This window comes from Dipodomys spectabilis, unplaced genomic scaffold, assembly GCF_019054845.1.
Source record: "Dipodomys spectabilis isolate Male_0828 unplaced genomic scaffold, ASM1905484v1 ptg000030l, whole genome shotgun sequence".
In the NCBI taxonomy this organism is placed as follows: domain Eukaryota; kingdom Metazoa; phylum Chordata; class Mammalia; order Rodentia; family Heteromyidae; genus Dipodomys; species Dipodomys spectabilis.
In genome coordinates this window covers 1,640,738-1,882,164 of record NW_024870707.1, presented here as the reverse complement: position 1 = coordinate 1,882,164, position 241,427 = coordinate 1,640,738, and the positions used below count along the sequence as shown (strand labels likewise).

General features: G+C 46.1%; 10 protein-coding genes and 1 non-coding gene across 27 annotated transcripts; 6 read left to right on the top strand and 5 right to left on the bottom strand.

Annotated features, from left to right (window-relative positions):
• The first annotated feature begins 15,201 nt into the window (after positions 1 to 15,201).
• On the top strand, positions 15,202 to 43,265 carry Mtch2 (mitochondrial carrier 2). The gene is made up of 13 exons (XM_042676063.1): positions 15,202 to 15,367; positions 18,050 to 18,134; positions 18,288 to 18,394; positions 26,020 to 26,046; positions 26,236 to 26,298; positions 31,023 to 31,080; positions 31,411 to 31,462; positions 31,884 to 31,943; positions 33,606 to 33,699; positions 35,080 to 35,127; positions 37,578 to 37,645; positions 39,728 to 39,803; positions 42,776 to 43,265. The coding sequence occupies exons 1-13, from the start codon at positions 15,281 to 15,283 to the stop codon at positions 42,860 to 42,862; spliced, it is 912 nt and encodes a 303-aa protein (XP_042531997.1). The 5' UTR covers positions 15,202 to 15,280; the 3' UTR covers positions 42,863 to 43,265.
• Positions 43,266 to 69,215: 25,950 nt separating this feature from the next.
• On the top strand, positions 69,216 to 70,348 carry C1qtnf4 (C1q and TNF related 4). Its single transcript, XM_042676335.1, has one exon. It carries the CDS (start codon positions 69,219 to 69,221, stop codon positions 70,191 to 70,193), a length of 975 nt encoding a protein of 324 aa, XP_042532269.1. The 5' UTR covers positions 69,216 to 69,218; the 3' UTR covers positions 70,194 to 70,348.
• Positions 70,349 to 71,379: 1,031 nt separating this feature from the next.
• On the bottom strand, positions 71,380 to 72,857 carry Fam180b (family with sequence similarity 180 member B). Of its 2 annotated transcripts, XM_042676628.1 has the most exons (3): positions 72,760 to 72,857; positions 71,981 to 72,054; positions 71,380 to 71,764 (listed from the first exon to the last, which is right to left on the bottom strand). In XM_042676628.1, exons 1-3 carry the CDS (start codon positions 72,842 to 72,844, stop codon positions 71,399 to 71,401), a joined length of 525 nt encoding a protein of 174 aa, XP_042532562.1. In that variant the 5' UTR covers positions 72,845 to 72,857; the 3' UTR covers positions 71,380 to 71,398. The 2 variants fall into 2 exon arrangements, with proteins under 2 accessions (XP_042532562.1, XP_042532563.1); XM_042676629.1 differs by lacking the exon at positions 71,981 to 72,054 and having other exon boundaries at positions 71,380 to 71,799.
• Positions 72,858 to 74,378: 1,521 nt separating this feature from the next.
• Positions 74,379 to 80,525, bottom strand: Ndufs3 (NADH:ubiquinone oxidoreductase core subunit S3). Its single transcript, XM_042675799.1, has 7 exons — positions 80,386 to 80,525; positions 80,225 to 80,290; positions 77,762 to 77,859; positions 77,418 to 77,567; positions 76,537 to 76,662; positions 76,277 to 76,396; positions 74,379 to 74,625 (listed from the first exon to the last, which is right to left on the bottom strand). Exons 1-7 carry the CDS (start codon positions 80,447 to 80,449, stop codon positions 74,458 to 74,460), a joined length of 792 nt encoding a protein of 263 aa, XP_042531733.1. The 5' UTR covers positions 80,450 to 80,525; the 3' UTR covers positions 74,379 to 74,457.
• A 34-nt stretch (positions 80,526 to 80,559) lies between these two features.
• Kbtbd4 (kelch repeat and BTB domain containing 4) lies at positions 80,560 to 86,191 on the top strand. 3 transcript variants are annotated; one of them, XM_042675795.1, is made up of 4 exons: positions 80,560 to 80,620; positions 81,781 to 82,398; positions 84,197 to 84,303; positions 84,660 to 86,191. In XM_042675795.1, the coding sequence occupies exons 1-4, from the start codon at positions 80,602 to 80,604 to the stop codon at positions 85,518 to 85,520; spliced, it is 1,605 nt and encodes a 534-aa protein (XP_042531729.1). In that variant the 5' UTR covers positions 80,560 to 80,601; the 3' UTR covers positions 85,521 to 86,191. The 3 variants fall into 3 exon arrangements, with proteins under 3 accessions (XP_042531729.1, XP_042531731.1, XP_042531730.1); XM_042675797.1 differs by having other exon boundaries at positions 80,576 to 80,725; positions 81,785 to 82,398; XM_042675796.1 differs by having other exon boundaries at positions 80,576 to 80,725.
• Positions 86,192 to 87,396: 1,205 nt separating this feature from the next.
• On the bottom strand, positions 87,397 to 95,970 carry Ptpmt1 (protein tyrosine phosphatase mitochondrial 1). Its single transcript, XM_042675798.1, has 4 exons — positions 95,615 to 95,970; positions 95,394 to 95,474; positions 91,779 to 91,970; positions 87,397 to 87,601 (listed from the first exon to the last, which is right to left on the bottom strand). The coding sequence occupies exons 1-4, from the start codon at positions 95,957 to 95,959 to the stop codon at positions 87,419 to 87,421; spliced, it is 801 nt and encodes a 266-aa protein (XP_042531732.1). The 5' UTR covers positions 95,960 to 95,970; the 3' UTR covers positions 87,397 to 87,418.
• A 9,439-nt stretch (positions 95,971 to 105,409) lies between these two features.
• On the top strand, positions 105,410 to 193,691 carry Celf1 (CUGBP Elav-like family member 1). 9 transcript variants are annotated; one of them, XM_042676449.1, is made up of 16 exons: positions 105,419 to 105,491; positions 151,254 to 151,294; positions 159,327 to 159,478; positions 171,334 to 171,521; positions 172,531 to 172,613; positions 172,994 to 173,042; positions 175,317 to 175,451; positions 175,983 to 176,062; positions 176,971 to 177,132; positions 181,062 to 181,137; positions 182,874 to 183,002; positions 183,369 to 183,482; positions 185,240 to 185,425; positions 186,722 to 186,865; positions 187,263 to 187,429; positions 187,518 to 193,691. In XM_042676449.1, the coding sequence occupies exons 3-15, from the start codon at positions 159,408 to 159,410 to the stop codon at positions 187,388 to 187,390; spliced, it is 1,545 nt and encodes a 514-aa protein (XP_042532383.1). In that variant the 5' UTR covers positions 105,419 to 105,491; positions 151,254 to 151,294; positions 159,327 to 159,407; the 3' UTR covers positions 187,391 to 187,429; positions 187,518 to 193,691. The 9 variants fall into 9 exon arrangements, with proteins under 9 accessions (XP_042532387.1, XP_042532383.1, XP_042532386.1 ...); XM_042676452.1 differs by lacking the exon at positions 159,327 to 159,478; XM_042676451.1 differs by lacking the exon at positions 151,254 to 151,294 and having other exon boundaries at positions 105,428 to 105,491.
• LOC122105411 lies at positions 132,456 to 132,560 on the bottom strand. The gene has a single exon (XR_006147039.1). It is a non-coding gene; the product is annotated as a U6 spliceosomal RNA (small nuclear RNA).
• Positions 193,692 to 199,103: 5,412 nt separating the features above from the next.
• Positions 199,104 to 216,119, top strand: Rapsn (receptor associated protein of the synapse). The gene is made up of 9 exons (XM_042676235.1): positions 199,104 to 199,186; positions 206,356 to 206,558; positions 206,960 to 207,298; positions 211,490 to 211,648; positions 212,098 to 212,196; positions 212,271 to 212,393; positions 213,102 to 213,155; positions 215,268 to 215,467; positions 215,836 to 216,119. Exons 2-9 carry the CDS (start codon positions 206,367 to 206,369, stop codon positions 215,906 to 215,908), a joined length of 1,239 nt encoding a protein of 412 aa, XP_042532169.1. The 5' UTR covers positions 199,104 to 199,186; positions 206,356 to 206,366; the 3' UTR covers positions 215,909 to 216,119.
• A 4,273-nt stretch (positions 216,120 to 220,392) lies between these two features.
• On the top strand, positions 220,393 to 228,441 carry Psmc3 (proteasome 26S subunit, ATPase 3). The gene is made up of 12 exons (XM_042676251.1): positions 220,393 to 220,512; positions 220,751 to 220,834; positions 222,717 to 222,842; positions 223,240 to 223,344; positions 223,479 to 223,541; positions 223,769 to 223,906; positions 224,351 to 224,494; positions 224,604 to 224,752; positions 226,622 to 226,718; positions 226,916 to 227,061; positions 228,021 to 228,102; positions 228,253 to 228,441. Exons 1-12 carry the CDS (start codon positions 220,486 to 220,488, stop codon positions 228,361 to 228,363), a joined length of 1,272 nt encoding a protein of 423 aa, XP_042532185.1. The 5' UTR covers positions 220,393 to 220,485; the 3' UTR covers positions 228,364 to 228,441.
• A 2,022-nt stretch (positions 228,442 to 230,463) lies between these two features.
• On the bottom strand, positions 230,464 to 239,847 carry Slc39a13 (solute carrier family 39 member 13). 6 transcript variants are annotated; one of them, XM_042676471.1, is made up of 10 exons: positions 239,770 to 239,847; positions 238,166 to 238,474; positions 234,344 to 234,457; positions 233,911 to 234,035; positions 233,472 to 233,573; positions 233,275 to 233,364; positions 232,311 to 232,361; positions 231,980 to 232,112; positions 231,711 to 231,810; positions 230,464 to 231,624 (listed from the first exon to the last, which is right to left on the bottom strand). In XM_042676471.1, the coding sequence occupies exons 2-10, from the start codon at positions 238,464 to 238,466 to the stop codon at positions 231,549 to 231,551; spliced, it is 1,092 nt and encodes a 363-aa protein (XP_042532405.1). In that variant the 5' UTR covers positions 238,467 to 238,474; positions 239,770 to 239,847; the 3' UTR covers positions 230,464 to 231,548. The 6 variants fall into 6 exon arrangements, with proteins under 6 accessions (XP_042532405.1, XP_042532404.1, XP_042532408.1 ...); XM_042676470.1 differs by having other exon boundaries at positions 231,711 to 231,838; positions 231,984 to 232,112; XM_042676475.1 differs by having other exon boundaries at positions 231,533 to 231,624; positions 231,984 to 232,112.
• Positions 239,848 to 241,427: the final 1,580 nt, after the last annotated feature.

Genomic DNA, 241,427 nt, shown 5'->3' with positions numbered 1-241,427 from the left:
CTTTCTACAAGAAGACAGACTGAATGGCTCGGCTAACTTTACTTGCACTAAATTCTCCAGAGCCATTTCTCTCTTTTTTTTTTTTTTTTTTCTTTTCTCCAGTGACAGTTCTGTTCATTTCTTAGTGGAATATTTCCAGCTCATCTTGGTTCAGGCTTGCCAACATCCAACATCTTTACCACTTTTTCTTTGCTCTCAAGCTGCCTGATCAACGAAAAAATGTCCCCAGTTTATTTTCCCTGTGAGTGGGTTCCACGTTGGCTCCACAAAGCTGAGTCATGTCTATCATTCCCTATGGAATCAGGCTCAGAAAGGGCCTGTGAGTGTATGTTCGCTAACAAAATACACACCATGGTGTTTAATAAGGATTGAAAGAAAAGGAGATTCCCCGAGATGGGGCGGGGGGGGGGGGGCGGGGGGGGAGGGGGGTAGGAAGGTGGCTGAGTAGGTAGGGCGCTTGCCGAGCATGCATGAAGCCCTGGGTTTGATTCCTCTGTACCACATAAACAAACGAACAAACAAAATGGAAATGGCACTGTGGCTCAAGTGGTAAAGCCACAAGTGGTACAGTGCTAGCCTTGAGCAAAAAGAAGCTAAAGGACAGTGCCCAGGCCCTGAGTTCTAGACCAACTTCCAGCACCAGGAGGAAAGGTAGGGAGAAAAAAAAGAACAAAGGAAGGAGATCCGTTGTCCACTGCAGCAGCCACAGCCCTGCATTGCCCCTGGGATATGGACCTCAACTAGGGCCACAAGAGGCTCAAGAATGTGAGCAAGCGGAGGCCCAGGCCCCACTCCAGACACGCCAAGCTCACCAAGTTCATGGCGTTCAGATTCAGCCGCTGCAGAGAGATGTCCCAGCACAAATGGGGTTCTGAGTTCATCAAGACAGGATGATTCTTTTTTTTTTTTTTTGGTCCAGTCGTGGAGCCTGAACTCTGGGCCTGGGCACCATCCCTCAGCTCTTCAGCTCAAGGCTACCACTCGACCACTTGAGCCACAGCGCCACTCCTGGCTTCTTTTTTTTTGCTTATGTGGTGCTGAGGAATCGAACCCAGGACCTCATGCATGCAAGGCAAGCGCTCTACCACTGAGCCACCTTCCCAGCCCCAAGACAGGATGATTCTTGCCCTGTGCCAGTAGTTCATACCTGCAATCCTAGCTACTCAAGAGGCTAAGATCTGAGGATTGCTGCTTCAAAGCCAGCCAGGGCAGGAAAGTCTGTGAGACTCTTTATCTCCAATTAACCACCAGAAAACCAGAAGTGGCTCAAAATGGTAGCGCATGCTCCTTGAGCAAAAAAACTCAGGGAGGGCTGGAAAGGTGGCTCAGTGGTAGAGTGCTTGCCTTGCATGCCTGAGGCCCTGGGTTCAATTCCTCAGTACCACATAAGCAAAAAGAAAAAAGTCAGAAGTGGCGCTGTGGCTCAAGTGGTAGAGCGCTAGCCTTGAGCTGAAGAGCTGAGGGACAGCGCCCAGGCCCTGAGTTCAAGCTCCACGACTGACAAAAAAAAAAAAAAAAAAAGACTGTAGAAATAATTAATTTAATTAAAATTCCACTTTCCTTTCCTTTCTCCTGCCTGGCTTCACTTCCTCCCCCACTCAGCTCGGACTCCAGGGTCTGGATATAAACACCCTCTTGTCAGCACCCAAGTGTTCTCACCCTCTGTTCTTCTGCCACATCCACCTAGTATTTCTCCAGAACCTGGTCAGCCAGCCACCCTAAAACCATCTGTCTTCTCTGCTCCTGTAACTGGGCTTCCAAGATAGCTGCAGGAAGAGTGGACCCGAGCCACCCCTCATGCATCTCCTACAGCCTGCACAGTATCCTCAGCTCCTGAAGCTAAAGCTCCCTCACCTCTCCTCTTTGCAGCTATTCCATGACTTCCCTAAGCCTCAAGTCCTCGGCTCCCTCACGACTACCTCCTTCCCCCCAGCAAGCAGATTTGCTAGATGTTAGTCATGGCTCACGTCTGAAATCCCGGCTTCTTGGGAGGCTTTGATCTGAGGATCACTGTTAGAAGACAATTCAAGTAGGAAAATCTGTGGCCTCAAGTGGTAGCAAAGATAGTCTTGAGTGAAAAAAGCTGAGTAAGAGCACGAGGCTCTGTGTTTAAGGCCCAGTAAAAGAAAAAGAAACACAAAATCTAGAGTCTGGCATTCAGGCTTCCTGGGTCCAAAACACACCAACTGTATGATCTTAGGACAGTCACCCTCTCAAAGACTTCTTCAGGCCCAGTGCCGGTGGCTCACGCCTATAATCCTACCTACTCAAGAGGCTGAGATCTGAGGATCTAGGTTCAAAGCCAGCCTGGGCAGGAAAGTCTTCAAAACTCTTATCTCCAGTTAACCATCAGAAAACCAGAAGTGGTAGAGCACTTGCCTTGAGCTGAGCTGAAGAGCTCAGGGACAGCGCCCAGGACTGAATTCAAGCTCCATGACTGACTAAAAAAAAAAAAAAGACTTCTTCAGTACAATGGGATGACCCATTGAGCATAAGCCACCTTTTGGGGTTATTGTGAAGTGAGAGAGCTGAGTTTAAGTAACTTCTCACAGCCAGCTGGTGCCTTGCTGGGTAGAGGGGGGCTTTCCACCCAGCTGGGGGGGGGGGGAGGGCAGGGGAGGTGAGCCTAGAGGTAAGAGAGGCCATTCATTGAATTGCAGATGTCATGCTGTTTAGCCTTAGAAGAGCTAAGCTTTGGCTTAGAGAGTGCTCTGATTCTGCCCTTATTACCTCCCTAAAAGGTTGGTTTCACTAGTCTCTGAGTAAACTCTTATAGGGAAAGTTTGAGGCATACTCCCCTGTATAGTAAGGTCTGCTAGTACCTGAGCTACTTCCCAGGTAAGATCTGCTTGTGTTAAGGCTTACTCTCCACCTCAAACACGTGGTTTTTGTCTTTCAAAGCTTTGTTCACGCTTTGTACTGGCTGCAGGTCTTTGAGACAGGGAGTTTACCTGCAGATGCCAGTGGGCCAATAAAGACTGCCACTTCAACCTCTCAAAATGTGGCTTTTCAGCCAACTGAGTAGCCTTACAACAATTACAGGAGAGAACCCAAGAAAGCACAGCCATCACACCATCAGAGCACACAGGGTTCTTGGAAACTGTTAGAGGGCTTTGTTTTTTCCTGCCTCTCTTTCCTGTGTTCTTATAGAAAACAGTGTCCAGCTCTGAATTTGTTTCTTTTTATTTCTGGCCAGTCCTGGGGCTTGAACTTGGGGCCTAGGCTCTGTCCCTGAGCCTCTCTGTGTTCAAGGCTAGCGCTCTACCTCTTGAGTCACAGCACCACTGCCAGCCTTTTCTGTTTATGTGGTACTGAGGAATCAAACTCAGGGCTTCATGCATGATAGGCAGGCACTCTCCCACTGAGCCACATTCCCAGCCCTCTCTACCTTTCTTCTTTCCTCTCTCTTCTCTCTCCTCTTCTCTCCAGCAACTTTCCTGTGGTTTAAAAACATGTAATCCCTGCCCGATACTAGTAACTCATGCCTGTAACCTAGCTAGACAGGAGGCTGAGATCCGAGGATTGCAGTTCAAAGCCAGCTCAGGCAGGAAAATCCATGAGACTCTTATCTCCAATTAACCACCAGAAAACCAGAAGTGGCACTGTGGCTCAAAGTGGTAGAGCTCTAGCCTTGAGTGAAAATACTCAGGGACAGCACCCAAATCTTGAGTTCAAGCCTACAACTGACAAAAAGATAAACAAACAAATAAACACTTGGTACTCTGAGTCCCAGCAGAAAAGCTCTGGTAATATAACATGCCTTTGTTGCTTTCTAGGTTTCCTTTTCAAGAGCAGATCCTTAATTTTGTTTCTTTCTTTCTCTTTTCTTTTCCTTTTTCTTTTTTGAGCTGGTCTTGTTGTATACCCCAGGCTAGCCTTGAACTCACAATCCTTTTTGTTCAGCCTCTTTAGTGCTAGGATTATAGGCATGTACCACCATACCCTACCACAGGTAGAAGCAAGACAACCCATAAGCACCTGCTGTACTTTGTTTTCTGGAAAAGGCGACAATGCTGGCATGACTCTATAGGACATTTTGGTCTAATCTTTCCCCTTCTGTTGCAATACCTGGATACCTTCCAAAAAAAAAAAAAAAAGTGATATAGTATGCTTAGGTCTATATGGATTCCTCCAAACTGGAGAAGAGAATGCTAGTAGCTTCTAGAAGTTAAACCCCAGCCAACAGCCAATAAAGAAATGGGGTCTTCAGTTCTATCACCAAAGGAACTGGATTTGAATTGTACAAACATTCTGAATATGCAGTAGATTCCCTTTGAACCTCAGATAACAATCTAAATGGCCAGAACCTTTCAGCCTCATAAACTCCAGCTAAGAAGTCAGCCAAGTTTTCTGGACTTCTGACCTACTGAACTATGAAGTAATAGATTTATGGGGTTTTGCTTTAGTGCCAGTACTGGGCTTGAACTCAGAGCCTGGCACTCTCATTTTGCTTTTTTTGCTCAAGGCTAGCGCTCTATTGTTTGGCCCATAGCTCCACTTTCAACTATTAAGTGGTCAATTGGAAATGAAAGTCTCACAGACTTTCCTGCCCAGCCTACGTTTGAACCTCAACCCACATATCTCAGCCTCCTGAGTAGTTGGAATTCCAGGCCTGAGCCCCTAACACTTGGCAAATTTTTATATAGATTTAAATTTGTAAGATTATAATTTGCTGGGGCTGGGAAGGTGGCTCAGTGGTAGAGCGCTTGCCTTGCATGCATGAGGCCCTGGGTTCGATTCCTCAGCACCACATAAGCAAAAAGAAAAAAGCCAGGAGTGGCGCTGTGGCTCAAGTGGTAGAGCGCTAGCCTTGAACTGAAGAGCTGAGGGACAGCGCCCAGGCCTCCAGAGTTCAGGCCCCACGACCAGACCAAAAAAAAAAAAAAAAGATTATAATTTGCTGGGCACTGGTGGCCCATGAATGTAATCCTCAGGAGGTTGAGATCTGAGGATCATAGTTCAAAGCCAGACTGGGCAGGAAAGTTCATGAGATTCTTATCTCCAATTAAACACCAGAAAACCAGAAGTGGCAGTGTGGCTCAAGTGGTAGAGCACTAGTCTTGAAGAGCTGAGGGACAGTGCCCAGACCCAGATTCAACCACGACTGACAAAAACAAAAACAAAAACCACAGGGCTGGGAAGGTGGCTCAGTGGTAGAGCGCTTGCCTTGCATGCATGAGGCCCTGAGTTCGATTCCTCAGCACCACATAAGCAAAAAGAAAAAAGCCGAAAGTGGCACTGTGGCTCAAGTGGTAGAGTGCTAGCCTTGAGCTGAAGAGCTGAGGGATAGTGCCCAGGCCCAGAGTTCAGGCCCCACGACCAGAACCAAAAAAAACAAAAAACAAAAACCACAAAGATTAAAATTTGTTATAGCAGCAACAACAACAACCTCAAAACTAATTCAATATCTACTTTAAAAGCTAGAGATCAAAGTCTAGAGGAGCAGGTGGAAGAAATTTATCAAGTTAGGAACAAACAAAGGAAAAATCCAGATTCATTAGGGAACAGAGGCAAGGAATACCCGCCACCTGTTAGCTCAATGAGCTGTAATAAATCCTGTCTGTAATAAAACAAATCTGTCAGAGTCCAAAGTATTTCAGCAGTTACAGGAGACTCTGATGGGCCAAGGGCCAAAAATGAACAAGGCGGTCACCAGAATAATTTAAAATGCTTTTCTTTGACACAAAATAATTGTCCATACTTGTGAGATACAATGCAATATTACTATTCATGTGTGTAATGAATAATCCTTAGCCATGATAACCCTTTATGTTAAAGGCAAGGTCGGACTAAAAATAGTCACCTATGTCACCTCTAAAGTTTCATAAGGCAAAGCAGCAGAAGGGATGCAGAGAAGAGGAGCTGCGAGTGCTGCTCACCTACGATAACATGGTTTTCTGACTCTCTCTGGGCAGGCTCTGACCCTGCCAGGCTACTCAGCAGGACTCTCTTCTTGCCAGCTTTTCTCTCATTTCATCTGCTCTGCTGAAATTATCCTACAGTATCCTGATCATGTGGGGAGGGGTGGGAGTTAAAGTTTTGACTGATCTGGTCAGGAAAATCCCATGGGAAAAAAGATAAATGCACAAAATGAGCAACAATTAATGAGAAATGATGTGTGTGTGTGTGTGTGTGTGAATCAAGTCAGTGTACTGGCACAAACCTGTAGTTCCAAGGCACTCAGAAGGCTCAGGTAGGAGACTAGCTTGAGCTCAAGAGTTTAAGATGAGCCTTCATACCCTGAGAGATAGGTAGAGATGGCAATAGGATAATTGCCTTGAAAGTAGTAGGCAGCCAGGCATTGGTGGCTCATGCCTATAATCCTAGCTCTCAGGAGGCTGAGATCTGAGGATCGAGGTTCAAAGCCAGCCTGGACAGCAAAGTCCGTGAGACTCTTTATTTCCAATAACCCACTCAGGAAACTGGAAGTGGAGCTATGGCTCAAGTGGTAGAGCGCTAGCCTTGAACTGAAGAGCTGAGGGACAGCGTTCAAGCCCCAAACCCCCCAGCCCCCCCCTCCCCAAAAAAGGCCGTAGGCAAAGGGCCAGGTAGGATGGTGTATACCTATAATCCCAGCTTCTTAGAAGGAGGAGTTAAGAGGATCTTAGGCCAAAATTAATCAGGGAACAAGTGTGATATCCTATCTAAAAACAAACTAAAAACAAAAAAATAAAATAAAAAGTAAAAACAAACTAAAGGCAAGAGGGCTAGATATGTGGCTCACGTGGAGAACTTGAGCTCAAGCCCCAGTATTGTCATTAAAAATAAAATACATAGCCAGGTGCTGGTGGCTCATGCCTGTAATCCTAGCTACTCAGGAAGCTGAGATCTGAGGATCAAGGTTCAAAGCCAGCCTGGGCAGTGAAGTCTGTGAGACTCTTCTCTCCAATTAACCACCAGAAAACTAGAAGTGACCTTGTGGCTCAGTGGTAGAACACTAGCCTTGAGCAAAAGAGCTCAGGAACAGTGCCCCAGGCCCTGAGTTCAAGCCCCATGACAACAAAAATAAAATAAATAGCTCACTAATAGAATACTTGCCTAGCATGCACAGAAACTCTGGGTTCTATCTCTATTAAATAAAAAATAAACTTTTAAATTGTTTTGAAGAACAAATCTCAAAAGACCACCACCAAGTCTCGATAGTTTTACAGTGGAAATCTACCAAAACTGTAAGAAAACAGATGCTTACAATGCTATTTTTATTTACTTTTTACTGATCCTGGGGCTTAAACTCTGGGCTCAAGGCAAGTAATCTACCACTTGAGCCAAAGTTCCACTTCTAGCATTTTGAATAGTTTCTTTTTTTTTTTTTTGGATCCGGTGGTAGGCCCTGAACTCTGGGCCTGGGCACTGTCCCTCAACTCTTCAGCTCAAGGCTAGCGCTCTACCACTTGAGCCACAGCGCCACTTCCGGCTTTTTTCTTATGTGGTGCTAAGGAATGGAACCCAGGGCCTTGAGCATGCAAGGCAAGCGCTCTACCACTGAGCCACCTTCCCAGCCCAAAATAGCCTAATTCTTAAGTACAAATGATAGATAGATAGATAGATAGATAGATAGATAGATAGATAGATAGATAGATAGACAGACAGACAGACAGACAGATAGACAGATATAAATATAGATTTTTTTTTTTTTTTGCCTGTCCTGGGGCTTAAACTCAGGGCCTGGGCTCTGTCCCTAAGCCTCTCTATACTCAAGGCTAATGCTCTACCACTTGAGCCACAGCATCACTTCCAGCTTTTTCCCTTTATGTGATATTGGGAAATTGAACCCAGGGCCTCATGCATGCAAGGCGAACACTCTACCACTAAGCCACCTTCCCAGCCCATACTTTATTTTTTACCAGTCCTGGGGCTTGAACTCAGGACCTAGGAACTGTCCCTGAACTTCTTTGTGCTCAAGGCTACCATTCTACCACTTGAGCCACAGCACCACTTCTGCTTTTTCTGTTTACGTGGTACTGAGGAATTGAACCCAAGGCTTCATGCATGCTAGGCAAGCACTCTACCACTAAGACACATTCCCAGTCCCCTCCTCCTTTTTCATTTTAAATAAATACTTAAACACACGTTTGAGTAGCAAAGGCTTACAGACTCACAATGTCGTTATGATTCTCCTTCCATTCAGTAACTGATGCATAGACTCAGGGCATGGATAGACTTAGGGCATGGATATACTCAGGGCATGGATAGACTAGATTCAGGGCATGGAGGCCAAATGTGAGCTCAGAGAGCCCCTTTCACAGCTTCTTCCCAGGCCTCTAGAAAATATGCTAATTGTATGTTTCCACACTTTGTGGCTGGGAGTGTGTGGCCTCATGCATGAGCCCTGTCATTGAAAGGAAATGAATGCTGGAGTCAGTAGCTCAGACTTGTAATCCTAGCTACTCAGGAGGTTGGGATCTGAGGATTGCAGTTCAAAGCCAACCTGGGCAGGAAAGTCTAAGAGAATCTTATCTCCAATTAATCACCAGAAAACCAGAAGTGACTCTGTGGCTCAAGTGGTAGAGTGCTCACCTTGAGCTGAAGAGCTCAGGGACAGTGCCCAGGCCCACATCAAGCCCAATGATTGACCAAAAAAGAACCCCCAAAAACATAGTTGGGAAGGTGGCTTAGTGGTAAAGTACTTGCCTAGCATGCATGAAGCTCTGGGTTCGATTCCTCAGTACCACATACACAGAAAAAGCTGGAAGTGGCGCTGCGCCTCGAGTGGTGGATTGCTAGTCTTGAGCACAGAGAGGCTCAGAGACAGAGCCCAGGCCTTGAGTTCAAGGCCCAGGTCTGGAAAAAAAAAATACAACTAGATAAAGAAAAAAAAAAAAGTGGTTTCAGCCAGGTGAGATGCAGCTCACTTGTAATTCTAGCTACTTGGGAGGCAGAGGCCTCAAATTTGACGTCAGCCTGGACAAAGGTAGTGAGACTCTGTCTCAGAAACAAAATAAACAAAAGGCCTGGGGGTACAAAGTACCAAGCATGAGGCCCTGGGTTTAACCCTCACTACCCCTGGGGAAGGGGTGAAGGGTCATTGTCACCTTAGACAAAGCAGATTTAAGATAGCCCAGTAATGGGGGAAGAGTCTAAAGTCTGTTTTGCAATTAAGGATTCATGCTGAAGGACAAGGATTTTTGTCTTCCCTCCAGAATTCAAAGACAACTTCTAAATCTGCTGTCAGCTAATATACTGTCACTCTCCAAACTTAGATCAAAGAAGGAAACAGCAAAGTAAGGCTGAAAGACTGGTGAACTTAGACCTACCAAACAAGAATGACCTGCTATGCCTGAAAAGGAGAGGGGGAAAATAGAGACCAACATATACCTTCTATCATCAAGTGATGTGACAATACACTTTTTAATTCTAGGGTAGAAGAGATGAGCCCAACAGGACTTTGCAAAGGGTGTCCTTCTTCATATCAGGTCCTCAGAGGTAATATAATATCTGAAGTTCCTCTTATTATCTGGCCTCAGTCCCTTCTGCTGTTGGAAATTTACTCTCTCCCCTGATCCCCCTTTCCCTTGGAAAAGAAGGCTATCCATAAGAACAAAAATGTAAAATCAGAAAACAGAACAAAATTATTGATAAAGGGCAAAATCCCTCGGTAAAGAAAAACCCCATCCTTGCTAAAAAGCAAAAGAACATCTCTCCCTGACTCAAGTTTATCAAGCTGCCAGCTTTGCAAAAGGCTATTCACAACTTTGAGGCTCATCACCAGATGACTGAGTCGCTGTATTAGTCAGAAGCTTATAATGAAAATCTTTTCTAGGGGCTGGGAAGGTGGCTCGGTGGTAGAGTGCTTACCTTGCATGCATGAGGCCCTGGGTTCGATTCCTCAGCACCACATAAGTAGAAAAAGCTTCAAGTGGCGCTGTGGTTCAAGTGCTAGAGTGCTCGCCTTGAGCTGAAGAGCTGAGAGACAACGCCCAGCCCAGAGTTCAGGATGACGGACAAAAAAAATCATTTCTAGCCAGGCACTGGTGGCTCACTCCTGTAATCTCTGTTATTCAGGAGGCTGAGATCTGAGGATCCCAGTTCAAAGCCAGTCTGGGCAGGAAAGTCTGAGAGACTCTTATTTCCAATAAACCACCAGAAAACAATAAGTGGTGTTGTGGCTCAAGTGGTAGAGCACTCGCCTTGAACTGAAGAGCTGAGGCCTAGAGTTCAAGTCCCATGACTGACAAAAAAATATAATAATTTCTGTAATAGCATTGATAGTATAGGTCATGCTGACCAAGTCAAGATTATGTTTTGGGGCTGGGAAGGGGGCTCAGTGGTAGAGTGCTTGTCTTGCATGCTTGAGGCCCTGGGTTCAATTCCTCAGCACCACATAAGAAAAAAGCCGGAAGTGGCACTGTGGCTCAAGTGGTAGAGCGCTAGCCTTGAGCTGAAGAGCTGAGGGACAGCGCCCAGGCCCAGAGTTCAGGCCCCATGACCCGACCCAAAAAAAAAAAAAAAAAGGTTGTTTTGCTTATGCTCTTGTGACTCAGGGCTATGTTTTCTTCAGTAACCTTGCTTGCTTGTCTCAGTAGCAAGGCCTTAAGGTGATACCACCACTGCCCTCCAATTGAAGACCACCACCGAGTGGTCCCACTATGGGAAGCCCATTGCACATCGTTATGTATGATAGTTACCATAAAGAACAAATGAATTTAAAAGTCATATAACCATAACCAAGGAAAATGTGCCAAACCTGCCTTCCATGGCTCGTCTATGTAACGCTATGTAACCTACCCCTATAAAACCCGTCATACCTGAGCTCAGGGCTGTTCTACTTTCCTTGTAGTGGGAAGCAATCCCTGTGCAGCTGTAATAAAAGTCCTAGCTCCTTGAACTGAAAGTCTTGGGGTGTCTCTCTCTCTCTCTCTCTCTCTCTCTCTCTCTCTCTCTCTCTCATCGTGGGGCTTGAACTCTGGGCCTAGGCACTGTCCCTCAGCTCTTCAGCTCAAGACTAGCGCTTTACCAATTGAGCCACCGTGCCACTTCCGACTTTTTCTGTTTATGTGGTGCTGAGGAATCAAACCCAGGGCCTTATGCATGCGAGGCAAGCGCTCTACCACTGAGCCACCTTCCCAGCCCCTTGGAGTCTCTTTTGAATCCAGGATATTATAGTATAAGATAGCAGTTTTGATTATTCATGTGTACGTGTGTATGTGTGTGTGTGAGAGACAGAGAGAGAGCAGTGGAGCTTGAACTCAGGGCCTCTCGCGCTCACTTGATTCCCCCCCCTCAAAACTGGTGCTTTACCACTTAATCCACAACTCCACTTCCTGCTTTTTGCTGAAAATTGGAAATAAGCGGGTTATGTATTTGTCTGCCAGTGTTGGCTTTGAACTGCCAACCTCAGATCTCAACTTTATGATTAGCTAGGATTACAGGCATGAGCCACCAATGGACTGTTTTATATATTCTTTTTTTTTAATTTTTTTTTTCAGGTCCAGTCGTGGGGCCTGAACTCTGGGGCCTGGGAGCTGTCCCTCAGCTCTTCAGCTCAAGGCTAGAGCTCTACCACTTGAGCCACAGCGCCACTTCCGGCTTTTTTCTTATGTGGTGCTGAGGAATTGAACCCAGGTCCTCAGGCATGCAAGGCAAGCATTCTACTACTGAGCCACCTTCCCAGCCCCTGTTTTATATATTCTTAGGAAGCTTATGAAAGATGAAACGAGCCAGGCAATGTAGCTCACACCTGCAATACCAGCTGCTACTCTAAAGGCTGAGACCTGCGGGTAGCCATTGGAAGCCTTGAGCAAAAAATTCAAGAACAGTGTCCAGATCCTGAAATTAAGCCTTGAGCAAAAAATTCAAGAACAGTGTCCAGATCCTGAAATTAAGCCCCAAGACTCTCAGTTCAAGGAGCTAGGACTTTTATTACAGCTGCACAGGGATTGCTTCCCACTACAAGGAAAGTAGAACAGCCCTGAGCTCAGGTATGATGGGTTTTATAGGGGTAGGTTACATAGCGTTACATAGACGAGCCATGGAAGGCAGGTTTGGCACATTTTCCTTGGTTATGGTTATATGACTTTTAAATTCATTTGTTCTTTATGGTAACTATCATACATAAGCCCGAGGCTTAAGAAAAGAAGAAAGGAAGGAAGGAAAGAAGGAAGGAAGGAAGGAAGGAAGGAAGGAAGGAAGGAAGGAAGGAAGGAAGGAAATCAAGAAAGAAGGATAGACAGGAGAAAGGCACAAGTTCAGCCAAGGAGCGTTCCTTGTCCTGTTAACTGGATGGCAACATTTGGTCATTCTTAGACAAAATGAACTTAGCTACTGGCAAAGTACACAAGTCCTGCCCCTTTTTCTTCTTCCTCTCATCACCTGAATGTGAGTCGCCAAATGTGACCCATCTTAGGGTCACTGTATTGAACAATCAGAAAATGCCATTCAGTACTTTTCTTTATGGCTTTGAAATGGTGCAGTCCCACTTGGGAAGCTGCACGTTCCGTTCTGTGCCTTCTTCACTTCTCTTACCTGTACAATGCAGACTTTGGTTCCCACTCCTCTGCAGATTCTTCCCAAAACTCCATGGGCAGCATCTGTCCAACACCATTGGAACATATACCTGATTGCCCAACCCTTTGCCCTTGCAAAAACCTTGTGCCTCTCAGTGTCCAAAGGCAACAGTGGGACAGAGGTAATAGATATTTTTGGCACCACCAATGCATAAAACCAAGAATTAAAAAGGCCATTTATTAAAAGGCCTATTTTGGTTCAGATCAATGCCTTAAAAAAAAAATCTGGTTGTAGTTAAAAGTAACTTGCTTGGACTGGCTTATTGAGTGCTTGCCTCACATGCATGAATCCCAGGGTTCGATTCTTCAGTACCACATATATAGAAAAAGCTAAAAGTCAGGGCTGGGAAGGTGGCTCAATGGTAGAGTGCTTGCCTTGCATACATGAGGCCCTGGGTTCAATTCCTCAGCACTACATAAGCAGAAAAAGCCAGATGTGACACTGTGGCTCAAGTTGTAGAGCTCTAGTCTTGAGCTGAAGAGCTGAAGGAAAGCACCCAAGGCCAGAGTTCAAGCCCCACAACTGACAACAACAAAAAAAAAAAGCCAGAAGTGGCATTATGGCTCAAGTGGTAGAGTGCTAGCCTTGAGCAAAATATGCTCAGGGACAGTGCCCAGGCACTGAGTTCAAGCCCCAGGACTGACAAAAAAAAAAATTAACTTGCTTCTTATAATTCTAAAAGATACTATTTGGGTTTTTCCTTTTTTTTTGTTTTTTTTTTTTCTCTTTTGATTTTATACATTTTGGGTGTTAAACAGGGTAGTCATAAACATTACAAAGAGGTGATGTGATCTGCCTAAGGTCACAGAGTCAGTAACTGGCAGAGGCAGGATCTGGATTACAGCCACTGGATGATTCCAACGCCCATCTGATCTACAAGCTGCCTCCCAGTGTTTCCTAGTTCTATGCTAAGTACAGGGCAATATTAGATAAAACTAATATTTGTATTTCAATATAGTTTTTAAAAATTCTTCTCTGTGCACAATTTCACTCAAAACTCATAAGAGCCCTAAAAGCCAGGCACTGGTGGTTCATGCCTGTAACCCTAGCTATTCAAAAGACTGATATTTGAGGATCTGGGTCAGAATCTAGCCAGGGCAGAAAAGTCCATGAGACTCTTATCTCCAATTAACCACCAAAAAGCCAGAAGTGAAGGTGTGATTCTAGTGGTAGGATGCATGAGGCCCTGAGTTCAAACCCCAAAGCTGGCACAAAATGGCTTGGGGTATGACTTAAATAGTAGAGTTCCTGTTTAAAAGAGAAAGACTCTGAGTACAAACCCCAGTACACAGAGAGAGACAGAGAGAGAGACAGAGACAGAGAGACAGCAAGAGAAAGAAAGAGAGAGAGAGAGAGAGGGAGGGAGGGAGGGAGGGAGGGAAGGAAAGGAAGGAAGGAAGGAAGGAAGGAAGGAAGGAAGGAAGGAAGGAAGGAAGGGAAAGAAAGAGGAAGGAAGGAAGGAAGGAGAGAGAAAGTTAGGGACTGGGGAAGAAGGGACTTCTAAAAAAGCAACGTAAAGCCAGATGCCAGTGGCTCACGCCTGTAATCCTAGCTACTGAGGAGGCTGAGATCTGGGGATCACAGTTCAAAGCCAGCCCAGGAAGGAAACTGTAGGTGGCACTGTGGCTCAAGTGGTAAAATGCTCACCGTGCACTGAAGAGATCAGGGACAGCACGTAGGCCCAGCTTTCAAGCCCCATGACAAAAATAAAGTCTCTGAGAGATAAGTAGTAGTACTGTCTTTTTTTGTGTTGTTGTTTTTTGGGTCCAGTCGTGGGGCCTGAACTCTGGGCCTGGGTGCTGTCCCTCAGCTCTTCAGCTCAAGGCTAGCATTCTACCACTTGAGCCACTGTGCCACTTCTGGCTTTTTTCTGCTTATGTGGTGCTGAGGAATCAAACCCAGGGCTTCATGCACGCTAGGCAAGTGCTCTACCACTGGGCCACCTTCCCAGCCCCGGGAATATTAACTGGACGAATGCTAGGCGATCAAGCTGTACATGACTCATTATTAGACACCTGACTGTCTGTTGGCCATCAGATGGTTAAAAGAGGAAGAGCCCCTCGAACCGGGCGTTGAGGACATCCAAAGGGTGAGGAAGAGAGCCTCTTTTAATGTTTTTTTTTTCTTGGTCGGTCGTGGGGCTTGAACTCTGGGCCTGGGCGCTGTCCCTGCGCTCTTCAGATCAAGGCGAGCGCTCTACCGCTTGAGCCACAGCGCCACTTCCGGTTTTCTGGTGGTTAAGTGGAGATAAAACGTTTCTCGGACTTTCCTGTCCCAGGTGGCTTTGAACCGCGATCCTCAGATCTCAGCCTCCTGAGTGGCCAGGATTACAAGCGGCGCCCGGCTCCCTTTCAATGTTCCTTCAGGCCTCCGACCTTGCCTAGGCCGTCAGGGTCACTTCCCGCCCCATTACCACTCCGAGGCGCCTGGCTCTGGACACTTCCGGTCTGCGCACGCGTAAGAGAAACTGTCGTTCCAAGTGGAGGACGCACGTCCCACCGGAAGACGCGTGCGCGTAGAATCCTCGCTCCCTCCCCGCCCCCCCCCACCCGACCCCACCCCACTCCAGCGCTTGCTCGCGAGCGCCTGCCGTTTCTCTGGGCGGGGCAGTAGGCGGAGACTGGGCGTGTGAGGGGTGCGGCGCGCGCCGGTGCGTGCGTGCGTGCGCGCGCTCGCGCCGCGGGCGGGCCAGTGAAGCCGGCGGCCCGGGCACGTGATCGGGGACCGGCTTGGTCGCTTGGTGGCTCGATCTGTCTGTCCGTCCGCGGGTGCCATCATGGCGGACGCGGCCAGTCAAGTGCTCCTGGGCTCCGGTCTCACCATCCTGTCCCAGCCGTTCATGTACGTGAAAGTGCTCATCCAGGTATGAGTCGCCGCCATTCCCTGCCCCGCCGGCGCCCTGTGGGCTCACCCTTCCCCGCGGCGCCCGGGGCCGGCGCCAGCCTCCACGGGCCTCCATCCGCCCGGGTGATGCCTTCCCGGCCCCGCTGGCCTTTCCCTCCCCGCGGGGACGGTTCCCACCGCCCGGCGGCCGCCGTCGCGGGCCTCCCCGAGCCCTGGCCTCCTCTCCGGGCGGCGAGGCCCGCTCCCTCTCGCGTAGCCAACTGCCACCCTTCCCTGCCCGGCCTCCTCTCAACTTTGTTGTCCCCTTCCCCGAGGCCGATCCTGGCGGGTCGCCACCCAGAGCTGCCCTCCTCACCCCTCCTCCGATGAGCCTTCCCCTCACCTCCCCCCCTGCCCCTCCTCCCTCCCCCCTCCCCCTGCCACCGAAAAACACACAAATGAAAACCCCAGTGCCAGACGGGAAGTGGTCAGTTGGAGACAAATTGGAAATGATAGGGGAGAGCTAACATTGTCTTCCTTCCTTTCCTCACTAGTTAACTGCGGCTGCTCTGTTCAGAGATGTAATTCTTATTTCTATTTTTTTAGCACCCAAATACCTCCAGATACAAACACACACTCACACCCACACACAAGGAGCTCATTCAGAAGTGGTAATGAAGTCCAATTTTCTGAAGCGGTCCATTGAGGCTTTCCGGCAGCAGCTCCTGTGGTGTACATGACAATGAAAATCACCTCTGTCCAACCTGGAAATCAGTTCCGCGCAGAGTTTTTCACCGATTTAAGCATGAGCACTCCACTCCCTGATGTCTAGGCTCACCTACCCCTAGTTTGTAATCTACTGTAAAATAAGCCTTAAATGGTATCTTAATACATCCACAGCCATGTAGGCCAGGTTTGGGCTGATGGTACACTTTAGTCTTTTCAACTGCTTTTCTAAGTTAGCCAGTGATGAGCAAGTTCATTTTTTTAGATATTGAGCATTGATTATAATTTGTTCATTGTGCCAAGGAAGGAAAACATGTTTTAAAATCTCTATTCTCTACCTTTCTGTAAAAATTACACAAGACACTGGCAAGAGCTGTATTACTTTTTTTTTTTTTTGGTGCTGGTTCTGGGACTTGAACTGTGGACCTAGGAGCTGTCCTTGGAGGTTTTTTTTTTTTTTTTCCTCTTCAAGGCTAGCACTATTCCCTGTGAGCCACAGCTCCACTTCCAGGTTTTTGGTGGTTGATTGGAGAGTCTCATGGACTTTCCTGCCAGGGCTGGCTTTGAACCACAATCTTCAGATCCTCAGAGTTGTTAGGCTACAGGCATGAGCTACCAAAGCAATCCAGGTTATTTGTTTCTGAAATGATCTGTGTGGACTCAGATTCCATACTACTTTCAAAGCTATTGTTGTGCTGGGAAGGTGGTTCAGTGGTAGAGTGCTTGCCTTGCATGCATGAGGCTCTGGCTTCGACTCTTGAGCACCACATAAGCAGAAAAAAGCCAGAAGTGACACTGGCTCAAGTGGTAGGGTGCTAGCCTTGAGCTTAAGAGCTGAGGGACAGCGCCCAGGCCCCAGAGTTCAGCTCCCAGAACCGACAAAAAAAAGCTACTGTAAATAAGTGATTTCAACCTAGAATAAAGCCTTTGATTGAAATGTACTGTGATGTCTCAAACAGAAGTGGCAAGTCTGGGGCCAGATGATGTCTGTCATGGCAGCTGGTATGAACCCACTATTCAGTAGTTCCCCAGACAACAGATTTTTAGTGACATTCAGAGCTCTTACCTCAACAACTTGAATATCTGTTCTGATTTCACAACATGTATGTTGCCAAGTGTTCCAGAGTTTGATGAAATTCCCAAGTACTCAGTTTTTAAAATAGTTGCTCCAGAAGTGCTTTTAGGGAATTCAGACAGGAGTTTCAACAGGTTAAAGAATTGTAACAGTGGAGACTCAAAAACTGCCCTATAGAAAGTGTGTGGCTCAAATGGTAAAGCACCAGCCTTGAGCTAAAAAGCCTACCAAAGAGCCTGAGGTCCTGAGTTCAAGCTCCAGTACTGGCACCAAAGAAAAACAAAAACAAACTAAAAATCCTGAATATAGGGCTGGGTAGGTGGCTCCGTGGTAGAATGCTTGCCTTGTGTGTATGAGGTCCTGGGTTCAAAATTCCTTAGCACCACATAAGCAGAAAAGGCCGGAAGTAGTGCTGTGACTCAACTGGTAGAGCGCTAGCCTTGAGCTGAAGACCTGAGGGACAGTGCCCAGGCCCAGAGTTCAAGCCCCACGACCAAAAAAATAAATAAAAGCACTCAAAAAAAATCCTGAATATATTATACAAATAGTAACCATTAATTTTTTTATAAAATGGCATTCATTAAATTGTTAATGACAGTCTGTTCATTTAACCTGAACCTAGCTTGTAATTATTTCCTAAGTGAATTTAGCTATCCAGACATGTAGTTGATGCTGGCTTAGTGGATATCTAAGCCTAACTGATGTAGTGGTACACACTTGTAATCCCAGCACTCAGGAGGCTAGGTGAGATGGTAAATTTGAGGCCAGCCTAGGCTACACAGTTAGATTCTTTCTCAAACCTTCCCCCAAAACACACCAAAAAATGTATAAATCTGACTTTTTTTTCTTTATTCAGGACCTTCCAACCAAGGCATTCCTGACACTATTGCATAGTTTTGATGTATTCCTTTGCTTTTCAAGGTGGGATATGAGCCTCTTCCTCCAACAATAGGACGAAATATTTTTGGGCGGCAAGTATGTCAGCTTCCTGGTCTCTTTTGTTATGGTAGGTGTCTTTGATTTGTTTGGGATTGGATGATGCAGGGGACTGTTAGGTTGAAGTTACCAAGAAAAAAATGTGTAAAAGGCAGTGTTGCCTTGAAATTTCTTTGTAACCATCTCTTTGACCTATACCTTACATCTCTGACTTTGTTCTTAGCTCAGCACATTGCAAGCATCGATGGGAAGCGTGGCTTGTTCACAGGCTTAACTCCAAGACTGTGTTCAGGAGTCCTTGGAACTGTGGTCCATAGCCAAGTTTTACAGGTAAGAGAAAAATCAGTTTATCTTCCCATCTGTTTGAGGTGCCTTAAATGCAACCAAACTTAATTTTGGAGCATAATTTGTTCCATTGTTGAGAACAATTTCAAAGATAGATGTATAGCCCTGATCCCTTTCTTTTCTTGGAAAACGCTCTCATTATTCTTCCTTGGCAAACAAGGAGTGTTTGTGCAGAATGAAGTAATTCTCTGAGACGGTCATTTGAGTGGAAATTAACTACACTGATGGGATCACCTGTATAGTTGAGTTTGTTTCTCTGAGAGAAGGAAGAAGCTGATCAAAATATACCCTTTTTTTTCTGACTTTATTCTAATTTTAGGATTAGTAAAACATATTCTATTAAAAACTTTTTTTTTTTTTTTTTTTTTTGGTTCGGTCATGGGGCCTGAACTCTGGGCCTGGGCGCTGTCCCTCAGCTCTTCAGCTCAAGACTAGCGCTCTACCACTTGAGCCACAGCGCCACTTCCGGCTTTTTTCTTTCTGCTTATGTGGTGCTGAGGAATCGAACCCAGGGCCTCGAGCATGCAAGGCAAGCGCTCTACCACTGAGCCACCTTCCCAGCCCTATTAAAAACTTTTTTAAAAAGCCAGGCGCTGGTGGCTCACACCTGTAATCCTAGCTACTCAGGAGGCTGAGATCTGAGGATCGCGGTTCAAAGCCAGCCCGGGCAGGAGAGACCGTGAGACTCCTATCTCCAATAAACCACCAGAAAACCGGAAGTGGCGCTGTAGCTCAAGTGGTAGAGCACTCGCCTTGAGCTGAAGAGCTGAGGGACAGCGCCCAGGCCCAGAGTTCAAGCCCCACAACCGACAAAAAAAAAAACGTTAAAAAAAAAATACCAGCTGGGGATATAGTGTGGTGAGAGAGCCTGCCTAGCATATGCAGAGCTCTGGGTTCCATCACTGATACCAGAAAAAACCATCTTACGTGTTATGTGAAGAGGAAGAAGGGTCTGGGCACTGATTTTTCTTGACTTATTTTGTGGTTATATTTGCTTTTTAATTATAATTACAACATTGTTCATTTCTGTTTTGTGTACTGTTCTACTTATGTGTTCTACTGTGTAAATTTAAAGTTAAAAAAAAAAATACATGATCAGCCAAGCACTGGTGGCTGAGATCTGAAGATTGCAGTTCAAAGCCAGACTAGGCAGGGAAGTCCATGAGATTCTTATCTCCAGTAACCACCAGAAAACCAGAAGTGCCCCTGTGTCTCAAAGTGGGAGAATGTTTGCCTTGAGCCTTTGAAGAAGCTGAGGGTCAGGGCCCAGGCCCTGAATTCAAGCCCCATGACCAATGAAACAAAACAAAAAAAAATGATCAGTGTCAGGGTAGTCATTACTTTTTTGTTTGTTTGTTTTGCCAGTCCTGGGGCTTGAACTCAGGGCTTGGGCTCTGTCCCTGAGGCTCTCTGCTTAAGGCTAGTGCTCTACCACTTGAGCCACAGCACCACTTCTGGCTTTTTCTGTTTATGGGGTGCTAAGGAATCAAACCCAGGGCTTCATACATGCTAGGCAAGCACTCTAAGCCACATTCCCAGCCCTAGTGGTTACTTTTGAAAGGAAAAGATTAAGAGGTAGAACTTAAGCTTTGTGCCACTCTAAGAATACATGTAAGCAAAAAAAGGGAAAAGTTTAAGGGTCCATAGAGGCCATTTGCCAGGCCAGTTACTGAATGTGTGTGTCCTACTGACCCGGGGCATAGTTCAATACAAATGCCCAGCTCTTGACAAACATTATATCCTAGTGGTAGACAAGTAGGTAAATTAAAAAACAAAACAAAACTGTATGTTTGAGATATTTATTAAAATGTTCTTGATCAAGTCAACAATGGTGGGAGGGGACAGGACCTCGCCCCACCCCTCTCCACAGCTTCCCTGCCCGCACCAGCTGGTAGAGGTTGGTAACATGGAGGATGGAAGTCCACTACAGGGAAGGTGGCCTGGATGCGTTATTGTGTGTAGTCAGCCAGGGTCCCTCACAGTTTCTGTCACATGCTACTCCCGTCTGACTGCTCTCCTCTAAGATGGAGGGCCAGCTGGACACTGAGCAGTCTGTCGTGCACCTGCTGCAGATCCTGGGCTGGTTGCTGGCTTGGACAAGCTATTCGACACCCTATTCAAAACTCCCTACCCAAAAGTCTGCAGTGACTACTCCTGATCACTCTTGGTGAAATTGCCAAAGCCTTCATGAACTTGAGTGACAAGCTGAAGGGAACAAGTAGTAGGCTCTGATTTTCACTTCCACACTCTATCAAACCTTCAGCATCTTCAGTCTCTTCCTGGATATGTGTGTCCACATGAGAACCAGGGTTAACACTTGATGCTTCTGTGCCCTGCTGGGTCGGGAAGGCTGTCCCTGACAATGCTGTCCCAGGTCCGGTAATAGAGGCACCTAGTGTGAGGCTGCTGAGCTGTTCCTGGTCCCCTGGACATGCACATGAGCAATCTTCCCAGGGGCCTCTGTGGACCCAGACTTATAAAAAGAGATGTAGGGACTGGGATGTAGCTCAGTGGCAAAGCACTTGCCTAGCAAGTGCAATGACCTGGATTTGATCCCCAGTACCAAAAAAGAAAAGACCAAAAAAGAAAAAAATACAGTTAAGAGCTGAGAATGTGGCTTACCTAGCATGAATGAAGCCCTGGGTTCAATTCCCCAGCACCACATACAGAGAAAAAGCTAGAAGTGGCGCTGTTGTTCAAGTGGAAGAGTGCTAGCCTTAAGCAAAAAGCTCAGGGACAGTGCCCAGACCCTGAGTTCAAGCCTGAGGACTAGCAAAAAACAAAAAAGGAAAAGAAATACAGTTAAAAAAGAGATGTAGGAGCTGAAGACAAAGAAGATGCGAATGGACTGCAGGATATCAGCCCACAAATGGTCTGCAAATGGACATGTTTCAATGTAGAACCCATAGGGACTTGTGTCTATGATAAATACATGCTCTTGGCTTCTTGAGCTTTTCTGCCGCCAGTTTCAGGATACCCATGTAATATTTTAGCCTTTCCATGTCCAGACACAGTGGCCCTTGCAACCCTGCCTCGAAGTTAATACACTCATACCCATTGTCCTGCCTTTGGTCACAGCCAGCTGGAAGAGTTCTGGAGTTGCTGGCACCAGTTGTCAGGAATATGTCACACAGTCTGAGTGATGAGGCTTCTGCACTAGGCGTGGGAGAGAGGTTATGGTTGTTAGTGCTCTCTGTCCCCAAGAATGAACTTGAGAAGATGGGCTGGGCCCCCATAGCTCACGTGTGCAGTCCTAGCTGCTCCAGGAGGCTGAGACCGAAGAATCATTGTTGGAAGCCAGTAGGGGCAGGAAAATCCATGACAGTCTTTTTTTTTTTTTTTGGTCGGTCGTGGGGCCTGCACTCTGGGCCTGGGGGCTGTCCCTCAGCTCTTCAGCTCAACGCTAGCCACTTTGGCTTTTTCTGCCTATGTGGTGCTGAGGAATTGAACCCAGGGCCTCATGCATGCAAGGCAAGCACTCTACCACTGAGCCACCTTCCCAACCTCCATGACAGTCTTATCTCCAATTAAGCACTAAAAAAAACAGAAGTGGAGCTGTGGTTCAAGTGCTAGCATGCCAACTTGAGGACAAAAGTTCAGGGGCAGTATCCAGGCATTGAGTTCAGGACCAGCACAAAAATAAAAAAGAGATGGGAATTGCAGGAAGAGAAGCTAGAAACACTGAAGAAAGAAGTTTAAGTCTGCGCATATTCAGAGAAGGGAGCAATCTGGTGTTAATAAGAGCCATGGAGATGCACAGTTGTCCTGAAGGGAAGGGAGAACCACATAAGTTCTAGCCCACACAGATGTCCCTTGCTCAGGATAACCAGACCTCCTATTTAGGTTCACAATCCATGGTGTATTAGGTTTTACCTTATTATTTATTTATTTTTGTTGGTTATGAGGCTTGAACTCTGGGCCTGGGCGCTGTCCCTCAGCTCTTCAGCTCAAGGTTAGTGTTCTACCACTTAAGCCACAGCACCGCTTCTGGCTTTTTCTGGTTTATGTGGTGCTGAAGAATTGAACCTAGGGCCTCATGCATGCAAAGCAAGCACTCTACCACTGAGCCACCTTCCCAACCCCTTTTATCTTATTTTTTTGCTGGTACTGGGGTTTAAACTCTAGGCCTCAGCATTTGGCTGACCTCCATCATTAAAATATACAGTGTCTAACTGCTGAAGGTTTGTTGTTGGTTTTTTTTTAACCTTAAAGCATATTAGATTTTACTTTAGTTTTTGCTTATGTTCACAGTCCTCCAGAGCTCATTATTCCTCATCCTCTGGGAATCCATATATATGGCAAAGGCAGATGTCAATAAAATGTGGATTGTCCTTCTAAAATATAGAAATGAGCTGTGAATAGTAGCACTCAGGAGGCTGAAGCAGGAAGATTATAAGAGTTCGAGGCTACCCTGGGCTATATAGCGAGACCCTGTCTCAAAACAGCCAAGCAACAGTGGCTCACACCTGTCATCTAGCTATGCAGGAGGCTGAGATCTGAGGCAGGAAAGTCAGATTCCTATCTCCAGTTAACCACCAAAAAGCCAGAAGTGGAGCTATGGCTCAAGTGGTGGAGCTATGGCTCAAGTGGTAGTGCAAATCAGCTAAGGAACAGTGCCCAGGCTGAGTTTGATCCCTAGTAACAGCACCAAAAAACCCCAAAACATCAACATTCATTTGTTTCTTTGAACCAGTTTTTTAACTTGTAATACAAGTTTTTTTGTTTGTTTGTTTTGGGTCTGATTGTGGGGCCTGAACTCTGGGCCTGGGCGCCGTCTCTCAGCTCTTCAGCTCAAGGCTCTACCACTTGAGCCACAGCACCACTTCCGGCTTTTTTTTTTTTTGCTTATGTGGTGCTGAGGAATCAAACCCAGGGCCTCATGCATGCAAGGCAAGCACTCTACCACTGAGCCACCTTCCCAGCCCCACAAGTGTTTTCTAAGGCAAGTTTTTTTGTGTTTTTTCCCCCCATCACTAAAGGGCTTTACTACTGAGCTGTATCTCTAAGTCTTACCTGTGGCCTCTGTGTGTGTGTGTGTGTGTGTGTGTGTGTGTGTGTGTGTGTGTGTGTGCATGCGCTCGTGTGTGTGCTCGTGTGTGTGCACTCGTGTGCATGTGTGTGTGTGCACATGCCAATCCTAGGACTTGAATTCTGGGGCTTGGGCACTATCCCTGAGCTGCTTTTGCTCAAGACTAACTCTCTACTACTTGTACCACAGCACCACTTCTGTCTTCTTCTATTTATGTGGTACTGAGGAATCAAACCTGGGGCTTCATACATGCTAGGCAAGCACTCTACCATTAAGCCACATTCCCAGCCCACTGCTTTGCTTTTTTTTTTTTTTTTCTTGTGACAGTCCTGGGGCTTCAATTCAGGGCCTAGTTACTTTCCCTGAGCTTTTTTTCTCTCAAGGCTTGCATTCTACCACTTCTAGTTTCCTGGTGGTTCATTGAACATAAAAGTCTCACAGACTGGGCTGGGGAGGTAGCTGTGGTAGAGCGCTTGCTTTGCATGCATGAGGCCCTGGGTTCGATTCCCCAGCACCACATAAGCAAAAAGAAAAAAGCCGGAAGTGGCGCTGTGGCAAGTGGTAGAGTGCTAGCCTTCAGCTAAAAGAGCTGAGGGACAGCACCCAGACCCAGAGTTCAGGCCCCATGACGGGACCCAAAAAAAAAAAAAAAAGTCTCACAGAGTTTCCCTACGCAGGCTGGCTTTAAACCATAATCCTCAGAGCTCAGCCTCCTGAGTAAGTAGGGTTACAGGTGTGAGTCATGAGCACCCAGCTACTTCATTTATTTTAAAGAATTATTCATTTTAATTCTGCAAATTAATGGTCTCACTGTGGTATTTCCACATGTGTATATGTATGTGTATATGTGATGCTTTGATCGCCTCTATCTTCCCCCTGAAAGTAATTTTCACAAAAGGTGTTGTTATTTTATCTGATATGACTAGAAAACAATAAACTTAATTGTCTACAGTAAGGCTCTGGATTGTCTGATACTTTACTTTTACTTAGCCCTTTTTCTATCTCTAAAGTATTCCCAGTTATATTTCTTCTTCCACTATAGTCTGGACTTGGTGGTATTCACATTCTCTTCTCTGGAAGAGGAGGAAATCTTGCTTGTCTTAGGAACCAATCCAAAAGGAAAATTGAAGGGGTTTTGACTATCTAAACTTTGCACCCTGCTCTGCTTTTTTATGCAGTGAAGAGACAGTCTTGCCCTAATTTGATATTTGTTCTGCTTTTTCCACAAGAGACTATTTTTCCCAGGCTGTTCTTACCAACTCTTATTTCCTTATTTTCTGTTCAATATACATGGTTAGCAAATAATGTTCTAGGATTACATTTTTCTTCCTTTGTTGGAGGTGGCTTTGTTGTGGTTTATTTGTTGTAATCCTGGGATTGAATCTGGGATCTTGCCTCTGCTAAAGAGGGACTCTGTCATTCATCTACATCCCAGCCTTCCCTTTTCTTCCATTTATTGTTTGATTGATTGATTGATTTTGTCAGTCCTGGGGCTTGAACTCAGGGCCTGGACACTGTCCCTGAGCTTCTTTTTGCTCAAGGCTAGCACTCTGCCGCTTGAGAGCCACAGTGCCACTTCTGGCTTCTTCTGTTTATGTGGTACTGAAGAATCGAACCCAGAGCTTCATGTATGCTAAGCAAACGCTCTACCACTAAGCCGCGTTCCCAGCCTCTTTTCTTCATTTTAAATAAGAGGTTTTTTTTTGGGAGGGGGTCCGGTCGTGGGGCCTGAACTCTGGGCCTGGGCTCTGTCCCTCAGCTCTTCAGCTCAAGGCTAGCGCTCTACCACTTGAGCCACAGTGCCACTTCCGGCTTTTTTTTTTTCTTTTTGCTTATATGGTGCTGAGGAATCGACCCCAGGGCCTCATGCATGCAAGGCAAGCGCTCTATCACTGAGCCACCTTCCCAGCCCCAAATAAGAGTTTTTATGAGTATTTGCTTACTCCTGTTGCCGACTATTGTTGAACTTTGCAATAAAATCTCAGAGACAGGTGGGTATGAGTGGCTCATGCCTACAATCCAAACTACTCAGGCAGCTGAGATCTGTGGATCATAGTATTAAGAAACAAAGATCATGATAGTCTTATCTCTAAGTGGAGCTGTGGCCCAAATGGTAGAGCATCAGCCTTAAGCAAAAAAGCTAAGGGAGGGATACCCAAGCCAGAATTCCTCTCTCTTTGCAAAGCCTGTTCCCACTTATACTTCTGCTTTCTGCCTTTTGCTTCTAAATAAATTACTCTTCGTATTAAAAAAAAAATGGCAGCACCCAAGTACTGAGTTTAAGCTCCAGTACGGTGCACACACATACATGCACACATATACACACATACAGAAAAATCTCGACTTTTATTTCCAATTGATTATTTAGAAATAGAAACGAGCTGGAAAGCTGGAGACTCAAGTAGCAGACCACTTGACTGCCAAGCACAGGGCCTGAGTTAAGACCCATGTGCTCCCCGAAGATATTACGGATTTGCAGGAAAAAATTCAGCAGTTTTCTGCCAAAAGAGTGTTGGGTTTTTTTTCCTCTCATATAATACGTAATATCCCTAACAATCCTTTCTTCTGGTTTCTTTTGTAGCACTATCAGGACCTGGACAAACCTGAGGTACGTTGAAGATGATTTCTAGGCATGAGTTCCTTTCTTTTGCAAAGTTACTACTATTTGGACCTCTTTAGGAAAAGCCAGATACTTTCTTTTTCATTGCAGTGGCGTGTTGGCTTATTAAGGTAGCCACCAACTGGAACAGTTGAATTTAAACACACCAAAATCTTTGTCTTTGATTTTTACTTCTAGGATTCAGGAATTGGAAGTTTCCATAGAGAAGGCTCATGTTCCTTTGACCGAGTTATCAAAGAGGTAAGAAATGTATTCTTTATTATTTTCCTGGTGTTAGAACTGTGGAACCCTGATTAGGAGACCTGTATTTCCATGTATGAACTTTGAACTGGACTTTTTTGCCAAGTGTGGTAGCACATGCCTGCAATCACAGCACTCAGGATAGCATTCCAGCTTTTAGGATGCAGAGGCAGACCAGACTGGGATGCATAGTATCCTGTCTTAAAAAAAAAATCAAGCCAGGTGCCAGTGGCTGAGATCTGAGTGGCCAGAAGATTGAGATCTGAGGATTATGGTTTGGAATCGACCTAACCAGACAAATCCTTGAGACACTTATCTGCAATTAACCAGCAGAAATCCAGAAGTGAGGGCTGGGAAGGTGGCTCAGTGGTAGAGCGCTTACCTTGCATGGCTGAGGCTCTGGGTTCGATTCCTCAGCACCACATAAGCAAAAAGAAAAAAGCCAGAAGTGGCGCTGTGGCTCAAGTGGTAGAGTGCTATCCTTGAGCTGAAGAGCTGAGGGACAGCACCTAGGCCCAGAGTTCAGGCCCCACAACTGGACCCCCCAAAAAAAAACTTAAAAAAGAAATCCAGAAATGAAGGCATTGTGCAAGTAGCAAAAGCATCAACTATAAGCAAAAAAGCAGCAAGAGCTGGAGGCCCTGAGTTCAAGCCCTAGTACTGGCTTAATTAATTAATTATGAGGCTTTTCTACGTGCATAACCTGTCAGAGAGGAGCAGTCCTTGCTGTTTGGAGTAAATAAGTCCAATTCAAAGAAACTCATTTTGCCCATTTAACCTTTAAAACGGAAGAGGTTTTTACTAAAGGTTGTGTTTTTTATTTAATTGTTTTATCATATGGGAGATTAAAGCCAAGATCTTTCACTTGGTAGGCAAATAATTTACCACTTGAGCTATCTATGCCTTTAGGCCTTAAAGTCTTCTAAAGGTTTAAAAACCTTAAGCACAGAAGTGTTAGAAGAGCAGCCAGGCTTTTTACACATTAGATATTTTTCCAGAAACACTTTTTTTGGGGGGGGGGTTCCTGATCATGGGGCCTGAACTCTGGGCCTGGGTGCTGTCCCTCAGCTCTTCAGCTCAAGGCTAGCGCTCTACCACTTGAGCCACAGTTGCCACTTCTGGCTTTTTTCTTTTTTGCTTATGTGGTGCTGAGGAATCGAACCCAGGGCCCTCATGCATGCTAGGCAAGCGCTCTATCACTGAGCCACCTTCCCAGCCCCCAGAAACACTTTTTTATTGTAACTCTGAAATAATTTCCTTACTCATCCCTCTGCTTGGCCATCTTCTGCAGTTTTCAGAACCACCCTTGAACTGGGGTGTGGCTCAGTAGTAGAATACTTTCTTAGTGGGCACAAGGGTTTGAGTTCCATCCAGACTCACTATTCCCAGAACCACTCTTAGTCTTCACATTTTATACCTTTGTGTGTTCACACACATGTAGGTACAAAGTTCATTAAAAAGTAGAGATACAAGCCGGGCGCTGGTGGCTCACGCCTGTAATCCTAGCTACTCAGGAGGCTGAGATCTGAGGATCGTGGTTCAAAGCCAGCCCGGGCAGGAGAGACCGTGAGACTCCTATCTCCAATAAACCACCAGAAAACCGGAAGTGGCGCTGTAGCTCAAGTGGTAGAGCGCTGGCCTTGAGCTGAAGAGCTGAGGGACAGCGCCCAGACCCAGAGTTCAAGCCCCACGGCCGACCAAAAAAAAGTAGAGATACAGGGGTTGGAGGCATGGCTCAGTTTGTAGAGTGCTAACCCATGAGCCAAAGCAGCAGGTACTAAGGTACTAACTGGTCTTGGCCTGAAAAAAAGAAAAGTAGGGATACAAAGGGGGGCTTAGTGACATGCATCTGCTGCTAGTCCTAGCTATTCAGGAAACTGAAGCAAAATGATCACTGGAAACCAGGTGCCACCAGTGGCCCACACCTGTATTTCTAGCTGCTCAGGAGGCTGAGATCTGAGGATCACAGATCAAAGCCAGCCTAGGCAGGAAAGTCTATGAGACTCTTATCTCCAATACACTTCTCAGAAAAAGCCAGAAGTGATGCTGTAGCTCAGTGGCAAAGTGCTAGTCTTGAGCAAAAGAAGCTCAGGGTCACCAACTGGGTGGTGTTCAAGTCCTATGACAGGCAAAAAAAAAGATTACTTGAAGCCACTGGTGGCTAACACCTGTAATCCTAGCTACTCAGGAAGCTGAGATCTGAGGATCACATTCAAAGCCAGCCTGGGCAGGAAACTCTATGAGACTTTTATTTCCAATTATTCAAAAATTGGAAGTGGAGCTGTGGCTTAAAGTGGTAGAGTGCTAGCACTTGAACAAAAGAGCTCAGGGACGGCTCCTAGGCCCTGAGTTCACATGCCTTGACCAACCACTTGAGCCCAGGAGATTGAGGTCAACCTGAGAATTGAGACTTGGTCTCCAGCCTCTTAGCCCCTCAAAAAGAATAGAAGCACAGATATAGTAATATTAATTTTTTTGTTTATTTATTTATTTTTGGGTCCAGTCATGGGGCCTGAACTCTGGGCCTGGGTGCTGTCCCTCAGCTCTTCAGCTCAAGGCTAGCACTCTACCACTTGAGCCACAGCACCACTTCTGGCTTTTTTCTTTTTGCTTATGTGGTGCTGAGGAATCGAACCCAGGGCCTCATGCATGCAAGGCAAGCACTCTACCGCTGAGCCACCTTCCCAGCCCATATAGTAATATTAATTTTTTTATTTTAACTTTTTTTTTGGTAGTCGTGGGGCTTGAACTTGGCCTGGGCGCTGTCCCTGAGCTCTTCAGCTCAAGGTGAGTGCTCTCCCACTTGAGCCACAGTACCACTTCCAGTTTTCTGGTGGTCAGTTGGAGATAAGAGTCTTGGCAGACTTTGCTGCTTGGGCTGGCTTTGACCATGATCCTCAGATCTCAGCCTCCTGAGTAGGATTACAGACCTGAGCCAACAGTACCTGGCTTTAAGTTTGTGTCTGTGTCTGTGTCCCAGTTCTAGTGTTTGAACTCAGAACCTGGGTACCGTCCCTTAGCTTTTTCCTCAAGCCTCAGTGGCACTTGGGGTTTTTTGGTGATTAGTTGGAGATAAGAGCCTCATGGACTTTTCTGTCTTGGCTGGCTTTGAACTTTGACACTCAGATGCCTCCTGAGAGTAGGTAGGATTACAGGTGTGAGCCACCTGCACCTGACTTGTGTTTTAATTTCAGTTAGCCTATCCTGTTTCACAGTATCTTCTCAGAGTTACCATTAGTATGGGTGTGAGAAGTTTCTTAACTGATAGGCTACAGACAGTGTTTAACTACAATCTGAATGTCAGCTACATTTACAACCCCAGTACCTGCTTTTTAAAATCACAACCCAGTGTTGTGATTTAATTTTTCTTATTTCCTCCTTACAGAGTCCTAGACTAGAAAAATAAACTAGGCCCAGCACAGCAACTCTAAAGCCTGCTTAGATACAAGGTTGTGGTCTCAAATCAGAATTGTTTTATTCTTCCTAAATTGTTGGGACAGTTTACATAGAGCAGGGCATTTGACCTCAGCATCAGAATCTCTGAAATCACTCACAGTGAGGGAGCAATTTAAAAATCTATATACAAACACAGTTTGATTCAGCTGGAGATTCTGTTTCTTAGCTTTTTTGATGTATGTGTGAAATTGAGAAAATGACAGAAATCTCCTTTGTAGAAAGGTTTCAGAAGGTAAGAGGTGGCAGGGGCTGGGAGGGTGGCTCTTGCCTTGCATGCATGAGGCCCTGGGTTCAATTCCTCAGCACCACATAAGCAGAAAAAGCCAGAAGTGGTGCTCTGGCTCAAGTGGTAGAGCACTAGCCTTGAGCTGAAGAGCTGAGGGACAGTGCCCAGGCCCAGAGTTCAGGCCCCACGACCGACCAAAAAAAATTAAGAGATGACAAACACAAATTCACCCTGACTACAACCCTGAGGTGACTACTGGTAACATGTTGATGTGTGTTTATGGAAAATGCTTTTTCCACAGATTAGGATGAAGTCAGACACCCATTGTTCACACCTATAATCTTAGTTTCTGAGGAGACTGAAATCTGGAGAATCCCAGTTTGGAGCCTGGGTGAAGCCAATCTAGGCAGAAAAATCCAAGAGATTCAAACTCTAAATTAAGCAGCAAAAAACTGGGCTGTAAGCATAGATCAAGTGACAACACACAAACTAAGAAAGTCTTAGTTCAAACTCGGAACTGGAAAAATAAAAATAAAAGGTTAGGATAATACTGTTTGTATTGGTCTTTGTAACCTGCTATCTGAATCTTAATATTATTTTACAAAATTGTCTGTGTCTTTGACAGTTACAAGATTTAGTTGTGCATTGAGTTTTTTAAAAAAAAAAAAACAAAATGGGGAACAATATTACATTGTGTCCCATTCAAGCTCTTCTTCCTGACACGAAAGCAGGAGGTCTGTGGCCACCAATATCCACCCACATTCCTTCTCATAGGAATTTTTTTTTTCTTTTTTCTGTTGTGAGGCCTGAACTCTGGGCCTGGGCACTGTCCCTCAGCTCTTCAGCTCAAGGCTAGCACTCTACCACTTGAGCCACAGCGCCACTTCCAGCTTTTTCTGCTTATATGGTTCTGAGGAATCGAACGCAGGGCCTCATGCATGCAAGGCAAGCACTCTACCACTGAGCCATCTTCCCAGCCCCTCTCATAGGAATTTGAATGTCATTTATTTAGATTTCAGAAATGTGTGTTGCTTGTTCCTAGACAACTCGAGAGATGATCGCTCGTTCTGCTGCTACCCTCATTACACATCCCTTCCATGGTACGTTTGCAGTTGATAACTGGATCTAATTTGTTTTCTTTTATAACTTGATCTCTCCTGGCCACTTAGATGAGCAAATGTGAAAGTTGACTGAAGTGCTTTGCCTGCATGGTTTCTGTGTGCTTGTTTTGGCTTTTCTCCAGTTTTTCCAAATAGCCAGTGTTTTTAGGGCTATCAAAATATACTTTTTTTTTTTTTATTTTTTATTGCGAAAATACTGTACAGAGGGGTTACAATTACATGGGCAAGATAATGAGTACATTTCTTATCAAGCATTGTAGCCTCCTCCTCAAAATACACTTTTAAGCTCTTTTTCTCTGTGTTCTACAGTGATCACTCTGAGATCTATGATACAATTCATTGGCAGAGAATCGAAGTACTGGTAAGTGGCTTGTTTTTATATATGGATAACTGTTGAAACAAAGTAGTAAATTATTACTACTTTATATTTTCATGAATCTTAGCATTTACAGAACAAGTTTATGCATGTTGTATCATTTGATCTGCACCAAAAGAACATAAAATAGAAAAATAAGTCCAGGTGGGTTGGTCTACCCACAACCACAGATGAAATTGCACAGCCACTGAATCCAAGTTCAGCTTGAACTCTGTATATTCCATCTTTAGAAGTTAATTTCTTCACTTTCTTTGAATTTAACTATCTTTTGTGTGAGAGGCTACTAGGATAATGTAAAGGATGCTGGAGGGCATAAATTAGACAGTGTCAAACTGATTACTGAAATTACTTGTTTATAGCACCCAAATGATTTTAATGTATTTTTCTTTTCCTTCTATGTGTTTAGTGGACTCTGTGACTCCATATTAACCATCTATCGGGAAGAGGGCATACTGGGATTTTTTGCGTGAGTAAAATGTTGATTTATCTGTATGTGAGCAGAAAATGAATAATTCTTGGGGGAAATGTCCTCTCTGGGTTTATTACATTTTAAGCTCCTTTAGAATCCTCTGACTTAAAGTTACTGTCAAGATCCCAAACCTTTGCTTTCCTACATATATAAAGTGTTTTGTGGGTTTTTTTTGGCAGTACTAGGGTTTAAAGTCAGTATCTTTCACTAGGTAGACAGGTACTGTACCACTTGAACCACAGTCCTCAGTTCTAAAAATGTTGGAAATGAGTTGGTCGGTTAGTTTTTGGGTTTTTTTTTTTTGCTAGTCCTGGCTTAACTCAGGCCCTAGACACCGTTCCTGAGTTTTTTCAGCTCAAAACTAGTACTGTACTTGACACAGCTCCTCTTCTGGCTTTTTTTGACAATTCATTGGAGATAAGAGTCTCATAGGCTTTTCTGCCCAGGCTGGCTTTGAACCTCAATCTCCTTAGATCTTCGCCTCCTGAGTAGCTAGAATTACAGGTGTGAGCCACCAGTGCCTGGCATTTTATTTGTTGTTGTTTTTTAATGAATAAGTTAATTTGAAGTTTTCTCCTATCGTAAGTTCCCAATTACATAATAAAAAAAGTTGATTTTTGAAAAATGGGGAAATTATGATGTGTATTTTCCTTATTCTAAGAGACCGTATTTTGTATTTTGTTTGAATTTATGTTAGTAGAATTTAACTCATACATTCATTCTACTAGCAAAAACTTTGTGTTATTATTAAGCACATGGTCCTTTTCACTTTTCAGAGAGTATCTACTTAATCTTATTTTTGTATGCTTGTATAGTGTCTTGAACTCTGGTCCTAGGCACTGTCCCTTAGCACATTTTGCCCAAGCACTCTACAACTTGAGCCACAGCTTATTTACAGCTTTTTGGTAGTCCATTGGAGATAAGGCTTTCCTGCCTGGGCTGGCTTCAAACCTCAGTCCTCAGATCTCAGCCTCCTGAGATCTAGGATTACAGATGTAAGCCACTGGCACCAACTGGAAACATGTTTTTTGATATCTTTCATCTATATCTATTTGGACCATTCTCACTTGGTAATTTTTCTCATTTTCTTCCCTGCCAAGTTTGAATAGCAAATGGCTTAGTAAACACATATATTGCAAAGCACCTCTTTGCTTGTTATTATTGCTAGTAAGACGGACTGTTGGCCAAATTCAGAAGGGTATGTAGCCAACTTGTATTTTTAAAATGGGAGCAAATAGGGCTGGGAAGGTGGCTCAGTGGTAGAGCGCTTGCCTTGCATGCCTGAGGCCCTGGGTTCGATTCCTCAGCACCACATAAGCAAAAAGAATAAAAGCTGGAAGTGGCGCTGTGGCTCAAGTGGTAGAGCGCTAGCCTTGAACTGAAGAGCTGAGGGACAGCGCCCAGGCCCAGAGTTCAGGCCCCACCACCGGGCCCAAAAAAAAAAAAAATGGGAGCAAATGTCATTTGAGGTTAGCCTCCAATATAGCTGTGTTAACCGTACTGAACTAGTTATAGGGCTAGATTCTGGGGTTTCATGTCTTTTCATTGCCCTTGTTCAAAGGCAATGAAATCTCTTAATTCTGAGAACTGTTTGTATTGTGTGGCTTGTCCTTTAATGATCATATTATTGATTCTTGTTTTTATTGTGTCTTCATGCAGGGGTCTCATTCCTCGCCTCCTAGGTGACATCATTTCTCTGTGGCTCTGTAACTCCCTGGCCTACCTCGTCAACACCTATGCACTCGACAGTGGGGTAGGTGGTGACCTTGGTGAGATGCACTAGTGTGGGCTTTTCCTTTTTTTTTTATTCACTTGACAGTCTTTTTAGAAGTCAGACCACAATTTGTAATATGCTAGAAAGAGCATTGTTTGGCCTACAGTTATCAGTTGATTTTTTCCAAAGCCTAACCGTACTGTGTACCATAGAGGAGTGCCTGTCATTCCCTAAGGTGTGACTGCATTTTCCCAAGAAACACAGCCCTGTCACTCACTATGGGCGGCTTCAAGATCACTTTTTTGGGGGCCAGTCCTGGGGCTTGAATTGAGGCCTGGGCACTGTCCCTGAGCTTCCTTTTGCTCAAGGCTAGCACTCTACTACTTGAACCACAGCATCACTTCCAGCTTTTTCTGTTTATGTGGTACTGAAGAATCAAACCCAGGGCTTCATGCGTGCTAGGCAAGCACTCTACCATTAAGCCACATTCGCAGCCAGCCCTCAAGATCACTTTTCTTTTTTTTTTTTTTTTTTGTCTGTTGTGGGGCTTGAACTCTGGGCCTGGGTGCTGTCCCTCAGCTCTTCTGCTCAGTGCTAGTGCTCTACCACTTGAGCCACAGCACCACTTCTGGCTTTTTTCTGCTAATGTGGTAATAAGGAATCAACCCCAGGGCCTCATGCATGCAAGGCAAGCACTCTACCACTGAGCTACCTTCCCAGCCCCCAAGATCACTTTTTTTTTTTTTTTTTTTTGGTCGGTCATGGGCCTTGAACTCTGGACCTGGGAGCTGTCCCTCAGCTCTTCAGCTCAAGGCAAGTGCTCTACCACTTGAGCTACAGTGCCACTTCCAGTTTTCTAGTGGTTTATTGGAGATAGGAATCTCACGGTCTTTCCTGCCCGGGCTGGCTTTGAACTGCAGTCCTCAGATCTTAGCCTCCTGAGTAGCTAGGATTACAGGCGTGAGCTACCCGCACCCGGCTTCAAGATAACTTTTTTATTGATCCCTAATTTTACAACATACAGTGAAGCAGAGGACAGTTACACAGTGTCTCCAGAGTTTTCTGTGTTATCTGGAATGTTAGGGCACTCTTAATATTGGTCTTTGTAGAAACGTCAGCTTGAGCCGGGCAACTCCATCACAAGGTGGAATATTGAACACACCAAGGAGTGTGAGTATAGTGATGGAACTTTGCCACCGCATCTTTCACAAAGCGAGCGCTATACAGAAAGTGAATTGTACCTTGGATGTACTATAAGCAAAAGTTTCCAGGAAATGGAAACGGTTTTCTGATCTTGGGCTTACTACTCTTGTTTTTGAAATAATGAGACTATAAGATATATTGGTGTGCTTGTGAGCAATTCATTTACTATCAGCTTAATGTTTTGGTTTATTCTGATAAGCTCTTTTCCTGTTTTAGGTTTCTACCATGAATGAAATGAAAAGTTATTCCCAAGCTGTCACAGGAGTAAGTTTTTTTATATTCTTCTTATTAACCTAGGAATAGTTTTGTTTTGTTTTTCGTTTAAACCTGGCCTGTTTGATCATTGCCTTAAAGCCAGCAGATGTCCCGCTGGACAGCTCCCTCACGTTTGTTAATGTTTATCAGAGGTAAGATAACGCAGTTGATGTCTCACTGCATCAGTACAGCCCACCTGGTTTGGTGCTGTTTGGCTTTCCAAGGGGATGTGTGAGCCTCTATCCTGCTCATCCACTCCAGACAACTTCTTGGCAGTAGTTGACTAGTTTACTTTTTTTTTTTTCTTTTGCCTATACTGGGGCTTGAACTCAGGAGCTTGCTCTCTCCTTTGGCTCTTTCTGCTCACGGCTGATGCGGTACCACTTGAGCCACACATCCACTTCTAGCTTTTTGCTGGTTAGTTGGAAATGAGTCCTGTAGTCTTGTCTGCTTAGACTGGTTCTGAAGCAAGCGCCTCAGAGCATAGCCTCCTGAGTAACTAAGATTATAGGTGTGAGCCACTAGCATTCAATTTGGGGTTTCTCTTGTTTGTGGTAGGCTTTGTTGTTGGTTGTTGTTGTTTTTATTTGAGGCAGAGTCTCACTGTGTTGCCCAGACTGATATTTATTTGTTTGTTTAGTGCCAGTCCTGGGACTTGAACTCAGAGCCCAGGCGCTGTTTCTGAGCTGCTTTTTTTCTTTTTTTTTTTTATTGTGAAAATACTGTACAGAGGGGTTACAATTACATGTGTAAGATAATGAGCACATTTCTTATCAAGCATTGTAGCCTCCTCCTTTGTTTCCCCTTCCCATCCCTTCGTATTCCCCCCCCTCGTCCCCCCCACCAAAACTGTAAAGTTTTTCTACATAACGACTTGTACATCTCATTGTTGGAACGGGTCCTCCTGTATCCCTGTTTTAACGATTGGTTTTTTCCCTTCCCCTCCACATATACCAACATCATATATAGTGAGAGCAGGGATTATACCATGGGGGAGGGACATCCAAAGTAACAAAGACATAATCTTATAAATATGTTAGAAACAATCGCATGAAAGATCTCTCTCTCTCTTTTTTTTTTTTTTTTTGTCAGTCATGGGGCTTGAGCTCTAGGCCTGGGAGCTGTCCCTGAGTAATTCAGCTCAAGGCTCATTGAACTGATTTTTTTACCTCAGGGATAGAGCTCTATCATTTGAGCCATAGCTCTATGTCCAATTATTATTATTATTATTAATTTTTATAGTTTATTGGAGATAATAGTCTCATGGGCTTTCCTGCCCTGGCTGACTTCAAACAACGATCCTCAGAACTCAGCTTCCTAAATAGCTAGGATTACAGGCATGAGCCACTGGCGCCCAGCAGACCCTAGCTGATTTATTTTTTGGGGGTGGGAGGTAATGGGGCTTGAACTCAGTGCCTAGGTACTGTCCCTGAGCTTTTATGCTCAAACTAGGACTCTACCACTTTGTGCCACAGCTATAGTTTGATTTTTCTGGTGGTTAATTGTAGAAAAGCATATCAAGGACTTTCTTTTTTTTTTCTTTTTTTTCTTTTTGGCCAGTCCTAGGGCTTGAAATTGGGGCCTGGGCACTGACCCTCAGCTCTTCAGCACTCTACCACTTGCGCCACAGTGTCATTTCGGGTTTTTCTGGTGGTTTATTGGAGATAAGAGTCTCCCAAATTTTCCTGCCTGGGCTGGCTTTGAACTGCAATCCTCAGATCTCAGGCTCCTGAGTAGTTAGGATTACAGGCATGAGCCCCTAGCACCTGGCCCTCCAACTGATTTTTAACTTAAGTAAACTTACCTCTGCCTTCTAAGTAGCTAGGATGATGAGCAATGCTACCAAACCTAGCCAGTAGTTGACTTTTCATTTCCATCATCTTTGAAGGATGTCTATGCTTGTTTATGCTGTTATTTTCATCAGAAGTATTTTGAAATGTTTTATTTTTTTTTTTTTTTTTTTTTTGTCGGTCGTGGGGCTTGAACTCTGCGCCTGGGCGCTGTCCCTCAGCTCTTCAGCTCAAGGCGAGCGCTCTACCACTTGAGCAACAGCGCCACTTCCAGTTTTCTGGTGGTTTATTGGAGATAAGAGTCTCACGGTCTCTCCTGCCCGGGCTGGCTTTGAACCACGATCCTCAGATCTCAGCCTCCTGAGTAGCTAGGATTACAGGCGTGAGCCACCAGCGCCCGGCTTGAAATGTTTTATTTGTATGTTACACTTTTTCCCCCCGTAAATAATGTTCAGTTTTACTTAAATGAAGACTCAGTCCAAAGACTAAAGGAGTTCTCTGGCCTTCTGTTAAAATGTTATTAGTATAGTACAGGCATGTCCAGGCCCAAAAATGAGAGGCTTTCCAGGTACTGAAAAGCAAGGGAAGGGAAAGAGGAATATAAGAACAAATCTGATGTTCTTATATTAATAGTCTAATAACTTAGGTGTCTGTTTTGTCATTTTACAGTTCTTTGCCAGTATGTTGACCTATCCCTTTGTGCTTGTATCTAATCTTATGGCTGTCAACAACTGCGGGTAAGTACTTTGTATTCCTTATAGTGTGTGTGTGTTTGCACATGTGCATGTATGCATGCATGGGTGTGTGTGCGCATGTGTATTTCTGAGGACTGAACTCAGGGCCTCATACTAGGCAAATACTCTCCCACTGAGGTAGAGCCTCCTGTCCCACCAACTGCATTTCTTTTTTTCTTTTCTTTTTTTGCCAGTCTTGGGGCTTGAACTCAGGGCCTGGGCACTGTCCCTGAGCTTCTTTTGCTCAAAGATAACACTGTACCACTTGAGCCACAGTGCTACTTCTGGCTTTTTCTGTTCATATAGTACTAAGGAATCGATTCTAGGGCTTCATGCATGCTAGGCAAGCACTCTACTAAGCCACATTCCCAGCCCCCAGCTGCATTTCTTATCCTGGTAGTTAGCTGATAGGCAGAGCCAGTTCTATTAGAAATGTAGGCGGGGGCTAGAAAGGTAGCTCATTGTAGAGTGCCTGCCTTGCATGCATGAGGCCTTGGGTTCGATTTCTCAGCACCACATCAGCAGAAAAGGCTGGAAGTGGTACTATGGCCCAAGTGGTAGAGCACTAGCCTTGAGCTGAAGAGCTGAGGGATAACACCCAGGTCCGGAGTTCAGGCCCCACAACTGACAAAAAAAAAAAATGTAGGCAAAGGGGAAATAAAGGTAGGTCTATTAAACTCCTGGGTTTTTTTTTCCTGTATGCTCCCAGCAATTTACTCATTTATTTATTTTGACAGTACAGTACAGTTTTGTTTTGTTTTGTTTTGTTTTGTGCTGGGCCTTGAACTCAGAACCTAGGCTCTGTCCCTGAGCTTTTTTGCTCAAGGCAGCATTCTAACACTTGAGCCATAGCTCCACTTCTGGCTTTTTGGTAGTTAATTGGAAATGAGAGTTTCAGAGACTTTCCTACCTGGGCTGGCTTTAAATTGTGATCCTCAGATCTCAGCCTTGAGTTGATAGGATTACAGGTATGAGCCACAGGTGCTGCCTGGCTTTCGTTTTATGTGCTTTGTTTTGTTTGTCATGGGACTTGAACTTTGGGCCTGGGCGCTATACCTGAGCCCTTTAGCTCAAGGCTAGCGCTCTACCACTTGAGCCACAGCACTACTTCTGGCTTTTTCTGCTTGTGTGGTACTAAGGGATCAAACCCAGAATCTAATGCATGCGAGGCAAGCACCCTACCACTGAGCCACCTTCCAGGCCCCATGCTTTTTTATTTTTAAAGTAGCTGCTACATGATAGCCCAGAGCGTACTTGAAAAATGAGTTAGTTATCTTTTCTTCCAGATTTTTCAAAAAGAAGTGATTTTGGATATTATCCAGTTAGGAACATATAGTCAGCAACACTTGAATCTCTTGTCATATTTGTGAACAGAGTTGGTTTGTAATTCTCTTACCCTGCTGATTAGTCATGATACTGCTATATTATAATATTTCATGTTTCCACTAATGAAAAAACTCACCATGTCAAAAATAAGATTGAAGTTTTTTGGGGCTGGGAATGTGGCTTAGTGGTAGAATGCAGTGCTTGTGCCTAACATGCATGAAGCCCTGGGTTGAATTCCTCACCACCACATAAACAACAGGCTGGAAGTGGCACTGAGGCTCAAGTGGTAGAGTGCTATTCTTGAGCAAAAGAAGAGACAGTGCTCAGGCCCTGAGTTCAAGCCCCAAGACTAGCAAAAAAAAAAAAAAAAGATTGAAGTTTCTTTGTATTGTAAAATATGCAGCATGCTTGATCTTTAATAGAATTCATTTTGTTAGCACTAAAACTGCCTCTCTGGTAGGAAATATTTCGTCAAAATTTATCAGACTCTCTTATTTTTTTTGGCCAGTCGTAGGGCTTGAACTCAGGGCCTAGGCACTGTCCCTGAGCTTCTTTTTGTTCAAGGCTAGTACTCTACCACTTGAGCCAGAGGTCCACTTCAGCTTTTCTGTTTATATAGTATTCAGGAATTGAACCCAGAGTTTCATGCATGCTAGGCAAGCACTCTACCACTAAGCCACATTCCCAGCTCCTGTCAAACTCTTGAGAGAACATTTTATAAACATTGGCATGACTAGCTAATCTTTTTTTCTCTTTCAGGCTTGCTGGTGGATCCCCTCCTTACTCCCCACTATATACTTCTTGGATAGATTGCTGGTACATGCTGCAAAAAGAGGTATTTCTACCTTGTGCTCGCATTTTGCTCTTATTTTCTTAAGTAATGATTCATCACAGTTGATAACTCTTATAGTTTACTCTTTAACTACTAATTAATGTGTTCTTTACAGTGTTCAAAAGTGACTCTAACATAATAATAAAAATATAATGCTTAAAATTATCAGCAGATAAAATGAAGAAGAATTTATAGCCAGGCACTGGTGGCTTACTTCTGTAATCTTAGCTGAATTTAGGAGGCTGAGATCTAAGGATCATGGTTCAAAGCCAACCCAAGCAGGAATGTCCATGAGACTCTTATGTCCAATCAATCAATTTAAAAAACTGAAAATGAGAGGCTGGGAAGGTGGCTCAGTGGTAGAGCGCTTGCCTTGCATGCATGAGGCCCTGGGTTCGATTCCTCAGCACCACATAAGCAGAAAAAAAAAGCCAGAAGTGGCGCTGTGGCTCAAGTGGTAGAGCGCTAGCCTTGAGCTGAAGAGCTGAGAGACAGCGCCCAGGCACAGAGTTCAAGCCCATGACTGGACCCAAAAAAAAAAAAAATGGAACTGTGGTCAAATGGTAGAGTGCTAGCCAGGAGCACAAAAGCTTGGGGACAGTGTCCAGACCTTGAATTCAAGCCCAGGACAGGCACACAAAAAAAGTTCTTTGAATCATTTTGTAGCATCAATGATACATTTTTTTAAAAAGGCCTTTGTTCAGAAGGGTCAGACTCCCCAGCCTAGATTCTGAATGAAAAAGCCTAAGTGTTGATCGGAGCACATGTCCAAGATGTCACTGTGTAAATCTGATCTCAGTATAGACATACTGTGAACATTCTGCCTTACATTCTAGAAGTTAGACCTTTTTTTTTTCCTTCCCAGTGCTCTGGATCAAACCCAGAGATTGATTTATTTATCTATTTATCTATCTATGTATGCATCTATTGCTGGACGCTGTCCCTAAGCTCCTTTTGCTCAGGCTTGCACTCTACCACTTGAGCTACAGCACCACTTCCAGCTTTTTCTGTGATTAATTGGAGATAAGAGTCTCACAGACTTTCCTACCCAGACTGGCTTCAAGCAGCAGTCCTCAGATCTCAGCTTCCTAAGTAGTTAGGATTATAGGCATGAATCACCAGTGCTTTGCTCAGCAATAGGGAATTTTGTGGATAGTTTTCTAGTGTGATCCTCATTTGAAAGTTGGAAGCTGGAGGTGTGATTCAGTGGTATTTGCAAGGCCCTAAGTTCAAACTCCAGTACTGTCCCCCCATAAAAGGAAAGATGGCCTTTCTTTGCTTACTCTTAATTTTTACATGTTTTTATTATCTTTAAGTAGTCATACAAAGTTGCCATTTGACAAGACAATTTACAAATACAATATATCAGGGCTGGGAAGGTTGCTCAGTGGTAGATTGCTTGCCTCACATGCATGAGGCCCTGAGTTCAATTCCTCAGCATCACATAAGCAGAAATAGCCGAAGTGGCATATCTTGATGTATGTCACTCATGTCAACATGCTCATCCATTCCTCCCTCTGCCTACTTTTTGTGTGTACTTTGTATGCAAATATTCTGCCACCAAGCTATATCCTCCAACTCCTTTCTTTACTTTCTCTTCCTTTTTTTGGGGGGGTGGGAGCACCAGTCCTAGGACTTGAACTCAGCACCTGGGCAGGCGCTCAAGGCAGGCGCTCTACCACTTGAGCCACAGTACCATTTCCAGCTTTTCTGTCTATGTGATACTGAGAAATCGAACCCAGGGCTTCATGCATGCTAGGCAAGCACTCTACCATTAAGCCACATTCCCAGCCCCTTGCTTTACTTTCTAATTAGCCCCCTGTTATGAGAAGAAAGTACAGAATGGGTTAGGTATCAGACTCTCCTCACCCAGGAACAGTTGCTTCTATGAGTGCTTGACATAGCAAATCAGGATTAGGCATTAGTGGTATGTGAGTCATAGTGCTAAGAGCTTTCTGTGGCATTCTGAAAATAACCATATGAACATTTACAATCTTGTTTCCCATAGGGAGAAATTAGGGTCAAGAGCATCTTAATGTCAGCTCTGTATACCAGACTTTCGCAAACCATATGTGGGAATGCCAGGATTCAAACACAAGCTGTCTAGTCACATGAGCTTAGAATTTTCTTACTTTAATTGTAAGATTTTTAAAGTTCTCCTTAGAAACCTGACCATTTCATTAAAAATACCAATAGTAAGTCGATTACTGGTGACCCATGACTGTAATCCTAACAGAGAAGAAATTTCAGTAGACTCATTTCCAAAATTACCAGCAAAAATCAAGGCGGAAGATGTGGTTCAAGTGGTGCCAGCCTAGCAATTAAGTATGGAGGCTCAGAGTTCAAACCTCAGTACCACAAAGGAGGGAAAAAAAAAAAACATAAATAACAGAGCACTTTTATAGCCCTAGGTTTGTTTCCCAGCCCTTCAGGGGAGAAAAATAAAAAGGTATAAGCTACACTTACTTGAGTGTTTGGACCCTGTTGTAAGTAACTTAACATTTATTGACACATAGGACGATCCAGGAAGCGCTAAAGCCCAAATCCATAGTGAGTGTTCTGAGTGCAAAGAAACTCTCCCTTGTGGATGAGAAACATTTGTTAGGGGCTGGGAATGTGGCCTAGTGGTAGATTACTTGTTTAGCATGCATGAAGCCCTGGGTTGTATTCCTCAGTATCACTCACGCAGAAAAAGCTGGAAGTGGCTCTGTGGCTCAAGTGGTAGAGTGCGAGGCTTGAATAAAAGACGCTCAGGGACAGTGACCAGACCCTGAGTTCAAGCCCCAGGATTGAAAAGAAAAAAACACTTGTTAATTCTATAGTAGCTCAGGCTATTCATAATTGGTGGTCCCAGCTCTGTTTCTGTCATTTTAATCATGTTCCCCAGAAACATGACCAGTTAGATCCCTGCTGATTTGGATTAATTGACCTTACCTTTCTGCCAGACTTTATTTCTGTCTTGTTTTGTTTTCCAGGGAAATATGAGCCGAGGAAATAGCTTGTTTTTCCGGAAGGTCCCCTGTGGGAAGACTTATTGTTATGACCTGAGAATGTTAATTTGAAGATGTGGGGCAGGGACAGTGACATTTCTATAGTCCCAGATGCACAGAATTATGGGAGAGAATGTTGATTTCTATACAGTGTGGCGCGCTTTTTTAATAATCATTTAATCTTGGGAAAATGGAGGTGATTGGTGTCTGCCTTTTTTGTTCTTTTTCCCAGCACAACATCCTTTACCACTGATACTCCCCCTGTAGTTATTCTGGATTGGGACGTTTTTGCTCTAGATTCTTGTTTTACTTAAACAGAAAAAAAAAATTTGTATTTTCCTTTAGGTACAAGCAGGTTGTCATGTGATTTGAGTCCTAATTTAAGACTTCATAAAATGAAGAATAGAATGCCAGTAAGAAAGACTAACTCTGTAAAACCTAAGAGAATTAAAAGGACATGCTGTGTAGGAGGTTATGAATTGCCTTTTCTTAAGTAGACCCTAAAAATCGGCAGCATGCACCAGTCTGCCTCCCATTGTGTGCTTCTAAGCATGGTCGATGAACCGTATCTCTCATACTTCCCAAACATGCCGTGTTAAACGTCCATAGCAAAGCTCTACATGAAGGCTTCACACCTTCAGTATATTATTATAAAGGAAAAACTTGTCACCAACCACAAAGAAAAAGGACATCCAAGAATAAGCAAAAATTGGAGAGTAAGTATGATGGCTTTTCTCCCCCTCCCCCAAGAAGTTTGCTTTCACATGAAATGTGAAGACTGATACTACAGCAGCACTCCCTACACGCCACCATTAGATGTTCTCATTGTGTATAGGCTTTTGTTCCTAAAGTTTTTGTTTTGTTTCCTTTTTTCATTGCAGGAGGTGAGTAGTTCATTTTTTCATTCCTGATGACACCTTGGTAGGTGTATTTGTAAATCTGTATCTGGTAATGTGGACCTAAGTCCACAGAGCGCTTAGGAGACCATCCACCCGCATGTCATACCCACAGCCAGGCATGTTACTTGTCATTTATGGGAGGAAAACTCACTTCAGAAGGACAAAATTCAACTCAAGCAGAAAGCTCTTATTTTACTCAGGCCTTTTAAAAGCAAATGAGAAAGCCTATGGTTTTACTTATTTAAATAATTCACTGGTACTTTGCCAAATGAGTAAGCACTTAATTTGCTGCTTCTAAACTTCTCTATCAGAGCGGCAGTGTCCATATTAGACAGCATGAGCACGCAGGGTCTTACTCCCTTCCGCTCATGAGTAGCTTAGCTTGAAATGTCTTTGATGTAAAAAGTACTTTGTCTCAAAAAGTAATGTAAATTTTATATTCTATTCAATATTATCTGCATTGTTTTAATATAAAAATGTTTTGCATTACCTACTTTTTTCTCCCAAAACTCTTCAAGTAAAGATGATCTAGGAAAATGCCATGTTTATCCTGTGGCGTCTGTGCACATACATATCTGCCTGTTCCTCGCATGTCTGGTGATGATAACAAATCTACCACTAGAGGGCAGCAAGGCTCTGTCCACCAAGGTGGGTTGCTCAGTCAGAGTACTAATATAGTATATGGTGCCGGAGAGGTAGTTCAAAGGTAGAGGGCCTGGGTTCAATCCTCAGCACTGAAGAAAAAAGTCTTGTTCCATACAATGTTTACATTGAGGGGGGGAGGATATAACCTATGAACTGATATAAAATTATGAGCTTTAACATAAAAGTCTGAAGTATAGGTATCTCAACTTCTTGGGAGGTAGAGATAGGACCAATAGGATTGCTGTTCAAGATCAGCCTTAGGCAAAAAAAAGTTAACAAGAATCATCCCAGCTGGGTGCTGAAAGCTGATGCCTGAACTCCTAGCTAGTCAGGAAGCTGAGATCTGAGGATTGCAATTCAAAACCAGCCTAGGCAAGAAAGTGGTTATCTCCAATTAGCCAGCAGCAAGCCAGAAGTGAAGCTGTGGCTCAAATGGTAGAGCACTAGCCTTGAGCAGTGAAAGCTCAGGGACAGCACCTATGCCCTGAATTCAAGCCCTAGGTCCTGCACATACACATACATACACAAACACAATCACAAAGAGCCAGGTACTGATAGAGCCTGCCTGTAATCCTAGCTACTCAGGAGGCTGAGATCTGAGGATCATGGTTCAAAGTCAGCCTGGGCAGGAAAGTCTGTGAGACTCCTATCTCCAATTAACCACCAGAAAACCAGAAGTGGTGCTGTGGCTCAAGTGGTAGAGCACTAACTTGAGCAAAAAAGCTCAGGAACAGTGCCCAGGCTCTTGAGCTCAAGTCCCATGACACCAAAAAGAAGAAGAAAAAAACCAAAGAACTAGCCAGCATGGTTACTCACTGTAATTCCAGCTACATTGGAAGTATAGGTAGGATTGAGGTTCAAGGCTAGCCTAGGGGGAAAAAAAGCAAAAGACCTTATCTGAAAAACAACTAAAGGAGGGCTGGGAAGGTGGCTAGTGGTAGAGTGCTTGCCCTGCATGCATGAGACCCTGGGTTTGATTCCTCAGCACCATGTAAGCAGAAAAGGCCGGAAGTGGCACTGTGGCTCAAGTGGTAGAGCGCTAGCCTTGAGCTGAAGAGCTGAGGGGCAGCACCCATGCCCAGAGTTCAGGCCCCATGACCGACAAAAAAGAAAATCAAAGGCTATACGGCTTGGGTTACATATAACAATACCCTGTCTCAGGGAAAAAAGCCTAACTGGGCTTTAAGAAAATCAGCTGTCAAGCCGGGCGCTGGTGGCTCACGCCTGTAATCCTAGCTACTCAGGAGGCTGAGATCTGAGGATCGCGGTTCAAAGCCAGCCCGGGCAGGAGAGACCGTGAGACTCCTATCTCCAATAAACCACCAGAAAACTGGAAGTGGCGCTGTAGCTCAAGTGGTAGAGTGCTCGCCTTGAGCTGAAGAGCTGAAGGACAGCGCCCAGGCCCAGAGTTCAAGCTCCACGACCGACAAAAAAAAAAAAAAAAAAAAAAGAAAATCAGCTGTCTAAGTAGCAATAACAAAAGAGGTGAAGATGGTTAGTTTAAGGTACTGTGACAGGTAAATGGCAAGAAGAGGAACACATTGAAAAGTAACTGCCAAGCTTCTGTAAGTTTCTTCACAATTTTTGGTAAGGTTCTTATCCCCATTTAAAAATACAGAAAATCACCAGGTGCCTAGTGGTGCATGCCTATAATCCTAGCTACTCAGGATGCTGAAATCTAGGATCATGGTTCAAAGCCAGCCCAGGCAGGAACATCTGTGAGACTCATCTCCAGTTAACCACCAGTGACACTGTGGTTCAAGTGATGGAGTGCTCACCTTGAGCTGAAGATCTCAGGGACAGCTCCCAGGCCCAGAGTTCAAGCCTCACAACCAACAAAAAAAATTAGGTAGGTAGATGGATGGATGGATGGATGATAGAAAAGCAGGTTCAGATAGCAAATTTTAGAGTTGGATTCAAGGTAATTTTAATGCTTCATGATAATAAAATGCTGAGAAAAAAGTGACCAATAAGCCAATGTATAATCTTTACATATGATCAAAAAGGTCTTGCATTTGTAGTCAGAACAGTGAACCCCAAAGTAAGCAGCTGAAAACAGAAGAGATCACCACTACTTTTCTAGGTTATAATGGTGTGTATGGGTGAAGGGCTAAGCAGTGTGGCAAGGGTTTCTCTAAAGCATGCCATCCGTTCAGCAGATTGAGGTTCTAATAGATTTGGATAGTAATGTTTATTGCAAGTGACCTGAGCCCCAATGCCTCTTGGGATTCTTCTAAAATGCCCTTGTATGTATGGGCTGGGCCTCCCTAGGTGCATAAGAAAGTCTAGCGGTGGGCTGGGAAGGTGGCTCAGTGGTAGAGCGCTTGCCTTGCATGCATGAGGCCCTGGGTTCGATTCCTCAGCACCACATAAGCAAAAAGAAAAAAGCCGGAAGTGATGCTGTGGATCAAGTGGTAAAGCTAGCCTTGAGCTGAAGAGCTGAGGGACAGAGTTCAGGCCCCATGACTGGACCCAAAAAAAATTTAAAAAAAAGTCTAGCGGGGACTTCTGTTTTTCAGATGTAAGAAAAACAAGTGTTTTATCTCCTGGTCGCACATGTTTAGGTTTATCTGAAGACACTGCTGGGAGAGGTAGCCAGCGATCCCAGCTGGGAGGAAGAGGCAAGAAGGATCATGAGTTGAAGGACTGTCTGGGAAGCTGGCAAGACCCTGTCTCAAAAATTACACAAGCCAGGTGCTGGTGGCTCATACTATAATCTTAGTTACTGAGGAGACTGAGATGAGACGTGCATTCAGAGCCATCTCTGACAGACAAACCCATGAGACTCATCTCCAGTTAACCATCAGAAAGCCTTCACAGAGTAGAGTGGAAGTATGGCTCAAATGGTAGAGAACCCGCCATGAGTGAAAAATCTGAACTGAGGGCAGTTCAAATGCCAGTGTGTGTGTGTGCGCACACATGCACCCCCCTCCCCCCCCCCCCCCACACACACAGAGTAGACAGAAGGGCTAGACAAAAAGGGCTAGGTAGAGCACTTGCCTGTGCAGGGGGCCCTGTATTTACTCCAGTAGTGGAGAAACATGCAAATATTTTCCCCCTTTCTGTTGATCCTCCATCTGTCGTTTCTAGATGAAGAGTCCAAAACCTCTATTCTGATTTTTGTCCCAGGCGGAAAGGTAAGAGGTTCTTTGCCATCAACCAAAAAACAGGTTCTTCTTGGGTAAATCTCAGGTTTTCCTTCCAGCCAACTTTGCCGTGACAGCTTCCTCTTCCACTGCTGCCAGGCCACGGCCTGGGAGGGTGTGAGTCTGCACATCCCCCTAGATGGACTGCCATCTCCCACGGCTGTGAAACAAAATGCCTCGGCTTCTAAGTGAAAGTCAGGACCCCAAATCACTTGTCAAAACCCCAGCTAGGCAAATTGCATGTCAAAACGTGTTCTAAAACCAACTTGGCACAAACCTGAAGAATATTTTCAAATAGAGGATGGCTTCAGAGATCGGTAAGACGAAGTAGTAGGCAGGGACAGTTGTGATCTGAAGTACTCAGAAAACATGAAGCCTCTTGAGGTGGTCAGATGAGGACCAAACTTTCTCCCTCGGGCTGGGAGAATGGCTCAGAGGATAAAGTGCTTGCCTCCCCAGTACTTCCAAAAACTAAACTGGCTCACTCTCTAAATGACAATGACAACGTGGATGGCAGAAAATTTCATAACATCCACTTCTGTCTCCCAAAGATAAGCAAAAGAGTTGTCTGTCCCTTGGTAGGACCACATTTCTGTGGAAAATCTATTAGGTACTGCCTTTCACTCCAAACAGAGTAGCATCAACAGCCAGAGGTTAGTTAAGGGCAAGTCCCAAAACTATACCTACTCTCCGTTCCCATCCCTTCCGGAGCCCTGCCCTCCTGGCCATGGAAAGGGGTGAGAATGTCCTTTGGCTAAAAAAAAGAAGAGAAGAGGAAAATGGAAACAGAACCACACCTCCTTCCAGACGGCTCACCTCCCGCTGGAATTCAGAATCTCCTGCTTCTCCCTCCCCGGAGGAGCCCACACTGGATTTATAAATGCAGCTGTTGGGTATTAAAGAGAGCTTGAGCAAAGCCCAGGGCTAGAGGTAGTGGAGGACACCAAGGTTAGAGGTGAATGTCCCTGTGTTGTGTGCAATTTCTTGTCTTCTGAGAGAGATACAAAAGGACAAGAACATAAGCCCTGAGAGTGTTGGGTTAAATGAAACAATACGCAACCTAGCAACATCTGGTGCATATAAAAGGCTGCTTACTGAAAATCTGAAATGCTCTGGTGACTGCCGCTGAGCAAACGCAGAAGCCAGGGGAAGCTGGCGCTCAGCACCACGGGACCCATGGAGGAAAACTGAAGCCTGGCAGCAGAATCACAAGCCTGCCTGCAAAGGGCCAGGGACTTGGCGTTTCAAAACTAGGGTGGTGGGAGATGCAGTGCTGGAACAGGAGCAATTCGTAGCCCCGGTAGCCGTGACCCTGGACAAGTTACTTGTTGTTTCTTTGTTTTTGGTTTTTTTATGTATATAAGAGAGAGAGTCCTGGGGCTTGAACTCAGGGCCTGGGTGCTGTCCCTGAGCTTTCTTGATCAAGGTCAGTGATCTACCACTTGAGGTACTCTTTCACTGTTCCACTTCTGGCTCTTTTTTTTGGTGGTTAATTGGAGATAAGAATCTCACAGACTTTCCAGCCTAGGCTGGCTTTGAACCTTGATCCCCAGATATCAGCCTCCTGAGTAGCTAGACTTACAGGCATGAGCTACCAGTGCCCAGCTTTACTTTTTTGGGGGGAGAGGTGGGCCTGGAAACTTGCCTGTGTAAGCAAGCCTTCTATCACTAAATTCACATTCCACTTTGGGTTTTTTGTTTGGTCGTGGAGCTTAAACTCTAGGCCTGGGCGCTGTCCCTCAGCTCTTCAGCTCAAGGTAAGCACTCTACCACTTGAGCCACAGTGCCACTTCTGGTTTTCTGGTGCTTAATTGGAGATAACAGTCTCACGAACTTTCCTGCCCGGACTGGCTTTGAACTGCGATCCTCAGATCTCAGCCTCCTGAGTAGCTAGGATTATAGACACGAGTCACCAATGCTCAGCTTCCACTTCTTAATCATTTTACATCTCAAGCTTCTCATCTCTAAATTGAGAAATGATACTTATTGGAGTTTAAATTTAGTACAGTATCTAGCAGAGTAAAGTATGTGGCAGTTAATATTGTTAAAAGTTTGACATTTAGGGCTGGGGATGTGGCTCAGTGGTAGAGTGCTTGCCTAGAATGCATGAGGCCTTGGGTTTGATTCCTTAGCACCACATAAGCAGAAAAAGGGGAAGTGGTGCTGTGGCTCAAGTGGTAGCGTGCTAGCCTTAAGCAAAAAAAAGCTCAAGGACATTGTCCAGGCCCTGAGTTCAAGCCCCAGGACTGGCCAAAAAAAACTTTTAATGTTTAGAAATGGCAAGAAGGGACTGGGAAGGTGGCTCAGTGGTAGAGTGCTTGCCTTGCATGCATGAGGCCCTGGGTTCGAATCTTCAGCACCACATAAGCAGAAATAGCCAGAAGTGGCGCTGAGGCTCAGGTGGTAGAGTGCTAGCCTTGAGCTAAAGAGCTGAGGGACAGAGCCGAAGCCCAGAGTTCTGGCCCCACAACCAACAAAAAAAAAAAGTGGAAAGAATATTTTATGGGTGTGGACAAAGCCACTGAATTAGTGGAGGCTAAAGCAGTTGAAGATGAGTGGGATATCTCTGACTGTCCTAACCCTTCTCCAAGGCTGTAGTTCTGCCATACCATGAGTACCCACAACAGTCTAGCACATAGTAGATGCTCAACAAATATTTGTTGAATGAATGTCCAGCTGACCCAGAGATGAACCTGCCAACTGTCCTTCAGGATCCTGAAACTGAGTTCTATCTCAGTCTCTCTTCCCAGACTTCTAAGGATGCTCGCACTCACAAAAGCCTAGTAACACAGCATCACTCTATTTCTACTGTGGTAAAGCCCACCAGGTGACCCGACCCCTCCCCTGCTTCTAAAAAGTCACTGCTAGATTCTCAGAAAAGCTTCTTGATCTGTCATTCCCCCTTGAACCTTGCCACCTTGGTGCATCATCGTTGCCCAGCTGTTGTAGCAGCTTCTATCTGCCCTTCCTGCCACCAGGGCCAGATAGGAGGCAGTAGATAAAGCAGGAGCTCTACAGAGCAGCAACGATGTGATGTCCTATCAGTGGCTGCCACTTTCTCCTGCCTACCCCTGGCTAGTGGCAAAAGACAAAACCCTTCTCTGACTCACATTTCTTAAGACTTCTCACTCCAACTTCCTTAATCCTTCACCCTGAGCCCAAGTCCCATAGCCCCCACTCTGTAGCCTCCTCTGTGCGGATGTCTGTGTCCCTCTGACAGCTGCCATGGGTCTGTGTGATCTTCCACGTCAGCCTTGCGCAGGAGGAGCCGAGCTGAGAGACGAGGCTATTTATAAGTGGAAAGTGGGTGTACAGTTCTGCAGTCACAAATGTTTTAAACAAGGCTAATTCCACCTCTACAGTCGAGTTTTGAAAATCCTGTCCACCCCCTATTTCTCAACTTTCCCCAAAGCCTGGAAGAGCCACAATAAGCCTCGGTGGCTGAGAAAAGTGGCATGAGCGTGTATACACTGGGCATTTGTAGGCACCTACTGAGAGGCTGGGGCTGGAACTCACTAACAAGCACAAAACTCTGGATCCAATCTCCAGAACAGGGAGAGAAAAAGAAATGGAGAAAAAGCTGTGGATGTACCATCCAATCATAAAATGCTAATGGCCATTAGCTCCAAATCCTAACCATAAGACAAAATATTACCCACACTTTAGTATAGAAAGGTAAAGTTCAGAGAAATTCATTAATTTGCCCTGGTTGGCAAACAACAAAGCCAGAGTTCATCTCTAGGCCTGCAGGTGTGTGAAATTTCTATGGACACACCATGTACGCACATTGAGTCCTAGTCTTACTTGTATCATATGAGAGTGGTTCTTATACAAATAGAAGGGCTAGGCTAGAAAAGTGGGAGAACAAAGCCCTGGGTTCAATCCCCAGTACCCAGGGGAAAAATAGTGAAATACAAAATTACATGGAAGGGAACTGGCTTTCGTTTTGTTTTGTTTTTAGAGACAGGGTAGCCCAGATTGACCTTGAACATAAAATCATCTTGCGTCAACATCCCAAGATGTGAGCCACCATGCTCAGCTCATGACTTTATTATAACAACGAAATGATCAACCTTGTGTACTACAATTACACAGTCAGAAACCCAGCTTAAATGGGCTTAACTAACATAAGGAATATAGCCAAGCACCCGTGGCTCACTCCTGTAATCCTTGAAATCAGTGTTATCATAATTCAGAGCCAGACACAGCAGAAAAGTCTTCAAGGCTACGTGTGCAACCAGCAAAATCCTGGACTGGAGGCATGGATCATCTGTAGTGAGCAAAGTAACCTGAGCAAGCCAGAGTTCAAGCCAGAGGACTAGCACAAAAGGTATTTATTGGCCAAATAACAAAAATGGCCAGTTGCTTAGTGGTTAAAACAAGGACATCAGGAACTTGCCTTGGGTCTGCTTACCTCTGCCTGGGCCCCCTCTCAGGAAGGATCTGTCTGCATGGTGAGAAGATGCCAAGGCTGAGGGTCTGGCTCAAGTGGGAGAGAACCTGCCTAACAAGCCCTGAGTTCTAACCCTAGTACTGGTCAAAAAAATAAAGAAGACGGCAACAGACAAGTCCAGTCACATGGCTTCTTAGAACTTAAAGTTTCAGAGAAAGCAAGTATCTCCTCAGAGAACGCCAGTAAAAATCCCCAGGAGTGCCAGGCACCCGTGGCTCATGCTTGTAACCCTAGCTACTCAAGAAGCTGAGATCAGGCTGGGAATGTAGGTAGAGTGCTTGCCTAGCATGAATCAAGCTCTGGGGTTCAATTCTTCAGTACTACATAAGCAGAAAAAGTCAGAAGTGGCACTGTGGCTCAAGTAGTAGAGTGCTAGACTTGAGCAAAAGAAGCTCAGGGACAGTGCCCTGAGTTCAAGCCCCTGAGTTCAAGCTGAGATATAAGGATCAAAGTGTGAAGCCAGCCTGGGCAGGAAAGTCTTATCTCCACTAAACTATCAAAAAAGCTGGACGGGCTGGGAGGTGGCTCAGTGGTAGAGTGGTAGAGTGCTTGCTTTGCATGCATGAGGCCCTGGATTCGATTCCTCAGCAACATATAAACAAAAAAAAGTTGGAGGTAGTGCTATGGCTCAAGTGGTAGAACTCTAGCCTTGAGCTGAAGAGCTAAGGGTATGTCTGTTGTGGGGCTTGAACTCTGGGCCTGGACGCTGTCCCTCAGCTCTTCAGTTCTAGGCGAGTGTTCTACCACTTGAGCCACAGTACCACTTCTGGTCTTCTGGTGGTTAACTAGAGATAAGAGTCTCATGGACTTTCCTGCCTGGGTTGGCTTCAGGACAGATTGTCCTCAGGACAGATCCCCAACACATCCGGGGAGAAGCCCTTCCTTTGCACTTCTCGGCTCCAGTCCCTTGGCACCCCACTCACCCTGTTCACACACAATGCCACTGTTGAAAGACAAAGCTAATATTTAGGTATCAGAATTGGGCCTCCAGAATCCATTGAAACAGTGGGCTGAAACCAGCAGGATATTTTAAAAATAAATAAAAAGTAGGGGCTGGAAAGGTGGCTCAGCGGTAGAGTGCTTGCCTTGAGCTGAAGAGCTCAGGGGCAGCATCCAGGCCCACAACTGACAAAAAAGAAAAAAGAAAGGAAGAAAGAAAGAAGAAAGAGAAAGAAAGAAAGAGAGAGAGAAAGAAAAAGAAAGAGAAAGAGAAAGAGGAAGAAAGAAAAGAAAGAAAGAGAAAGAAAGAAAGAGAGAGAGAAAAAGATCTGCATTTGGCTTTTTTTTTCTTTGCCACTTCTGGGGTTTGAACTCAGGGCACTGTGGTGCTGAGGAATCGAACCCAGGGCCTCATGCATGCAAGGCCAAGCACTCCGCCACTGAGCCACCTTCTCAGCCCATTATTTGGATTTTTTTCTTTTAAGCCACTGCAGGAATTTGGGATTAAGGAAGCGGGGCTTAGCAGTGCTGCGTGTGAAGCAGGCCGAGAGCTCGCAGCTGATTGCAGTTTGAACAGATACTGGGAGGAATGGAGCAGATGCTTAAAAGGATAGCAGCCCTCCCCAGCTGGCCCATCTACTTTTGGGTACCAAGGGAGAAAACAGTGGAAAATGTCTCCTGGGAGGTAACCACGGTGAATGGCTTCCAGTAGATCCTTTCAGAGAATTTTGTGCATGTATAAGCACAGTTTTTCTGTGTTCAAATGAATAGCATATTGCACTTCTTGGGCCTTTTTTTCATTTAACTAATAGTGCATCTTAGAGATTATTTCATGCCAGTATACTTTTGTAGAGAAAGCAAGTATTGTGCATATAAGCCAGGCACCGGTGGCTCATGCCTGTAATCCTAGTTAGCCTGCCTCGAGTACTTCATTATGGCAATATTAAAGCATTAATATTCACTTTTTTTTTTTGGTTGGTCTTGGGGCTTGAACTCTGGACCTGGGTGCTGTCCCCTCAGCTCTTCAGCTCAAGGCTAATGGTCTACCACTTGAGCGTCAGTGCCACTTCCGGTTTTCTGATGGTTTATTGGCGATAAGAGTCTCACGGACTTTCTTTGCCTGGGCTGGCTTTGAACTGCGATCCTCAGTTCAAAGAAAGAAAGAGAGAGAGAAAGAAAAAGAAAGAGAAAGAGAAAGAGGAAGAAAGAAAAGAAAGAAAGAGAAAGAAAGAAAGAGAGAGAGAAAAAGATCTGCATTTGGCTTTTTTTTTCTTTGCCACTTCTGGGGTTTGAACTCAGGGCACTGTGGTGCTGAGGAATCGAACCCAGAACCTCATGCATGCAAAGCAAGCACTCTACCACTGAGCCACCTTCCCAGCCCTCCTGCCTCATTTTATTGAGAGAATGTAAGCAGATTCCATTCTTCCTGAATTCATTTAGGTACAGGAAAGGAAAAGAGGCATTGCAGTCCTGTTGTTATGAAGGAAGTTACTGGGACAGGATGGACATCCACTGGCTTCTGGAACAGGACCTAGATGGTACAACCTGGCACTTAACATCTTTTGTGATTGGATTCAGCCTCATGTCCCATCCATATCCCGGACGCTCATGCTTCAGCCACACCCATGTTGTTGTTCGTTTATCATTCATTTATTCATTCATTATTTACTTGTTGCAGTGCTGGGGTCACACCCAGGGGCTCACATATGCCCAGCACACAGTATCACACCAGCCTATGTCCCAGCCCAACGCCCTGTTAAACACAACACACCTTAGTGGTAGCCGGCACAGACTAAGAGCTTCCAGTGTGCTAGGCTCTGTGCTAATTGCTTCGCATCAATTACATCTGTGAATGCTTGTGATAGGCCAAAAGGTGCTGTTATTCTCCCCATTTTACAGCTGGGGAGTCCGAAATCTTGCAATACACATTCTGTATGGCCTGCTAAGGGAGTTACCTCCTGGTCCTGGCACATTGTTTTAGTTTGGCTTTGTTGTTATTCATTTTGGTTGTGTGTGTATGTGTGTGTGTGTGTGTGTGTGTGTTGGTTTCAACTTCAGGCCTCAAGCTCTCACTTGGCTTTTTCTGCTCTAGGCTGGCACTCTACCACTTGAGCCACACCTCCACTTCTGGCTTTTTACTGCATACTTGGAGATAAGAGTCTCTCAAATTTGTTTTCCAAGGTTGGTTTTGAGCCAGGATTCTCATATCTCAGCCCTCTGGCTAGTTAAGATTATGGGTAAAGGGGCTGAGAAGGTGGCTCAGTGGTTAAAGCACTTGCCTTGCATGCCTGAGGCCCTGGGTTCAATTCCTCAGCACCACATAAGCAAAAAGAAAAAAGCCGGAAGTGGCGCTGTGGCTCAAGTGGTAGAGCGCTAGCCTTGAGCCGAAGAGCTGAGGGACAGTGCCCAGGCCTAGAGTTCAGGCCCAATGACCGGACCCAAAAAAAAAAAAAAAAGATTATGGGTAAAGGGGCTGGGAAGGTGGCTCAGTGGTAGAGCGCTTGCCTTGCATGCCTGAGGCCCTAGGTTCGATTCCTCAGCACCACATAAGAAAAAAGCCAGAGGTGGCGCTGTGGCTCAAGTGGTAGAGCGCAAAGTCAACTGCATCCCCCCCTGTTTTGTTTTGACTTTGGCAATGCTGAGAGTTGAACTCAATGCTTCTTACTAGGCATGCATGCTAACCCTTGCGTCTGGCCCCAGGTACAATCTGTGGGTTTGTCATTGTGTCAATCCTGAGGCCTGAGTGCTGTCCCTGAACTTTTTTTTTTTTGGTCAGTCATGGGCTTGAACTCTGGGCCTGGGTGCTGTCCCTCAGCTCTTCAGCTCAAGGAGAGAGCTCTACTGCTTGAGCCACAGCTCCACTTCTGGTTTTCGAGTGGTTTATTGGAGATAAAAGTCTCACGCCCCTCGGAAAACCAGAAGTGGAGAGCCACCTTCCCAGCCCCTCTGTGAGACTTTTATCTCCAATAAGCCACTAGAAAACCAGAAGTGGCACTGTGGCTCAAGAGGTAGAGCTCTTGAGCTGAAGAGCTGAGGGACAGTGCCCAGGCCCAGAGTTCAGGCCCCACAACCGGACCCCCCCCCAAAAAAAAAAAAAACAGTCTCACGGACTTTCCAGCCTGGGTTGGCTTTGAACTGAGATCCTCAGATCCTCAGAGTAGCTAGGATTACAGGTATGAGCTACCGTTGCTTGGCTCCCTGAGTTTCTTTGCTCAAGGCCAATACCACTCTACCACTTAAGCCATAGCTCCACTTCTGGCTTTTTGTGTGTGTGTGTGTGTGTATGGTTATTTGAAGATAAGAGTCTCTCAGACTTTCCTTCCTGGAATAGCTTCAAATTGCAATCCTCAGATCTCAGCCTCCTAAATAGCTAGGATTACAGGCTTGAGCCACCAGCCCCTGGCATCTACAGTTCTTATTTATGATTATACTTTAATTACACTTTGAAAAACCGAGGTGCCATTGATAAATTATTGCTCGCTGTTCAGGACTCTGGTCCATCCCCTCATTCTGCAGAAGTTACTCAGCCTGGTGATGAGTTGCATTTTTTTTGGGGGGGGGGGGTCTGGTCGTGGGGCCTGAACTCTGGGCCTGGGCGCTGTCCCTCAGCTCTTCAGCTCAAGGCTAGCGCTCTACCACTTGAGCCACAGCACCACTTCCGGCTTTTTTCTTTTTGCTTTTGTGGTTCTGCGGAATCGAACCCAGGGCCTCATGCATGCAAGGCAAGCGCTCTACCACTGAGCCACCTTCCCAGCCCCATGAGTTGCATTTATATCCCAAGCTTTCGACCCAGGCACTCAGGGCTCCTCTAACCTACCCACAGGCAAACATGGCCCTGGGATGACACAGACAAAGCAATTCAACCCCTCCACTACCATCCCCACCAGTCTGAACCAGGATGCAGCAAAGGACACTCCAGGCTGGGCCTAAAGTTCTCCTAAGCGTCTTCACTCATATCACTGCAGTTTGTGCTGGTGCTTGACTAGGGACAAGACCAGCTTCAGGGCTGTGCAACTGGTGCGATTGTACAAGGCACAACACTTACAAGGGCCCTGTAGGATGGATACTGTTGCTCAGTGGTAGAGAACTTGCCTTGCTGAACTTTGTGGAGGCCCCTGATCTCTAGCGCTGATGATAGATAGATAGGTAGATAGATAGATAGATAGATAGATAGATAGATAGATAGATAGATAGATAGATAGATAGATAGATAGATGGATTGAACCCCAGGCCTTACATGTGAAAAGAACTTGCTCTACCCTGAAATTCTTCTCCCATTTCCCTTATGATTAGATTAATGCTTATGTGGTCTCCATCTCTTCATTTTCCTTTCTTCTTTCTTTTTTTATTTTTGTTTTGTTTTGTTTTGTTTTTGGGTCCGGTTATGGGGCCTGAACTCCGGGCCTGGGCACTGTCCCTCAGCTCTTCAGCTCAAGGCTAGCGCTCTACCATTTGAGCCACAGCGCCTCTTCCGGCTTTTTCTGCTTATGTGGTGCTGAGGAATTGAACCCAGGGCCTCATGCATGCAAGGCAAGTGTCTACCACTGAGCCACCTTCCCAGCCCTTTTTCTCCTTTCTTTCTTTCTTTTTTTTTTTTTCCAGTGCTGGGGATCAAACCAGGGCCTTGCACATTCTAGAAAAGTTCTCTACCATTTAAATTATGCCCCACCCTAGGTGGGGAGGCGAGGGGAGGGGGAGGGGGGAGGGCAGATCATGACAGCCTGTAATAGCTGCGATTCAGGCATGAACCTCCATGCCAAGGAAGTTCCCATAATTTCATTTTGCCCTGAAAATTATATAGCTAGGCGTAACTGGAACTATTGGCCATAACATTTTTCTTTTCTTTTGCCAGTCCTGGGGCTTGAACTTGGGGCCTGGGCACTGTCCCTAAGCCTTTTTGGCTCAAGGTTGGTGTTCTACCACTTAAGCCATAGCACTCCTTTGAGCCTGGGCACTGTCCCTGAGTTTTTCAGCTCAAGTCAAGCACTCTACCACTTGAGCCGCAGCACCACTTCCGTTTTTCTGAGTGGTTTATTGGAGATAGTCTCACGGATTTTCCTGCCCAAGATGGCTTTGAACTGCTATCCTCAGATCTCAGCCTTGGAGCCAAGATGCCCAGTTCTCACAGACTTTCTTGCTGGCTTCAAACCACAATCCTCAGATCTCAGCCTCTTGAGTAGCTAGGCTTATAGGCATGAGCCACCAGCATCCAGCTTTGGCCACATTTCTACAAAGGGTTTTCATGTGGCCTGGGCTTGCTTACTTGCTTGCTTGCTTTCTTCCTTTCTTTCTTCCTTTCTTTCCTCTCTCTCTCTCTCCCTATCACTCCCCTCTCTTTTTTTTTTTTTGTCAGTTATAGGACTTGAATCCAGGGCCTGGGCACTGTCTCTCTGAGCTCTTTTGCTCAAGGCTCTACCACTTTGAGTCACAGCTCCATTTCCAGCTTGCTGGTGGCTATTTGGAGATAAGAATCTCACAGACTTCCTTGCCCAGGCTGGCTTTGAACTGCTGTCCTCAGATCTCAGCCTCTTGAGTAGCTAGGATTACAGGTGTGAACCACCAGCACCTGGCAACATTTTTATTTATTTATTTTTGTGTTGGTTGTAGGGCCTGAACTCTGGACCTGGGTGCTGTCCCTCAGCTCTTCAGCTCCAGGCTAGTGCTTTACCACTTGAGCCGCAGTGCCACTTCCAGCTTTTTCTGCTTATGTGGTGTTGAGGAACCAAACCCAGGGTCTCATGCATGCAAGGCAAGCGCTCTACCACTCAACCACCTTCCAGCGCAACATTTTTATTTGTATCACCCAACCTAAGTTCACTTCATGTCAAGGTCACACTTGTAAGAGCAAGGAGGAAGGGAGATCGAGTCATAATCTTCAGAAAATGCGCTTTGTCACATCTGGTAATGAGCAGATCACATCCCCATCCATTTGTAGAGGATCGAGGAGGGCGCAAGTCTGCCTTCTAGAAGGTCTGGACCTTTTTTTTTTTTTTTTTTTGTCGGTCGTGGGGCTTGAACTCTGGGCCTGGGCGCTGTCCTTCAGCTCTTCAGCTCAAGGCGAGCGCTCTACCACTTGAGCTACAGCGCCACTTCCGGTTTTCTGGTGGTTTATTGGAGATAGGAGTCTCACGGTTTCTCCTGCCCCGGCTGGCTTTGAACCGCGATCCTCAGATCTCAGCCTCCTGAGTAGCTAGGATTACAGGCGTGAGCCACCAGCGCCCGGCCAAACAAGAGTTTTTGTTTTGTTTTGTTTTGTTTTTTGTTTTTGTTTTTTGGGTCCGGTCGTGGGCCTGAACTCTGGGCCTGGGCGCTGTCCCTCAGCTCTTCAGCTCAAGGCTAGCGCTCTACCACTTGAGCCACAGCGCCACTTCCAGGCCTGGACCTTTTTGAACCCTGTTAGGGAAAGGCTGAGAGTTGGGAATTCGATCTTCACTTGCAGCCTCACACCTCCCTTCCCTGTGCCCACCCCCTTCCAGGACCATTTACCAGGTGTCCAGAGGGCTGAAACCTGCCCCCCCACCCCTCCCGGGCAGGAGCGTGTCCCGGGAGTGCCAAGTGTCCGCTCCCCTGGAGGGCTGCGAGCTACCAGAGAGGAGCCTGGCGCCTTGACATCTGTTTCTCCCGCCAGCATCTCCGCTTGGCTAACATTTCTTCCTCTTTCATTTCTCCCCAGGGCATGTTGTTGTCTTTCTCATTAACTTCCCCTCGACTCCCAGCAAGGTCCCTAGACTCTCAGCTCTGCTAATTCTCCTGTAATCCTCTGGCAAAGCAGGAAGCTAATTAAATTGTGAGCTGGTGCAGCCTGTCCCCCCTCAATCTCTCTCTGTCTCTGTCTCTCCCCTACGTCTCTTCCCTTACTTCCCCTTTCTTACTTCTATCCCACATAATTCATATTTATCTGACCACTGCAGTATTTTATTTTTGAACTTGAACTCAGGGCCTGGGCACTATCCCTGAGCTTCTTTTTGTTCTAGGCTAGTACTCTGTCACTTCAGCCACACCGCCACTTCTGTTTTTTTCTGTGTATGTGGTGCTGAGGAATGGAACCCAGGGCTTCGTGAATGCTAGGCAAGCGCTCTGCCACTGAGCCACCTTCCCAGCCCTGTAGTATTTTCCTTGGTTGCCTGGTCTCTTTTTCTGTGCCTGATCTCCCCTCCCCACTTCATCTTTTATCTTTCAATCTGAAATCAAGATAATTTTTTTCAGGTTTTTCCTCTTTTTACTAGCATATATTCATTGAACAAAGGGATTTCACTGTCCTCTTTCCTTACATACATATAATATACTTGGATCAAATTGACCCCCTTTATTACTCTTTATTTTCCCTCCTCCCCTTTCAAACAATTTTAGTGGGTTTCCTGCATCTGTTTTCTTTAAGTGAATATGTACACATATGTAACCTCATGCATCAAGAATAATTTTTTATTTCTTTATTATTGTTATAAATCAGTTCATAGGTACAATGCATCTTGGTCAAAGTCACCTTAAGAGTCATCTTAAAATAAAACTGCTCTAAGCTCACCTTCTTCTCTGCTGCGAGACAGAGCTCCTTACTCTCTGCTCTCCTCCCCAGGAGGCCTTACTTGCCACATAACTCCCTTCACAAGCCCTTCCAGCCCTTCCCTCCTGACCTGCGCGTGCACAGTTGCCTCCACAAAGCCCTGTCTATGCCACCTCCACGCCTTGGCTCATATTCTTGTGTGTGTGTGTTTTGTTTTTTTGGCTGGGTGCTATCCCTCAGCTCTTCAGCTCAAGGCTAACGCTCTCCCACTTGAGCCATAGCACCACTCCCAGTTTGCTGAGTGGTTTATTGGAGTTAAGAATCTCACAGACTTTCCTGCCTAGGCTGGCTTTGAACCGCGATCCTCAGATCTCAGCCTCCTGAGTAGCTATGATTATAGGTATGAGCCACCAGTGCCCGGTGCATTAACTTCTTTTATGCCTCATTTGAAAAATTGGTGTAAGTATATGTACTTTAACATCTACTTCAAGATTTTTTTAAAAATTAAATAAGGTGGCTATTATGAAGGGCATTTAAACACAATGCTAGGCACACAGTGTGATGGTTTGAGTTCTCCTGAAAGCAGAACCTGAGACAAGAATTTGGCTGCAAGGAATTGTTTGGGAAATGATCCCAAGAATTAGGGGGAGAGGTAGGGAAATGGGACAAAAAAGGAGGAAATACAGTGATGTGTCCAGCTAGGCCGGAACTCAGTAGTAAAACACTCATTGTGCATGTACAAGGTCCTAGGCAAGAGAAAAGAAAAAAGCAGAAAAGATGTGAGCAGCTTTGGAATTGGAAATGGGCTTGGTTCCCCTGAGGGACCATGAACCTGGGGTCTTTCTCCTCCAGCACTGATCCCTCTCTGGTTGAGGACTCGGGTCTCTGTCACATAAATTATCAATCCAAGAACATTCTTAGGGAAGACACCAAACCAGTTAGGTTCAGGGACTAATGATAGCACCTGCTGTTCAAATTGTGGTTGTTCTACATAATAGGAACAATCAGAGAGAACAGCATGCCGGGCGGGGCTCTTTTCTCTGAACCCTGCTGCCACCTCTTCCTAACTTGCCTTCTGGTACCTATAGCTCTCCACCCCGGGCTGCCCACATGCCCACTAGCTCCTGGGATCACCTTTCTCCTGTTCCTTTCTGACTGCCTTCCTCCCTTCCTCAGTCCCTGAAGCCACCCCGGATGTCAGGTACCCCAAACACCCCTCTCTACCCCCCCACCCTGACTCCTCTGCTGAAAACTCTTCTGTGAGACCCAGGTAAGCATCAAATGGCTGCTAGAACATTTAATTGCGATTTAATTGTTCTGCCTTCAACCTTTGCCTGTCTCATGACCTGGTAGAAAAGACAGCTGTGATCTGACAAAGGGCTAAATAGGTGCTTTGCCCCAAGTATCCTGCTTAAAATACACACACACACACACACACACACACACACACACACACACACACACACACACACACACACACCTAACACCCTGAAGGAACTTCACAAGCCATTCATCATTATCCACACCTTCAAGGAGATGAACTGGCCCCAGACTAAGTGGAATGGAGAGTCAGGTAAATTTTGAGAGTTCCAGAAGGAAAGCCCCAGAGAGCAAAGGTCTTCACAAGGGGGCAGGTGACTTAAGGACCACACACACACACACACACACACACACACACACACACACACACACACACACACACACACACACGGGATTTATGGTGGGACTGGAACTGAAGCCTAAGCTCCAAGCCCATTAGGAGGCCAGCAGCCCCCAGCTGAGAGTAAAGCTGTTCAAAAGCCCCCTTCCATTTAAGTCAGCTCTACTGAGTACCAGGCAGGCCAGCACCTCTATGGTTGTCTTGGGAAAACACACAGGCCAGACCCACATGTGAGAGATCAAAGCCCACAGAGCAGATCACAGGAGGTGTTAAGGTGGGCAAAGGCTATTCCCACTTCTGGCCTTGCTGAACTCCGAAGTGTCCGTGTTCCCCTTTTCTTTTCTTTTCTTTTTTGGTGTGTGTGGGGGGGGGGGGGGCAGCTCTGGGGCTGGATTAGGGCCTGGGCGCTGTCCCTGAGCTTTTTTGCTCATGGCTAGCTCTTTGCCACTTGAGCCATGGCTCCACTTTGGCTTTTTTTTTTTTTTTTTTTTTTTTAATCGTTAACTGGAGATAAGAGTCTCACTGGCTTTCCTGCGTGGTCTGGCTTTGAACCATTCTCCTCACATTGCAGCCTCCTAGTAGCAAGGATTACAAGCATGAGCCATTGGCCCCTTGATTTTTCTAACCTCCTTCTGCCCTCCTCAACCCTTTCTCCCAGAAAATTCGATTCTGCCCCTAGGAGCTGCTTGCTATCTGTGACCTTTCTTTGTCTTCCTTTCGAACACACGCTGGGCATTTTCAGGCTTGGAGATGAGGAAGGAAGTCTAGGACATTTTAAATTCTCCTTGTACCAGTGACATTGACCAAGGTATCCTCTTTCCTCAGACCCTCTCCCCCAGATCTGCTCAGCCAAGCCCTCGCCGTCCATTGTGCGTGCAGCCTCTGGGTCCTACCCCACCCAGTCTGGTGTCCGTCCCCAAGCCAGCTAGGTAGCTGCTCTGCCGCTGTTCGCCGGGCCATCCCAGTGTGACCTCTGCCCCGGGCCTCAGTTTCCCCATCTGCTAACTTAGGTGAAGGATGCCGGCTGTCCAGATCCAGAGGAGAGGAGGAAGCTCTAATTGCCAAGGTCACGGGTGAGGAAGGGTCCCCGCTCGCTGGGCGGCGCAGGCTCCGTGCGGTGCCCCGGGCCCGGCTGCTCGGCTCCCCTCCTCGGTGCGCCCCTCCCCGGCGGTCCTTTCCCCCCTCTCTCCTCTCCCCTGCCCTCCGCCTCGCGGCTCGCTCAGCTCGCCCGCCTTGCTCTCTGGCTGTCCCTCCCTTTCTCTCCGGTCTTCCGGACCCGGTCCCGGGGTCCCCGCGCCCGCCTGCCCGCCGCCGCCCGAGCCCCCGCCACCCCCGCAGGCCCGGCCCCGCCGCAGCGCGGGCGGTCAGTGCGCAGCCCCAGCGCGCGCCCCGAGCGCGGAGCCCGGAGCGCGGAGCCCGGAGCCCGGAGCCCATCGCCGGCTCGGACCCAGCTCGACCCGCCCGCCGCCGCCGCCGCCAGCCAGGTGAGGGCAGCCCCGAGGAGGCGGGGGCGCCGGGGCTCGCGTTATTGCAGACGGGGGTGGCGAGACGCGCGAGGGGATCGGGCCCTGGTTTCCTTGCAAAGAGGACACTCCGAAGGGATGGGTGGAGGGAGACGGTATTTGGGGTCCCCCTTCCCGGGGTACGCTATATAATGCATATTATATATATATATATATATATGACATTATATATATATATATATATATATCCATTCACGAGGAAGGATTAATTGATTTCTGTGAAAGTGGGATTGTGCTCCTTGGAAGGGTTTGAGGGGCTTTCAAGGTAGATGGGTTGGGGGGGCTTGAGAGGCGGGTTAACTGGAAAGGGGGGGGCTGAAGAAGGGGGGACTCAGAGATGCCCTCAGCCTGGCACCAATGCTGCTGCTTCTCTGTTGGTTTCTGGGCGCTAGCTCTGCCCAGCTCTCTGTCCCAGTTTTTCTCTTTGAAGATATTTTGAGCCTCACCTGGACAGAGCTAGGAACGCCATTTCCTTCCCTGGAGCCCTGCCTCCCCCTCCCCCGACACCCCACCTCCTCTGACCTGCTCAGGGAAGGAAAGACACAAACAAAAGACTTTGGGAAATGTGCTGTAGTGTGTGAAATGGAGGCTGGGCACTGCACACGTAGGGAGACCCCTTTGGCACCGCTGGGTGGAACAGCTCGGCAGGTAGATGGCTGGGGGGGGAGTGGTCAGGTAATCTCTGGGGTAATGTCTAGGAAAACCCCAGGCTGGGCAAAGATTAAGCTGCCGTCCATGCGCTCAAAAGACAAAAGGCTAGAGAGATTTTTGTTTGTTTGCTTGCTAGCTTTTGTTTGGGTTTGCTTGCTTGTTTTCCTTCACCCTGGATCCCTCTACTTGTTCCCTTGTCTCTTCCCAGGTTTTTGAAGAAGGGAAACTGAGGCAGATGACAGGTTATGTGGAGACAGTTGTGTCAAGCAGGGAGGGGTGGTAGAAAGGAAAATACATTGAAGTAAAAAAAAAAAATCCTCAGTTTAAGGTTTATCTTTGTGTTCTGTGGATGACCTTGGTCCAAAATGCACCCTTTTGCCTTTATTTGAACCTCAAGTTTCTCATCTATAAAATGGGATAGGGCTGGGAATGTAGTTTAGTGGTAGAGTAATTGCCTAGCATGCATGAAGCCTGGGTTCCATTCCTCAGTACCAAGGTGGAAGTGATACTTTAGCTCAAGTGGTAGAGTGCCAGCCTTGAGCAAAAGAAGCGCAGGGACAGTGCCCAGGCCCTGAACTGGGCCCCAGGACTGACCAAAGAAAAAAGAATAGTTTATCCTCCAAGTTTCCTGAGAACAGATGTGTCCAAAAAAGCTTTGTAAGGCTGGGAATGTGGCTTAGTGGTAGATTGCTTGCCTAGCATGCATGAAGCCCTGGGTTCAATTCCTCAGTGCCACATAAACAGAAAAGGCTGGATGTGGTGCTGTGGCTCAAGTGGCAGAGTGCTAGCCTTGAGCCAAAGAAGCTCAGGGACAGTACCCAGGCCCTGAGTTCAAGCCCCAGGACTGGCAAAAAAAAAAAAAAAAAAAAAAAAAACTTTGTAAAAGAGAACACATTGCTGGGTGCCGGTGGCTCACACCTGTAATCCTAGCTACTCAGGAGGCTGAGATCTGAGGATTGTGGTTCAAAGCCAGCCCAGGCAGGAAAGTCTGTGAGACTCTTATCTCCAATAAACCACCAGAAAATCGGAAGTGGCGCTGTGGCTCAAGTTGTAGAGCACTAGCCTTGAGCTGAAGAGCTAAGGGACAGTGCCCAGGCCCAGAGTTCAGGCGCATGACCGACAAAAAAACAAACAAACCAAGAGAACACATTGGCCAGGCACCTGTGGCTGATGGCTGTAATCGTAGCTACTCAAGAGGCTGAGCTATCTGGGGCTGGGAAAGTGGCTCAATGGTAGACTGCTTGCCTTGTATACATGAGGCCCTGAGTTCAATTCACATAAGCAGAAAAAGCCGGAAGTGGCACTGTGGTTCTAGTGGTAGAGTGCTAGCCTTGAGCTGAAGAGCTGAGGGACAGCATCCAGGTCCAGAGTTCAGGCTGAGATCTAAGGACTGCAGTTTGAAGCCAGCCTGGACAGAAAAGTATGTGAGAGAGACTCTAATCTCCAATTGATTAATCACACACAGGCTTGAGCGCACACACACATACACAGCCAGAAGTAGAGTTGTGGTTCAAGTGGCACACACAGGCTTGAGCGCGCGCGCGCGCGCACACACACACACACACACACACACAGAGCCAGAAGTAGAGTTGTGGTTCAAGTGGCAGAGTGCTAGCCTTGAGCCAAAGAAGCTCAGGGACAGTGCCCAGGCTTTGAGTTCAAGCTCTCAGACATAGGAATTTAAGAGTCTCTAACCGGGGCTGGGAAGGTGGCTCAGTGGTAGAGCGCTTGCCTTGCATGCTCGAGGCCCTGGGTTCGATTCCTCAGCACCACATAAGAAAAAAGCCGGAAGTGGCGCTGTGGCTCAAGTGGTAGAGCGCTAGCCTTGAGCTGAAGAGCTGAGGGACAGTGCCCAGGCCCAGAGTTCAGGCCCCATGACCGGACACAAAAAAAAAAAAAAAAAAAGAGTCTTTAACCCCGTAAGTCCAGAATTTGATCAGATCACTTTTCCCATGGACAAGAACAGAAGCCTCTGCACACCTGGGTAGCACTGTTTTGTTTTTTTTTTTTTTGCCGGTCATGGGTCCTGAGCTCTGGGCCTGGGCGCTGTCCCTCAGCTCTTCAGCTCAAGGCTAGTGCTCTACCACTGGAGCCACAGCGCCACTTCCGGCTTTTTCTATTTATGTGGTGCTGAGGAATCGAACCCAGGGCCTCATGCTTGCAAGGCATCCACTCTACCGCTGAGCCACCTTCCCAGCCCAGCACTGTTCATTAATGACTGCTGTCTCAGAGAGTATCCTTCCCATAAGCTTGGATGAGGCCCTCCTCATTTACAGGGATGAAACCATTCAGAGAGGTTAAGTAACTGGTCTAAAAAGCCAGACCTTGGTGGCTCACTGAGATCTGAGGATGATGGTTCAAAGCTAGCCTGTACAGCAAAGTCCATGAGACCTTTTTTTTTTGTTGTTGTTGTTCTCATGAGTCTTTTGTGGGGTTTTTTGCTTGTTGGTTTTTGTGTCGGTCATGGGGCCTGGGCGTTGTCCCTCAATTCTTCAGCTCAAGGCTAGTGCTCTACCACTTGAGCCTCAAGGCCACTTCCAGCTTTTTCTGCATATGAGGTGCTGAGGAATCGAACCCAGGGCCTCATGCATGCAAGGCAAGTGCTCTACCACTGAGCCACATTCCCAGCCCCTCTCAGGAGACTTTTTCTTTTTCTTTTTTGGTCTGGTCGTGGGGCCTGAACTCTGGGCCTGGGCGCTGTCCCTCAGCTCTTCAGCTCAAGGCTAGCTCTCTACCACGTGAGCCACAGCGCCACTTCTGGCTTTTTCTGTGTATGTGGTGCTGAGGAATTGAACCCACGGCCTCATGCATGGGAGGCAAGCACTCTAACACTGAGCCACCTTCCCAGCCCTCCCAGGAGACTTTTTGTCTCCAATTATTTCACCAGAAAACCAGAAGTGGAACTGTGGGTCAAGTGGTACAGTGATAGCCTTGAGCAAAAGAGGCCAAACCCTGAGTTCAAGCCCCATGACCAATAAAAAAATAAAAGGAAGGAAGGAAGAAATTGGTCTAAGGTTTCACAGCATGCTAGTGGTTAAGAGTCAGGACCTGATCTTCAAATCTAGGTGGCTGACCACTCCATTCCACCATCACTGAGAATAAAGCTGCTGACTTTGGTGTTGCCAAAATCCAGCTGGAATTTTGCTCTCGCTTCTCTATCCCAGATAGCCCTGGCTCTGTCCTGCCCCTCAGGGACCAGCCCCAACCAAAAAGTTCACCTTCCCTTACTCTGATTTCATAGGGAAGGAGCTACCATAACTCTCAACAGATCTCTCCTCCTCTGCAGGGAGGATGCTTGTGGAGTTCAGAGGTCCATGTCAGAGTTGAGCCTTGAGTGGGTAAGAGGACAAGAAAGGGGTCAGGGAACAGCTGCCCAAATGGGACTTAAACACTATTATGGAGGCTGCTGACACAGAGCCAATGTCTGCTGTGAAGGGAAAGGCCAAGGAGACACAAAAATGCAGCAAACTCAGAGACCCACTGGGCACTGCTCTATACCTTTCACCAGGGTCCCTGGATGCTAAGGGGAGAAGGGTGAACCCAATAGGCAAGACTGTAAGTCTTTTCAACCACAGCATTTCTACTTATCTTGTCCTCCCCCTTCCCTCCCCTCCTCACCCCCCTGGGTCGCAGGGCTTGAACTCTGTCCCTTTTATTCAAGGTTAAAACTCTTATCACTTTGAGCCACAGCTCTACTTCTAGTTTTTTGATGGTTAACTGGACATGAGTCTTGTAGACTTTCCTTCCCTGGATGGCTTTGAACTGAGATCCTCAGATCTTAGCCTCCTGAGTAGCTACGATTACAGGCATGAGCCACCAGCACCCAGATTTGTCTGCTTTTTTTTAGGCTTGTGAGTGTGTGCTGGTCTCAAAGCTGAACTGAGGGCCTGGATGCTCTCCCTGAGCTCTTTTGCTCAAGGCTAGCACTCTACCACTTGAGTCACAGCTCTGCTTCCAGCTTGTTGGTGGTTAATTAGAGATGTCTCATGGACTTTCCTATCCAGTCTTGCTTCAAACTGTGACCCTCAGATTTCAACGTCCTGAGTAGGTTGTATTACAGGTGTGAGCCACTGGTGTGCAGCTGGTAGCCTGAGTGTTAGATTAAATTAGACTTTGCCAGAAAACCACACTGACATCCAGGTACAAAGAAAGGTTTATTGCTGGGAAAAAGGTCGGCAAGACCCCTTGTCACAAGGAAGAAGTGAGAAGAAGCGTGGGCTATCGTCTGAGGTGACCTACTAGGAGGCCCAGGAGGGGCTAGGAGGCGGAAACTCTGGTGTGGACACGTGGTCCAGGGGCTTCATCATGGCGGACTAGGATTTATGGCTGTCCCAAAGTAGATAAGGGGCCCTGCAACTGCCCAGACCTGAAGGTCACTCTAAGGGGCTCTTGTTGCCTTATATGGTGGTAGCTGCCCCAGAGAAGTGCCATCCCAAGGTAAAGGGGGGTTGGAGGCTGATGATTTACTGCCTTTACTACATGGGCCTAGTGTTGCCTGGGAAGGGAGCATGGGAACTGTGGAGAGGGGAAGGAGTGTACCAAGCTACGGGAAGGGAGCTCATTTCAATAATACAGGTTTGTGTATACCAACTTACAGGAGAGAAAGGAGTTTCTGTGCTTACAAAAACAAAAATGTCTGGAAACTCTCTGGCCTAATCCGGCGATTCTAGAAGTGGGGTCCCTTGGCCAGTGGCATCAGTATCACTGGGAAAAGTGTTAGGACATGCAAATGCTCAGGCTCCATTAAGGAACCTAGAGAGTCAACTCTGGGGATAGGAACCAACCACACGAGTGGTACTAAGCCCTCCAGGAGACATCCATGGAGACACCCTCAACTTTGAAAAGCACTGATCCCGTCTAAGTGTCTATCTAAACTGTGGGTCAAGGACAGGGATAGAGGATGAGAACCCATATGTCCCCCAGCCCCGGGGGTGGGACGGGAGGGAGGGGCCTGGGAGGCTGCCCCAGTCTCACCCACCTGTCCTTGCCCTCTTCTCTCTTCCTAGACGCCATGCTGCTGCTTCTGCTGGGCCTGCTAAGCCCCGCAGCCTGCTGGGCCCTGGGCCCGGCTTTGGGCCCGGACGCCCCCGAGCTGCGATCAGCCTTCTCGGCTGCGCGCACCACCCCACTGGAGGGCACGTCGGAGATGGCGGTGACCTTCGACAAGGTCTACGTGAACATCGGGGGCGACTTCGACGCGACCACGGGGCAGTTCCGCTGCCGCGTGCCGGGCGCCTACTTCTTCTCCTTCACGGCCGGCAAGGCCCCGCACAAGAGCCTGTCGGTGATGCTGGTGCGCAACCGCGACGAGGTGCAGGCGCTGGCCTTCGACGAGCAACGGCGACCCGGGTCGCGGCGCGCCGCCAGCCAGAGCGCCATGCTGCAGCTCGACTACGGCGACACGGTGTGGCTGCGGCTGCACGGCTCGCCGCAGTACGCGCTGGGCGCGCCGGGCGCCACCTTCAGCGGCTACCTGGTGTATGCCGACGCCGACGCCGACACGGCGCCTGCGCACGGGCCGCGCGCACGCCCGGAGCCGCGCTCGGCTTTCTCGGCGGCGCGCACGCGCAGTCTGGTGGGTTCCGACGCGGGCTCCGGGCCTCGCCACCGGCCGCTCGCCTTCGACACCGAGCTCGTCAACATCGGCGGCGACTTCGACGCCACCGCCGGCGTGTTCCGCTGTCGCCTGCCCGGCGCCTACTTCTTCTCCTTCACCCTGGGCAAACTGCCCCGCAAGACGCTGTCGGTGAAGCTCATGAAGAACCGCGACGAGGTGCAGGCCATGATCTACGACGACGGCGCGTCGCGGCGCCGCGAGATGCAGAGCCAGAGCGTGATGCTGCCGCTGCGGCGCGGCGACGCCGTCTGGCTGCTCAGCCACGACCACGACGGCTACGGCGCCTACAGCAACCACGGCAAGTACATCACCTTCTCCGGCTTCCTGGTGTACCCCGATCTCGCTCCCGCCGGCCCGCCGGAGCTCTGAACCCCGGGCGGCAGAGGAGCCCGGGCGGGCCCCGGGGCGTGCATGCCGAGCCGGGACCGCGGCCCGAGCGCCCCGCCGGCGCCTGCCCGCCGGCCGGCCCAGGGCGGCTAGACTCTGCCAATAAAGTGGGCCTGTGCCGGTCAGCCCGACGGTCCCCTTGTCTTGACTGCGACGCCATCGCCCGCGGGTTGGCAGCCTCAGGGCCTCTCTCCTCCCCCGTGGGGGTCTCCCCTGTCCAGGGCATCCTTGAATCTGAGTTCCCCATTGGCCTATGTATGAGCTTACTCTCAGAGCCCAGGCGATCCTTTTCTATAGCAAGATTCTTCATCACACTACCATACTCGGGGCACAGGACTCGGGCAAAGGGCATGGTCCTTCTGGGTGAATGTGGAAAGGGGATGAGGGGTGGATGCCTGGTTGACTGCCTAGTGGTCTTATTCTGACACGGAAGGAAGGACACACTCAGAAAGCCAGAATGGAGCTTTTTATGGGAAGAGCGATACATAATCAGTTATACTTATCCCGGCCTGCTTCAGCTAGTCTGTGGGTGGGTGGGTCCTCTCCTAGCCTAACTCTTTCCTCTGAAACTGACTGAGATGGAACTGAAGACATTTTTTGGCTTCTCTCTCCCCAAAAAGGTAATGTGCCTCCACTTGTTTGTCTCCACTCCTCCAGTGAACAGAACCCAAGAAATCCATTCTACATTTGCAGCCCAAATGGAGAGCTCACAGATCTGGGACCCCAGATGCTTGGTCAGGCTTGAAATGAGTACATTAGGATTGCAGTCCAAACATACATTTCTTTGTATTGCATAGGATGGACTTAGAGGCTGACTTCCACTTAATTTGCCTCAGCTTCTCTTTAATTTTCCTTGAGATACATTTCTCAATCCTGACCCCTGGAGCACACAACACACTAGTCTGCAAGTTTTGCCCTTTGCTCTGTTGCCTATTCCCAGTCTCTCACTCTTATCCTATTAAGGTTCAGGGAACAAAGAGGGTAGGGATAAAAATGGGTAGGAAAGATACAATAAACCAAGCCCAGTTATCGAAGTACGTCTCCATTTGGAGACCTCCATTTGTCTTCAGTTCCATCTCCAAATGGAGACCTACTTCTCAATATGAGTCAGGCGCAGGTTGAAAGGGTGGAGATGGGGGGGGGGGGGGTGATAGCAGGAGAAAGGGGAAGGGTACAAGGATGGAAAGTCAAGGCCACACTGAAGGGAACTGACCCTTGCAGAAGCCCTTGCACAGGTCCCAGAGTGTTTCCTGTGCCAGGTAGGTGAAGACCTGGACCCAGCGACCACTCTCTTCAGTTTCATTAGCTGCATGGACCCGGTAGATGCAGGACAGGGTGGTGAGGAGCAGATGTTCAAAGTCTCTAGGGCTAAGAGGATGCCCATTGTGCAGGTCCTGGAGCTGCTGCAGATGCTGCTCAGCACTTTCTAAGTCACTGGGCACATGGTCCCGCAGAAGGAGCCTGAGTCGGCGGCCTGGACGTGTGGACGCTAACTCTTCATCCTGGAGGCGCAGCTGCCCCATGACATCCAGCTCCAGCCCAGACCACAGCAGCTGCAAAAGGAGCCATTTAAGGGGTGGGCTGGAGTCTAGAGAGCAGGGCAGGCAGAAGAATGGACTTGGGGGTGGGCAGCATAAGCTAGGTTCCCCATGCTAGGTCCCCCCCCCCCCCCCCCCAGCAAGCCTGCTCTAAACCGTACCTCTTCCCATCCCTGAGCTTAGGGACCTCCAGACACCCCCGCCCTCATGTCCCAAGCTGGGAGGAAAGACCTCAAACATCACTTCCGGGTCCTCTGGCTCCTCCTGCAGGCCATCTCTCACACTTGCACTGTCTGTTGGCTGTCCTAGGCACCAAGCAGAACAGAATCAGATGCTTGCCACACTTCCCTCAACACCCTTTCCTGGGTCTACCAGTGCAGGAATGCCATCTTTTGCTCTCTCACCTGCCCATAAGTCCACATAAGCACACTGACATACACCCTCCCAGGCATGTGTCTTGTGATCCCAGAGTGTTACACTATCCCGTTACTATCTCAGTAAGTGTCCAAACTCCTCCTTTAATTTGTACATACCCTTGCCAACAGGTCATAAGACTCCTCACCTCCCTATAGTAATCTGGGGAGTGACCTAGAACAGTGCAATGACTCTTCAGAGGATAATTAACTCTAGGAAGGGTCTCCTCTTTCCTTGCTGCTGCTCAGCCATTGTGTAGACAGAATTAAACAGGGCAGAATGTCCTTTGTGTTTTTCTGTCTCATACCCTGAGGTGTTGCCTAGCCCTTGAATTAGTTATCTGAAGCCCCGGACAGGTCAAAGGACCCTGAGCCCAACCCTGTTTGGGGCCAGCTTTAACAGTACCTACAGCAATCTTAACAGGTTTCATTTATTCCTTTCCATTATGGGGTTGGGATCCTCATATTTACCCACTACAGCAGACATCAGGCTGGTACCCGCCAGACCTACAGTTCCTCAGCCCTTGTGAGGATTAGCTAACTGGTGTCAACCAGCAGCCTTCCTTGCTAATATCCATTCACTCTGAGTTCCTTTACCTGCATGGTGTTGTGTTGCAGTCACCCACAGGAGGAGATAAATGGTCGCCACCAGACAAACCAGGAACTGCAGTGTGCTGGCCATGCTGCACCACCTTCTCAAGTCTCTTCTCACTAGCCCTCTGCTCCTTTATCTGCCTGCTACACACCACAGCCACAGCTTTCCACTGCAGGCTACTCAGGAGTTCTGTTCTGACTGTCAGTCTCAGGGCTGAAGGGAAGTGCTGGCTGTGGCTTCCTTCACTTCCCAGGGGCTCTTCCCACCCTGGTTTTGGCAGTAGCAGCCTGTCCAGATGGGTGGGATATTTAATGAGAAAATGGGTGTTTGGTAGCAAACAGCTCTAGTTCGGCCCTTCCAAAGGGAACAATACTACCTGTCCTCATACTCAAAACATCCTGCTACAGAGGCCAGTCCCTGACATCGTCCAGCCCAGCCTCCAGGGAGCCCTTCAGCTGCCAAGAGCATCAGCTGCAAAGCATAGCCCCATACAAGGCAGAGCGAAGCAGTCCCACCTCAGGCACTCAGCCACAGGAGCGACTGCCGGATCAGCTGGGGTGGGGAGTATCAACAGCTCCTGGAAACTAGACAAATAGGCAGTTCCTCAGTATTTTTTGCTAATGTTCTTGACTCAGACCAGAAACCAGGAAGATTATCCCTTTAGCTAGTTTAGCTCGAGTCATGATATAGGGAGGACACAGGGTTAAAAACTCAAAAATGAGTGATGTATTTTTTTTTGTCAATGCAATTTTTATAGTTGGATGGATAGTTTTTCACAAAAGACAAAACTTAAGTAGTGCACATACTTTAAATGGTATGGGTATTGTGAGTGATGTATTCTTCCTGCCTTGATGTTGGCTCATTTTTCTTGTGAGTGTCCAGGTGGGAGAGTTGCATTGGTGCCACCCAAGCTTCTGGACCCAACGGCCATCAGTCAGTCTGTTGAGATGAGGGGCTTCCTCAACCAGTAGTGGAAATCCTCCGGTTCTCATTAGAGGCCATGCTATACCCATCCTGAACCCTGTGGTCTCTAAGAATCACAGCTCCAGAATTCCTCTCAAATATTTCTGGCCCACAGGTCATCTGCAGCTGCATTGTTTAGTTCCATTAAAACAGACCGTACGGGCAGTGGCTCATGCCTGTAATCCTAGCTACTCAGGAGGCTGAGATCTAAGGATCTCGGTTCAAAGCCAGCCCGGGGAAGGAAAGTCCATGAGACTTATCTCCAATAAACCACCCAAAAACCACAAGTGGTGCTGTGGCTCAAGCAGTAGAGCGCTCGCCTTGAGCTGAAGAGCTGAGAGACAGCACCCAAACCCAGAGTTCAAGCACCACAACCGACAAAAAAAAAAAAAAAAAAAAAACACTAGAAAACCGGAAGTGGCGCTGTGGCTCATGTAGTAGAGTGCACACCTTGAGCTGAAGAGCACAGGGACAGCAGCACCCAAGCCCAGACTTCAAGCCCTGGGACTGACCAAAAAAACCCCACAAAAACCAAAATCCAAACAAACAAAAAAACAGACCGTACTTTGGCAAGGTCTTTGCCAGAACAGGAAACACCTGTTTGCACCTACCTCCTCCTAAGTCACTGTTACTTGTACCCATTAGAAGAAACACACAGGAGTTTTACATAGGAATTTATTTACAAGGACACTCATAGATAAGGTGTACTCTTTAAGATCCACATGTCTTCCCTGGAGCTACTTGGCTTCAGGTTTCTTGACTCCAGCTTCAAGCTTGAGACTCTCAGGGGGCTGACGATAGGCAGGGAAGGCTTCCCAGGGGCTGTTCAGGTCAAATTTTCGGAACTCTTGAGCCAACTCCACTGGCTCGGCCACCACCCGCTTTACCTCATCATCATAGCGTAACTGCAAGAGGGAAAAGGAGGCTTGTAGCTACCAAGGCCACTTTCAGAAAGCCATCAGTGAGTCCCCCATCCCTTCTTTTTTTGTTGGTAGTATGGGCAAATAACTCAGAGCCTCAAGTCTCCTAGGCAGCCATATCACGAGTCAAGTCTCAAACAACTCCTCCCACCCTTTTTTTTGGTGCCAGTACTGGTGCTTGAGCACGGGACCCTGTGCTCGTGCTTGGCCTTTTCACTCAAGGCTGGTGTTTTACCACTTGAGTCATGCCTCCAGTTTGGCTTTTTTGCTGGTTAAATGGAGTTACAATCTCAATGACTTCTGTCTTTAAACCACAATCCTCCAGATCTCAGCCTCCTGAGTAGCTAGGATTATAGGCATAAGCCACCAGTACCTGGATTGAGCACTTTTAATAGGTCCAATGGCCAATGCTCCCTACCCTCCGTGCCCCCCCCCCCCCCAAAAAAAAAAACCAAAAAAAAAAGTCTGAAGCTGGACATTTGGCATGGCTGTTCTTGCTATTGGAGGGTCTCTGGACAAGATAAGGATAACCAGGTACTGAGTGAAGAGACAAGCCATGTAGGGAATGAGAGGCGGGGGATGTTTGGGTGAAAGGCAAAAGGAAGGAAGACACCTTAACCAGAAGTAGCTCTAAGGGAAACAGGACCATATAAAGCACTAAGTACACAGAACAGTGTTTCGGTACTGAAGCAGCAGGGCTGGAGTGCCACACATTTTCACCACCTGCTAAAGTTTCACGTGGCCTGTGCAGTACCTCACACCTATGACCCTACCTACTCAGGGGGCTGAGATTCGGGGATCCTAGTTTGGAGTCAGTCTAGGCAGACAAATCCATGAGACTCTTATCTCCAATGAGCCAGCAAAAATTTGGAAGTGGAGCACCAGCCTTAGGCAAAAAAATTCTAAGGGGCAATGTCAGGCCCTGAGTTCAAGCCCTGATGCCAGCACACTCACACACACACACACACACACAAACTCATATGTACAGTGCCACTGAAATTCTATAAGGTGCTTGTAATCCCATCACCGGTCCTGCTTTAATGACCATTATTGTGGGTTGAACATCTAGGATTCTAGATATCCGGAGCAGAACAAAATAACACCCTGCTTTCAGGACGTGGGGATAGATTGTGTCCTTAAGTCAGCCTTGTGCATTAAAGTGAGCAATACAATAATTATGAATACACCAAACTTTATTTATTTTTTGGGGGAACCCGGGGGTGGGGCCTGAACTCTGGGCCTGGGCGCTGTCCCTCAGCTCCTCAGCTCAAGGCTAGCGCTCTACCACTTGAGCCACGGCGCCATTTCCGGCTTTTTTCTTTTTGCTTATGTGATACTGAGGAATCAAACCCAGGGCCTCATGCATGCAAGGCAAGCGCTCTACCACTGAGTCACCTTCCCAGCCCCTACACCAAACTTTATGCATCTATCATTTTATGTTCAGCACTCATTTAGTGCTACTGTTGTTCTCACTATACACCTGAGTAAATGGAGTTCTAGTTGAGTAACGTGAATGCTATAGCCCAGATTCTTAAGCCATTACAGTCCACCAACCTTATTCCTACTATGCATAGGATTCCCCAGGTTCCCTGCAAGTCTCTCCCTAAGAATGCCACACCAGTCTCCAGACTCCTACCTCAACATAACCAGAGAGAGGAAAGTCTTTCCGAAAAGGATGTCCCTCGAAGCCATAATCTGTCAGGATCCTCCTTAGGTCAGGATGGTTAGCAAAGAAGACTCCAAACATGTCCCAGATCTATAAACACAATGTTCTCAGGCAACCAGGACAGCAAACCCAACAACAGAGATGAGTAGCCATACTGATTTTAACTATGGTTCAAACCAGTTCTGGCAACTCTGGCCCAGAGGCAGAGCCCACCATGTACAGTAACTCACCTCCCTCTCATACCAATTGGATGCCTTATACACAGAGACACTGGATTCTAGGGGTGTCAGCTCATCTGTATAAGTCTTCACACGAACCCGTGAGTTAAAGCGCAGAGATAACAGGTTGTAGACAATCTAGGGGGAACAGAAAGAGCTGGAGGAACCAGATGGTTCAAGTTTCAGGTTAACAATACAGCAAGATCCTATCTCAAAAAAGGGGGTGGGGAGACTGGGAATGTGGCTTAGTGGTAGAGTACTTGCCTAGCATGCATAAAGCCCTGGGTTCAATTCTTCAGTACCACAAAAACAGAAAAAGCCAGAAGTAGTGCTGTGGTTCAAGTGGTAGAGTACTAGCCCTGAGCAAAAGAAGCTCAGGAACAGTGTCCAGGCCCTGAATTCAAGCCCCAGGACTGGCACAAAAAAAAAAAAAAAAAAAAAATCAGGCCAGTAATCCTAGCTATTCAGAAGATCTGAGATCCAAGGATCATGAGTCAAAGCCAGCAGTGGGAGAAAAGTCTATGAGGCTCTTCTTTCTAATTAACTACCATAAAACCAGAACACTTAGTGCCCAAGGGCCCAAAGTGGTAGAGTGCTATCCTTGAGCAAAATGAGCTCAGGGACAGCATCCAGGCCCTGAGTTCAAGCCCCACAACCAAAAAAAGAAAAATAAAACAATGTTTGAGGTTATGCAGTCAGTTAACAACAGACCCAATATTCACCTTCAGTGTCTACTAAATGCTACAACCCTGGTTCAATTAATATGTTTTACTGTTTGACCTAAACTGAAACTGTAAGGAAGCAAGCTACAGTTCCCATAGATGGCTGTTACCTGAAAATGTCCTATTCCCTTCCTTAGTCTTACTACTCAAACCACCTCAAATCTGGCTAACCTCAAAACGGTTCTGTCGAGTTGGAATGTCTACTGCTGTCAAGTCAGACAAGGATTTGAACTGTGCATTGGTGTGATCCCTGAGGAAAGTCAACACTGGGATGATTCCATCAGGATGGATACAGATCTCCAACTCATTGAAGCAGGTCACCTATAGACAGGGAAGAGGGAAGACAAAGCCATTAGGGAGCAGCTAACTTTAACTAGACTTAGTTTAAGGTAGAGAAAGAAGCTTGGGCTTGGGATGAAACCTATGGTTTCTTTCAAGACAGACTGCCCATTCCCATATGCCCTGAGGACATAGTTCTTTCTTTACCCAGATCTAAGGACACTAGAGAACATTACCTGAACTTGTTGAACATACTTGGGCAGGATTTCAGCCACATATTCTCCAAAAGCTGACAGTTGCTTGTGGATTACATCATTCTGTTGTCTAACAGTGGCTGGAAGGAAAAGCATATTTATTTTTTATTTTTTTTTTTTTTTGGGTCCGGTCACGGGGCCTGAACTCTGGGCCTGGGCGCTGTCCCTCAGCTCTTCAGCTCAAGGCTAGCGCTCTACCACTTGAGCCACAGCGCCACCTCTGGCTTTTTTTCTCTTTACTTATGTGGTGCTGAAGAATCGAACCCAGGGCCTCAGGCATGCAAGGCAAGCGCTTTACCACTGAGCCAACTTCCCAGCCCAGGTAAAGCATATTTAAGAAGGCAGCAACTGCCGGGCACTGGTGGCTCACACGTGTAATCCTAGCTACCAGGAGGCTGAGATAATGAGGATCACGGTTCAAAGCCAGCCTGGGCAGGAAAGTCTGTGAAACTCTTATCTCCAGTAAACCAACAGAATACTGGAAGTGGTGCTGTGGCTCAAGTGGTAGAGTGCTAGCCTTGAGCTGAAGAGCTGAGGGATAGCGCCCAAGCACAGAGTTCAAGCCATATGACCGACCAAAAAACTCTCCAATAAACCACTAGAAAACCGGAAGTGGCGCTCTGGCTCAAGCAGTAGAGTGCTCGCCTTGAGCTGAAGAGCACAGGAATAGTGCCCAAGCCCAGAGTTCAAGCCCCATGACCGAAAAAAAAGGAAAAAAAAAGAAGGTAGCAACTGCCGGGCACTGGTGGCTCACATGTGTAATCCTAGCTACTCAGGAGGCTAAGATAATGAGGATCACGGTTCAAAGCCAGCCTGGGCAGGAAAGTCTGTGAAACTTTTTTTTTTGGGGTCCGGTCGTGAGGCCTGAACTCTGGGCCTGGGCGCTGTTCCTCAGCTCTTCAGCTCAAGGCTAGAGCTCTACCACTTGAGCCACAGCGCCACTTCCGGCTTTTTTCTTTTTGCTTATGTGGTGCTGGGCAATCGAACCCAGGGCCTCATGCATGCAAGGCAAGCACTCTACCACTGAGCCACCTCCCCAGCCCCGTCTGTGAAACTCTTATCTTCAGTAAACCAACAGAAAACTGGAAGTGGTGCTGTGGCTCAAGTGATAGAGTGCTAGCCTTGAGCTGAAGAGCTGAGGGATAGCGCCCAGGCCCAGAGTTCAAGCCATATGAACGACCAAAAAAAAAAAGGCAACAACCATCCCTGTCTTTAGTCTCTAGGGCTGAAAAGATGTTATTTCAGTAGGGTTCCTTGAAGAATCTTAAGAATGGCTCAGGTGGTGAGTCCTTATTCTAAGGATTAGGAAGTGGTGAAAACTTGGGGAAAATGTTAACTCATTTCATAGAACACAGGCTATTGGGCTGGGAAGGTGGCTCAGTGGTAGAGCGCTTGCCTTGCATGCATGAGGCCCTGGGGTCGATTCCTCAGCACCACATAAGCAAAAAGAAAAAAGCCAGAAGTGGTGCTGTGGCTCAAGTGGTAGAGCGCTAGCCTTGAACTGAGGAGCTGAGGGACAGCGCCCAGGCCCAGAGTTCAGGCCCCACAACCGGCCCCCCCCCCCAAAAAAAAGAACACAAGCTATTGTTACTGCAGCTGGGGTCTTTGCCTTTTCTCAAAATTATTCCACATTGCTTCTCTCAGATTTCCTATACTTGTAAGACAGCACAGTCTACTCTCTAGCAGACTAGGATCTCTTTAAGGTCAGGATGGGACCCAGGGTTCTCAAGCCAAGAACTTCAGGCTGAAGAGCCCTCACAGATTATGGTCCTGAAAACACAGAATGTATATGACTGTGTGTATGTTAGGAAAATTAAAACTCAGAAGGGGTAGAAAAGCAGGCCTTCGATAGTCCAATCTGCTGATGTTAATTGTTAGGTTTCCCGGGAGAACAGCCCCTCCCCTCTTCCAATGGACATAAAGAACGACATTTAGAGTCACTAGTGATCATGTGATCCTAAATCACTGGGTACACACATATCACAGCCTGGGGAGTAATGATTAAGTGTTCTTTCCCTCGGCAGACCTGCCATTCTCAAGGTCTGTAGCTGGGCAGTTTTACTGTCTGGATTGTTTCCTGATCTACAGGCAATAAACTGCTACCCACCTCATAACAAATGAGATTATTCGCTACAAGGCTTCGTGAGATACCAGCCACACAGAACGCAATTAATGGGAATTACTACTATTCCTGAGCTCTGAGGCCCAAAGTTCTGCTTCCTGTGCTCAGTGCGTTAACCATTTAATCAGAGAAAACGGGAGTCATGAAAACTGAGAGGGGACAATACGGCCCAAACGGAACAGAGATCTAGGGCAGAGAGGGCTCGATTCTGCCTGTGGGCTAGCTCTCCAAGGCCAGACCCGGGGAAGGGCATTCGGGGCAAGGACAAACACGGGACGAAGGAGGCCCTGCGGCGGTCGGAAGCGCGCGGCGCGCATACTCACGGCGCGCGTCGGCCGCGGCGCTCTCCCGCCTCACGCGCTGCAGCAGCACCGAGGGTCGTCCAGCCCCTGCACAGGGAGACAAGTGAGAGGGCGCGGGGCGAGGCCCGGGGGCGCGCCACCTCCACCCCGACCCCGGTCCGCGCCAGAGGCCGGCCTCTCACCCCTGGCCACAGCTGCGGCCCCCGCCAGCCCGCGCCTCCAGACCACGGCCGCCGCGGCCGCCATGCTTCCCGGACGCAGAGCCGGCGGCGCAGGGAAAGCCGGTGGGACGGGACGCGGAGCCCCAAGGACACGGACCGGAAGCGGAAGTGTGCAGTGTATGTTCTTCCGGGCGGAGAGGGGGCCGGAAGCAGAGGTTCCGGGTTCCTGGCACCGGGATGAGAGGAGGGAACGCAGGTGAGAAAGCAAGACCAGCAGGTGGGAGTACAGTGAGGCGGACGTAGCCCAAGCTCGGGGTAGCAGCAGCTGGAGAGAAGGTGAAGACGTTGAGGAATCGAACCGGTGAGACCAGGAGGGGAAAGGGACGGGCATTCGGCGCTGTTAGGTTCCACACCCCTCCCCCGCTCCGCCCGCTGAGCTCTCGGTGGGGCGGGCGAGCCAAGGGGCTTGTGGGGGAGAAAACGGTTTCCCTGGAGACCGTTTCCCTGGCGACTCTAGATGGTCTGGGACACCCTTCCAACCCGAAGGGCGATGGTCCTCCTTGTGCCTGGAGCTGGAGACAGTTGGGCTCTGTCTCAAGTTCTGGAATGGACCTTCAGGAAATCATTTGGGCGAGCTGGTAAGTGGGGACAGAAACTCAGAAGAGAGCAAAAGTGAGGTTGTTGGTTGACCCAGCCTAGGCCTCATATTGGAGGTGCTGGACTCCATGTGGAGAGAGGGAGAAACCCATAGGGTGTCTTTTTTCTAATGTCTGGTTTTGCTTCCCTAACCTAGTGCAGTCTAACCCTCAGCTTCACTATTTTAATGCCAAGTTATTTGGTTAGAATGGCTTTTTAAAAGACCATAGACGAGCTGGGAAGGTGGCTCAGTGGTAGAGTGCTTGCGTTCCATGCATGAGGCCCTGGGTTCGATTCCCCAGCACCACATAAGCAAAAGGAAAAAAAAGCCGGAAGTGGCACTGTGGCTCGAGTGGTAGAGCGCTAGCCTTGAGCTAAAGAGCTGAGGGCAGCGCCCAGGCCCAGAGTTTAGACCCCACGACTGGACCCAAAGAATAAATAAATAAATAAATAAATGACCATAGACTTTCTCCAGGCCCTTGCTTACACATGTTGACCTAAATCTTAAGTCTTTTGTTACATCATGGGAAGGAATATTTAGTGTTCTCTCGGGGAAACCATCAGTTAGAACTTTATTGATTTCGTTGGAGGAGATCTGCCACTTCAGGAGAATGAAAGCAGCTCTGAGTGAAGGAGAATGTCAGGGACACCAATGGCAGGGCCAGGCCTAAGGTCAGTCTGGACCCACTTTGCTCATACATTTAAACACTTCTCCCAGCTGTATTCACAGACTATAGCTGTGGATTCCTCAAATTCCTTAGAGTGGTTATTGCTTTTCAGATAACTGGAAGAGAGAGAAGTTGGCTACCATGGAATCACCAGAGGAGCCTGGAGCATCCATGGATGAGAATTACTTTGTGAACTACACTTTCAAAGATCGGTCCCACTCAGGGCGAGTGGCTCAGGGCATCATGAAACTGTGTCTAGAGGAGGAGCTCTTTGCTGATGTCACCATTTCAGTGGAAGGCCGGGAGTTTCAGCTCCACAGGCTGGTCCTCTCAGCTCAGAGCTGCTTCTTCCGGTCCATGTTCACCTCTAACCTGAAGGAGGCCCACAACCGAGTGATTGTACTGCAGGATGTCAGTGAGTCTGTTTTCCAGCTCCTGGTCGATTATATCTACCATGGGACTGTGAAACTTCGTGCTGATGAGCTGCAGGAAATTTATGAGGTGTCAGACATGTATCAGCTGACATCTCTCTTTGAGGAATGTTCTCGGTTTTTGGCCCGCACAGTGCAGGTGGGAAACTGCCTTCAGGTGATGTGGCTGGCAGATAGGCACAGTGATCCTGAGCTCTACACTGCAGCCAAGCACTGTGCCAAGACCCACCTGGCCCAGTTACGGAGCACAGAGGAATTTCTCCATTTGCCCCACCATCTACTCACTGATATCATCTCGGGTAAGTTTAATAGGGGACATACCCAAATGTTTGGGTATAATGTTCAGTGGATGTTCCGGTTCAGGAGAAAGGAGCCCTCAAGTTTCCTGTTGACAGTTTACTATTTGTAGTAGGAATGTAGAGCTGCTGTCAGAGATAGAGTTTCTTAAAGAAGCAACCTAGAAAAGAAAATGCCTCACATTGCCACAAAAGACTGAGAGAAGGTAGCTAATCTGTCCTATGCCTAATTGCTCTTATCTGTCCTATACTTTGCATTTGTCTATAGGACTAGTTATCTAAGTAAGTTGACAAAATTATCCTTTTTTATTTTTCCAGCTGGGAGTGTAGCTCAATTGGTAAAGCACTTGCCTACCAAGTGCAAGGCCCTGAGTTTCAGAACCTTAAACCACTAAAATAAATGAATGAACAAATGATTTTTTTTTTTATTTATTTATTTTTTTTTTTGTCGGTCGTGGGGCCTGAACTCTGGGCCTGGGCGCTGTCCCTCAGCTCTTCAGCTCAAGGCTAGTGCTCTACCACTTGAGCCACAGCGCCACTTCCGGCTTTTTTTTTTTTTCTTTTTGCTTATGTGGTGCTGGGGAATTGAACCCAGGCCCTCATGCATGCAAGGCAAGTGCTCTACCACTGAGCCACCTTCCCAGTCCCATTTTTATTTTTTTTTTTTAAATGTAATTTTATTTTTTTTTTTTGAACATACTGTACAGAGGGGTTGCAATTACATGGGCAGGATAATGCGTACATTTCTTATCAAGCATTGCAGCCTCCTCCTTTGTTTACCCTTCACATCCCTTCCCTTCCTCCCTATTTTTATTTTTTTGATGATGGTTCTGGGCTTGAGCTCAGGGCCTGGATGCTGTCCCTGAGCTTTTTTGGATGCTGTCCCTGAGCTTTTCTGCTAAAGGCTAGAATTTTACCACAAGCCACAGCTTTACTTCTGGCTGCTTTTTTTTGGTGGTTAACTGGAGATAAGAGTCTCAGGGGTTTCTTGCCTGGGCTGGCTTTGCACCATGATCCTCAGATCCCAGCCTTCTGAGTAGCTAGGATTACAGGTGTGTGCCACAAATGAAATGTTTTTAATGATGGGATGTTAGGTAACATTGTGAGCCTGCAAGTGAGATGTAGCCATACTTAAAGTGTTAAGTTCTGCAGCCTTGTAGGTTGCTTCCATAACATGTGGAAGCATTTCATGCTATCCATATTATTTGAGTTTATTTTTGTGGGTTTTTTTTTATCAGTCATGGGGCTTGAACTCGGTCTGGACACTGTCCCCTCAGCTCTTCAGCTCAAGGCTAGCACTCTTTTTTTTTTTTTTGGTCGGCCATGGGGCTTGAACTCTGGGCCTGGGCACTGTCCCTCAGCTCTTCAGCTCAAGGCGAGCGCTCTACCACTTGAGCTACAGCACCACTTCCGGTTTTCTGGTGGTTTATTGGAGATAGGAGTCTCACAGTCTCTCCTGCCCAGGCTGGCTTTGAACCGCGATCCTCAGATCTCTGCCTCCTTAGTAGCTAGGATTACAGGTGTGAGCCACCAGCGCCCGGCTAAGGCTAGCACTCTTATCACTTGAGTCACAGTGCCACTTCCAGTTTTCTGAGTGGTTTATTGGAGATGAGTCTCATGGACTTTCCTGCCCAGGCTGGCTTTGAACCCAGATCCTCAGATCTCAGCCTCCTGAGTAGCTAGGATTACAGGCATGAGCCACTGATGCCCAGCTAGTTCACATCCTTAAAGCCATTTTCCCTAAGTTTCCCTTTCAGATGATCAAATTGCCACTGACTGTGCCTTTCTTTGGCTCTCACAGATGGGGTTCCATGTTCCCAGAACCCCACAGAAGCAATAGAAGCCTGGATCAGTTTTAATAAAGAAGAAAGAGAGGCTTTTGCAGAATCACTTAGGACTAGTTTAAAGGTAAGGTAGATTTGTTATAAATTGGGGTACCAATGCATTCTAGCCTGGCCTCTTTGGTGCCAACTGAATAAATTGGCTTGAAGTTGCTGAGCTGGAGAGAAGATTGTGTTTGTGACTCCAGAAACCACCATCTAGGGGCTGGGAATTGTGGCTTAGTAAATTGTAAAAATCAAAATATAAAATTGAAAGGATGAATACAAATGTGCTCTGCCCAGCATAAAATGCCTAAAGTTAGGTGATTAGAAGAGAGCAAGTATGACAAACAGTAACTGGAGGGGAGTGGTTAGAGCAAGATGTCCGAGCTGAGCCTTCACCACGAGCTGACATGGCATTTATCATTTTAATCTGGCCAACAGGAAATTGGGGAGAACGTGCACATTTACCTTATCGGGAAAGAGTCATCTCGTACCCACTCGTTGGCTGTGTCCTTACACTGTGCAGAGGATGACTCCATCAGTGTAAGTGGCCAAAACAGCTTGTGCCACCAGATCACTGCAGCCTGCAAGCATGGAGGAGACCTGTATGTGGTGGGGGGGTCCATCCCACGGCGCATGTGGAAGTGCAACAATGCCACCGTTGACTGGGAGTGGTGTGCACCTTTGCCTCGAGACCGGCTCCAGCACACCCTGGTGTCTGTGCCTGGGAAAGATGCCATATACTCCCTGGGTGGCAAGACACTGCAGGATACTCTCTCCAACGCAGTCATTTATTACCGGGTAGGTGATAATGTATGGACAGAGACAACCCAGCTAGAGGTGGCTGTGTCTGGGGCCGCTGGTGCTAACCTCAATGGAATCATCTACTTACTAGGGGGTGAGGAGAATGACCTGGACTTCTTTACCAAACCTTCCCGACTAATCCAGTGTTTTGACACAGAAACAGACAAGTGCCACGTGAAGCCCTACGTGCTGCCCTTCGCAGGCCGCATGCACGCAGCTGTACATAAAGATCTTGTATTCATTGTGGCTGAAGGGGACTCCCTGGTGTGCTATAATCCCCTTCTAGACAGCTTCACCAGGCTTTGCCTTCCTGAGGCCTGGAGCTCTGCCCCATCCCTCTGGAAGATTGCCAGCTGTAATGGGAGCATCTATGTCTTCCGGGACCGATATAAGAAGGGGGATGCCAACACCTACAAGCTCGACCCTGCCACTTCAGCTATAACTGTCACAAGAGGCATCAAGGTGCTGCTTACCAATTTGCAGTTTGTATTGGCCTGAGACAGTGATGGAAAAGAAAAGCTGATTCCTTTGTCCTTCCCTTTTCCAGCACCTCCCTTGAACCTCAATTCAGAGTAATGTGTTAGTTTGGACGTACAGTAGAAAACAGCACTTCCAGCCTGGCCCTAAACCCATAGGGATGTTCTGTTTGAGACTTAGTAGACTGTTGCTCCTCAGCTGGCTGCTTGAACCGAGGTGGCCATCCTATGATCCCGTGCCTCACTACAGATTGCTTAGAGCCAAGTTTCTCTCTGACCTTAGGCACAGCTTCCCCTCCTTACCTGATCAATGTTAAATAGGAGTTGCCCAATCCCAGGGCAGAAAGATGCCCATTCCTTTTTTTCTACAGCCAGCCAAGTGGCGAGTTCAGTTATACACAATTAGGTATTAGAGTTTTCCTTCAGGCTTTGGTTGGGAGAATGGACTAAGCTGAAGGTGTTCTTCACCAGCAAGACTCAACTCTAGAATTCAGGACGTTCTTTCCATTGTTTTTCATCTGTCTGTCAGGAAAAGTAATTTTGGTTTTATTTTTGGCTTACTTCAACAGATAAGCCAGGAAATAGAATTATTTCTGATTAATAGCAGAAATGTTTTCAAAACTGGTCTTTTAAAAGCTCTAGGCTAAATCAGGAGCTAGAAACTGTTCATACAAATAAAAGTTTTTGAAGAGATGTGTGTTTGTCTTTATTGAATCTTGAAGGGATGGCTTTTTTTTTTCCCTTGGTCATGGGATTTGAACTCTGGGCCTGGGTGCTGCCCCTGAGCTCTTCAGCTCAAAGGTACCACTCTACACTTAAGCCATAGCACCACTTCTGGTTTTAAGAGGTTAATCGATGAGTCTTATGGACTTCTTGCCTGGGCTGGCTTTGAACTGCGAGTCTCAGATCTCAGTCCCCGGAGTAGCTAGGATTACAGGCATGAGCCACCAGTGCCCAGCTGAAGGGATGGCTTTCTAAGGAGAACTAATTATAGACCCGTGCAACCTGTGCATTCCTAAATCAGCAGGCCTCCCTATATCCACACATGATTTGCATTCTGATCTCCAAAAGTGGGAGGGGAACCCCCAAAGTCAATGAAATTGGGACTCCACTATCTTTTCTGTAGTACTACAGATCACACTCAAGAACTCACATGTGCTAGGCAAGAATTTTGCCATTGAGGGACACTCCTAGACCTAAGGGCCAAAGAGCCAGAGCTGGATATTTCTTTCTAGTATTAAATGTCTGAGTTATGGTGCTAAATATCATTAGGTACACAGAGGATTCTTGTTGAGATTAGTATTTCTTTTTTTCTTTTTTTGGGTCTGGTCATGGGGCCTGAACTCTGGGCCTGGGTGCTGTCCGTCAGCTCAAGGCTAGCACTCTACCACTTGAGTCACAGCGCCACTTCTAGCTCTTTTCTTTTTGCTTATGTGGTGCTGAGGAATCGAACCCAGGGCCTCATGTATGTAAGGCAAGCGCTCTACCACTGAGCCACTTTCCCAGCCCTGAGATTAGTATTTCTTTTCTTTTTTTTTTTTAATTTTTTTTTTTTTTTTGGGTCCGGTCGTGGGGCCTGAACTCTGGGCCTGGGCGATGTCCCTCAGCTCTTCAGCTCAAGGCTAGCGCTCTACCACTTGAGCCATAGCGCCACTTCCGGCTTTTTTCTTTTTGCTTATGTGGTGCTGGGGAATCGAACCTAGGGCCTCAGGCATGCAAGGCAAGCGCTCTACCACTGAGACACCTTCCCAGCCCGAGATTAGTATTTCTTTAACCTATTGAGGAAAATTAGATTCAGACACAAATCTTTTCCTCAGGAAAATGAAATGACAAAAGAAACAAAATTACCCATTACTAAGCATATTTCTGTTACATCAAGTTTGGCTTAAACTCCATCATTACTATAAAATTTATTCTGTATCAAGCAGGGACATCTTGAGTTTTTGATGTGTTAGATCTGTGACTAGTGTTATTTTCTGTTGCCCTTGCAGAAATCTCCTTGTGGAACTTTTTAAGAACTTCCAACTGGCCAGGTCTGATGTAGATGTGTGACCGGATCTTGGTGATGGCTCCTATAGCCTCTTCTGGGCTCCAGTTGTGCATCTGAAATACAAAGTCACGAAATCAGCCAAGAAAGGGAGAGGGCATCAGGGTGCCCTTGACTTTTAAGCAGGTGTTGAAAGATTCACAATGTTACAACTTTTGTGGGGCTTGAACTCGGGGAACTCGGGGCCTGGGTACTGTCTCTGAGCTTTTTGTTTTTTTTGTATGTGCCAGCCCTGGGGCTTGAACTCAGGGTCTGGGCACTGTACCTGAGCTTTTTTGTTCAAGGCTAACACTCTACCACTTGAGCCACAAATCCACTTTTGGCTTTTTTGTGGTTAGTTAGAGAAAAGACTCACAGGCTGGACCCTGCTGGCTCACACCTGTAGTCCTAGCTACTTGGGAAGCTGAGATCTGTGCATCATGGCTTAAAGCCAGCCTGGACAGGAAAATCTGTGAGACTTGTCTCCAGTTAACCACCAGAACACCAGAAGTGGAGCTGTGGCTCAAAGTGGTAAAGCTCAGGGAGCTTTTTTGCTCAGCACCCATTTGCTGAGTTGAAGCCCCGCAACCAACAGCAGGGGGGAAAAAAAACACCTCTCACAGACTATTCCTTCCTGGTTAGCTTTGAACCACAATCCTTAGATCTCAGCCTCCTGAGTTCCGAGCTAGGATTACAGGCATGAGACACTGGTGTCTGGCTCATAATTTCATTTCTTTTTTTTTTTCTTTTGTCAGTCATGGGGCTTGAACTCTGGGCCTGAGCGCTGTCCCTCAGCTGTTCAGCTCAAGGCTAACGCTCTACCACTTGAGCTACAGAGCCACTTCCAGCTTTCTGGTGGTTTATTGGAGATAGGAGTCTCACGGTCTTTCCTGCCGGGCTGGCTTTGAACCATGATCCTCAGATCTCAGCCTCCTAAGTAGCTAGGATTACAGGTGTGAGCCACCGGCGCCCGGCTTCACAATTTCATTTCTAAAAAAAAAGGCAGGGTGCCAATCGCTCACATCTGTAATCCTAGATACTCAGGAGGCTGAGATCTGAGGATCGTGGTTCAAAGCCAGCCCGGAAATAAGTCATGAGACTCATCTCCAATAAAAACCACTAGAAAACCGGAAGTGGCCCTATGGCTCAAGTGGTAGAGCGCTTGCCTTGCAAGCTCGAGGCCCTGGGTTCGATTCCTCAGCACCACATAAGCAGAAAGTGGTGCTTGTGGCTCAAGTGGTAGAGCACCAGCCTTGAATTGAAGAGCTGAGGGACAGTGCCCAGGCCTAGAGTTCAGGCCCCACAACTGGACCCCCCCCCAAAAAAAAAAAAAGCTGGTGTTGGAGATTCAGGTCTGTAATCCTAGCTACTTAGGAAGCTGAGATAGTGGCAGCATAAGGCTAGCCCAAGCAGTAGTTTATGGCCTTGAGTGAAAAGCTAAGGGACAGCATCCAGGCTCTGAGTTCAAGCCCTAATATTGGTACTCACACACACAAAACAAACAGAAAAAAGTTAATCAGACCCCTTCTCAATGAAGAGCTGAATGTGAGCACCTCTTATCCTAGCTACAGGGAGGCCTCATGCCTAGGCAGGAATGAAGAGCCTACTGAAAATAGAGAGCAGCTAGCCACTGGTGGCTCACCCTTGTAATCCTAGCTACACAGGAGATCTGAGATCTGAGGATTGTGGTTCAAAACCAGCCTGGGTAGGAAAGTCCTAAGACATTTCCAATTAGCCACCAGAAAACTGGAATTGGTACTGTGGCTCAAAGTGGTAGAGCACTAGCCTTGAGAAAGAGATCTTAGGGACAGCACCTAGGCCCCAAGTTCAAGCCCCATAACTGACCCCACCACCACCACAAAAAAAAAAAAAGCAAAAAGTCAGGGCTGGAAGGGTGGCTCAATGATAAGAGTACTTGCCTAGCAAGTATGTCAAAATGAGTACAAACAGTCCAGCCAACCACCAATGGCTCATATCTGTAATCCTAACTACTACTTGTGAAAATGAGTACAAACAGTCCAGCCAACCACCAATGGTTCATATCTGTCAGATCTGACAAATGCAGTTCAAAGCCAGCTTGGGCAAGAAAGTCCATGAGACTCATATCCTCAATTAAACACCAGAAAAAGAACTGCAGCTCATAGTGGACAGCTAGCCTTGAGCAAAGAAGCTAAGGCACAACACCTAGGCCCTGAGTTCAAGCCCCAGAAAGTCTTCTTCCAAATAAAAATCCAGGTATGTGCTACTCAGGAGGCTGAGATCTGAGAATTGTGGTCCAAGCCAGCCTAGGCAGGAAAGTCCATGAGACTTGCATCCCCAGTTAGCCACTAAAAAAAGGCAGAAGTGGAGCTGTGGTTCGAGTGGTAAAGCATGAGCCTTGAGCAAAAGAAGCTCAGGGACAGAGCCCAGGCCCTGAGTTTAAGCCCCAGAACCAGCATGCACACACACACACACATTTTTTTAATGAAACACCTTTGCAAAATTAATGTATACTAATTAAAAAAAAAAAAACTAGGAGAGATCAGAGTTTAGCTCAGTCATGAAGTACATACTTAGGAATACCCAGGTCTTGGGCTCAATCCCCTGCGCCCTCCAAAAATAAATTTCTAGAAGCTAGATGTAGTGCTATAACAACAATACTAAGAGGAGGCTGAGGTGGGATCATGAACTTGAGGACCAGCCTGGGCTATACAGTTCCTCCCAGACCTTCCCCTCAAAAAATAAAATAGTTTCTAGGGGTGAGTATATAGTAGATATTTGTGACTCATTGCACAGCTAGAAAAGAGCTTTTTAAGTTTAACTATCAGAGTTATCTTGGTGGTGGAGGTAGGGCTTGAACTCTGGGCCTGGGTGCTGGCCCTCAGCATTTCAGCTCAAGGTGAGCGGTCTACCACTTGAGCCACAGCACCACTTCCAGTTTTCTGGTGGTTAATTGAAGATAACAGTCTTTCCTGACCAGGCTGGCTTTGAACCGCAATTCTCAGATCTCAGCCTCCAAAGTAGCTAGGATTACAGGCCTGAGCCACCAGTGCCCGTCTAGCAGAGTTATCTTTATATTCTACAGTGCTCAGTAGTTTAGAATTCAATAGGACCTCAATAGCACAAATTTCTAGCTTGCTGGTTCGATTCTCACTTGGCCCAAAATATACTCCTGAGACTATTTCTGGCAGTTTCTTACAATGAAAACTTCCATATTGTTCAGTCATATACTAGTCCACAGTAATAGGCTAAGCTGATGATCATTCTTCCTTTTTAGGGGTGGGAAATGTAAAGCCTACAGGTCATATAAGGCTCACAAAATCATTTAGTAGGTGGAGTGGGGAGTAGTTGTGGGGGTGGGAGAGAAGGGAGGGAAGGAGGGAAGGGATGAGAGAGAAAAAACAAAGGAAGAGGCAACAATGCTTGTTAGGAAATGTACTCAATACCTTGCCCTTGTAACTGTAACTCCTCTGTAAAGTATTCCCCTCTATACAGTATTTTTACAATAAAAAACGTACAAAAATTCATTTAGTACATACAGTGTATATTTTTTGTATGTCTCTTATCATCTGTCCAAGATTAATCTGTATTGATAATTTCATATGGCCTGAAAATAATACTATAAATACTGAAATGACCCTTGGCAGCAAATAGTTCCCCATCTCTTTAGAGCTTAAATTATCCACATGACTTAGAAACGCTCTTAGAGAGCAGACTAGTAACAAAAACTAAGTTGGGAGGAGCAAGACAATGGAGTGATAAAGGACTACAAGGAATTTGCTTCTAAATATTTTTAAAACATCCCACTTCCCAGTCAACAAACAGATAGGCAAAGTTTAGTTTGGATTCCCTTTTCTAAAAACTCATGTCCAGAATTTACACGGAAATAAAAATACTTGAGTTCTACAAGGCTGGATGTGATTAGCCCTGTTGTCTATAGTACTAGATTTTCTGAGGTTTTTGCAACAAGCGTTTCTAGCCTTTCATCCAGTTGACTACATTTTTTTTTTGAAACACTTGAAGTACTTTCTCATTTATACTTCATGACAGATTTAGGTTAAGGAAGCTGGGCAGCAGAGAGGAGAAGCTGCATTTGTCTCTCCTAACAGGCAGGTGGCAGAGCCAGAGGGTAGCTTGGGTGCTTTGCCTGACACACCACCGCCATGCAGCCTAGAGTCGAGTAATGGGCCAGTACATCATGCTTATTAAAAGTTCTGGAACTCTATAAATGAGGCCAATCCAGAGACATCTCTCCTGATACCAGATAGGCTTTACCTGAATCAGATACGCTGCCACCATGGTGGCACTTCTGGAACGCCCAGCCTTACAATGCACGTAGACACTCTTGCCCAGCTTTTGGTATTTGAGAACAAACTGGACTCCTCTGTGGAGGTTGGCCAGTGTGGGCACCCCAGTCATGTCGATTGTGCTGAGCCGCAGCCGCTCAACTCCTACTTTCTTCCACTCCTACAGCCAGGTTCACCAGTATAAAAAAGAGAATAAAAGCATCTTAATAGGGATGGTGTGAAAGGGGGCTCCCCAGGATCAGGAAAGCAACAAAGAAGGTTCAGGATTTCCTCCAATGTTAATCTGCTATTTCCTATTTTCTAAAAAGGAACTTTTGTACAAATTTGACTTTAAAACATCTGGCCTACATGGCTGATCTTTCCTCAAACAGATATGCTACTGAATTAGAGTCATGCACAAGGCTTAAAGAGTTCTTTGTGTGGCCTTGCCTTATGCTAGGAATGAAGTTGGCCTCTGTGATGCACAGTTAGCCTGGAAAGTGTTCTTCAAATCCCAGAATCTTCAGCTGCAAGACATTAGTGTGGGCTGGGTGCTGGAGGCTCATGCCTGTAATCCTAACAACACAGGAAGCTGAGATCTGAATATCAAGGTTCTAACCCAGTCCTATCTGCCAATTAAACACCAAAAAGCAGGAAATGGAGCTGTGGCTCAGGTGGTAGAGTACCCGTCTTGATTAAAGAAAAAAAAAAAAAAGCTCAGTGACAGCACCCAGGCTCCAAGTTCAAGCCCCAGTACCAGCACCAGAAGAAAAACACATTAGCTCTACAATGTTCAGTTGCAAAAGCTGTGTGAGTTGGAGTATAGCTCAGTGATATAGTGCTTGCCTGACATGACTGAAGCCCTAGATTTGATTCTTAATACCACTATTAAAAAAAAAAAAAAAAAGACAGGAAATGTTTTTTTTGCTTAATTTTGGGACCTATGCAGTGATCTAGCTGTATTGTTGAGGATTACCAAGTACACAATTATTTTTTCTGTTTTTTTTTTGGGTCTGGTCATGGGGCCTGAACTCTGGGCCTGGGCTGTCCCTCAGCTCTTCAGCTCAAGGGTAGTGCTCTACCACTTGAGCCACGGCTCCACTTCCGACTTTTTTCTGCTTATGTGGTGCTGAGGAATTGATCCCAGGGCCTTGTGCGTGCATGCAAGGCAAGCGCTCTACCACTGAGCCACCTTCCCAGCCCCTGGGCACCTTATTTTTTTTGTTTTGTTTTGTTTTTGGGTCCGGTTGTGGGGCCTGAAATCTGGGCCTGGGCGTTGTCCCTCAGCTCTTCAGCTCAAGGCTAGGACTCTACCATTTGAGCCACAGCACCACTTCCGGCTTTTTTCTTTTTGCTTATGTGGTGCTGAGGAATTAAACCCAGGGCCTCATGCATGCAAGGCAAACACTACCACTGAGCCACCTTCCCAGCCCCAAACCTTATTTTTTTTAAAGGTTATTTTAAAGCTAAAACTACATATGTTTGTGTAATAGTCTTTTTTTTTTTTTTTTTTTGGGGGGGGGTCCGGTCATGGGGCCTGAACTCTGGGCCTAGCCACTGTCCCTCAGCTCTTCAGCTCAAGGCTAGTGCTCTACCACTGGAGCCACAGCACCACTTCCGGCTTTTTTCTTTTTGCTTATGTGGTGCTGAGGAATCGAACCCAGGGCCTCATGCATGCAAGGCAAGTGCTCTACCACTGAGCCACCTTCCCAGCCCCATGTAATATTACTTCTTAAAAGAAATAGATGCCTGTGGGTCACACCTATAATCCTAGCTACTCAGGAGGCTGAGATCTGAAGATCAGGTTCAAAGCCAGCCCAGGGTGTTAAGTCCATGAGACTCTTATCTCCAATAAACCACTCAGAAAACCAGAAGTGGCATTGTGGCACAAGTGGTAGAGAGCCAGCCGTGAGCTGAAGAGCTGAGGGACAGTGCCCAGGCCTAGAGTTCAAGCCCCATGACCAACAAAAAAAAAAAGAAGAAGAAAAAGAAATAGGAGAAACAAGACCTCAGCCAAACTGAGTAATTTCATTTTTTCTCTAAGATTTAGATAAGTGTAACCCCTCTGTACAATAACTTAATAATAATAATAAAATTATATTAAGAAAAAAGACCAGATATGGTGCAGATGAAGAGTGTCTACTCTTTTTTTTTTTTTGATCAGTCACAGGGCTTGAACTCAGGGCCTGGGTGCTTGTCTCTGAGCTCTTTTGCTCAAGACTAGCTCTCTCCCACTTTGAGCTACAGTGCCACTTTTGGTTAGTTCTGATGGTTAGTTGGAGATGAGTCTCACAGTTTCTCCTGCCTGGGCTGTCTTTGAACCATGATCCTCATATCTCAGCCTCAGCTAGGATTGCGGTGTAAGCCACTAGCACTGGACTTGCTATTCTTTTTAATTGTGACTAGAGACTTTATGACTCTGAATGGTGTATTTAATCCCCATCATAAAATTAACAAACTGGAAGCAGAGCTTTGCAACCTGCAGTTTACCAGAAACACCTGAAGAGTTGTTCAATACTCAAATTCCTGAGCTCTGCCCTGAAGTTCCTGAGTCAGAATCTCTGGGGGCTGTGTGTAGGACTGTGCTATTTTAGCAAGGCTGACAGATGATTCTTAGCCATATTCAAATGTGTGAAGTAATTGCCTTGGAGATTTGATTTCTCTAGGCTAGCGGATGATACTGCTCCATCTTACAAATGTCACTGCCTCCCATGCAGACATTAAGCATTTGCTGCAGATGCCCAGAATCTCTGGATCCCCACCTTGCTCACAACACTAGCATACATTTATCATTTCCACTACTGATCTTTGAGGTCTTATGACAAAATGTGTAGAAAAATCCAAGGAAATGTTAGCTACTCTCCTCCTACCCCCAACACACACACCCCTACTATGGCTTGAACGCAAGGCCTGGACACTGTTCTTGAGATTTTTCTGCTCAAGGCTGGCACTCTACCATTAGAGCCACAACTCTACTTACAGCTTTTTGGTGGTTGAATAGCGTCTCACAGAGTTTGTTGCCTTGTCTGGCTTTTAACTGAGATCCTCAGATCTCAGCCTCCTGAGCAGCTAAGATTACAGGAGAGAGCCACAGGTACCCAGTCTTTCAGTGAATAGATTAGTGATGTATTTACCGTGTGTTGTCTGTGGTGCTTTCCCGCTTAGAATTGGCAGGGCTTTGATCTTGAATGCCTAATACAGGGCCTGAACTATTCTTGGTGTTCAGTGTTGAATGAATGCAAGCAAAGCACACAGAAGTTGCCTTTCAATTTTAGTTCCTGATCTTTGCACAGAAAAGAGTAAACAAACTTTATCAACGACCCACCTCCCCCCAACCCCTTTCCCAGTCCCCCTGTGTTCCCTAGGCCCAACCTCAGCCTTAAGAGTCGTTGGGACCTACCGACAGAGGCCACGGCACCTGATCTGGCTTATGAAAATTTAAAAGGCCTTTCATTTCCATCTGCAGACATCTAAGCATTGACGATGAGACCCTAACACCAGGGGCTGGCAAACAAGCCTGAGACACCGGTCCCTCTGCAGTTCTCCTAAACTTCTCCAGCTCCCCAAGACCAGGGGGAGCTCGATGGGCAGGTGGGGTGCTCACCTTGGAGGAGTTGCACAGGAACCTGGTCTCATACTTCTCGTTCATGGTGATCACCCCGCCCACGTTCTCGTCCTGTACCAGCTGCCCGGGCGAAGAGGAAGAGCTGAGCCGGGGCGCCCCCGCGGAGCCCCCGGGGTGTCGGGGAACCCCTCCTCTCTCCCCTCCCCCCACCTCCCGTACTCCCCGCCCCGCTTCCGGCGGGGCCGGGTCTCCGAGCTCACCCGGCGCGTCAGGCCCCGCAGCGGCAGCGCGCCCAGCAGCACGGTGGCATCGATGCGGTGGTACCACTCGCGGTGCGCCGGGCCCCGCACGTTCCCGCGGAACACCGTGTAGAGCAGCGTCGGGTAGAAGAGCACCCGGGCCAGACCGGCCTGGAGCCACGCGGTGGCCGCCATCCCGCCCGATCGAGCCGGGCGTGGCAGCGACGACCTGCGGGTCCCGGGCCTCGCGATTCTCGGCCGCGACCCCGACGTCTCCGGCGATGGCGACGCGGTGGGCGCGGGTTTCGCCGGCGCCTGGTCTCCGGCGTCCCGGCCAGGCCCCGGGGCCCCCTGGGCGGACACCATGGCTCAGGAGGAGGGGCTTCGGGCCTCGGGGGCGGGACCTGGGACTCGGCCGGCGAACCGAGGGCGTCCGGGGCCCAGGCCCGGGAGCCGGGCGTGGGGCACCGAATCCTAGGCGGTGGCCGGTGACGCCCCTCGCCCCGCCCAGGGGCTGGGCCGTGACCCCTGGAGAGCCGGACACGCGGGAGTCCTGGCTACTGAGGGAGCGCTACCTTCGACCCCGGGCCCAGAGGAGGGACCGGGGCGACTCCGGACGCCCCACCCTGGGGAGAGCGGTTAAACAGGGGGTTTAAACCCCCCGCCCCCCCGCGGGGAGCCTGGGCCTTGTCCTGTCCCCACTAGCCTTGAGCACAGGGAGGCTCAGCCAGGACTGGCCAAAAAAAAAAAGAAAAGAAAAATGTAATTGGCAGTGTTGTGCTTTTATCCGATAAATTTGTATCATTGGGATAGCCAGACAGCCATTTGGGATTTATTTTTATTATTATTATGTAGGTTGCGGGCCTTGAACTCAGGGCCTGGGTGTTGTCCCTTAGCTTTTTCCCTCAACTCTAACACTACCATTTCCGGTTTCCTGATGGTTAATTGGAGGTAAGAGTATCATGGACTTTTCCTGCCTGGACTGCCTTTCAACTGTGATCCTCAGGTCTCAGCCTCCAGAGTAGCTACGATTACAGATGTGAGCCACCAGCGTTAGGCTGGGATCATCTTTTAAAATATAATTTTGTTGTTATTAAGGTGTTCTGCAGAGGGGTTAGCATTTCATAAGTCAGGTAATGAGTATGGTTCTTTTTGGACAATGTCATCCCTTCACTTAATAACATAATTTTATCTGGAAACTGACTGTGGGCTGGGCATGTAGCTTAGTGGTACAGAGCTTGCCTAGCTTGCCTGTGATTCCTCAGTACCACATAAACAGAAAAAGCCAGATGATGCTGTGGCTCAAGTGGTGGAGTGCTAGCCTTGAGCTAAAAGAAGCTCAGGTACAGTGCCCAGGCCCTGAGTTCAAGCCCCAGGACAAGAAAGAGAAAGAAAGGAAGAAAGAAAGAAGGAAAGAGAGAGAGAGAAAGGAAGGAAGGAAGGACAGACAATTGACAATGTTCAGTGACATCTAGGACACTTAACATTTTCTAGTTTTTTCTCTTTGTGTCAAAAAATAAAGATTGAATCATATTATACCTATTTAGTTTGTTGCCTGATTTATTTACTTAAGTTGTATCTTGACCATTTTCCTACAATTACATATTTTTCCTTGAACTGGGTGTGGTATCTGTTTTATGTATTTATGTGTTTATTTATCTAATTATACTATATCCATCTATAGCTATATATCTAACTTACTATCTACCTATCTATGGTTTTAAATTTGTAATTGTAGCCAGTTTGGAAGGAATAGACTAGAACTGAAGCTCAGGGGCTGGGAAGATAGCTCAGTGGTAAAGTGCTTGCTTTGCATGCATGAGGCTCTGGATTCGATTCCTCAGCACCACATAAGCAGAAAAAGCTGGAAGTGGTGCTGTGGCTCAAGTGGTAGAGCGCGAGCCTTGAGCTGAAGAGGTGAGGGACAGCGCCCAGGCCCAGAATTCAGGTGCCACAACTGACAAACAAACAAAAAAGAACTGGAGCTCAGACCAGCCTGTGCAAAAAAAAAAAAAAAAAAGAGAACTTAACCAATAAAAACTGGGTATCATCCCAACTATTTCAGAAAAGTAAATAGTAAATAGAAGAATGTTTTCCATGCCTTAGAATAAATTTCAGACCCATTTAAAAAAATAATTTGTTAGCTGGGTGCTGATGGTTCATGCCTGTAATCCTAGCTACTCATGAGGCTGAAATCTGAACACCGTGGTTCAAAGCCAGCCTGGGCAAGAAAGTCTGTGAGACTTATCTTGAATCAACCACCAGAAAATCAGAAGTGGTGATATGGTTCAAATGCTTTCTCTTTCTTTCTTTTCTTTTCTTTTTTTTTTTTGGGTCCGGTCGTGGGGCCTGAACTCTGGGCCTGGGTGCTGTCCTCAGCTCTTCAGCTCAAGGCTAGGGCTCTGCCACTTGAGCCACAGCACCACTTCTGGCTTTTTTCTTTTTGCTTATGTGGTGCTGAGGAATCGAACCCAGGGCCTCATGCATGCAAGGCAAGCGCTCTACCACTGAGCCACCTTCCCAGCCCCTTTCTTTCTTTTCTTTTCTTTTTTTTTTCTTTCTTTTTTTTTGCCTTATGACTAGATTAAGATTTGTTTTTAAACACGAAGTCCTAAATTCAAACCCCAATACTACAATTTTTATTTATTTTTGCCAGTCCTGGGGCTTGAACTCAGGTTCTGGGCACTGTCCCTGAGCTGCTTTTGCTTAAAGCTAGCACTCTACCACTTGAGCCACAGTACCACTTCTGGCTTTTTCTGTGTTTGTGTTACTGAGGAATCAAACCCAGAGTTTCATGCATGCTAGGCAAGCAGTCTACCACTAAGCCACATTCCCAGCACTGATTTATTTTCTTTCCTTTCCCTTCCTTCCTTCCCTCCTTTCTTTCTTCCTTCCTTCCTTCCTTCCTCTCTCTCTCTTTCTTAATTTCTTTCTCTTTTTTTGTTGTTTGTGGGGCTTGAACTCTGGGCCTGGGCGTTGTCCCTCCGCTCTTCAGCTCAAGGCTAGTGCTCTACCACTTGAGCTACAGTGCCACTTCTGGTTTTCTGGTGGCTTTTTTTTTTTTTTTTTTGGGGGGGGGGGGTCCGGTCATGAGGCCTGAACTCTAGACCTGGGCACTGTCCCTCAGCTCTTCAGCTCAGGGCTAGCGCTCTACCACTTGAGCCACAGCACCACTTCCGGCTTTTTTCTTTTGCTTATGTGGTGCTGAGGAATCGAACCCAGGGCCTCATGCATGCAAGGCAAGCACTCTACCACTGAGCCACCTTCCCAGCCCTTCTAGTGGCTTGTTGAAGACAAGAGTCTCACAAAAACTTTCTTGCCCAGGCTGGCTTTGAACCTTGGTCCTCAGATCTCAGCCTCCTGAGTAGCTAGGATTACAGGCGTGAGTCATCAACACCCGGCTCCCAATTTTTTTTTTTAATGTTACTAAGATTACAGGAGCTGGGTGCCTGAATAAGTGCAAAAAAATAGTATTGAGCTGGGAATGTGGCTTAGTGCAGAGGGCTTGTATATCATGTACTGAGCCACAGCTCTGCTTCAGACTTTTTTTTTTTTTTTTTTTTTGCTAGTTTATTGGAGATAAAGAATCTCACAGATTTTCCTTCTTGGACTGGCTTTGAATCTTAATCTTTAGATCTCAGCCTCCTGAATAGGTTGGATCACAGGTGTGAGCCATGAGTGCCCAGTTTACAGGCCTCTGCTAATCTCATAGCAGACTCAATTCTCTATTCAACAGTCCAGTATTTTGTTTGTGCTACTGAAATCTCTTGAAGTTACTGGACATTGCTCTGTCCCCATCTTTGGCCTAATAGGCGGTGGCCTTTCTTGGTAACTAAATACAAAAGTTGATACTACACCCTGCAAGGAGTTCCTCTCCTGCAAAGGCAAGCCCTCATTCAAGGAGCAGGTAAAGCAGGAAAAGGGTTCTGGTTGACCTTGAAGAAGTATGTGCAAGGCCACACAGAGAAAAGTACTGGAAAAATAAGAAAATAAGAAGGTTGGGGGGCTGGGAAGGTAGCTCAGTGGTAGAGTGCTTGCCTTGTGTGCATGAGGCCCTGGGTTTGATTCCTCAGTACCACATAAGCAGAAAAAGCTGGAAGTGGTGCTGTGGCTCAAGTGCTAGCCTTGAGCCGAAGAGCTGAGGGACAGTGCCCAGGCCCAGAGTTCAGGCCCTACAACCAACAAAAAAAATAAAAATAAAAAAATAAAGAAAATAAAAATAAAGAAGGTTGATGTGCCAGGAACCAGTGGCTGCTATTTGTCATCTTAGCTACTTGGGAGGCTGAATTCTGAAGATTTTAATTCAAAGCCAGATTGAGTAGACAAATCAGATAGGTTCTTATCTCCAATTAAACAACAAAACTCCAAAGTGGAGCTGAGGCCAAAGGGGTCGAATGTCAGCCTTCAGTGAAAAAGCCAAGTGAAAGCACAGGGCCCTGAATTCAAGCTCCAGTATGGGCATATATACAGAAAGCAAACCAATAAAAAACAGTGATGGGGTCCTTGTTCTTATGTTTGAAGTCTTTCTAAACACTAGGTGATTCATATTTTTTATATGTAACACACCTCTATGCTTACTATTCATTAATTCAATAATCTTTATTGAGCACCTACTTTGGATTAGGTATTATCTCAAGGCCCTGAGGCTATAATAGTAAATAAAACTGCTGAAACCTCTGTCCTTATAGAATTTACCTTCTGGTGGGAGGAGACTACAAATAAATCAAGTAAAACCTGTAGGTAAAAAATGTTAGATGGTAGCCGGGCGTTGGGTGGCTCACGCCTATAATCCTAGTTACTCAGGAGGCTGAGACCTGAGGATCGCTGTTCAAAGCCAGTCCCGGCAGGAAGTCGGTGAAACTCTAATCTCCAATAAACCACCAGAAAACCAGAAGTGGCGCTGTAGTTCAAGTGGTAGAGCACTTGCCATAAGCTGAAGAAATGAGGGTCAGCACTCAAGGCCAGAGTTCAAGCCCCATGACCGACAAAAAAAGAAAAAAAATGTTAGATGGTGACTAGTGTTTTGATAGAAACAGCAAGAAAGGAGCTGGGTGCCAGTGGCTCATGTTTGCAATCCTAGCTATTCAGGAGGCTGCAATCCGAGGATAGTGGTTGGAAGGCAGCCTTGGAAAGTCTATGAGACATGGTTATTTCCAATTAACCTCTAAAAAGCTGGAATTGGAGCTGTGGCTCAAGTTGTAGAATGCTAGATTTGAGGACAAAAGCTCAGACACACAGATAAAGCATCCAAGCTGGCCCTGAGTTTAAGCCCCAGTACTGGCAAACACACACACACACACACACACACACACACACACACACATACACACACACACACACACCACACCACACCACACACCAGCAAGAAGGATATTTGAAATATGTGTGCATATATATATATAAATTGTTGTCATCATGGGGCTTGAACTCAGCCTGAGCTTTATTCCTGGGCTTTTTTGCTCAAGGTAAGTACTCTACCACATTGAGCCAATTAACTGGTGGTTAATTGGAGATAAAAGTCTCATGGACCTGAGATCTGAGGATCCTGGTTTTAAGGCAGCTTGGGCAGGAGAGACCATGAGACTCCTATCTCCAATAAACCACCAGAAAACCGGAAGTGGCGCTGTAGCTCAAGTGGTAGAGCGCTCGCCTTGAGCTGAAGAGCTGAGGGACAGTGCCCAGGCCCAGAGTTCAAGCCCCACGACCGACAAAAAAAAAAAAAAAATAATAATAATAAAAGTCTCATGGACCTTCCTGCCCGAGCTGCCTTAAAACCAGGATCCTCAGATCTCAGTCTCCTGAGTATCTAGGATTACAGGCATGAGCCACCGTTTTCCAGCAAGTGTGTATATTTGTGTGTATGTTTTTTTACTTTTAATTTTCTTGGTGGTACTGAGGTTCGGGCCTTGAGCTCACTAGTCAAGTCCATTAACATTTGAGCCACACTTCTAGCCCTTTTTGCTTGAGGTTCTTTTCTAGATAGGGTTTTGCTTTTTTTTTTTTGCCTTTTTCCCCTAGAGCAAGCTTTGAGGATTTCCATCCTTCTTTCTTTGCTTCTTCAAATAGCTGGGATTACAGAAGCATATCACCATTTCTATCTTATTTTGTTGAGAAGGGGATTTTGATTAGTTTTTGTCAGGGCTGACCTTGAACATCCATCCTCCTAATCTCTGCCTCTTGAGTAGTTGGGACTACAGGTGTGAGTTACTTTGCCAGGCATAAGTTTGATTTTATTTTATTTATTTTTTGCCAGTCTTGGGGGTTGAAATGAGGGCCTGAGCACTGTCCCAGAGCTTCTTTTGCTCAAGGCTAGCACTCTACCACTTGAGCTACAGTGCTACTTTTGGTCTCGTTTGTTTATGTGGTACTCAGGAATCAAAGCCAGGGCTTCATGCATGCTAGGCAAGCACTCTATCGCTAAACCACATTCTAAGCCGATAAGTGTGATTTTAAATAGAGTGATCTGGGAAGGCTTGACTAAGAAGGTGATATTTAAGCCAGGTGCAGGTGGCTCACTTCTGCAATCCTAGTTACTAAGAAGGCAGAGATTGGAGATGAACAAAAAATCTGAGATAGCCGGGTGCCAGTGGCTCACGCCTGTAATCCTAGCTACTCAGGAGGCTGAGATCTGAGGATCCAGGTTCAAAGCCAGCCTGGGCAAAGAAAGCCTGTGAGACTCTTATCGCCAATAAACCACTAGAAAACCAGAAGTGGCGCTCTGGCTCAAGCGGTAGAATGCTCGCCTTGAGCTGAAGAGCACAGGGATAGTGCCCAAGCCCAGAGTTCAAGCCCCACGATTGACCAAAAGAAAAAATATCTTAGATAGTACCAGGTACTGAGTTCAAGCCCCAGGACCCCCAAGCCCTCCCCCACCACTCTTAAGAACTGAAAGAGGGCTGGGAATGTGGTTTAGTGGTAGAGCGCTAACTTTCAGCAAAAAAGAAGCTCAGGGACAGTGTCCAGGCCCCAAGTTCAAGTACCAAGACTGCCCCACCCCCTCAAAAAAAAACCTGAAGGTGGGGCTGGGAAGGTGGCTCAGTGGTAGAGTGCTTGCCTTGCATGCATGAGGCCCTGGGTTCTATTCCTCAGCACCACATAAGCAGAAAAAGCTGGAAGTGGTGCTGTGGCTCAAGTGGTAGAGTGAGTGCTAGCCTTGAGCTGAAGAGCTGAGGGACAGTGCCCAGGCCCAGAGTTCAAGCCCCACAACTGGCCAAAAAAAAAAAAAAAATGTGAAGGAAGCAAGCCATCTGTATTTTTGTATTTTTGGATGATTTCATGGAACTTCAAGGTCCTTTACTTGGAATATTTCTATAGAAGACAGCTAGAATATATATGCAAAATTAATTGTGGTAATGTTTGTGATGGCATTCTAGGAATTCATAAATATAGAATAATGTCAGTGATATATAAAATCACAGTTATATATATAAAATAACACAGTATAATTAGGAAGTAGGACAAGGTACAGTTTAGGCTGGGAATGTGGCTTAGTGGTAGAGTGCTTGCCTAGTATGCATGAAGCCCTGGGTTTGATTTCTCAGTACCACAGAAACACAAAAAGCTGGAAGTGGTGCTGTAGCTCCAGTGGCAGAGTGCTATAGGCTTGAGCAAAAGAAGCTCAGGGACAATGTCCTGGCCAAAAAAAAAAAAAAAAAGACAAGGTACAATGTAAGGACTAATTGTTCTACATGGCATCAGAATATCTGTGAGTATCTTTTCATTTTCTCCACAGAGGAAAGGGGATTCTTCCAGCCTGTGTCAGAACCCTCCAGACTTGTGTTTGGTAGCCCACTTGGCCACTGTTTTTTGTTTTGTGGTCAGCTAGGGTATAATCAGTATTTGTAGTATCTAAATTATTTGTTCTGTGAAACCAAATGATGTTACAGAGACATCACTTGCCAAACCATGAGTTACTGGCATGTTGATTTGGCCAAAAAGTCCTGAACTAATTTTTTTTTTTTTTTGTACTGTACTGGGGCTTGAATTCAGGGTCTGGAAGTTAGCCCATAGCATCTTCACTCAAGACTAGTGCTCTACTTGAACCACAATGGTAGATAAGACTTTCCCACCTAAGCCGTCCTAGAACTGTGATTTTCAGATCTTAGCCTCCTGAGTAGCTAGGATTACAGGTGTGAGCCATGGTACTTGTCTTAAATTTTCTTTCTTAACCTCCAAGTGTGAGCCATGGTAGGATTACAGGTGTGAGCCATGGTACTTGTCTTAAGTTTTCTTTCTTACCCTCCATTTTATTGTCTCACAAGGTCTAGAACCCGGAAAGTGAACAACAAACTATACTGTGTATTCCATCTAGATTCAGGGATTCTTTTCTTTCTTTTCCTCCTCCTCTTCCTCCACCTCCTCCTCTTTGTGCGTCATGGGGCCTGAACTCTGGGCCTGGGCGCTGTCCCTCAGCTCTTTAGCTCAGGGCTAGTGCTCTACCGCTTGAGCCACAGCGCCACTTCGGGCTCTTCCTGCTTATGTGGTGCTGAAAAATTGAACCCAGGGCCTCATGCATGCAAGGCACTCCACCACTGAGCTGCTTTCCCAGCCCATCCTCTTCTTCTTCCTCCTTCTCCTCCTCTCTTTCTTTTTACCAGTCCTGGGACTTGAACTCAGGGCCTGGGCACTGCCCCTGAGCTTCTTTGTGCTCAATGCTAGCACTCTACCACTTGAGCAACATCCCCACTTCCCACTCTTTTTTTTTTTGGTCGGTCGTGGGGCTTGAACTCTGGGCTTGGGCCCTGTCCCCGCGCTCTTCAGCTCGAGCGCTCTACCGCTACCCCTTGAGCCACAGCGCCACTTCTGGTTTTCTGTTGGTTTATTGGCTAAAAGAGTTTCACGGACTTTCCTTGCCCGGGCTGGCTTTGAACCACGATCCTCAGGTCTCAGCCAGTGGTCCAGGTATTTTGTAACTCCTAAGAGCATCTTTAACGACTTAACCTTTTTTAAGCAAATCTATTTTTCTAGGAAAAGTAGGTTCGACGAGTCTCTTAGAATCCTGAAAGACCTTCCTAGTGTGGCAGATTGTGCGTGCAGCCTCCTCATCACCTTGCTAGAAGGCACTCCCCTAGTCCTGAGAGCTTGCAACACGCGTCCACAACACAGCCAAGAGGGAAGGCAGCCTGGATGCTGTTGCTGGTGCAATAAGGAGGGTGTGCCGTAGGCCCAAGGCTGGCCAACCACCACCCTCACTCATTCACTCATTCATCCCATGTTTTCTTTTCATCAGGTGCACCCTCAGTACCCAGCAAGGGGTATTTGCCCACCAGGGTCATCCAGAACCCCATGTGAGTGCGATTCACCCAAACCAAGAACTTCAAGATTCCCAGGTCAGGAAGAGCTCTGAGACAAAGAGCTGCGCCCCTGCGGCTGCCGGCGCTGAGGGCGCCGCCCGCGGTCCCCAGGGTTTTGGCGCGGCTGCAATTCCACTCCCTAAGTGCAGGGGGCGCTGCGACCCCGGCGCTCCTCCCCCGCCCCGCCCCCCGCCCCTCGCGCCGCGCTCGGCCCGGGCCTGGGCTCGGCTGGGTAAGAAGGGCGGCGCCGCGGTGGTACGTTCCTCGCGGCTGCTCTCCACCTCCTGCCTCCTCCCTTCTCCTCCTCCTTCTCCCCCGCCCTCCCCGCCAGTGGTAGGTGCCGGAAGTGCCGCCATTTTGGAGTGTTCTGCTCTGGCGGCAGCGGCGGCGGCGGCGGCGGCGGCGGCGGCGGCGGCGGGACGCGGAGGCTCCCTCGGGACTTCGCCTCAGCAGCGAGGCGGCGGCGGCGGCGGCGGCGGCGGCGGAAGCGGCGGCGGCGGTAGCGGCGGCGGCGGCGGCGGCGGCGGCAGCAGCAGCGGTAGCAGCGGCGGCTGCGGAAGCGCAGGCAGCAGCTGAGGCGGCGGCAGGCTCAGGTGCAGCCGCTGGTGAGTGCGGCGGCCGTGGGATAACGGGCCGCTCGGGACGGGGGGTGGGGGGGCCGGCCGGCCGGCCCGCTGGCCGGAGGGAGGGACGGACGGACGGACGGAAGGCAGGCAGGAAGGAGAAGAGGCTGGAGGGAGGCGCCGCGGGGCGGGTCCGCTTCGGCCGCCCGCGGGTCACCGGGCCCCCCTGGCGGGCGCGGTCGCTTCTGGGTTCCCGGGTTCCTGGAGGCAAGCCCCCCGCGTGTCGGGGCCCTTGGCACCCCGGGTGTCTTCGCGCTCGCGGGGCGCGTGCCCCCCTCACCCCGCCCAGCGCCCAGGGAGACCCGCCCTCCTCGTGGCCCGAGCCCGGGTCTCGGCGCCCTTGGCCTTCGGCCTCCGGGACCGGATTGCTGCGTGGCTCTGCCCCGGGGGGTGGGGGGGTGAGGGGCCGCCCTGACCTCCTTCCGACCATCGTAGGGGACGCAGGCTGTCGGCTCACCCGACCTTTTCGTCCCACGTGTTTTGGGGGGGGAAGGGTGCCCCGGGATCCCCCGCCCCCGAGGTGTGTGGCGGGGTCACTGGGCTTCTTTGGAACCTGGAGAGCCGAACTCTCCCCCTCCCCCCCCCCCCCCCCCGTTATTGCTCCAGATCCGCTAGCGCCTGGGCTCGCCCTGCCCTCTTTCCCCCCTCCCCCAATCAGGTGCTCACCTAGTCGCGGCCTGGTGTCTGGGCTGGGATCTCACACCCGGGAGCACGGAGAGCGCATTCAAGCGCCGAGGAGCTGGATTATAACATTTGAAGTCAGTTCGTGTTCTTGGGTCGTAGTCCTCCCGGGCAGCTGAATTGTTTTAATTTTCTAAGACCAATGCATGGCATACATGGCTTTTAGGAGTTTCTCATTGGTTTTGGCTCATTCCCATACATAGTTGAGGTGAGATTTACTTTATTTTATTTTTAAATTTTTTTTGGTCACAGTCTGTTTTCGCCAAAAATGGAATCTCTGTCTTATCTGGTCTGCTTCGCTGTCTTATCTAGTCTGCTGAGAGTAAAGAGTGTTAATGTTTGTTACTCTCGTTAAAAGGTTGCTTTAACCGTTTTTTAAAGAGCGTGGGGCACTTTGTAATGTCTGCCGTGTTGGGATAGCAAACACCCAGTGAGTCTTTTCACAGGAATTATACCTTTAAATGGTCTGTTCACTGTCTGAATCGGGAGGGGCTTTAAATGCATTCTTTCACCTTTGCCACAGGTGCAGCAAGCTTAAGTTTCCTCCATAAATCTTCAGTGAGAGTGAAGATGTCTTCCCGTGGAATCATTCAGGGCTCTCTTATGTTTTAGCATTAACGAGCCTCTAGCATGTATGAATGACTGCTATAGTGATTGTTCTCCCAAGGCCAGGTTTTATATCCTAGCTTTGCCTACCCAGTGTATGATTTCTGATGATGACTTAGCCAAGATTGAAGCCATATTGTTGGTAAAGCAAAGCTGGAGCTTTCAGCTGTTGCTTTAAGTAAGAAGCTTAGGGTTCCCCTAGTGGTTCCTTCCTCAGGACTGTCCACCACCTGTTTCCATTAGAATGGTCTTTGGCCTCAGAGTGTAGGCCTCAACTTCTCTAGTCACTCATGTTAAATCTGTTTTTCTTCTAAGGTAGTAGAGACTTAAAGTCCATTAGCAATAGGGCTGTTGCTGATGGACTGTCTTTTCTAATGTTTTCTGACGGAATTGAGTCCCTCAAGAGGTAAAGTGAGGTCTGTTTTATTTTTTGTCGTTCGTGGGGCTTGAACTCTGGACAGCCTGGTGCTATCCCTGAGTTCTTTTGCTCAAGGCTATTACTCTACTACTTTGAGTCATAACACCACTTCTGGTTTTCTGGTGATTAATTGGAGATAAAAGTCTGGAGGGGCTGGCCAGCGCCTGTGCCTGTTATCCCAGCTACTCAGGAGGCTGAGATCTGAGGATCATGGTTCAAAGCCAGCCTGGGCAGGAAAAGCTGAGAAACTCTTATCTCTAATAAACCATCAGAAAACTGGAAGTGGTGCTGTGGCTCAAATGGTGGAGGGCTAGCCTTCAGCTGAAGAGCTCAGGGACTATGATAGCCCAGGCCTAGAGTTCAAGCCCTCCACTCCCCCACCAAAAAAAGTCTTAAGGACTTTCCCACCTGGACTGGCTTTGAAATTAGGTCCTCATCTCAGCCTCATCAATATTTAGGATTATAAGCATGAGCCACGGAGCTGGGAATGTGGCTTAGTGGTAGAGTGCTTGCCTTGCATGCATGAGGCCCTGGGTTCGATTTCTCAGCGCCACATGAGCAGAAAAAGCTGGAAGTGGTACTGTGGTACTGTGGCTCAAGCTGAATAGCTGAGGGACAGAGCAGAGCCTAGGCCCAGAGTTCAGGCCCCACGACCAAAAAAAAAAAAAAAAAAGCATGAGCCACAAATGCCTGGCTCTGTTTTTCAGCTTCTTTTCTTCAGCTTTTGTGCTCAAGGTTAGCACTCTACCAATTGAGCCACAGCTCCACCTCTGGTCTTTTTTGTGGTTATTAATTTGAGATAAGAGTCTCATGGACTTTTCTGCCAGGGCTCTATCTTCACATCTCAGCTTCTTGAGTAGTTAGTATTACAGGCGTGGGGCACCAGTGCTTGGCTTCTATTTTTCTTATTACAGAAGTTCTAAGTTCATTATAAAGAGAGATAAATCAGAAAGGAAGAAACTCAGCCCAGTCACAAAATTTAGTAATATTTGGTCTTTTTTATTTTATACATCTTTTGTTTTGCTAGGATAGAATCCAGCTGGATGCTCTATCACTTAGATACAAATCCAGACCTCATTCTTTTTATATGCTGTGGAAGTGTTGTTTACTAATATAGGCTTATTCTAATGAGTTTTCCTTAGATCTTAACCTCCTGAGTAGCTAGGATTACAGGCATGAGCCACCTGCATCCAAGCTTGTATCATGTTTTTAAGATTAAATAATTGGTGGTAAGCTTGGCTTATTTTATGAACTATTTTAAATAGTGTTCTGTATTTAATGAAATTTCTGCACGTATGAAATAGGCCAGTGGACTATCAGGCGTAGGAGCAGAGAAATCTTTTTTTTTTTTTGTCCATCATGGGCTTTGAACTTGGCCTGGGTGCTGTCCCTTAGCTCTTCAGCTCAAGGTGAGCACTCTACCTCTTGAGCCACAGTACCACTTCCGGTTTCCTGGTGGTTAATTGGAGATGTGAGTCTCACAGACTTTCCTTGCCCAGGCTGGCTTTGAACCATGATCCTCAGATCTCAGCTTCCTGAGTAGCTAGGATTACAGGTGTGAGCCACTTGTGCCCAGCTCAAATTCTAGCTAGGCGGCTTGCCTCAAGATTGTAACATTAGCTACTTAGGAAGCAGATATCATGGAATGGTGTTCAAGACTAGCCCAAGCCAACAAAAAAAGTTTGTAAATGCACTTGGCCAACCACCGGATGCAGTAGCACACAATGGTGTCATTCCAGCAGTTCTGGGAAACACAAATAGGATTGCAATTCAGGTCAGCCTGGCCATAAAGTGAGACCTTATCTCAAAAAATAACACAAAGGGCTGGCAGAGTGGTTCAAATGGTAGAGCTTCTGCCTAGTAAGTGAGAAGCCTTGAGGCCAACCACCAATATTGCCAGAAAACGCTCCCTAAAACTTTTGAGTTTTTAAAATTACTTTTGCTAAGAATTGGAAATAGAATGTATCTTAGAAGTCCAAAGTTTTCAGAAATATAATTTGAATCAGATAATAACTTTGTAGCTTTTCTAAGCTTAATTTCTGTCAGATCCCAAAGCTGATTACTAGCTATTTAGCTAATGCTAACTACTTTGTAGGTGTGCTATGGCTAACAGAGGTGGTTAAAAGGTAAGTAAAATATAAACAACTTTTGATAAAAATCTGAGGAATTAGACTTTTAAAGTTGGAGGTGGGGGCTGGGAAGGTGGTTCAGTGGTAGAATGCTTGCCTTGCATGCATGAGGCCCTGGGTTTGATTCCTCAGCACCACATAAGCAGAAAAAGCCAGAAGTGGTACTGTGGCTCAAGTGGTAGAGCGCTAGCCTTGAGCTGAAGAGCTGAGGAGGCCCAGAGTTCACCAAAACAAAACATATATATTATATATATACATACACACGTGTGTGTGTGTGTGTGTGTGTGTGTGTATAAGAAGAAGGTGGGATCCTTAAGGTGGAAACTTGCACTTGGATTTCATGGCTCACACCTTGTAATCCTAGCTACCAGGAGCATGAGATCTGGAGGATCATAGCTAGAATCTAGCCTAGGCAAAAAAATAAAAAATTAAAAAAATCACTAAATAATCAACAGGTCTGGAGTTGTGACTCTACAGGTAGAGTGCCCACCTAGCAGTGGGAGGGTCTGAATTCAAGCCCTAGTACCACAAAAAAGAAAAGAAATTTATGAAATGAATAGTGATGTGACTTGAATGAATTTTATAAATAATAGCCCCGGAAAGAAAGCTGTGACAACTCAGCACATTGGATTTAGAAACTGGTACTGCTATTGTGACCATACATTTCTGGATTAGGAATGGTAATGTCAGAATTAAATGAGTTAACTCATTTTAGTCATTGAACAATGTCTTTTCCATCTTTTCAGTAAGCAAACTACCTGTCATGGGTCAATAATGTACTAATGGCAGTTCAGGTAAAATAAGTAACAAGTGAAATGGCAAGTAGTCCTGTACAGTTAGGAGCTTCTAATTAAGCATTCCCTTCATTTCTACACTTTGGATGTGGGTTTTCTTTTGCATTTTCTTGGGTTGTGACTTTTTTTTTTGGTTGGTTATGGGCCCTGAACTCTGGGCCTGGGCACTGTTCCTCAGCTCAAGGCTAGCACTCTACCACTTGAGCCACAGTGCTATCTCAGGCTTTTTCTGCTTATGTGGTGCTGAGGAATGAACCCAGGACCTCATGCATGCAAGGCAAACACTACCCTACCACTGAGCCACCTTCCCAGCCTCTTAAGATTGTTTTGAACAACCCAATTCATACGTCTGAGATGTAGGCCTTTTCTCCATAGAATCTTTTAAAGCTCATTGTTCCTTGTAGAATGCTTGGAATTATGTGTTTTCTTTTTTTTTTTTTTTGGCCGGTCATGGGGCTTGAACTCTGGGCCTGGACACTGTCCCTCAGCTCTTCAGCTCAAGGCGAGCGCTCTACCACTTGAGCCACAGTACCACTTCTGGCTTTTTCTGCTTATGTGGTGCTTATGAAGCGCCACTTCCGGTTTTCTGGTGGTTTATTGAAGATAGGAGTCTCACGGTTTCTCCTGCCCGGGCTGGCTTTGAACCGCGATCCTCAGATCTCAGCCTCCTGAGTAGCTAGGATTACAGGCGTGAGCCACCAGCGCCCGGCTCGTCTTTATTTTTCTATTTTCTCTGAACAGACATTTTACATTAACAAGACTTTCACATGAAGCAGAGACAGTGAAAATGAAATCTAGAAAACACATAATTCCAAGCAGGGCGCTGGTGGCTCACGCCTGTAATCCTAGCTACTCAGGAGGCTGAGATCTGAGGATCGCGGTTCAAAGCCAGCCCGGGCAGGAGAAACCGTGAGACTCCTATCTCCAATAAACCACCAGAAAACCGGAAGTGGCGCTGTAGCTCAAGTGGTAGAGTGCTCGCCTTGAGCTGAAGAGCTGAGGGACAGCGCCCAGGCCCAAAGTTCAAGCCCCACGACCGACCAAAAAAAAAAAAAAAAAGAAAAATAAAGACGAGTGTGTTGGATTTCTAATAGAGGTCATTTAGATCTCTTTCTAGTTTAATTAAGTGATAAGAGATTAGGAATCAAATATACTTGTATGTGTGTATCTACTGCTGGAGTTTCAACTCAGGGTCTCTTGTTCTTGGCTTCTTCCACTCAAGGCTAGGGCCCTGCCATTTGAGCCACCTTAGTTCTGGCATTTTGCTGTTTAATTGGAAATAAGAATCTCATGGATTTTTTTCTGTTCAATTTAACTATTTCCTTTGTAAACTATATTGTATCAAGAATCTTTATCTGATTTTTTTTTTTTTTTTTTGTCATCAGTCATGTGGCTTGAACTTAGGGCTTGGCCACTTTTTTTTTTTTGTGTGGTCTGGTCGGGGGTGCTGTTCCTCAGCTCTTCAGCTCAAGGCTAGCACTCTACCACTTGAGCCACGGCGCCACTTTCGGCTTTTTTCTTTTTGCTTATGTGGTGCTGAGGAATCAAACCCAGGGCCTTATGCATGCAAGGCAAGCACTCTACCACTGAGCCACCTTCCCAGACCCCGGGCCTGGCCACTTTTGCACTTGAGCTTTTTTGTTCAAGGCTAGTGCTCTACCACTTGGAGCCACAGCTCAGGTTTTCTGGTAGTTTATTGGGGGTAAGAGTCTCTGGACTTTCCTGGCCAGGCTGGCTTGAAACGTGATCCTCATGAGAGGCAAAGACACTGGCACCTGGCTCCTTTGTAATTTGCTAAAGTCAGTTTTTTCTTTTCCTTTCTGTCTGGCTTTTTTTTTTTTTTCCTTAAAGTCAGGCTTTTGTTCTATAGCCCCATCCTGGCCTCATTCTCCCTAATACTGGGATTACAGTTATGGCTTTGTTATTGTTTTTAACAGAAGACATGAATCTCATAAATGGAAAAAAGTACACTAAAACCAGACTAGCTAAAGGAGACTTGAGTTTATTTCAGTATTCTAAATTTAGTATTTTAGCAGTTAGAATTTTGTGAAGTTCTGTTTATACTAAAATCAGTTGACCTTGTCACCTACTTACAAGACATGGACTCACTTTCAGAAGATATTTTGGATTATAACATGTTTTTTCTTTCCCTTCACTTAGAATATAAGACAACATGTGTGAAGAGGAATGGTGAATTCTAGAATAGTGGTTACAGTGAGATTGAAGAGATCTGACCTCAGTTGATTTGAATGTGTCACTTTGGGGATGTTGTCATAGGTGTAGAGTATGTATTCAGCTTTAACAAATGGAATTGAATAATTTCATTTTTCTTCCCAAGCTATCTATTGAAACCTTATTTTTGAGGGGGAATGTCTTGTTTGTTATACAAAATGAAGTGGTTTTTTTTTGGTTTTTTTTTTGGTCAGTCGTGGGGCTTGAACTCTGGGCCTGGGCGCTGTCCCTCAGCTCTTCAGCTCAAGGCGAGCGCTCTACCACTTGAGCTACAGCGCCACTTCCGGTTTTCTGGTGGTTTATTGGAGATAGGAGTCTCACGGTTTCTCCTGCCCGGGCTGGCTTTGAACCGCGATCCTCAGATCTCAGCCTCCTGAGTAGCTAGGATTACAGGTGTGAGCCACCAGCGCCCGGCTACAAAATGAAGTTTTTGTTTCTGGAATGTTTAATGTTATACTTTTTAAAGTATTACATAACATTGTAGTGTGTGTGTGTCTGTGTGTCTCTCTGTGTGTCTCTGTGTGTCTGTGTCTCGGTTGTGGGGCCTGAACTGTGGGCCTGGGCACTTCAGCTCAAGGCTAGTGCCCTACCACTTGAGTCACAGCATCACTTTTTCTGCTTATGTGGTGCTGAGGAATCAAACTCAGGACCTCATGCATGCAAGGCAAGCGCTCTACCATTTGAGCCATCTTCCAAGCCGAACATTGTAGCTTTTTAGCTAAAAGATTTTCTAAATTTAGAGACTGTCACTATTTTTTCCTTGTGTTTTTACCCTTTTGTTTCCTGCAAGTGAAGCAGGCTCTTGCAAAGATTGTGGGAATGTGTGATATTTGGTGATAATGTGGGGTAACTGATAGTATATGGAGTAGACTTTTTTTTGACCCAATATTATTTGGACATCTGTTAAGTTTTTGCTAGTTTCTGTTTTGTACAGATAATTCATTGTAGGCTTCTCCCAGTTTCTTTGTGTTTACAGGCTTTTTGTATGTGGGAAACATTCTTTTCTGTGCCCAAGTCCTTCCCCCATACTATAGCCACAGTAGCATAGTGTTTCTTCGGGGTCAGTTTTGTCTGGATGATGTTGCATTAGATTCTGTGGGATTATGCCAGTAAGAGGCACCTGTGCTTATTTATTGGCCTCTTTCCTGCTGTTCTATCAACTGTTTTGGGAGGGGAATAGGGAATAAAGAAAGTCAGGGTGGTGGTAACAACCTGAATGAAATGTTTACCTATTTGACATTTTTCAGTTAGTTTATGATTACAGCATGATGAAGCAGTTTGGCACTGTTGTGAAATAGTCATTTTAAGTCTTACGGGCAGGCTTTTGATATGGTAAAAGACTCCTTAGGTCTGTATTTCCTAGATGGCAAATACAAAAGCAAGTGCTTCATTTTTTGTTCATATTTGTTCTTTTAACCCCTTCCTGCTCATGATTCAATTCCTATATGTTACCACTAACTTTTTTTTTTTTTTTTGCTAGTCCTGGGGTTTGAACCCAGAGTTTGTGCACTGTCCCTGAGCTTTTGCTCAAGACTAGCACTCTACCACTTGAACTACAGTGCCACTTCTGGTGTTTTCTGTTTATGTGGTCCTGAGGAATCAAATCCAGGGCTTCATGCATGCTGGGCAAGCACTCTACCATTGAGCCATCTTCCAAGCCTAACATTGTAACTTTTTAGCTAAAAGATTTTCTAAATTTAGAGACTGTCACTATTTTTTCCTTGTTTTTTTACCCTTTTGTTTCCTGCAAGTGAAGCAGGCTCTTGCAAAGATTCCCAGCTTTTTTTGTTAGTTTGTTTTAATGAAGCTTTTCCTGATCCTTTCAGTAACGATATTTATAGAATAAGATTTAGTCTTTTATTGATATTGCTTTTTATTTCAGGGAGGTTTTAGGGTTTTTGAGGATTAGAAACTGTCTTATGCTTAGTATATTATATATTATATACCCTTTTTGCTAGGGGTATTTAGGCACACATTCCTATTCTAGTTACAGCTTTTTTTTTTGGGGTCGGTTGTAGAGCTTGAACTCTGGGCCTAGGCGCTGTCCCTGTGCTCTTCAGCTCAAGGCAAACCTTCTACTGCTAGAGCCACAGCACCACTTCTGGTTTTCTGTTGGTTAATTAGAGATAAGAGTCTCACGGACTTTCCTGCCTGGGTTGGCTTTGAACCGCAATCCTCAGATCTCAGCCTCCTGAGTAGCTAGGATTACAGGCGTGAGCCACCAGCGCCTGGTTTAGTTACACTTTTTAAAAAAAATTTTATTTTATTTTATTTTATTTTATTTTTGTCGGTTGTGGGGCCTGAACTCTGGGCCTGGGCGCTGTCCCTGAGCTCTTCAAGTCAAGGCTAGCACTCTACCACTTGAGCCTCAGAGCCACTTCCGCTTTTTCTCCTTATGTGGTGCTGAAGAATCAAACCCAGGGCCTCATGCATGCAAGGCAAGCGCTCTACCACTGAGCCACCTTCCCAGCCCCTAGTTACACTTTTTAAATTTTATTTTATTTTGTTGGTTGTGGGCCTGAACTCTGGGCCTGGGTGCTGTCCCTCAGCTCCTCAGCTCAAGGCTAGCACTCTACCACTTGAGCCACAGTGCCACTTCTGGCTTTTTCTGTTTATGTGGTGCTGAGGAATCAAACTCAGGCCTCAAGCATATAAGGTAAGCACTCTACCACTGAGCCAACTTCCCAGCCCTCTAGTTATACTTTCCATCAGCATATTGGACTAGGTGGGGCACGTTGGCACAATTTGGGAAATCAGATTCTTCTAGAAATTAAGAAGTTGCAGCTGAGATACAAGTCTTTTAGGAACAGACAGGTCACCTGAATTCAAAGAACTTAGGACACACAATCAGATGAGATACTCTAGAATTTCAATTTAAGTTCAAGGCTCTACACACTTTCTACACAAACCTATTGCTAAGCTATATCTCTAGCCCTTTTTGCACTGGTATTTTGAGATAGGGTCTCTTCTTATCTCTGGACTTGCCAATTTTAGGTTTCCTATGATAAATAAGACAGGCTTACCACCTTGCCTAACTATATGGGTTAAAAAGTACTTTAAAACTTTTCTGCCTCCCAAGTAGCTAGTTTATAGATGTGCGACACCAGCACCTGGCTTGTAACTAGCTTTTTTTTTGTTTTTTGTTTTTGGTTGGTTGTGGGGCTTGAACTCTGGGCCTGGGCTCTATCCCTAAGCTCTTCAGCTCAAGGCTAGCGCTCTACCACTTGAGCCACAGCGCCATTTCCAGTTTTCTGGTGGTTTATTGGAGATAAGAGTCTCATGAACTTTTCCTGCCTGGGCTGGCTTTGAACTGTGATCTTCAGATTTCAGCCTTCTGAGTAGCTAGGATTACAGGCCTGAGTCACTGGTGCCTGGCATAACTAGCTTTTTAAATAAGTAAGACTAATAAAATAATACTGCTGGTTTTGGTAAGAAAATAAGATGAACTAAAATTTTTACGGAATTATTGTTTGTGAGACTTAGTTTTTTTTTTCTTCATTTGTAGTTCAGTAGCACATTTGTTTTAATATGCTGATTGTTTCTTCTTAAAATATTGATGGGCTTGAGTGGAACACAATAATGTGGGTTGGATGGAAGTTGAGACTAAACAAAGGGTAATGGTGAGTGGCTGTTTGCCCAGTTGATAGTCTCTCTAGTCCAGGCTCAGTAACTTCATGAATGATGTGTAACAGGACCATCACAGTGGTGTTTTTCTCTTTGAGAAATGTTAATGAGGGAGAGGAAAGCATGGACGATTTAGTGCTTCTAATTTGATTGCTTTTCTTGTGATCATTTGGTTTCTTTTAAGTTTATTACTGAGAAATACAAAATTTTCTTGTGTATTAATAAGCATAAATCAAGAGAGAAGAGCTAACTTTGACATGTGGAGATATATAACACACACACACACACACACACACACACACACACACACACACATACACACACACAAAAAAAAATACATTTGTAGCCTAGGCAAAGTTAAAAGACTTATTTGACTTCAGACTCTTGAGTTGTGATGCAGATATGTATATAAGCACTATTATGCCTTCATGTAGTGTATAAATTATATTGAACTGAATGCTGTGCACAAAGGTAATTTGATAGTCCATACTGCTTGCTTCTACTGGGTCCTTGCATAAAGTAAGTCCTCAGAGAAATTTTGTTAAATGCTCTTTTATCAGGTAGAATAGTTTTGTGAATTTGGTTAAATCCTTTTTTTTTTGTTGGTCATGGGGCTTGAACTCTGGGTGTAAGCGTTGCCTCAGCTCTTCAGCTCAGGGCTAGCACTCTTACCACTTGAGCCACACAGCACCACTTCCTGTTTTCTGGTGGGTAATTGGAGATCAGAGTCTTACAGACTTTCTTGCCTGGGCTGGGACTGAACTGCAGTCCTCAGATCTCAGCCTTCTGAATAGCTAGGATTACAGGTTTGAGCCACCAGCGTCCAGCTTGGTTAGATTTTATCTGAAGATAGAGTATGTTAAAACTCCAGGGAAGTTGGGTGCTGATGGCATAATCCTAGCTGCTTAGGAGGCTGAAATCTGAGAGGATCCTGTGCAAAGCCAGCCTGAGTGGGAAAGTCCTTGAGACTCTTATCTTCATTTAAGCACCACAAAATTGGAAGTGGAACTGTGGCTCGAAGTGATTGAGTGCTAGCCTTGAGCAAAAAGCTCAGCTGGGTGCCAGTGGTTCAAGCCTGTAATCCTAGCTACTCTGGAGGCTGAGATCAGGATCGCAGTTCAAAGACAACCCAGACAAGGACTTTTTTTTGGGGGGGGGGTGCGTCCGGTCGTGGGGCCTGAACTCTGGGCCTGGGCGCTGTCCCTCAGCTCTTCAACTCAAGGCTAGCGCTCTACCACTTGAGCCACAGTGCCATTTCTGGCTTTTTTGCTTATGTGGTGTTGAGGAATCGAACCCAGGACCTCAGGCACGCAAGGCAAGTGCTCTACCACTGAGCCACCTTCCCAGCCCATAGACAGGGACTCATCTCCAATTAACCACCAGAAAACTGGAAGTGGCGCTGTGGCTCGTGGTAGAGGGCTCTCCTTGACCTGAAGAGCTGAGGAACAGTGCCTAGGGCCAGAGTTAAAGCCACACAACCTACAAAAAAAGAAAAAGAAAAAAGCTCAGATATTTTCCAGGTCCTGAGTTTAAGCCCATGGGCCACATATAAAACAACAAAAACTCTAGGCAGAAGTAGTAGGAGTAGTTGTTGTTGTTGGTTTACAAGGGATTAAACTTTGGCTCTCTAGCTTTTTCACTCAGGGCTATCCCTGTGTCACTTGAGCTATGCTTCTAGTACCAGCGTTTTGCTGGTTAATTGCAGAGAAGTGTCTCTGCTCCCAGGCTTGTTTTGCTATTGTCTTTTTATGAGCAACTTTCCATTGGAACACAATGTGTTGGTTAAGATATGCTCCAGAAGCCAGGCACTGTTAGTTTATGCCTGTTATCCTAGCTACCCAGGAGGATGACTGGATCAGAGGATTGTTTGGGTCTAGCTGGCACAGAAATTATGAGAGTCTTACCTCCAACTAACCAGCAAAGTCGGGAATGGAGCTGTGGCTCAAGTGGTAGAATGCCAGCCTTGAGCAAAAAAGCTAAACCAGAGCAAGAGGCCTTGGTTTAATCCCCCAGTATTGATTTAGTAAACAAAAAAAGATTCCTGCCATAGAAGCTTTGTGAAGCTCTGTGATCTTGAAACACATCATATATTGCTTGAAGAAAGTCAGAAGGCTCCTAGAAAACCCTGACTTTGACTTAGTTTTCCATAGCTCTAAAGAAAAGGAAAATCTGATATGACTGTCAGTCTGTGCTCTTGGTTTTTGGGCAAAGAGACATGCCTTTCAAAGTAAAATCAAGGAAAAGCCAGTAGTAAAAATGAACAAAGCACCCAGGAGTTTGCATTCTCTTGTGTCTTGTAGCCTAGTTTTCTCCTTTTTGCTTTTTTTTTTTTTTTGCCAGTCATGGGGCCAGAACTTTGGGCCTGGGCGTGGCCCTGAGCTCTTCAGCTCCAGGCTAGCACTCTGCCACTTGAGCCACAGTGCCACTTCCAGTTTTTTCTGCTTATGTGGTGCTGAGGAATAGAACCCAGGGCCTCTTTTGGGCTTGCCTTCCTACTTCCCTTCTCAAGTCTATGAGAAATAATCCTAGAATGACACCATGTTTATTATGTAGTTATTTGTCGTATACTATTTGTTTAATAGTCTCTGAATACATTTACAAGTGCAATTTAAAAAAGTTTGCAAACCTCATTACTCAACTAATGGAGTTGGGAAATTACCTTAAAACCCTGTGGACCCAGGTGGGCGCCGTAAGCTCATGACTGTAGTCCTAGCTACTCAGGAGGCTGAGATCTGAGGATCCTGGTTCAAAGCCAGCTGGGCAGGAAAGTCCATGAGACTCTTACCTCCAATAAACCACTCAGAAAAACCGGAAGTGACACAGTGAATCAGGTGGTAGAGCACTATCCTTGAGCTGAAGAGCTGAGGGACAGTGTTCAGGCCTTAGAGTTCAAGCCCCATGACCAACTGAAAACAAAAAAAGCCCTGTGGGCCTGACCTACAGAAAAGCTTAGGTGAGTAAATGTAGCAAAGCCAGATTTTTTTTTTTTTTTTTGTTTGTTTGTTTGTAGAGCTTGAACTCTGGGCCTGGGCCCTGTCCCTAAGCTCTTCAGCTCAGGGCCAGCTCTCTACCACTTGAGCCACAGTGCCACTTCCAGCTTTTTCTGTGTATGTGGTACTGAGGAATCCAACCCAGAGCTTCATGCATGCTAGGCAAGCACTCTACCATTAGGCCACATTCCCAGCCCAAAGCCAGGTATTTTTGTAGGTTATCTTGATGTATATTGAATACTTTAACTGTCTCTCTCTCTTTTTTTTTTTCTTTTGATTTTTTGAATTAGAGATTGCCATTTTTACCTTTATAAATAGTGGTTAAGAATTTGGTTTTCAACCTGGAGGTGAAGTTCAAGTGGTAGAGCCCCTAGCCTAGCAAGCTTGAGGCTGTGAGTTCAAACTTTAGTACCCCTTCCCCCCAAAAAAAGGTTTTAATATACTTTATCATAATGGCATTCATATTTAGGCTTTTTAATTATTAATTTTTTGAGGTCAGTGAAAGGCTTTTATGAGCATAAAGATGTTTCTTGAGCTTTTCTCAAGGTACTTTTTAGCTCTCATAGATCAGGCCTAGAATGTTTGATGTTTTTGGTTGTTCCTATGAAGTCAAATGCTATTTTTATTAACGTTCATTTGTCTGGTGTAACTGCTCTATGCTAAGAAAAACCTATAGAGCCGGGAGCTGGTGGGTCACGCTTGTAATTCTAGCTACTCAGGAGGCTGAGATCTGAGGATCGTTGTGAGACTCTTATGTCCAGTTAACCAACAGAAAACCAGAAGTGGTGCTGTGGCTCAAGTGGTTGAGTGCTAGCCTTGAGCTGAAGAGCTGAGGGACAGCGCCCATGCCCAGAGTTCAAGCCCCATGACCAACAAAAGAAAAAAGAAAAACCTATAAGAAGACTTTATTCTGTTACAGGGAACTTACAACAACATAGAAAAATTCCTTCCTTTAGTCTGACAGCTTCACATCTCAGAGCAAATCAAATCCACATATCAGACTTGTAAATGATCTGTTTTCTTAAGATATCTTCTAACAGTGGGTTGATCTCCTGGGAGCTGAGTGGTAGCACATAGTTAGCTTGGGATAGTAGTTCATCTTCCAGAATTGTATCTCCTTTGTCTACACATTGTGGTTTGTTGTTGTTGTTGTTGTTTTGGGTCTGGTCGTGGGGCCTGAATTCTGGGCCTGGGCGCTGTCCCTCAGCTCTTCAGCTCAAGGCTAGGGCTCTACCACTTGAGCTACTTCTACCATAGTGCCACTTCTGGCTTTTTTCTTTTTGCTTATATGGTGCTGAGGAATCGAACCCAGGGCCTCATGCATGCAAGGCAAGCACTCTACCACTGAGCCACCTTCCCAGCTCACATTGTGTTTTTTTTGAGGTAGATTTGTAAGGTGACCATAAACTTCCCTGTTCCTGTACTCAGTTTTATTTATTAGAAAATTGTGTGTGTGAGATAATTTTTTTTTTTTTTTTGGTCAGTTGTGGGCCTTGAACTCTGGACCTGGGTGCTATCCCTCAGCTTTTTAGCTCAAAGCTAGCGCTCTTTTTTTTTTTTTTCGTCCAGTCCTGGGGCCTGAACGCTGTCCCTCAGCTCTTCAGCTCAGGGCTAGTGCTCTACCACTTGAGCCACAGCGCCACTTCTGGCTCTTTTCTTTTTTCTTATGTGGTGCTGAGGAATCGAACCTAGTGCCTCATGCATGCAAAGCAAGTGCTCTACCACTGAGCCACCTTCCCAGCCCCTAAGGCTCTTGAGCTAGCACTTGAGCCATAGTACCACTTCTGGTCTCTGGTGGTTAATTGGAGAGGAGAGTCTCACAGAGTTTCCTGCCTGGGCTGGCTTTGTATCATGATCCTCAGATCTCAGCCTCCTGAGTAGCTAGAATTGCAGGTGTGAGCCACCAGTGCCAGGCATAAATTTCTTTTTGTGTGTATGTGAGAACTGTCCTGAGCACTGTCCCTGAGCTACTTAGCTGAAGGCTAGAACTCCACCACTTGAGCCACAGCTCTGGTTTTCAATTAGAAATGAGTCTCATGGACTTTTCCTGTCTAAGCTGGCTTTTGAACCACAATCCTCAGATAGCTTCCTGAATAGGATTGCAGTTGTGAGCCCCAATGCCCAGCCACTTTCGGCTTTTTAAAATTAAGAGTTAAGAGTTTTAAGGTCTTTCTTGCTTGGGCTGGCTTTGAACTGCAGTCCTCACATCTCAGCTTCCTGAGTAGCTAGGATTACAGATATTAACCACCAGTTTTGCCCATCTGGCAAAAGTTTTAGTGTAATCATATACCAAAGCTACAATTTCTTAAAATTTGGAGGGCTTTTAAGTCTTAACTTAAAAACTACTGTGCCAGGGCTGGGACGGTAGCTCAGTGGTAGACTGCTTGCCTTGCATGCATGAGGCCCTGGGTTCCATTCTTCAGCACCACATAAGTAGAAAAAGCCGGAAATGTCACTGTGGCTCAAGTGGTAGAGCATTCGTCTTTGAGCTGAATAGCTTAGGGACGGCGCTCAGGCCCAGAATTCAGGCCCCATGATCGACTCCCCCTCCCCCCCCCCCCCCCCCAAATATATACTATTCCAGCCTTGGGGAAAAGGCCGAGTAAGAGCTAGAGGCTCTTAGTTCAAGCCCCAGTACCAGCATGCACACATAAAAGTACTAAATGATATAGAGTATGGTGGTTTGGATGAAAATAACATGTAAACTTATTGAAACTTCAGTGATTTGTATTTGTTTTTTTTTTTTTTGTTGTTGTTCTTTTTGTTTTTTGAGGCAGGGTCTCAATATGTAGTGTAAGTTGTCCTCATGATCATCCTGACTTAATTTCCTGAATGCTGGGACTACAGGTGTGTGACACCATACTTGATTTATTTGACCTTTGTTGACAATAGTCAGGATTGAACCCAGTGCTTCAGCTTGCTAGATGAGTGCTGTATCCCTTGCGCAGTGGTCGCAGCCCTTTTCTTTTTTCCTTTATTTGCATGTATTTTGTGCTAAATTTGTTTTTGCCATGATTTTTTGTTTCTTCAGTTTCTTCTAGGATACCTTTCTTTTTCTTCTGCTCAACTTCCTCTTCTGGTTTAGAAAAATTTGCTCCTTTTTAGTAAGGATCATCTTAAAGTGGCAGGGGAGCTCAGGTATGAGTTAATCCAACCATGAGCCCTGTATGTTTGGTGGTGTGTCTTGGGTGCTTTGTTCACCTGGATGTGTTCAATGACCAGGGAGTCTACATCTAAACTCCCCAGTTCAGCATTACTCTCTGCATTCTTAAGCATCTGCAGCAGAAATTCAGCACTCTTTTTGGGCCATTGACCCTATGTCCAGCCCCACTGTTTGGGCTGGGCACACCTGCACAAAGAAGCACATGTTGCTGCTTTAAAATGACATCTTTCAGATACTTGGTAGCTTTTCAGGTATGTGTACTCTTTTTTTTTTTTTGTCGGTTGTGGGGCTTGAACTCTGGGCCTGGGCACTGTCCCTCAGCTCTTCAGCTCAAGGTGAGTGCTCTACCACTTGAGCTACAACGCCACTTCCGGTTTTTCTGGTGGTTTATTGGAGATAGGAGTCTCACAGTCTCTCCTACCCGGACTGGCTTTGAACTGCGATCCTCAGATCTCAGCCTCCTGAGTAGCTAGGAGTACAGGCGTGAGCCACCAGCACCCGGCAGGTATGTATACTCTTGATGGCCGAGGCTGTTTCTCTGGTGTTCTTAAAGTGCACATGAAGATTTGAACCTCTTGAATTGCATGGTTTTGTGGGATTTTGTGAATCAAGAGAATAGAGGTCATCTCCTGCTACTTATAGCCAGCCTTTTTTTTTTTTTTTCTTTTTGTATTTTGTTTTCAAGACAGGATTTAACCAGTTTTGCTTAGGCTGGCCATGAACTCTACGTTCATTCTCCTACCTCTATCTCCTGAGTAGCTGGGATTCCTGAGTAGCTGGCATAAACCACCATGCCTGGTTTGTTTATTTTATAAGAGAGCTAATAGAAATTAAAAAAATACTTGTTCAGAGTTACAGATTGTAATACTTCTTAATTTTTATTTTAATTCATTTTTTTGTGTACTGATACTGGAGCTTAAACCTAGGAGTCTAGGCACTGTCCCTTAGCTTGTTTGCTCAAGGCTGACACTCTACCATTTGAGCCACACTTTCACTTCTAGTTTTTTTTTTTTTTTTTGGGTCCGGTTGTGGGGCCTGAACTCTGGGTCTGGGCGCTGTCCCTCACCTCTTCAGCTCAAGGCTCGCACTCTACCATATGAGCCACAGCGCCACTTCCGGCTTTTTTCTTTTTGCTTATGTGGGGCTGAGGAATCAAACCCAGGGCCTCAGGCATGCAAGGCAAGCGCTCTACCACTGAGCCACCTTCCCAGCCCCACTTTCACTTCCAGTTTTTTTGCTAGTTAATTGGAGGTGAGAGTCTTGGACTTTTCTGCCCAGCTTGCTTTGAGATCCTCAGATCTCAGCCTCGTGAATATTATTAGGGTTACAGGTGTGAGCCATCAGTTGCTCATTTTGGCAATACTACTACTTTTTTTTTGTGTGTGTGTAGGTAGTAGGTTTTGAACTCTAGGCCTAGGCACTGTCCTTCAGTTCTTCAGTTCAAGTCTGGCTCCTGACCACTTGAGCCACAGCTTTTTTCTGCTTATGTGGTGCTGAAGAATCGAACCCAGGGCCTCATGAATGTGAGGCAAGCACTTTACCATTGAGCCAACTTCCCAGCCCCTGGCAATACTTCTTGAAGCCAGCTTGCTGATAAAAAATTAGATCAGCTGATGAGCTTTCTGACTTGCCAGATCCAGAACATCAAAAGACACTTTGACCAAAAAAAAAAAAGCCTGCTTAGATCCACCCCCAGGAATCCTAGTGAGTCCCCATGGTAACAACCTCCTTGCTTACAATTTGTCACTGTGTAACTGTCACTGGGGTTCAAAGAAAAGCCAGTATCAAGAACTATGTGACATTAACTACTCATGATAAAATGCTGTTGCACATTTGCAACCAGCCAGAAATAGAAAAGAAAGTTTAGAGCTTTAATTTCTGTGTTCTGTTAATTATAGGCTGAAAAAAAGCTGCCAAATTGTGGTAAAGGTGCAGCAGAGGGAAGGTGGTGGGTGGCATAGGAGGGAAGAGGAAGTACACCACAGGCTCAGAGTGTTAGAAGCCTCAGAGCTTTTCATTTTCTTTGATTTTGCAAATGAGGGAAATGAAATACCTTAAGTTCACATAGCGGCAGAAGCAGGATTTCAGTGCAGGCCCTTAAAATTTCCCAGCACTCTGTTCTGCTGCTTCCATCCATATGTTGTCTTTATTTTTCATAATGAAATTTCTCAGGTTAGGAAAGGACAAAGGTTGTGAAGGGAAACTTAGCTAGTGAAGGAATCCCTTTGCAGTGTTCTGAGTAGGCAAGTCCCTCTCTCCACTCAGGTGGAGGTTACTTGTCTGCTAGAAGGTAGTTTCACAGGGATTTCCTTCGCATTTTAAAGCTATATGCTTTGTTTCTCTTAAAAAACAACAATGTAAATGAGAATAATTCTTGAATGTTTTTCATTAGTGTGTTCCTCTTCACTTAAGTCATACTTGTCAATCATGATAAGATAGATAACTTTTTAAAGGAATTATGTCATGCCTAAGCCCTAGAACTTTGAAGATAATTCCATATTTGGAACAAGCCAGTCTTTTATTAGTGGAAGAGATAGTGATAAAGCTATATTGAGCTTAAAGTACTTTATAACATGCTTAGTAAGATGAGATGATCACAATTTAAAGACCATCAAAAAGACCTTCAGAAATATTTGTATAGCATATTAGTAGCCAAATAGGCTGTTTTTAAAATTGCTTAGGTACTTTAACATAAAAGTAAGTTTTGGGTTCAAAATTATCATTATTTTCGTGATTATTGTGTACCAGAAAAGAAATTTTAAATGACTTTTCTTTTGTGCTGGTACTGGGGGCTAGAATTGTCCCTGAGCTTTTTGCTCTAAGCTAGCACTCTAACACTTCAGTCACAGCTCCACTTCCAGCTTTTTAGTGGTTATTTAGACATAAGAATCTCATGGACTTTTTTTTTTTTGGGGGGGGTCCAGTTGTGGGGCCTGAACTCTGGGCCTGGGCGCTGTCCCTCAGCTCTTCAGCTCAAGGCTAGCACTCTACCACTTGAGCCACAGTGCCATTTCTGGCTTTTTTTTTCTGCTTATGTGGTGCTGAGGAATCGAACCCAGGACCTCAAGCATGCAAGGCAAGCACTCTACCACTGAGCCACCATCCCAGCCCCTCATGGACTTTATTCTTGGCTGGCTTCAAACTATGATCCTCAGATTTCAGCTTTTTGAGTAACTAGGATTACACATGTAAGTCATTGGTGCTGTGGCTCAAGTGGTAGAGCACTAGCCTCGAGCTGAAGAGCTGAGGGATAGCACCCAGGCCCAGAGTTCAAGCCATATAACCAACCCCCCCCCCAAAAAAAAAAAAATTGTGAAAGTACTACTAAGTAGATAAAGCTATTAGTTTCAGGGTGTGTGTGTGTGTGTGTGTGGGGGGGGGGGGTCATTGGGCCTGGGCGCTGTCCCTGAGCTTTTCAGCTCAAGGCTAGTGCCCTACCACTTGAACCACAGCGCCACTTCCAGCTTTTTCTGCTTATGTGGTGTGGAGGAATGGAACCCAGGGCCTCATGCAGGAGAGATAAACACTCTACCACGGAGCCACCTTCCCAGCTGAGAACCTCCCCGCCTCCCAGTCTTTTTTTGTTGTTGTTTATAGACCTTGAACTCAGTGCCTGAGCACTGTCCCTGAGCTTTTCTGCTCAAGGCTAGTTCTCTGCCACTTTGAGCTGCAGATCCACTTCTGAATTTTTTGGTGGTTAATTGGAGATGATTCTCTCATGGACTTTGCTGCTGGGGGTTGGCTTCAAACCATAATCCTCAGATCTCAGCCTCCTGAGTAGCATTACAGGCATGAGCCACCAGCACTCAGCTCTTTATGCTTCTATTGTTACTATAAAGGTGAAGTATCGAGGGGTTACACTTACATAAGTCAGGTAAAAAGTACATCTCTTTTTGGACACCCCTTCCCTCTCCCAGTTTTTCTTTTCTTTTTTTTTCTTTTTTTCTTCTGCTTATGTGGTGCTGAGGAATCGAACCCAGGACCTCATGCATGCGAGGCAAGCACTCTACCACTGAGCCAACTTCCCAGCCCTGTCTCCCAGTTTTTCATATTCCCACCCACAAGTTGTATAGTTGATGTTCAGCATTGTGTCTAGTTAGTACCACTATTAAATTTGTTTACCTTTTGTCCCTCCATTTCTCTGTTCCTCTTACCTTCCCAATGATAGATAAGTGAACAAGCAGGACAAAAAGAAAATAAAAACAGCAATGAAGTCTTTATGCCTTTTAACTTACAGACATATATTTTCTAATAAGAAATAGAGGAATGTTTTCCATTTCTCATAAATACAGATTTCCAGTCAGGTGCCGGTGGCTCACGCCTGTAATCCTAGCTACTCAGGAGGCTGAGATCTGAGGATCATGGTTCAAAGCCAGCCTGAGCAGGAAAGTCTGTGAGACTCTTACCTCCAATTAAGTCACTCAAACCAGAAGTGGCTCTGTGGCTCAAGTGGTAGAGCGCTCACCTTGAGCTGAAGAGCTGAGGGACAGCGCCCAAGCCCAGAGTTAAAGCCCACGGCCGACAAAAAAAAAACAAACCAAAAACAACACCGATTTCCCATGGAAGAATTGACTATACCTAAAATGAAGACCTTGACTCCAATATTAATTTTTAGTCTCATCAGAAAATGAAAGTGATGCTGGCAATCTTTTGGTTATTTCAGCAAAATGCCAAAAGGAAAATGTGGATGCTCAGTGTTTAGAGAACTTGTCTTGTGAGTACCAAGCCCTTTGATCTCCATCACTGAGAAAGGAAAAAAGTAGGACTAGGACATAGCTCAAGAGGTACAGTGCATGGCTAGCAAGCTTGAGGCCCTAGACTTAATCCATAGTATTCAAAGAAAGAAAAAAGAAAGGGCTGGGAAGGTGGCTCAGAGGTAGAGTGCTTGCCTTGCATGCATGAAGCCCTGGGTTCAATTCCCCAGCACCACATACAGAGAAAAAGCCAGAAGTGACGCTGTTGTTCAAGTGGTAGAGTGCTAGCCTTAAGCAAAAAGCTTAGGGACAGTGCCCAGATTCAGAGGTGAGGCCCCACAACTGACCCCCCCAAAAAAGAGAAAATGTAGATGAGGTTTTCTATTTGTTTTTATGTTGGTACCATTGTTCTTTGTCACCCTTTCCCCCCCATTGGTGTTCTGCCACGTGCATTTTGGCTTTTTGCTGATTAATTGGATATAATTTCCAGACTTATCTGCTCAAGCTGCCTTCAAACAGAAACCCTCCAGGTCTCAGTCTCCGGGTAACCAGGATTACAGGCATGAGCTTTATAGTCCATGCTTACCTAAAATTCAATAATCGAATGCTTCTCTATCATATATTGTGACGATAGGCATGTGCTATCAAGCCCAACTCTTACATTTTTGTTTTGTGTTTTTTTGTGAGTTTTTTTTGTTGTTGTTGGTCATGGGGCTTCAACTCTGAGCCTGAGTGCTGACCCTGTGCTCTTCAGCTCAAGGCAAGTGCTCTACCTCTTGAGCCACAGTGCCACTTCTGGTTTTCTAGTGGCTTATTGGAGATGAGTCTTACAGACTTTATGCCCAGGTTGGCTTTGAACCATGATCCTCAGATCTCAGCCTCTTGAGAAGTTAGGATTACAGGCGTGAGCCACTGGCACCTGGGTTATTATTATTATTATTTTTTTTTGGTCAGTCTTAGGGCTTGAACTCAGGGCCTGGGCATTGTCCTTGAGCTCTTTTGCTTAAGGTTAGCCCTGGACCACTTTGGTGGAGATACGTGTGTCATAGACTTTCCTGCCCAGGCTGGCTTCCAACTGTGATCCTCAGGCCTCAGCCTCCTGAATAGTTAGGATTTATAGGCAGAGCTACTTGTGCCCAGCTTTCAGTTTTTAGTATTGTAGGATTTTGTGACCCACAGCACTTCTTGTTTTATATCCAAGGTAATTACAGTTATCAAATATTTTTTGTCATTTGCAGGTATGGTATGGCTGAAATAAATCTTGAAGCACAGCCTTTATTGATAGTGCCCTTTTGTTTCATTCTACTTTACATACTGCTGTTCTGGGTATTAAGTTTGACCAGTAAATTTTTGCATAGTAATTCATTGAAATAAGTTTCTTGATACATTATGCTGCGTTATAGACTAGTGAAAAACACTTAGCTCTACTGGAACTCATTTTGACAGTGGCACAAACTCCTGGGCAAGGCAGTGTGAGAGACAGCTGTGTAGCATCTTTTTTTTTTTTTGCCGGTCCTGGGGTTTGAACTAAGGGCCTAGGCACTGTCCCTGAGCTTCTTTTGTGAAAGGGTAGCACTTTACCACTTGAGCCACAGTGCCACTTCTGGTGTTTTCTGTTTATGTGGTGCTGAGGAATCAAACCCAGGGTTTCATGCATGCTCCACAAGCACTTTACCACTAAGCCACATTTCCAGCCCAGTAATGAAATTTTTTTTTAATGTTTTTTATTGTAAAAATATTGTACAGAAGGGGTTAGTTACATTATAACAAGGTAATGAGTACATTTCCTATTGAGCATTATTGCCTCCTCCTTTGTTGAAATTATTTTTTGTCCAGCATGGTGGTGTATAACTAAGTTCAGCATGTGTGAGGCTGGAGCAGGGAGATTGGGTGTTCAAGGAAAGCCTTGAAATGAGTAAATTAGGACTGGAGGCCAAATATATATTTATGTAGATTCCATAGATTCTAGCCTGACTCAAAATTCTTTTTCTTTCTCTCTTTCTCTTTTTTTTTTTTTTTTTGGTCAGTCATGGGGCTTGAACTCTGGGCTTGGGCACTGTCCTTGTGCTCTTCAGATCAAGGTGAGTGTTCTACCACTTGAGCCACAGAGCCACTTCCAGTTTTCTGGTGGGTAATTGGAGATGAGAGTCTCATGGACTTTTCTGACTGGGCTGGCTTTGAACTGTGATCTCAGATCTCAGCCTCCTGAGTAGCTAGGATTATAGACATGGACCACCGCCGCCTGGCTCAAAATTATTTTTCTAACCACTTCCTTTCATGTACTAGGATAATGCTTTTTGTTTGTTTTGGTTTGGTTGGTACTAGGATTTGAACTCAGGACCCTGAACAGGCACTCCTGCTGAGTCATACTTCCAGCCCAATAGTATAACAATTGCTGTTCACTTATGTAAACCGTGTCTTGTTCTAGTAATGTTTAGCTCTCTTAGAATCAAAAGATATTTATTCGTTGCCCTGAAAATACAGTAGTGTATTTTACCGAACTATTTTTCTGTTTTACTGAAAGTAAAATAACTCAACTGAACAGAAGTGGCAGGCAAATGTATTTTGTTTTGTTTTTTCTTTTTGGTGCAGGAGGTTGAACCTAGGGTCTTGTGCATGTTATGCAGACATTCTGTTGCTGGGCTGTATTCTTGACCCTGGAAATGAGGTTTTGTTGTTATTGTTGGTTGTGGGGCTTGAACTCAGGGCCTGGGCACTGTCCTTAAGCCTCTTTGTGCTCAATGCTAGCCCAGAATGCACTTAAGCCACAGTGCCACTTCCAGTTTAGGGTGGTTAATTGGAGATAAGAGTCTCACAGGGACTTTCCTTCCACGGCTGGCTTTGAACCATGACCCTCAGATTTCAGCCACCTGAGTAGCTATTATTACAGACAGGAGCCACTGGCTCCTGGCTGGAATTGTGGTTTGAAGGAGAGTCAGGTATACCACCTTCAGATGTTTTCAAAAAAGATATATGTATCATAATGGAGTTCTTATGGATAGGTACCCAAGGTCCTTTAGTAGATGAAAAAACTCAGTATTGAATGTTTAGTTCATTCCTTCATAGATTCTGTCTGTCTGTCTGTCTGTCTGTCTGTCTGTCTGTCTGTCTGTCTGTCTGTCTATCTATCTATCTATCTATCTATCTATCTATCTATCTGTACTCTGTTAGTTACTCCTTTATAGTGTGCATGCACACTGGTCCTTGAGTTTGAACTCCGGGACTTGACATTGTCCCTGATCTTCTTTTTTGCTCAAGTCTAGCACTCTACCATATAAGACACAGCACCACTTGTGGCTTTTCTGTTTATTGGGCACTCAGGAATCAAACCCAGGATTTCATGCATGCAAGACAAGCACTCTACCACTAAGCCACAGTTCCAGTCCTTTTTTTTTTTTTTTTTTTTTTCTTTTGTGTCTGTTCTAGAGCTTGAACTTGGGGCCTAGGTACTGTCCCTGAAGTTTTGTTTTTGTTTTGGGTGGTGGCAGTCAGTCTTGGGGCTTGAACTTGGACCTGTCCCTGAGCTCTTTGGCTCAAAGCTAGCACTCTACCATTTTGAGCCACTGTCATTTTTGGTTTTCTCTTGATGAAATGGAGATAAGATCACAGACTTCTTAACTGCTTGGGTTGGCTTTGAATGGTGAACTTCAGATCTCAGCCTCCTGAGTAGCTAGGGTTATAGATGTAAGCCATCAGTGCTCGACTCTGATACTGCTTCTTTTTCTTGGCAGTTACATTCTTTAGGCTTCTAGAAAAGATAAAAAAATACTTCTGTCTTGACTGCTCTGGAGGCTGTGCCTCATTTGCCTGTCTGGTCTGTGACTGTGTCCTCTTTTGACTAAGCCCCTATTAAAGAGTGTCCCAAATGCTATCTTGATATATGCTGTCCTTGGCAATGTTTTTAAGCTTTCATTTGCAGGTTGATTCTCAGTGGGAGAGAGCCATGTTCAGAATTGCCTTTCTGAGAGTCTCTCATCTCTTTACTTCTATTTATAATCTTTGTACCTCTTCTTCCTTGAGCTTGCACTTTCTGCATAGTTGACTCCATTATATCATCTTTGGGATGGCAAAATAAAAGTTGGAAGGTTTTAAAGTTAAAGTTCTCAGAATAATATTGTCGCCCACATTGCACATATGTCACATTTTGAATTTACTAGTTAAGCCTCTAAATGTGTGCTTTATATACGGTATGTTCAGTGTGCTGATTTAGGTTGCCATGGAGCCTAAAAGTTTTAGGCTTAAGTCATTCAGTAATGAGTGGTCTGTCTGTCTGTCTTCTCTTGTATGTATCCCAGGCTCAAATTTGATAGGGAGTCCAGGCTTGACTTGAACTCAAGATGATGTGATTACAGGTATACATCCAGCTCCCATAGTAGGTTGTTAAACCTGTTTGCTGTTACAGATTCCAGTCGAATATTCTATTTATGAATTCACTTTCCTATAAATGCATATGCAAAATAATTCATATAAAATAACTTTTTGTTGTTTTGGTTGTGGGGCCTGAACTCTGGGGCCTGGGCGCTGTCCCTGAGCTCTTCAGCTCAAGGCTTGTGCCCTACCACTTGAGCCACAGCCACTTCTGGCTTTTTCTGCTTATGTGGTGCTAAGGAATTGAACCCAGGGCCTCATGCATGCAAGGCAAGCACTCTAACACAGCCACCTTCCCAGCCCTAAAATAACTTTTTTGAGATCTTTGAAATGTCTGGATTCTCTAGGTCTTTTCGATATAGATTGATCTAGTCCCAATCCTGTTTTTCACTTGGGAAAATAGACTCAGAGAGGAGAAATGACTTAACAAAGAGCATACTAAAGGGGCTTATAGACATTTTCATTGGTGCTGATACTGGGGCTTGAATTTAGGACTTCAGGCTCTCACCCTGCTTTTTTGCTCTTGACTAGTGCTCTACCACTTGAGCTATGCTTCCAGTTCTAGCGTTTTGCTGGTTAATTGCAGGTAAAAGTCTCAAATTTGATAATTTTCACTGAATGCTTATTGATTACTTGGTTAATGCAATAAGAGCTGAAAAACAGTTGTTTTAACAAATCAGTGGCATTTCTTGTTTGTAGCATGCATATGCGAATGTGCACCATTACTGGAGCTTGATTTTTTTTTTTTCTAATCAGAGCTGGTGCTCTACCACATAAGCCACTCTTTAACTTCCTGCTTTTTGGTTGTTAATTGGAGATGAGTCAGTCTCGTGGACTTTGCCTAGGCAGACTTTGAACCTCAGTCCTCAGATCTCAACTTCCTGAATAGCTAGAATTACAGGCTTGAATCACTGGTGTCCATTGGTGTCCATAGCATTTCTTTAAAGGGTTTACTTGGCCAGAGATTAAGTTTTTTTTTTTTCTTTTTTTAATTGTGAAAATACTGTACAGATGGGTTACAATTACATGGGCAAGATAATGAGTACATTTCTTATCAAGCATTGTAGCCTCCTCCTTTGTTTCCCCTTCCCATCCCCCCCCAACCCCCCAACTCAATCCTCCCCGTGCGCTCCCCCCCCCCCCCCCACCAAAGTTGTAAAGTTCATTTTCGACATAATGACTTGTACATCTCATTGTTGCAGTGGGTCCACCTGTATCCCTATTTAAACAATTTGCTTTTCCCCTAAAAAAATATGGAACGCTTCATGAATTTGCGTGTTGTCCTTGTGCAGGGGCCATGCTAATCTTCTCTATCGTTCCAATTTTAGTATATGTGTTGCCGAAGCGAACACAGAAATTAAGTTTTTTTTTTATATTGACATGAATCTGGTGGAATTGTTCTAAGTAAAATAATTACAAAAATATGAATATTTGACTTCTGATTACATAAGCCAGCATTCTGAGAAATGGTATATTTTTTAACTTTTTTTTTTTTTTTGGTCAGTCATGGGATCTGAACTCTGGGCCTGGGGCTGTCCCTCAGCTCTTCAGCTCAAGGTTAGCACTCTACCACTTAAGCCATAGTGCCATTTCTGGCTTTTTCTGCTTATGTGGTGCTGAGGAATCGAATCAGGGCCTCATGCATGCAAGGCAAGCAGTCTACCAATAAGCCACCTTCCCAGCCCCTAGTTTTTAACTTTTACTGGCAGAATTTTTTTGGGGGGTGGGGGGAGGGAGCAGTCATGGGGCTTGAACTCTGGACCTGGGCAATGTTCCTGAGCTCTTTAGCTCAAGAGGAGTGCTCTACCACTTGAGCCATAGCACTACTTCTGATTTTTCTGGTGGTTAATTGGAGATCAGAGTCTCACAGACTTCCCTGCCCTGGCTGTCTTTGAACCATGATCCTCATATCTCAGCCTCCTGACTAGCTAGGATTACAGGCGTGAGCCACCAGCACCTGACCATACCAGCAGAATTTATTTATTTTTAACGTTTTTTAATTATTAATATCTGTAAGTAGTTGTACAAAGAAGTTCCCATTCTACAAAACAGTATATGAATACAAGGTGTCTGACAACATTGTCACCCATGGACTAGCAGAATTTTTAAAAAGGGAGAGAGAAGAGATCCTAAAGCAGTCTGAGCAGCCAGACCATTAGTCTAGAAATAGCAAAGGGCCAATACTAAGATTATTCATAAAGTAGGGAATAACCTTTTTTGCACATTCATTTTTAGATTTAAGTGATAAATGGAACCTCACAGCTATTGCTGATCTGGTAAGAATCTGACCTAGTAAAAGATTTTAGACTTTCTTATTTCCCACAGTTGAGGGCCACAGTGTAAATGTCTAAATTTAATTGGGAAGTTCTTTGACCGAAATAGAATCTCTCAGACTGCTTCCTTCAAGTACCAACCTGTGTGTTTGTTTTTTATCTGGCGGATGTGTACAGAATGCATGTGTGTGAGATAATTGGGCTTTTACCAATGGTCCCTTTTCAGCAACCATGTATGGGTAAAGCTGTTTCTATTCCCTGCTCCTCCCTTTGGAGTGAAGCTGGGTGCAGAGTCTGTTCTGCTAAAGCTGATGTTCCACTTTTCAGCTTTCTATATTTGTACAGCAACAGCAGGAGCAGCCCACTAGCCAGGTCTTGCAGCTGCCCTGTGCACCCACACTGCCTCAGACCTGCTCAGGACTCAGCCAGGGCTCCCATTTTGTGTTCACGTGGGTCCATCTATCTGTCTATGTTCATTTCTGTGGAGGACTGAGGTTCCAGGTTTAAAGAGGTGACCCATTTGTCTGTTTTGTGTTGGTTTTCCAGTTACAAATTGTGTAGAATGTTTCAGAATCTCAGGGATAGTGGCATGAAGAAACAGTTTTAACAAAAGCCTCCTGGGAGGGTGGGGGAGAGGAGTCTGGGGATGACTGATCAATGTAGTAATTTAGTATCTTTGAGTTACCTTAGAAGTAGCAGGGTTTTTGTTATTATTATTTTTTTTAAGATCAGCTATTAGGGATGAGTAGAACAAATTTCTTGACAAAATCTGAGTAGAAAAAGATGTGAAATTACCTCTTAAATTATTTGGTAAGGTGGGTGTGGTAGTACAAAGTTGTTTTCCCAGAAGGCTAAGACAGGAGTATCATGAATTTGAGGACAGTCGACTACATAGAGTGACCCTGTCTCAAAAAGAGTGCACAGCTCTTTGGAAGAAGCTACAGTACTGGGCTATTTGCTGGGAAGGTAACTATAGGAAAATGGCCTGCTGTTTTGGGCTTTGCCACAACCTGTGCTGTGTGCAGATTCCCAGTGCTTTAAGTTTCACCTTACAGAGGCCTTTTGATGTCTTGCCTATTTAAGGAATAGTAGGGAACATGATAATACAATTTCAGGCTATTTTCAAGATACTGTTTCAAGCCAGGCACCGGTGTGGCTCATGCCTGTAATCTTAGCAACTCAGGAGGCTGAGATCAGAAGATCACAGTTCAAAGCCAGCCTGGGCAGGAAAGTCCGTGAGACTCTTTTTTTTTTTTTTGGTCGGCCTTGGGGCTTGAACTCTGGACCTGGGTGCTGTCCCTCAGCTCTTCAGCTCAAGGCGAACGCTCTACCATTTGAGGTTTTTTGTTTTTTTTTTTTTTTTGTTGGTCGTGGGGCTTGAACTCTGGGCCTGGGCGTTGTCCCTAAGCTCTTCAGCTCAAGGCGAGCGCTCTACCACTTGAGCTACAGCGCCACTTCTGGTTTTCTGGTAGTTTATTGGAGATAGGAGTCTCACGGTCTCTCCTGCCCGGGCTGGCTTTGAACCGCGATCCTCAGATCTCAGCCTCCTGAGTAGCTAGGATTACAGGCGTGAGCCACCAGCGCCCGGCCGCTCTACCATTTGAGCTACAGCGTCACTTCCGGTTTTCTGGTGGTTTATTGGAGATAGGAGTCTCACGGTCTCTCCTGCCTGGGCTGGCTTTGAACTGAGATCCTCAGATCTCAGCCTCCTGAGTAGCTAGGATTACAGGCGTGAGCCACCAGCGCCCGGCATGTCCGTGAGACTCTTTATCTCCAATAAACCACTAGAAAACCAGAAGTGGCGCTCTGGCTCAAGTGGTAGAGTGCTCACCTTGAGCTAGAGAGCTGAGGGACAGCGCCCAAGCCCAGAGTTCAAGCCCCACAACCAACCAAAAAAAAAAAAAGATACTGTTTCAAGTTAACTGTTAAGTTACTATGATATGAAAGGATACTTTCTTGGTGTGTTAAGCAGGAATTCTTCAATCTTGAGCAACCTAAGTTCATATTCTCTATTTTGCAGTTTTCTTTTACTCTCCTCCCCCATGCCCTCATGAGTCATAAGTGTACAGAGTTGGGAATAGAACTTGTCAGCTGAGTGGGAATGAGACACTCTGCACATGTTTATAACTATGGTCAGGGAGACAAAAGGGTTAGAGAAACACTTTAACTGAGGCACTTTTTCCTATGACTGGGTAGTGTGAGTACAGTTCTGAGATTATTCACTGATGTAGTCTGGCTCTTTAATAACTTAGGAATCTGTTCTACAGACTCTGACCCTGCATACTTCATAACTTTCTAAAATTATTGAATTTGACAACATATTGACTACAGTCATCTTCTTGGCAGTTACTACTCTTCTTTTTATTTTATTTTTTTCAGTACTGGGGATCAATCCAGTACCTCACTCCTGCTAGGCATGTACTCCACTGAGTTTTATCTTTGGCTTAATCTCATTTTATTGTCCTACTAATGTTTTCCCATTTATGCTGTGAATTGCACAACCTATGTAAGGACTGTCACTAAAGATTAAAATCAGTAGCAGCTCTTTGATTTTACAGCTCAACTTCAGCAAATGATACTGTTTAGCACATCTTTATTATAGCTTTCTCTTTGTTCTTGACCTTTAAAAGTTAGAATTTCCCTGGCCTCATTATATTAGTTTTTCTTTTTCAACTGTATCCATTTTGAAAGCCTCCACAAATTTTTCTTAGTATGAGGAGAAGGATAATTCCGCCCCCCCCCCCTTTTTTTAATGTGTTGGTCCTGGGGCTTGAACTCAAACTCAGGGCCTAGGCGTTATCCCTGTGGGCCTCTCCCTCTCTGCCCCCCTCCCCTCACTGCCACAAAAATGTCTAGCAAGACTCCATTATTTGAGCCAGAGCTCCACTTCAAGCTTTTTTTTGCTTGTTAATTGGAGATAAGAGTCTCACTCACTTTCCTGCCAGGACTGGCTTTGAACTTCAATCCTTAGATCTCAGTTTCCTGAGTAGGATTACAAACATGAGCCATCAACTTCTGGCTCCATCCATTTTCTTTTTTTGGGGGGTCAAGTCATGGGGCCTGAACTCTGGGCCTGGGTGCTGTCCCTCAGCTCTTCATCTCAAGGCTAGCGCTCTACCACTTGAGCCATAGCACCACTTCTTGCTTTTTTTCCTTTTGCTTATGTGGGGCTGAGAAATCGAACCCAGGGCCTCAGGCATGCAAGGCAAGCACTCTACCACTGAGCCACCTTCCCAGCCCCTCCAGCCATTTTCTTGTAGGTGTTAAATTTCATCCTTTATGACTATGATACTCTGTCGTATATATACCACATTTATGGGCACCGAGACTGCTTCTATAGTTTGCTTATTACCAATAATGCCACAGTAAACATAAGTGTGTGTGCTCTGTTGTGTGCCAACTTTGGATCCTTAGAGTAGAAACCCAGGAGTGGTATAGTTAGATGACATAGTAATTCTATTTTTAGTTTTCTGAGAAACCTCCATACTGATTTCCATGGTGGCTGCACTTATTTACATTCCTACCATCATTCTCTTACCCCTCCACCCCAATCCTTATCAGCATTTGCTTTTTTCTTGATAATAGTGATTCTGAAGGAGTGAGATGGAATCTCTGTGTTACTTTTTTGGATTTTTGTTTTTTTTCTGATATGAAGTTTGAACTTCAAAGGCTTTGTGTTCATTAGGATTGTACTTCAAACTACCATCCTCCCAGTCTTAGCCTCTCAAGCAGTTTACATGAGTTTAGTTGTCATGCCTAGCCAGTGTACTTTTTTTTTTCCCCCCAGTCATGGTGCCTGAACTCCGGGCCTGGGTGCTGTCCCTCAGCTCTTCAGCTCAAGGCGAGACCTCTACCACTTGAGCTACAGCACCACTTCCGGTTTTCTGGTGGTTTATTGGAGATAAGAGTTTCATGGACTTACTGCCTGGGCTGGCTTTGAACCTCTGATCTCAGCCTCCTGAGTAGCTAGGATTACAGGTGTGAGCCACCAGTGCCTGGCTGTACTTTTTTTTTTTAACTGATGAACTTGGCCTCATGCTCTTGCTCAAGTTTTTCGCTCATGGTTAGCACTTTACCTCTCAAGCCTCACTTCCAGCCTAGTTTTTTGCTTTTTTAATTTTGAGATAAAGTCTCAGACATTTCTGCCTAGACTAGGTGTTATTAATAGGTGTGAGCCACCAGTTCCTAACTTTCAGTATTTTTCTTTTGAGAAGTGTCTATTCAGTTCATTTGCCCAGATAGTCATTGTTAGTATTAGTGGTTAGTATTTTGGCTTTTTTTTTTTCTTTTTTGGCTACTCAGGTTTGAACTCAGGTTTTTATGTTTACTGTGCACGTAGTTTACCAGTGAATCATACCTCTGACCTTTAATTGTGTTTTGTTGTTGTTGTTGGTGGTGGTGGTGGTTGTCGTGGGGTATGAATTTAGGGCCTAGGTACTATCCCTGAGTTTTTTGTTTTTTTTTTTTTGTCAGTCGTGGGGCCTGAACTCTGGGCCTGGGCAGTGTTCCCTCAGCTCTTCAGCTCAAGGCTAGTGCTCTACTACTTGAGCCACAGCGCCACTTATGGCTTTTTCTGCCTGTGTGGTGCTGAGGAATCCAACCCAGGGCCTCATGCATGCAAGGCAAGCACTCTACCACTGAGCCACCTTTCCAGCCCCCCTGAGCAAGAAAGCTTGCTTAAGGTTGTCTCTCACTTTGAGCCATAGCACCACTTCTGGCTTTTTTTTTTTTTTTTTAAATAGGTTAGTGGAGATAAAAGTCTCATGGACTTTCCTTCCCTGGCTGGTTTCGAATCATGACCCTCAGATCTCAGCCTACTGAGGAGCTAGGATTGCTTACAGGTGTGAACCACCAACTAGTTCCTGGCTTTGACTTGAATTCTTTATACATTTTGGATATTAATCCTCAGAAGAATATTTGACAAGATTTTTTTTTTTTTTTGGGGTCCGGTGGTGGGGCCTGAACTCTGGGTCTGGGTGCTGTCCCTCAGCTCTTCAGCTCAAGGCTAGCGCTCTACCACTTGAGCCACGGCACCATTTCCGGCTTTTTTCTTTTTGCTTATGTGGTGCTGAGGAGTTGAACCCAGGGCCTCAGGCATGCAAGGCAAGCGCTCTACCACTGAGCCACCTTCCCAGCCCCTCCTCAGAAGAATATTTGGCTAAGATTTTTCTCCTTTTGCTCGAGGCTGGCACTCCACCACTTGAGCCACAGCTCCACTTCCCACTTTTTCTATGGTTAATTGAAGATAAGAGTCTCACAGACTTTTCTTTCCAGTCTGGCTTCAAACCACAATCCTCAGATGTCAGCCTCCTAGCTGAGATCCTAGCTAGACACTCAGGATTACTGGTGGGAGCCACTACTGCCTGACTAATGATGACTTTTTCAGCTTTCTTGTTCACAGCTTTACCATTTGAACCATGCCTCCAGCCTAGCGTTTTGCTGGTTAGAGATAAGTCTTCCGGACTTTTCTGTCTGAGCTAGCTTTCAACTGTGATCCTCCAGGTCTCAGTCTCCTAAGTAGCTAGGAATGTAGGCATGAGTCACTGATTCCTGACTTGAAAGTTTCAGTTTGCTTGTGGATATCCAGTTTTCTCAGCACCATTTGTTAAAGGAGTCTATCTTACAGAATATTTTTGGCACCTTTGTCTGAGAATCAGATGGCTATAGTTATGTGGGCTTATTTCTAAGTCCTCTTGTATTCCTTTGTGTCTGTTTTGTGCCATTACTATGCTGTTTTTGTTACCATGGCTCTGTGGTATAATTTGAGGTTGGACATTTTGGTACTTTCAGTGATGCTCTTTTTTGCTCAGGACTTTTTTCAGGGTCTTTTATGATTTCATGTGAATTTTAGAATTTTTTTTTGGTGGGGGGGTCCGGTCGTGGGGCCTGAACTCTGGGCCTGGGTGCTGTCCCTCAGCTCTTCAAGGCTAGTGCTCTACCACTTGAGCCACAATGCCACTTCCGGGTTTTTTCTTTTTGCTTATGTGGTGCTGAGGAATCGAACCCAGGGCCTCAGGCATGCAAGGTAAGCACTCTACCACTGAGCCACCTTCCCAGCCCCTGAATTTTAGAATTTTTATTTTTCTTTGAAGACTCACAGGAATTTTGATAGTGATTAAGTTGAAGTGGTAGATCTTTCTTGGTAATATGGACATTTTCACAGTGTTGTTCAGGTTCCTGAGTATGGCAAGTCTTTGCATCTTTTGGTGTCTTTTGATTTCATTGTTTTATAATTCCTATTAGAAGTGGGGTTTTTGTTTTTGTTTTTGCCAGTCCTCTAGCTTGAGCTCAGCCTAGGCACAGTCCCTGAGCTGCTTTTGCTCAAGGCTAGCACTCTGCCACTTGAGCCACAGAGCCATTTTTGGCCTTTTCTGTTTATGTGGTACGAGGAATTGAACCTAGGGCTTCATGAATGCTATGCAGCACTCTACCACTAAGCCACATTCCCAGCCCTGGTAGAGATCTTTTTACCTACCACCTTGGTTAGGTTTAATCCTAGATTTTTTTATTCATTTATTTATTTTCCTGGGGGCCTGAATTCTGGACCTGGGCGCTGTCCCTCACTCAGCTCAAGGCTAGTGTAGGGTCTTTTAAGTGTAGGATTGTATTCTCTGCTAATAGGGATAATTTGATTTCTCTCCTTCCTATTTGTGTCTCTTTTATTTCTTTCTCTTGTCAGATGCACATTTTGAAGAGATGTAATCGTCTTGTCAAATACTAAAGCTCTCTGAGACTCATCTTTGCTTACCGTGGGCACTAAGCTTAGTGTCTGGAAGAATAATTATAGCAAATGTTGAATACTTTCTGTGTCTCAGTAACTGTTGTTCTAAATGTTCTTTTACAAATCCTTAAAACCTAACATACAGCTAGAAGCTAGATCTTATCTTGTAACTGTTTTCACATGAAGAAGCAGAGATAGGGAGGCATTTAATAATCTTTCCCCAAAGTTACCTGGCTAGTGAGCAGCAAAACTGGGAAAGTAGGGTCTTGACTTCAAGATCTGATGTAGGTACATCAGAGGAGGCTTATAGTACATATTTATCTGATATTAGCACACCTGGAACATTATTTGGTATTGCTGAATTATGAATCAGCCTAACCAAGTCTTTTTTATTTTATTTTTATTTTTATCCGGTCATGGGGCCTGAACACTGGGCCTGGGCGCTGTCCCTCAGCTCTTCAGCTCAAGGCTAGCGCTCTACCACTTGAGCCACAGTGCCACTTCCGGCCTTTTTTACTTATGTGGTGCTGAGGAATCGAACCCAGGGTCTCAAGCATGCAAGGCAAGTGCTCTACCACTGAGCCACCTTCCCAGCCCAACCAAGTCTTATTTTAGAATTTCCTTTGGAAGCCTGGTGGTAGTAGCTCACACCTGTAATCCTAGCTACTCAGGAGGCTGAGATCTGAGGATCTTGGTTCAAAGCCAGCCCATGTAGGAAAGTCCTGAGACTCTTATCTCCAATTAACCAACAGAAAACTGGAAGTGGCGCTGTGGCTCCAGTGGTACAGCGCTAGCCTTGAGCTGAAGAGCTGAGGGACAGCGCCCAGGGCCAGAGTTCAGGCCCCACGACCGGACCCCCCCCCCCCCCCCCCAAAAAAAAAAAGAAATTATTCTCCTGAGATATTTATGTAAGGCCCAAATTTATAACAACTTGTTTTTTGTTTCTAGTGCCAGCCATGCTTTTCTGAACAAGATCATAATTCCTTAGGGACAGAAATTGACCTGAGGGAGGGGTTTTGTGAGAGAGAGAAAAAAGAGGGGTAGAGGGAACATTGCACACGCCTACACATCTACCCCCTCTTTAATTTTAGGTATATAGATGCTTTCTTAAAAAGTGAGGGCTTTTTTTTTTTTTTTTTGATTGATAGCTCTCCTGTTTCTAAGAAGCTTGTTTTTGTAGAAATGAAATCAAAGTACTGACAAGTTTAATTTTGCAAAAGAGTTCAGCCTTTTTCAGAGGCATTGAAGGAGGTGATGGAGATCATTTAAGTGGATATTGAAATGTTTCCCTTAGGAACACACCTGGAGAGTGATGAGAGCATGATAATTGAGGTCACTTTTTAAAAAGTGATACTATATTATACAAAGAGATCCTTAGTATTTGTTTTTAAGCTATGAATCCTTGGAGATCTCAATCTATGCTCACTGACTGGCTGGAGTAGAGGTAAGATTTTTTTTTTTAACTTTTTGTGCTTTCTGATGGTTTATATTTTGTCTTAGGAAATATTTCCCCAGGAAAACTCATTTCTGGTTTTGTAGAATTAAGAAATTAAGACCAGAAATAGATTGAATGAAGTTTCTTGCTTTTTTAATGAAAACAGGACAAGCCTCCTAAGATGAGGCCATATGGAAGCATCTTGCTTGAGTGCCCATGTATTTGGAGGTGAGTTTGAGGCAGATGGTACAAGCAGGGTTCTTGGCTGCTTGGTCAAGGGTTTTGGAGATATGGAAGTTGTATGCTAGATGCCTTGGAAGACCTGCTGTTTTCCGTATTGAGCATGGCTGCCTAGTAGGTGGATAAGCCCAGAAAGAAATGTTGGAGTAAGAGAAGAGGTAGGGATTGGTAATGACTGCAGTATGATATAACCCCTCCCCCCCCCCCCCCCTCGGGAGATTAGGGAGAGAGACAGTGTGAGAAACAAGATTCTAGATTTACTAGTCTCTAGACTCGACAAGCTTTTGCAGAACTGTAGGATTTCTGTATTTGAACTTGAAGCCGTTTTGATTCCTTTTTGAGATACTAGACCCAAACTGTATTTGTAGAACTGGTTTTGACATCTTATCTCATCTTGCCCCTTGCCTTCATTACTGGAATCCAGCTAATGTTGCACTCTGCCTCGACAAGAAAGATTGATCAGAGAAAATGTACACAGATATACAGTTAAGTGATTGAAAATAGCCCCAGTCTTTGTAAATAGCCAGTCAGAAGGCTTGCAGTTCAAGCAAGCTGCAGTTGAGTTGCTGGGCTAATTTCATAGTTCATATGTGATATATGCCTGGTTCACCTGGACAGTTGCTTTTTTCCAAAATGCCTCAGGCAAAACAGCCAAGTGTGGTAGTACATGCCTGTAATCCCAGCAACTCAGGAGGATGGAACAAGAGGCAAGGAGGATTGAGTCCAAGGCCAGACTTGGCTTCATAGCAAGCCCTCCATTCTCCCCTCAGATTACAACAAAAACTTAAATAGAAATCAAGCTACTTTTTGGAACAAAACAGGAATTAGATTATTTAGAATATGTAACAAGCATGTAAATAGTTCAACCAGTAATCTTTGACTACAACTGCAATTTCTTTATTCTTCAAGGGATATTCTGTTTATACTTCTGGTTTTAATTGGAGATGAGTGTCTCACGACTTTCCTGCCCTGGCTGGCTCCAAACTATGAGCCTTGGATCTCACAGGTGTGAGCCACCATTGCCTGGTGCTTTAGAATTTCTTACTATTTGAATATATCTTGTTCAGTCAGTGGTCTTATTCTCTTTAATAACTATAAAGTGTTTTGCTGTATTGGTCTGTTATAATTTATTTAGCCAGCTTCCAACTGTCGGTATGCTTTTAGGCTTGTTATTGTAAACTATGTTCTTATCACTATCACTTTGCATACTTTGTATATACTAGGTAAAGTTTATTTGTAGGCTAACAGGTCTGTTTCTAGAAAAAGAATTATTGAATTCAAAGGGCATTCCAGTTTTCAATATTAATCAGATAGTTTTTTTTTTTTTTTTGGTTGTTGTTGTTGGTTGTGGGGCTTGAACTCTGGGCCTGGGCACTGTCCCTGAGCTCTTCAGTTCAAGGCTAGAGCTCTACCACTTGAGCCATAGCCACTTCCAGTTTTCTGTTGGTTAACTGGACATAAGAGTCTCAGGACTTTCCTGCATGGGCTGGCTTTGAATTGCAATCCTCAGAACTCAGCCTCCTGAGTAGTGAGGATGACAAGCCTGAGCCACTGGCGCCAGGCTACTTAGTCCTTTGGTAAAAATTATTTTTCAGGTGATATTATCCATTGAAGAAGGTTATTATTAGAGGGAGTTATCTAAATGTTGTAGTAGTCAAACTATCACGCTGCACATAGTTATTAAATGAATATCAGATATGAAGCATCTGCACAATTTGAGAAACTTTTTTTTAATAAATCATGGGGCCTGAACTCTGGGCCTGGGCGCTGTCCCTCAGCTCTTCAGCTCAAGGCTAGTGCTTTACCACTTGAGCCACAGCACTGCTTCTGGCTTTTTCTGTTTTATGTGGTGCTGAGGAATCGAACCCAGGGCCTCATGCATGCAAGGCAGGCACTCTACCACTTAGCCACCTTCCCAGCCCTGAGAAACTTTTGATATGTTTATTTATCAAATCTAGCATTCAGAGGTGACAAATTGTACAAAGGAGGTTGGAACAATCTCTTTTTCTCTCTTAACATTTGGAGAATTTGATGACATAGCTAGATCCCTTTTATTCTTTCATAAAAATCATTTATATTCATAAGGTCTTAGTTCCATCCATTTATGATCCTTTTATTTTTCCTGGTCCTGGGTTTTGAACTCAGGGCCTGGTTGCTGTCCTTGAGCCTCTTTGTGCTCAAGGCTAGTGCTCTACCATTTAGCCACAGTCACTTGTGGCTTTTTTGAGTAGTTTATTGGGGCTCAGAGTTTCATGGAGACTTTTCTGCCCGGCCTGGATTCAAACCTGGATTCTCAGGTCTCAGCATCCTGTGTAGCTAAGTATTACAAGTGTGAGCCACTGGTGCCTGGCATTCATTTGTGATCTTGACATTAGAAAAAAACATTTAAGTGTCCATGCTTTCTATTAAAACAAACAAAAGTCCTCCCTCAGCTTCATTTGATCCCCTGTAGCATGGTGACTCTGTCCCAGAGAATGGCTGTGGAATTGGGGTCACTTAATCCATTCTCTTCAGTTCTCTTACTTGGAAAATTGGAGTGAAAATACCTTAGGACTTCCGTGGACATTCAGAAAAATAATGATAAAATCATTTCCAGAATGTTACGTATGGTAATGACTCTTCAGAGACATTAGGATTGTAAGGTAATTTAAAAAGTAACTGGCAGTGTTTTATATAAAAAAAAGTTAGTCACATTCTGCCTCCATGGTACTAACATATGGTGCAGCTCTGATGAGCTGCACAAGTGGGCTGAAATAAAAATGCAGTTGGAGTGAAGAGCAGTAGTGACTCACTAGATGAGACAGATTTGGCCTTCTGGCATGGCAGTGAAACTGAGGAGGAATTGGTGGCCTTAGTACATGTCAAGTTTGAGCAAATCATGCATGGAGTATTAAGGAAAAGTTGAATGACTTAACCCTTGTGTTTAGAGTAAGTGCTTTGCCTAGTGTCACAGACCCTGAATGGCTTTAGAGTCACTTTTTCACCTGAAATCTTAGATAAAACTGGAAAACACATAGAAGCTGTAGTACTTATACCCAGAGAAAGGTGCACTTTAGCTGCCAAAAATACTGCATCTAACCTCCCCTTCCCCCAGTTCCAGCTGTTGTTAGGGAAATAGAAAGAACTACATAAAGAATGATATTCCTAATTAAAGGGGACAATTTTTACCATTGCTCATGAGCCATGTAGACATCTAGGGGCTAAGAGAATCTGATGGAAACTGAATTCTCTTTCCAGAAATCCTCAGTGTCCATGTTCACACAGTTTTGCATAAAGTATCATAGGGGTTATAGGCTTGTCCTCACTCTGAAGATTCAAGGGTAGGTACCAATTTAAGAATCCTTATGAAAGAGTTGCTGAAAATTGTCACAGTGTGCAACAGTGTGAAAATACTTACCACTACTGAACTGTAAACTTTAAACATACTGGTGAATTTCAAGTTTTTTTTTTTTTTCCTCTCCTAAACTAAGTATGATGTTTCATGCCTGTAATTCCAGCACTTTGGAGGTAGAGACAGAAGAACTGCAAATTCCGTGTGCCCTAATTTGGGCACAAAAAACCCTGTTTCAAAAACCAAAACAAAACCAAGGGGGCTAGCATGTAGTTTAGTAGAACACTTGTGTAGTATGCTTGGTCCTAGGTTTGTTTCTCAGCACTGCAAGAACAAAACAAAATGGAAAAAAATGCCACCACAGAAGGATGAGTATACTGGACAGTCAGTGTGCAGGAGAAGAGATTAAGATCTGTTTATAAACTTCCCTTCTAGGTTCATGGAGAGGACACGCATAGATGACTCATTAGGAAGGAGTCAGACCCCAAATTTAAGCTTGAATCCTGGAAACAGTTAAGGAGAGCAACTATCACAAAGGTTTATTTATTTATTTATTTATTTATTTATTTATAGGGTCCAGTCGTGGGTCCTGAACTCTGGGCCTGGGCACTGTCCCTCTGCTCTTCAGCTCAAGGCTAGTGCTCTACCACTTGAGCCACAGAGCCACTTCTAGCTTTTTTTTTTCTGCTTATGTGGTGCTGAGGAATTGAACCCGGGGCCTCATGCATGCAAGGCAAGTGCTCTACCACTGAGACACCTTCCCAGCCCACAAAGGTTTATTTTTTTCTACCCAGAGAAAGTATTAAGTCTTATCCCTGCTGACCTGCACAAGTTGGAACTTAAGTCTGATAGGAGTATAGGACCATAAGCTGAGCACACTGACTGAGCATTTATAATCTTACCTACTTAGGGGTCTGAAAATTGAGGTTCATAGCCAGCCAGATAGAAAAATCTGTGAGAATCCATCTCCAATTAACCCACAAAAAAAGTTGGCAGGAGGTGTGGCTCAAATGGTAGAGTGTCAACCATGAGCAAAAAAACTGAGCCATTGGTTGAGGTGGTGTATTGCCAGGTCTGGCCTCTGATATCTGGAGGATTATAGCTTGAGGACAACCCAAGCAGAAAAGTTCTCCAAAATAGCCAGTAAAAAGTAGGGCTGGAAGACTGTCCTATCTGGTGTGTGTGCATGCGAGCATGCGTGTGTCAGAAAAAATAAATTTTCTGACATAATCTGCTACTTGAAGTAGGTAGAAGAGAATTTGAAAGAAAAATCTAGAAATGATGACTATGTAGGCATTGGAACAAAAGGAGAGAGTGGGGCTGGGAAGGTGGCTCAGTGGTAGAGCACTTGCCTCACATGCATGAGGCCCTGGGTTTGGTTCCTCAGCACCACATAAGCAGAAAAAGCCGGAAGTGGCACTGTGGCTCAAGTGGTAGAGTGCTAGTCTTGAGTTGAAGAGCTGAGGGACAGCGCCCAGGCCCAGCGTTCAGGCCCATGACCGACAAAAAACAAACAGACAAACAAAACAAACAAACAAAAAAATAAACAAAAAAAAGAAAGTATGATTAAAGACTTAAGCGAGCTTGTGCTAACAAAAAAAGAACCCAAAAACCAAAAAACTGAGTGAGAATGTAAAATCTTGAGTTCAAGCCCTGGTGCAACATTAAAAACAAAAACAAAAACAACGCACATAGACTATCCAACATAGAGTAGCTTAATACAGTGTAATTGGGAGTATGCTGGGAATAGATGGCTAGTTGAATAGCTTTTTTTACCCACTATTAATTACGATACATGTGCTCAGGATAGGTTAGAATCTGATGGCAGCTGTCATTCTTTTGGTACAGTGTTGCTATAGAGAAATAGCTCTACCAGGTTAAACTGCTAATTATTTTATTTTATTTTGTCTTGTTGGTTGTGGGGCCTGAACTCTGGGCCTGGGCACTGTCCCTCATCTAGGTTAGTGTTCTACCACTTGAGCCACAGCGCCACTTCTGGCTTTTTCTGCTTATGTGGTACTGAGGAATCAAGCCCAGGGCCTCATGCATGCAAGGCAAGCACTCTACCACTGAGCCACCTTCCCAGCCCCACTTTTTTTTTTTTTGAGACAAGATCTTCCTATGTAGCCCAGGCTGTCCTCCAATTCCCAAATGCTAGAATTACAAGTGTACACCTCCATGCCAGCTTGATCATGCTCTTTCTTTCTTTCTTTTTTTTTTGTAAAGGGAGTGTTGAGCTTGACCCAGTGTCTCAAGGCTTCTTCACTCTATCACTTGAGCCAAGCCTGGGTATTTGCTTGGCTAATTGTAGTCTTGCAGTTTTGTGTGCTCCTGGCTAGCTTCAAGCTATGATCCTCAGATACCAGATGTGAGCCATTGGTGACCTGCTTAATCATACTTCTTGAAGTGGCTCTTGTAACTGTTGAGACTTTGGATGTTTACCTATTTATAAGATGTGCATTAGAAAAAAGGTTGGACATGGGCTGGGAAGGTGGCTCAGAGGTAAGTGCTTGCCTTGCATGCATGAGGCCTTGGGTTCGATTCATCAGCACCACATAAACAGAAAAAGCTGGGAGTGGTGCTGTGGCTCAAGTGGTAGAGCGCTAGCCTTGAGCTGAAAAGCTGAGGGACAGCGCCCAGGCCCAGAGTTAAGGCCCACGACTGACCAAAAAAAAAAAGAAAGAAAAAAGGTCGGACAGAAAGGTGGTTCCTAGTAGCATGAGGCTTATATTCTGCAGGCTTGGCAACCCAACTGTGGTTGTATGAATAAGTCATGTATAAGGTTCTCTGAGTGAAGCAATGACTATTTTATCCATTGTTCCATTCCATATCTCAGTGGCTTCATCTATAAAGTGGGGTGGTATGGGTCTGAAGGATGGGTCAGAATGGAATCAGGAGGTCTGGATTCCATTCCCAGTACTGTGTGACCTTGACTCAGTCACTTAATCTCCCTAGGACCTAAAGTGTCTTCATTTCACTGCTTGATCTGTTGAGAACGAAGCCAACATGTATGAAATCTGAGTTGTGAGATGGAGAAAGCTGCAAATTAGATGAATTCTTTCTTTTTTCTTTTGGTTGGTCCTGGGGTTTGAACTCTGGGCCTGGGTGCTGTGCCTGAGCTCTTCAGCTCAAGGCAAGTGCTCTACCACTTGAGCCACAGTGCCACTTCCAGTTTTCTGGTGGTTTATCATGGACTTGGCTGTCCCCGCTGGCTTTGACCCGTAATCCTCACATATCAGCCTCCTGAGTAGCTAGGATTATAGGCATGTGAGCCACCAATGCCGGCTTAGATGAAGTCCTTTGAACATCTGGATCTAACCATGCCTTAAGCAAGTGTAACCTTGGACATCTCCTTTACATGAGCCTGGATCTCTCTTCCATCCTCCTTCACTTTTGTTTCCCAGATGAAGAGTTGGATTTGGATTTTTTTTGTCACTCTCAGCCATAAATGTTTTAACTAATTAATGCCATAAATTATATATAGTTCTCGAAGGGGGGTGGATAAGTCAGTCAGACATAGTTGGGCTTGGTGCTGAAAATTTTTAATCCTAGCACTGAAGAGGTGGAGGCAGAAGGATGGAAAGTCCTAAATCAGCCTGGGCTACACAGTGAAACATTGTCTCAAAAAAATCCCAAAATAACAGCAACAACAAAGATTTTCAAGTAACTATTAGGGCTGCTCTTAACAATTGTTAGAGTCTTGCTAATGAGGCCAAGGTCATGAGTTTAGGACTTTTGTAGGTTATTAAGCATCACTGAACTGCCTATCCTTGTTTATGGAGTTTGTGATTCAGTGTGTGGTATGTAAGAGCTCCTTGTGGTGACTGAGTCAGTGACTATCTTCCTGGGAAAGACACAATATTTTGTTGTCATTTACTCAGCATACAAGCTGTATAGGCCATTAAGTAACTCTTGAGAAATAAAAAGAGTTCATTTGACCCTGATTGTTCTAAGAAATATGAGATATCTGAGAGCTTTTGTATCATTTGAGTACCACTGAAAAACCAGATCTTATTCAAAAAATCTTAACATGTATCATAAATAATATGATTTGTTACCCTTGACTTGCTTGTCCTTCATCCTCTGGCCTCTCCCTTTTGCTATTCCTTTTCACTCTTAGCATTCATGATCCTCTTAGGAAACACCTTTATATCTCCTAGTCCTTGTCTGGAGACAGAAAAAGATGAAGATGATATTAATAGAAACACATGGGGCTGGGAAGGTGGCTCAGTGGTAGAGCGCTTGCCTTGCATGCCTGAGGCCCTGTGTTCAATTCCTCAGCACCACATAAGCAAAAAGAAAAAAGCCAGAAGTGGCGCGGTGGCTCAAGTTGTAGAGCGCTAGCCTTGAGCTGAAGAGCTGAGGGACAGCGCCCAGGCCCAGAGTTCAGGCCCCACGACCGGACCCCCCCCCCCCCCCCAAAAAAAAAAAAAACAAACCACATCTGTTGGGGGGGGGAGTGGAGATAACTCAGATGAAGTTCAGGCTTTCCCAGAGGGTGTGTACTTTCTCCTCAGAAGTAAAAGATGATACTTAGAAGATCTAAGCTTTTAGTTTCCATTTAGCTTTCCTTTTCCCCCAGACATTTACACACACACACACACACACACACACACACACACACACACACACACACACACACACACACACACACACACACACACACACACACACACACACACACACACACACACACCTTTTTTTTTAATCTTCAGGTCTGGTAGGTCCCATTACAGTTTTGAGTCTGGTGTTTTTAGAATTTTTACACTTTCCTACATATACATTGTCCTTGATGACTTTTAACAGTTGTCTATCATGACTATGTTGTCAGACAGACATATATCTGGCAGGAGTTAAAAATAGAAGCTTATAGGAATTTGGACAGTTACAGAATCAATCTTTCCTTGTAAAATTGGTCAATAATGTTTAAAAATAAAACGAATTGTTTTTGTGGTTCTTCTCTCCGCTTTTACCTTCAATTAACTTCCCCATCTTGTGATTCTTTTGGTTTTAGTGGTTTGCCACTACTTTGGTGTCACTAAGATGCACTTATAGATGCAGGAACTTGGTTGCATTTGAAGTTTCATCCCTAGCACCTACCTGTGCAAGAAGATTGCTTTTGGGAAAGTAATGGCCTTTCCACATTAACATGATACTGATTGCTTGGAAGAATTATACAGGCTAGCCTTTTCTTTTCTTTTTGTTGGTCATGGCGCTTGAACTCTGGGCCTGGACGCTGTCCCTCAGCTCTTCAGCTCAAGGCTAGGGCTTCTACCACTTGAGGCACAGCACTACTTCCTGTTTTCTGGTGGTTTATTGGAGATAAGGTTCTCATGGACTTTCCTGCCTGGGTTGGCTTTGAACCATGATCCTCAGATCTCAGCCTCCTGAATAGCTAGGATTACAGGTGTGAGCCACGGGCACCTGGCTCAGGCTAGCCTTTTTGTGGTCTTCTAAAGCAGATGTTAAAAATGATTGTTCTGAGGCGGGTGCTGGTGGCTCACGCCTGTAATCCTACTCAGGAGGCTGAGATCTGAGGATCATGGTTCAAAGCCAGCCCGGGCAGGAAAAGCTGTGAAACTCTTGTCTCCAAAAAACCACCAAAAAACTGGAAGCGGTGCTGTGGGTGCTGTGGTTCAAGTGGTAGAGTGCTAGTCTTGAGCTGAAGAGCTGACAGCGCCCAGGCCCAGAGTTCAAGCCCCATGACTGACCCCCCCCCCCCAAAAAAAAAAAAAAGGATTGTTCTGGTAACCTAAATGTGTATTAAAATTCAACCCTTGTCCATTTTAGTGTTTATTGTGCTATTTGTTGTAATATTTGTTGTCCTTTCATCCACCTTTTTTTTTTAAGTTGGCAGTGTTTAGAATTAGCTTTGAGGTGCGAAATGCAATTTAAGTATTGTGTACTTTAAAAAATAAGAGGAGGATGCCTACCTTAAAAAGTTTGTTATAACAAAAAGATTTTTATTTGGAAAGAAGCTCTGTATCTAAAGTCTGAGGAGTGTAGGTATAGCCCACTTATTTTTCTTTTCCTTGGTTTTTTTAGAGTGAAGACATAGTCCAGAGAGGGAAGTTAAAAAGCTACAGGTATGGGCTAACTGCTGGATGAGTGTGCTCCCTGACCATCTTTTTAACCTTCTTGCATGAGGCCTGCTGTCAAGATATGAAAAGGTTGCTTTCAGAAAGATGGTGATGTTTCTACTACATTGTGGATGTAACTTGGAAAATGCTTTTTAAGAAGTTGTTGCCTGGTTGAGAGCTGGGAGAAGAATAGTATTGGGAGGGAAGAATCTTAGAGCAATCAGGAGTCTACACTGCAGCTATCTAGTTATAACTTTCTTCTCTATTCTTCCTATTGTTGGGAGACCCCACAAGCTAGAACAAAGTTGAGGATGGAACATACTGGATTCAACAGAGGCGTACTCTCCTGAAACCAGCATTTGTATCGTATGCTAATGTTTAAGCTCTCTACAGCCTAAAGATGTGTAAACTTTGTTTATTATTACCACCTAGAACTCTTTTGGGATTTGAAAATATAAGGATTTGAAGAGTGTTAAAATTTGAGCAAGACTGTTAGTCAAAGAAACTCTAAAGAAGGGTCTGAACTTATTGAGGACTAATCACAGAAGAGGATCCTATCCACTTACTGTGGTTAAAAAGCCAGCCTGATGGCTGGGAATGTGGCTTAATGGTAGAGACTTAGCATGCATGAAACTCTCTGTTGGATTCCTCAGTGCCACATAAACAGAAAAGGCTAGAAGGCCAGAAGTGGCGCTGTGGCTCAAGTGGTAGAGTGCTAGCCTCAAGAAAAAGAAGCTCAGGGACAGTGCCCAGGCCCTGAGTTCAAGCCCCAGGACTGGCCAAAAAAAAAAACACCACCCTGGGTAGGAAAGTCAATGAGATTTTTATCTCCAGTTAACCACCAAAATGCCAGAAGAAAAAAAGAAAGAAAAAAAAAATGCCAGAAGTGGAGCTTTGGCTCAAGGGGTAGAGAGAATGCTTAAGCACAAAACCTCAGGGACAGTATCCAGGCCTTGAGTTCAAGCCCTAGGACTGCCTGGGGCACACACAAAGATAGAGGGAAGAAACAGAAGTTATTCTACCTTTCATAATAGTTCTAGTTTCCCTTCCTTAATTTTGCATCCTCTCAGTAAATCATGTGAAAATTTTGGCATTCAAAGCAGCTTGTACACAAGATTACTAAACTTAATTGCCTTTTGTCTTTCTCTCTTCCTCACTCCCCCCCTCTTCCCCATCCCCTACCCTCTTCTCTCTCCTTCCTTTGTACTGGTTTTGAGCCCAGTCTACACTTGCTACTAATACTCTACCAGTAAGCCATGCCATAACTTTAGCCGTGTGTGTGTGTGTGTGTGTGTGTGTGTGTGTGTGTGTGTACACGTGTACATGTGTGTGCACACATCCTGCAGCTTGAACTCTTAAGCTTCATACTCTTGCTTACCCTTTTTTTTTTTTTTTTTTTTTTTTTGCTCACAGCTGGCACTACCACTTCAGTCACTCCAAATCTGATATTTTTCTGGTTAATTGGAGATAATCTCTTAGACTTTTCTGCTGTGGATAGTTTTGAACCACTATACTTTCAGCTTCAGCCTTCTAAGTGGCTAGGATTATAGATGTGAGCCACTGGTGCTGGCTCTTACTGCTTTTTTATACAAAAACTTTAGATTTGAAACAATTAATTTGAAACTGCTGCTACTGGGGCTTGAACTTAGGGCACTCTCTTGCTTATTAGCTTTTTCTTTTTTCTTCTTTCTTTCTTTCCTTTCTTTTTTTTTTTTGGTCTATCATGGGACTTGAACTTTAGGCCTGGGCACTATCCCTGAACTCTTTTCTTCTTCTTTTTTTATTGTGAAAATACTGTACAGAGGAGTTAAATTACATGGGGAAGATAATGAGTACATTTCTTATCAAGCATTGTACCTCCTCCTTTGTTTCCCCTTCCCAACTATCCCTGAACTCTTCAGCTCAAGGCTAGTGCTCTACCACTTGAGCCACAGTGCCACTTCTGGCCTTTTATATGGTGTTGAGGAATTGAACCCAGGGCCTCATGCATGAGGAGCAAGCACTCTTACTGCTGAACCATCTTCCCAGTCCTGCTTATTAGCTTTTTCTTCTCAAAACTTGCACACTGTCACTTTTGACACATGTCCACTTCTAATTAATTAGAGATAAAAAATCATCTGCCTGCCGGGCGCTGGTGGGTCACGCCTGTAATCCTAGCTACTCAGGAGGCTGAGATCTGAGGATCGCGGTTCAAAGCCAGCCCGGGCAGGAGAGACCGTGAGACTCCTATCTCCAATAAACCACCAGAAAACTGGAAGTGGCGCTGTAGCTCAAGTGGTAGAGCGTTCACCTTGAGCTGAAGAGCTGAGGGACAGCGCCCAGGCCCAGAGTTCAAGCCCCACGACCGACCAAAAAAAAAAAAAATCATCTGCCTGGGCTGGCTTTGAACCTCAATCCTAGGATGATAGTCATGAGCTGTGGGCACCCAGCTTGAAACTTTTGTTGAATAATATGCATATTTTTTACTTCACACCCCTCCTCCAAGTTCAGAAAATTTTCTGTTGACTGAATTTTTTAGTCTATTTCAATAAATTTTATTTTACATGATTGGAGGCACAGAGGTATTATACCTTTGTGTGCCTCCTTAAGAGTATCTTCCTTTGGTCTCACTACCTTGTCTGACCTTTTTTTTTGGGGGGGGGGGGGAATAAGTCATGGGGCTTGAACTCAGGCCTGGGTGCTGCCTCTGAGCCTTTTCACTCAAGGCTAGTTAGTGCTCTACTACTTGAGCCACAGTAAGCTAGGATTATAGGTGTGAGCTATTGTTGCCTGGCTTAAGTCCAGAAAATTTTGAGTTAAAATTGTATTACTCTAGTTGGTTATTTTAAAGTATTATTTGTTTCTTTTTTATATTCTTTTTATCCTTTGTCCATGGCTTGGCAGTGATGAGGATATCTAGTTTACTACTCTGAGTTTGTAACTGCCCTCTCGATTTTTATCACTTTTAGTTTTCTTTATATAACTGATGATGTTTGTTGACATAGATTTTGTTTTATAGCTCAGTATTCTTTGATCTCTTCTACGTTCATGTAACCAGACGTGTTATTGCCCTTTGAAACACATTTAGAATTTTGAGGTGGAGGTATAAAATCTGTCCACCTGTCATCATTCTTCCTGGTTATGCCAGTCAAGGTAGGTGAATGTACCTGCCTTCTAGGCCTTCTTTGCTCAGCTATGCTTTTATTTACTCCTTTATCCTTTTGCCCAAACAAACACTGTAATTTCCAGCATTGCTCTCTTTCTAACCCAGTTTTACAACATTTTCCTATTAAGCTTATTCCATTCCTATATTCTAAATGCAGGGTATTTTACTCTCTAGAGTATTTACCTTATTGTACATTGATCATGAATGCTGATTTGGGTTTTTACTTTAAGTAGGCTGCTTGAGTCTACCTTCTCATGATCAGGCTTTGAGTCATTGTCCTCAAAAAAGAGATAGAGAATATTTAAAAGGCAAAGAAAACGGAGACAATCAACCAGAGAAAAAATGATGAAAATACATTCAGAATGCAAAGAACAGTAGGTCAAAAGATTCTGCAAAGGTCTTCTTTTGCAGCAAAACCTTGGTTATCACTACTTTTGCCCTCTCTTTATTTCTAATATGTTCATTGTGAGATTTGGAACTATTTAAAGATTTTTTTTTTCTTTAAGCAGTGAGTAATTGCTGTGAAAAACTGACTTTTAATTCTTATATTTCCTTTAATATCTGCATTTTTGTATCCCTATAATCGGTTTTTTAATTTATTATTCATAAGTTTTTTATTGTGAAAATACCATACAGAGGGGTTACAATTACATGAGCAAGATAAAGAGTACATTTCTTATCAAGCATTGTTGCATTGCCCCCCCCCGCCCCCCATAATCGTTTTTATTGCCACTTTATAACCCTTTTCTAAAATTGAGTAATTTGTGATTAATTTCTCTGCTTTCTTTTCCCACAAGCATGTTGGACTTAATTCTCCTGGAATAACTCTTGTAACTTCCTTAAAGAGATGTACCATCCTTCATGTAATATTATTGCCACTTACAGATTTTTAAAGCATTGTTGCTTTATAAGTCATAACATGGATTTTAATAAGTGTAAGCAGAGACAGTTTATGAGACCTCCATTCTCTTTGTTTTTAAAATTTCTTTAAGTTGGCCAGGCGCTAGTGACTCATACTAGTAATCTGAGTTACTCAGGAGCTGAGATCTGAGGATCACGGTTCAAAGCCAGCTTGGGCAGGAAAAGTCTGAGACTTTTTTTAAATTTAAATTTTATTGTAAAGGTAATGTACAGAGGGGTTACTAAGGGGTTAATAAATCAAATAATGAATTTTTGTTTTTGTTTTTGGCCAATCCTGGGGCCTGAGCACTATCTCTGAGCTTCTTTGGCTCAAGGCTAGCACTCTACCTCTTGAGAGCCACAGTGGCACTTCCAGCTCTTTCTATTTATGTATGTGGTACTGAGGAATTGAACCCAGGGCTTCATACATGCTAGGCAAGCACTCTACCACTGAGCCACTCTCCCAGCCTGTATACTGTCATTCTCCTCTCTTATTTTCTCCCAGTTTTTTCACTCTTCCCCACCCCTCTCTCTGACTCTTCTACAATTAACCTCCAAAAAGCTGGAAGTGGAGCTGTGGGTCAAGTGGTAGAACTCTAGCCTTGAGGAAAAACAAAAGCTCAGAGGCAGCAACCAATCCCCAGGACTGGCACCAAAAAAAAGAAAACAAAAAACCGAAATTTTCATAATTTGGGCTTTTGGAAAATTGTTCTGAACAAACCATATGTTTGATGGAAAAAATCTTTCTAGGCTCTTTTTGTAGAGCACTTTTGTAAAGTCCCAAGTCCAATCCTCAGTACTGCAAAAACAAAATGAAACAAACAAAAACCTTTAAGTCATATGTTGTGGTATAAGCCAAACCTGTAATCTAGCACTAGGAAGTCAAGGCAGGATGGTATAAATTCAAAGCCAGACGAAGCTATATATGGAGACCCTGTCTCAAAAACAACAAAATAACACTTATGGCTGGTGGGTGGCTCATGCCTGAAATCCTAGCTATTCAAGAGGCTGAGTTCTGGAGGATCCTAATTCAAAGCCAACACAGACAAATCTTAAGCAACTCCCATCTCCAGAGTGCCAGGAAGAAAGCTGAACAAGAACATGAAGCCTTGAATTTAAGCTCAGGATACTCTCTCTGTCTCTCCCTCTCTCCCCCTCTCTCTCTCCCTTTCCTTCTCCCCTAACCCCATACCCCTTTTACATCCGTGGCTCTGGTCTGTGGTTTGATGAAAATTATGCCAGCTTTTTTTTTTTTAACTGGTTAGAGTTAAATGTTTTGGATTTATGTGCCTAGACTGGCATTGATCTTCAGTTTTCAAATCTCAGCCTCCTGAGTAGCTAGGATTTTAGGAATAAGCCATCATCTATCTGGTAAAAATTATTATAAGGAGTGAACATCCTTTCATATAGTGAGCAGTGCCTAATGACTCAATAAAATCTCCTCTATTTAGTGCCTTTTGTTATTTTTTGGTGATTTCCCCAATCCTCCTGCCCCCTTTACTTTTGTACTGGTAGTACAGTTTGATCTCAGGGCCTGAGTACTGTCCCTTAGATGTTCAAGGCTGGTAGAGTGCCTAGCCAAATGTAAGAATTCTTTTAAAAAAGAACCACCAAGTCAAGCACCCATGGCTCATGCCCATGATCATAGTTACTCAGGAAGCTGAGCTCTGAGGGATCCAGGTTTGAAACCAGCCTGGGCAATATAGTTTGAGAGACTCCTATCTCCAGTTAACTAGCAAAAAGCCAGAAGTGAAGCTGTGGTTCAAGTGGTAGAGTACTAGTCTTTGGTGGGGAGGAAGCTCAAGGATAGTGCCTGGGCCCTGAGTTCAAGCCCTAGGACTGGCATTCTGCCCTTTCTCCCAGGGGAAGACACTAGTTTGGCCTGAGCACCAGTGGCTTACACCTATAATCCTAGCTACTCTGAAGGCGGAGAGTGGAAGGATTACTGTTTGAGGCCAGCCCAGGAGGGGGGAAAAATCCACAAGGTTTGTGAGAGTTTATCACAAAAATCCAGACTGGAGATCAAGGCTCAAACTGTAGACCCTGACTCTAGCAAGTTTAACACCTGGGTTTAAACCCCAGTATGTCTGCTCCTAAAAGCCAACCAGCCAACCAACCAACCATAATATGGATTTTGACTTAACAAAGTTCACTGCTGGGCCAGATAGCTTTCTATGGGAATAGGAATGTCATCAGCCTTCAGCATACAGAAAGTAGGACAAACCTATCAGTAACCTAATCAGCCCCAGGTAGGGTTACTGTCCTCTGCTGTCTCACATTCAGGGCTGGATGAACTGTACTGGATGTCTCTTGTACAGTTCACTGTCTCATATAGAATTAATTTATACTTCCTTCTTTGATAGGATGGAAGAGAGCTCCTACTACTTCTACTTTCAAAGCAGTAGGTCAGCTTAGCCACTATTTGTCTAGGAAAAACAGCCCCTATCATAGATATTTTGGATGGTTGCTTCTGGTGTTGAAGACCTAGCTTTTTTGTGTGCAACCATTATTACACAGACTGGAACTTTTAGGCCTATGCTACTACCTGATGTCTTTCACTATATATATATATATATATATATATATATATATAAAGTAACTCTACATGAGTTTCATTGATTTACTTTACATGCTGAGTAAAACTTTTTTCAAAGTTCCTATTGTTGTGAACTGAGCTTAGTGAAATAAAACCATTAGGTTGGCTAGGCAAACCTAACAATAAAAATAGGAGGGGGAAAAGCCTGTGAAATTAGATAGCCTTTGGAAATAATTTTTAGAGTCACTGCCTAAATACTGAAATGCCACCATTTGTTGTTTGGAGAGATGTGAAGCTATATTGAGAACAGGAGCACACATCTGTCTTGACTGCTAAGTATATCCTCCTTTACTGCTCACTTACTTACAAGTTTTATGCATGCATTCATTCCTCTTGGTTTTCACAACAGTGTTTTGTCCTCTTTGTGCTGAAAATTGACAGACACTTTTCTTCCTCCCACTCTAGCCTTGGCCTTGTGAATGCTAGGCAAGTACTGTGCCACTGAGCAACACCCCCAGCCTCCGCAGTAGTTTACAGGAGGAGGAGGAGGAGAGGCTTAGTGTCCATTTCTTTCTCCTTGTGTTAGAATGTTTGTCCTTAGTAGACCTAGTTCTTTCCATTACCACCACTGTGGTGGCTTTTTTTTTCTTTATAAAAGCTAGCAGAGAACTTTCAGGCATATTTCCTAGTACAAGAAAGAGGCAGAGTATTATTACTATTCCACTTTTATTTTCAGACAAGTTAAAATTAAAAGAGTTCACAAAGAAATTTTGCCTGTGCTGCCTTCTGATATGGAAACGTTTGATGGCTCATTTTACCTTCTACACTGTTATTAAAGCAGGATTGGTGCAGTGGAGGTAATTGTGTGTGAGCAGCATGCTTTTGGTGGTCAGTTCTTCAGCTTGCTCTGAACCTCTCTGATTCCCTTGCTGTTCTTCCTTTTGTGACTGTTCTGAGATTAGTATGGACCCAAGGGACTGCCCATTGCAGTTTGACACATGGAAACTAAGTTTAAAACCAGGGCCATCAATCCAGTTCTTTAAGAACATTTTCACACTGTGGTGGCAAGGTTTGGGTTTGCTTTTTGTTTTCTTCTTCAGGTAGCTTTAAACTTTGAGAGATGTCAAAAACTGATTTGCAGGGAGGAGTTTGGAGTATGTGAAACAAGTTTGTTCTTCTTCTGCTCTGTTGGTTACTGCTATCTTCATGGATCTGACACACTATTTATCTGACAGTGCACTTAGTACTGCTTCGCCAGGGAAAATCACACAAAACAAGCCTGGCGCATCAGCACTTTCATTGTGTGTCGGGCTGAGCCTCTCTTCACATGGTCACATCCCCATTTTAATCCATTCCTCCCTTTCCCTGCCCCTTCCCCAGACCTGCTTGTTTCTGTAGCACTTATTGCTGGTTTCCCTGAGCGCCTGTTTCCACTTTGTGTTTTTCGTGGGGCCCAGGAAGCTAAAGCTGTGTGTATTTGTGGATCAGACAAGTGCAGCAAGTTAATATCATTGGCTTCTGAAGGGGAGAGTGAGGTGATGGCTGCGTTTAAGTTGGATTTCCTTCCAGAAATGATGGTGGATCATTGCTCTTTGAATTCCAGTCCTGTGTAAGTATTTTTGTTGTCTAATTTTTTCCTAAGCAGAGGAACTGGGCTGTTTCTGTTACTTTTGTTTGATGAAATTGATCCCTTTCCTTAAAAGAGAGGGAAAGAATTGGGCAAAAAAAAAAAAATCTAAATTCTCTCATGGTAACATTTTTTGTTTTAGTCTGATTCTATTTCATAACTGCTAATTTCCTCCAAGATGTAACTAAATTCTTGGTGCAAGGGTGTACTTGATTTATGATAAACTGTAACACCAGTTCAAGTGTGCAGGCTCCAGTACCTTCCAGCTATAGTGTTATCCTGTAAGATTGATTTCAAAATTTTCTTTTAAACTGCAGCTTTATTACTTCATTCAGGTTGGGCATTAATTTCAAATAATCTTTTGGGAATGAAATGTTTTATTATTGTTTTAATTAACAAATTATTAAGCTATCACAGAAGAAACTGGTAGTTAGGCTGTTTTGTATTTCCATACGTATAGTGTATATTTGTGTATAGTGCTTATTTGTGTATAGTGTATATATTTTTATAGTATAACGTTTTATATTGATATTGCAAAGTGTAATACTGAACTTTGATTCTCCTTCCCCCTCATTCTAATTGAAAATTCAATGTAGCCCATAATTTCAGGAACATCAAATTGTTCCCTACCATCCAAAAGCAGCAAAATTGGATCAGTCATAACTGACACTTTGCTAAAATAGTGGGTGTGGCAATGAGAAACCTTGCTAGTTCATAAAAATGGGCAAGAACTTCATTGTCAACAATTAAAATGCTAATCTGGCTCAGAGTTACAGCTACAGGGACTGGAGTGTATAAAGAAAGGCCCATTTCAGTCAAAATTGCAGTCAAAATTTGAATTTTCTTTGATCTCTGTCACATAATCATATTTGCCTGGCTTTATTCACTTTAGTGTCTTGGACCCTGAGGTTTTTTGGAACCAAGAATGTTAAATGGTATCATACTCTGTACATGACAGGTGTTAGTGTAGGTCTTTGAGGTTAGGCCTCCATGTATAAATCAGTCTGCCCTGGGATTAGGTGGAACAGGTGTGGGTAATAGCAAATACTCTTGGAATAGTTGGAGGGGAAAATGATTCCAAATTTGCGTTTTGCTGTTCTGAAATGGATCTTACACCTTCTCTCAAATAATAGTAATTTAGATATGTCTTCTTATGATAGTTTTTTACTACTAAAATGTTACTTTAGCAGTAAAAATAAAAATTCCTAAAACACCACCATCAAGACTTAGTATATAATAAAAGTATACCCATGTTCTAGGGATTCCTAGATATGACTTTGTTATTCAAATTATACCTTCTCTCTCTCTCTCTCTCTCTCTCTCTCTCTCTCTCTCTCTTTTTGGTGGGGAGGGGTGGTTCAGTCGTAGGGCTTGAACTCTGGGCCTGGGCGCTGTCCCTCAGCTCTTCAGCTCAAGGTGAGTGCTCTACCACTTGAGCCACAGCACCACTCCGGGTTTTATGGTAGGTAATCAGAAATCAGAGTCTCGTGGACTGTCCTGCTTGGGCTGGCTTTGAACCATGACCTCAGATCTCAGCCTCCTGAGTTGCTAGGATTACAGGCGTAAGCCACTGGTGCCGGGCTCAAATTATACCTTCTCTTATACTTTGTCATTGCCTAGTGTTCAGCCCTTTAAGATTTCAGCCTTGGTTTTTTTTTTATCTTACAAGAGGTTTAGACTATGTCAGTATTTTATGAAGTCTGGACCATGGATCAATGCATGAACTTTACCTGGAATTTGAAAATCCAGATAATTATTATGCTAGAATAGGGCTCAATATGACATTTTATTTTATATGGGCTTTTGTGTGTATATGCCGGTCCTGGGCCTTGAACTCCGGGCCTTGGGCACTGTCTCTGAGCTCTTATACTCAAGGTTAGCACTCTTATCACTTGAGCCATAATTCCACTTCCGACATTTTGGGTGTTTAATTAGAGAGAAGAGTCTCACAGACTTTCCAGTGCAGGCTGGCTTCAAATGCTGACCCTCATATCTCAGCCTCCTGAGTAGCTAGGATTACATGTGTGAGCATTGGGCCTAGTTTCCCAGGAGATTGAATGCATTCTATCTACAGACAATACTTTTAACAAATTCACAGAACTATTCTACCTAGTAAGGCGTGCTCAACACAATTTCTAAAGGACTTCTACTTACAAGTCCCAATACAAACTCCATTTCTGGCTTTTTTGTTAGAGATAAGAGCCTTCACAGACTGTTCTACGTGGGCTATCTTCTAACCTCAGTCCTTATATCTTAGTTTCCTGAGTAGTTAGGATGCAGGTGTGAGCCATCATTGCCCAACTCAATACTGTATTCTAAGTATATCTAAAGGTCTTTTAAGTATGCATTCTCACCAAACTGTGAAGCCTATTGGGCTTATGTTCCAGATGAGAAAACCAGTTGAGAGAGACCATCTCTGGGTTACCTGAGGATGTCAGCCTGAAATAAAAATTCAGTGATACCCAAGTTTTGTGCTTGCCTACTAGACCAAAATGTCAGTGAACAATTACTTATTAGTTCTTCTCTTTGGCCAAGTCCTTGGGTCTACTTTCATAAAAATGATATACTGAAATACCAGAGTAAAGAACTTCAAAGAGGACTGGGAATGTGGCTTAATGGTAGAGTGCTTGACTAGCATGCATGAAGCCCTGGGTTCAATTCCTCAGTACCACGTAAACAGAAAAAGCAGGGAGTGGTGCTGAGGTTTGAGTGGTAGAGTGCTAGCCTTGAGCAAAAGAAGCTCAGGGACTGCCCAGGCCCAGAGTTCAAGCCCCAGAACTGGCCCCCCCCCCCCCGCCCAAAAAAAAAAAAAACTTCAAAGAAAGTGTGTGTGTGTGTGTGTGTGTGTGTGTGTGAGAGAGAGAGAGAGAGAGAGAGAGAGAGATTGAGATTGGGGATTGAGCCCAGAGCCTTATGTGTGCTAGGCAAATACTCTACCAACTGAGCCATGTCCCCAACCTAAGAGGGAAATTCTTGAGAATGGTTTGTGTTTGCCACTTCTTTGATTCTTAGCCCCCCCCCCCTTTTTTTTTCCTCCCCCACTTCAGAGAAGTACTGCTTTTAATAGAAGGCTAAATGTGTGGTTTTCTTGCCATATTTTGCCTGGGAATGTGACCAACATCTTCATAATTTTTTGTAACAGGGTAGTGTTTAGTAAAGGGGGCTCTGGAAGCTCCAGGTAACCTGGGCTCTAATTCCTGTTTTTAGAATGGCTGTACTTGATTCTCCTTAGCTCAGTCTTAAGCTTCTTCTTGGCTTTTCTTCTGACTTTATTTTGTACCTTATGATATGGGCATTCTCCATGGGTTATACATAGAACCTTTTGCTTTTAGCTGCTCTGCATCGCTTAACAGGAATATTGATGTGCTTCTTGTGTTTCAGGTCTCTGTATTTTGCAGTACCTTCTGAACTTTGTTTTTTAAAAATAGCCTGTTGGGGGCTGGGAAGGTGGCTCAGTGGTAGAGCACTTGCCTTGCATGCTGGAGGCCCTGGGTTCGCTTCCTCAGCACCACATAAGAAAAAAGCCGGAAGTGGCGCTGTGGCTCAAGTGGTAGAGTGCTAGCCTTGAGCTGAGGGACAGTGCCCAGGCCCAGAGTTCAGGCCCCACAACCGGACCCCCCCCCCAAAAAAAAATACCCTGTTGGGGGGCTGGGAAGGTGGCTCAGTCGTAGAGTACTTGCCTTGCATGCATGAGACCCTCGGTTCGATTTCTCAGCTCCACATAAGCAGAAGAAGTGGAGCTGAAGCTCAAGTGGTAGAACGCTAGTCTACAGCTGAAGAGCTGAGGGACAGACCCAGAGTTCAGGCCCCACGACCGACCAAAAAAAAAAAGCCTGTTGGAAATCTCCAACAGCAGTTTTCCAGATTCCACCAGAACCCTCAAGAGTTAGGCTAACTTCTTCCTTCTTACCTCCTTAGAGATCACTTGAACTACAAGTTCTTTAGTGGATCTGGACCCAAAATGAGGATGGGCTCCAGTCTTAGGAGCTAATTTATGTACAAGCTTCCTATTTTTATATTTCTTCAGTTATTTAATTCTCTAGATTATTTATTGCCAGGGATGTTTCTATTTTTTGAGAGAGTGACTTTGTAGCTGAGGTTAGCCACAAACTCATGTTCCTCTTGCCTCGTATTCTGCACTGGGATTACAAGTATCCACCACCGTGGTTGGTTTGACAGGTATATTAAAAGACAAATCTCATTTTCTTGTTTCAAAATCTTGAATAAAGTCCCAAGTTATCAGTGTGCTGTGGAAAACCTATCACTGAGACTCTTCAACCAACTTTGTTTGTCTTGTAGATTTTTCTTCATCCCACCCCCCACCCCCATTTTCTGTTCTCCACACTCTCAAGTCTTATTTTCTCTGTGTTTCCTGATGTTGTATGATTTTTCCCTTGCACTATGTTCTTAGTCTTTACCATTGCTTCATCGCTCCTGAGCTTTCAGTCCTCCATGCCACAGGGCACCTATTCCAGTTGCCTACTCCATTCAGCTTAAATCCCAGCACACGCTTCTTCCTTTCTCCAAATGAAGTAAAACCATATTAGTCACATCCTTCACAGAATATTTATACATCTGCTAAAGGATTTGAAGTATTAAAGTTGTGTCCTTCTCGTTCATTGCCAGTGCCTCTGAGGCAGGTGTTGTTCAGTGTTTTGTAGAGCCCTAGAGTCAGTGGAGTCTGGCACCGTATAGAAGAGTTTGGGAAGTACAGTGGAATGAATAACAGGCCTAAGGTCGGCCTTTTTTGGGGGGGGGGGGTAGTTGGAGAAGATTGCATAGATAAGATCTTTATTTCTTCAAACCTCACGGATAAAGACCTTCAAAAGTAGTGCCATTGTTAGGTGGTGACTTCAACTACTGTATTGTGGTGCTGATGGAGTGGCTCAAGTGGTTGGATGCATTCCCAGCAAGCTTGGTAGTGGAGTCCTTACCAAAAACAAAACAACCCCAAAACACCTGTATAAGTCCAGGAGTGGTGGTATACACCTCTAATCCCAGCTACTTGGAGGCAAAGATCCAGAGAGTCATGATTCAAGGCTAGCTGGTGCAAAGACTCTATGTAAATGTAAACCAACAAGCCAGCAATATAAAGTATACCTGTAATCCCAAATTACAGGGGAAGCCTATGTAGAAGGATCATGATCTGAGGTAGGCCCTGGGCAAAATGGGAGAACCTATCCAAAAAATAGCTAAAAATGAAAAAGGACTGTAGATGTGGCTTACATGGTAGAACACCTGCCTAGAAATCTTGAGAGTCTGAGTCCAAACCCCAAGACACCCCCCAATCCTCCCCAAGCCCATGTATCTATAGCATTGTACCCAATTAAGTCTCCCTTTATCAAAATGAAAATTAACTTCTTGAGAGCACAGGCTTTTCTATCTTATTCCTACTAGAGAACAGCTAGCAAATATCTCAGGTCCTTTGTTTGAATGCCTTTCTCCAGTTTTTTCATAGCACAGCTTGTAAGCTAGGGGAACCTAGTGAGGGTGGATGGTAGCCAGAGTTTGGAATTATAACAGTGTTCAAGTCTGGGGAGGTGGAGGAATTGATAAATACCTAAAATTTGTCTACTTGTATAATGAACAAAGGGGCAAATCAACTGGAAGAAGGGAGAGAATGACAAAGTGAATAATAAAAGTTTTTAAAAAGTGATTTTTAAACAGATGTGAAGGTTTTGTCTATTGGATGTTTCAGATAACAGTGTACCTGTAATATCAGATTAAGGTGTGCCAATGCTACACTCTTGCTTAGCTTTACTTAAGGCTGGTGCTCTGCATTTAAGTCAAACCTCCATTTCCAGGGTTGTGCTGGTTAATTAGAGATAAGAGTGTTGGATTTATCTGCCTGGACTGGTTTTGAGCCTTCATCCTCAGATCTCAGCCTCCTGAGTAGCTAGGATTATAGACATGAGCCACCAGTGCCTGGCCCAAGAGTTTTTCTTAAGGACACAGCTTGTTTTGCTATCATTTAAATCACACTGCAACTAGAAGACTTGGAAACTATATCTTTCTGATGTAGTTACAAGTTAAACATTCTGTTCACAATGCTCTTGTATTCTTTACCTACCTTACAGCTTGGGGTACGGCATGGATTGGCTTTGCTCCTGTCCTATTTCATCCTGTTTTTGATAGGTAATTCACAACCTTAAAATGCACTATTCAGTGAGGTTTTTTGTTTTATTTTGTTTTGTATATTCACAAAGTTATATAACCATTAGTGCTATCGAATTAACAGGGTATTTTCATCTCCTAAAAAGAAGCCATTTTCGGACATAGTAGCTTAATACTGGAAAGGGGATCAGGGGATTATGGTTCAAAGCCAGCCAGGGCAAAGATAGTTAATGAGACTCTGTCTCAGACATTGGCTGGACACAGTGGTACATCTCTTTCATACTTGAGGAAGCACAAGTTAGGGAATCATAGTCCAGACTGGCCTAGGCATAACAAAGCAAGACCACCCTGCCTGCCTTCAAAATAACCAATGCAAAAGAGGCTGGAGGCATGGCTCTAGTATTGAGTGCCCCTCTAGCAAGCATGAAGCCTTGAGTTCAATTCCCAGTATCATGGAGTCAAGGGAGAAGGGGAAGAAACCGTAAAGCCAAGGGTGATGGTGCATGCCTGTAATCAAAGAACTCAGAAGTGGAAGCAGGAAAATTAGCAATTGGGTTACATAATAAGAATTTTTTTGGGGGGGAGGAGGGTCAGTTGTAGGGCCTGAACTAAAGGCTAGTGCTCTACCACTTAAGCCACAGTGCCACTTCCGGCTTTTTCTGCTTATGTGGTGCTGAGGAATCAAACCCAGGGCCTCATGCATGCAAGATAAGCACTCTACCACTGAGCCACCTTCCCAGCTCCAGAATATTTTAATAGTCTTAACCTCTTATTGCTATCTCTAGGAGGCTAGTGCATTTTTTTTTTCCCTTCTTGTTTTTGTTTTGAGGAAGTGGTAGGGATTGAATGCAGTATCTCATGCATTAGTGCTTTACCACTGAGCTGTAGCTCCAAACCAGTTTGCTGATTTTCTTTTTTTTAATTGGTTGTGGGGCTTGAACTCTGGGCCTGGGCTTTGTACTTCACCTTAAGTTGAGTGCTCTTATCACTTGACCCATAGTGCCACTTCTGATGGTTTATTGGAGACAAGAGTCTCATAGACTTTCTTGCCCAGGCTGGCTTTGAATTGTGATCCTCAGATCTCCACCTCCTGAGTAGCTAGGATTACAGGTGTGAGTCATGGGCACCTGGCTATTTTTGGGGGGGGGGGGGAGGGGGAGGGTGGGCAGTCCTGGGGCTTCAGCTCAGGGCCCAGGCACTGTCCCTGAGTCTCTCTGTGCTCAAGGCTAGCTCTCTACTTACTTGAGCCACAGTGCCACTTCCAGCTTTTTTCTGTTTATGTGGTACTGAGGTAGTAAATCCAGGACTTCATGCATGCTAGGCAAAGCACTCTACCACTAAGCCACCTTCTCAGTCCCAGTTTGCTGATTCTTGAATGAGCAGTGTAAATATATGCAATTCATGATCACTTACTCTGAGGAGCTCTCCACTGAGTGAGGAGGCAGGCACAAATTTCAGAATGTATCTAGTGATCTCTCACACTGTCTCATCCCCAAGTGGTTTTTTTTATACAGTGTGTACTTTAAAGGACAGTATATACACTGACAAAATTTGTTACTGCTTACTTAGGTTATATTACGTTTATTTATGTACATAAATAGCTACATGTGGTTACTTCAATCTTTTTTTTAATCTGACATTGCCACTTTTGTTTTTAACTCCATTTCCATGATCTCCAAGGAAATAACCCTTGTTTTATATACCAGTATATACACATGAACATCATGAGTGTTAGCTTGTATAAGTAAGTGCCTGATATTTATTGAGGAAGGAATAAGTGGGTACATAGTTCTAGCCCCTGAGCTCCAGAGCATCTTGAGCCTGACTGAATAATTTGCTGAATCTAAGTATTTCCTTCTCAAACTGTAGTGAGCCACCACATCTCTCGTAATATAATAAAAATGTTATATAGGTGTGTGTGTGTGTGTGTGTGTGTGTGTGTGTGTGTGTGTGTGTGTGTGAATAAAAATGTTATATAGGGTGTGTGTGTGTGTGTGTGTGTGTGTGTGTGTGTGTGTGTGTGTGTGTCCCAAAACACCAAAAAAAAATCTGGGTGATGCTTGTGTTTGTTACTCAATAGACTGGAGTTTAAGCCAGCACAGGCAGGAAAGTTTATGAGAGACTCTTATCTACAGTTTACCACTGCAAAATTGGAAGTGAAGCTGTGGCTTAAGTGGTAGAGAACTAGCCTTGAGCAAAAAGAACATAGGGACAGTGCCTGGGCCCTGAGTTTGAGTTCAAGCCCCAGGACCAGCATCCAAAAAGAAAAAGAAAAAAAAAACCTTAAAATGTGAGCTTTTTGGTATTTACTGTATCAAACTGAACAGACTGAAGATGGCTCAGTCCATTTCAGTTCTGGTTCTAGGGTTTGATTTGAACTCAGGGCTTTGAGCTTACTAAGCTGGAGCTCTACTTGAGACACTCCCAGTCCTTTCTTTTGCTTTAGTTATGTTTTGGATAGGCTCTGATATTTTTGCCTAGCCAACGTCTGACCAGGCAGTGATCATCCTACTTCGGCTCCCCATATAGCTGGATCCCTGGCTCAGTTTCCTGGTGGGGATGGAGTCTTGTCAACTTTTTTGGGGTAGGAACTAGGGTTTGAACTCAGGACCTCTCACTTGGACAACATATTTGCTTAGCTGGTATTCCACCACCTGTGACACACTTCCAGCCCTGCTTTTTATTGGTTTTTGTCAGATTTTGGAGACAGGGTCCCACAGACATTATTGTTTGGCCTAATTAGCATTTACATGCGTGAGCCTTGCTAACTTTTTGCTCAGGCTTTCTTTGGACAGAGGATCTTTGTTTCCCAAGTAGCCAGGATTACAACTGGCCAGTGGGCATGGCCAGTTTCTGTAAAAAATTCTAAAGAGTTAAGTTTGAAGATTGCCCATGTCTTTGGGCTTCTCCTAGAGTAGCACTGTTCTAGGGCATTCATGTGCCTATTGTTATACAAGAGGAGAAAGGTCAGCCTTCAACAAGTAGGTGAACTTGAATAAACAAGAGAAAATAAGAACTTCTGTCTAGAATCCTGGGGATTTATTTTGGGTAAACTACAATATATAATCTAATACTGACTGCAGTTTTGTTTCTTATGCTAAATGACAATGCAGAAAATTTTCATGTGGCACACATAGAAAAGGAAGGGACAAGATAACAAGGTAACAGTTGCCTACAGTGTAATACAAATGAATAAACTTCTGCCTCTTTTCAGAAATAGCTGTCAGATTATTATCAGAATATATTCTGAATACCATTGGGGTTCTGTTATTCCTAAAATAGAAATATGATGGAATATTAACAGCATTTTATTAAACTGGTATTAAAGCTGGTAATTAAAGTTGTTGGGGGCAGGATGTAGGGAGGGACACCCATTGTTTCACTAGTCATAGGGCTTTTATTCATCATTGTACTCTGATTTTTGTTAAACATTAAGATGAAGCTTCTGAATAATTATATCTTTGCAATGACCTGCCATACAAATCTTCAAATTAGCAGATTAAAGGAAACCCAATGAAATAATGCATTCAAAAACACTTCAAAAAAGGTCTTACCTAGGTCCTATGGCAGTTGACTAATTTTTTATAGTCTTAAATTTTTGTCAAACTCATAATCTTAAATTTGCATCATCTTGTGCACACATTTATTTTGGTACGGTTAACTGAGTAAGAAGAATTGTTAGGACCATTATCAAGAAATTCTTTTCATCCCATCCCACATTTGATTGCTAACTTTGAACCAGAGGCTATACCAGGTGTGGCTACAGGGATGGATATGAATAGAGAGCATCTGCCTAGCAAGTTTGAGACCCCAGATTCAAAACCTAGTACTGCAAAAAAAGAAAAAAAGAGCTGAAACATTCTTCAAGCTGTCAATCCTTTAAAAGGGTAGGTGCAGCTACATGATGCTTAAAATAGTGGTTAATATGTAATAGAGGAAGAGATTATTTAGGATTGGATATTAGAATCTAGAAATTTTTAATATGATTAGACTGCTGTATTAAGTAGTAAAGCAACAAAAAAACATGAAAAGACAAACTTGCTAGTTTTTTTTAACTTAAATTGTTATTGGCTTAGATAAATATGAGCTCTTGAAACAGTGGGAAGCATTTCAAAATTGATAGTATCTTCTGAGTAGAAACATCTATAGATCTAGAATTCTCCTAAATATTCTTGACAGTGATGTGAAATGGTTGCACTTGGAAATGGAAACCAATGGTAAGATCTTGGAGTAATAGCAGTACATTAAATAATTTAGGGGGCTGGAAAGGTGGCTCAGGGGTAGAGTGCTTGTCTTGCAAGCCTGAGGCCCTGGGTTCGATTCCTCAGCACCACATAAGCAAAAAGAAAAAAGCCGGAAGTGGCGCTGTGGCTCAAGTGGTAGAGCGCTAGCCTTGAGCTGAAGATCTGAGAGACAGCGCCCAGGCCCAGAATTCAGGCCCCACGACCGGACCAAAAAAAAAAAAATAATAATTTAGGGCCCAAGCCCATGGTGTGTGCCTGTAATCCTAGCTACTCAGGAGACTGAGGATCATGGTTCAAAGCTAGTCCAGGTAGGAAAGTCAGTGAGACCCTTACCTCCAGTTAGTCACTTAAAAAAAAAAAAAAAAAAAGCCAGGCTGGGCGCCAGTGGCTCACGCCTGTAATCCTAGCTACTCAGGAGGCTACTCTGAGGATTGCTGTTCAAAGCCAGCCCAGAGAGGAAAGGCCGTGAGACTCTTATCTCCAGTTAATCACTAAAAAAACGGAAGTGATGCTGTGGCTCAAGTGGTAGAGTGCTTGTCTTGAGCTGAAAAGCTGAGGGACAGTGCCTAGGCCCAGAGTTCAAGCTCTAGAACCAACAAAAAAAGAGCCAAAAGCGGAGCTATGGCTCAAATGGTACAACACCACTCATAAGCAAAAAAGCTAAGGGACAGTATCCAGGAAAATAAGAAACATATAATTTAAAAAAAAAACAACTAGGATGATTGTTTTTGTATCACAATCTCTTGTAGAACTTTTAAGAGGCAAAGCTTTCTCTAGTTGGGTGACCTAACTAAACAGCACTAGGATTATGCATCAAGCAGCCACTTTTAAAGACTGGTATCCTAGTCAGTTCTTACATTAAAACTTGCTTTGGTCCTGACACCCACCAGTGGCTCGTGCCTGTCATCCTAGCTACACACAGAAGTCTGAGATCTGAGGATTGCTGTTTAAAGCCAGCCCAGTCAGGAAAGTCTGTGAGACTCTTATCTTTAATTAACCACTAGAAAACTGGAAGTGGCACTGTGACTTAAAGTGGTAGAGCACTAGTCTTGAGTTGACCCCGGAGTTCAAGTCCCACAACCAACCAGAAAAAACCTTGCTTTGGGAGTTTCATCCTGTAAGCTTCTCTGAAAACTCTCATGTTAGACAACGAACAAGTGACATAGTCAGTTCTTAGCTTAAACCCAGGGTGTCCCAATCAGAATAAGGACCTTAGAGGGGAGGACAAGAGAACTCTGAGAAGTGAATAAAGTAGAATCCTTGCCCCCAAATTTTTAGTAGTTGAAAATCTTTTTTTCTTTCAATTTTTCTTCCTTCTTTGTTTATGATGTACTGGGATTAGAACTCTGAGCAAGGTAGACAGGCATTCTACCCTCTTGAGCCATGACTCTAGCCAAGTTATTGAAAATTTACAAAGAAACTCCCTGTGGAAAAAAACAACTTGAATACATAATAGAAGTTTCATTTTATTTTCTGCAGCTCAAAGAAAATGAACGGCACCCTGGACCACCCAGACCAACCGGATCTTGATGCTATTAAGATGTTTGTGGGCCAGGTTCCGAGGACCTGGTCTGAGAAGGACTTGAGGGAACTTTTTGAGCAGTATGGTGCTGTCTATGAAATCAATGTCCTAAGGGATAGGAGCCAAAACCCTCCTCAGAGCAAAGGTGAGGTTTTCATGGCTTTGATAGGGTACAAAGAATTGAATTTTTATTGTAATTCCTATCGTGTAACTTCCATCCTTGTTGCTTGGGTGTTCCTGTGGTCTTCTTACAGGGGGAAAATTCTGTCCTTTTAAAGTAGCTCTATTTTAGAGTCCAAATACATTTAATGGCTAAAAATAAAAAGATAAGGTGACCTCAGGAGGATAATTCATAGATTGATTCTAGGCAGTCCTTTGTGAGCCTTAAATTTAATTGATAGATCTTTTGAAATATTTAATCTTAGAATGGAATGACAAAGTAAAATAGAGCCAACTATGTAAGCCTTTCTTTAGTATTCTGACCAGAGTAAACTAAAAGAGAAAGACTATCCACGAATCCATGGTCTAGGTATTACAAAGAAATTGCCAGTTTATTTTTATCTCATGGAAACATTGGAAGCCTCAGAACATTGAAACCCAAGATTTGCAAAGCATACCTTCCTTCTACTACTCCACAAAGCACAGAGTCTATAGATTTCAGGAGCTCCAAGCTTGTTTTTGATGAGACCCAAAAGTTTAAAGAGATACTAAGTTTGTAAGTTACTGCACTTAAGTCGTTTGATAACTTAATGTTATTTGAAGCCTATGGTAGAAACCAGCTATGGTATGTAGGAAGTGGTTTGAGAGTAGGGAGAGGAGCTCTTGAAGATTGCTGGCTGCTGGAGTGTGGAGCCTGTCCTGTTTGTGGCTGTCCTCCTCCGTGTATTACTTGAAGTTCCCAGTAGGTTTGATACATGGAATGGCACCTGACTTTTGCAAGATAAGCTATCTTTCCAAAGAAGTTGTAGAAATAGCTAAAGAAGACTTGTGATTAGGAGGCTAAATTAAAAAAAAAAAAAAGCATAAAAAGACCCTTCTACACCCAGCTTCCCTCTCTCTCACTCTTCTAGTTTTAAGTTCCATTTTAGTATAGAGGAAAAAGGAATACTTGAACAGCTACTGGTTTGATTTTTATAAAATTTTGTTTGTTACAGGGTGCTGTTTTGTTACATTTTACACCCGCAAAGCTGCATTAGAAGCGCAGAATGCTCTTCACAACATGAAAGTCCTGCCAGGGGTAAGAAAACTCCTGCTAATAAATGGAACTGTGGTTGTTTGTTACATGGGACATGTTTATACATATCAGGCACATTCTGAAAAACATTTTGCAGAAAAGGTAACCACTGTGGGAATTGATGAAAAGAAATGTAAAGGGAGCCTTCAAAGAAGATAGGTTGAAAGTAGTTCTCATTCTGCCAAGAATCTTGGGTATTTTAATTTCATGACTCACATTCTGTCTATTCTTACATTTTGTGGGGAAAGATCATGAGGCAGGAATAAATTTAGCCAAAAAAAAAAAAAAACCCTTAAGGCTCTAGTTTTGATAGGTCTTCTAGAACTAACATTGTTTAATGCCATCAATGTATATAGGAATAATACTTGGGTTTTCCTTTGTAGATGCATCATCCTATACAGATGAAACCTGCTGACAGTGAAAAGAACAATGGTAAGCAAGCATATCAAGTCTTCTTAGATTTTTTTTGTTGTTGTTTTGTTTGTTTTGTTGTTGTTTTTTAATTGCTGTTCTTGTTGTGTCCTGGGGCTTGAACTTTGGGCCTGGGCCCTGTCCCTCAGCTCTTCAATTCATTGCTCTACCACTTGAGCCACAGCACCACTTCCGGTTTTCTGAGTGATTTATTGGAGATAAGAGTCTCATAGCCTTTCCTGTCCAGACTATCTTTGAAACAAAAGTCTGTGCGACTCCTATCGCCAATAAACTCAGGGAAAAAAAAAAAAAGATGGAATTAGTGCTGTGGTTCAGGTGGTAGAGCACTATCCTCGAGCAAAGGAAGTTCAGGGACAGCACCCAAGCCCTGGCAAAAGCCAGGTAAAAACCCCAGGACTGACACCCAAAAAACCAAGAATCTACACTTCCACCCTGATACTGGTGGCTCATACCTGTAATCCTAATTACTCAGGAATCTGAGATCTACAGGATCTTGGTTCAAAACCAACCCAGGAAGAAAAGTCCATGAGACTCTTATCTCCAAAATAACCGGCAAATGGGCTGGAATGGTGGCTCAGTAGTAGAGTGCTTGCCTCACATGCATGAGGCCCTGGGTTCGATTCCTTAGCACTTCATAAACAGAAATAGCCAGAAGTGGGGTGTGGCTCAGGTGGTAGAGTATGAACCTTGAGGTGAAGAGCTGAGGGACAGCACCCAGGTCGGAGTTTGAGCCCCATGGTCTTCAACAACAAAAAAAGAAACAAAATAACCAGCAAGAAATAGGGCTGGAGATACAGCTCAAGTGATAGAGGGCCAGCTGAACAGCTACAAGGTCCTGAAATCAAAATCCCTGTACTGGCCAAAAATAAATTTTACTATTGTCTTTTAAATTAGTATGATAAATCAAAGAACATATTAGAATGAACTAGAATGTTCTTTATGAGTATAACACATTTGTTTGTTTTGTGCTACAGGAGTTGGAACTCAAGGCATCATACTTGTCTGGTAGACCCTCTAACTGTTTGAGCCATATCTCCAGCCCATTTTCTTTCTTTCGTGCTGGTACTAGGACTTGAACTCAGGGAGTGAACACTGTCCCTTAGCTTTTTATTCCCTCAAGGATAATTCTCTGCCATTTGAGCCACACCTCTACATCTTGGTTTTTGGTAGTTAGTTGAAGAGTCTCATGAATAGCCTAGTGCTAGTGGCTCATGCCTGTAATCCTAGCTACTCAGGAGGCTGAGATCTGAGGATCACTGTTTGAAGCCAGCCTAGACAGGAAAGTTGATGAGACTCTTACCTCTCCAATAAACTACATAGAAAAAGCCAAAAGAGGAGCTGTGTTTCAACTGGTAGAGTGCTAGCCTTGAGCACAAAGAGGCTCAGGGACAGCAAAAAGAGTCTCACGGACTTTACTGCCCAAGTGCTTTGAACCTTGATCTTTAGATCTCAGCCTCCTGAGTAGCTAGGATTACAGGTGTGAGTTATCAGCGCCCAGCAGGAGCCGCACTTGACAGCTATGTTTGGTGGGATCCTTAAGAGCTTTACCTTCTCAAGTGAAACTGGGAATTACGCATATTCCTCCCAAGAAAATCCACATGAAATTGGATGACATCTGGCTCATAAAGGTTCATTTGGACAGAACGCATTAGAGAATATGGAACATAGAGTTGAAACATTTTATGGTGTCTATGAGAAACTCAACAAGCAAGGATGTTAATTTTAAGATCCCAGAGTTATTAACTGTATACAAAAATGACCAAATTCACAGGTGGTGTGTGGGGGGGAGGGTGTGTTAAAGAAATTCTACTCACTGAAAAAAGGGTATTTTGTTCCTATTGTCACAAGTGTGGGAAAACTTCTTTTTTAAAACACTATTTCTAGAAAGGGCACACATACTAAGTACTAGGTAAGATGCTAAACATTTTGCAATTAATACCTATTATACTTTGAAGTAAACCTGTTTAACATCTTTAATCAAGGGAGGGGAGAAACCATCACAGATCGGTGATATCCTCCATTCAGTAATTTTAACAAGAGCACAAGGCTACTATATTTCATCTGAATACTTCTTAAGTTATATATAACTTCAATATACCATTGGTTGGAGGAGGAAGTTTAACATTATAGAGGGAAAATGTGTGTATTGAAAATCTGTGAAATAGTATATGAAGCATAGTGCCAATATTCAAACCTAGGCAGACTGATTCCCAAGTTTATGCTCCCTGACCTTTTAGTAATAATATTTGAGTCTTTTGTATTTTACTTTTTTAGCAGTGGAAGACAGGAAGTTGTTTATTGGCATGATTTCCAAGAAGTGCACTGAAAATGACATCCGAGTCATGTTCTCTTCATTTGGACAGATTGAAGAATGCAGGATATTGCGGGGACCTGATGGCCTGAGCCGAGGTGGTACATTTTTATATCACTTAAAGATATGTGTCTTAAATTCAGAGTCCCTTTTTTTAATGAATTAGTGGAAAACAGATCCCTAGCCACCATATCCTTGTTATGATGAAGTGGTTTGGCCTACTGCTTCCTTCTATACATCTAAATCCTATCAGACTTTTGTCAACAAATCCCTTTTGAATTCTCCTATCCCCACTAAGAATTTACATTCTATACTTCAGTGTCATGTATTAAAATTTTTCATTTTTGTGTTAGGTGAAGATCTTGATGCCAGGATGCAAGCATTTCTTTCCACTGTTTCAAGAACAACTAAAGGATATGATTCTTCCCCTCTCAGGCACTTGCTACTGGTTGTGATTCCCTTATTTTTTATTATAGTATTTAGTACCCAATTAATGACATATATCTCTTTGATCTGTCAGCTCATGAACCCCTGAAAACTAGTTTGGAAGTTGACACATAGCTTTCAGTCTGTGTTCATCAGATAAGTATGTAAACAAATGAGTGAGTTACTGATTCTTTTCCTACCAGGTTGTGCATTTGTGACTTTTACAACAAGAGCCATGGCACAGACAGCTATCAAGGCAATGCACCAAGCACAAACCATGGAGGTAGGGAACAGATAAGTAGAAAAAGAAAATACTTTAACCTTATAATTCTGGGGCAGCTGGCCATCAGAGTGTATGCACAGTACTGGATGGTCCTAATCCTTAAATAATCTATCATACAGTGGGGGGAAGAAACACAAAAAAACCAGCATACTACTTTCCTTAGAATTAATCTTGAAGGGGCTGGGAAAGTGGCTTAGGGGTAGAGTGCTTGCCTTGCATGCATGAGGCCCTGGGTTCAATTCCTCAGCACCACATAAGCAGAAAAAAGCTGGAAGTGGCGCTGTGGCTCAAAGTGGTAGAGTGGTAGCCTTGAGCTGAAGAGCTGAAGGACATTGCCCAGGCCCAGAGTTTAGGTCCCACGACCTGCAAAAAAAAAAAAAGAATCTTGAAGCCAGCTGTGGTAATAAATGTCCATAGTCCCAGATATACATGAGGCTGAGGTGGAAGGATCTCCTGAGCTCCAGAGTTCTGGGCTAGCTTGAATCCGAAAATTTTAAGTAAATACAAGATTAATATATTGGAAACAATTGCCATTTAAAAATGGTCTTTTGTGGGGGCTGGGAAGGTGGCTCAGTGGTAGAGCGCTTGCCTTGCATGCCAGAGGCCCTGGGTTTGATTCCTCAACACCACATAAGCAAAAAGAAAAAAGCCGGAAGTGGCGCTGTGGCTCAAGTCGTAGAGCGCTAGCCTTGAGCTGAAGAGCTGAGGGACAGTGCCCAGGCCCAGAGTTCAGGCCCCACGACTGGACCCAAAAAATAAATAAAGTAAAAATGGTCTTTTGTGAACAGTATTATCAGAGGGGATGTCATTTTGGCAACAATTAAAATTAGAATGCAACTTGCATGTCATCAAAATGGATCTTAATCTAGAAGGAGGAATCTGACCCTTACGTTTTGATGTTTTCATAGGGTTGCTCATCCCCCATGGTGGTAAAATTTGCTGATACACAGAAGGACAAAGAACAGAAGAGAATGGCCCAGCAGCTCCAGCAGCAGATGCAGCAAATCAGTGCAGCATCTGTGTGGGGAAACCTGGCTGGTCTAAATACTCTTGGACCCCAGTATTTAGCAGTGAGTCCTTGTGGTTTGCTTTCTGCAGACTATGCAAGCTCCTAGCTGTTTCTTCTGCTCTCCCTAGTTAACAAACACAGTGGCATTTACAACTTTTGGCATGCTGAAGCTTTACTTAAAAATCCATGTAATTTGATATTCTTTTAAGTCACGTTAGTCGGTCTCCTTTTCTTGCTCTGGTTGGTCATGGATCTTAGGTTACATTTTAAGGATTTTGCTGAAGTTAGAGTGCAATCTTAGTTATCTGGTTTGAAGATTTAGAATTATCTCATGTTTCCCTGACTTCAAAAGAAAAATTCCTAAGAAAATCTTCTACCAAGCTCCCATTTCCATGTCTCTTTCTATCAGATGTAGGCAGCATCATTAAAATCCTTCCTGAGTCTTCCTCAAAAATAATAAGCCGAGTATGCTTGGTTATAATCTGAGCTCCCCAGAGGATGGAAAGTTCAAAGCCATCCTAGGCTACATAGCAAGATACCATGTCACCCCCTCCTCATACCCTCAAAAAGCATGATAAATATTTCTTCCTACAGATTGAAAGATCAGATTATTAGCCTGGATGTTATTAAATGAGAGTTGTAGGTGCATGCTTACTTAATGTTTACCAGGTTATAAATAGATTTCCTTTCAATTGATCTATGTTGAAGAGTTTGGAATTACATAGTCTTGTTTTTTTTGTTTTTGTTTTTTGTTGGTCCTGGGGGCTGAACTCTGGGCCTGGGCGCTGTCCCTCAGCTCTTCAGTTCAAGACTCATACCCTATCACTTGAGCCACAGTGCCACTTCTGGCTTTTTTCTGCTTATGTGGTGCTGAGGAATCAAACCAAGGGCCTCATGCATGCAAGACAAGCACTCTACCACCGAGCTAACTTCCCAGGCCTGGAGTTACATAGTCTTAACGATTTATTTCCAATTTATTTAGATTAAATAGGTCTGTAATATATATCATAGGAAATTAATATTGTTTTAACTCTTAAAAAGAATTGTACCCAACACAAGACAATTAGAACCTTCTCATATGTGAGTCAAAGTCATGTCATCTCTGGCCAGACATGGCAGTAGTCATCTATAATGCCAGCTCTTGGGAGGCTGCAGCAGGAAAAGTTCATGAGTTCAAGGCCAGCATTATCTATAAGGCCCAGCCTTGTCTACAGTTAGATCCTGTTTCTCAACAAAACTAAAAGTTCACTCACTTCTAAAACTATAGATGTTGAGACCCCTAGATTCTTATGGATCATCTGAAAATTTTCATATATGAATAACTAATAGAATTGTTAGCTCCTAATCCTTACAAGTATTACTCTGTATGAAACTTTCCCCTAGTACTATTTGATGGTATAAGTTCAAAAGATTCAGAGATTGGGGGCTGGGGGGAGTGAAGGGTGGAGGGTTGTACGGCCTGAACTCTGGGCCTGGGCGCTGTCCCTCACTTCTTCAGCTCAGGGCTAGCGCCCTTCACTTGAACCACACCCCCCAAAAAATAAGATATTTTAAGAAGACAAAAATGAAGACGCCGGGCGCTGGTGGCTCACGCCTGTAATCCTAGCTACTCAGGAGGCTGAGATCTGAGGATCGCGGTTCAAAGCCAGCCCGGGCAGGAGAGACCGTGAGACTCCTATCTCCAATAAACCACCAGATAACCGGGAGTGGCACTGTAGCTCAAGTGGTAGAGCGCTTGCCTTGAGCTGAAGAGCTGAGGGACAGCACCCAGGCCCAGAGTTCAAGCCCCACGACCAACAAAAAAAAAAAAAAAAATGACATATGGTGCTAATAGGTTGTGTAAGTGATAGTTCATCAGGGTTAATTAAGAGATTCTTTCTGGTTTATGTTTCTTTTGTTTTTGGGTCCAGTTGTGGGGTCTGAACTCTGGGCCTGGGCGCTGTCCCTCAGCTCTTCAGCTCAAGGCTAGTGCTCTACCACTTGGGTCACAGCGCCACTTCCAGCTTTTTTTTTTTGTTTATGTGGTGCTGAGGAATTGAACCCAGGGCCTCATGCATGCAAGGCAAGTGCTCTACCACTGAGCCACCTTCCCAGCCCTTTCTGGATTATGTTGACTTGAAACAGCTGAGCTGTTCTGGACTAGGGCAATAATAGTTCTTTCTGGGTAAAGATTGTGCCACCTCCTATTGTTTTTGTGGGGGTTTGTTAACTGCCTGAAACCTATATGAACTCTTGTCCTTGAAGGATTCATGATAGCCTAATAACCATGTCAGATATTTATAGGAAGGTAAAACTGTTTAAAGAATAAGGTACAAAAACGTTGATTTTTTTTTTTTTTTCTTGAAGGAGTAGTAATTAGGTTTGCATGGAGTAAGATTTTCAGCAGGTTTATCTAGAAGGTTATGGTTACCAAGGTATATAGAGTAAGATTGTATAGTTCTATAAGTTCATGGATAGGCTCTCTGGTTTTGTTCGTTATATGACAGCCATTGAAAGTGAACATACACTGAACTTGTTAAGAATTGGTTCGTCAACTGCTTGGTCTGTATAAGAAAATTTGGAGGGGAGGAGATAGAGCTTGATAGATCTGTACCTTGGGAGCAGCAGTTGTGAATAAGAAATACTATGAAGCGCTGGACCGTGGTGGCTCACACTTATGTAATCTTACCTACTCAGGAGGTCGATATCTGAGGATCAAAGTTGAAAGCCAACCTGAGCAGGAAAGTCAGTGAGACTTATCTCCAGTATACTGCAAAAAAAAGACTGAAGTAGTGCTGTATCTCAAAATGGTAGAGCCCTAGCATTGAGCAAAAACGCTCAGGGATAGTGCCCAGGCCCTGAGTTTAATTCCCACGACTGACCCCCCCCAAAAAAAACAACCTAAAAAATACTATGAAGCCAGATATGGTAGCATATATCTGTAGTCTCAGCACTGGGAGGTTAAAGTAGAAATCTCACAAGTTTAAAAGGCCAACCTGAGTTAGCCAGACTTTTATTTCAGGGGTGAAAAAAATCCATAAAAAATACCACGAGCTGGGTGACAGTGGCTCACACTTGTAATCCTGGCTACTCAGAAGACTGAGATGTGAGGGTCCCAGTTCAAAGCCAACCCATGGCAGGAATGTCCGTGAGACTCTTGATCACCAATTACCACCAGAAAACCAGAAGTGGTGCTGTGGCTTAAGTGGTAGAACATTATTAGCCTTGTGCTGAAGAGCTGAGGGACAGCTCCCAGGCCCAGAGTTCAAGCCCCATGACCAATCCTCCCCCCTTCAAAAAAGAAAAAAGATACTCTGAAATGGTCAAATGTGATATTTAAAATAATTGCGTGGGGTAGAAATTGAGTGTCCAGATGGAAACAACCTACTTGAGTATGTGTGTTACCCTAACCAAGAACTTGAGATGGGAAGCTAGAAATGGTTGCATTGTTTTTTGTTTTTCTGTTGGTCATGGGGCTTGAACTCTGGGCCTGGGTGCTGTTCCTGAGCTCTTCAGTTCAAGGCAAGTGCTCTACCACTTGTGCCATAGCCACTTCTGGTTTTCTGGTGGTTAATTTCCTGCATGGACTAGCTTTGAACCATGATCGCTCCTCAGATCTAAGCTTCCCGAGTAGCTAGGATTGCAAGCTTGAGCCACTGGTGCCCAGTTGGTTGTCATTCTTATGCAAATACTAATCTAGTCTGGTGTAAATGGCTGAGTAAAGTTTAGATCCCTGAACTACTTTTGTCCTTTTTGCTACATTCTGCTGCCCAGGGACTTGAATTTAGCTCATTATCCAGTGAATATGCTATGTCCTGGACAGGGCTTTAGTTGTGTTGTCCAGTGCTGTCATGAACCTTAAATTTCTGTTGTATTTGCTTGGGATCTTGTCTTTGACTTTCTTCTCTCTGGGGGCCTCTGCACTCTCGCTTTGCTGTGCTGTAGAGTTATCCCAGATGCAGAACCAGCCCTCACTCTCACTCTTGTTCTGTTTTTTGGTGTAATGTCTAGCTTTATTTGCAGCTCCTTCAGCAGACTGCCTCCTCTGGGAACCTCAACACTTTGAGCAGCCTCCACCCAATGGGAGGTAAGTGTTCAGCTGCAGCAGAGGAGCAGCAGGCCAAGAGACACAACTGCCAACAGTCCCAGAGTTTTGCAGTTTGTGCCCCTTAAAATTTAATTCAATTTTTTTCTTTTTGGCCAGTGCTAAGATTTGAACTCAGGGCCTGGGCACTGTCCCTGAGCCGCTTTTGCTCAAGGGTAGCACTCTATCACTTGAGCCACAGTGCGACTTCTGGCTTTTTCTGCTTATGTGGTACTGAGAAATCAAACCTAGAGCTTCATGCATGGTAGGCAAGTACTCTACCACTAAGCTACATTCTCAGCCCCTTAAAATATATTTTTTTAAATTGTGAAAATACCATATAGAGGGGTTACAATTACATGGGCAAGATAATGAGTACATTTCTTATCAATCATTGTTGCCTCCTCCTTTGTTTCCCCTTCCCATCCCATCTCCTACCCCTAAAATAATTTTTTTAAATAAAAAGTTCACTCATTATTGCCTTGTTTCTGCAAGGTATCTTTATTCTATTTTAAAAGGCCATTCTGGTAAGTAGTAAATTTCAAGACTTTTTATCATTTCTTCAATAAAGCAACTTTCAATAATTGAAGAAGAGTCAAAGATGGCTTTCATGTTCAATTTAGCTTACACTGAAGCTGCTAGAAGCCAGACAGTTTACTTGTGTTTGGGACATTATTTTATAGGTGAATTCCTACTGTTGTTGCTGTTTAAGATACATTGAAAACTTACTACAAGTAGCTAGGTTCATAGCAAAATGTGTTTCTGTAGATAGAGGTGCAGCAAGAGCCATCAGGAAAGTTGGTGAGGGCATTGAGAGGGGGCATTTCTAGAGCTGCCTGTGCCTTTATGCAGTCTGGACATCCGAATTTTAGTGAATTGAAATTCGCAGTTTGAAATTTTTTGAAAGAAGTTCACTTTGTCCTAGAGAATTTTACTTTGCTGTTGTCATTTTTTGGTAGTACTAGGATTTGAACTCAGGGATTCTCACTTGCCAGGCAGGCCCTCTCCCGCTGAGCCATACTTCCAGCAGTTTTGGGGAAGTTGTTTTACGGAAGTTGCTATTTTATAATGTATTTTTATTTTCACTTATGCTATTAGTCTTATGCACTAAATCTGCCTTTCCACCATTTAGTCAAATGGTTTGCAATATCTAATATCACAATTCAATTTTCCTCTTTTGCTATATGTTTACCTATTTCTACATTCAAGACTTTTCCTTACGTGTTTTAACAATCTGCTGTTCAAGTGGCATTGCTTTATTCTTTCTCCTATTCTGTTATTTTCCTTGGGCCTTCTGGATCTCTGCTGCATTTTCTGCTTGTTCCCCCTCCATTGCACAGAATAAATCCTCTATAAAGTATGAGTGAGTGACTTAAACGAAGTCCAAAACCATACCCAGAAATATTCCTCTTTTAGTTTCCTACTTGTCTGTCCCTTTATTAATACTGAAGTTGCTATGCTATTGGATTAGCTAACTTTTCTCTGAGAAAATTACCTTGTTTTCTTTTCCTCTCTTCCCTACTTGGGATTAAACCTAAGACCTTGCATATGTTAAGCATAACGCTGTACCACTGAGTCATACCCACTCAGTGACTTAAAGTTTCTTAATGAGCCCTGTAATCTTGCTTACAAGGATGTCTAGAATGTACCTTTTTGTCAGGGACCAACCTGCTGTCATTTCAGGAAGAAACAGAAGGCATCCTTATCTGCTGGCTAATCTTTTACTTTGGCTATTACAGGGTTAAATGCAATGCAGTTACAGAATTTAGCTGCATTAGCTGCAGCAGCTAGTGCAGCTCAGAACACGCCTAGTGGTACCAGTGCCCTCACTACATCCAGCAGTCCCCTCAGCGTCCTCACCAGTTCAGGTAAGCGTGTCACAGGGAGCTTTGTTTCTTGTGGGCCTTGGAAGGATCCTGTTTAAAAGTAGAGGCCAAAGAGGGGTCATGTCTTCTTGGAAAGAGCTAACACCTATATCTAGAAGGTCAGGTTATCAGCAACAAAAGTTTCAAATGTCATCTTTTGACTTTGAACATCAGGACTTAGAATTCTCATAACTTTTAGTTTCCTGTTTCTCTTGTTTGTTCTGCAAGGACACTTAACTAGAATTAGTAATAATTGACAACCATTTTTACAGCTTAGAATACTTGAATAGTATCAATTCTTGTGCTTTGGTTCCTGTTTATAAGAGAAGGCAAGTAATGGCTTGAGTTTAATGCCTCGATTTCTAATAGCAGGGTCTTCACCTAGTTCTAGCAGCAGTAACTCTGTGAATCCCATAGCCTCACTTGGAGCCCTGCAGACATTAGCTGGAGCAACAGCTGGTCTCAACGTTGGCTCTTTGGCAGGTAAGGGACAATCTCTTATTATCGTTAGGCTATTCCTTGTGTAGGTAGTACATTTTATACAACCCCGATCATAGGGGAACCACTAGAATAATTGATTGGCCCAGGAAAGTTAGAAACAATGTGGAATTTTGAATCAGACCTAAGTTAAATCCAACTTCTTTACCTTAGCTAGCTATCACCTTTGACTCCCTTACATAGCCATTTTCTCATCTGTAAAATAAGAGTGATAAAACACATAAAGAATTGCTAAGAAATTAAATGAGATCATGGATCACATGCCAGTGAGACATTTCATAGTGTCTGGCACATAGAAATATTGCTCAGTTAATTTTAGCAACTGTTTTTGGTTTGGTTTTGTTTTTAAAGAAATGTACTCTAGCCGGGTGGCAGTGGCTTACACTGTGATCCTAGCTACTCAGGAGGTTGAGATCTGAGAATCACAGTTCAAAGCCAGCCCATGCAAGAACATCCATGAGATTCTTATCTCCAATTAACCATCAGAAAACCAGAAGTAGTATTGGGGCTCAAGTGGTAGAATGCTTGCCTTGAGCTGAAAAGCTCAGGGACAGCACCCAGGCCCAGAGTTCAAGCCCCATAACCACCAACAAAATAAATAAATGTACTCTTTTTCTTTCTTTCTTTCTTTCTTTTGTCCTGGGGCTTGAACTCAGGGCCTGGGCACTATCTCTGAGCTTCTTTTGCTCAAGGCGAGCGCTCTACCACTTGAGCCACAGCGCCACTTTCGGCTTTTTCTGTGTATGTGGGTACTGAGAAATCGAACTCAGGGCTTCATGCATGCAAGGCAAGCTCTCTGCCACTATGCCACATTCCCAGGCCTGTTAACTACTATTTGATGCTAGCATCTTACCCACTTTTTTTTTTTTTTTTAAATCGGTCGTGAGGCTTGAACCCTGGGCCTGGGTGCTATCCCTCAGCTCTTCAGTTCAAGGCTAGTGCTGTACCACTTAAGCCACAGCGCCACTTCAACTTACTCTGTTTATGTGGTGCTGAGGAATTGAATCCCGGGCCTCATGCATGTGAGGCAAGCACTCGACCACAGAGCCACCTTCCCAGCCCACCTACATCTTTTTTGTGTGGGTGTATAGTATTGGAAAGCAAACCTAGGACTTTGCCCATGCCAGGTGAGTGCTCTACCAATCAGTTACAACCTCATCCCATTTACCCACATCTTATGTCACTTATACCCATTATAGTTCCCAATCCTAGCTCTATATGAGAAAGTGGCACAATAGCCTGAGAGAATGTGAGTGGTCTTATTTTCTTCCACAGGCAGGATGACAGTAAGAGGGAGATCCATGTCTGGGCCTGGTATTTTTTTTGGGGGGGAGGGAGGGAAATCTGGTCGTGGGGCCTGAACTCTGGGCCTGGGCGCTGTCCCTCAGTTCTTCAGCTCAAGGCTACCACTTGAGCTACAGCGCCACTTCCGGCTTTTTTCTTTTTGCTTATGTGGTGCTGAGGAATCGAACCCAGGGCCTCAGGCATGCAAGGCAGTCACTGAGCCACCTACCCAGCCCCTGGGCCTGGTATTTTTTTAATGTCCACATTAGCATTAGCAAGGCCTAGTGAATGTTCTAAAATCTGACTTAGTTTTTCCCTTAGGAGGAATACTCATTTGACTAAGGGAAAGTTGAAAGGGCGAGCATTGTGAATTTTCCTCCAGATGTCACTAAATAGATCTGACTTTGGTATCAGTTGAATCTGCCTAGCATGTTAATCCTTCTCTTCTTCCAATCAAGGGATGGCTGCTTTAAATGGTGGCCTGGGCAGCAGTGGCCTTTCCAACGGCACTGGGAGCACCATGGAGGCCCTTACCCAGGCCTACTCGGGTATCCAGCAATATGCTGCCGCCGCACTCCCCACTCTGTACAACCAGAATCTGTTGACACAGCAGAGTATTGGTGCTGCTGGAAGCCAGAAGGAAGGTGAGTGCCAAGGGAAGTTGGGGTCAGGGATGTGCATGTCACTCTTTCTATACCAGAACTGAAAAAGCAGGACAGAAAGTAAAAGAACCAGAACTGAAAAAGCAGGACAGAAACTAAAAGAACCTATTAGGTAAGTGGTCAGACCAACACTTTCTCACTAATTGCAAGAGTAGACTGAAGAAGCCTGGCACTAATGGTTCACACCTGTAATCCTAGCTATTCAGGAGTCCTAGATCTGAGGATTGTGGTTCAAAGCCAGCCTGGGCAGGAATGTTGGTGAGACTTATTTTTCTGGTTCTGGAGCTTGAACTTGGTGCCTGGGCAATGTACCTGTGTCTCTCTGTGCTCAGAGCTAGCACTCTACCACTTGAACCACAGTACCACTTCTGGCTTTTTCTAAGTAGTTTTTTAAAGGAGATGAGAGTCTCATAGACTTTCCTGCCTGGGCTGACTTCAGACCATGATCCTCAGATCTTGGCCTCCTGGGTAGCTAGGATTACAGGCATGAGCCACCAACACCTAGTTTTATGAGACTTTTATCTCCAATTAACCACCAAAAAGCCAGAAGTAGAGCTGTGGCTCAAGTGGTAGAACATGAGCAGACTGGAGACCACAGTGGAAAGGAAAAGGAAGAGGTCAGTCCAGGCCAGTCCTGGGGCTTGAATTCAGAGCCTGGGCACTACCCCTGATCTTCTTTTTCTCAAGGGTAGCACTCTACCACTTGAGCCACAGTGCCACTTCTGGCTTTTTCTGTTTATGTGGTACTGAGGAATTGAACCCAGGGCTTTATGTATGCTAGGCAAACACTCTACCACTAAGCTACCTTCCCAGCCCCACTTCTGGCTTTTTTGGTAGTTAATTGGAGATAATCTCACAGATGGGGCTGGGAAGATGGCTTAGTGGTAGAGTGCTTGCCTTGCATGCATGAGGCCCTGGGTTCAATTCCTCAGCACTGCATAAACAGAAAAGACTGGAAGTGGCACTATGGCTTGTGGTAGGGCACTAGCCTTGAGCTGAAGAGCTGAGGAACAGTGCCCAGGCCCAAAGTTCAAGCTCCACAACTGACCCCCCACCCAAAAAAATAAAAAGAGTCTCACAGACTTTTCTGAACAGGCTGGCTTTAAACCATGATTCTCAGATATCAGCTTCTTGAGTAGCTAGTATTATAGGTGTGAGCCACTGGCATCTAACATACGATTGTGATTGTTTTAATATATGTGAGAATGAAAGTCATTGGCATAGGGTGATATATAGTGCTTGACACTGATATTTTCCCCATCCATGGGTATTTTGAAGGTCCAGAAGGAGCCAACCTGTTCATATACCACCTGCCCCAGGAGTTTGGAGATCAGGACCTACTGCAGATGTTTATGCCCTTTGGGAATGTTGTATCTGCCAAGGTTTTTATAGACAAGCAGACAAACCTGAGCAAGTGTTTTGGTATGTTGACTTCTTTCCTGGTGTCAAGATGGGATAAAATACCATTGAAAAAGAGTAGAGGCTGACAACAGAAAGAGCTGGACTTGAGTTTGGGTTGTTGTTTAACTTGGGACATTAGTTTTCTCATACCTGTAGCCTAGACAGTGATTTCTGGCAGTTTTCTAGAGGGAAAAACAAATATGAAAACAGCTTACCAGAAAAAGAAAGGAAAAGTACTATGTGGATGTCAGGTAGTACTGTTAAGACTAATTCATATGATAACATTTCCAGAGATTTTACACCTCCTGGAAACATTTGGATTTGAAACTAAGCACATAAGGCATCTCTTGCATAAGGAAGACTGAGACTCTCCTTGCCCCGTGGCATCCCTCACCTAGGTTTCTGCTTGGATACACAGGTTTTGTAAGTTATGACAATCCGGTTTCTGCTCAAGCTGCCATCCAGTCCATGAACGGCTTCCAGATTGGCATGAAGCGTCTTAAAGTGCAGCTCAAGCGTTCAAAGAATGACAGCAAGCCCTACTGAGCGTGCTCCCCTCTGAGACTGGAGTGAGAGGGTCTTCTGGTAAGTGGGGGAGGAGCACCCTTAATGATTTGAAGCCCTAAGGCTGTGTGTTGACAGCCCTGGACCCTGATCCCTGCCACTCTCGCAGGCTCAGCTTGCCCTGAAGACTCGGCTACTGCCTTCTGTGGGAGTTTCGCTTCGTACAGAGGACAAGTTTGTGCTTTGGTTTCCAGTGTTTTACTTTGGAGTTTAGGTGCCATATCCTGAGTTGTTTCCCCCTCCCCCCCTTTATTTAAAGTTTGCTGTGTTTGTAACCAGTGTGTTGAGAAGGACCAACACCAAACCACCCTGGCGGAGGAGGAATAGGGAAATGTATTTAAAAGATGATCAGAATTTGCCCCCAAACTACCCGAGAGAGGACTGACTGGGTGGAGCAAAAAGTTGGCCCTCAGAATCTGAGTACAAGGGTGGGTGAAATTAGAACTGACATCCAAGAGCTGCAGGGTGGAAGCAGGTGGGTTGGCTTTGGAGCAGAGCGGGGGTGACTTGACACTATTGCCCTGGCAGCTGGAGTCAGAAGCTCTGCCATAGCCATGGAGAGTCTGAGTTTTTTCCACCTGTTTTCAGATTCTTGTCCTGAATTTCTGTCCCTCTTTCCTAAAAGAGGATCAGCAATTTTTTTTAAATACAGCAGCTGTTAAATTAGCCTGCTAATATGCAAAAAGCAGGGAGACCTCACCCATAGCCCTCCTTTGGTATTGGTTTGCCCTGCCTAGCGTGTGGCTATTTGGGTGAAGCAGCCAAAGAGGTCATATTTAGTTTACTTAAACATCAAATTAGACCATGACCCATTTCCCTTTAAATCAGGTTTCTCTGGAAAGTATTGCCTGGTTTCCTTCCTTGTAGTTTGCCACAGCCAGGAGCATCACCTCCATCCCAAGCCACAATTTTTTCAAGGGCAGATTCAAGCTGCCCTTGCAGCACCTAGCTAAAGGAGGGCTCCTTTCCTGGGCAGTGATCAAAAGCCATCTAGCTGGGGGAGGAAGAGCCTGCTTTCTTGGTATACCTTAATCAGAAGGTCCCTTGAAGCCAGGGCACTGCATTTGCCAGTGGCCAGAAAGATTCAGAAATCCATGCTTTCCTCCTTGATTGAGGTGTGCCAGCCGTAGTGTTCCCATAGAGGTCTGGCAGGCTCCTCTTTTAACTACTCTAGCCCCATTTTCTGCCCTTGGGGATGGAGGAAAGTATGTTTACAGCCTCCATATGGATTTAGTGTTCATTTACCTCAGTATTACTGTATCCATTTTTGTCCTCGTGCTTAAGTTAGCTCCCTGCTGCCTCCAGGGTCTCATTCCAGCCCTTGCCTATGACTCTCTCAGCCTGTAGGCTTTGCCTCTGCCTCTCCTGTTGTAGAGATGGAGAGCTAAGGATGACATGCCGTTGGAATGCACCTGGGCAAAGGTAGTCCTGTTAAAATATGACTACTAGCTACAGCCAGGGACTGAGTCCTAGGACCCTGGAAATGCAACCAAGACCTGGCCCCTGGCATCAGAGATCAGAATAAAGGGGTTGTTTGCTTTGCAGTCAGATAGGGGCACTCTCCTTGTCACACTGTCCCCATGGGTAAAAACAGGGAGTGACCCTCTTGCTGGTGTACAGGTAGTTGTTGGTGTTGGATCCCCCATTGAAGCTGGCACAGCTGCTCCCTACTCGTAGTGATAACCTGGGTCTGTTGTCCTCTAAGAAACGTGAAACATAACTTCTTAAGCTGAACCACGTAAACTTGAATTCTGCGCACTGGGAGAAATATGTCCTGTGTTTCAAAGGATAAAACTGTTCTAAAGGCTTCCAGGGTTATGATGGGATTTTTTTAAATAAATACAAAAAGAAAAAATAAAAAGAAAACAAAAAAAAAAAACAAAAAAAGAAAAAAAAAGAAAAAGTAAAAAAATGCTAGGTTGGGGAGGCGCTGTTCTGAATCCCAACCAGCTGGAACCAAGAATGTTGTTTCTATTTTTATAGAAGTTTTATACAGCTCCGGGGTGGAGAATATTTATTACCTAAATTATATCTCTGGAAAAGGCTAGGATTTTGTAGAATCCAGAATGTGATTGTTGTACACACAGGGTGCTGTGTATGATTGAAACTACTGACTTTGTGTGGCCATTTGCAGCCCAGCTCACCTGCCCAAGGGGAAGGCTAATGTTAATGCTGTGAATTGGCAAAGGAGAGAGCTGTGCTCTCCAGGGTGCTGCCGGTTCTGTGCTCCTAACCTTCTGTCTGTCTTCCTCCTTGGCCAGAACTCCCCCTCCTCCTCCTTTCTTTCCCTCCTCCACCATTTGTCTGTGGATTTGTCCTGGGTTCTGGGATCTAAGCAAACTGTCCTAATGACAAGAGGCAAAGATATTTTGCACTGCCTTTGATACAGATCCCAAGGCTTTGTGCCTGCTTGAGGTTCTCTTTTCTTAAAAGGAACACTTGTCCCAGCAGGGGTCTGGTCTGCTCAGGCGGCCAGCTGGTGAGAACACGCACTTCTGTTCTATTCTTCCTCAGCCCAGAGCATTAGCGCAGCAGCAGCAGCACTGCCCTTGAGCACAGTTCTCTCCCCAGGCCAAAGATGGTTTTGTGAAGAAGCTGCTCCCCTACCAGTCTCACCGTGTGAAAGGGCTTAGCTCAGAGAATGAAGACTCGAAGTCTAGTCTTACGCAGTCTTTTTCTGTTTTGTGGAGGTTTCACTTGCAATGTATTTTCTGCTGTAGTTTTTTTTTGTTTGTTTGTTTCTTGGGTTACATCATGAAATTGATTTGCCTTGAATGCAGCCAGATCACTGTCTCCTGGGTTCCACAGAAGAGGCCAGCGCATATGTGGAAGCCAAGGGCTTGGATTTCTGGGAACAAAGGGCCGTCCCCCTAGGACTGGGCAGGATACCCTGGCCCTCTATCCTGAAGAATCTTCCCCGCCCCAGCCAGCATCTCTCCTACTCCACCCCCTGCCCATCTTGGCCAGGGAATGGGAGCTGAGGCTACTGCCCTGCTCCCCCAGATACCTTCTTTTATTTTATGTTGGGTGCTTCGCAGGAAATCCAAGCCTTAGGTTCCCTTCTGTCTCTGGCAATTGGATGTTTTCTTGGTGTCCTCCATGTCCTTTTTGACTTTCCCTGTGTCCATTGTTGGCATGTGCGAAAGTTCCCTGTCATTACCCACCCCCGGCCCGCCCCGCCTCCTCATTTCAGGGCTGCACACACAGTGAGTGTCCTGTTCTCTCTCTCTTTGTTTGGATGTATTGCTCTGTGTAACTCAGTGGGTCTCCCTCTTTCTGGTTTGTTTTTTTTTCTAGATTCCTGCCGTTTGTTCATCGTTGTGCCTAAAGCATGTCGATGTGGCGTCAAGTACATCGTCCAAATCCCTGTCTCTTCAGCTTCTCTGATGCTTGAACTCTCACCTTTGACCTTGTGTTGACCTTTGATGCTGATGTGTATTTTTATTATGTTTGTTTCTTTCTTTGTTCTTTTTTTCTTTCCTTTTTATTTTTTTTCCCTTTTGTGCTGCCAAAATTGGTTTTGCTAGAACGACTGCTGAAGGGGAAATATTTAAACTTGCATTTGAATATAAAAAAATCTATTTTTCTAGAACTTCATAAGATAACCACTTGATTTTGTGATTCCAATTCTTTGTAATTGTCTTCAGAGCAGCCCTACTAGCACATACCGTGTGGTGTTTGTATTTCTGTGAACACACAGCCAGTCCGTTTCTAGGCTTTGTTTCTCTGTGTGCTTAGTTTTAAAGACAACTTTGAAGTAAACAATGGAATAAAAGTGTCACTAAAACCTTTTGAGGCTCCTGAGCACATTTTGCTGATTTGTTTGTGAGGCTTAAGGAGACCTCATGTATTCTTTTTGTTTTTCTTCCCCCCCCTCTTGACTCCCCCCCCCCCGCCCCCCGAGTTCTCGACTGCAGAAAACAGCTGAACCCCCTTCTTCTTTTTTGACTGAAGGCTGCAGTTTGTACCCCAGCCAGCCCTTTTTCTTTTTCTTCTGTGGCTCTTCCCTGGAATAACCCTGCGGGGGAGCTGGGTCCCTCTTGCCCCTCCCCTCAGCCCCACCCCGCTCCTTCTGTGCTTGTTCTTACAGTCTCCACAGCAGAATGTAATGCTTTGAGGGTTTTTATTTTTTATTTTTTTGGTATTGTTTTTGTGTTTTTCTTTTGAATTATTTTCCTTTCCTACTAAGATTATGCCCAGAAAAAACAAGTTTTGCATGTTTCCTGCTGTTTCTTCACACCTTCGTATATATCACCTTCACCTCTCTGTTTTCTATAGTTTGTGCAAAAACTGACCGATTTAAAAGGGTTTCAAAGAAGCTGTTTTAAATTGTGGGGTTGATTTTTTTTTTTTTTCAAGATTGTATTATTTTGAAGTGGCAACTTTCTCCTCTACTGCCCTTAAGAGCGTTTGCCTGTGCACTTAGACTGTCACCTCCTGCGGCTTCCAGGTCTCAACAGGGAGACCAGGGTGTTGGCGGCCCTGCTCAGAGGGTCAGGGGGGCCCGAGAGAGGCACAAGGCGTATAGCTAGAATGCTAAGGTGGCTGTGGTTGAGCAGGAGGCTTAAGGCATTAGGGGAAGCACCCAGAGGAGGGAGGGTGCTCCTACTGCCAGAGGAGGCTACCTACATGTGCAGTGGCACTATACTACTTGCCAGCGCTTTTCCTAGGTGACAAGCACAATACTACAGTCTCTACACTGTTTACAGCCTTGGGTACCAACCACCCCCATGCTGGCTCTTGACCACAGGCTCTGCTGTTGCTTAGCTAGTGGGGTGGAATAAGGGTGGGAATTTGTTTTTTAAATTGAGTAAAGAGCCAAATAGCTCTGTCCCTGGGTGCCAGGCCAGCCAGCTCTTTGGTTTCCTGAGAACTTAACCCTCTTCTTATAGCACCATCCAGCCTCAGGGTTTTGGGACTTAAGGATGAATGTGAATGGAAAGGGAAAGGCCAGAAAGGCAGGGATGGGTCTATGGAGGGAAGAGGAAGCAGGGAGGAATTTGTGACAGATCCTACCCAGAATTCCACACTGGCAGCAGTGAGAGCTGGGAAACAGGATTCTCCAGGGAAGGGTGGTATGGTGCAGCTAGTGACTTGGAGATGGGGTGGAGGTAGAAGCACTGTTCTAGCATGATGCATTCTGGGGTTGACAGAGGAAGGAATCTCATCAGAACTCCTGGTGAGAACTCCTGCTCTGGGATCCGCAGGCTGCCCAGTATTGTGCTTGAGACCACTCTTACTAGAAGGAAATAGCAGCCAAGTGGAGGGCCAGTAAGTGTATGGTAAGTTGCTTGATTTTTCTGGAAGGGTGATTGGATGAAAAGAGGCCAGAAGCCCCAGTCTGAGTGATGGCTGTGCCCCACAGTCTGACTGCACAGAGCCACCTCTGTTGGCAGGAGGCGCTGAGGCTCCTGTGTATTGAGAAGCCTTGTTTGCCAATATATTTTGTTTTCAATTCCAAGAGAAGCTCTGGGAAAACCTGTGGATAAAACCAAATGCCAAACGTTGGATGTTGTTTCTTTTTCCTTTTCTCTCTCTGATTGTTTTAATTGTTCTGTGGTGGTTTTAATGGATTTGAGACCCTGGAGCGGCAGCTGCCTTTCTGATTTCCAGCTGCTTTTTGTGAATAATTTAAAAAGAAAAAAAAAAAGAAACTTTACATTTTGGAGACAAACCTGTGTGAGTTTTTTATTGGTACAAACGTTGTATTTAACACTAGGGGTTTTGTACAGTTTTTTGCCTTTTCTACTAGAAAACAATGTAAAGTGATTTCACAATGTGAAGAGAAAAAAAATTGCCACTATGACCAAACGCACAGTCTGTTCTGCAGCCACAACGGGATTTAATCAACTCAAAGTCGTGATTCAGCCGTAGAATGCTTTTCCTTGACCTTGTTTGAGCTTTCCTTTCTTTCCTGTTTTGATTTGCAAAAGAAAATGTCTTTTTGTGTGAACTTGTGTTGTACTCTGTAGAAAATTATGGATTTTGCTTTAATGGTTTTTTAAAAAGGCAAGAAGAGCCCTTGCTGCTTTTCTTACCTAATCACAGAGTTTGTGTAGTGGATTAAAAAAAAAAAAGAAAAAAAAGTTGTTACAAGTTTGGAGCAAAGGAGTATGTGTTTCAAAGGATTCTCCTTCCTTTTTTTGTGTGTTTTTTTCCTTTTGTCCCAATGGGGAACCTAAATCTGTTTTAATTGCACAGACACACGGACAAAAAGTCATTTTGTATCTGCCAAGTGTGGTACCTTCCTTTGTTTATTTGCTATTAAACTGTTTGAGAAGAACTGATGTGGTCTTCAGAGTTGTTGATTGATGGGGCTGGGATTTGTGGTGGTCCTGAAGCAGGGGGTGGGGACCCCAGTCAAGTTTCATCATGCACCCACCCAAAGCTTCTGAAGGAAAGCAGTGTCTCAATAAAAATCTTTGCAAATCACCACAAATTAAAACATACACATACACACATTAAGAAATACTTTCTGAGCCGGGCACTGGTGGCTCACGCCTGTAATACTAGCTACTCAGGAGGCTGAGATCTGAGGATCGCGGTTCAAAGCCAGCCCGGAAGGAAAGACCGTGAGACTCCTATCTCCAATAAACCACCAGAAAACTGGAAGTGGCGCTGTAGCTCAAGTGGTAGAGCGCTCGCCTTCAGCTAAAGAGCTGAGGGACAGCGCCCAGGCCCAGAGTTCAAGCCCCACGACCGACAAAAAAAAAAAAAAAAAAGAAATACTTTCTGGTACTCCCCCTCCATTTTTTAAGATTATATATATATATATTTTGGGGGGGGGAGTCTGGTCATGGGGCCTGAACTCTGGGCCTGGGCGCTGTCCCTCAGCTCTTCAGCTCAAGGCTAGCGCTCTACCACTTGAGCCACAGCTCCACTTCCGGCTTTTTTCTTTTTGCTTATGTGGTGCTGAGGAATTGAACTCAGGGCCTCAGGCATGCAAGGCAAGCGCTCTACCACTGAGCCACCTTCCCAGCCTTAAGATTATATTTTTAATCTTCAAATGGCTATTAACATGTCCATTGATGTGTCCAGTGCTTCTTAATCAGAATGACTGTTTCCATCGTTCCTCCCCAGAGTTAGATCGCATTTCAGCCTTGGTTTATGTGCTTCTCTGTTCTCAGCCGTGGCTGCCATACTACAGAACTGACCCAAACCTGCTTTTGCCAAAGTCTCCCCTCTAGTACTGCAGAACAAATCCCAAGTCACCACAGTCTTCCTCTCCAACACAAAGCACTTATACTGCTGAAGATTCTTTTGATTTGCTCTTTTTTTGGGGGGGGCAGTCCAATCGTGGGGCCTGAACTCTGGGCCTGGGCGCTGTCCCTCAGCTCTTCAGCTCAAGGCTAGCGCTCTACCACTTGAGCCATAGCACCACTTCCAGCTTTTTTTTTTTCCTGCTTATGTGGTGCTGAGGTATCGAACCCAGGGTCTCAGGCATGCAAGGCCAAGTGCTCTACCACTGAGCCACCTTCCCAGCCCCTCTTTTGGTTTACTCTTTCACTAAAGAGTAAATTCTAAATTACTCAACCTAGACCTTTGGGAGCTTCAGTTCAGCTATCCACTGGGCCAGGACTCATTGGCCGAAGAATAGATCTTACCCGGTCCTCACTGGGCCAGGATTTCTAACCCTCTGGCTGAAGAGTTTTGAACTCAGTCCTCCCTGGAACTGCTGGACTCCAGCAAATTTGGGTAGGCCAGCCCTGTGGAGTGCAAGCCTGTCTGGAGGCCACAACTAGTCCATGGCCGAAGGTGGGCCAGACCTATTGGGTATATCTGAGGGAGCATTTCCCAATGGGAGCTGCTTTAATGACTAGCCCTGGATATAGTCTGTGAAGTAAGGGTTCTAAACGCAAAATTCAGGCTGTTCTCCTAAGGTCTAAGACTTGCACTAACATCAAAGGTTCTGAGAAGTCAGGCATTAAAGCCTCTGAGATTTGATTTAACCCAACATATCCCAGACTAGACCTCATTTGATACTGTCCACTTTTCTCAAAATAAAAACAATGTTGTAATTGGGTTTTAAAGCTGTTGTCAGGCCGGGCGCTGGTGGCTCACACCTGTAATCCTAGCTACTCGGGGCTGAGATCTGAGGATCGCGGTTCAAAGCCAGACAGGTCATGAAAGTCCATGAGACTTTTTTTTTTGTTGTTGTTGGTCGTGGGGCTTAAACTCTGGGCCTGGGTGCTGTCCCTCAGCTCTTCAGCTCAAAGCGAGCGCTCTACCACTTGAGCTACAGCGCCACTTCCGGTTTTCTGGTGGTTTATTAGAGATAGGAGTCTCACGGTCTCTTCTGCCCGGGCTGGCTTTGAACCGTGATCCTCAGATCTCAGCCTCCTGAGTAGCTAGGATTACAGGCGTGAGCCACCAGCTCCCAGCTTCATGAGACTCTTATCTCCAAGTGGCACTGGGGCTCAAGTGGTAGAGCACTGGCCTTGAGCTGAAGAGCTGAGGCAGCGCCCAGGCCCTCTGTTTAAGTCCACAACGGGGAAGAAAAATAAAAGCTGTTGTCAGCCTGGCACTGGTACTAGCAGCTCACCCTGTAATCGTAGTTATGCCAGAAGTGGAGCATTAGGGGATCACAGTTCAAGGTCAGCCCAGGCAAAAAACATAAAGCTCCCATGTCAGTCAATAGCTGGACATAATGGCCCATGCTTGTCAGACTAGTTATGGGAAGTGTAAATTAAGTGGGTCTCTGTCTAGGCCAACCTCAAGCATTCTCTGCGAGATCCTACTCAAAAAACAGGCAAAAGGGGGTTGGGAGCATGGTTTAAGTGGTAGAGCGCCTGCCTAGCAAATGTAAGTCCATGATTTCAACCTTCAGTACCATAACAAAAAAAGAAGAAACTTCATTCAAGAGCTGGGGATTATAAATCAGTGGTAGAGTGCTACCTTGCCAGGGTACTAGGTTTGAACCTCTGCTTAGGGATGGGGGAAAAATCCAAAACTTACCAACCAAATACTGCTTTTAATTGATCTTTTATTCAATCGTCCATTTTTGTTTATCAAAAGTATGCTTAAGCCAGGCACCAGTGGCTCATACCTGTAATCCTAGTTACTCAGGAGATCTGAGGATCGCGGTTCAAAAGCCAGCCTGGGCAGGAAACTCCATGAGACTCATCTCCAGTAAACCACCAGAAAACGAAGTGGCACTGTGGCTCAAGTGGTAGAGCACTAACCTTCAGCTGAAGAGCTGAGGGACCATGCCCAGGCCCAGAGAAAAAAGTATGCTTAAAGCCAGGCACTGATTAGGCACACCTGTTATCCTAGCTGTTATCATAGCTAATTGAGAGGCTGAGATCTAAAGATCACAGTTCCAAGCCAGCCCTGGCAGGAAAGTATTTAAACTGGTAAATGGTGGATCATGCCTATAATACTAGCTGCTCAGGAAGCTGAAATCCAAGGTTTGAAGCCATATTGAACAAGAAGGTCCAGAAAGACTGTTTTCTCCAATTAATCACCAGAAGTCAGAAGTAGAGCTGTGTGGCTCAAGTGGTAGAGCACCAGCCTTGAGCAAAGAAGCTGTGTGAACTCAGGTCCTGGGTGCAAGCCCTAGGACTAGCACATAGGCCAAAAACATGATTGTTTATTGTGAAAATACCGTACAGAAGGGTTACAATTACATGGGCAAGATAATGAGTGTATTTCTTATCAAGCATTGTTGCCTCCTCCTTTGTTTCCCCTTCCCACCCTTCCCATCTCCCCCCACCCAAAAAAAAATGTTTAAAGATTGAGTGACAGCTCTTTCCTGTAATCCCACCCACTCACAAGGTAGAGATCAGAAGCGTCATGTTTTGAGGCTAACTTGGAAAAAAAAAAAAGATGTGGCGGTTCATGTGTGTTACCCAATGTACAGGAGGCATTAAAGAGGATTGAGGCCTAGACAAACATTTGAGACTCAGCTGCTCACACCTGTAATCCTACTCAGGAGGGTGAGTCAGAGGATCCTGCCTAGTAGGAAAATCCGTGAGACTCCAATACACCAGGAAATCAAAAGTGGTGCTGTGGCTCAAAGTGGTAGGAGGTTAGCTTTGAGTGAAAAAGCTCAGGAAGGGGCTGGGAAGGTGGCTCAGTGATAGAGTGCTTGGCTTGCATGCATGAGGCCCTGGGTTCGATTCCTCAGCACCACATAAGAAAAAGCCGGAAGTTGTGCTGTGGCTCAAGTGGTCAGGTGCTAACCCTGAGCTGAAGAGCTGAGGGACAGCGCCCAGGCCCAGAGTTCAGGCCCCACAACCGGACCCCCCAAAAAAAAAAGAAGGATTACTCACCTTCTGTGCCCTTTCTTTTAACCACTATGGTTAAAAATAAAGGTGCTTTTATTAGTTTCTTACAGATGATTGTACTGCTGTCATCTAGGTTAGGTGTGTGGGCTCTGAGGGGTGGGGGAGGGTGTTAATCTGACTTGCTGCTGTTGTAGCTCCCTCTGGTGGTGGCTCTGCAGCTTTGCGTCCTGAGTGACTGTTTTAATTGCTAGTGATTCTGTGCTGGACTCCTTCAGAGCACTTTCTTCCACATTCATTTGGTACCAGTCCAATTCTTAGTTGCTTAATTTTTTTTTTTTTTTTTGGTCTGTCATGGGGTTTGAACTCTGGGCCTGAGCACTGTCCCTGAGTTTTTCAGCTTAAGGCTAGCGTTGTACCTATTGCGTTCTACCACTTGTGCCACAGCGCCACTTCCAGTTTTCTGGTGGTTAATTGGAGATGAGTCTCACAGACTTTCCTGCCCCAGCTGGCTTTGAACCTCAATCCTCAGATCTCAGCCTCCTGAGTAGCTAGGATCACAGGTGTGAACCACCGGCATCCAGCTAAACTTACCATCTTAACCATTATTAATGACATAATGTAATATCAGTAAGTAAATGCATAGTTTGTGTCATCATTGCAACTTGATTGTTTGGGGGGGGGAGGGAACTAATGTTTGAACTCAGGGTTTGGGTGCTGTCCCTAAACTTTTTTTCTTCAAGGCCTAGTGCTCTACCACTTGAGCCACAGCTCCTCTTCCAGTTTTTTCTGGTAGTTAACTGGAGGTGAGTCTCACAGACATTCCTGCCCAGGCTGTCCTGGAACTTCAATCCTCAGAGCTCAGTCTCTTGAGTAGCTATGGATTATATGTGTGAGCCTGGCAATTTTTGAGACAGTTTCATGCCTTGGAGTCTACAGGAACTACAGATGTTCTCACCAGACCACCAGTGTGTGTGTGTGTGTGTGTGTGTGTGTGTGTGTGTTGTGAGGTTTGAACTCAGGCTGGGTACTGTTCATAAACGCTTTCGCTTAAGACAAGCATTCTACCATTTTGAGCCACAGCACCACTTCCAGTTTTCTGGTAGTTTATTGGAGGTAAGAGTCTCTCGGCGGGCTGGGAAGTTGGCTCAGTGGTAGAGCGCTTGCCTTGCATGCCTGAGGCCCTGGGTTCGATTCCTCAGCACCACATAAGCAAAAAGAAAAAAAGCCGGAAGTGGCGCTGTGGCTCCAGTGGTAGAGCGCTAGCCTTGAGCTGAAGAGCTAAGGGACAGCGTTCAGGCCCAGAGTTCAGGCCCCACAACCGGACCCAAAAAACAAAAAAGAGTCTCTCGGACTTCTCCTGCCTGCCTGGGATGGCTTTGAGATCCTCAGATCTCAAGCTCCTGGGTAGCTAGGATTACAGGCATGAGCCACCGGCATCAGGCTCTAGCCTTTTCTTTTCTTTTCTTTTTTTCAGTCATTGGGGCTTGAACTTGGGGCCTGGGCACTATCCCTGAGCCAGTCTCAGGCTGTTGGATTTCCCAGCCTCCAGCCTGTAAGTAAAATAAAGCCTTCCTTTCCTTTTCCTTTCCCTTTCCTTTCATTTTCCTTTCATTTTCCTCTTCTTTCTCTCTTTCTTTCTTTTTGCTGGTCCTGGGGCTTGAACTGTGGGCCTGGCAATGTCTCTGGGGCTCCTTTTGCTCAAGGCTAGCACTCAACACTTTGAGCCACAGCTCCACTTCCGGTTTTCTTTGGTAAATTGGAGATAAGAGTCTCTAGGACTTTCCTGTCCAGGCTAGCTATGAACCACAATCCTTAGGTCTCAGCCTCCTGATTAGTATTGCAGATGTGAGCTGTCAGTGCCCAGCTGCTTCCAGCCTCTGTGTGTGTGTGTGTGTGTGTGTGTGTGTGTGTGTGTGTGTGTGAGTGTGCACGCATGCATGCGTATGCACTACTCTTAAGGCTTGAGGCTTGAACTGTCCCTGAGCTTTTTTTTTTTTTTTTTTTTTTACTTAGGACTGTGCTCTACCACTTGAGGACTGCATCTGGCTTTTTTGGTGGTTGTTTTAGAACTAGATTTTTCTAACTAGAATAACTTGGAACTGAAATACTCTGGATCTCAGCCTCCTGAGTACGATTGGGTTACAGGTGTGAGGCACTCCCACCTTGCCAAAAGAACCAGTTTGTGTTCCCTGGTGAAACCTTTTTATATTTTTGTAGATTGCTCAGCACCTATTTTTCCTTTTTTTTTTTTTTAATTGCCAGTCCTGGGCTTGAACTCAGGGCCTGGGCACCATCCCTGAGTTTTTGCTCATGACTAGAACTCTACCACCTAAACCACAGCACTTCTGGTTTTTCTGTGTATGTTGTACTGAGGAATGGAACCCAGGGCTTCATGTATGCTAGGCAAGCACTCTACCACTAAGCCACATTCCCGGCCTGAAGCACCTATTTATTTATTATTTATTTATTTATTTATTACCACATTGCTGTTCCTGTCTGCAATGACTTTCTTGGTAAGCATGCCGCTTTCCTAGCTCATCTGAGCAATGCAATCCCTGATAAGTAAAAATCACCAGGAAACCTAGCACTGGTGGCTCATACCTGTAATCCTAGCTCCTCAGGAAGCTGAGAACTGAAGATCTTAGAGCCAGTTCTGACAGACAAATCCTCAGGACTTTTTTTTTTTTTTTGGTCCGGTCGTGAGGCCTGAACTCTGGGTCTGGGCACTGTCCCTCAGCTTTTCAGCTCAAGGCTAGCGCTCTACCACTTGAGCCACAGCACCACTTCAGGCTTTTTTTCTTTTTGCTTATGTGGTGCTGAGGAATCAAACCCAGGGCCTCAGGCATTGCAAGGCAAGTGCTCTACCACTGAGCCACCTTCCCAGCCCATCCTCAGAACTTTTATCTCCAATTAACCAGCCCCCCTCCCTCCCCGCAAACCCCATCCCCCTCCCCTCTCCCCCCCCCAGCCAAAACAACTGGAGGCATGGCTGAAGTATTAGAGCATCATGCCCTGAATTCAAGCCTCAGTCGGGGGGTGGGAGCGGCTTTGTTGAGATAAACTGCACATTAATCTATAGAGCTCACCTGAGAAAATCATACTATCCATTGATTTGTAGACTAGTTCACTCGGTCATATCCAGAACTTTTTTTTTTTTTGCCATCCATTTTCCAGCCTCTGGCAGCCACTAATACATTATTGATAGCCTTACCTATTCTGGATATTTCATGTAAATGTAGTCATAGGGCAGGTGGCTTTTATGCCTGTCTTTCTTCCTCTTCCTCTGCTCTTCCCTTCCCTGTTGCTTTCATTCTCACAGCTCCTCTTCATTTTCACCTACTGTATTGCCTGCCTCATCCTGAATCTGGCAGTTGTCTGGACCCACATTGTCCCAAACAATTCCTATCGGCCACTAGAACTAGTTAAATTTAGGTAAAATCAAAACTGTTTGAACCTCCGTTTCACTTACCAAATCTGATTCATTGCTATTCTATTGGACACTGCCAACATAGACCATTTCCATCATTTCACTGCAGTCAGTGGTATAAGGGCTGTGATTACAGGCACGTACCACTCCGCCCAGCTACCACCATCCATCACAGCCCCAGCACTAGTCCTCACAGCAGCCAGGAACATAGGAGAATAGAGACTGGGGCATGGAGAAGCTGAAGTTCTGGTCATGTGGTTAATAGAAGAGTTGGGTTTAACGTAGACCTGGAGCCAGACACCTATGGCTAGTGCCTGTAATCCTAGCTACTCTGGAGGACCTGAACAAAAGAGCTAAGGGACAGTGCCCAGGCCCTGAGTTCAAGCTCCAGTATTGACACTGGCACTAAGGAGTCATGGTGGGCCCTGGCATGCCCTGGCTTAAGCTCCAGCTTTAGAGTGAGCTTCAGGAAGCAGGCAACCGTCTTGGTCCTCACTGACCCCTAAGCTCCTCACAAGCTGTCAGGTAAGTATTCAAGAAACATTCAATGAGTGCTTAAGGCAAAACAACAGATCAGAGTTGCTTTTTGTTGTTCTTGGTCATGGAGCTTGAACTCTGTGCCTACATACTGTCCCTGAGCTCTTCAGCTCTAGACAAGTGCTCTATCACTTAAGCCACAGTGCCACTTCCAGTTTAGTTTTCTGGTGCTTAATTGGAGATAAGAGTCTCATGTACTTTCCTGCCCGAGCTGGAACCATGATTCTCAGCCTCCTGAGTAGCTAGGATTATAGGCATGAGCCACCAGTGCCAGGCAAAAGAGTTGCTTTGTCCAAGAGCATTCATGTGGCTTTTTCTTCCAGTTACATCCAAGTTTTGTAGTTTGATCTCTTGGTATGCTTTCATATACTTAAGAATAAAGAAAATGGCTAGGCACTAGTGGCTCACGCCCGTAATCCTAGCTACAGAGGAGGCTGAGATTTGAGGATCAAGGTTCGAAGTCAGCCTAAGCAGGAAAGTCTATGAGACTTTTTGTTTGGTTTTGGTCATGAGGCTTGAACTCAGGACCTGGGCACTGTCCCTGAGCTCTTGCACTCAAAACTAGTGCTGTACCACTTTGAGCCACAGCACCACTTCCAGTTTTGTGGTGGTTAATTGAAGACAAGAGTTTCAGGGGCTAGAAAGGTGGCTCAGTGGTAGAGCACTTGCCTTGCATGCATGAGGCCCTGGGTTCGATTCCTCAGCACCACATAAGCAAAAAGAAAGAAGTTGGAAGTGTTGATTCCTCAGCACCACATAAGAAAAAAGAAAAAGCTGGAATGGTGCTGTGGCTCAAGTGGTAGAGCGCTAGCCTTGAGCAGAAGAACTGAGGGACAGCGCCCAAGCCCAGAGTTCAGGCCCCATGCCTGGACCCAAAAAAATAATAATAAAATAAGTTTCAGACTTTCCTGCATGGGCTGGCTTTGAACTGTGATTCTCAGATCTCAGCCTCCTGAGTAGCTAGGATTACGAGTGTGAGCTACCAGCGCCTGGCTCATGAAATTCTTACCTCCAGTTAATCACGTGGGGGAGGGGGGAGAGGGAGAGGGAAGGAGAGGAGAGAATTGGAGCTATGGCTCAATTGGTAGAACACTAGCCTTGAGCAAAAGAGCTCAGGAGCAGCACCTGGGTCCTGAATTCAAAACCCAGGAAAAGAGGGAGGGAGAGTAACAATTTTGCACCAATTTAACAGATGAGCTGTGAGCCAGTACCTGAACTAGTAGACCTACTATAAACCATTAAACAGAAATGGCAACCAAGTCCCTCAGAGCCCCTTTCTAAGAATTCTGCTAATACAGCTTCTCAGCTGGGTGGGCCCTGCCTGCGTGGGGGTGTGAGAGGTGTTTACACCACTGCCACAGGACCCTGAGCACTTGGAGGTCCCTTGTGTAGTCAGGAAAGCCCCGACGGAAGGGAGCCTTCCACACTCCTTCAGCCTAAGAGTGCCACCAGTCTGCTTGTCCTGAAAGTATGGCTTGCCAAGTGTCTGAGATATGATGTGACTTTTGCAGTGTCACTTTGAAGAGTGTGTGTGTGTATGTTTTTGTGTGTGTGTGTGTGTGTGTGTGTGTGTGTGTGTGTGTGTATGTCGTTTTCTGTGCCAGGACTGGGGTTTGAACTGAAGATCTAGGTTCTGTCCCTTTGTTGTTTTTTTTTACTCCTCAAGGCTGATATCTACCACTTGAGCTGCAGCTCCACTTCTGGCACGCACGCGCACGTGTGGGGGGGGGTCGGTCGTGGGGTTTTAACTCTGGGCCCAGGCACTGTCCCTGAGCTCTTCAGCTCAAGGCTAGCTCTACCACTTGGAGCACTTTGAGCCATACTGCCACTTCTTTTTCTGCTTATGTGGTGCTGAGGAATCAAACCCAGGACCTCATGCATGCAAGGCAAGCACTCTACCACTGAGCCACCTTCCCAGCCCGACTTCCGGCTTTTAGATGGTTAATTGGAAATAAGAGACTCATGGAAAGCCTGAGCTTTGCTTTGAACTATGATCCTCTCAGCCTCCTGAGTACCTTACTCGGTGTGAGCTACCAGCGCCCAAATGAAGTGTCTTTCAAGTGTAAATATCTAGGTAGTTGCAGAAAAGGGTGTTGGGAAAAACTTGTTTGAAGTCTCTGTGTCTCTGTCTCTTGTCTTTGTCTCTGTCTCTCTGTCTCTGTCTCTCTCTTTCTCTCTCTCTTTGGTGTTAATACAGGGTCTTGTACTCAGAGCCTAGCAATCTCATTAGGCTTTTTTGCTCAAGCCTGACACTCTTTAGCCTCAGATTCTGACAGGTGGAAAGAAAAAAAAGAAAAGAAACCTAGGAGACTTGGGAAAAACTGGTCCCACACTGCCCTAGACAAAAGGCACTCATTAGGGTTGCTCACAATTGGAACTCAAAGTTAGAAGCAAGGAACTCTGCGCCCCCGCCCCATACACACATACACACACTTCTTCTTTTTTTTTTTTTTGCCAGTCATGGGGCCTAAACTCTGGGCCTGGGCACTGTCCCTCAGCTCTGCAGCTCAAGGCTAGTGCTCTACCACTTGAGCCACAGCACCACTTCTGGCTTTTTCTGCTTATGTGGTGCTGAGGAATCGAACCCAGGGCCTCATGCATGCAAGGCAAGCACTCTACCACTGAGCCACCTTCCCAGCCCCTACACACACTTCTTACAGCCCATTAATAACTAAAACAGATGGGCTGTTAGGCTTCCAGGATTTGTCTTGCATATACGAAAACATATACCTGAGCTGCTTTTGCTCAAGGCTAAAACTCTATCACTTGAGCCATAGCACCAGTTCTGCTTTTTCTGTTTATATGGTACTGACAATCGAATCCAGGGCTTCATGCAGGCTAGGCAAGCACTCTTTCACTGACCAACGTTCCTAGCCCCTATAATTTTTGTTAATAAAAATGAGACCAAGCCAGGCACTGGTGGCTCACATCTGTAATCCTAGCTACTGCTCAGGAGGCTGAGATCTAAGGATCAAGATTCAAAGACTCTTATTTACAATTAACCACCAGAAAATTGGAAGTGGGCTGTGGCTCAAGTGGTAGAGTGCTAGCCTTGAACTGAAGAGTTGAGGGACAGAGCCCAGGACCAGAGTTCAAGCCCCAAGACACCCCCCTACCCCCGCTACACACACACACACAAAAACTACATCAGGAGAACAAAATGCCCTGTAGCTTTTTTTGTATATGTTGTACTGAGGAATGGAAACTAGGACTTCATGCATGCTAGGCAAGTACTCTACCACTAAGCCACATTCGCAGTTCCCCCTCCCCCCCCCAGTTCTAGTTTTTGAGAGGTTGATTGGAGATAGGAGTCTCACAGGGACTTTTCTGCCAGGGCTGGCTTCAAACCGTGATTCTCAGATCTCAGCCTCCTGAGAAGCTAGGATTGCAGATGTAAGCCACCAGAGCCCGGCTTAGGTCATTTACTATAATAGCCAATAGACAAAGTTCAATCTTTTTTTTTTTCTTCTTCTTCTTTTTTTTTTTCACAAACCAAATTTTTATTCATCCGATGGGGCTGGCTTCTTCTTCTTTTTATACCAGTACTTTACTGGGGCTTGAACTTTGAGCTCTTACTCAGCTTTTTTTGTTGTTGTTGTTGGTTGTGGGGCCTGAACTCGGCCTAGGCACTGTCCCTGAGCTCTTCAGCTCAATGCTAGCACCCTACTGTTTGAGCCACAGCGCCACTTCTGCTTATGCGGTACTGAGGAATCAAACCCAGGGCCTCATGCAGCCCCTTACTCAGCTTTTTTTTTCTCAAAGCTGATACACAACCACTTGAGCCTCCTCTACTTCAGTTACCCCTCTCCCTGGCCCTGGTTAATTGGAGATGAGTTGAGGATTTTCTGCCTGGGCTGGCTTTGAACTGTGATCCTCAGATCTCAGCCTCCTGAGTAGTTAAGATTTTTTTCCCCAGGCCTCTAGAATAAGAATGTTGGAGACTGGGAAGGTGGCTCAGTGATAGAGTGCTTGCCTTGCATGCATGAGGTCCTGGGTTCGATTCCTCAGCACCACATAAGCAGAAAAAGCCGGAAGTGGCGCTGTGGCTCAAATGGTAGAGCGCTAGCCTTGAGCTGAAGAGCTGAGGGACAGTGCCCAGGCCCGGAGTTCAGGCCCCATGACCGACAAAAAAAAAAAAGAATGTTGGTAATGCTGTGGACCTGTATCCAGATAAGTGACCATTCTACCAGTGAATTGATCACAGATTCTGGGTTGGGGAAAAAGTGGGGTGTGATGGTCAAAGGGGGCTGAGCATTCACCCCACCTCCCTGATGCCCTGTGTGTCCAGTGTCATCCCTGCTACCCTCCCCCCCCCACTGTCAGCCCCTCCTAGCCTTAAGCCTGATCCCTCCCTGATGGTGGTTCCTTGCGAGGCTTTGGGGAGGTCCCAACCAGCCATAGGCACCAGAGTCAGTGTCAGAGGTACCAAAGAGAGTCCAAGAGGGTACCCAGGGGACAGGATGCCTGCATCCCTGGGAAGCTGCCTCCAAGCCTGAGGTGGGCGCGGCTGCAGCCCGCGTGACCTTGTCACTGACATTCCTCGCAGGCCACGTGGCCTCAACTGGCAGGGACAGCTGCAGACAGGGGCCTAACCAGCTTTGTTCCCAGGGTGGCGCCCGCTCTCCATCCAGGCCCCACTTAGCTCCGGGCTAGCACTGTTTCCTTTCCTGGGGCTCGGGGCAGCTTGATCTGTGAGTCCTGAACCATGACAGCCTAGAGGCACAGGGCCACCAGGTTCCCTCTTTGTGTGGTGCCAGGCTGCAGGAGGATGGGGCAGGACCAGACAAAGCAGCAGATCGAGAAGGGGCTGCAACTATATCAGTCCAACCAGACAGAGAAAGCGCTGCAGGTGTGGATGAAGGTGCTGGAGAAGAGCTCAGACCTGGTAGGGCGCTTCCGAGTGCTGGGCTGCCTGGTCACTGCCCACTCAGAGATGGGCCGCTACAAAGAGATGCTCAAGGTGGGCATACTTTCCCTGGGTGGGTGGGACTGGATCATAGTTGGGGCCAGGACTGGATGGTTTCCAGGCCCTGTTCAGCTTCCCCAGGCTCTTCTGTGTCTCAGAGATTCTGTGCTGGGGCTGGAGACTTTGTATTTGCAGGCTTGAGTCTTAGACAGGGAGTGGTGGCTTCAGATTTAGGCCTGTGGCCTTGAACTTCACTGTTGGAGCTTCTAAGCCTGCCCAGTGTCAGAGCCAGATGTCAGACTCCAGATTTCAGCTCTCTTCTTTTTCTTGGTGGGGCGGTGGGGGTGGGGGGCAGGGTGGGAAGGGGGAAAGGGAGGTGATTCTGTCTGTGAGCCTGTAGGTAGAGGTTCAGAGTACAGGCTAAAAGCTACTTGCTGGTCACTTCCTGGGGACAGTTTGCTGTGGTCCAGATTGACACGGCCCGGGAGCTGGAGGATGCCGACTTCCTCCTGGAAAGCTACCTGAACCTGGCACGCAGCAATGAGAAGCTGTGCGAATTTCACAAGACCATCTCCTACTGCAAGACCTGCCTTGGATTGCCTGGTACCAGGGCAGGTGCCCAGCTTGGAGGCCAGGTCAGCCTGAGCATGGGCAATGCCTTCCTGGGCCTCAGCCTCTTTCAGAAGGCCCTGGAAAGCTTTGAGAAGGCCTTGCGTTACGCCCACAACAATGATGACACCATGCTGGAGTGTCGTGTTTGCTGCAGCCTGGGCAGCTTCTACGCCCAAGTCAAGGTGGGCCTGGGCCCCAGGGGAAGAGGAGGGTGATGGGGGGGGGGTGTCTTCAGAGCTAAGGTTTGGGCTGAGACATTCTCATGAGCCACACTCTTTGTCATGCAGTCCCTTTCCCTCCTTCTGGAAGCAGTGTGGTGAGTCACAAGAAGAGGAGTCAGGAAGGGTAGAGCCAGAATTCAAATCTAGATCTGACCAACTTCACAGGGAAGTAGGTCAGGGAGTAGGTCCTATATGGGCATAGACCATAGGTCCACACTACCACGTGATCCTGGGCAAGTCTTCTCTCCTCTCTGAACCCTGAACTCTGGGAGGCGCGCGCACACACACACACACACACACACACACACACACACACACACACACACACACACACACACACACACACACACACACACACACACACACACACACACACACACACACTGAGGGAGAACAAGACTCAGAAGAGATGTAAGGATTCATTCATCAGATTTTTATTTTGCACCAGTACTGGAACATTAATTCTGCGCCTTGCATTCTTATTTGGCTCTCTTGCTCAAAACTGGTGCTCTACCACTTAAGCCACAGCCTCACTTTGCCTTTTTGCTGAGTAATTGGAGATGAAGAGTCTCAAGGATTTGTCTGCGTTGGTTGGCTTTCAACTGTAATCTTCAGATCACAGCCTCCTGAGTAGCTAGGATTACAGGCGTGAGCCACCCATGCCTGGCCAAGTTAGTTATTTCATTGCAAATCTAATGAAATGATGATTTTCAAGGTCTGCCATTTCTTCCTTCTTTTTTTGTCTCCTTTTTCTTTTCCTTTTCTTTCCCTTTTTCTTTTTTCTTCTTTTTTTGCCTGTTGTGAGGCTTGAACTCAGAGCCTGGGCACTGTCTCTGAGCTTCTTTTTGCTCAAGGCTAGCGCTCTACCACTTGAGCCACAGTGCCACTTCCAGCTTTTTGCTGTTTATGTGGTACTGAGGAATCAACCCTAGTGCTTCATGCATGCTAGGCAAGTACTCTACCACTAAGCCACATTCCCAGCCCCTTCTTCTCTTTTTTTGTCTTTTCTGTATCAGAACTAGAGCTTGACCTCAGGGCCTCTGTTTTTTCCTCAAGTCTGCAGCTCTACCTCTTGAACCACACCTCCACATCCAGATTTTTGGTGGTTAAGAGATGAGTCTCAGCCGGGCGCTGGTGGCTCACGCCTGTAATCCTAGCTACTCAGGAGGCTGAGATCTGAGGATCGCGGTTCAAAGCCAGCCTGGGCAGGAGAGACCATGAGACTCCTATCTCCAATAAACCACCAGAAAACCGGAAGTGGAGCTGTAGCTCAAGTGGTAGAGCACTCGCCTTGAGCTGAAGAGCTGAGGGACAGTGCCCAGGCCCAGAGTTCAAGTCCCACGACCGACAAAAAAAAAAAAAAAAAAAAGAGATGAGTCTCACAGGCTTTTCTTCCTGGCCTGACTTCAAACCATGATCCAACAGATCTTAACCTCCTGTGTAGCTAGGATTACAGGTATGAGCCACCAGAGCCCAGCTGAGCTAGATTTTTCTATAAGGAAGACCTTCTCCTTAACCCTTAGGGCCAAGCCAGGACTAGTAGCTCATGGTTCAGAGACAGCCAGGCAGGAAAGTCTGTGAGACTCTTAACCTCCAATTAACCATCAAAAAGCCAGAATTGGAGCTGTGAACTGTAGCTCAAGTGGTAGAGTACCAGCCTTGAACTTGCAATCCTCTGCTTCAGCCTCCTGAGTACCTGGGATGAACATGCCTCCACACTTAGTTCTTTCATAACTCCGTTTCCCTTTCTCTTAGATGAAAAATCTTGGCTTTTAAAAATTAATTCGGCCTGGGAATGTGGCTTAGTGGTAGAGTGCTTGCCTAGCATGCATGAAGCCCTGGGTTTGATTCCTCAGTACCACATAAACAGAAAAAAACCAGATGTGGCACTATGGCTCAAGTGGTAGAGCCCCAGGACTGGCAAAATAAATAAATAAATAAATATCAACTAATTAGCTGGATGGCGGTGGCTCAAACCTATAATCCTAACAATTCAAGAGGCTGAGATCTGAGGGTTTTGAAGCCAGCCCAACCAGGAGAGTCTGTCAGACTTATCTCCAATAAACTACTCAGAAAAAAAAAAAAAAAAAACAAACCAGAAATGGTACTGTGGCTCAAGTGGTAGAGTGGTAACTTTGAGCACAAAGAGACTCAGGGATAGGGATAGCGCCAGGCCCTGAGTTCAAGCCCAAGGACTGGCAAAACAATTAAAAAATAAATAAGGGGGGGCTGAGAAGGTGGCTCAGTGGTAGAGCACTTGCCTTGCATGCATGAGGCCCTGGGTTCGATTCCTCAGCACCACATAAGCAAAAAGAAAAAAGCCAAAAGTGGCACTGTGGCTCAAGTGGTAGAGTGCTAGCCGTGAGCTGAAGAACTGAGGGACAGCGCCCAGGCCCAGAGTTCAGACCCCACGACCGGACCCAAAAAAATAAAAAAATATATATATAATTTGCTTTAGCCTACAAAACACATGGAAGAGTTCAAAAAAAACAGTGTCAGTGTTAATCTGAAAAAGTAGTGAGAACTAAATGAAGTACATGGTTCCTTTGTGTGCTTTTTTTAATCATCATAATATGTCCTACTGTGGATGAATTGTCCATATTTTATTGTAAGGTCATTTAAAATGTGATTATGTGATACACAGTTAGAGTTCTTTATCCCCACTTTTACCCAGAAAATCTATTTGAGCTCCTGCATACTATCAAACAAACATGATGAAACCAAAAGAAAACTCTCACCAAGGGTCAAGTGCTGTGGCTTACACCTATAATCCTAGCTATTCAGGAAGCTGAGAAGAGCAGGCATGGTGATGCACACCTATAATCTCAGCAATTAAGATGCTAAAACAGGAAGATTATGAGCTCCAGAACAGCCTGGACAATAAGTAAGGTTCTGTTTTGAAAGGAAGAAAGGGAAAGAGAGGAAAAATAAAAAGAGAGGAGGGGAGGAAGGGAGAGAGAGAGAACACTAGAGTTAGAATTGAAGGAAAAATGAGGTGAAGAGAAGGTTTGAATTTTATTTGGGTTTTTATTTTTCCGAGGTGAGAAATGTCAGAATGTGTTAGGATGATTGAGGAGAAAGAAGGAACTCTCCTCAAGCCTGGGGCTTGATTGGACTGACATTTAACAGGAGCAGGGATGGGACAGGAGGGAAAGAGAGGTAACTAGGAAGGGAATGTGGGTCCCATGGTAGCTAGGAGAGGCCTGAGCTGCACGCCGGCAAAAGAGAGGCCTTTGGGGGCTCGAGGAGAAAATACATGACACACTCAAGGCCTCACTGAGCCTTCTGATGCTTTTTTGAGCTGACAGTGTGGAATGTGCCATTAAGCCCCCATGAACAGCTGCTGCTGGGCAGGGGGCTCTGATGTCCCCTCCCTGTGTGCCACTGAAGGACTGAGTGAGAACAGAAGCCAAGTGTTTTCTTGCTTTTGTATTCATTCATTGACACAAATATTTGTCTTGCATCTGTGAAGCTCAAGATGTGAGTTAGAGGGGGTGGAGCTGTGGCTTGAATGGTAGAGAGCCAGCTAAGTGAAAGCATAATGGGCATGATAAGACCCTGAATTTAAGCCCTGGTACTAGTACACACGCACACATACACAGGGCACACTGGTGGCTCACACCTGTAATCCTAGCTACTCAGAAGGCTGAAATCTGAGGATCACAGTTCAAAGGCAGCTCAGGCAGGAAAGTCTGTGAGACTCTTATCTCCATTTAACCAGCAAAAAGCTGGAAGTGGAGCTGGGCTCAAGTGATAGAGTGCCAGCCTTGATTGCATAAAAGCTAAAGGACAACACCCCAGCCCTGAGTTTAAGCCCCATATGTGTGTGTGTGTGTATATGTGTGTATATAGAACTAGCAAGATACATATCTATTTATTTATAGATGATAGATCTATATCTATCTGTCTGTCTCTGTGCTAGGTTCTTCATACTGGCAGTCCAAATACTAACTCAGCACTCTTCCAGCCACACCTCTGCATGGTTGTTCCCTTTACCTAGGCCTGCCCACCCCACCCCTGCCAGAGACCAGATGAATGAATGAACACTCCTCTCCCTTCCCCTCTTGCCAGCTGCCAGAGAAGCCCAGTCCTGGAACCCTTGGCTTAGGGCGGTTGCTGCCACTCAGCCCCTCCCGTCCTGTCTCCCTGCAGGACTACGAGAAAGCCCTGTTCTTCCCCTGCAAGGCGGCAGAGCTGGTCAACGACTATGGCAAAGGCTGGAGCCTCAAGTACCGGGCCATGAGCCAGTACCACATGGCCGTGGCCTACCGCCTGCTGGGCCACCTGGGAAGTGCCATGGAGTGTTGTGAGGTGGGACAGCCAGGAGACGGGCATCATCTTGGTGATAATGGTGGTATGGATCAGGGCATCAGGCCTAAATGCAGGGCCTCTGACACTAGCCCATAGAGGTCCCCAAGGCTAGCCGGTAGCCCAGCTTTCCAAGGGATGTATTTGTGTCCCCTCCCCCATACTGTCTAGACCTCACTTCCTCAGGGGAAGGGGTTTCCCTCTGTCCCCAATACCCTCTGGGGGGCACTTTAAAGAGCCAGTTTGTGGAGTCCCATTGGCTAAGTTCAAATCCTAGAATTGCCATTTACTTCCTGGGTGACCCAGATCGCCACAGTTGACAGCTGTCAGATGACAGTAGCCACCTCAGTGGGTATCGTGACCTCAGTGGTAGGGCACAGGTGTCTTAGGCTCTGTGGATACCACAACTCCTGAGCTTTGGGTACCTCATAAGTGACCAGCCTCCCTTGCAGGAGTCCATGAAGATTGCCCTTCAGCATGGAGACCGGCCTCTGCAGGCACTCTGCCTGCTCTGCTTTGCTGACATCCACCGGAGCCGAGGAGACCTGGAGGTGAGGTGGCCAGGATGAGGTAGGGTGGTTCCGGCCTGCCCCAGCCTCATTCCCCCTCCCACCTGGCTCTGCAGACAGCCTTCCCCAGGTATGACTCCGCCATGAGCATCATGACTGAAATCGGAAATCGCCTGGGCCAGGTGCAGGTGCTACTGGGTGTGACCAAGTGTTGGGTGGCCAGGAAGGCCTTGGACAAGGTAGGCTTATACCCTTTCCTATAGCCCCTGGCTCTCCTTAGTGCCCACTGCTGGGGGCTAGTGGTCAAAACTGTAGATGTGGTATTGGGCAGAGTCCTCTTTGCTCCTTTATCCAACATCAGCTTCACCGTGTTCCCAGGAGACATTGCTATTTCCCAAGCTCAGAGAAAACCCCTGGCTTGCCTAGGCCTAGCCTAGGGAAAGGCTAGGGCTGAGGCTTGAATAAGGGGCCCCTTGACTTACCAACTGTGATCTTACAGCACCCTGGGGGGACTGGTGAGTCCTGCCTATCTTGGGTCTTCATAAACCATGGTAGACCTGGGTCTACTGGTGGCTCACACCTGTAATCTTAGCTTATTTCCACTAAACTACCAAAAAAGACAGAAGTGAACTGTGGCTCAAGTGGAAGAGTGCTAGCTTTGAGCAAAAGCAGCTCAAGGACAGAGCCTAGGCCTTGAGTTAAGGGCATGTGCATGCACATGCATGCGTGTGCACGCACACACACACACACACACACACACACACACACACACAAATGGCAAAATCTAACTCAGCCACACAGCTCAACTGTGCTCTCTGTCCCTGCCATCTTTGCTTGCAAAGCAGTGGTCCCGCCCTGCCTCCCTCCCCTGCCTCCCTTTCTTTGCCCTGAGCCAAGCCTCCTGTCAGACATTTTGCCTATAGCCCTGGCCTCTGCTCATCTTCCAGGCTCTGGACACCATAGAGAGAGCCCAGGACTTGGCTGAAGAAGTGGGGAACAAGGTCAGACATGATTCTGTCTTTTGGGTCTGAGGTCAAGAGCCAAGCCCAGGGTGCAGGGTATGGGTTCTGGGGGAAGGTCTCTGGGCCTACCTATACTCTGAGCCCTTCCTGAATTTCTGGGAGCTGCCTGCAACCTCCTCAACCCCCAGAATCCCTTGATTTCTTCCAGAGCACTTATGGGGTGGAGCAGAAGTTTCCTAGCTTGGTGGATAACAGAATTTCTCAGTCTTTTTGCTGTTCATTAGAACTCCTAACAGTAGCTTCTATTTCTGGAGATCTGCACATGCACTAGTCTTCAAAGGTTCACAGTTCAAGTCTTCCCTGTGACCCCAGTTTATAGATGGGGAAAGTGAAGCTCAAAGAGGCACTCAGGGTCCCTCACTACTAACTGTCTACAGGCTGAAGTCCACATTCTTTCCAGAGTATATTTGGCCTCTCTATATGTAACTACCCACTCTGGACCTTAAAATGTTGAATACAGGCTTAGTGTTTCTCAAAGTCATCTAGAAGATGTGCATTTCTCTGGGACAAGGTACACAATCGAACTGAAATGCCAAAATATATTTGCTTTTGGCTGGATTATAGCCATTCAGGTTTATACAAGTACGGGGCTGGCCAGCAATGCTGATGAGCATGTTTGATTAAAAAAAAAAAGGAAGCAAATTCATTATTATAGAGACAGTGCAGCAAGTCTGGTTAATAAAAATCTTTCACAAAACATGGACAGGAAGGGGTGACATTGTCCAAAAATAAATGTATTCTTTATCTGACTTATGTAAGTGTAACCCCTCTGTATATCACTTTTATAATAATAATAAAAAGGAAAAAAATTAATAACAGCAACAACATAAAAAAAACATGGGCACTAGCTAGGGGTGGTGACATAGACCTGTAATCTCAGCTACTCAAGAGGTAGAGAAGGAGGAGACTCTCAATATCAAGACCAGTTAAGGCAAAGTTATCAGTCTGTCTCAGAAACAAAAATTTAAATCAAAGGCCTGGAAAGCATAACTCATGTGATAAAGCATTTGGCTAGTGTGTGCCAGGGCCTACATTTAATTGCTAATACCAGGAAGAAAAAATAAATGTTTTTGTGTGCTGTTTCTGGGGCTTGAACTCAGCAATCCCTGAGATTCTTTTACTTTCTTTTTTTCTTTCCTTTTTTTTTGTTGGTCATGGGCCTGAACTCCGGGGCTGGGCGCTGTCCCTCAGCTCTTCAGCTCAAGGCTAGCACTAGCCATTTGAGCTACAGTGCCATTTCTGGCTTTTTCTGCTTATGTGGTGCTGAGGAGTCGAACCCAGGGCTTCATGCATGCAAGGCAAGCGCTCTACCACTGAGCCACCTTTCCAGCCCTCTTTTTAATTTTTATTTGAAAATACTAAAAACACAGGGGTTAAGTTACATAAATCAAGTAAAGAGGACACTTCCTTTTGGACAATATCATCCCCTGGGATTCTTTTTTCTCAAGGCTAGGATTCTACCACTTGAGCCACAGCACCACTTCTAGCTTTTTCTGAGTAGTTTATTGGAGCTAAGAGTCTCAGGGACATTGGGGCATCGGTGGCTTATGCCTGTAATCGTAGCTACTCAGGAGGCTGAGATCTGAGGATGGCAGTTCAAAGTCAGCCTGGGCAGGAAAGTCCGTGAGACTTTTTATCTCCAATTAACTACCAGAAAACCAGAAGTGGTGCTGTGGCTCAAGTAGTAGAACACTAGCCTTGAGCTGAAGAGCTGAGGGACAGGGCCCGGGCCCAGAGTTCAAGACCCATGACAGACCAAAAAAAAAAGTCTGACTTTCCTGGTTGGGCTAACTTTGAACGGTGATCCTCAGTTCTCAGCTTCCTAAGTAGCTAAGAGCATGAGTCACTAGCATCCGGCTCAAGAAAATTAAAAAGGAAAAAGAAAACAAAAAACCATGTGGGTGTCTAGGCATCCTAAGGATGCGGGTCTTTGATCTAACTCACTCCAGGGAGGGAGTCAGAGAGGGTAGGAGATTTTTTCCTAGTTCCAACTTTCAGTATCAGAGCAGGGCAGTGACTGGAAGCAGACCTCCCTAGAACTGACCTTGGCCTCCCTCCCACCCCCTGCCCTCCTCCTCTCTCCGCCTCCAGCTGAGCCAACTCAAGCTGCACTGCCTGAGTGAGGGCATCTGCCGCAGCAAGGGGCTGCAGCGGGAGCTGCGCGCGCATGTGGTGCGCTTCCACGAGTGCGTGGAGGAGACGGAGCTCTACTGTGGCCTGTGCGGAGAATCCATCGGCGAGAGGAACAGCCGGCTGCAGGCCCTGCCCTGCTCCCACATTTTTCACCTCAGGTGAGGCCACCCGGAGTGATGGGCAGGGCCCCCACTTAAGATGGTTTATGCGCTTTCCACTGGTTAACAGCTCTAGTGAAAAGGGATCATCGTCACTCTCATTACCCCACAGGGAGTTCAGAGAGGTCCCTTGAAGGTCATCAGGTCAAACCAGCCTGGGCCAGGCCTGCCTCACAGGGTGGCACAGGGTGCCCAGGGCCATCCCAGGCTCTGCTCTTGGTTCTAGAAGCTCTTAGGACCGCCGGAGGGCCCAGGCAGAGCCGCAGGAGCCAGGGGCCAGGGCTGCCCCTGCACCTCGGGAATGGGGTGGGGTGGGGCGGGAGATGAGGGCCAGTTGGTGATCAGACTTGAGTCCTTTGGCTCTTCAGGTGTCTACAGAACAATGGCACTCGAAGCTGTCCCAATTGCCGCCGCTCCTCCATGAAGCCTGGGTTCGTGTGACTTCCAGCGGCAACCTTTCCAGCGGCTTCTGCCGCTCCTCCCTTCCATCCTCTTCCACCGTGGGTCTGGAGGTGCCTGTGCACTCCCGGGGTGGCAGCCAGGACCTCCTCCATCACAGCCAGAGCCTGCGCCCTGCTCTCTGCGCTGCCCTTCTCTGCCACTTTGTACTTCGCTCTTTATAGAAAAATAAAACTACACATGGTCCCAGTGATTCTGACCTTCCATGTTCCAGCAATAGGGATGAGGATAGTGTGGTGGAGGGGTGGAGGGTGGGGGAAGGCTGAGGCTCCCCATATGGGTTTCCCCAGACAGGAGCCTTCCTCCACCTGTGAGGACCCCTGGCTAGCCTTTACAGTGAACTGGAGGCAAGACCCCTATTGAGGGATAAGGCTACACAAGGGGATGACATCAGACAATCAGTACAGTAAGCTCTGCCTGTAATCCTAGCTACTCAGGAGGCTGAGACTTAAGAATTGTGGCTAGGGCTGGGAAGGTGGCTCAGTGGTAGAGCGCTGGCCTTGCATGCATGAGCCCCTGGGTTTGATTCCTCAGCACCACATAAGCAGAAAAAAGCAGGAAGTGGTGTTGTAGCTCAAGCGGTAGAGTGCTAGCCTTAAGCTGAAGAGCTGAGGGACAGTGCCCAGGTTGAGTTCAGGCCCCACGACTGACACACATACGCAAAAAAAAAGAATTGTGGTTCAAAGCCAGCTCAGACAGGAAACTCTATGAAACTCTACCCCCCAATTAACAACAACAGCAACAACAAAGCCCAGAAGTGGAACTGTAGCTCAAGTGGTAAAGAGCCAGCCTTGAGTGCAAAAATTCAGGGATAGTCCCCAGGCTCTGAATTCAAGTCCATGTACTGGTACATGTACACATGCATGTGCACACAAGCACAAACACACACACACACACACACACACACACACACACACAAAACAGCAACAAAAAACAATAAGCAAGTGATATGGAACAGATAGAAAATTGTTTTGGCTGAATCATGTATCCCTCCCTCCAAATTCATCTGTTGAAGTCTTAGCCTGTGTGATTACTGTCACAAAATGTCATAGGACTGGGTGCTGGTGGCTCATGCCTTAATCCTAGCTACTAAGAGGCTAAGATCTGAGGATCTAAGTTTGCAGCCAGCCAGGAGAAGTCCATGAGATTCTTCTCTCCAATTAACCACAAATCACAGAAGTGGCACTATGGCTCAAAGTGGTAGAACTCTAGTTTTGAGCAAAAAAACTCAGGGACAGCGTGCAAGCCCTGAATTCAAGCACCCCTTCCCTGCCCCCTCTCCCCCCCCCCCCCCCCGCACATACACCATAAGGTAGTATATTGAGTCAGAAATGCAATAGGAATTAACAGAAATGTTTCTTACCATTTTGGAGGCTGGGAAGCACCCCAGGGTAAGAGGCTGCAGATTTAGTATCTGCTGAGAGCCCACATTCTGGCTCATAGATGCTGCCTTGGGAGCTCTCTGGGGTTCCTTTATATTGTAAGGGCACCAATCCCATTCATGAGGGGCTCACAAGGCCTCATTCCTAACATCATATTGGGGATTAGATGTCAGTGTATGAATTTGGTGAGGGAGAGTGGTGTCATAATGTGGGATTGTGTCTGGAGATAGGACTTTGAAGGAGGTAATTAAGGCCAAGTGACATTGGGGCAGGACTTAGAACTGGGGTCCTGTGGGAAAAGGCTGACATGTTGAGGTGGCTTAAGCCTGTAGTCCTAGCTACTCTAGGGGGAGTAAGGACCATTATTTGAGGCCATCCTGCAGGGGGAAAAGAAGTTTTCGAGATGCTAAACTTCATCCCAACCAGTAACTGGGTGTGGTGGCAAGGGAGTATAAAATAGGAGGATCCAAGCCAAGCCAAGCCAATCAACATAAAATAAGATCCTATCTCAAAAATTAACAAACACTAAAAGGGTTGGCAGAGTACCGCAAGAGTACTGAGTTCAAACCCCAGAGAGGAAGAGAAGGAGGAGGAAGGGTAGGAAAGAGGAAGATGAAGAGAGGGGAAGGAGACAATGGAGACCCACAGTGTACAGAGAAGACTAAGATGGTGGCCATCTGCCAGCTAGTAAGAGAAGTTCCAGCAGAAACTAAATTTTCTAGCATCCTTCTGCGATGTCCAGCCTCTAGAACTGCAAGGAAACACATTTCTGTATTGAGCCACTCTGTCATATTCTGTTAGGGCAGCCTGAGCTGACTAGAAATGTAAAATTATTAAGTTTTTTTAAACACTAAAACAGAGGGTATACATCCTTCATCTTCATTATTTTTTCTTCCTTTTTATTTTTTTAAACTATCTTTAATTGTCCAAAGGACATTGTTTTTTTTTTTTTTTTGTCAGTTGTGGGGCTTGAACTCTGGGCCTGAGCACTGTCCCTCAGCTCTTCAGCTCAGGCTAGCGCTCTACCACTTGAGCCACAGCACAACTTCCAGTTTTCTGGTGGTTAATTGGAGATAAGAGTCTCATGGACTTTACTTGCCCGGACTGGCTTTGAACCATGATCCTCAGATCTCAGCCTTCTAAGTAGCTAAGATTACAGGCGTGAGCCATTGGCACCCAGCATAGAGGTGAAATATTATGAAGTCTGTAATTGCATTAGAAATGGTTCAGGAAAAAGGGTGTTTGCACTGAAAGCAAAAGTAAATTTGGTAAAGGGTTCTCAGTTTGCAAATCTAGGTGAAAGGTACAGAAGTTTGTATTGCTTATTCTTTGAAGTTTTTTTTTTTTTTGGTATGTTGAACATTTTTCAAAATAAAGGGCTTTCCAAAATAGTATATTTTAGGATGTTGTCCAGAAAAAGAACCAAATAGGGAGAGTGTGTATGAGAGACAGAGACAGAAATAGAGGCTGATTTGTTATAAGGAACAGGCTGCTCCCATGATCGTGGCTTAGTTCAAGTCAGAGCCAGCAGGCCTAAAAGCCATCAGAATTTATTGGGATTGTCTCCACTCCCCAAAGGCTTTCAGGTTCTAGACCCACTGAAGAGGACTGATGTGGTTTCAGCCCAAAGGCAGGAAACAAAAAACCTTTGTACTAGTTCAGAGACAGTCTGGCAGGAAGAACTCTTGTCTTTTTTTAATTTTTTTTTAGTGTTAGCAAGAATTTTAGAAGAAGTGTTAAAGTAGGGCAAAACAGAAAAAGAGGAAAATATTTCCTACTTATTTAGCCAGAAATGGGGAAATGGGCACTAGCCTTGAATGAAAAAGCTCAGGGACAGTACCCAGGTCTCCTGAGTTCAAGCCTCACAACTGACCAAAAAACAAACAAATTAAAAAGAATAGAATGAGCTTATCTCCCTGAAATTTCAGCTTCTACAATTTCAGTTCTTTTAATGCACTGAGGCCAAGTGAACTCTCTAACAGCCTCTTCTACCTGAAAGAAGCTACTGTCCTATCTGCTCATTGAGACTGAGCACCAGTCTACTCCAGTCAGTACTTACTATTAAGGAGAACTTAGGCAGATTTTATCCAGTACTAGTGCAATAGGGAAGAGACTTTAGTATAGAACTGAGTTCAGTGCAGAAGCCAGCTGAGTCAATAGCCAGTCAGCACAGTGAGGAGGGTCAAAGGCAGGGAGATTCTTGCTAATAGCAGACTGAAGATTTCTCATCTATGGAGGATGAGGGACTTGATATCAAGAATGATAAAGACATCAAGGGTAAGGATATTCTGCTGAAATGACTGAGCTGAATTTTTGCTAAAACTGGATTGAGCAGACTGACAATAGGGCTAAAGGACTAGAGCGAGGAGGCCTAGATGTAAGAAGGGCTCAGAAAAAACTGTAAAATTTGGTTACGGGAGGAATGAGCCCTATTGTCTACTCATGGTACAATGCTAGCCCAGGCAGGAAAGGCCGTGAGACTCTTATCTCCAATTAACCACCAGAAAACCGGAAGTGGTGCTGTGGCTCAAGTGGTAGAGTGTTCCTCTTTAGCTTCTTGCTCAGAGACAGCGTCGAGGCCCAGAGTTCAAGCCCCATGACAGACCAAAAAAAAGAGAGATACCATAGCTTATTTTTGGCCTTTTGCACACGGCTGGACATGTTTTTGATTGAAGCCATAGGAAAAATTCCCTAATTCCTAGCTGGGCCAGATCCTGAAGGGTGAAGGTCCAGCTTTGCCAGTGTCTTTTAAGCTACCAGCCAGGTTAAAACTACATTTCCCGACGGCCCCTGCGGCTCCCACCTTTCTCCCGCCTCTTCCTGTTTTTACAACAGACCACGCCTTCTCGCGCGCGCGAGCCTATAGCAGCCCTACCTCTCACCTTTCCCCACCCCTCTCACAAACAGGAGCCAACGGCGAGCCGTGGAGGCAGGGCTGAGGATCCGGATTTGGATTTTGGTGTGGAGAAGCAGATTCGCCACGGCTGCGCGGACGGAACTAATCTTATCGAGACACCGGGAGAAATTGGCCCCTAGTTAGGGGACTGCGTTAAGAAAGACGCCATTAATCGTCCCCTCCTCCTCCCGTGGCTCCTGTGCAGTCTCGTCTTCGGACTTTTCCTCCAGGAATTGAATCTGCTGTCGATACTCGGGAGTCCAGTGACTCGGCAGGAGAAGATGGCGACCGTGTGGGATGAGGCCGAGGTGGGTGCCGAAGGCTCGGGAGTCCCGGGGTGGGGGCCAGCAGGGGGAGGCCGATGGCCGGAGGGGAACAGGTGGCTGGGGAGGGTCAAGTTTCTGACCCAGATTTGGAGATGAAGCCTATTGGGATGTGGGCAGGAGTCCTGGCTTCCTATTGGAGTTGTGGGTGGGGAAACTGAGGTTGAGAGTGGACCCTGCTTGAACAGAAAGTACATACATCTAAAAGGATTTCTTTAAACAGCAAGATGGAATCGGGGAGGAGGTGCTCAAGATGTCCACGGAAGAGATCATCCAGCGCACACGACTGCTGGACAGCGAGATCAAGGTGGGCGCATGGCTCCCGGCTTGGGGCAGTGGAGACCGAAGGCAGGCCTTGGCGACTCCAGTCGCTTTTACTTTTCTACCTCCACTGGAGCTTGTGCAGCCTCCTGGGATCAGGATACGAGAAAGAAAAGGAAATTTTAAAAGGAACAAGAAGGGACAGGGTAGTTGGGGACCAGTTCTGAGATAATTATCAGACTACCTTTCCCAACGAAATCTTTTTTTTTTTTTTTTTTTTTTGTCGGTCGTGGGCCTTGAACTCGGCCTGGGAGCTGTCCCTCAGCTCTTCAGCTTAAGGCAAGCGCTCTACTGCTTGAGCCACAGTGCCACTTCCGGTTTTCTAGTGGTTTATTGGAGATAAGAGTCTCACGATCATTCCTGCCCAGGATGGGTTTGAACCGTCATCCTCAGATCTCAGCCTCCTGAGTAGCTAGGATTACAGGCATGAGCCATCGGCGCCTGGCTAAGTCTTGTAAACATTTCTTCCCAAGACAAAAAAAACTAAAAACAAAACACCCAACCCTTCTTTTTAAGGTGGGTAATAGTGGCTCTCATTGGTAATCAATCCTAGCTACTAGGTAGGCTGAGAGCTGAAGGATTTTAGTTCGAGGCCAACCCCAGGCAGAAAAGTTCCCAAGGCCCTATCTTGAAAATAACCAGCCAGCAAGTGGTAGAGCGCTAGCCTTGAGTTGAAGAGCTGAGGGACAGCACCCAGGCCCAGAGTTCAGTCCCCACGACTGGACCCCCCCCCCCCCCAAAAAAAAAAAGAATGATCCACTCATACGGGCCTCGAAGGTGGCTCAGTGGTAGAGCGCTTGCCTTGCATGCTCGAGGCCCTGGGTTCAATTCCCCAGCACAACATAAGCAAAAAGAAAAAAGCCGGAAGTGGCACTGTGGCTCAAGTGGTAGAGTGCTAGCCTTGAGCTGAAGAGCTGAGGGATAGCGCCCAGGCCCAGAGTTCAGGCCCCACGACCTGACCCCCCCCCCCCAAAAAAAAAAAAAGAAAATAACCAGCCCAGGGCTAGGAAGGTGGCTCAGTGGTAGAGCGATTGCCTTGCTTGCATGAAGTCCTGGGTTCAATTCCTCAGCACCACATAAGCAGAAAAAGGCGGAAGTGGCACTGTGGCTCACATGGTAGAGCGCTAGCTTTGAGCTGAAGAGCTGACAGCGCCCAGGCCCAGAGTTCAGGCCCCACCACTGACAAAAAAAAAAAAAAAACCAGCCAGAAGCAGGCTGGAAGTGTGGCTCAAATGGTAGAGTGCAGCAAAGCCAAGGAATTCAAACTCCAGTGCCCTTGCCACCCTCTCCTCCCAAGTAATTCTTTTAGCAGGTACTCATTTTACAGAGGAAACAGGCTTTTGTTGTTTGTTTGTTGATTGATTGATTGCTTTGTATATTTGCCAATCCTGGGGCTTGAACTCAGGGTCACTGTCTCAGCCTCTTGAGCCACAGTGCCACTTCCAACTTTTTTGAGTAGTTTATTGGAGATAAGAGACTCTTGGGGACTTTACTGCCTGGGCTGGCTTTGAACCACGATCCTCAAATCTCAGCCTCCGGAGTAGCTAGGATTACCGGCGTGAGCCACCGGCTCTCAGCTCTGTTTTTGTTTTTTAACTGTGGTAAAGTATCTATCCCATACTAAGGCAGAACCTAAAACCTTACTTTCTTGACTCAGGCTTACTGTTTCTGCAGTACTGCACCAAGAGGTTTCCATACTGGCCCATTATCTTGATTTCTGCTGGATATGGACACAGACAGCCTAGGCCTTCTGTGTCCTTAGCTATAGTTGGCTGGGTGCAGGAAGTCCCCTGAACAGCCAAGACTTCACTGATTTCAAAGGTGTAATGTAAGCTTTAAACATATATTTGTGCTTCACCTCATCCCAGATCATGAAGAGTGAAGTGTTGAGAGTCACCCATGAACTTCAAGCCATGAAAGACAAAATCAAAGAGAACAGTGAGAAAATCAAAGTGAACAAGACCTTGCCCTACCTTGTCTCCAACGTCATCGAGGTGTGTGTGTATGTGGAGGGGAAGAGAGGGAGTCAGTGGGGCGTGGAGACAGCCTGGGATGGGCCATTAGGATAGAGTGGGTACAGATTTTGAGGCCAGATTGCATATTAGAGTTATATCTTCTGGGATCCTTTTCCTCAACACAGGCCTCTGCAAAGGCCTTGGAAATCTTGAATCTCTTCTCCTTGGGGGTAGATGAAGTTTATGCACACAAACAGCATTTAAACAGAATCTTGCTATCTTGGCTTATCCTCATCTTTGTTAGGCTCGAGGTTAGTTTGGAGTGAGGTGGGCTGGTGACCCCTTTGAGGATTTGCTATTGTTCTGACCCCATAAAACACTAGATTTCTGGGAAGTTCAGGGGGCTGATTTTTTTTTTTTTTCTCTCCCTTCTCAGCTGCTAGATGTTGATCCTAATGACCAAGAGGAAGATGGGGCCAATATTGACCTGGACTCCCAGAGGAAGGGCAAGTGTGCAGTGATCAAAACTTCCACACGACAGGTGAGGCTGGCTTGGTAATAAGAGAAGGCAGGAGGTAGACTAGGATGGAGGAGGGCGAGAAGTGGATGGGGGACAACGCAGGGAGGCGTTAGCGAACGCTGTAACTGAGACTGCCACTGGCATCTTCCCTTCAGACATATTTCCTGCCTGTGATTGGGTTGGTGGACGCTGAAAAGCTGAAGCCTGGAGACCTGGTGGTAAGTGTGCTGCCTGAGTCCCAAGAAGGACTTTTCCAGGGAGGTTTTCCCACTGACTTTCCCTCTGAATCGTGGTAGAGCAGCCTGGGAGGTCAGGGATCCTGTCTGCTTACTCTTTGATTCTTGTATTGCTCCAGCCTGTAGCTCTCCTTTCAGTCTACACTCAGCTCATTAGGTAAGAAATCTGGTGGCGGGGGAAATCTCAAGGTTCCCTGCTCTGTCCTCAGGGTGTGAACAAAGACTCCTATCTGATCCTGGAGACCTTGCCTACAGAGTATGACTCTCGGGTGAAGGCCATGGAGGTGGATGAGAGGCCCACGGAGCAATACAGTGACATCGGGGGTCTGGACAAGCAGATTCAAGAGGTGAGGGAGGCGCTGCCATCGCCGGCAGCCTTGCTTAAGCCGTATGTGTCTACTTCATGGAGCAGAATGCATCTCAATACTTTGCCTCTTCTCACAGTGGTCTAGGGAGGAAAGGAGGTATGCTCTGGGACAGGTTGGGAGGCTGAGGTCCAGAGAGATTGATGGGCTTTCCCAAGGCCACAGAAAGATCGATCCAGAGCCAGTACTAGTACTCCAGCACCTGTTCTTGGTCTAGTATCTTTCTACCATATCCTGCTGTTCTTAGAGGAGCTGTGGCTAATCCTGGTAGGGGTGAGCTTTCTGTGTCCTTTTGATACATAAAACGAAGGGGTAGTGTTCTCTAATGGTAACAGGCTGTATAAAAATGGAGATTTAGGACATTTACAAATTGGGCTTGAGAAGCCCTTCGAACTTCACTCTCCACCCATCACTTCTTCCTCGCAGCTGGTAGAAGCCATTGTCCTGCCGATGAACCATAAGGAGAAGTTTGAGAACTTGGGGATCCAGCCCCCAAAAGGGGTGCTAATGTATGGGCCTCCTGGAACAGGGAAAACACTGCTGGCCCGAGCCTGTGCTGCGCAGACCAAGGTTTGTGCTGAAGGGGACTGGAGGAGGAGGAGATGGGCAGGGCTGACGCTGTGGGCTTGGTGGAAGGGGCTCCTCTTGCCTTTGGCCTGATTCACCCCCTTGCCCTCAGGCTACCTTTCTCAAGCTGGCTGGTCCCCAGCTGGTGCAGATGTTCATTGGGGATGGTGCCAAGCTGGTCCGTGATGCCTTCGCCCTGGCCAAAGAGAAGGCACCATCTATCATCTTTATTGATGAGTTGGATGCCATTGGCACCAAACGGTAGGTAAGGGAGTGCTTGGGGCCCCAGCAGGATTACTAGGCTGGGGGCCTTGACTCCCAACCATGCTAAATACTAGTTCTTTCCAGCCCTGTCTTCTCCCTCTGGGACAGTGGCTTCTCTCTTGTAGTTCTGCTGCCTAATTCTCTCCTAAGATGCCTTCCACTTCCCAATCATCCTCTATTCTCCTCTTAGTTATACATTTTAATACAAATCTAGTCACCTCCCTCACTGTACCCAGAGTTCCTCACACATAGATCCTGTTTAAAACCCTGCCCGGGCCACCCCATTGCTCTGTGGCATAAATGCTGGACTTACTGTGGCCAGTAAGGCCACACATGGTTATTCCTGCACCTCTCCAGCCTACTCTGTCTTCCACTCTGGATGTGGACCCTGCCTCAGTGTCTCCTTGGTTTTCAGGCCTATTAGTAAGTACCCAGCTAGAGGTGTGTCCCATCTCTCCCCACCCCATGTCTTTCCCACATCATGGGGTCTGAACTCGGCCTGGGCACTGTCCCTCAGCACTTCAGCTCAAGTGCTCTACCACTTGAGCCACAACACCACTTCCAGCTTTTTCTTCTTATATGATGCTGAGGAATAGAACCCAGGGCAAGCACCCAGCTAGAGGTTTTGTTTTTCCTTTTTTTTTTTTTTTTGCCAGTCCTGAGGCTTGAACTTGGCCTGGGCATTGTCCCTGTGCTTTTATTTATTTATTTTTTACTAGTACTGAGGCTTGAACTCAGGGCCTGGGCACTGTCACTGAGCTTTTGCTCAAGGCGAGCACTCTACCACTTGAGCCACAGCACCACTTCTAGCTTTTCTGAGTTTTATTGGAGATAAGAGTCTTACAGACTTTCTTGCCCAGACTGCTTTAAACTGTGATCCTTTGTCTCAGCCTCCTGTGTAACTAGGATTATACACATGAGCCACTTGGTTTATTCAGTGAATTTTGAAATTTTGTTTCATTGTAAGATTTTTACTTTTACAATAGAATGTATCTTTTTTTTTGAGTCCGGTCGTGGGGCCTGAACTCTGGGCCTGGGCGCTGTCCCTCAGCTCTTCAGCTCAGGCTAGCACTCTACCACTTAAGCCACAGTGCCACTTCCGGCTTTTTTCTTTTTTCTTATGTGATGCTGAGGAATCGAACCCAGGGCCTCATGCATGCAAGGCAAGTGCTCTACCACTGAGCCACCTTCCCAGCCCAAATGTACCATTTTTATGAGGAGTAGTTCTTGATGCAGATTTTTAAAAATTCTCCTTCCATTGGATAGGGGTCTATTCAAAATACTTTGTACATTTACTGTAATTGCCAGTGGTCCCAGCAGAGATGAGGTTCAAAAGGTCAAGTTGCAACAGCAGCCACCTGAAAGTTAATTAGTTCGAATGCCATTATGGTATCTGTCAGATTATTTTAGGCCCTGAGGAAGAAAGACATAGGTCAGTTGTGATGTACCTTAGTGGTCAACCTTCATGGAGAATTGTATAGCAGCAATAAGAGTGGAGGCTGGGGAAATGGAAAGTTCTAAGCTGTAGCAAGTCGCGGGGCGTGTGGAAAGGCACAGCCCCAGACCCTTCCTCTGGAGGAGCCTGGCTCCGCCCACACTCTCATCCTGGGTATTATGAGCTCTGAGTCTGCCATCAAGTCTGTCCCATCATATGGGAGACCTCTGCCCTAGCTGTTGCTGGTCCCCAATCCCAGGCGGCTTTGGGCTGTGAAGGCTGCAGTCTACCATTAGTGATCCCCTTTTTATGTGGCAGTGACTGGGCCGTGTCCCCACCTGGACAGGTTGGGTTAGGTTTGTGGTGGGAGGAGAAGGGGGACCCTCCACCTGGGTCATGGCCTCACTGGCGTCTTGGCCTGTGAACCCCAGTTTTGACAGTGAGAAGGCCGGTGACCGAGAGGTACAGAGGACCATGCTGGAGCTCCTGAACCAGCTAGACGGCTTCCAGCCGAACACCCAAGTAAAGGTGAGCGTTTTCTGTCACTTCTCAGGTAGAAAATCAGGCTGATTCCAGGAGACTGCCTCGGTTCCCCAGCTAGTGAGCTGTGGAGCTAGAATGTGGATTTGATCTGCCTTTTTCATCCCCTGTTCTCACCTGCACCCCGGGGGTCCCTGCTCTTGTGTGTGTGTGATTGGGCAGCTTGCTGTTTCTCCCTCTCTCAGGTAATTGCAGCCACTAACAGGGTGGACATCTTGGACCCTGCCCTGCTCCGATCAGGCCGCCTGGACCGCAAGATCGAGTTCCCAATGCCAAATGAGGAAGCCCGGGCCAGAATCATGCAGATCCACTCCCGAAAAATGAATGTCAGGTGAGCAGAGTCCTGAGCAGGCAGCGCAGAGCACCTCTGCTCTTTTTGCCTTTACGTTTCTGAACAGGGTCTCAAATGTATGCTTGAGTGGGCCCAGACTCTGTCCTAGTTAAGCTTCCTGCATAGCTGAGATAACAGATAGGCTACTACACCCCAGCTTTGTTTGTTCAGATAAGTTCTTGCAAAGTTTTGCCCATGCTGGCCTGGAACTTGCACCACCAATCTCTGTCTCTGAATAGCTAGGATTACATGAGACTGTGCCAGGCCTGGCTAAGCCTGTTTTTTGTTGTTGTTGTTGTGATTATTGGTCGTGGTGCTTGAACTCTGGCCCGGGCCACTGTCTCTCAGCTCTTCAGCTCAAGGCAAGCGTTCTGCCACTTGAATCACAGCACCACTTCCAGTTTTCTGGTGGTTTATTGGAGATTAGAGTCTCACAGACTTTCCTGCCTGGGCTGGCTTTGAACCGTGATCCTCAGATCTCAGCCTCCTGAGTAGCTAGGATTACAGGCGTGAGCCACTGGCACCCGGCTAAGCCTGTTTTCTTGTTTGGAACTTGGGGACAGTTGTCCCCAACTCTTGGGGATGTGGGGAGGTCTAGATGTGACAGTATCAAGCACAGTGCTTGACATGTGCAGACAGCAGGCCTGTGTTGGCCGACCCTCATGGGTGTGAGGCCATCTTAGTCCCTGTAATCCCCTCTCCTAAGATGATTCCTAGAGCCTCAGATGTAGATTTTCACAATGCCAGAGCACAAAGATCTTAAAAATAACCTGGTCTAATTTGGTTTCTACCCCCACTTGTCTTGTACTGAGGAGAATGTAAGGCAGCGTGGGTAAGGAGCTTGCCTTTCATCCTGGGCGAGGACTCCACTGCCTGATGGGAGGCATGTCAGGTCATCGGTGCTCTCCTGTCCCTTCCCCGTAAGTAAGCCCTGTGGCAACTGCCCTCTCTCCATACAGTCCTGATGTGAACTACGAGGAGCTGGCCCGCTGCACTGACGACTTCAATGGGGCCCAATGCAAGGCTGTGTGTGTGGAGGCGGTGAGTGGGCAGGAGGGGTGGGTAGGTGGCTGCTACCTTCTTGCCCCTTTGCTGGACGGGACGGGGGAGACTGCTGAGGGCAAGAGGCTGAAGAGGTCCAAGCCGCTGGGTGCGGGGAGGCACTTTCAAGCCTGTTTGTCTTGGCTGCAGGGCATGATCGCACTGCGCAGAGGCGCCACAGAGCTCACCCATGAGGACTACATGGAGGGCATCCTGGAGGTGCAGGCAAAGAAGAAAGCCAACCTGCAGTACTATGCCTAGTACTGCAGCTGCCTAGTGCTGCCTCTCCCCGTCTCCCGCCAACTGAGGTTCCTAATAAAAGGTGGTTTGGGTTCTTGCCATTTGTCTCGTCTCCTGTGGCCCCGGGTGCCAGAGTGGAGACATGCAGGAGGCCTGTGCCCTGGGGCCATAGCCTGGAAATCTCTGAGACAGCTGTGGGCCCCAAAGCAGTTGTCAGGGTGAGGTTTTTGGTGGCACAGCTGTTGCCTGAGTCTGCCCCAAGTCCCATCAAAGCCTTTCTCTCATTCTCTGCCCCCTGCTCTTAGTTGTTAGAGGCTTTTGGCCACACAGGTAGCCAAACACACTAACCTTTCCCCTGCTGCCTTGAGAAGCCAAGGTTTTGTATCTTTGGTCCTTGGAACTCTTGTTTCCTGGCTTGTAGGCCTCCCATTTCTCCATGGGTGATCTCAACTTAGGACTTTGAACCCATTTCTTTGTCTGAAAAATTGGCCACAAGCAAGATTTTCTGAGAGACCTTCTAGACCTAATCTTTTTTGGGGCTACACAGGGCCTGGGCTCTGTCCCTGAGCCTCTTTGTGCTCAAGGCTAGTGCTCTACCACTTAAGCTACAGCACCACTCTGGCTTTTTCTGAGTGATTTATTGGAAACCATGTCTCATGGACTTTTCTGCTACTCGGGCTTTGAATTGTGATCCTCAGATCTCAGCCTCATGAGTAGCTAGGGATTACAGGCATGAGCAACCAGTGCCTGGCCTAATCTGTCATTCTGTGTTCCCTCCTATTGCCCACTCCCTTGGCAGGCCAGACAGCCTGTGTAGTCTGCTTCGGGATCTTCCTGGCCGTGTCCTGTCTGCTAGCGACTCCAGCTCTCCACACTGAGCCAGGGCCGCTACCAGGACCTCTTGGTGACAGCTCACTTGCGCCGTGTGCAGGTCTTAGCCCTTGCCCAGCTGCTCTACCCCTTGAGTCACACACCTCCAGATAGCTTAATGCTTAATTTCATCTGGTAACTAGAATAGCCGCCACTAAGGTACCTCAGTTTATGGATGTGATTATAACTGGGGTGAGAATATCTTGAATAATCCTTGGATTTGTAGGTAGGACTCAAACCCAGGACTGGCAGTGCAGCTGTTGATTTTCATTGAGCCTTCTTACTAGTGGCTTTGAGTGGCCTTGAGTAATAATATTTCAAAGTAACCTTTCAGACCTCAATTATGTCATCAAAAAGGCAAAAGCCTGTATCCACCCTTTTCTTCTTTCCCCTTCCCAGCAGACTGGACAAAAGCTACTGCCTATCCTGTCTTTCAAAAGGCCAGCTCCTTCCCACACTGTTTGCTCTCCTCTAGTCTTAACACTACCCCAGTGTCCTGTACTCAGCTCCGCAGCCTGGCAGGGTCCTGTCTGGCAACAGCCGGCAGGGCTTCTTAGCTCTGGGGGAACAGCAGAGATGGCTGTGGGCTCCTCCACTGGATCTTTGAGGTCTTGAGACAGTTACCTTCTGTCCATTTCAAATGTTTTGCTGATAGAAATCCTGAAAGCCAAGCATTCCCAGAAAGGATCTGTGTGTGTACACATGCGCCTGTAGAACTGGGGCTTCAACCCTGCTGCTCGCACTCTTGCTTGGCCCTTTATACTCACAGCTGCCATTCTGTCACTTGAGCCAAACCCTCACTTAACAGTTTTTTGTTCATTAACTGGAGATGAGTCTCACATTTGTCTGCCCACAATGGTGGTGAACTGCAACCCTTAGCTCAGCCTCCTACTAGCTAGGATTATAGGGATGAGCCAACAGTGCCTAGCTTTTCTTTCTTCTGTGAATGGTAATTTGATGAGGTTACACCTGGAGTTGACTTTATAGATCAAGCACCCTTCCTTGATGAAATTATTGAGCCTACTGGGGCAAGGGGCAAGGATATCCTTGACTTAAAAGCTTCACCAAATGCAGATGCCATCCCTGAGAGTAGTGAGGGGCTGAGATGGCCCAGTTGCCAGGCTTGCTTTGCTTCTGAGCTCAGCTGCTACTGGGATAAAAGATTAACGACAAAACGAGCCAGGAAAAGGGGAACTGCAGATACACAAGGGTGGAAGATGACCACAGCCCCTGGTGCGCAGGACAGGCAGATAGTCTGGAGAATATTTATTCATCATCTATAGAACAGGTATGTACAGATACAGATACAACACTGCAGCAGAACCACTTAGCCTTGATGGCCACTTTTCTCTATAAACACCCACGGTCTAGCAGCAGGGCTGGAGCCAGGCTGTGGAGCGGGCCAGCTGAGTACCTGGGCGCCAGCCAAGGGAAATAGCTGGGGATTATGGCTTCTGCATTCTCCCAGAGCACATTCCTGAGTGCTGACAATGTGGAATCCTCACCCCCCCTTCACCTTCCCCGGAGTCCCAAAGGGCAAGGGGGAGGGGGTGCCTGCAAGGGGGCTGAGCAGGGAAGGGGGGGCTTGTGTGCTGGACTGCCGCAGGAGCATCCCTGAGCTGGCCTGGGCTGCCTGTTGCCCTGTGTGCTGTTGCTTGGCAGCTGGAGGCGGCACAAGCTGCCCGTGCTGCCAGGGAACTTTTGCTGGGTAACAGAAGCTGGCATGGGCAGGCGGCCCTGAGGAAAGACGTGAGCTCCCTGCTTAGTTTTAGGAGGCGTACACCCGTCAGTGCTGAGTGGAGCTGGGTGCTACATGAGCACCTGCCTCCCCTTTCTTTGGCTGTAGAAGTGGTGAAGGAAGGGGGGTGGGGGGAGTGGGCGCAGTAAAGAACTGGCCCCTGCTTCTGTGCCTGGGCTGCCCAGGGCCTGGGTATGTGAGTGAGCCAGGGGGCTGCTCCCCCAGGCCAGATGCTCAGGAGGCTCCGGCAGCAGAGAACAGCTTGGGGTTCTCTGTGGCCCTGGGTCCCTGGGGCTGCTTGCACTCCTTTTGGGGACCCTGGAGGGATGAGACCTCTGCGGAGACCGGGGCTGCGGTTCCTCTAGCAGGTACAAGATGGTGGTCGTGAGGGGAGCCTGGAGCAGGCATGGCAGGGCCGTGGGCCCCTGCACACACACAAGGGTCACAGTGTCGGTCTCGCACACACCTGTGTGAACACCACACACCATCCTCTCTTCTGGCGGGGGCAGGTCTCCCAGCCCTCACTCCTTGCCTCGTGCACACACTCACAGAGCGGATATCTGAGTCTCTTATTGCCGTGCAGGGGGTTGGGCGAAGGCTACTCCACACAGAATGACAGCACCACCATCACCACAATGCCCGAGCAGAGCAGCAGCACCTGCTGCAGCGAGCGCCTGTGGGGAGAGCCCAGATCACACAGGGGCAGAGGAAATGGGGGCAGAGGCCGCAGCTCCTGGGGGGACCCTCGGAGGTCACTCACCATGGGTCATCTTCCTCTAAGAGGTCAGGCAGCACGTTCACCAGAGCGATGTAGAGAAAGCCTCCGGAAGTGAAGGGTAGGATCCAGGCCACTGTCTCCTCTGCACAGGAAAGGGGGTGCCTGACTGGCTGAGAGCCCAGGGGGCTGGGTGTTCCCTATCCCCTCCCTCGGGGGGAGACCAGGGCAGACCCCAGCCGGGTACCAGCAGGAGGGCAGCTGCACCCTTTGGCTGGTCCTCTGCTGACCACCACCACCCACCACGCCCGTACCTACTCCCTTGGGGGACTGCGTACAGATGGCGAAGCAGGCCCCCAGCAGGCCCCCCAGTGCTGTCGAGAGCTGCAGCTTGGCTGCACTCCACCGGTCAAAGCCAGCCCGGAGCAGGATAGCAAAGTCGCCCACCTGAGGGGAGGTCCAAATGTTCAAGCTGGGCTGCAGCCAGGCTGGATCACCCGAGTACCTCAGAGGGGCCCAGCCCCCCCCCCCCCCCCCGTCCTCAGCCTGCCGTGCCTACCCACCCCCACCCGAGAGCGGCACTGAGAGCCTGCCCAGCAAATGACCCCTTGGGGCCTAGACGCTGGCCGTCCTTCAGGTGCTCACCTCATGGGGAATCTCATGCAGGAGGATGGCCATGGTCGTCACGAGCCCGATCTGCAGGGAAGAAAGCCTGAGACCAGGGCCGGTGCACCCACACCCCTTCACTCCCCAAACGTTTGTGCTGGACACTGTGGGCTCCTGGAAAGAGCAGCAAGTAAAGGAGCCAGGAGCCAGTGGCCAACGCCTGTAATCCCAGCTACTCAGGAAGCTGAAATCTGAGGTTCAAAGCCAGCCCAGGCAGGAAGGTCTGTGGGACTTTTATCTCCAATTAACCAACAAAAAGCTGGAAATAGAGGGGTGACCCAAGTGGCAGTGCCAGCCTTGAACAAAGGGACTGTGCCCAAGCCCTGAGCTCAAGCCCTAGTATCAGTGCATACACGCATGCACACACGCATGCATGCACGCGCATACCCACACCCCAGAGAGAGACAGGAGCCTGCCTCATGATGCCAACAGTTAAAGACAGAGACAGGACTGTGAAGGGGAAGGAGTGGATGCAGCCAGTGGGGAGAACGGGAAGGGAAGACCGCAAAGGCTTCGTGGAGGAAATGCATTTCGAATGAGGCCCAAAGCCAGGAGTCGGCTGTGCCAGGAGTGGGAGGAGGAGCGTCCCACGCAGATATGAAGTGGGAAACAACTCAGCCAGTGCAATGGAAGCACTGCATTGGGCAGAGCCCAGAGAGCAGGAGGAGGAGGAGGAGGAGGTGGAAGGAGAAGCATCTAGCAGCTCCATAGAGGCTCACCAACAAAAGAGTGTTGGCAAGAAGAACAGCACAATAGCATGGCACAGGAGGAGTTCAGCGAGACTGTGGAGGGGGTGGCAGCACCTGAGGGTGACAAGTTTAGAGCAGCAGCAATGGAGAGAGCAAATCGGTGGCGCATCTTTTGGTGACGAGACGACTTCGCCACGGATGGCATCTTTCCCTCCGGAATCGCCCGGCCCGACCTGCCCAACCCCCACACTCACCTTCTTGCTCACAAGGAAGCTGGCGGCCACAGCCAGCCCGTGAGTGAAGTTGTCTATGGTATTAGCCAGCAGGTTGAGATAGCCACTGACCTGGGTGAGGGGACAGAAAGCCGGGCTGAGCCAGGCAGGGAGGCCTGAGCCTGGCTGGTCACGCAGCTTTGTGGCTGCCACAAGGGGCCCCTGAGCGGGCCACTCACTTTGAGGTTCCGGACCACGGCTCTCAGGCCGGGCTCTGCAGCCGGCTGGGCCAGACAGTGGCCTCCATTGAGCGCGGCAGCAGTGGGGTCTTTGCTGGGGGCCTAGGGCCAGGAGAAGGAGAGAGAGGTGACATTAGATGCCCTCCCCCCTCGGCCAGGGCAGACAGAAGTGGGGAACAAAGATGGAGAAGAGACACAAGGGAACACCTCTTTTATCTGGCTATGCTTCTCTGTGGCTCCATTAGTTGGGTGCCCCCCACATCATCGAGTGAAACAAGCCACTAGGCCCAATGCTGCCACTCCCCAGATCCCCCCAAAGAAGCTGGTCCAGCCTTGCCAAACTCCCAGAGGAGACCCCCCCTTTTTTCTTCAGTGCTTAACTCAAGCTCCTAGTTCTCTAGGCCCTGGGCACTCCCAGGCCTTGGGGTTTAGGGCTCACCTGGCTGATCCCCTCCTTCTCCTTGCTGTTGAGAAATGTCTTCTCCAACGCCAGGAAGGTCAGGAAGCCAGCGATGACCCACAGCCCCAGCTGCTGCTGCTGCTGCAAGCTCTGCCCCTCGCCACCTGCAGGGGGAGCACTAAGAGGCCATGCCAAGCCAGTGCCCTAGGAAGGGGCCATCTGGAATGGAACCTAGTCCAGGGCAATGACAGGCTGACCCCAAGCAGGCCTGGCTTGTCAGGCAGCTGGACCCTAGGGCTCCCACAGTGGCCAGGATGCTAGAAGCATGGCCCTTCCCTCCCAGGCAAGTTCCCTGTCCGATGAAGCCTCTCCCAGCCCCTCTGGCAGAGCAGGGCAGGGCCTAAGCTAACCCTGGGCATTGGCACCAGCCCCCTGCTCCTGCCCTCTTGTCCCTGCCTGCCACCTCACTCACCAGGGCTAGTGCTGCACGTGTAGGCCCATGCCTCGGGCAGCAGGTGCAGAAATACATTGCCCAAGAGTCCTCCCAGGGCAAAGCTGAGCAGCTGCTTTAGGCGTTGGGCTCCGGCTGCAAAGTACAGGGCAGGTTCTGAGCTGGGCACAGGACAACTCTCCTCCCTCCTCCCCACCAGGTCCCTGGGCTCTTTATTGTCACAACCAGACTCAACTACACTGCAAAACCCAGGAAGACTGCATATGGGTCCTCCACAACCTAGGTCCACCTCAACTTACTAGACGGCACTTTAGTGCCTCACAGCCAAGCTGCCCAACCCTTGTCTAGTGAAGCGCAGTTTCTTCATCTGCAAACTGGATTTTGTGGGAATTAAGTCACAAGACACACAGCAAGTGTTCATGAAAAGGAATGGCTCTCTTCTCCACCGGTGCGACAAGAGATTTGGAGACTTGCACATTTGCAGCATCCAGATCCTTGGTTTATGAGAGCAAATGAGGCTTAGAAGATGGAGCTGATGATCCCAGGGGAGGCTGCTGCTCCCACACCGTGTGAACCTCCGTGCCACTGCCTCCCATTTCTATTTGTAGCGCTCCAAGTGCCTCCTACACTGACCTTGCAAGGCTGTTCTGAAGAGGGACGAGCCCCCACGATGGTGCTGTCCAAAGCCGTGGAGCCAGCCCTCAGCCCGGCGCTGTCAACAGGAGTTCAGGATCCATCCATCCGTAAATGAATGGTTCCCGAACCTGGTGAGTGACCAAGCCTAAGGGTGCTCATTTTAACAGATTCCCAGGGCCAGTGCCGCTGCACTGTCAGATTTCTGGGTGGCAGGCGGCATGGGCACTGCATTTTTAGTAGCTCCCTATATAATATTTTTCCTTCTTTCTTTTCCTTCCTTCCTTCCTCCTTCCATCCTTTCTTCTGTTTCTGTCTCTCTGTCTCTGTCTCTCTTTCTTTTCTTTCTTTTTTTTTTTTGGGTCCAGTCGTGGGGCCTGAACTCTGGGCCTGGGCACTGTCCCTCAGCTCTTCAGCTCAAGGCTAGCGCTCTACCACTTGAGTCACAGCACCACTTCCAGCTTTTTTTCTTTTTGCTTATGTGGTGCTGAGGAATCGAACCCACGGCCTCAGGCATGCAAGGCAAGCGCTCTACCACTGAGCCACTTTCACAGCCCCTCTCTTTCTTTTCTTTCTTGTACCTATCTTGGGCCCAGAGTTTTTGTGCTCAAGACTAGTGCTCTACCAGTGGACTTCTGGCATTTTGTGTGTGTGTGTGTGTGCATGTGTGTGTGTGTATGTGTGTGTGTGCGTGTGTGTGTGTGTGTGTGTGTGTGTGTGTGTTTGGTTGATTGGAAATAAGAGTGTCACAGATTTTCTTGCCCAGGGCTGGCTTTGAATCACAATCCTCAGATCTCAGGTTCTAGAGTAGATAGGATTACAGGCAAGAGCCATTGATGGTTGGCCTTATTTTATTTTATTTTTTTCCAGTCTTGGGGCTTGAACTCTGGGCCTGGGCACTGTCCCTGAGCTTCTTTTTTGCTCAAGGCTAGTGCTCTATCAGTTAAGCCACAGCACCACTTCCAGCTTTATCTGTTTATATGTTACTGAGGAATCAAACTTAGGGCTTCGTGCATGCTAGGCAAGCACTCTACCACTAAGCCACATTCCCAGCCCTGGCCTTAATTTTAAAAAGTTAATTCTAAAGTGCCCAGCTCTTTTGTATTTTATTTTTTAAGACAGGTCTCTCAGGGACGAAGGGCAAACAAATGCCATACTAGTCTGCACTAGACACTGTTGAAAATGAACTAAATACAACTTGTGGGTGAAGATGGGAGGGAAAAACTGGAGAGACAGTGAGGGAAGACGTCCAAACAGAAATGTAAGGCCGGGTGCTGGTGGCTCACACCTGTAATCCTTAAGCTGCTCAGGAGGCTGAGGTCTGAGGATCATGGTTCAAAGCCAGCCTGGGCGAGAAAGTCCAGGAGACTTTTATCTCCAATTAACCACCAAAAACCAGAATTGGTGCTGTGGCTTAAGTTGTAGAGCAGTAGCCTTGAGCAAAAGAGCTCAGGGACAGGGGCTGGGAAGGTGGCTCAGTGGTAGAGTACTTGCCTTGCATGCATGAGGCCCTGGGTTCGATTCCTCAGCACCACATAAGCAAAAAAAAAAAAAAAAGAAAGAAAGAAAAAAAGAAAGAAAGCCGGAAGTGGCGCTGTGGCTCAAGTGGTAGAGCTTTAGAGCTGAGGGACAGTGCCCAGGCCCAGAGTTCAGGCCTCATGACCGGACCCCCGCCCCCCCCCCCCTAAAAAAAAGAGCTCAAGGATAGCACCCAGGTCCCAGGTTCAAGCCCCAGACCAAAAGAGAGACAAAGAGAGGGAGAGAGAGAGAAATATACTCATTACCTGACTTATGTAACTAACTCCTCTGTACCTAACTTTTATAATAATAATTTTTAAATCTCTTCTTATTCTGGAAGACTTTGAGAAAAAAAAAAAGGTCTGTCTATGTAGTCCTCCTCTGCTGCCCAAGTACTGGGATTACAGGCGTGCATTACCATACTGGGCTTTAAAAAAATCTTTAATTACAAAACACATTATCTGTGAACAGGCAGTGTATGCACATGGTACAAAAGAAAACCCCATCTTCCAGAGGCTGCCTCCTAATGGCAGCCTCTGCCTCCAACCTCTGGTGTACTGCAGAAGGCTGATCCAGCTGTTCTTGGACTGAGCACTCATGCTGTGAGCTGGGCTTAGAGAGGCAGTGTTGGGGGCTGGGAAAGTGGCTCATTGCTAGAGTGCTTGCCTTGCATGCATGAGGCCCTGGGTTTGATTCCTCAGCACCACATAAGCAGAAAGAAAAAAGCCGGAAGTGGCACTGTGGCTCAAGTGGTAGAGCGCTAGCCTTGAGCTGAAGAGCTGAGGGACAGCGCCCAGGCCCAGAGTTCAGGCCCCACAACTGGACCCCCCCCAAAAAAAAAAGAGGCAGAGTTGGCTCAGCGCCTCACCTTTGCTCTGCATGGGCTTGCAAACACCTAGCCCTTTCCCTGGGCCGCACACTTCAGCGAATCCTCAGGGACCTAGGATGATCCCATTTTGGGAGAGCTCCGAAGATCAATCCCAGGCTCCCTAGGTAGGCACTCTACCACTGAGCTACACTCCATGCCATTATCCATCCCCTCCTTTTTTTTCGGTGGTACTGGGTTTGAACTCAAGGTCTTAGGTTTGCAAGGCAGGTGCTCTACCATTTGAACCACAACTCCAGCCTTTTTTAACATTGGTTATTGTAAGGCACAATCTTGCTCTTTCTGCTGGGACTAGCCTCCTACTTCTGCTTCCCCATGTTGCTGGGATTACAGCTGTGAGCCACTGAACCCAGTGAGGCATTGTGCTTACCCACTCTACTACGCCTTAGCTAGGACAATAGAGGTATGTGACCTTGCCCGGCCATTGGTTAAGATGCAGTCCCTCAAACAAACTTCTTTTTGCTTAGGCTGGCTTTGAACTGTGATCCCCTGATCTCTGCCTCTCCCATATAGCTAGGATTATAGTCCTGAGCCACTACACCCAGTTTATCTTTCTGTTTGAGGCTGGGAGACTAAGACAGAATGAAGTTAAGGAACTTCGTTTTCCGCAAGAGTCTGCAGCCTGAAACAATGGATGGATGCACGGCTGAATGAACAACGAGCAAGCACATCCATTCCCCCAGGAGCAAGGCGATGCCAACCCTTCATCTCAGACACACCGGGGTCTTCCAAGAAGGGCAGCAGCAGCAGGTTTCCCACTCTGCTGGCTGCCCCTCAGGGCCCCTGGGGTGGGGGGAGTCACCCACCTTCTGAGCGCAACATGGCCCCCATCTCCAGGGGAATAATGAGCAAGGGGAAGACTCCACTGAGCCCCACCATGAGGGAACCCAGGAGCGAGCAGATCCATGTGTCCAGCCTCTCCCCACTCAGCAGGGCCTCCCAGGATTCGCTTTCCTTGTTGTCCAGGCGACAGGCAGCGGCAGCCCCCAGGCTCCGGAGGGCTGGCTGGGCTGCCCCAGCCCTTCCCAGGAACTCCAGGGCAAGGGCAGTGAGAAAGAAGAGCCTTTGGCCCACCATGCCACAGCCAGGACAGGAACATCCAGGCATGCCACGTGCTGGAAACACACAAGAAGCTACTTGTCCAAGCTGCCACCCTTCACCCCACACCTGCTCAGAAACGTGGCATCTCCTCCCTCCCTTCCAAGTGGCCACAGCGTCCACCCACCTGCTGGCCTTGCCAAGGACATCTGAGGATACCCACGGTGGGCTCACAGAGCCAAGGCCCTCTGCTCCTCCCCACTCCCTTCGCCCAAGGGCCACACATTTTTTCCTTTGGAGCAGACTCCAGCCTGTGTGTCAGCATGTCAGCCTGAGGCTAACCCTTCCCTAATGACTGGGTGAGGCGCTGGCTGGGCTCCCCGTAGCCACCGGCAGGCCCTGCCCAGTCGGGTGTCTTTGGCTGCCAGCAGAAGTTTGGCTGCCAGGATGTGCCCTGTGAAGGTACCCAGGGATGGAGGTCAGCCCTGTCCAGGCTGATGGGACAGGTGAGCAGTGATCCTAGACAGGACCATCAAAGCCTCTTGCTAGGTGTGGAGCCCAACATCGCTGGCGGGAGGAGAGAAAGAGACAGGAGATGCCTCACAGATGCGGGGGCTCGGCCTGCAAGCCGGGTGACTAACTTGAGGCTCTGCATCTCTAGCTGTTTGTGAGCAATTCCCCAAATCCCCTCTGAGGGAGGGGGGCGAGGCCCTGCCTCCACCACAGGCTGAGGAGGTGAGGTGAGCAGCGCGGTGGACAGGTGACAGCTGACCCAGAGCCCTCAGAGGTCCCCAGGCTGGGGGTGGCATGGAGTCCCAGCGGCCAACCACAGGATGGGGACGTGAGTCAACCAAAAGGGAAGTTCAAGCTGGACACCAGGGCAGGAGCCTTTCATGTGATTCTGCTCTGCCTCAGGCTGGCAAGTGACCTTGGGGTGCCTCAGTTTCCTCATCGGTTAGTGGAGGTGGAAGGGCGAGAAAAGCGACTGTCCCTGGGCGATGGCAAAAAAAAAAGCAGCTTCCGTCTGGGATCTCCAGGCCTAAACTAACGGAGGTCCCCAGGAGCCCAGCAGGGCTCCCCCTAGGACTCGGACTGGGGCCAGGCCAGGTCCCAGGCCGGGGACCACAGCCTGAGAGGGTAAGGCGAATCTGTCCGAGAAGCGAGGGGAAGGAGAAAGCACGGGAGAAGTTCAGAAGGAGAGCCGAGCGTGGAGGAGGGCGAGGGGGGCACCGCGTCCCCCAGGCGCGGGGAACGTTCAACTCCTGGGCCGAGTCTGAGCAGGACAAGCCGGGGGTGGCTGGGCCGGGGTGTCGGCGGGTCCATCCCCTCCCTGGGCACCGGCCCCTGGAGGGTCCAGCGGCCGGTCACTCACCGTGCGGCGGCGACAGCAGCTGCGGCGCTCCGGACGGGCCCGGCCATCCAGCTGCAGTGCCGCGCCCCGCCCCGCCCGCGCCCCCACCCTCCACCCCCGGGCCTGAGCCGCCCCCGGCGTGCGGCCACGTCACACGGGGACCTCCGGAACTCCACGCGCCGGGCTCCGCGGGGACGGACGGACCGGCGGCGGGGGGGAGACGCTTCCGCTCCGAAGCCATGGGGGACCCGCGCGAACGGGGCACTTCCGCTCAGGCCGGATCACCGGGCCGGCGGGGGAGAGCCGGGCGGAAGTGAGGGACCCTGCGGCCCCCGGCGCTCTGCCAGGACGGGCCGCGGCACACCCCCCGCCCCCGCGCTGCGCCCGGCGGCCCGACCCGCAGCCAGGGGTCCAGCGGCCGCTTCCCTTCCGACGCTGCAGTCTCGCCCCGCGGCCGCACGAGGGCGCTCTTGGCCGCCGGGCCGCCCCGCCCCGCCCCGGGATGGGAGGGGGTTGCGGGGTTCAGCGCAGCCGGGCTCCTCCATGAGCTAGGAAAGGGGAAGTGCCTGCCGCAGGGAGGGGCCTGGCCCCGGGAACCTCAGAAGAGGGAATTTTATTCTTACTCATCGAATTATTTTTATGCTTTGGTTTTTCACTGGGAACCTCAGGCCACTGTCTCCAGGACTTGTAACCCTTTGGGGTCCAATACATGGCGGCTAACCACTGCACCTCCAAGCCTCCCTTCGCCTGGAGGGAGTCAGGCCTGGCCTCTTCCCTTAGTCTAATGGGGCAAGTAATGACAATTCTTACCATAATGACTATATTCAGGATAGCAGTTTGGCGAACGCCTCCTATGAGTCTCTCCCTTTGCATTATCACTGAGTCCTCCAGATGGGGGGCTCGCCTGGGGTCGCACATCCGGCACCGATGGCAGAGCTGGATGTCTCTGCACCTCCCGTTCGATCTCCCTTCAAATGTGAATTGCCTGGTGTTTCCACTCTGCATCAGCCATCATAGAATATCCAGGAAGGGGCCCGTGAGCACTCACCTACCTGGTCACAGGTTGGGACAGAGTGTGGGGTCCTTTTAAGTCTCTGAACCCCACTATCTCCCATGGCAGCTCTCCCGAGCTGTTCCTTGTCTGGGGTCTTTTTCATGTCGGCATTGCTGAGAGCACACTCAGTTCTCATACTCTGCATCTGGTCCCTGTCCTGCTCCTAATGTCTACCCTTCTCAGACCCCTAGCTCCTTCCAGGTGGGCCAGCTTGTCCGCTGAACACTTCCTGTCTACTTCAGCCACAGAGCTGCCGGGGTGTGCTCCTGGGCCCTCCCGAATCTAACTGGAAGCTTAGTTCCATTATTTGCAAAAAGGAGAGGATGCATAGGCATGCTGCTGGGACCTCCAAGATGTCCTCTCCCTCTATGCAAATCATGTTATCATATGCAAAGCACTTCACAATATGCAAATGATTTCACAATAACACTGTCAGCATTCCTCCTTCTGGGGAGCCAAGGGTTCCTGGTGACCCAGCAAAGGGATTGGCAAGACCCCACTTACTCTTTTACTCACTGCTTTTCCCTTCTACCTAGTCTGGAAATTCCTACCATCCAACTCAGACTCAAAAGGATTAAAGAAACAAGGGTGTCGATGTTAGTGAGGGAACATGAGCAGGGAACGC

What these genes read in the sequence shown, in the direction of transcription:
- Mtch2 (XM_042676063.1), top strand. Translation starts at nt 15,281, where the DNA reads ATGGCGGACGCGGCCAGTCAAGTGCTCCTGGGCTCCGGTCTCACCATC. An exon ending in TCCTGGTCTCTTTTGTTATG is followed by an intron (nt 18,135 to 18,287) that starts GTAGGTGTCTTT and finishes CTTTGTTCTTAG; the next exon opens with CTCAGCACATTGCAAGCATC. An exon ending in GGCATACTGGGATTTTTTGC is followed by an intron (nt 31,944 to 33,605) that starts GTGAGTAAAATG and finishes GTCTTCATGCAG; the next exon opens with GGGTCTCATTCCTCGCCTCC.
- C1qtnf4 (XM_042676335.1), top strand. Translation starts at nt 69,219, where the DNA reads ATGCTGCTGCTTCTGCTGGGCCTGCTAAGCCCCGCAGCCTGCTGGGCC.
- Fam180b (XM_042676628.1), bottom strand. Translation starts at nt 72,844, where the DNA reads ATGGCCAGCACACTGCAGTTCCTGGTTTGTCTGGTGGCGACCATTTAT. An exon ending in TGCAACACAACACCATGCAG is followed by an intron (nt 72,055 to 72,759) that starts GTAAAGGAACTC and finishes CTTGGTGCCTAG; the next exon opens with GACAGCCAACAGACAGTGCA. An exon ending in ACCCGGAAGTGATGTTTGAG is followed by an intron (nt 71,765 to 71,980) that starts GTCTTTCCTCCC and finishes CTCCTTTTGCAG; the next exon opens with CTGCTGTGGTCTGGGCTGGA.
- Ndufs3 (XM_042675799.1), bottom strand. Translation starts at nt 80,449, where the DNA reads ATGGCGGCCGCGGCGGCCGTGGTCTGGAGGCGCGGGCTGGCGGGGGCC. An exon ending in AGTATGTTCAACAAGTTCAG is followed by an intron (nt 77,568 to 77,761) that starts GTAATGTTCTCT and finishes CCCTGTCTATAG; the next exon opens with GTGACCTGCTTCAATGAGTT. An exon ending in CTCTCTCTGGTTATGTTGAG is followed by an intron (nt 74,626 to 76,276) that starts GTAGGAGTCTGG and finishes TCCCTCTTGCAG; the next exon opens with TTACGCTATGATGATGAGGT.
- Kbtbd4 (XM_042675795.1), top strand. An exon ending in ACTCACTGATATCATCTCGG is followed by an intron (nt 82,399 to 84,196) that starts GTAAGTTTAATA and finishes TGGCTCTCACAG; the next exon opens with ATGGGGTTCCATGTTCCCAG. An exon ending in CACTTAGGACTAGTTTAAAG is followed by an intron (nt 84,304 to 84,659) that starts GTAAGGTAGATT and finishes TCTGGCCAACAG; the next exon opens with GAAATTGGGGAGAACGTGCA.
- Ptpmt1 (XM_042675798.1), bottom strand. Translation starts at nt 95,959, where the DNA reads ATGGTGTCCGCCCAGGGGGCCCCGGGGCCTGGCCGGGACGCCGGAGAC. An exon ending in TGCGGGGCCTGACGCGCCGG is followed by an intron (nt 95,475 to 95,614) that starts GTGAGCTCGGAG and finishes TCGCCCGGGCAG; the next exon opens with CTGGTACAGGACGAGAACGT. An exon ending in TCCTGTGCAACTCCTCCAAG is followed by an intron (nt 91,971 to 95,393) that starts GTGAGCACCCCA and finishes ACCTGGCTGTAG; the next exon opens with GAGTGGAAGAAAGTAGGAGT.
- Celf1 (XM_042676447.1), top strand. An exon ending in TCTTTGAATTCCAGTCCTGT is followed by an intron (nt 159,479 to 171,333) that starts GTAAGTATTTTT and finishes TATTTTCTGCAG; the next exon opens with CTCAAAGAAAATGAACGGCA. An exon ending in TGACAGTGAAAAGAACAATG is followed by an intron (nt 173,043 to 175,316) that starts GTAAGCAAGCAT and finishes TTACTTTTTTAG; the next exon opens with CAGTGGAAGACAGGAAGTTG.
- Rapsn (XM_042676235.1), top strand. Translation starts at nt 206,367, where the DNA reads ATGGGGCAGGACCAGACAAAGCAGCAGATCGAGAAGGGGCTGCAACTA. An exon ending in GGAGCCGAGGAGACCTGGAG is followed by an intron (nt 212,197 to 212,270) that starts GTGAGGTGGCCA and finishes CTGGCTCTGCAG; the next exon opens with ACAGCCTTCCCCAGGTATGA. An exon ending in CTGAAGAAGTGGGGAACAAG is followed by an intron (nt 213,156 to 215,267) that starts GTCAGACATGAT and finishes CTCCGCCTCCAG; the next exon opens with CTGAGCCAACTCAAGCTGCA.
- Psmc3 (XM_042676251.1), top strand. Translation starts at nt 220,486, where the DNA reads ATGGCGACCGTGTGGGATGAGGCCGAG. An exon ending in CCGTGTGGGATGAGGCCGAG is followed by an intron (nt 220,513 to 220,750) that starts GTGGGTGCCGAA and finishes TTCTTTAAACAG; the next exon opens with CAAGATGGAATCGGGGAGGA. An exon ending in TGAAGCCTGGAGACCTGGTG is followed by an intron (nt 223,542 to 223,768) that starts GTAAGTGTGCTG and finishes CTCTGTCCTCAG; the next exon opens with GGTGTGAACAAAGACTCCTA.
- Slc39a13 (XM_042676470.1), bottom strand. Translation starts at nt 238,466, where the DNA reads ATGCCTGGATGTTCCTGTCCTGGCTGTGGCATGGTGGGCCAAAGGCTC. An exon ending in GGCCATGTTGCGCTCAGAAG is followed by an intron (nt 234,458 to 238,165) that starts GTGGGTGACTCC and finishes TGTACTTTGCAG; the next exon opens with CCGGAGCCCAACGCCTAAAG. An exon ending in AGAAGGAGGGGATCAGCCAG is followed by an intron (nt 233,574 to 233,910) that starts GTGAGCCCTAAA and finishes TCCTGGCCCTAG; the next exon opens with GCCCCCAGCAAAGACCCCAC.